We start from the raw sequence: 254,241 nt of genomic DNA on the forward strand, positions 1-254,241 counted from the left end.
AAAATGCTTGTGACCACAGATCCTTCATACAGGATGACCATAAAGCGGGAGGGAGGGAGGAAGGAAAAAAGGTAAAGGAACCAAATGGTGTTGAGTTCAAGCAATGCTTTCAAAGCGTTGATCTTCTGGCAACATGGCTGACTGCATGGGAACGTTAAAAAAAATTAAGTGCAGCATCATAATGTGCGTGGGGCTCCTGGAGAGCCACCAGCTTAGGTTAAGTCAGTTTTAGAAAAGGAACTGTAAAATAAATAAAAAGGAGAAGAGTTAAAAAATATATATCACACAATCTTTTTAATGCTGTGACGTTTGAAGCTGCCAGCACTTCTCTGCTTTTGCACTTGGCTTGCAGAACCGTGACGCGTCCTACCGCTGTTTGAATGTCCAGTGGTGGGAGAGAGTTCCACATTTTCCTTATCAATCCCTGAGGTGAGAAACAGAAGAAGACATTATGAGGTAAGTGTTTCAACATTTCGCCTGAACCACCACAATTTTCTAATAACAGAGCACCTGTGCAGCAAAAGAGGACACCTCAAAACCATTTGTGAGATACTACTAGCCAGCATTTACTGTGCAGCAACACATACGATAATCAGCTTTTTGTTCCTCACTAACATACAAGTCACATGTCAAAAAAAAAATTAAGTTTGGGACATGTCCTAAATAAAAAAAGTACTTTAAGGGAATGCAACATTTCTTTCCCATTTGCTTCTATTTCTACTTATTTTTGATATTTAAATGTTACAGATCATCTAATGAAGTTTAATATAAGTCAAACATGACCAGAGTTAAACCATAGCTTTTAAATGATTATTTGTTGAAGGTAAAAAGTTACTCAAAACCTACATCACCCATGTAAAATAAATTCTCGATTAAACCTAACTGGTTGTGCCACCCTTGGCCATAACAACTGCAAGTAAACATTTGTGATATCTGCAAATGGGTCTCAGGTCCCTGCAGGAACATTGGCCCACTCTTCTTGGCAGAATGGTTTTAATTCAGCTACATTGGAGGGTTTTTGCTTTTTTAAATTCAAATCAGGACCTTGACTAGGCCACTACAAAACTTTCATTGCATTTCTTTTAAGCTATTCAGTGGAAGATATGCTTGTGTTCTTTAGATCATTGTCCTGCTGCATTACCCAACTATGCTTGAGCTTTAGGTCAGGAACTGATGACAGGTCATTTTTTTCAGGAGTTACTGGTGGAGAGCATAATTCACTGTTCCATCAATTCTGTCAACAAGCCCAGGTCCTGAAGCAGCAAATCTGCCCAGACCATCACACTACCACCACCTTGTTTGACTGTTGGTCCAATTGTGGAATGCTGTGTTAGCTTTACGCCAGATGTATCGGGACCCATGTCTTCCAAAAAAAATCCACCTTTGAATCACTTGATTCCACTTTTGATCAGTCCACAGATGATTCCAAAAGTCTTGAGGGTCATCAAAATGTTTTTTTTTTTTTTTGCCAAATGCGAGATGAGCCTTTGTGTTTTTATTTAATTTATATTTAAACAGTACTGGCAGTAATCGTGCTTGGGTGGGTTTAGTGAAAATGTAACCAAATTAATTAAATTTGGTTAATTAGGTGATTTAGTGGTAATTACTTTTTTCACATAGTGTCAAGTAGAGTTGGATTACTTTTCATCTTCTTTATGTGAAATGATGTAAAAACTGCATTTTGTGTTTACTCTAGTTAGTTGTCTAATATTAAAATTAATTTGATCTGAAACATTTAAGTGTGACATATGCAAAAAAAATGAGTGAGCCAGTAAGATTAGAGGTCAATCTTATGCTGGACTGAGACAACCAACACACACCTAACCAGACTATATGCTCCATAGCAAAGATACTAAACTATCAGTAGAATCATACACCACATGCATAAGCATCTTAATTTTTAATTGTATGTGCTCCCTTACATAATACACTATTTTTCTTAATTTTGAACTTTGGGCTGGGGCAATGAAGGTGTTATTTTCCATGTATATTTCTAGTGGGAGGGGGAAGAGATGTTTGGCCACCTATTTTTCCATTTGTTTATTTTTACACTTTGACTGGAGATCCCTGGGTCTCTGTTGGACCTATATTTTTACACCTTATGCTGTCATGGTGACATCACTGGAGTCTATATTCATATATTTTTTTCTTACTATTCTTAAATATTTTTTTTCCAGTTTAATCCCCACTGCTGCTGATCAGTGATCAGTAAGCAGGGCTCCAATGCCTTGCATCACTGATTGCAGCAGCTGTGACCAGCCTGCAGGGGGCTCATCAGAGGTTTGTTTTTTTTAGGCCACGTTCTATAGAACTAAATTGTATGTCCTAAGATCGCAAAGCGTTAAGCAACAGATGAGTCTGAATTGGCTTTATACAGGTGAACAAAAACCTTTCCAAAACATAACTGTTCACACCCTTCAAATACTTTGTCAGTAGGTTGAGTACCGAGAATCATGTAAAAGAACCGACCCCCAGGAAGCTCAATAGTTAAAATTGCATATGGGGGAATTCTAATGTAGTGCAATCTAATGTCATTTAATATTGTCTGGCCTGGTAACTCTCCAGTTGTGTAATGCTGAGGCAGGTGTTACACTTCAAAATTAGCCATGTAGTGATTGATGGTCATGCCATTTGCTAGGGTATTCATTTTAATTTGACCACTCAATGCAAAAGTAAACAGATGGCAAACCTAAAGGAGAAATATACACTGAGGCTTGTGCTTTCACATTGACATAGCCGATACCTGCTTCCTGTGATGTACCCTCAGCCAATTATTTTATTACCATTATAAGATTAAAAATAAGTTATCAAAAATAATGTGCAGGAATTAACTAGTTTTTTGCATTATAATATTTTCAGGCACTAAAACAGTAATGTGTATTTGTTTTAATTCTGTTATCTTACCCCTATCCACTAGACGAACATCCTCAGTCCTTTTTATATGGGATCTGGTAAACATCAGAATAACGGCAGATATGGAGATAAATGAAGCTTACTGGAACAAACAGACAAAACCAGGATTTTGCCAATACTAGCCTATAGCACTGTGTACAGCACCAGATTCTATGCTCTAGGAGATTTTTTTTACCTTAGTAAAAACTGATAAAAAAAATAATATGTTAACCGATATAACATTTGCATATCCTTCCCAGTAACCTGCTTTATAATGATGGGAAGGCATAGCTGTTTATTTGTTACAGTAGCAAGTATTAATAAAGACACAATGAGAAATCGTATACCATTTTAAAAAAAAAATCTTGAAAAGTCACCATCATCACACAAACAATCTTTACTTAATCAGCGTCTGTTTTGGCTATTCCCAGTTGATACTTAGATGTTGATGGCTAAAATAATTCTTAACCAGATTACCATAATTACACTACTTAGGCACAAAATCAACACTGATGTCACACACCATCCAGGCATATCTCTGCTTTTCCCTGTCTCGCTAGAGTTCCCCCTTTTCTATAATCCATTCCTCGATTTCCTGAACTTCTGATTCTTATATTCCAGCCCTGCCCCTAGCTTCAGCTTCTGTTCCCTTTATAAGGTGTGTCCCACCCATTATGTTTGTCTCAGTCTAAAGGTATGTCTTTCTTTGATGTGTTTAGATTTACTGCTTGGTTTCAGCTTATTAGTGATTCAGTAGGCAGGGATTAGCGTTAGGACCCACCAAATATTGGAGTACTTTGGCGTAGTGGTGGGCTAAGCATACTATGGCCATAAGATGTGACTGAATCTCCAACCGCTATCATATAGTCCTAGGCTAGTCCTGTATTTATGTGTCAGTCTTTTATGTACCTTTGTCTTCTTTTCCCTGCATCATCTGAGGATTTCGGTTCCTCTCTCATGTCCCAGTTTGAGATAGCCTATCCTTGCTTAAAGGAGAAGCGTCTGAGGATCCCAGCTCCTCACTCCATCCCGTGTTCCTTGTCCTTTGTTGTGTCCTGCACCATGTATGTCTTGTCTGGCTATGTTTCTTGCTCAGTCTCCCTGTTCCTTGCCCTGTCTCCCTTGCTTGCCATGTTTCTGCTATTACTCTGCTTAGGCTTCCCTACTGCCAGCCTGCAGCATCCTGCACATTTGTCTATAGAGCTATGTCTCATTCCTGCTCCAGGGTGCCTGCAGGATATCACTTTGTTTTGTTCTGGATATCATGCGCTGCTATGTCAGGGCCCTGGTGTGTGGCCGCACAACTGTAGGTGCTCAACACCCTGGAGAGTGCAGTCGTCCTGAACAAGGCCCTGTCCAACTCCGCTCTTGCAGAGTGACTCCTGAAATTCCATCATTGGGCGCTGTGGGTCATTACAGTCGTCTGTATAGACACAGTTCCTGACATGAGATTGGTAAAATTTACTAGCAGAAGTGTACCAATCTGCTGTATGGTTACCTATAGCACAAAGCAAAAATGTACAGCGCAGGAAAAAAAGGTTTCTAAATGACAGAAGGGTTTATTGATCTGCACAGGTAACACTGATGTGGTGCATAGCAACAGTTACTTCCGTAGCCAAACTTCTTTGTGACTAAGCACCCGTTTTAATTATTGCTATAGCTACAGCTAGAAACCTTAGTAGGGCCTATTCTAATAGTACAGTTAAAATAAATCACGAATGAGTGGCAGATTAGAAAATACACAGTTATCTAAGATGTTGCTACTAGCCATGCTTGGGGTATTACGCTACATTCTCAGAACCATGCATGCAAGACGCCATACTGCACCGTGATCTTTCCTTATAGAAGACGATATAAAATGAAAATTTGGAGAATTGTAAATCTATACACAATATCACTGTGAATAATAAACCATTTAGGGGAATGTATTACTGAAAGCACACAGACCTCCAGAGAGTTTCAAAGTCTTAAAGATGAAATATTTAAGACATAAAATACTAAACATATGCTTAGCATTCCATGATCAGTGTCAGTTTGTATAAAGACCTGAATGGCGTTAAATAGCCATATTTCATGAACATTAGTCTACAAAGCATGCAGTTTATTCTAAACTGATCCCTAGATAACAGCAATATCCTCTAGATCAGGGGAGCACCAAGCTGCAAAAAGGCCAATAATTCTGTGCATTCTCTTCAAAATAGAGTTAGGATGCCCATGCTCAAGTTTGTATATATAATATATATATTATATATATAAAAACTGCAGCAAACAGTTGAAATCACCAAACAATTAAGCAAAAACACAGAAGAATACAAGTACTCATGAGTCAAGAGCAAAAAAAAAAGATTCAAGATTATTTTGACTCTTTTTTACCTTTGAAAATGGACGTTCAATTCATTTATAGCTGCAATTATGTGCATGTGACACAAAAATATTTTATGGTCTCCACATATAATTGCAGCTATAAAATGTTCTTATGGTTGAATATATACACAGGACTGCTGTTTTATACATTTTATACAGAGGTATTGGATAATATTGTCATCCCAACAACCCTTGCAATTAGCCACCAACTTGCATCCTGGCAGAAATCACCAGGTTAGAAAACCGATACTCATGCCAAGCGGCCAAAGCAATCTCGTGCATATAGGATGAAAGGAAGTACCTGGACGAGGGACAGGCTGCATGAAAACGGCTGACTTAGAGCATGGCAGAGAAGCTTCACAGACACAAAGAAAAGGGTGGAGGAGAAAACACAAAAGAAATGACATGAATGAGGTGGAAACTAATGAACAAAAATGACTCAAAAAGAATGGATGACATAAGATTTTAATCGCATCTTTACCAATCACACAGTGTATGCACTGCTTAACATGGGAGAAAGATGATAAGCGGTAGTGACATATTACAAAAACAGAAAAATAAATAAAAAGTTCTCTTGTAAGAACAAAGGCGGATAAAATAATTGGCCTCATTGATACCTTCCTTAACAATGTTATAACACATTCTGTTGTCTATTTACATGGCTACATGTTACGTGGTATGAGTGCGAATGCTCTTCCCGTTAAGGCGGTTTTCCCCTTTCACCTCTTCCATTGCACTCTCACAATGCTTCACTTGGGTTCCCCTGAACCTCTGTAAATCACTTCTATCTCACCCCATTTCAAGAAGAACCTCAAAACTCACATCTTCAGAGAAGCGTACGATCCTTTCAACTAGAATCTTATCGATTGCTAATACAACTCCTATATCCACCTATGGCACCTCTCCTTGTGTCTTTGTACAGCCCATTCCCTCTAGATTGAAAGATTGCGAGTAGGGCCCATTTCACGTAATGTATCAGTTTGTCTTAGTCTGCCAATTCTCGTCTTATCATACCCTTTGAATGTATGTAGTATATGAAACACGGTGCAAATTGTTGGCACTATATAAAAAAGAATAAATCTCATTGATGAAAGGAGTGATGATGGAGAACGTGGCCTAGCAAATGGCACAGCATTAAAAAGAACACAACAGCACCTTCACCAAAGTCTAAAATCATTTTATGATTATTCTGTCTACATACTTTGCGGTCAGGGAATCTTTTCCATATTATTCTGTCAAGTAATCCCTAAAGAAAGTTATTTGTAACGGCACATGAGAGGTAATAGAATTTAGATAAATTAAGCAAAGTTTTGCACCTGACACACTTTCTTTCTGACCCCTTCATGTGTGGCTACAGAAAAGCTATGTATTAATGCTTAAAAAAAAAAAAAGTTCAGCCCTAAATTAATTACCAACACACTCAAAAAAAACAAAGTGCAGTCGCTCCAATGCTTTTAAGTTTTTCTAATTCAAATTACTGGCCCGTGAAATTAGCTCAAAATTAACTATATTGAGCGTCTCTGTAGCACAGCACGGAATATGCAGAAATGAAGCCAGATGTCTGACCTGGGGAATGCTGGGAAGTGGCGAGGGAGGTCATTGAGTTGGACAGGTTAAGGTTAGCAGTAATACTCAGTTGGCTCTGAACAGCGGGAGGGTACGGAGATGTAGGCGTCAGCAGAGATTCCTCACTGGCTTCTTCATCAATCACAGGCAAGTATTTGTCAATCAAGGCATCCAGAAACTTTACTATCAGCTCCGCGTAATCAGGGATTTGCGTTTGCTGGCAAAACAATAAAAGTAAAGGTAAACGTCTGAAACACACCATGCTGATCATGGTCATACTATACATGCATTCACCCAGGTGAGGTGTGCCACAGAACAGCTAATATATCCACCCCATACATAAACAGCCAAGACTACTGTAGTAATATAGGAGATTACCAGTGACATCTATAACAGAAAATGTCAGATGACCAAGATCTAATAATATAAAACTAAAACCTTTGAATTGTGCGTGAGTTATATAAATTTAGATCTGTAGTACAAGCACTGCAACAATTATATAACAATATAAATGAGATTTCTGTTTAAATATTGTACCAATGTCGTAGTTTCTTGCTACATGTTTTCAAGAGAAAACCATACTGATTAGAGATGGATCCTTTAGAGCTAAATTGCTTCCACGAGGTGGGATAAATTGATGTAGAGTAATTATGTCAATCACAAGAAATGGAAGGTGAGATTACTGCTCCTATCGTATACACATGGGGGTTTAATGTATACAGCGTATCGTGACCTGGGAATACCTGTGCATATATTTTGTATACTGAGGTGTAAAAGAATTTGAAAGATCTTAACAATGAATGACACAAATATACTTTGCATACCTTGGAGAATGGTCCAGCGAACCTCCACAAACCATTAAAACCAAAACCTGTAAATAGTAATATTTAATTAGAATCAGTATCTTGATACAAGCAGGACAACATAAATGCTACTTACTGATCAGACGGGAGTTTAAAATATAATGGACATTGATAAGTAACAGAAAACTTTTTTTCATTTACAGCCGCTAAAGCTAACTAAAAATGTAGTCCTGAAACGTGGCAGATTAGCAGCAAACATGCATTTATCTCCAGGATTCAGAAAGCAGTCGGCTGAGAGACTTTCAGAAAGTATATATATATATATATATATATATATATACTTTCAGTCTCTGTTAACTTACTCTGTAGGTAGGAAGGCTGGTACTGAGGAGGAGACTCTTCATGATAGACCACGCTTTGCACAATCCCATGAATTGGATTTAACAAATTTGGGTCCTGACACAGCGATAACAAGGTGTTGATTTTGGAGTCCAATAAATTGTGTCTAATAAAAAAAAATCAGTTGTAAAAATACAATTTATAACAGCTGTCTGACAAATATGTATTAATGGCTAAACAGTAACTCAACTTTGCATAGTGAAAGACTTATGGGGGAAAAACAATGACACCTTTTCAGAAATATCTTACAGATATAAATCAGCCTAGCCTGAAGTGTGAGGGAATTTATTGTGCGCAACGTGATAAAAGTGAAACTCTAAAATTAGTAACTGGCAAAACAAACGCCGCTGTAAAATAACTAATAACTAAAAAAAAATCAAGAGTTCACACAGAAGTGCCCCATTCAGGGCAGTATTTACACACATTACATTGTTATTACATATGGTAATTGATAAATATACTGAGTTACTCACACCACGGGAAATACTTTGGGAAAGACCACACTGGCTTCCGCTAAATACTCGTACAGGATCCGCTGATCAAACTCATCTGTGGTATACTTTACCAGCGTAGCCTACAGGGACAAACAATGAAAACCCATTACATTATGGTAATTGTGCTTATTTTCCACAGCAATCTAAAATCAAGCAAGATCAAGAGCAAGACACCTCTGCTCCAGACAACCAGACGTTGTCTAGCTGGCTGGCGGGATCTGCCCCATGAGCAACAGCAAAGGTATGTGGGTAGGTGGCATGAGGCACTGGCCCATTGGGCATTTGCCCTGTTTGCCTGATGGCCAGGTATTACTGATTGTTCTTTCTTATTATGGCTACAGCAATACAAAATCCTTACAAGAACAGTGAGCAGGAGAGCTTGGGTTTTGGTATCAGTTAAGACCTCTTCATCCAAAAGTACATTTGACTCTGACACAGATACTTTTCTCAGATGTGGATGCTGCTGTGGTGATGATATTCTTGGAGTATCTTAGAGGGAAAAAATAGAAAATGAAATACATTTACAGCACAGTACAGTTAATTTGTCTAACTGTCCTTAACTCAAGTTGAGCAAAAAAAAACCTTTTATGCCTCAACAAACAGATTTCATTATACTGAATGGAATATTGATGAAAAAAGCTAGGCATGAAATTACAATATTTCCTGGTCCTTTTATTACTGTTTTGGTAGTATGACTATGATATATAAAAGCAACCAAGTTAACACTTACTACCGTATTTGCTCGATTATAAGACGACCCTGATTATAAGACGACCGCCCAAAATCTGAATATTAATTTAGGAAAAAAAGAAAAAGCCTGATTATAAGACGACCCTATAGGAAAAAAAGTTTTTTAACCAGTAAATATTAATTCATGTAAACTATTTTTTTATATTGAATAAAAGCTATGATTGAGTAAAATATTTGTGTTTCATGTCCTTTAATTTGCCAACCTGCCCCCCAGTTATGCACATCTGCCTCCCAGTTATGCACATCTGCCCCCAGAAATGCCTTATACCCCTATATGCCACTCTGCCTCCCTGATATGCTTTTTACCCTCCTATATGCCACTCTGCCCATGATATGCCTTTTAACCCCCTATATGCCACTCTGGGGGGTTAAAAGGCATATCATGAGACAGAGTGGAATATAGGGGGTATAAGGCATTTCTAGAGGCAGAGTGGCGTATAGGAGGACACTCATACACCCAGACACTAATTTACCCACTTACCCACCAAGACACTTACATACCCACTGTGACACACATACCCAGACACTAATATACCCACTCAGACACACTTCCAAACCAAGACTCAAGCACTCAAGCAACTAAAGCACTCACCGCGATGGGTCAGCAGGCGCTTAGTATACTGCAGCTTCCATGGCATTACAGCATGATGCGGTGTGACCCCGCTAGGCCCCGCCTCCTCCAAAAAATTAAAGCGGTAAATCTACTGGATCCGCCTTTGACTTTGGGACGGTACAGTGCCGCCCGGGTCCCACTGGGTCTTGCTTCTGGAGTGTGGTGCCAAGATCAATGGTTTCCCTCAACCGGCTCTGCTCCCCGGCAGTGGGCGGGCTATCGCGGCGCGGAGGAGGCGTCCCCCATGCTGAGAGCACGCTATGCAGGGAAAGGTACGCTGCTGCCCGCGCTTTCACGGCGCTCGCTGATAGACACCCGGTAGCAGCTGAGGTTACCAGACCGGAGGATCCAGATTCCCTGCAGCGCTGCAGGGAATCTGGATCTTAGTCTCATAGTCAGACCTCTGTTTGAGGTCTGATTAGAAGACGACCCCGATTACAAGACGAGGGGTATTTTTCAGAGCATTTGCTCTGAAAAAAACCTCGTCTTATAATCGAGCAAATACGGTAATTCTATTCAACTTGATACAATCCACACCAGGGCTCGACAAATCCCAGGCGCCAGGTCGCCATGGTGACTGATAATTTTGTCCTGGCGCCTAGGTGTTTGTGAGCCAAAGCGGTGGCCGAAACACATATTGGGCAAAATGCCGAAATAAAAAAAAAACGGCTGAAAATAATCCCCGCGGGGGCCACACTGCTTAGCTGTGCGTTGCTCTTAATATGCAAGCAGCGTCTCTTGTGCTGGAGTGGCCACAGGAAGCAGCAAACCAGAGGAGTCACATGACTGCTCTGTTCCTCCTCCCAGTGGGCGGGACAAGAGAAGTTCGTGCAGAGAGACAGAGATAGAAGCAGCAGGGCTCCTATGGAAGTGAGAGAGAGCGTGTGAGAGATCTGCAGTGCAGGTAAGGGGGTGAAGGAGGGTGTATGAATGAGTATATGAATGAGTGTGTGTGATAGCATGGTTGTGTAAGTGGGGGGAGGGGCATGGCACATGGTGCTCTAAGTGATGTGCAGCATCAATACACAAGGGGGGGGGCAGCAATCCAGGTTTCAGCATGTACTCCTATCATGCCAAGTCAGCCAGTACATGCTGGAACCTGGGTATGTCTGGGCAGGACTGATTGGTGTTAATCAATAACTCGAGACTGAGTGCTGGGGCAAAGTGTGAGACTGAGTGCTGGGGCAAAGTGTGAGACTGAGTGCTGGGGCAAAGTGTGAGACTGAGTGCTGGGGCAAAGTGTGAGACTGAGTGCTGGGGCAAAGTGTGAGACTGAGTGCTGGGGCAAAGTGTGAGACTGAGTGCTGGGGCAAAGTGTGAGACTGAGTGCTGGGGCAAAGTGTGAGACTGAGTGCTGGGGCAAAGTGTGAGACTGAGTGCTGGGGCAAAGTGTGAGACTGAGTGCTGGGGCAAAGTGTGAGACTGAGTGCTGGGGCAAAGTGTGAGACTGAGTGCTGGGGCAAAGTGTGAGACTGAGTGCTGGGGCAAAGTGTGAGACTGAGTGCTGGGGCAAAGTGTGAGACTGAGTGCTGGGGCAAAGTGTGAGACTGAGTGCTGGGGCAAAGTGTGAGACTGAGTGCTGGGGCAAAGTGTGAGACTGAGTGCTGGGGCAAAGTGTGAGACTGAGTGCTGGGGCAAAGTGTGAGACTGAGTGCTGGGGCAAAGTGTGAGACTGAGTGCTGGGGCAAAGTGTGAGACTGAGTGCTGGGGCAAAGTGTGAGACTGAGTGCTGGGGCAAAGTGTGGGCGCTGGGGCAAAGTGTGGGCGCTGGGGCAAAGTGTGGGTGCAGGGCAAAGTGCAGGGGCAAAGTGTGAGACTGAGTGCTGGGCAAAGTGTGGGTGCGGGGGCAAAGTGTGGGTGCAGGGGCAAGGTGTGGGTGCAGGGGCAAAGTGTGGGTGCAGGGGCAAAGTGTGGGTGCAGGGGCAAAAAAAAGTCCTGGCTCCTAACTTTTTTTAGCTGGCTCCTAGATTTATAACAAATTTGTCAAGCCCTGATCCACACAATTGTTTCTATGATAAAAAGCCATGAGATTTAAACTGCATTTTCAAACTGACATAAATACCTTGAGCACCCACATCCATATACAGTTGCCTTTTATGGTTAGCTTCCAGTTTAATTTCTAAATGCAACCAGCTCAATGTATTTGAGAGAATAATGCCATACAAAAAAAAAACAAATATCAAAAGCTAATATGCAGACTGTAAACCAACCATCATAGTCATTCTCTGCAACTCTTCTCATCTTGGGAGGTGTAGTGATGCCAGTTTCCATCTCTTGTCTTTTGGGAGCCTTAGTGTCAGATATTAAATGGTCAAAGCTTTTCCTTGTACCTGTTGGACAGGATGGGAGTCAATGCAACATAAGATTCAATACAGAACATGTAGGAACAAAATGGCTAGAGAAAATACTGGTAGAGAAAATGGGACTCTCTTACAGGTATTTTAGCAGATTTGCACAAGTATGTACTAAATGTATTAAAGAGTAAAACAAAGTATGTACTGATGTACACTCTATCTACTATAGTGAACATAAGACTTGTGCATTCAATTGTGAATCAATTGCAAATTTACAGAATTTTGGTAAATTCAGTGATCTGTATGAAGCCCTGAAAATAATGCCAGACCCCTCCCCCCGCACAATCCGGATAAAAACAAAGCTGGCAACTTTCGCAAAATGGCGGCTCTGCGGTGAAGTCCTCCCTGATCCTCCAATCAGGGAAAAGGATGCCACCAAAAGCGCCAACTGAGGGTAATATAGCAGCGCTTGCGGTGACATCAACTCTTCCGATTGGATTATCGGGGAGATGTCACCACAGCACCCCCATTTTGCCTTCAATTGCCCTCGTCTCTAGGATTGGGACACTGCAACGCTGCCGTTTTGGGGGAAGTTGCCAGGTTATGTCTGCGGAGATGCGGACGTAGAAAGAAGATTAAGGATTGAAGATTGAATAGAGAAGAATAAGGATGGGATAGAAGACAGAACAGTGTGAGAGAGTCAGCGAGAGTGAATGTGGGCACCGGGTGACAAATTCTGTTTCCAAATTAAAAATGGCCCTGAATTGTCGGCCAAATCGAACAGGCAGGGAACTAAAATTGTTGTCTGAAAACCAAAAAATCAGTCTGAATTATTTCTGGCCCATTTGCGCACATCCAGTGAACGTATTTAATGGCTCACAACCACGTATGAATAACAATGTTAATAAGGACTGTTTTTCTAATAAAATGCTAGTAATAGGGCTACTCGGTTTTGTAAAATAGCAATTAATAATATACCTAAAAGCTTTTTAGTGTTTGCTTGTGACGGTTGCCCCATGTCCAGACTCATGGACTTCCTGGTCCGTGGGCTGACTTGCCCCACAGTTGGGTAGCTTGCAGCAAGGTGCATTCCAGAAACTTTGGGAGATGACCACGGTTGGTTCTCCCTCAATGTCCTGCAAAGAGATAATGCATACATGGGTCACTTACCCCAAGCTCTGGGGTAGAAAAAAACAAAGCAGAAACTACGTAAATTTGGAAGGTTACAGGGTTTAAAAAATACTTTTGTATCAAAAGAAAAACACACTGTGCAAGTTAAATCTGCCATGGCTGGTATGGAATGAAATATATAGAAACCTGCAGGTGGGGTCGCTGTGGTGCATCGGGTAAGTGTCCATAGGAACATTTTCCATGGAAACATCTGACAGCAGGAGTGATTTCCTATGTTTGAGGCTGCAGCGACTCCTCACCTCTTCGGACACCGTGAGCAAAGCTAGTGGATAAGAACAAGTAAGCATCAGCCAAACAGCAAAGAAAACACTGCAGGGCCACAACGCACTGTGAGTGCCAGAAAAACATGGACGCTGTTATAAGCATCGACAAATACTTTAACGAAATGAGAGGCGTTTCCGTATACTTAAGACTACAAGTTTAGTTCCGCAGGGCTGTTCCAGTGACTACTTATGTTTTTCTGCCTATTTTACAGTGAAATGTTGGCAGCTCAAACAAAAATAAAATAATTAGTTTGAACAATATATGTCTTGGACTATTATACTGTCCATTCCAATTCTATTCTTAGAAAACTTTACCAAATTAGGCATAAACAGGGAAACGGCTAGTGTTATTCTGAAACACCTCTTCAGGGATGTGCCAGGGGGGATCTTTGGACAGTAGCCTATAACCTTACAATAAGCTCTAAATTAGGGAAGCACAAAAAAAATATTTTTTGTTACACAGATATTACTATTTACATATATTGGGACACACCAAAAAAGTTATCAGGTGGGAAAAGTGTTTAGTTGCTTTAAGGGATTCAATAAAGATTACCTGACTATATAAAGAGTAGAACTGCTATTGTATTGCCAAATATTGTATTTGAGACACTGCTTTATTCCCTAATGGAACAGTTTGCAGGAGAGCTGCAGTTTCATTTCACTAACTTCACTTTATGTTGTGAAGAACCAACCCCAATGAGCCTCTGATTCAAGAAGATTAGCTCTTACCTGCCAAATAAGCAACACTCTCGGTATTTACTTCAAACTTATCACAATTTCTATGCTTGTTTACTAGTGCTAACAATGTGTGAAGGATGCGCACTGTTCTTGCAACTGTCGTAGGAGATGGGTGTCGAAAACCTGAAAGAAAGAAAAAAAAAAAACTGTGTAAAATCCATCAGCTCTATTTTTCAACAAACATTTGCTATATTGAAATACAGAAATTATGCTTCCACTATTTCCATTCCTAGCTGGTTATTTTGAGTGTCTAGTACATACAGTTTTAATGTGTGGTTTCTCTCTCTCTCTCTCTCTCTCTATATATATATATATATACACACACACACACCTTTTATCTTATAATAAAGATTTTTATGTTTGTATGATTTTAGTCCTTTTTTCTCAGTGAGTGCCATATACTGGAGTACTTTTGTGTCCCTTTATTATTTTATGATCTATAGGTCCTCTATTTCTAGGAGTTAAGATGGCCTTTTTAAGATCATATGAGCTGATCCTCATTTTTTGTTGTTGAAAAGATGGAAGTTCTTGGCATGGCACCACCGGTGAGGCTTGGCCACAAACACAATGCTGGTAACCCCAGTACAAGCCTTCAAAGGCTTAATTGCAGCCAATGACAATCAAGAGGTCAATCAATCAGAAATGATCTTCAAGGGGGACACCTATCATTTTTTTATGATTAAAAAAAGAAAATGTATCACATTAACAAAGTTTTTACTAGTATTGTGACTTTCCCTCTTTTTTTAACACAGTTCTACTTTTTATACAATGTAATGTTTTCAGACAGCTGCATATTAGCAATTTCTATGTATTCTAGCTACATTATTTAAGCACAATCTACTTTACAAACATCCTGACTGCCTTATCATTTTGCCTGTGGTTAGCAACGGCCAAAATTACCCAGCTGGACTCTATGACTAATGAAAGGCTTTGGAGAAGCAGACTTCACAGCCATAGTTCAGCGGGGTGTTCGAGAAGCAAAAGTTACCCAACATAAAATGTATTTTCTTTACATATATTAACATTACCAGTGAAGCAGTATATTCAATGCTTGTGGATTATCGTTCCATTTAGCAATCAAACAAAACCAGCACATAATAATCTAGTAACAGGTCTCGACACACTTAAGAACTCGAAGTGCCATCAATAAATACCGATATAAGATATCACAAAATGATAGGTCACCTTAAGAAACCAAGGCTATTTGGGCTACTTGGATTTATCACATAAGGTAATACATGTCACTGTTAATTAATCTTCTTTTGATTGATATTAGATTATACTTTCCACAAATACAGATGACAGCATATAAAAAAAGGTTTGCAAAAAATGACGGTAACTTTCATCTGCACTATAAACACAGCCGCATGCTCCTTAAGGATCACCAAATATGAATCCGGACATGGATGACCTCACCTTTTAGTAAGTGCCCAACTAGTGCAAAGTTAAAGTTAGAGTTAAAATTGAGCCCTACGAAGTGGTCCATTTGTTTACAGTGCCATTCCTCCAGAGGATTCCGGATTTCCATGAACACTTCTTCTGGGCTCTGAAACACAAAAATATTTAAACGGTGAAATCTGAAGTTATTTGTATTTTCCATGGCAGCTCTTATCCTTGCTGCTTTAAACAAGAAAGAAATAAAAACAAACCATAAAAGCACAACTGCACTGCTACATTGTACAAGGTTGTTTGGGGAAAAAGATCATGAAGGTGGGATTCTACAGCGACCTTTTAAAATGCTGTTAACATGTCCGTCTGGAGGACAACACACAATTCATATCACAGTCTGTGTCTTTGGTTCAGTGTCCGTGTTCCACATCGGTTGCCTCCTAATGCTACAGTGTGTGAATTAACTTGCACTTTTAGCTTTCTAATAAAAGCCAAGGGTTACAGATATTTTGTATAGGTAGTTTGTTTTTCACCTAGCACACCTTGATAACACCCTATTTTAAACACGTTTCATAGCAATGAATAAGATAAACGCTATACTTTGAATTTTGAATTTGCTTACCTTGTCATTGAACACTCGAAGGCTATCAAGTGTGTGAAGATTTTGTTCGAGGAGGGCAGTACCCGCTGAATACAAATTAACTTCATCCAGCTGTAATACCGCCATAGCCACCCAAAAGAGAGCTTTGTGCATAGGAGATTCCTAGAGGAATTCACATACAGCTCAATAAAATATTTCACACTTAGAACGAGAGTGATGATTAGTAGAGGACAGATTAGAAAGCACATATAAAAAGCACTGGTTTTTTACCCGAATTATAAGCAATCCTACCTTATTCAGAAGCGGCTGCAGTTTGGTTAGTGCTATCACAGTGGCTTCTATTAACACTTGGCTGTTGTAATTATCTGGACCTTTTAACCAGCTCTCCAGTCCCTAAAGAAAAATCGCTTAATTAAGCAATAAACGCTACCAATACAACTTCCTGATATGACGCGTTTGCTCAGTTTTGCTAATTTCCAGGATTAAAGATGGTAACCTTTGCTTTGCACAGGAAGCTATTAGGAAAATGCTTTGCTTACGTTAAAAGCAAATGCAAAATTTCTGAAAGTTTCAAGACAAACACTTTAGTTTACTTGAAACAGTAGGCTGCATTTACAATTTTGTGTTTAGAATTTTCCTCGCTCGTTCATCAAACTAAAACCTTACATAAAATTATTTTACGTGGCTTGCAACGTTTCACATTAAATAAACGGAATAGGCTTAACGTCTAAAGGTGTTTTCTTTTGTTTTCACTAGTGATTGACAGACAATTCTGTTTATAATGTAGTTAGAGTATACCAAAATAAGTTAGGAACCTAAAATCATCGATTGTCACGTCTGAAACTAGCCAAAAAGTCGGTTCGTGAGTCCGTACATGATGAGCTATTGTTTACACCGGCAAAGCTAATATTGCTATGCAGAAAAAAGGGACTCTATCCTTGAGCGTACCTTACTAAGAATTCGGATAATCTGTTTTATCTGCCCATGGGAAACACGCTTGCTGATACAGCCAAACACGACAAGTGCCCTTGGCTGAAGTGACGGGTTGTACTGGAATGCAAACCTGAAAAAAAAAAAAAAATTAGGAATATTTTAAGTGAGATTATTAATCTACATTATCGTGAAATGTGTTTTAACATATTTTGTATCAGCTACGGCTTAAAACATACTTTTGAGCTAGTTCGGTCCACTGGTCCAGCCATTTGCAAATTGGGATATCCCTCATGCAAGCCTAGCGGAATATAAATGCAAGTTAGAAAACCATGCTATTTTAATCCTCTTTAGAAGAAGTCAAAAAAGAAACTGGTTCTGCTATGTAATGTAGACTATTTCCTATACCGACATGTACTTAGGCAGCGATAGTTTTAATTTTTTTTTTAAATTCCAATGTCTAGCATCATTACCTTATGTATGATAAGAAAACTATGGTACATATTAAATAGTGTAGATCCACTCAACTAATGGCTTACACCAATCGCTGCAAGATGAATAAAGAAATTATTGAGGGATGAATAATAAAAGTCTAAAATGGATTTCATATACATAACCTTTTTCTGAAACATTCTAGCACGGGTTACCAAATTTATCTTTGCAAACACCATGAATGTGTATTGATTGGTCACGTGACCTCAGATGATTTCCTACTTGCAGGACAGCATGGTGGCAAACTACCTGTGGAAGCTTGCACAGATCTACGGACAAAATTTTAACATATATACATATATACGTACACACACACGCACTACATGGCCAAAAGTATGTGGACAACCCTCCTAATTAGAGTGTTTAGTTTCAGCCACACCAATTTAGCACATAGACAGCTGTCTTTACCATCAGTGACTCTAAGCATGGCACCTTCATTCGATGCCACCTTTGCCACAAGTCAGTTCCTGAAATTTGAAGTGGAAGCGGTAGACCATGCACACACTTACAGAGCGGGGCAGCAGAGACTGAAGCGCACAAGGCCACTGTAGCATCACTCACTACAGAGCTCCAAACTGCCTCTAGAAGCAACATCAGCACAGGCACTGTATGTCCAGAGCTTCATGAAATGGGTTTTCATGGCTAAGCATCGGCACACAAGCCAAAGATCACTATGTATGATGCCAAGCATCAGCTGGAGCGGTGTAAAGCACACCTCCACATGACACTGGAGCAATGGAAACATTATCTTGGGTGATAGTGGTCTGGGGTGCTTTTCAGCATTTGGGCTAGGCCCCTTAAAACTTTGTGGCACCAGTTTTAAGAAGGCCCTTTCCTGTTTCAGCATTATTCTGGCCCTGTGCATAAAGCAAGGTCCATAAAGACATAGTTTGGCAAGTTTGGTGCGAAGGAATTCAAGTGACCTAGACAGAGTCCTGACCCTTACCCCACTGAACATCTTTGGGATGAATTGGAACGCAGACTGCGAGCAAACATTCTAGTCCAACATCAGCAGAACTCAGACGCACTCAAAAATCTTTTGAAAGCCACTCCAGAAGAGTGGGGGCTTTTATCACCACAAAGTGGGGGCACAGTCCGTATTAATGCCCATGCCCATGGAATGTGATGAACAATTAGCTCATATTGGCGTGATGGTAAGGTGTCCACATACTTTTGGCCAGGCACACCGGAATTCTACCACAAATGCCTATTAAGCATTAAAATGAAACATTGTATGAAAATATATTTTTTTTTTTACCTCCATGATCTCTAAAAGGGCTTCGGTAACAGTTTCCAAAGAGGTCAGCGCAAACGTTTCTCTTTCATAGGAACCAGGTGAGAAAGAGCGGTCTCTGTAACTGGATCGGAAGGCTATGACGGCTGCAGACTTCACCTTGCTGATTCCAAAGAGCAGGTAAAACTTAGGCAGTGAAAACTCTGTTAGACTGAGACGCAACACTTGCTTGGTCTCTTCTGCAAATTAAATGGTAACGTTATTATTAGTAGCAAATAGAGCCAACATAAAAACAAAATATTTCCAAGCACGTGTAATGAAATGATCATAAAAAGGACAGTTACATAAACGCAGAGGCACTAGTAGACTTTCACAGTAAGTGCTACCATTCAGTAAACATAATAATGACAGCCAACACAGGGATTTGAAGTCAAAAGTAACCCGATCAATTGGCTGAACTTTGTGAAAATGCTCTCTGATTAGTTTTTGGTAGAAAAGGCTATAGTTTGACAATTCTGCAATTCCCATACTGTCCCAATAATAGTATTGACTCAAATGAGAATGCAGCCTTAGAATGAGATGCATTAAAACAATATGATTTGCCGTAAACTTGATAAAGTCTGGATTACAAGTTGCACGTTAGTTTTATGATCAATTGGTTTGGGATATATTGGCTCAAATCCTGGCCAATATGGTACAAGCAAAATTACACAGACCAATTATGTTTCATAGATGATTTCCTCTCAATCTGTTAACGTCTTATACATCTTTATATAGATATCTACCTTTAAAACTTTAATTTTTTAATTCCATAAACTGAATTAAAATGAATAAAGTTAATCTGCTTTAAAGAACTCATCTAGCAGTACATACCACTGAAATTCAGCTGTGAGCAAGTGCACAAGGAGTGAATGATATTGATGACCAGTCCATGGGTGGAAGCTCGGAGTGACAGAGGCCCTGTCGCTACTAATAAAGTGACAACATGGAAGAGGTAGGGAAGGTGGGCTGCCACATCCAAGGAGTTATTGAAGGACAGCATCAGCATGTAACGTGCAAGGATGGCAATATCATCCCACATAAGATGCTGCTCCAAGGTAGGAGTAGGGGAGAGGCAGGTCTTGTCTATAATCTTACACATTCGACCAATCACCTGAAAATACACAATGTGTTCATGAGAAAACCACAGCAACAACTTTATAATCCACTGTATAAATACAGAATCAAACACTGAAAGAAGGAATTGAGGCTAACATGAATATGCTTATGTAACTAAAGGGACAGTTGTATAAAGCATTTATTTTTTAACAAAATGTTAGCCTCTTGGTCCCAGTGCCAGATTGTGGGAAAAACTAAACGTTGTGTCTAAAGTCAAACAAACCTTGCTTGAAACCAGTTTGACGTTGCCTGATGCCAGAGCAACAGCTGTGTCTGCCATAACCTCTGCCTTTATGGATCCCAATCCACCAGTGGCACTGGTTTTAATGAAACTGTCCAGAACCACATCCAGGAGATCTGTGATCTAATGCAAAACAAAGCAAAGCATAAAAAAAAAATGAGATCTGAAATACCAACTGAAGCAGGTGGCAATAACAATGAAGCGCTAAAACTTTGCAAACTAATCTATATGACAGAGAAACAAAACGCTACTAGGATCAGTGGTGGAGAAATTAAAATGTTATCTTGTGCTCTGACTTTATCACTCAGGGATAAGTCAGAGTTGTCGATTAATGGAATTATAATACCCTACTGGAAGAGTCCGCCAGTTTAAATGCTATGAATTAGAACAGTGCTCCTCAATCCTCTCCTCAAGGCACGTCTACAGTCCAGGATTTGAGCAATAACTCAGGTGTGTCTAAGGTGTTTTTGTTTTGTAATTTTGCAACCCCTTAGACACACCTCGGACTGTTAGGTGTGCCTTGAGGAGAGGGTTGAGGAGCAGGGAATTAGAAGAATTGAAGGGTGTTCTGTCTTTATACAGGTGCATAAACCAAATCTCTTAATACACATGCCAATATTCTTGTTAGAGTAGAGTGCTTTGCAGTTTGCATACCTGTCCCAGACTGCCCCATATTTTAGCTTGTATGGAAGGATACATCTGCTTCTCATTTATGGTCATGGTTATCAGTTTGTCCAGAATAGCACTAACACGCTGTCGTTTCGCATCATCTGTGAGTTTACAGAACCGGACAAGATTCAACAGCCAAGGCGTCATGTATTCCAGGCATAGATGCTTCAATTCAATACCTAAAATAAACAATGACATTATTATTAGTTTTCAAGACTACAGTACAAGGAACATAATTTGGTTCAGGATTTGGCAATAATACACAAGTACACTATATGACCAAAAGTATGTGGACACCTGACCATTAAACCTATATGAGCTTGTCGGACATCCTAATCCAAAACCATAGGCATAAACATGGAGTTGGCCCCCACTTCTGCAGCTATAACAGTCTCCACTCTTCTTGAAAGGCTTTCCACAAGAGTGCGGCTGTGGGCATTTTCGCCCATTCAGCCAAAAGAGGATTTGTGAGGTCAGGCATTGATGTCGGATGAGAAGACCTAGCTTGCAATCTCCATTCTAGTTCATGATAATAGCACTTACAGTGGATGGAGGAAGAGCTAGAAGGGTAGGACAAACCGACATGTGGCAACAGTGGCATCCTATGGTAGCGCTATGTTTAAAGTCACTGAGCGCTTCAGTATGACCCAGTTTGTCTATGGTATCATACACCTGTTAGCAATGGTTGAGGCTGAAACACTTAAACGCAATTAATTAGGAGAGGTGTCCACATACTTTTGGTCATAAAGCATATGTCCAACAGAGTAATTCAATGTATTTTTTCCACTAAAATGGGAGTTGGCAGAATATTATGAAGGACCAATCTCAGTAACGGTGGTCTTGGCCAGAGACATATAAATTATACTAAATTATGTGAGAATTCCTGAATGTCATCACCCCAATTGAGCTATAGTTTATGCAGGCACATCCGCCAGGTATGGCACTTCAAAACGCAAATAAACATTTCAGGTAACTGGACAAATTATAAGCGTCTTTTGGTTACTGCTCAGCAAGATGCAGACTTAACAAAAAAATTAAAAAAATAAACATAAAACAAGGATAGTTTACGACACAATATACAATGTTAGTGTTTTGTTAGCACTGTTGATGTATATATAATGAGAATACTTTAACCCACTGAAAAGTAGTTATGTGCATTTTAGACAGAACTGAATGACATTCACACAGACATACGAGGAGCTGATGTAACAACTAAGCAATCATTCACTTAGAACATAGCAAAAAACAGAGCCAAAAACACATTTGTCAAGCCAATTAAACCATGCAATGTGTTTGAAATACAAGTCTTCACCAACATATGCATTCACAACTTACTGGATTTGCTGAAGCCAGAAATGCATTCTTCCAAAAACTCAAGAGTAAGGTGCGGTTCATTAGCTGCCAGAGTCTTACTAATGGAGACTATGAAAAGTGTATTGTTGGCTGGGATACAAAGACCCGAAGTCTCCAGTAACTGCCCTTCAATCTTCAAATTAAAGGTACATGTTAAGGCACACAGAAGGTTATAGGCAGCAGACCTGCAACAAAAAAGAAGCAATGAATTTATGAAAACTATTCTATGTATGACAAATACATGAAACTTAGAGCATGCAGAGGACAACTTATTTATGACAAAGATAAAAATTATTCACAATTTAGTTCATTAAGTAACTCAGATATGAGGACCATGAGTGGTGACTGCAGTCTTCATTAGCCTTTTTCATTTCTAGTCAAAGATCCATGTTTAAGCAAGCATTTCCTTCTTAAGCAGAAAAGTAATCTTGCGCTGGAAACAAACTACTTTACAAGCATTAGCAAAGCCCCTATAGAGGTACTATCATGTCCACAAAAAAGTTAAGACGGCTCTTTGGGCACTACAGTACATCCAGAACTTGCTATGGCAGGGAGTGACACCATCAGTGCTTGCATGCCCAGTCACGAGATCAGGCATTCCCTTCTGGCAGACGATAAAGGCAAAGTATGAACAGTACAGAGGAAAAATGTTAAAAAATAAAGTTCATAAGATGCCAGGGGATAATAACATAATCATCACCGGGGCCCACGGCAGAAATTCTCAAGAGGATCTCTATCAATACTGCACTTGGAACAGTGCAAAAAAAGTGGGGGGCATGGTCAAAAAATATAAAACCATTCAAATTTACCAAAGCCTCTACACCTTTACCGCTACACTATTTAAACAAAATCCTCTTGCGATTCCCCAAACCCAAAAGCATTACAAAAGTGCAATTTAGAAGAATTTGCCAAAATGTGTTTTCTTTCCTCATTGTGGCATAGTACTTATTTTACATTAGCATTAATAATTGTGTTATATGTACTTCTCTATGGAGGACTTATTTGGTGCCAAAAAAATATGATTCCTGTGGGTATACCAAACATGGAAAAGAGGAAACATGCTTTAACAGACTTCTCTGGTCTTTAGGATAGGAATCCCTAGGTCATGAAGGGATTAAACCCTCCAAAATACTGTTGCTAAATAGTACGACTAACAATTGCTCTTACTATTGCGAAAGAAGAAAATTGTTGAAAGAAGGCACCGCTAAAAGAAAATAATTTTGTCTAAGTGTAAAAAAAAAAAAAAAAAAAAAAAGGGGCTAAATATAGAATACAAAACAAATTCATTTAGTCTAGAAAATATTAACATTAATAGTTAAGTAGAGGAACACGTGAATAACCTCATAGATGTCCCTTTAAATATTTTTTTAGAGGAATAAACTTTGTCTCTCCCTCTTCCTGTCTGCTTATCTCACAGGGTTCAGAAATCAAGGCACTGAAACAAAAAATGACTAGCTTTAAATAACACAATGAGGTCATAGCTCGGTGCGGCTTATGTCTATTGCACTATAAATTGCAACATCTTGTTATGGACAGTTTAAGAAAGGTCACCTGACCAAAACCATGCTGCAATAAACGCAATCCCTTTTAACTCGAGTACACAAAGATTATTGGTGTGTGTGTGTGTGGGCTTTTTGGGCTGCACTCATCATAAACCTTTCTTGCCCGTGTTTAATTAAGCAAGCCTTGTAAAAGCATTGGCAGCAGCATCAATATCATATGCCACTGAATTGCGTTTGTGTTGTGTCGTGTAAAGCTTGATCAGAAAAAAATAAATCAGAATTTAAAAAGGTCAGAGCACTTAACTTCCAAGGCCCTATTAAGTGTGGAGTGGATGTTTGAATGCTTCAATAACCCTACCACCCGCTTTTCCCAATTTACATTATCAAATCCTTTATGTAAACATGAAAGCATACACATCACAATTCACAGCTAAATGGAACAAAGCCTATAAAGCTTGAACCTTTTAACCATCTAATTTCCCTGCTCAGATAATAAAGAACCCCCCTGATTCACAGAAGAAGAATACACTTGACACTGAAGGAAATGAGTTACAAGAAAGTAGTTTCTACCGTAGACTTGGGTCTGAACTTCCCAGGTTGAGCAATGCAATGTTAAGTAGTGTTCCAGGTACATCCTTTGGACGGATTTTAGTGTGTTGCGGAATGGAATCTGGCTGTGACAGTTCCCATCTAGTCCGTATGTGAATAATTGACTGGACAATGGCTTCACACTCCTGATGCATGAAAGTGAGTGGGGTTCCTTGGTTAGCTATGGTTAATGTAAACTGGTTTTCATCCACCAGACAAATTTCTTCAATCTCAGAAGCGTAGTAAATGTCGTTCAAAAACACAGATTGTCCCAGAACCCGTGTTCTCTCTGCAGATGTCACTTGTACAGCAGTAGAGCCCACCTACAAAACAAAATGGTTTTAATAAACATCATGAGGCTACAGAGGACACACTAGAAATGCAAGCGTCCGGCACCAGGATTAACCAAAAGGTGGTAGTAATAGCTACTCCACTGCTGAGCGACACCCTTCATATAGAGTGGAAATAATGGAATCCCATACGAGAGATATTACAATTACATGACGGCTTGTATGATGTGCAATCAACATGTTTACACTTTATATGTTTTTAGACTTATCAAGTTTGTAAGCAAATCTCAAAGTGAGTGAGTACAGAGGTCAGCCATGAGTGATCAAAGAATGCTTGCTGTACCAAATAAATACTTTTACGCCGTGTTCTTATAAGGTGAAAATGCATATTCACTTCCCCTGGTTCTCGTGTTCTCCACACACATTTCCTGCCATAAATAGCTATGCACGGTCAATAAAACAAAACAACGTACTTTTATAGAAACCTTGGTATCTTTGTGGGCCAGTTTTAGGGCATTGTGGAACAATTTCAAGTCTTCTTCCAAAGCCAGAGTGGCAGCTGGGAGTTTCTGCTGATCATGTTCTATGTGCTCGGCTAACTTTCCTGACGGGTCAATGAAAATGAGTCTCTTGCTGCCTTTCAGACCTGTTAGCAGTCTCTCGTGGTATTTAGTATACTCCCTGACCCAGGAGTTGCAGTTGTAGATGTAAACGGCTGTGACGTTTTCATAGGCAAATCCAGGGAAAACCACAAACCATTTGGAAAGAAAGTCTGTCTTGAAGCGATTGCTGGGCCCAGCATGAGTGAGATCTACCACTATCTCATATGGCTTGGCATAGTATGGCTTTAGAGTCAGCAACACATGGTAGATCAGCAAGTCCCCGTTGATCTGACCAGTCTTGAACCTTTAAGAGGAAATATGAAAAATATGAAATGTTTCTAAAAGGTTAACTATACATATGGGTATCAATATTGACAGAAATATAAAACACGTTATATATAATTTTTTTCGATATTATTTACATACAGCTCTAGGGACACAAGGGAATATGCTCCATAACTTTGTGCAGTAACACTTATTTTTTTTTCTACATGTTTGCGCTTTGATAAACTGTTTCTCCCATTGTTTCAATTGACAGGTCCCTATTGGACAGAATTATTAAATGCTCCCACCGGTTCACACTTGTCTTGGATAGGTGGTGTTATCCCTTATACAGTTTACTATATCTGTTGGTTAAGAGTGGATTTTGAAAAATAATTTGGCAACTGGTATTCGTGTGATTTAAGTATAGCTTTGAAGACAACTGTACAGCTTTTTTAGTTACAAAAAACACACTGCTAATTTTAGTTTTATGTTCTTTGAAAACACAAGTTTAAAACTTAGAATATGCAACACAGAGGCAATGCACAAAAGACTGTCCAACTCACTCCCCACACAGAGCACCTTCATCTGTCACCTTGCTAATGCCTGCAACTAGTTAATGTAAGTAACACAAACCCACAACAGAAGTCAGAACACATCCCCCCCACCAACAAAACACCTACAGTGGCTTCAGAGGAACTGAGAAGCCATGTTTAGAGCTTGAAATGTGTACATAGTATAATGTAATGGGGTTTTAGCATATCATGTAATGGACTTTCATAAAGGAGTCTTTAGTTGATACCTTTTACTGAGCTAACAAAGAAAGATGTTAAGCTTCTGGGAACACAAAGGCCTCTTATTTCCATCCGAGGAAAAAACCTCTAAGGAACCGAAAGCACCAGTTTTCAGACGCACAATAATGCTTTTGTAGGCAGAACTGGAAAGGCCCTCTGAATAAGGCTGTTTGGGCACTTACCTCCAATGTAGCTCCTAAGTGGTCACACCTTGCAACCCTGTGAAGCTAAGCTCTGCAGCTCTAAGCTCTTGGGTAAGGTGGTCATGGTGCCAACTCAACCCACAATACTGGGCCTTAACTATGTTAATAGCTATTTTCACTATAAGACTACAAAAAAAATTCTACTGAACCAAAACTCCAGTTCTACCAACTAATTTTTTAACCATTAACCTGAACAGAGATTAAATGTGACTGAGGCCTTCAGTAACACCATATTGTATAAAACTCAGTTCCTAATCAATTATGTGGATAAGAAAACCAGAAATGTACAGTCCTAAAAGATAATCTGCCTAGATAGAGGTGTCCATAGTGAAACATAAGGGGAGATGGTTTACACCCTGAATTTCCTAAGTTTTTACTATTTTACGAACTGTGCAAGAGTGCCACGGGGCCACTCTGGGCTTTCGTATCCACAAGAACAAGGACAACAAGCCTTGCACCACCAGGCTAATCTGATTTTAAGGGGACCATTGGAAAGCTGGTAGGTATTCATCCATACTTAAGTAAAGTGTCTTTCTTCCCAAGTGAAACTAGTTTTTGACAAGTAGACACAGCATACATACTAAAAAAGGGTTTTGGTTCCTAAAGGGTAAAGATGCACAAAAAACAGCCAAGGTCCTTCAGGGGTTAAAGAGCACCAGGCAAAGCGGACTTTACATTCAGGGACCTTTCTATCCTCAAATAAAATACTGTAGTTTTTTTTACTTGTCTGGAAAATTATGTTTCTCAATGCCTTATCAGGTATACGTCTCTGCCGGCCAATGAACAGAAGTTTCGTTTACCCGTGGATTAATGTTATCTGGTAATTGCTGACAAATGCACACTCATTATAACCGCACCATCCCTACACCCTGTGTGTGTATATATATATGTATATGGAGAGAAAAAGCGTGGTCGAACTTTGTTCAGTAAACTCTGCCAACGCTCTAAGCCAAGATTGCATCACACCCATGAGCAATTCGTGTAGCCGAGGGCAGGTTCTCTGCTTCACTATGCTGGTAAATGGAAGCAAAGTAGAATGAGCAAAAGAAAAGAGGAAATGTGTCATCGCTGTGGTTTTGTGTTCAGAGGTTTATGTCAAGGAAACGGCAGCAAGAAAATCTCGTGCTATATTCAGATACCAACTGAGAGATTTCTGAAGACACACAAGAGTTAAGACCCTTACTTGTGTAAATGGCACATACCAACCGGGGATTCTGTAGCTGAGTGAAGATTTCAATATTACATTTACAAGGTAAGTGGCAGATCACTTTGTGACTTAAAAAGGACGGGGGACGTACAGTGGACAGTTATTCGCATGAACCCAGCTGAATCTTGTGCCTGTGTATCTGCTGCCTGTGTATCTGCTGCCTGTGTATCTGCTGCCTGTGTATCTGCTGCCTGTGTATCTGCTGCCTGTGTATCTGCTGCCTGTGTATCTGCTGCCTGTGTATCTGCTGCCTGTACACAGTTTTTGTTTGAGTTGAATGGTAATAAGGAAACCGACACGACTGTCCTTAATGTGGTAAAAGGGTGTGGCAAGGAGTCTTCCGATTTTACCGTTTACCCAACAAGGTAGGATTTTGTTGCCCATTCAATAGAACAAATAATCATTTAAGAAATAATTCAATCCTACATTACACTATTGGCGGTCGCAGCGTACAGGGCAGTAGGGAGGGGGAGAAATAGAAAGGTACATTATATGTATGTTTTTCCCCTGCGGTTACTGAAAACAGTCATATAAGTGGTGAAAGCAGAACACACTGCTACAATAATATCAGACTCGTTACACCCTGATTCACAAATATATTCTGATTGCAACAACAAAATAGCATAAAACATATCCATACAACAGTCAAACCCTTTTAGTGTGGTCACCTTTGGAAATTAATGGTGGATTGTGCATAATCAAAGCAGCCAATCAGTCGCAAGAATCGTCAGAGCAAGGAAGAGAAGGGCAGCTGTAGCAGCAGGGCTGCAGCTTCTACACAAAGTATTTATAATTTTGGAAAAGTATATTAAAGTACTTAAATGTGACAGTAAACTGCTTAAGTAAATGCCTCACATAAAAACACATTAAGAGCTGAATAAATGTTACAGGGAGAAAAAATAGCCACAGAAACACCTCAACGTGTGCTTATGCTGCTTCTCAACGCTAGCAAATACATTTCCGGTTATGTTTAGAGTAGTGGGTGGTTTTAAAATGCCTTGGCTAATGGCTTGTTGTTTTCAGGGACTCCCAAGATCTGAAGATGAAACAAAGCCAACTGCATTTTGTGGTAATGGCTGGAGCTGCAATCTTGGTCACCTGTAACGCTCGAATACACAGCGCCGAGTTATTTGGAAATGACAGTTACCCAATATCCAACGAAAGCAGCACGCCAGGAAGCAATAACGCCACTAAAAACACCAGTGTACCAACGCCACGGCAAGAGACTTCAACACTTACTGAAGAACAAACAACAACAAAGTATATAACTAATACGTTTCAAAATACAACACACTCTATTAACATCAACCAAAATGAACAGAGCACCTGCAGCACAGAGAAATATAAAACTGGAATAATGATCAGTATTATTATAATTGCTGTCCTGGTCCTCGTGTGTGCTATTTTAATCATTTGCTCGGTCATACTGGCAAACAAAGTTGCTAGTCTTAAAAATAAACTAGCTACGTCAAAACGTCAAGCGCGTAGCAACGGCGACTTTCTAAGCGCTTCCAGTATCTTGTGGCCATCAGGCATGGATACGTGGCAGAAGAAAGCCCAGCTGGTTAGTCATACGATGGATGAGATTTCACTGGAAGACAGAAACGAGGCCGAAGAAGAGAAACATCAGCTCATGCTCAGTCCGATAGACGACAAGTCAAAACACTCTGCCGAAGGCGGAACGGCAACCCTGGGAAAAGACTGCAGTTCCCAAGCTAACATCATAGTGGAGATTTAACACATTACCTGTATTTGTACTTTTACAATGTGGTAGGATCTGCTCACAATGACTCTATAATTTGTAATATCAAGCCACACATTTGTATTGTATTGTAAGGAAGTAACAAGAATGATCGGTACTTTCCTGCTTCTGCAAGAACATGTTTAGGTTAAAGGTTTTATTCTACCTAGTATGTTGACTCTAAACACTGTTCTAACTATATGCCAGCATTAGAAATATGTTTTTTGTACTGCCATTCCTGAAAAGAATTTAATCATGTATAATTGTCCCATGTTTTGGCTAGGTGGAATAGAAACTCTAAATGAAATCAACAAAATAAATTATATTTTTCTACATGATAGAATACACTAGCACAGCCTGTGCTTACTAACATTCACCAATCTTTGCATGTCAGGTATTATTCAACTTAGAATTATAAAACCGACAAATAGAATAGTTTAAAACAATTACACTGAAAATTTGCATTAGGACTAGTTGGACAGCTGACTTACAAATAAAGTGTGATTTAAACCATCTGGGGTCCCCCCCCCACTTTCAATGTGTATTAATACTGTACCAATATTTACTGAGATTTACAGCTCATGAACACTATACAACAACAGGTTGTCTGGCAGGCAGGTCGCACAGGAACCATCCTTCCATTAACACAGACCTTTACTTTCCTACTACCCTGCATAATTAAGGAATAAGTAATAACTCATGCTCAGAAGCTGATTTATGCTGTCATATGCCTGAGCCATTAGCTCTTAAGGGCCCTTCAGGTAGAGAAGGCAGCTACTACAGAATACGACACTATCACACAAATATCACAGCTGTGAGAATAAACTAATAAAACTGACATGTTAAACTTTAACAGCTTAAGGACCAATGACGTCCACAGTACGTCACAAAAAAATGGTCCTTCAAAACCCATGACGTACATGTATGTCGCACCATTTAGCACCAGTATAGATAAATTCCTGCTGGTGCACTGTAGCTCAGGCTGCCAAATGACGGCTTGGTGTCCCCTTTGACAGCTGTGGCAAACATTTGTGGGCGCCAAGAAATATGTTTGAATGTAACAGTGTTCTAACTGAGCACCATTATACTCAGGGACTTAAAGTAAAAATATACAAAGTTCTTAGGGTTGACTACTTTTTACACCGCGTGCCCACCATGCTCATTCACAACTGTATATTAAGATGAAATGCCTTTAACTAGATGAACTTGACTCTGGTCTGCTTATCTCTTGACTGCTAGTCAGCGCAAACAAAAAAACAATCCCCCCCAGCTGAATAAACCCCTCCAGTACCAGTTCTGTTTTACACTAGAGCCAGAGCAGCCTTCATGTTTTTAATACACTACATGATAAAAAGTATGCGTACACCACTCTAATTATTGAGTTTAGGCGTTTCAGCCACACTCATCGCTAACAGGTGTATCAAAGCAAGCATATTGGCAGCAGAATGAGTCGTACTGAAAATCTCAGTGACTTTAAAATGTAAGTGCTAATATTGTGACGTGAATGCGTCTAGGAGTAACAGCCCAGCCACAACAGAGGAGAACGCACACTCAGAGTGCTGAAGTGCTTAGTATGTTAAAATTGCTTGCCCTCTGTGTAATCACTAGAGTTCCAGGCTACCTCTGGAGGTAACATCAGTGCAAGCACTTTGTGCCAGGAGCTTCATGAAATGGGTTTCCGTGGCTAAGCTGTACTACTGAACCTGGAAAAGTATTACTTCATTTGTATTGTGGTTGCCTGTATCAGATTGTAAGGAATATGTGGGGTTTTGCTACTGTTTGCGCTTTGCTAAAGAACTGGTAACATTTGATATATATATATATATATATATATATATATATATATATATATATTACAGAGCCTTCCAAAGATCATTCAGACACCTTTCCAATTCTCTCGTTTTACTTAATTACAAAGAGTACATTGAAGTTTTGTTGTGAAACTAACTACTTTCTAATTAGAGCCAAAGTAATGCAGGGGCATAGAATTTGATAACTGGTACAAAATAACATCTCAGTGTCCGGATATCACAATGAGTACAAGTGGACCAGAGAAGTGGAAGCTGCATCACCACCACTGAAGCACTGCCAAGAAACGGGTGCCCCTCAAAAGTCGGTGCTCAAATGAGAATGAGGTGAGAAATGACACACAGAATGACACAAAAGAGCAACAGGGAGCCTGAGACTCATTGACGTCAAGTGGCCATTGCCCTACTGAGTGACAGGCTGCTAGACTACATGTATATCAAGTGACTGTGACGGTCTATGTAGCTACATGATGATAATGTCAGTGGCTATGTGAAATTGCATGTATAACAGAAGAACAGATATGAGATAGCTTTACGATTTTCTTAAAATCATAGAATGCAGTATGTCTTCAGAATGTAATACAAAACACTCAAAGGGCTGGCTACAGTAGTTTTTCATGTTTTGTGATACAATTATTACATCCAAAAAGCTCAGAAACACTCTTGTACATACACAAATGCTTCCTGAAACTATTTCTTTACTTCCTTTTTTGTATGGTTAGCATCTGACACAACTCAATAAGTTTTAATCTTCTTTCTGCCTGCAGGACAGTAGTTTTGAAGCTCCGCAAGTATCAACCTAATCCGGTATGTAAAATTCTGAATTTATAATACACAAGTAAAGATACGGTGACATGGCAAATATTGGGGGCAAGAACAGCCTTAAGGCATATTTTTTTTGTTTTGTTGTTGTTTAGGCTCTAGCATACCTTCACATAATGTAGCAACATTTTCATCGTCCAGTCAAGAAATAAAACATTTATAGGCATGGTTTGCTCACAACTGAGGTTTTTATTTTGCATGTATTTCAGGCTATGGTATCTAATGAGAGTTTAGTTTTTCTACACTGTGCTTGCACTGTGTGATTTAAGTACAGAAAAGAGAAAAAAAAACTCTAAGGGGGGGGGATTACATATTTTGTATTACTATAATTTTCACTCACATACCATAACATAGAAAAACTTCCGTCAGATTATCAGTCTAGACAGAATATTTACTCAGTGCAAAGATCATATCAACATATACAACGTTTGATGTATGTGTTTTGTGGTAGCAGTAGTGCTTAACAAGAGAAGAGCACAATATTGCATCACTGTTCAGAAAGCAATGCAGGGTATTAGAAAGGGCACACTTGTTTATGTACATTGCATTCTAATCAACAGTTATAAATGTCTTTTTGTTTACATTTGTTTGGGTTTAAGGATAGCTGACATTATGGATGCAGATCAAGAACAAAGTAATCCGTTACAAAGAGAACAAGCTGGGAGCTTCTCGTGGATCGCGGCACTGCTGGTAGGAGGAATCCTGATACTTATGCTGTTGGTGATTTTCACCATTGTAATATGGAAATGTATCAAGAAGCCAAACACTGCTGACAACTGGGCAGGTCCTTCACCGCTTGCAGCTAGGGAACTCCACGAGAACAATAGTTTTGACATGAATGAATTTCCTATTGCTACGAATGATCTTTCATTTAAAACCACCAGCCCCATCACACTGATGGGTGGCCAACCTCACATCTCCCCAAAAGATTATGGACTGTCTAATGATGTCTCACAAAGGGATGAGGGAAACATCAAACCATTGCAAATTATTGGAGTTAAAGCTGAAATATCAATCCCACCACCTACAGCAGGTGAAAAAGAGCATACACCTGTAGACACCACATCTATTGTCCAGCCATCCACTGAAATAAATGTCACAGTATTACCGGAGGAGCCCATTCTGGCTCCACCACCTGACAGTTTTCAAGACAGCTCAATGTCTCAGTGGGATGAAGCACTCGCTAGATCAGATTTTGAAGAAAACCAGCTGCCACCACCTCCATTATCTTGGTCAGTGATAGATTACCACAATGATACCGGCAGTCAGAACACTTTAAATGCTCAAACAATTTTGAAATGTGAGAAAGATACTTCATTTAACACTGACTACCAACTGCTACCCCCACCCCCACCAGAATTACTCTGAATAACCTGTGCTAAATGCTAGATATTTCAAGGAGATGTCTAATGGAGGTCGTGGAGGAATCAATATTGTATTATGAATTGCAAAAACACTGCTGTATTCTATAATGTAATGTATGTTTTAGTTTACATTGTTCTAATAAACTTTTTTATGCAGGTCTGGAAATCAGCATTCTAGACAAACATCATTTTGGCTCCTTTCCAAAATCAAAAACCACACTGAACCGATTCTTTATGGCAAAACTTTAATGCGATTAAGACACAAAAATATGAACTGGGGCATGCTGGGGGAGAGAATGAAAAGGCAGTAATGCTGGGTATAGAGATGGAGGGGGAAGTTTTTGGAGCAATGATGATAGAGGTGGAATCAAATGTGGTTCTCATTTCATCTATACCCACAAAGCAGGTGGATGCATGGCACCCTATTTAATTGTCACTTTTCTCTTTTGTTTGGAATGTCATAAGGATTACCCCCCCTTCAAGTATTAAAATAAAACTTAATTCTTAATAAAACTGATTCTTATTCTTTGGCTTGCAAAAACACGTAAAAGATATGATACGTATTGAAAGGTTCGGTGGCCCCTGACATCCAGCATCCAAACTTTTTTTACTAGTCACAGAGTGGACAGGTTGGGTATACCAGACCATTAAAAAAAGGTATGCTTTGGCAAAGTAATATGTTTTAATGGAGGAAAGGTTGTTATTACTGGTATTTGGTTGCTTTGACCATTACTCCTGCAAGTTTCCAATATAGTCAACAAATGTGGCATTGTGAAATAAGCATGAAATGATTTACCAAAAATAGCCACATAAACAAATTTAGCATCTGTGTTTTAAGTAAACCAAGGAGAAGCAGAAAACTGAGAAACAAAATACTGCAAACTGAACAGGGCTCCATATGTTCTCAGACAAAGAGGAAAATACAAAAGGGATGAGAAAAACAAGAATGTACAGCAGCAGAGAGAAATATGGTGGCAAGAAAGCGTATGTGAACCCTTTGGAATTACTAACATGTATAAATTTGATATTCATCTAATTAGAATAATGAACAATCTGTTAACTAATAACGCACAAATTATTGTATTATTGTATTGAATACAATACAAGCATTCACAGTGTGCGTTGGAAAAGACCCTAAGCTAGATCACTTTAACTAAAGTTAATTGGAGTCAGGAGTTAGCAAACCTGAAGTCCAATCAATGAAATAGGATTGGGGTTGTGTTTTAGAGCTACTAAAACCACTTAAACATTTGCTATTCTCAAGAAGCATCCGCTGATGTGGCCATGTCTAACAAAAAAGAAATCTTAGAAGACCTACAATCAAGGACTGTTAATTTGCGTAAAGCTGGAAAGTTATATCAAAGAGTTTACATATTCATCAGTTCATAGTTACAGAAACTCTTTATAACTGGAGGCAATTTAGTGCTGTGGCTACACTCCCAAGAAGTGGGTGCCCAGACAAGAGGACTCCAAGGGCACAAGGCATAGTGCTTAAATGAGCTAAAAAAAGAACCCTAAAGTAACAGCTAAGGGCTTGTAGGAATCGTTGGAACTGGTAAACAGTTCATGAGTTTACCATACACGAAACATTGAACAGCCATGGAGTCCATGGCAGCACAGCACTGAGGAAGCCGCTGCTCTCCAAAAATAACGAAACCCATTACTGCACGTTTGAACTTTGCATCATACAAGATAATGTCAGGATGGCCATGTGCCAGCTGAACCTCAGTAGGAGTTGTGTAATGCAGCAGTACAATGACCCTAAACATCAACATGTAGTAAATATACTACAGAATGGCTTAATTTTTTTTTTTTAAATCCGCCTTTTAAAGTGGCCCAGTCAGAGCCCAGATCTTAACCCATTAAGTACTTAAGCACATTTGTGTTTGTCTAGATTTGTGACTTAAATGTAGATCAGATCACATTTTATGATACAATACAGAAAACCAGGTAATTCCAAAGGGTTCACTTACTCGTACTTGCCACTGTATATGTATACATACAAAAACTGCAAGAATTAAATGAATAGGCACAACACAGCGAAACGCAGAAGAAGTGAATCATTCGGAACTCAGAGCAATGACAAAGTACCACTTTAATTAATATTCTGAAGGTGGTCTACAATACAAGAACATGTTTTCACCTGTTAGAAATACCCTAAATCTTATTTGGTATGTGGCCCTGACCTATGTTCAGAATAGCCTTATTTCTAGCCTATGAAAATATTTTCTATATTCATTTTTTCGTGGAACATCCTCTTTAATGAAAGGTAAAATCTGCAGGATATGCTAACAAGGCTGTCATTTTACATGGTAATGCCAGAATTATTGCTTTAGATTTGAGTGTTTACATTGAAGGGGGCATACGCTAATAAATCACACGCTGAGCCACGTCCCCAATAAATTTGACTCAGCAGTAGTAGCAGCCCTGCAGTCCTCCAAACCACTTATCAGATGCAAGCAGCGCTCCTGCTCACATACGCATAATGCAGCTACGAAGAGAAGCACATTAAGTGAAAACCCGAACAAACTGCATTCACGCGAAGGGCTCCCCATTATCAATGTATTGATTCTGGATGGAAAGCCAAACTGGTGAGTTTGCTTTATGACTAAGAACAAATAGTATCTGTAAACCTTGTGCATAAGTCATTAGATGATTTATGGTTCCTTACGACTTGACATTAATATCTGATGTTTGCTGCCGTAAAAATAGGGGCTTGTGTTTGACGCACAAAATATAATTTGCAACAATGTCAAAAATTTAAATATAACCATTTATCAAAAGTGCTCACAGATAAAAGCATGCAAGGTTTTTCTTGTATCACATTACTGAAAAAATAAAATAAACCTCAATAAATAGTGATTGCCAACATTAAAATGCCCATTTAAAACCTAGTTTTATGAAATATTAACTCAGCTTTTAATTAAATGTAAATTCTATATCTGAATGTCTTCATTTTCATTTAATATTTGCATAACCAGATATAGGAATATGTCTCTACACACCATTTTGGCTGGTAAAGGGTTACATAGTAATACACAACCTGCTTATTTAATCTTTTACTCAACTGCAGGTAATGATGGGTTGCTGGACAAACCCCTGGCCAGGATTTCTGATACTTTTATGCTCTGTACCAAATATTTGCAGCATTTGTCCAAATAAGTGTGTGTGCTTTCTAAGAGACAGACATGTGGACTGCTCAACCAGGAACCTCACTGCTTCTCCATATGGACTGCAAGACAATGTGACACACCTGAACTTCTCTCATAACCGTTTGACCAACTTAGACCATCAGCTCACTAGATTCACCAACCTCAGGTCACTTGATGTTTCTCACAACTTCCTGAGGAACCTTCCTGCTCATTTGCCAAGATCTATGTGGTCAATTTATGCCTCACACAACAGCATTAATGTTATTCACAAACTGGACACGGTTTATCAATGGAATCTGAAAACATTGGATGTATCCTGGAACACACTGCAGAGGGTAGTCCTCATTAATAACACACTGGGTAGCCTACAACTTCTGAATCTGAGCAACAACCAGCTCTGGACTGTACCTACCAACATGCCATCCAACATTCAAACTGTCGACTTGTCAAACAACTACTTGATACAAATCCTACCAGGAACACTAGTGAGACTGCACAACCTTCAAAATCTCTATCTGCACAACAACAGATTCACCTACATACCTAACAAAGAATTTGACCACCTCGCACAGTTAAAGGAGTTAACTCTCTATAACAACCCTTGGTCATGCAAGAAACCACAAAATATCCTGTACCTGCTAAAGTGGGTTAGAGAATCAGGTCAACATATCATTGGCTGTCCCTGCGCTAATGAAACCATTACACATCTGTCATCTCCAGTTGAAGAATCTGAGGAGCTGCTGGATTATAAACCATTACTTCCTACCTCTAGTTTGACATTCCTGGAGGCCCAAGAAGAGAAAACCTACGAACAGGTACCATTGTCTACGGCTGTAACATTAGCCCCTAGTATAGCAAGCACTTCTGTGGCAAGCAGAGATGAATTTGTATTCCTAAATGAAGGCTCCGCTGATGAAATGATTAATTTAAATGACAGCATTATTAGTAAAAATGACCCTCCTCTACTGACATCAATAGAAATTGAGAGCATGGAGGTACATGATACTACCCTACCCAAAAGAAAAGGAAAGTCTTACAACATAACAAAGGTAACAGCCAGCCCCAGCGCATCTACCGTGGTACCAGGCAGCACTGTAAAAATAAAAAATCACATTCCCTCATCTGCACAGAAAGAGAAGTTTCTAGCAGCTATGTTTATACCTATACTTTTGGCACTTAGGGCTATCTGAAAAAAGGCATACAAAAAAAGAACCGTTTCCAATAACTGCTGATCATTTATATATTTAAAGAAGAGTGGAACATAAAATATTCAGGAACATTTATCTTATATGATTTGCTTTTAATTAGAAGTGTAACTGATTTACAGTCTCAATGAAGGACTATTTATACAAACAAGACATATAATACAGCAGGTACTAGTTGACAAAAAAGCACAACGCATTTTTTCTTATTTTTTATGTCCTGATGGCACACATTCAGTTATATTTGAAAGGGGAAGGCATCATAACGTTCCATGTTTACATGTCATAGGATGCTGCAGTACTATGTAGCAGGTTATGTTGCATATTCACATTTTTCTGTGCTTTTATTGCAAAATGGTGCTGCAGTCTAAATGGAAACTTCATACTTCAAAGACACTGATATATCAATGTTGCATGGCATCAGTCTTCAATAAACTTTGGGTGGTTAATATGTACCTTTCATCAGTAAAGGAAAAAATGAAGCTTACTTTTTCAAACCATTATGTTTAGAATGCAAAATTCTTCTTCTTCTTCAACACGTTCTATATGTACTGTAGCTAAGATACTATTATGTACGAGATCCTCTGAAATGCTGTCAAAAACAAAATTAATTCATGATATTTCAATGCTAGGCTGACTGATTCACAGCCAAAGTAGACTATCACACCGATCACCAAGGACAAGGAGTCATTTGCATGAAGCAAGAATTTCAGACAGCATGTGGCACACAAAGAGCCATCTGCACGTTCTACGGATCCTCTTTCTCAACACAAGGCTAGTATTTCAATGTATGAATTGCAGCTATAATTGCATTGTAACAAAAAGCACTATGGTAAAAAACGGGATTTGTTATTTTGTATATCTGAACTCTAGTATCTAGTTTTATAATGCAAAATTCCATTTTCTCATATTGTATAAATAAGGAGCCCCTGTAACAGTACAAGAAAAACCCATTGATGAATAAAATTAGAACTATGAATTGTTAGTTCTTATAAATATGGACATATGTAATAATAAAAAAAAACTTAGAATTTGAAAACAGCAAAGGAACACTCCTGTATTGAACCAATGAATGAAACTAATGGACTGTTTCGGGTTTGTACGCAATAATGTCTGAGATAGAAAAAATACTTGGTTACATTAATTAATGCATAATATTACTGTTACTTTTGTGTTGACCGGTTCATATCAGAAAACTACCATGGACAATAATCATGTGTAGGTGAACAATAAAATCCTAAACAATGGAAAAGAACCAAAAGAACATGTTTTTTACGTCAAAAATAAATAAATAAATGTGAGGGCCACAATATAAAAATATATATAGTGTACATATAATTTAAACTAATCTGGTTTATGAAAGCAAGTTATTCTAAGATGGCTTCCTGTAAGCATTCCAAATCAAAGTGGTGAACATCTCCTGTGATATCACTGCAATGGCAGGTGATGGGATTTGTCCTTTAATGTAAGTCATCTAAGGCACATCATTTGAGTATAGAGCTGTATGCGGACACACACATCAGATCCATCCAGCGAGTGGAACGCTTGGTGTCAGTAAGCATATCTAGTGAGGAAGAAGGCAACCAATTCTTAATCCTCGCCAACGCCTGCCTAAAAGCCCACAGTGAAGTATCTGAGATTGAGTTTATGCTGAGACTCGCTTGTCAAAGCTTTCTTGTTTTAACACACCATGCCAATATGGACATATGACTTCTCTTCTGTCCCAGAAGCAGTTAAGAGGACTACTAAAACACGGCCATACACAACATTAAACTTGCAAAATATCCAACTTTTCTAAAAACGTACACAACAAAAAACAATGTCCTTCATGTTTTAGCGTTTTTAAATTAAGATTTTGTCAAATAAAGTTCTACATATACTATATCGCTGCTTATTACATGTGATCCGATGTGGAGCTTGGGGGAAGGGGGCACAAATTACAATCCATTTACTAAAAACAGGATGATGCGGTGTCAAAGTACTGCAAGACAACCATTCTGTTACAACGGTTGGTCTGCTGGATATAGATATCGGCCATGCTTGCGTTTTAAAAAAGGAACCTGTGTTGTTCTGAAAAGGAAGTGGATTGGAACTTCACTATCGTTTCTCACATAAGGTGAGTGCTCTCACTGTGTATCGTAATCAAGCACATGACGCGCTGGGCAAACCGGCCAATGTACTCCTGGGAATACGGACTAAATCCAATTTACAAAATACGCAAGGTTAAAGTAAAGATAAAAGTCCATCAAGACCAACCTTCGCACATTAAAAAAAGTATAAAATGCCTACTGTGCATCATTTGAAATATTTGAAACTAATGCGCAACTTTACGGAATCGCTCGGTTTTGCTTACCGCCTTGCAATGTAGTAGAAAACAGGATTTCCAGCTTTTGATGTCCCTGCTTGGTAAAATATATTTAGAGTCTTTAGTGCTTTGAATTCTTCTTTTTCATGTACTTGGTGCCTGTGGAAGGAAACATGAATTATTGTATTAGGAGAAATACACACAAAGAAAAATACATTTTTACAGCAGTAACATTAATCACTGGCAGGGCAAACTCTGAATGCTGGCCTTACCTGGTCATGAATTCCTCAAACTTGGAGCTTGTGAGATTTAGACTTGACCAATGCGTGTCAGCCACAGGTTTGTGTTCTGGTGGTCCCAGGTAGGCAAGGAGAGTTGCCATTTTGTCAAAAGGTCGCCTCCCAACTGCTTTGTGGTCCCTAAGAGACAGTAAAAGTGTATAGATAAATTTAATTGGACTTTGCAAATGTGTTAACTATTGTTTTTGTGTACCTAAAACCTTGTGAAATGATGGAAAACATTTGACATGTCTACAAACACACAATTTATCAACAGTAGTTGTTCTAAAAGGATGTACTGCAGTCATTAGAATCTGCTTCCTGATACATCTCTGCCTACTTTCCGTGCACTAATGATGAGGTGATTAGTGTTTCAGAACTGATGATCTGATGTATATGATGGATTAGAAAGGAGCCTTTCCCAAACTGTTATCACAAAGTTGAAACCATAGCATTGTCCAAAATGTCTTGGTATGCTGAAGGGGACATTCCAGCATGATTCTGCCCATTCGCGCACTCTCTCTCATACACTCTTTTTCTTCTGTCTCCTCTCCAGTCTTCTCCGTGGACAATAGGATAGGGACATGAGCACCGATGCCCATATGCAAAACGGCAGAGATTTTGGGCACATTGTCTCTCTGGATAGGAGGATTGCGGAGAGGGTGTGTCCAGAGGCTCTGCCATTTTTGCTGAAGTAACTTCGCTGTAAACTTCAGCAAAAACGGAGGAGCTTTCAGTCACAGCCTCTACCCTAATCATCCGATCGGAGGAGAGGGTGTGCCCTGAAGCTCTTTGCAGGACTTCACAGGTGGTCATATCCCTGTCCCATGGTCGACTGAGAAGCAGACTATGAACAAATACTTTTTGGAGCGTCAGAAGAACAAGAAGATGCAAGCTTAGAAGCAGAGCTGCACGGCACAGAGACAGGGAGACTGAAGCAGTTGGCAGATAAATTAGGGAGACATTCTGAGATAGCATGGGGGGAGAGTAAATGAGAGCAAATAATGAGAGTGTGAGAGAGCAGAGCATAAAAGAGTGTGTGAGTAAAAGAATAAAGGTTTGGACTCCCACACTAGTATCCAACTACCAAATGGAATAACCACCTAGAACTGCAAAACTCAAATGAACAAGACTCAGCTATTTGGACATGGTTGTTGTGTGTTAAAAATAGGTCAGAAACTGCTAAGAACATGCAAAATACAACAACGTATCTGTTCTACACCTACCGGCACCTGTATGTCCCACCCTCTCCCTGAAGCTACGAACCATGTATATTCACAGAATCTATTCTTGCTAAGTTATGTCAGCATCTACATGCTGGCCTAGTATAACATGGACAAAGTTTCCAACTGGGTAACCAATTGCATTCATAAACACCTAGAACCTTTTGTGAACAGCTACGATGTGTACATGTCAGCCAGCTGATGCAGCAGAGGACATCTGATATGTTGGAGAATAGCTATTGCTATCAATCTGATTCATGGCTAGGACTGTCCTAGAAGATTTGGATTTCGAACAAACAAGTGCAAAGGCACTACTGTAATTATTGTACTATTACTAGTGTAACACCAAAGTATACATTAATAAAGATATTCCCAGCATCTCTATAACAGTCTCATCAAGAAAACGTGACTTTACTGAAGAAACTAACAAGCTGCAAAAAGATCCATACACAAAGCAGCATATGATTTTCCACATAAAACAACCAAATGTGTTAAGGTTATACACAGACCAAACGAAAGAACTGAAATAAGGCAAATACCTTAGCATATACCACAGAATTTTAATTATATAATTTTTTAATAACAATTTGAAGTAATAGTCCTCTACTATATTACAAGTTATGGATATTAGATTAATAGCGACAGAACGTTGATCCAGGGATTTATTCTGATTGCCATATTTGGAGTCGGGAAGGAATTTTCCCCCTGGTATGGGGCAATTGGCATCTGCTTCATAAGGGTTTTTTGCCTTCCTCTGGATCAACACAGTAGGCACACAATATGTATATAAGTTGAACTAGATATTCATACTACAGATAAAGAAACAAAGGACACAGACTTGCCAATTACGAACATAACTTGTGTCCATATTTCACAGATTTCTCCTTGTCCCACCCTAGTCAATGGCCGATTTTTTTTTTATTTTTTTTTTTACATTTTATTAAGATCTTTATGATATTTAACAATCTTGTGCTGTAAAAATGTTACCCTACCGCAGAACATTGCTGGTTAAATGAATGAATTAATAACACAGAATGAGAATTATCTTTCAGAAAATGCATTACCTGTTACTGGAAAGATATTGTCCGATTTTCTCTTGGTTGTTCCAGAGCAACCGATGTAAGGCAAGGACATTTCCATCAGTGATAAATGAGAGGCTGTGATTGACTGTGTCACTTGGGGGACAGTTATTTGCTATATCAAAGAAAAACCTAAAAAATGAAATTCTATCTTAATAATCGTGGTGCAAGTTGCCAATACATGGGGATATTCAATAAGAATTAGATGCTTTAAATAACCATAATTTTTCTCAACATCAATGAGTAAATTACTATCAAGAGCAGCCAGTTTAGCTAAAACACCAAGAAAACTGGCGTCACAACTGATACGAGGAGCTTTTGGTTCTCAGGGCTTTAGTTTCGCAGATCACTCAGTGGCTCGCCAAATCCTGTTAATCGCATCCCTTTAGTTATCTCATATCTAACAAACAATATGCTGTGAAGATGCAATGAAATCTAAAAGTCCAAAGATTTAAGTAATGACTCCTATGAAAAAATGATAAACTGTTACCATAAAGCACTGTGTGTCTTGAAAGCAGATAAAGTATAATTAAACAATAAGTAAACACACATTCCTTCAACATTACATTACGCTGAAATAGACGCTATATATACACAAAAATATATTGGCAAAGGCATTTCTTTAGTCGAACACTCGTGTAAAAAGATGAATCCATAGGCTATTACTTTATATGCCGTTGCCAATATTCTTACCTCCGTGCGGCATCAAAATTGCTTTTGACAAATTCATTGAAAGGTCGCATATGCTCTTCTTTAGTGAATAAGACGTGATTGGCAATACTCTGAAGTATCTACATGAGGGGAAAAAAGACATTGTTACTGTCTGATATTTAATTGGTCAATTGCACCCTAACCTACGCATACAACAAATTAGCATAATGGTATTTTCTCCTATTAGCAACTTCATTTCTTGCAATTCTCTCTCATCAACGCACAAAATATTTATGTAACTCCCATCTGCTCTGAGAAGCATTACAGGCGACCTCTACTTCCAAACACAAAAATACCATCAGGCATTATTCTTCAAGAAATCCAAGCCATGCCGATATATTTAAATCCTTAAAAAAAATTATATATTTGGCCCCTCAATATATTGAATAGCTTTGAGAGTTTTCGCATATGTCGGACGTCACAGGTCAAATTAAAGAACTGCACCAGGCGTAAAAACTGGATCATACACTTTATGCACCCACAATGTATGTCGGTCTCATAAAAGAGTCTTTGGGGCTTAAGTCAAGAGAAACAACGTTAAAGTCTCTACATAATCATGGGAATCTTTCAATGTCTCCGTTTATTAAAATTCTAGGACTGAAGTGGCACATAGCTCAGTCTTTTTATGGATAACAATAGGTTTCCAAGCAACTTCACCTTTGACATTAATTTCAATCCGCGTTCAATCCTTGGTGGGGGTTTCTTATCCAGAATTCCTGCTTCATAAGGAGATACAATGGCAGGGTTGATAAACCTGAGGAACATGGCGCTTCCTACTGCCCCAATGCTATTCTGCGGGAACCTCTGACTCACAACCTGCAAAACAAAACATACATCTTGAATAGCATTATGGACATGGGATATCTGTGTAGTCTACCACTTCACTTTTGTATACACACATATATACATACATACATATATACACACACTGAAGTCAATTTTGCATGTACCAATGTATTTTATTGAATGCAAATACAATTTTTGTATGCAATTTTTTTTAGTTTAAAAATAACACTTCATTAGAGTTTAAGGCATGGTATGTTTGATGCAAGCTCTTCAGTACATACTCTTCCTGCACTGAGTAGAAGCAGCTAAAGGAAGGAGGAAGATGAGACCCATTTGAGTGAAGGCTCATTTTATAACTTTGGCAATAAACCAAAGTATGCAGCAATTTGCATGTCAAAAATGCATTGAGATCCTTGCAAAATGGACTCCAAAATGCATTCACAATACAGGAGACTACACTGTCCCCTTTAAAAATCAAGTAAGGCAACACATATTGCAAGGACGTTTCAAAAATCTTAAAATCGGACAGGTACTGCACGCAATACTCAGCAATGTGCAGGCAAATTAAATCTGTAGTAATAATTGTAAACAGGCAACTCAAAAAAGTATCAGCAAAAAAAGGCAAATCATGCGAAGTCTGTCTATGGAAGCAATCTAAGGACCGTGGTCAAAACGACCCAACATAAATCCAGTTTTCACTATTTCAGCATTATCCCAATCTGAGGGGGAACGACAATACTTTATATATTGTACATTTCTATTAAATGCAAAATATTTCCAGTGCATGTATACGTTATATTCTGTAGTCTTGTTGTCTATTTTCATACCCGCCAAAACGCAGGACCGCTCACAATTACAAAGGCACTGCACAGAGAGATTTCAGTGTAGCCACCGAGTTCCAGAACAACTTTAAGAGTAGGATACATAATATATACATGAGCTTTCGCATCAGAGTACGGTAGTTCAGAAGGCCTCAAACACACGTTTTCCAAACAACCATGTTGAACTGAAGTTTCAAGCATTGTACCATGAAATGTGTTTCCTTTAAAGGATGCGAACTTACCTGGTTTACTTGAAATGGTGAAAAAACGTGGGTATCAAGTACGTCTGTCCAAACCAATATAGAATCGTAGAACGTCAACTTAAGATGGCTAATTTAGAGACAGAAACCCTTCCAGAAAGAACAATGGAGTACCAAACCCAAGCATCTAGAAAGAAGCAGAACTAGTGCGCCCTGGTGTCTACAGTTTCTTCACACCCATCTCTGCATTACAAACCATGAATGCCACAGAAGCGATAAAGCCAAAAATTAAACAAAAAAAAGAGCATTTTTCCTGTATCAGTCACACAAAGAACGTGTAAAATGTAACAGAATTCCAGTGTGTTAATTGAAATGAAAGCTATTCTGTGCCAGAATTAGTAGAATGATTTTGACAGTGGAGGACTGACAGGCCGAAGTGAAGATGTTTAACAGCAAAAGAAGAAAAAAACAAAACAAAAAAGAAAAAGAAAAAGCATCTATTTTTATGGAAATCCCATCTTGGTTCTGTTGCCTTTTTGGGACAAAAATGGCTAAAAGAAAGTTCTCCAAACTTACTGATTTTTTGTTTTCCTTTTTTTCTTTAACGGTAGCTTTACTCAGTAGGGAGTGGCAAGTAGCCTACAGGACAGAGATGAGCACAAACAAGTCACACCACCAACTACACAAAGCAAAATAAAAAGAAAAAAAAACACAATGTGGACTCGCACATAACGTTTTACACAATAGGATGTAACATGTACCAGGTAATGATATACAAACCATTCATGTTGAATCTTCTTTAAAGCCAAATCAGTGTATTGTGAATTTTTTTGTTGCTTTAACAAAAAAAAACTGATTGCAAATCATATCTACTATTTCTGGCTACATTCACTTCATATCAAGAAACTCCACCATGTTGAAAACTACGGGCACATATTAAAGCATATACAACACAAGATCAACATTGGAATTACACTTATTGGCAATTACTGGAGGGTTGTCTTTGGATACAAAAAAGAAAACATGTTACCTATTTTAATAAAAATAAAAGTGATCATTGATATTGAACCTCAATCTGCTCGACGTAAAGTCAAGGCACTGTGAAACGAAAATACAACCAAAATTCCGGATGAACATGTACCTGCCAGGCACTGAACAAAGAAAGCTCACGCACAAAGTTATATCCAGATGTGAAAGCCTCTGTGTTTAGAGCTATACATGATTTTTTAGGACAATACGGATCCCTATTACTGTGACAAAACATTGCTGTAATTTACTATAAATCTACAATCTGATAATTGTACACCTGGTTGTAAATCAATACTAGTTTTAAAGTACTGAACTTGGTAGATTTGTAGCGCAATTTTCAGGAACATTTTATGTAACAATGGAAACTGAGGACAAAAAAAGATAATATAACCATTACTTACAGACTTCTAATTGTAATGAGTATTTTTGTTTTTTAATGTATAATTTTCTTTCTGTGCACAGAGACTGAAGGCATGATTATATTTCAAGGATGATACTTTTAGCAGAGGCACTTCATGTAAAATTCATCACACAGGAAAACCTACTTAAATTTCCATATCGTATCTTCGGAAGTCTGGCTCCATTTCTAGTGGTCAGCTAAACTACAGCTAACTTCCGGACTGTTTATGCATCAGCCGAGAGCCGAAAATGTGCATTTCCAGAGTCAGGGTGTTTCATTACAACGACTACAGCTTTATGAGATCTCCAAAGAATGCCATTTTCAGATAGCTATTTACATAGTAACATGTGTGGAACCATATAGAAGTAAACATATTTCGAATTTATAGAAAGAAAAAGTAAAAGGGTTTTAACCACAGATATGCAATGCCTTGTCAACTTACAATAAAAACAATGTCACCTAACAATAACTATTATATTACATTACATTTAAAATCAAAGTATAAAACTAGGTAATTCTAAGTAATATTAGAAAATTAGTAAGAGGCCTAAATACCTTTTAAAGGAACTGTATATGCACTTGCACATATTCATAATATTTAACATAAGTATTACATACATAAAGGATAGAAGAGGATGCTATTGCATACTTCCGCTAGGTGATATTTCTAAATTTGGAAGGGTCAAGCAAGCGATCGTCGATCTTCTCCTGTCATCTCTCTGCATTAACTACATGTTAAGCAAAATAACTCAAAAAGTGGTTGAGGTGAAGTGTAATGGTTTAATAATTAGAAAAACAAGTGTGTGTCATACGCGTGAACTACATTCACATATATTATACCTACAAAAAGGGAAAGTGTGTGTAATTGCATCACGTGACATCAAGATAAAATTAGCTTTAGTACAAGCGTGTCACGAACATCTAAAGGTCTGTCGAGGGATAGCGCACACACAATGCCCCACCTGAAGGTGTACACACATGTACATGCAGTTCCCAGGGTGAAGAACCACTACACGTTAGCTCACCTTAGCATGAGTAACAATTACATCTTGGTTTTATAACAGAACCTCGTCATACGCAGTGAAACAGCAAACAAGAGAGTGGCATCCAAAGAAGAAATAAGCTAAATGTACCTTTGAGAAACCTTAACGTCATAGTCCTAATCACACAAAAACATAAATATTAATAAAATCAGGTTTCTCGCTAAATACAGGGGATAACAAGTGTATATGGTGATTCCGCGTTTTTATATCTGGAGGAAACTCAACAATAGGGGCGCACTAAGTTCTCCTCTTAAGCTATCTTCGAACCACAGATGATACATACTCTACTCAGAAATCTGAATTGTTAGGCATAATAATTGAGTTCTGCCGGACATCAGTGAGATTAACATTAAACAACATTAAGTTATTTAAACTGGGCCTTCGTTGAACTAAGTTACCTGTTCATTTCTGTAGCCAATGGTATTTGGTAAGAAACAAAAGACAATCATGGGTCTTGTTTAGAAAAGAGTTATATGATTTGCAAAATATCCTACTAATCAAAAAACCTTGAAGAACAGGGACTGTTAAACAAAAGCAGTTCCGTATTATAATCTGTATGAAATGCTTGCAACTCCTAACGTGGGGGGGGGGAGGGGGCGGTGGGTATAAAGAAGAAAACCATTAATACCAAGGAAAACAAACTCCAATTAAAGCTCTTTAAATCAGCTCAATTCCTTTTCTCAGACATTAGACATGGGCAAGAAACACTGATCTCAAGTTTCCATCAGTGAAACCTTCTCTGGGGAGCTGAGTAAGGAAAAAGAGTCAAGCTAATGAAACTGCAATATATATATGCACATAATAATCCCACAAGGAGTGCACGTGTAACGGATCTGGTGTGAAGGACTACGCTCATCCAAGTTCTAAATTGTAAAAAAGAATCAGACGTTCAAAGGGGATTAAATAGGAAATACATCCAATACTACAGAATACACTTAAAAAACTCAGAAAATGTTTTTAGTAGGGGCAAAAGTGCTTTAAAACAACCACTCAGAATTACAGAAAAATGTAAAATCGTTTGATAAATCTAAATTGTAACAGGCCAACCCAGATGTGTTTTTCAAAAACAAAATAAGGGATTATTAAAATGGGGAATACGCCCAATCACAAAGCCTTAAAAGTCAAATAGCATACTACTGAAATACACCACCCTAACACGTTAATTATACATACACATATACACACATATATATATATATATTTGCACATTCATATATACATATGTATATACACACACCAAACCAAACCATACTGGTTACCTATTAGAGTGATAAGCAATTGTAGGCTCGTATACCAGACCAACAAGGGATTTATACAAAATGTATGTATGAAAAACAAAAGAGAAATGATAAAATATCACATCTAATTATATAAACAAAACATGACTGTATTCCTGTATCTCCAGGCCTTGATTTAGTATGTATATTATGCATGTGTGCATTATTACATATGAAAGTTTACAGGACACTTTCAAGTCCAAACAGACTGAAAACCACGGTTTTCTTTTACATGCCAACAGTAATTACACATAATTCAGCACTTCTCCAAACTACCATTTTTAACACAATCTCGACACACTCAGAAATGCTACATTTCAACCTACATTCCAGAAATACAGACACTCTAAACAGAGATCAGGCTGTGCAAAGTCATAGGAAAAATCTAACGGGTTCGCAATGACTCTGACCTTTTGGTTGCTAGAGGTTCCCTAAACATATACTTTTCAGCATACCTGGTACAGGCAGTGGCATACACTGCGGAGCTGTGTGGGGAATTCATGAGCAGAGTTTATAATGGCAAGGAAAAATGTCTCGGTCATCTGTAGAAGCCAACGCTGATTTTCTTCAAGGACTTCAACCCCATCCAACCTTAAAGAAAAAAAGAAGAAAAAAAAAAACCCCAACAAAACACAATTACATTTCCAATACGGAGAGAAAATCCACCAGTTCAAGCAACAGATGTACAACCATGATTTAGGAAATCAAATGGAATGAAACGACCACAGATGACAAAAACTTAACGCGTGTCCTGCCCCGTGGGCTACGATGACACTGTCCCTACTTCTAAACAATAAAGGCAGCAGCATGGAGTACGGAAGAGAGCACTAGAGTGCAAAGGTGAAGATTTTGTGCACAAAGATTGTCCGAGCATTCAGCTAAAACTCTTAGTCTGAATGTATATATCCAGTCACTGTACTTAAAGGGACACTACCGAGCCCAACAAGTCCCCTGAACAATGCAAATGAGTTTCCGAGAAGATGCAGAGCCAAAAAGCCATATCACGTGTGAGGAGATGCGTTCAGCCAAACTCCTGCATGAAAAATTGCTGGCTGTGGGGAAAGGGTCTCGAAAAAAAATGAAAACCTAAATTCTAATGTACTCTGGACTACTTTGAATACAATATCGTTCTCATTAACAGAATTCGGCACGTGGGCTTCGTCAACATATTTTGTTATTCATCATAAAAAATGCCTCAAACCTTGTGGAGTCGACCTCAAAACTGACGTGCTGCCACTCAGGGGCATTTATAACTGTTCTCAGCAAGGGTTCCAAGAGTTTCTGTAGATACGTGGCACCATATACCTGTGGAGGAACATGGAGAGTGTCACAGAAACTGGTAAAATGCAGAAATCAATAAAAATGTCAAAGCAAGCGGAATTATTTTGCCTACACACTTCATCTGGTACATTATCCTGACAGATACCAGTAGATCACAACATTAATGAAAGCATTGGTGTTGCTGACCAATTCTAGAAATCTAATGCTAAAGTCACTTTTCCTCTTGTTACTGATGCATTTAGTAGTTTTTGTTCCCTTTGTTTTAACTGAATCACATTACAACATTCCCTTTGTTACAACAGGATCATAAACGGTGACAGTAGATAAGAATCATTTGGCCTATCTAGTCTGCCCATTTTCTGCTGCTGTAAAAAACTAAAACCTAAATCAGTACTTGGTCTTGTAAAAGATTCAGAATAGCAACATGCTCATTCCATGTATTTTTAATTCATTCACAGTAATAACGTCTACCACTTCTACATATCTACCAACCTCTCAGTAAAATAAAACTAGAGGGTCAACTGATTACATGTAATGTAAGGACATTTTGACAATGAACTCTTATGTATTTGAATGTTTCTATTACATTTCCTCTCACTCTTCGGATATTTAATTTATGAGAAAATAAAACAAAACAGGTTCCACTCAGAATGAAAGCATTCACCTTAAAACAAAAGGTCATAATTTTACTAGCCAAGCTATTCCCTCTAAAGAGCGTCTGCATGGAGTCTGCAAGCTCAACTTCCTTTGAAAACATGTTCCACAGGAGCTGATAAAGTAGATGTCGGGAATCAAAGAGTGTGACAAGGACACGAGCAAGCTCGTCCTACAAGGAAGAACACAACAATGGTAAGGCAGGAAGAAAGAAAAAAACCCCACAAACTAACCATAGCTTTCTGTTTCTTTTGTAGGTTATTGAAATCTCCTAAATTACATTTTTGTTACTTGGTTATCCTGTAAGCAACCCATTAAACACGATGATGGCAAACAATTGGTAGATTTATCTTGTAGCAATAAGCAGAATCAGTCACAGCTACAACTACAATAATGACTGTGATAACACACTCATAAGGTACTTACCCACTGTGAACAAGGAACTACATTTGCCAAAGCCATGGCAATTGGCAACTCTCCTTGATCCCCCATCATGGTGACCAATTCCACGAGGCGTTCAAAGCGGTCTGCAAGAACAGTCTCAGCTAACGTGTCAAACTCTGTCCCCTGCTGCAGAATTTTGGTGAGCACTTCCATGAATGTCGCTCTTGTCTGTAAATCCTTATGATAACCTAAACCTAAAGCCAAAGTAAATGCAATTATGAAGACCAGGGTATTAAGTAGATAACGACAGTTATATATAGCACACGGAATGCTACCATGTAAAACACACATGGATGGCATTCTGAGCCCAGTTTCCCTACTAAATATAGCATAAATAGCGGACATTCTATGGGTTAAGAAATGCTACATTTATAGTAAAAAACCAAACAAACAAAACAAAAACATGAACAAGAACCCCCTCTATAGTCTTGGTATCCAACACAATCGCCAATAAGGATAGAGATGAAATTCATTTATGGTTACCAAGCATGAAATGTCTAAATGAAAGTACACCGCTGTAAACATCTTGACCAGATAAAGGAAAAGCAGGCGAGTTCTGGCTTTTCTGCACATATTTTAACTTCTCCTATATATTTGATTCTCTTATCCAGGATAAATTAGACATTACCATATCTTAAACTTAAGGAGACACTTCAGACAAACATGTCACTTCACCTATTGAGTGCATAAGGCCACTGTCCACATTGGCATTTAGGAGATTAGACATGGCTAGGACAGTACAATGCCTTAAAGAAGCCAGTCTTCGAGACATCCCCCTCTTCCTGCCACCAGTCTGTGTCCCATCATCTTCAACTTCACTGCAGTCGTTTAACAAGTTCATAAACAGGGTGAAATATCTGGGGGAAATAAGATCAATTTGCTTGAAACAAGAGGAACAACAAATTCATGGAAATAACTCATCAAGCAGATCCTTAAAAAACACAAGATGGCTGCTTCCATGACAAATATTATATTGGTTTCTAGTACATATGAATTGCTTTAAAGAGAAGTCTTGACGTTTTTTTTTGACAGTTTAACAGAGTACTGTACACAGTAATGCAGTTTTTTATCTGCAGACATGGCAGTGTTACTGAAGTCCAGGTTTTCCAATGAATTTCTTCAGACTCTCATTGGTCTGTACCTCGTTTATGTATTACATAACCAACGTAGGAGCTTCACCCTCCATAACCCTACACTGATGGATCATCCACAACTCCATCAGCATCAAGTGTTGTACTCAGCCTGAGTTTTACATATGTCCATAAACCAAATACTAGAAGCATTTAACCGCAGTGCTAGATTTACAGCTGTATCGTTTTCTCTAACATGTGTTAGTTACATCTGCAAAACCTGATTATGAAAAAGGGTAAAAGAGCAACAGGCCACAATATGCATTCATTTAGGCTATTTATATTAAAAATATAAAACATGGTTTTCATACTTAGCACAAACAAATTTTTTTGGGACTTGAGAGCATGTAAAAGAAAGTTTGACGATTTTCAGTTGCCTTTGTAAATGCAGTACTGAATTACAAATAAGAGTCACCTACTTCAGAAATAACTGGGATTTAGCTTCCATTAATTCCACCCCATCTCCTTCTTCAGGCTGTAAGGGCAGGCCTGCAAGAAGAGACACCACAGCTTCCATGCTGGCCTGATCTAGGTCTCTACAAAACACAAACGCTTAATGAATAAGACACGCAGAAAGACATTAAATTAACAGTAGAACTATTTTCAGGAAATGCAAAAAAAAAGCTAAAAAGCTTAAGCTCTTTTGACAAGAAATACATATAAAAAATGTACATTACAATTTTTTCATATATCACATACTAAAAAATGTTTCACAATTCATTTGTTCTTCTAAAAAAGCACCAGGTATCTACATTAAACTGATCCTTTGTTGCAACTGCAACAAGCATTGCCTGTTAGTAAATATCCTAATTTATTCTCGGCTGCACTGCGTATATAAAGGTTTCTCTAGAACAGTAAATACCTTGTCAGACATTTTACATCCTCATCAGCCGCTTGATTAGATGTGCCCATTACCCAGTCAGTCAAATATTCTACCATCTTGTTCCTGTAAGCAGATGCATAATAGAAGCAGATGAGATTAGCTACACAAACTATATACTCTATGACTATCATAAAATACACAATGGGGGGGGGGGGATATTTTACCATTTTTAAACCAGTGGCTAACATCTACTGGCTCAATTTCATTACAACTTGCAGGTCCTGACCAGTGTTCCCTCTAAGCTGTGCGCTTGTGCGCGCGCACATAGCATTTTTAGAGAGCGCACATGTCCAAAAATTGTGTGCACAACAGTTTTTCCCAATAAAAAAAAAAAATATATTATTTTTTTGGATACTTTATGCAGCGCGGATATTGTGCGCACAAAATTTTGGTGCTGGGAAAATTTTTGCACAAGAGAAATACTTGAAATGTGACCACCATAGTAACCTATGGAGTATCCCAGCAGACCGGACTTTGCCCCAGAATCACTTTATATATTACACTATGAACTTTTGATCATATGATGCCCACTTTCAAAATATGACATGACTGTATTTCCCACCTAAATTTCATCTCTTGACAGAAGGAGAGGTCATCCCGTCTTTCCATCATTACTTCCACCAGCTGACAAAGCTTCGTCTTTATCTGGATGGCATGTACCATGTTCCCCAGCACACGGACATACCTATGGAGAAAACACCGCATGCCCGTCAAGACACATTAGACAAACTAGAGAAAACACATTCCAAAATAATAAAATCACCGGATAAACAATTACACAATGTATTCAATTCAATGTATTCAATACTGATAACTGGTATTCAGGGCCGCACTGGCCATGACGAGGCTGGCCTGGCACTTTAAGACCGCCAGTTGTCTCGTGACATAAGTGTAGCTGATGCCTGGAAACACATGGCCCGACAGATCAGGTAAGTAGGGGGCCTCGTGATGTTGTGGAAAAAAACTTCCAATACTATAAGGTAAAATTACTAGTGTCATGTCCCAGGGCTAAGTCATGTTACTGGTTCACAGTACATTTTGTTTATGTGGTTGCTTGTTCTGAAACTGCTGTCTGCTTCTACTTGCACCAAAATTCATTATCTACAAGAGCCTCCCTATGTCATCAACTAAACCCTAACCCGTAGGGCCCTTACTGGTGTTGGCAATGTAATTTCATATACAACTCCATACTCAGCGAGTTAACTTGAGTCCTGCATAATTAAATGGGAAACAAATTCAGTTAAGAAGCTTCCTCCAGATCTCAAGTCAATGGTGATTTAGGATAGATCAGACTAATCCTTCAGCAGTTTGGTTAACCATAAGCATCTAGAGCCAAAAATGCTTCATACTGCCATGATGAACTATTGTGAATAGTCCTCCCTCTAAAAACAGAAACAAAGATGAGAATGAGTTACCGGACTAGGTTTAGCATCATGGTCTCAATGCTTGCTTGCCCCAAATGCTCTGAGCTTCCTTCTGTGTGATTATCTAGCAAATTCTTGAGGATGGTAATTGTCTGTTCAACAAACTGGGTATTGGTGTCATTGAGCAAGACCTGTAATGCAAAGAGAGAAGCATCACTGGGCTATAACTATCAACAAAACCTAAGTCTATAATTCAAGGGTTACTGTAGTAGACCTCTGGATACAGGACGAAATGTACGTATTTTAACAGTCCACACAATTCTGAGGATGTTAACATACACACATGAAACACACACTTACTACAGGGGGCAGAAAGAATGTTTTCCTTACCTGCCCTTGGGAGTCAAAAAACTTGCTGATGTTGTTCCTCATTTTGTTAAACAACATTGAATAAAGAGCAGGGCTCAACTCTAAACCCACCAGATCCTTTGTATTTGTCCGAATCTGAATTCCAACTTTTTCGTTGTTGCACACCATTAAGGAGAGAAGGCGATCGAGAAATTTGCTGACGGGAGTCTCTGCGTTCCCCTCTGTTGATAGCATCGATATAACAGACCCCTTGCGTTCATTAACAGGGCCCATAGGTGGGCTGTAGGTGACCAATCCTGCATTACCCCGATGCTGGAGGCAGACTCCACCGAGAGCAGACAGGAACCCAGTCATGTTAATCCACTCCTGCAGGGAGTCTGTGTCAGACAGGTCTATAGAACCTCCTCCACTTACGTGAGACATTCGTCTCTTCACGATAGTCTTATGAAGACTTTCTGTAACCTACAGAAATACATGAAGGTTTTTAGAGGTCTTACATTCCTGACAATACACTGTCCAACTGTACCCCAAATCCATACATTTCAAGATATCCACTGCCATTATCACCTATGAGTTGTAAAATAACTACTTTCAAAGCAAAATGGTTAACCAACAATCATAAAGCAGCCCCTAACATGGTTATTCTTTATATTAACTGTATGAAACTTTTTAAGCACTGAATTCTATATACCAAGTTTCTATGGGTATCATTTGTTTATTATTTTGCATTTGTCGTTGCTTCAAGTTTCATCTAATTCACATGAAAGCACTGTGCACAGATCTGAGTGCTTCAGTGATTTGCGTACGGCCTAATCTACAACATATAGAGAACATTATAGCTGCTGCTTCAAGTGAACGTAGTAATAGTGTCAAGCTGCAGCAGAAATATATGCACTCACCTGGCCATCCTCCAGTTTAGTCTTTGGGAAATTAAGAATGAGCTTTGTTGCTTGTTCCCATTTTGCATGAGTATCTTCCCAGGCCTAAAACACAAATGCCACAAAGCTTAGCCTTAACCAACACAAACTACCCTTTTTTTTTCTTAGTAGTTTGCCTTCAACAAAGCGGATTACATTTCAGAGACACTCACTCAAACAAAAACAAAAATAATAAAAGATTAAAAATGACTGTGCCTGGTTCCTAATGGCATATGTTACTTTTTTGCACAAAAATGTGTGTGTGTGTGTGCGTGTGTGTTTTCAGGGAATTGTACAGTAGGTCTCTATAATAAAATAAAATAAAAACTCACCTCTGTGTTTCCAGCAGTGGGATGCTCTATCCTTCTTAGTAAAGCCATCACTCGTTTCTGAAGAGCTGCCCTGCCTAAAACAGATTAAATGATTTCAGTTCACAGCAACAACACAAATACAGCTAATTGAAACTGGCTAACTTTTACTCTACTTTACTACTTTTTACTCAAGGAACTTCTCACCACTCAAATGGTTGGCTACATTCTGCTACACAGAGTTCATGCTTTTAGAATTTGCCACCGATTTCCTGCTTGAAGGTGTTTGCTGGGCCAGCGCTGGAGCCGACAGGTGATAAGTATATTATGTTCAGGGATATATGTTCTGCCAAACATCTTCTCCGTGGAATACAGTGGAGGGTGAGAATTCCCACATGTATTTGCAAAGGGACACAACATAAATTTAAAAGGACCTTTGCGCTATTGTATGTATAAAAGTGCATATGACGGCAAGAGCGCCTCTTTAAGTAGAGACTGAATGTCAGACAGTAATGTGAATAAATTCCACTTTTCAGTGTTTTTATTGGCAGCTATATTTGAACGTCAGTGTTTCTCAGGGACACTCATTCAAAGTTAACAATAGTTCCTAAAACCAGATTCAAAAGAGCTTGTCCTTCAACAGGGCAGGACAGTTGGCATACAATATACATACAGGAGGGGTTTATTGTCTTCTACAGATAGTTTAACGTAAATGTATATTCCGTCACATCCTAGGCATTCTTACCAGTTGACATCATGTTGCTAACAGATGCAAACTCCATGAAAGTGTTGTAATTTGGCAAAAAATTATGGACTGATACTTCGTCGACTCCACACCGGATATCCGCCTCCTCACAAAGACTTCGGAAACAAGACATTGCAACAAGAACTGCTTCAATATCGGGGCTCCAGAGGAACATGTAAAGGGCCACTTCTAATTTTGTATGGGCTTGGCGACATATTGGGATTGTACTCCCAGCTGCAGCACTTTCCTAAAGAAAAACACATTTAGAATGCACCAGTTAAAAAAAAGGCCAGCTAAAATGTATTAAAGCCTTGCAAATTAATCACTTGAAAGGTTTAGCTTATTGGTAATAGGAACAATTTATAATATAAACTATTACCCAAATCAGTCATTGATTCTGAGGCCTGAAGAGGAAAAAATGAAATTATAGATCTGATAAGGTTTATTTGCTTAAGAAGCTCAAGCTTGCAATATTTTAAGTGGAACAGCAGCTTTAACCAGTAACAGTATTTCAGGAGACCGGATTCACCGTGGCTAGGTTAATAGGGATACACACATGATGCAATTACAATGTTCACAACCGTTGCTTGGGATGGAGGTGAGTTAATATACTAAAATCTACTAGGGGCTTTGAAACGGTTTCGATGTTCACATACTTATGGTCATATAGTGCATTATTTGTTAAGTGTGTGCTTGCGTTTTTGTATTTGGTTTAAAAAAAATACCTTATACTTGAGAAGGAATTTATTCCGGCAAATCAGGATTTCTCGCAGCCACTTCAGAATTTCAGTGCTGCTCAGCAACTGATGACCAGTAAGTTTTTTGCAAATGTAAAAAATCATCTGTGAGCTAAAAAACAAAAAAATCCTTATTAAGGGAATATAAAAACAAATTAATTAAAAAATTGTGATAACGGAATATCAACAGTTCACCCATAAAGGGAAAATACACTGTATAACGTTTTAGTGATCACACATATCTACACTGACTTGCCTGTTTAAGACTGGCTTACAAGGCACAAACATAGCAGAAGACTACTAGACAAGCACAGGCTCTGGAAGCCAACATGTAGCTTACGTATTCCTTGTTATGGATGACAGACATACAGGCACCGATACCTGTAGGTACAAGTGGCTCTATACTCTGGAATCAGCTATTTTCCACTGAAAGGTGCTAAACGTGTTAGCCTATGAGGAGGCTATACAAACAACATTTTACACACCTGATTTCCCAAAATGTTTCTATCGGTGCATCAGGATTCCAAAGCTCAATGTTTTCTGGTTGGTGAAGTACCAGCAAGGCCTGGGAATACAAACATAAAAATGAAGTACATTTATGGTCAGGGTAAATAGATAAGAGCATTCTCAACCAACCAGTGGAATGTTCCCAAAATATACATAAAGCCCTCTTATGTTAAATAATATATAACATGAGCAGGTCTGAACTCCACGTGCCTACAATCACATAATTGTCTTAAGGGGATACTCCAGTCATCATTTTTAATGCATATAATAGTGACAGAGTCACCTTCAAATTAACATTTCTTCAGTGCAAATACATGGAGCAGAAGTCCATTTCATGCATTTAGACTAGGCCCTCACTCCAGCTTCATGGTTAAAAAAAGGTATGTTTTTATTTTTACATGAAAGGAAAGCATTAAAGTCCTAAGCGGTTATACTGAATAATAAAAGTAGAAACCTATGAATGGTCAAATGCTTCACAATAGCACACTGCACTTACTGCTGTATGAGCCATACAGCACTTCTTTCAACGACAGTAAAATCTGCATATAAAACTTTTGTTAAAACACCGAACAGTAACCAAACAGGATTATTATTATTATTAAACCCCTACTTTTTATCCAGAAGTATATCCCTTAAAGGGGATGTCTCAAAGAATAAAAATGTTTCTTTCATTTTTAGATGAAATACTGTAAACGGTACAGTACAAGTGGATGTTGTTTCACACTGGTCGCAAAAAACTCTGATCTGCAGGTCTGGAAGTCGCCATGCTCTGCTGATGTCCGATCAGAGCAATGCTAATTACGTCCTGCTTATGTTAATTTAATTCCCTTCCTTCCATACCTTACTTAGGCAGAAAATACCCCTGGGCAATTCAAACAGACATTCTATTGTTTAGCAATGCGTAGTAGGACAAGAACACAGCAAGTCTTTCCAGGAGATAATGACCTAAACACAAAAGACCACTATAGATCTGTTACATGCTTCCTGAAAACTCATTTTTAGAACAAAGAATATTATCCCATTAAAACTATTTTTCAAGAGGTAATAGTGTTTAAAAATACATTCTATGGTACATAGAATACAAGTCTGCTGATAGATGATTTCCTAGAGTTCCCTAATGTTCGGTAATACAGCCAGATGCCTTACCTCCATGGCTTCTTGTGCAATCTCAGGCATATTTGACTGAGGTACAAGCTGCACCAACCCGTTTATTAATTCTGCAGTACTGTTTTGTGTATCTGGACCTGCTTTTCCTGGATTCTAAGGAGGGGGGAAAAAAACAAAACACAAAATGGTAGTTAAGTCATTTTTATTATGTCCATCTAATGATTCAAGGATTACACAATTACCCACTCGATACAATTAAGCTGTTACATACGCATACTATTAACTCAAATAGCTGCAACTTTCACATTTTGTAGGTTAGGAGCAATGGCTCGATAAAGACCGTAAGGTCGAAACGTGGCCCTTGTTGCTGAATTAAATACACCTCACTTAACTACTGAAGTGCTGAGCGACTTTATTTGTTACATTCGTAGATTAGTGACATTTCACTACATCATGCCTTATGAAAGGGAAAAGCTAGCACATAGCTGTGGCATGAAAGCTTGAGCTCTCCCTGTATAATGTAGAGTTAAATGTGCAGGAATGAATTCAAGAATTCAAGCATTGTTCAGGGTAGCTCATTCTGTCTCTGTTGTTGGCAATTCATAAACAATAGTTAAGTTAGTGAGCTGGAATATTTAAGTCATCTACAAAGTCAAGGTTTTCGTGAACACTAAGAGACTGTACAAAAGGATTTTTAAATAGGACAACATCCTGACATACAGAGATTTTATTACCTACAATTATCAATGAAGACACCAGATAGAACTGAAATTCTAAGTAAAAGAAAGGAAAATGATTATTCTGTGCTAAACTCATCACTAGTACACTCAGAGCCCTGCCATAGGGGAAAACCCCACATAGGCCAAAACCTATTAAAAGTTAGAGTCTCTCTTCAAACAAGTCACTATGAGAGATAATAACTTACATACAACAGCAGCTTTGGATCTCCATGAATGAGCTTCACCATAGACAGCAGCAAGTATTTGTAGCTTCTTGTTTCCAGGTCAGTAGGTTTCTCCTTAAACTTAAGATATGGCATTTTCTCTTTAAAAGTAAGACTCTGGGGAAAAATTCCAGAACACCGTCAACAGAAGGAATCGTACACTACCTCTCTGAAATCATGATTTAATTTATCATAATTTTCAATTTTTCTGGCACATTAAATAGAAACAGTAACCAAAACATTAACCAATGCTAAACCTATACACCAAGACTGTCTCTTACTAAGAGTCTTCAGAACCAGGACACTAAATGTTTAAGAGTACAGTATAGCACCGCCAAACACGGTCTTTAACCCCTTCAGGACCGGGATTTTTAAGCTAGGGTGTCGCTAAAGGACCGGAGCCGTTTTTGTGTTTTTGCCATGTCTTTCTTCAACTGTAATTTCTCTCTTATCAATTGGTGCACCCACACAAATCATATATTGTTTTTTTCAGCACAAGTAGGGCTTTCATTTGAAACCATATTAAGCTGGGTAGTACATTGTTTTATTTGAAATAAACTGGAAAAAGTGGGGAAAAAATGAAGTTTTGTATACATACAAATTGAACACACATTGAACCAATGGGAAAAAAGTATCCCAAATATATTCATTAACTTGTCCTGATTTGGAAACCACCCAACATGGCCAGGATTTTTATCTATTTTGACCAGTATAGGGCAAATATTGCAAGGCATGCATCACGTTTTTGAAATGTAATTTTTTTCAAATTTGGCATGGTAGTCTAATAACTGCAATAGTTGTCACAGATACTGATTATCCCCCCAAAATTATATGTTTATGAACAGTAGATAAGTCAAGGTGTACAACTAGGGTCATTTTGACACTTTTCAAACAGGGATTTTATAATTGCTGCCAAATTTTGAGGTATTTTTATATTTTTTTGGTTTTTTTTGCATATATTGCAATGTTGCTTTAGATTTTATATTATATTTTGTATAGAATATGTGCAACTGCAGAAAATTGTGTTCATCAACATCCCCCGGTTCCAACAAGGCCTCACATGCATGGTTCATGCACTTTTTGAGGAAGCTATGAGGGCAAAACTGGAACATGCGCATTTTCGTTTTCACATTTGGAATTTTCAGAAATTGGTTTCCTGGGCCCATATCCCATTTGGGACATTTTGGAAGCCCCCCCACTGTAAATTACCCCATAAAAGTATATATTTATGAACAGTAGACAAGTCAAGGTGTTCAACTAGGCTAGTTTTGACAGTTTTCAGCCAGCCATTTCTTCACTGATGTCTGCCAAACTTCACAGGGAAATTATTTTATTGCGTTTTTAACGCATAAATTTCAATGTTGCACTGAATTTCTTGCACACCATAAGTGCAACAGTGGAAGAACCACATTTTGTTCACCAACATCCCATGATTCCAACAAGGCCTCACATGCATGGTTCATGCATTTTTTGAGGAAGCTATGAGGGCAAAACTGGAACATGTGCATTTACATTTTTTTAAATATTTTTTCATCAGATTACTTGTAAGTGACAGGTTTAGGCCGCTGACATCAATCAGGGAGACCGATCAATAATCAACGACTTAAAATGTCACCAACAAGTGATCAGGTAATAATTATGATTTTTTCATTTATTAATAATTTGTGTTTTTTCATAATTACCCTAGATGACCCCTCTCTCTTTGTAGAGCAGGGTCATCCGTGGGCTGCCATAATGATCCGATCACTCCTATTGGCCAGGAGCGATCTGATCAGCCCAGCCCAGCATTTGACCTGGAAGCACCCTGGACTTTCAGGTCGGTGCTGTTATTTTTCTTTATTATTATTTTATAAAAAAAAAAATTAATTTTTTTTTTTATTATTATTATTATTTTTAACATTTTTTTTAACTCTTTCAATGCTGATGCTCAATTGAAGCACAGCATTGACTGATATTTAGTCCCCACAAGCTTGTGGGGACTAATATTAACCCCTGTAATGCTGCAATGGGGGTCATACACAATCGCAGCATTGAAGGGGTTAATTGAAGAGGGGGGTAGGGGTTAACTGAAGAAGGGGGGGGGGGGGCTGGTCTCCACACTCATGTGGAGACCAAAGAACCCTGTCTCCCTGTCCCTGAAGCTGCCTCTGGCAGCTGGGGCACAATGTCCAACAGACTGGAGATTGTAGGGGTAATTGTAGGACTGATCAGAGGACTTCTGGGGGCTCATTTTTGCTGTTGCTGGTCTGCCTGGGTTTCTAGGCAGACCACCAGCAGCAGAGCCCCCTACAAAACGGGCATTAACCCCTTCAATGCCGCAATCGCGGCATTGAAGGGGTTAATGCTGCACTGACGCTCTCATGGAGCGATCAGGCAGCAGGGGGGTGTTGGATCAGGTCCCCACACTTGTGTGGGGACCCATTCAACCCCCCCCCCTTCCCTAAAGCTGCCTGTGGCAGCTGAAACCGCGATTGCAGAGTTTTCTGCAATCGCTGTTTCTGCCTACAAAATCACTCCGTGGGAGTGATCATAGGCTTGGGGGCGGGTTTAGAGAGGCTGTGCTGGTCTGCCCAGACTCCTGGGCAGACAGCAGCAGCAGCGCCCCCACGATCACCGCGATTGTGGTGATGTGGGGGGCGTTTTTTGGAGGAGACGTACCTGGTACGTCCCGGTCTACCGGTGACCAGTAACCAGGAAGTACCAGGTATGTCCTGGTCCTGAAGGGGTTAAATAACAACATAAGAGTGGATTATTAAACATAACACAAATAGAGACAGAAGGAGGGGCACAATCTGACACCATCATTAAAACAATTCAGTAGATGACAAATGTATACAGAATTTTAAATCCAACATATTCTGAAGGGTTGAACACGAGTTGATTGGCCAGTTCATGCTTGTTGGCCACATTTGTAAAGCTAATCATTAAACATGGACATTTAAAAACAAATACTTTAAGTATCTACAATGAGGCCGGCTGCTGGGGGATACTTAAGGCCTAAAATGTTCATCTTCTGACACACACACACACACACAAAATACCTCTTACTTTAGAATGCTGAAGACAAATGCAAAAATGCCGTTTGTCTCCTTAGAGACACAATAATCTTGTAGCTCTAGTTCTAAATGTAAACATTTTACACAAATGTGTACTATAGCCAATATGTTAAGTGTGACGAAGGCAAAAGGAGGTCCCAAAACAGAAGGTGTTAAGGGCCCCGCGGCCTCCAATAAGTGAGACAGGCAGAGTTTTGAAGGGAAAGTATTTTAGGACTAGCATATTTTTATCCAACCCTGTAGCCCTTATTAATGACAGGGGTCTTCACAAGGCTGGATGTAAGTACCAGGGGACAGAAAAAACCCGGGCTGTAAGATAAAACCATTATTTAAGGGCTTTATGGTATTATTTTGGGGGTTGGCAAAAACAGAGTAGCTGTCCAACTAGATAGTAAGCAAAACTCTAGGTGCAGTTAGAGCTTCAAGTGGAATTTTACTTGAAGGCTGTTGGGTCCTTAACAACCCATTTTTTAGGGACCTGCCTCTGCCCCAATTATGATTAACAACTGTGGTATGGGAAAACATTCTGACTGTATAAGTTCTTAGGATTGGTTGACATAAGTGAAATTTTGTATTGGTGAATTAACATTTAAAATCTTAAAAATGAACAGACAGATACATTTTCAGTAGATTCGAACGCATCACTTTAGGTTTATTTAAAGCTTGGGGTGACGATATAGCATTTGTAAATGTTCAATGCTATGTGGTTTTAACATGTGTATTTTGTTCCTACAATTACTAGGTTATATTTACAAGATTTTGAATGTCTGATGGCAAGAGAAAAATCAGAAAACAGGAACCCAACAATGGCAACATAATCAGAAAACCAGTACCAGAGTGAGAACCAAGACACAAACAGTCTTCCTGAAACAATCATTAACTTCTAATTGTAATCACATTAACAACAACAAAAACAGGAAACTATCATGGATTTACATCAATTAGAACTACTATTATTTAATAGACTGTTTCAAATATTGGGGACACAAACTAACCCTGGGGATTCTACACAGATATGTCTCCTTTTGGCATTACTATTCATTCTGTGGATTTTCCCCAACAAAGGTTTGTTTGTTTTTTTTCTTTACTTTTCTTATTTTTCACTATAGCAGCATACGCGGAAGAGTTGCAGTTCAACAGGCTTTACTTTAATGTAGACGCTTTGAAGCGTCCTTTTAAATTAAGATCCATTAGACATTTTATGCACTTTAATCAAGTAGCGTGAAAATGCATCCACGGGGGAAGGTCGAATGCTGGAGCTTTGGAGCTACAACTTCTAGTAAAAATAAGTAATATGTGTCATTTAAACCTGTTTAAAAAATAATCAAATTGCTTATGAAGTACATGAATCTATTATTCATTAGCAAGGCTACATGGGACACTAAAATGTCATTTTAACTATACATAAAGCTGGGCCATCTTAGACCTTCTTGCAGGAGATAAGGATAACCCTTTTTAATACACAGTGAAGAGAGTGTGTGTTGAAACTGTACAAGAGCTTCCCAAAAACTATATCTCTGTGACCATGCAAGGAATAAACTTGTTCTAAAAATTAACGGTCATGAAATTAATATGAACGTGGTCTTTTAGGGTCAGGCATTCTCATGTGTATATGCTTTTGTACATATTGCTCATATTGGTGAACCTGTGTTCAGTGCTGCTGCACATGCCATATTCCAGCATGAGTACCTCTGAACAAATAGTAATATAGGGATGATTGTGAACCAGCAAAAGACTCATGGATCTTTAAGGGTTACTAAGTGAATCATACAACACTTAAAGAGATTGATTTACACAAATGAAAGCACTTGGCAAAATAAAGGTAACAAATGGAATGAGGGAATGTGGACAAGCAACAACTATGAGCTGAGAGCTCGACATTGAATGACAGAAAGAAGCGAGGTCCTCCTGGGACAATGATTGGGCCCCTTGTAACGACACACTAATATCTTAACACAACTAGCAGTGAAGACATGCTCCCTATTGTCTCTGAAAATGACATGGTGTGACTAGAATGGTAACTATACACAGGAAAGTCAAGAAAAGCGCCCGACTTTTCTGCGGTAGTTACAATGGATCATATACTTACAGCAACAGAAGCCCACTCCCATGCAAAACAGTGACTGGTTGGCATCTGATCATGTGACCGACAGCAGCCAATAAAAACAGAAAGTAAGCAGAAGACAAAGCACCACTAATCAATGACTGTTGCCACATACAAAACCCATACCTAAAAAGTATTGCACTTTGCAGGTGTTCACCAAATTTCCTGGGTAAAGTGTTGCATGTATATTTTACTTGGGATGTGAAGATGCAAATTACCCAAATGAAACTACTTAACATGTGAGGAACAGATTATATTATTCTAGTGATGAAATTAAGCCAGGTAACCATAATTCGTATCTGGCAAATTTTACATAGAATAGCGTACACGCTATTTTAACCTCTTCTGCACTATATTTCTTAAATATACATCCTACGCACCACAGAGAAGCATCGCTTGAAACATGTAGATGGTCTTGAACAAACTTGCTGAAGGGACCAGCTTAGTGAGAACACGAATAGTAATGTTGGCATGCCATTCCTGGAAATGTGGCAAATACATGGCCTGCAAGGTGCTATAGAAAATGTTACAGACTATACTTTAATAGAGTAGTCTTAATGTGCACCATGAACCTGCTGATGCTGGGTTTTATGATACTAACACAAATTTGCTGCCTTAGCATTCATTTGTAACATATATCTTGCGGAACAGAAGAATAAAGCTGAAAGTAGACACTTTAATAGAACAAAGACAAAAAGTTCTGTGAACGTATAGAAATTAAAGTTGAAGTTGTACAACACTTTAAGAAGGAAAAAAAAGAAAAACCGTGCTGATTTTTTCCAGATATCCAATTACGACACCCTATCCATATTGCTCACTTTTAGAACATCTTATTAACACATCTTGAAACACATCAAACAGATGCAAAGTGGAACTGTTCATTTTCAGCACAACAATATTTATTAACGCTACCTATGGCTTGCTTCTTTCAATCAACATAAATTTTTTTTGGAGATATTTGTTTTTAAAGTCAGACACGTTAACGTTACAGCGGCATAAGACTACCGAGCCACCATTATGTAATCTTTTTTCTACCTGGGAGCTCCCTCCCTCTCGTCTCAACATAATCCTCACAAAGGCTGTTTGAATCAGCTGCCACCAAGCAGGGAGACATAACAAAATGGATAATAAAAAAAAAAAACAATGGCGGGAGTAATGATCCAACTGGTGAGAACCAGGAGCCAAAATGGCGGCCTCCAGAGGTATAGAAAGAAAGCTGGTTCCAAGCAGATAATACTTTTTATTCTGTAAAGGCCATTACATAAATGTATTAATGTACTGAATCTAATATTGACATTTAAGTGACAGAAACATCAACAGCTCTCCAACTTCTGCCTCTTTCATGGGCAAAAGAGAAGTTACCAGAAGCCAAGACACATTTGGGGGTAAACAGCTCTCAATGTGGAGGGGAAAAGAATGGAACCTAGTCCCTAACCTTACATAAAATGCTAATTAAAATGCAAGCATCAACATGACAACAGAGCTTGCAATCTGTTACATGAGATTCTAGTTTACAGGGCATGCAATGTGCATTTAAACTAGGCAGGAACCCTTTATTAAATAATAAGGTGCTGCATCAGAACAGAGATAGATGGAGAATCAAGGTGAACAGGACCACAATGAACAAGTATATGAAAGAAGAATGCTAAAAACCCTTGGACTAGTCAGGGAAAATAAGGCTAAAGAGTGAATTCCACATAGGACAACTTTTCTAGCATTACTTTAACTTCAAAATGTGAAGTGGCTCTCTGTTGCCATGGAAATAATGTATGTTTCAAACTCTATAACTGAAATGAACTAAAAAGAAAAAAAATGAGATGGAGACATTGAATATGTAATACAAAGTAAAGTCACAGATTATCTAAATCTTACCGGTGTTGTTCGGATAGCTGGGTGCAACTGTAAGACCATTTTGAGTGTCTCAGCGAACATGCTGCGGAGTTCTCCTGAGTAGCAATACACAGCATCGATCTTAGGCCACCAATCCAATGCAGACTGCAAGGCAGAACAGACATTTTAGCGAACCAAAGCCCTATTATACCACTAAAATTGTCTGGTTAATGCATGCTTTAGCAATTATACAACACTAGCAGTGCTTTTGGATTCTGTATTAACATATGTTTTTTCACATGGAGTGATGTTGTGCAATACATTTAAGTGGGGAAAGTAAGACCTTACAGGTCAGATGATGAATGCCCAAATTAAACAACTTCTGCAATGGAAATGTAGTATTTTTGGCCTGTGTTAGCAAGATGCCCACATGGTGCCGCCTGGAAGGAACCCAACCCATGGTCTCTCTCCGGTAACAAAACGCCATACTTCACTTGGACTGCTGCACTATACAAAGTACTGGTGTAAAACAGGGGACGATGCAATGGTGTAGAAACTGGGATGATGTTTGAAAAAAATACAATATATACATAAACGACTGCTTTGAAGAATTTAAAATAGTGACCAAAAATGTAGCAGCAACATGAGAAAATAAAAGTGTAATGTTTATTGTTCGCTGGATTATTTTTATAGCTGACATAAGAACTTAAACCTTCAAGCCCATTGTTAGCAGCATGAATATAGTTAATACGTAACAGTAGAAAATCCAATTTTCCCTCAAAGGACCAATATCTTGCTTTTATTTTTAAGCCAAACGTAGTAGTGTTAGCAGCAACTACAACACCATAAAGGTGAATGAAATTTCTTATTGACGGGATAGAAAATGGCTGCTAGGCTCTAAGTGGGTTCAGGTTAATGAGACTGGGTGTCATTGAGTGCTCCGGGGTTGCTGAGTCGGTGGTATTGAATCCGTCAGTGAGCAGTCTGGCTGCATGACCCACAGCGCATCTGGCCACTTAACTTCCTGTTGGATCCTGTTACTCTAAAAGCTTCCCCGAAGTGAGATCATTGCCTGCTGCCATAGAAACCACACATTGGTGCTGAAAGGCCTGTTTGACTAGCAGACTACAGTTGTATACTTACAATGGGACTAAAGCTAAGGCCCTTTAGAGTAAATCTAATTTTTGTTAAGAGAATTTTGCACAACAAGTGCTGGTATTCATACTATCCAGTAGGCCTAAGAACAGTGAGGTATTCTAACATTGAACTGGACTTTCCTCTGTCTCAAAAAATAAAAAATAAACACTTGCACCATACTTTGATCACAACAAAGATTTTACTGAGTAACAGGAACCAGGGGATCCAGCAAAAACATCCAAGGTAGCCGTTGCCGACTTCCTTGTAGTGAAAGCTGGTAACCACTTTGGTTCTTAGACTAAAGGTTATTCTCCAGGAAAGGGGGTCTCCAAAGAATTGTACCACCAGTCACAACACACCAGTCAGGATGCAAGAGAACACTTCATTGGGACTGGGGTTCATTTATATAGCCCCTTTAGCAGGGGAGGGGAAATTGACAATCGCATACAACAGGAAAGGATTAACACAACTCAATACATACAACAGAGAGGTAGGAGCAGTGTTGCACCAAAAGGGATGAAGGCAACACAATCCATCTCAGAACACTAAAGATACTCAGACAGCATCAGGATTTTGATACGAAATGTTCACAACAGAATGGTATTTTTTCACCATAAAATATATATTTTTATAATGAATACAGTTCACAGTTACACATAAGACAGTTAGTATGGTACTATGTTGTTGAATCTCATCTAGTCTGCCCATTTTTTTGCTGCTGTAAAAAGCTCAGACCTTATCTCATGTGGTGTATTCAAGGTAGCCTTAGATATATCCCCATGCATGTTTAAATGTCTTAAGTACATTTAACCTCTAGCATATCTGCTGAAAGGCCTTTCCACATACCTACCGCCCTCTCAGTAATCAGTTATTGAATTGTGTATTAAATCTAGTGTGAAGACACAACTGGTCTAGTTGTAGACATCAGTGAATATAAACAGAATTAGCAACATGGTGAGGAGAATTGTGACACACTCGCTACAACCGTTTACAAGCGTACATGTGATTGTGAAGCATACATCTGACTCACGATACAGCTCGCAACTGATACTCACATTTGTAATTATCCTATGCAGAGAGTTGACCAGCACATAATGAAATGTTGAAGGTGAAGACTGTGCCAAGCAGATCTTCAAAACAAAAGGGAGATTAGGAAAATGTTAATAAAAATAATCTAAAAATACAGTAATAAGTGAGAATTATAAGGCAAAACACACCAATCTCAGGGACAGTTTTTTTTTGCCTTAACCATATTAAACATACAAAGCTGTTACTATTCTCCAATTTATTTTTTTTCTTAAAAACAAACATTTTAGAAAATCAATAAGATAAAAATAAGATCTAAGTCACATATTGCCAAAACCTATGTTAAAAAAAAAATATATATATTACTCATTTTCAAGGAAAGCGATAACAGTTCTTTGAAAATGGCCGCATACTGGGTGCTTTAAAATGCTGATTAATTGTTACACTTGTGGTAAAGTTAGTAGACTAGAAGTAAATTGACTGACATTACACAAAGGGACAAGGTCTTCTAAAATTATATAAACTATACATCTTAAAATTAATAAATATACATTGCTCATGCAGTACAGAAAAACTACTTGGAAAGAATATCATCACATCTGAATTGTTGATATGGTTGTGGCACAAGGTTATCTAGAAAATGAATAGGAAGGAAGGTCACTGTTTGTACTTTGACCCCCCCCCCCAAAAAAATAACACAAGGGAGCTTAAGCTGTAACATCACAAATGGATAAATTCCATCATTAGTTTCAGTAATACTATTTAAAAAAATAAATAAAAGATTAAAGAATGGCTTGTTAACCCCTTGATGACAATTGCCGGTCCGGGCACGTCACGGAAATTCAAGTCGATAACGACAAATGACGTGCCAGGACCGGCACGTCATTAAACGGGTGCAGAAAGCGATCTATTTTCGCTTTCTGCACCGAAACGGCGTTGCTGTAATGCCTCGACCTCTCTGGCCCCTCCCCGGGGCGTCAACATCCGCCATACTTTGTATGGCGGCGGACGCCCGTTTTAAAAGCGTTTAGGAGGCGAACAACGATCAATAACTTAAATGGTGTCGCTGGAATGCCTCGATCAGGAGGCATCCAGCGACACCAAACACTTACCTGGGGATGGACTGTGACCGCTCCGGAGAGCGGTCACAGCCGCAGCTGCCGGTGATCTTCGCCATCAGCAAGATGGCGGCGGCCCGGGAAAAAAAATAATAAAGATGAAAAGGTTCGCTAGACGGTCTCCTGACCCTCTAGAGAACTCTGGCTCCACTTGCAGGTTGAATATAGGTACTGCATTCAACCATGCAAGTCAATGGAGCTCAGCTTTCTAATCACAGTGTGATTAGAAAAAATAAATTAAAAATAAAATAAAATTAATAATAATTAGAAAAAAAATAGTAAAAAAACAGTAAAATGTAAAAATAATTTCCCACTGATGTCACTATCAGGGGAACCTTCAAGTTGAAAAAAAATGTTAAAAAAATAAAAAAAAAAAAAGGCAAAAAAAGATATATATATATAAAAAATATATTTTTGTGAGCAAGTCCTAAAATTAGCATATTAGCTTAAAACAATTCTCGCATGGAAAGAGTTAAAATACTGGCATATTAAATGCCCATGGGGTGTCTACTTTTAAAAAATGTATGATTTGATGGGGTAAATTGAATTGGCAGGATTCAACAATGTCCCAAATAACACGGGGGGAAGGATGGCCACACATCTAATTTCCAATTAGAAAAATGCACACGTACCAAATGTGGCCTTTTAGTTCCCCCCAAAAATGACAAACCCATGCATGTGGGGTATCACTGTACTCAGGAGATGTTGCTGAACACATATTGGGGTGTCGTGTGACAGCGGCATATACCAGGAGCTGTAAATTCATACATAAAGTAGGTGTGTGTGGGAAAAATACACACACAAAAATACTACTGCAAACTTTGAAAAAATGCTGGTGGTAAAATGTGTGCATGCAAAGAGTTAAAATACCAGCATTTAAAATACCCTGGGGCGTCTAGTTTTCAAAAATATATGGTTTGATGGGGTAAATTGCATTGGCCGGCTTCAAAGATACCCGAAATGGCACATGGAGGGAAGAATTACCAGATTTGGAAAAAATGGCTTTGAAATAGCAAAACGCTACCTGTACTTATTGCCCCATAACGTGCAGAAAAAAGCAAAAAAACATAAAAACATTGGGTATTTCTAAACTCAGGACAAATAGTAGAATCTATTTAGCAGGTTTTTTATTACCTTTTATAGATGAGTAAAAGATTTTTCAACTAAAAGTTAGAAACAGTCATTTTTTTCTAAATTTTTCACCATATTTTATACTTTTTTTAATAGTAAATAATATGATACAATCAAAACAATGTCATCTAAAGAAAGCCCTTCTTGTCCTGAAAAAAACAATATCTAATGTGTGTGGGTTCAGTAAAACGGGAAAGAAGAAAATTACAGCTAAACACGAGCAGCGCAGAAATGTTAAAACGGCCATTGTCACGAAGGGTACAAAAAGTAAAATCAGCCTTTGTCACGAAGGGGTTAAACAACACAGTTATCTCACTTTAGCTTTTAACAATGTATAGTGAAGCTGCTGAAACACAATCCTCCTGCAAACAGAGGATTTGGTGAATTAACCTCAAAAAAAGAAAATTTTAAAAATGTATATAAAATAAAAAAAAATATGCACATTTATATATATAAAACATTAGGCCTCAGTTTTATATACCGTATTTGCTCGATTATAAGACGACCCCCCAAATCTGAATATTAATCTAGGAAAAAAAGAAAAAGCTTGAATATAAGACGACCCTATAGGAAAAAAGTTACCAGTAAAAGTTAATTCATGTAAACATTTTTTTTTAATAAAAGCTATGATTGAGAAAAATATTTTGGTTTTATTTCCTTCTATTTTCCAACCTGCCCCCCCCTCCCAGTTATGCACATCTGCCCCAGAAATGTCTTATACCCCCTATATGCCACTGTGCCCCATGATATGCCTTTTAACCCTCTATATGCCACTGTGCCCCATGATATGCCTTTTGACCCCCTATGTGCCACTCCAGAAATGCCTTATACCTCTATATGTGACTCTGGCATTAAGGGGGTTAAATGGCAAATTATGGGGCAGAGTGGCATATTGGGAGGTTTAAGGCATTTCAGAAGGCAGAGTGGCGTATAGAGAGTTAAAAAGGCATTTCTGGAGGCAGAGTGGCATTAAGGGGGTTAAAAGGCATTTCACAGAACACTCTGCCTCCAGAAATGCCTTATGCCCCCATTTAACACTCCCCCCCCCCCCCCAAACTTACCGGTGCTTCTGACTCCCCTGTCATGTAGCCGAGGCAGCGTGTAGATGTCTACGCGATTCGCGTAGACAACTTACGCTGCAGCCGGAAGGAGGTGTGGCTAGCAGCAGGGGTTGTCTGCGCGATGGACAACGCGCAGACCTTCCCCGACTGTCAGAGAGAGTTCGCGAATCGCGTAGACATCTACACACTGCCCTGGCTACACACCGGGGACTCAGAAGAACCGGTAAGTGGGGGGGGGGGGAGACAGGAGGATCCAGGTCTCCTGCATCGCTGCGGGGGATCTGGATCTTAGTCTCATAGTCAGACCTATTTGAGGTCTGATTATAAGACGACCCTGATTATAAGACGAGGGGTATTTTTCAGAGCATTTGCTCTGAAAAAAATCTCGTCTTATAATCGAGCAAATACGGTATTACTCAGAATGTTTTTCCACTATGTTGTTTGTTGTAACACACTTACTTTGAAGTGCTGGTTGTTGTGAGGATTGATTCGGAAGCAAGAAACCAAACAGTCAATCATAAGATCCACATCTGCATTCTGGCTACCTGCTCCTCTGGAGAAAGGCTTGCTTGGGTTGAAAAGTAAATTCTAAAAAAAAAAAAAGGAATAAAGTTGAAAGTTAACTAAAACCATAGAAAGCTAAAATAGAACCATTTACTTCATTAAGACCCAAGGAAATTCAAATATTTTGGAACTATTTATTTTTCTATTACTGATTATACTATTTAGAGAAGAACTGCCATTGTTTTTCTGGTATGAGGCATATTTATATGGTCAGTAGGGTTTTTGTTCCCGTTTTCCCCGGTGTGATTTAACTTCAGTACAGCCAGTGTTTTCTACAGCTGTACGTCACCTTTTTCTAGCCAGACTTTGGACAGTACGAGCCAAACGTGAGGTCAGAAGTGCTGCTCATGAAGCCAGAGTACTATCACAAAAAAAGATGCATTTTGCTATTTTTGCAACAGTATGCGCATAAGGAAGTTCAATGTCATTTGCAGAATGAATATTTACACATTTACGTTGCATGCGGCTTCACATGTGATGCAATGAGGCAATTGAAACACACTAGTCAATGTATGCACGGTGAGTTATGTTGGTCACCACGTCAAAGTATCATGGCCACAACAAATAAAACTGACCTCAAAAAGTGTCAATATATATATATATATATATATATATATATATATATATATATATATATATATATATATATATATATATATAAATAGCTATAAATATTTTCAGAAATATTAATTTCAAGTTTGCGTAGCATACATAAATTTTTCCTTATACGTCACACATAATGTTTATTTGAAAGTCAGGTGATACTCTAACCCTTTGGGTTTTACAAGTAGGGCTGAAACAACTAATCGATAATGAAAATCGTTGTCAACGATTTTCATTATCGATTAATCAAATCGATTTTTATCAATTATAAAAAGAGTTTTTTTTCAGAGCAAATGCTCTGAAAAACTCCTCTCCTTATATAATCTGACCTCAAACAGAGATCGGATGATAACACTAGAATCCAGATCCCCCGCAACGCTGCAGGGGACCTGGATTCCCCTCACTTCCGTCTCCCTCCCCCCTCCCATACACTGCTCTGCCTCTCTCCCGACTCCCTGGTATTTTGTGAACCTCCGTTGCTGACAGGCACTTTCACTGCAGCTTCATAGAAGCCTCAGCGTAAGTGAAGGGCAGTAACGGAGGCTGTCTGTGAGATGCAGACACCCACCGGCTGACAAAAGGTAACTTATAAAGATATAGTTTGTATAATATGCTTATCTGGCTACAAGAATATACTTCAAAAGTCTTCATAACAACAACGACCACAGTTCTGAAACAAATACAGAGCTTTTCCATACCTTCAAGTCGATCACAAAGGACTGGACGAGGTGAAATATGACCGAATTATCCTCCCAGTTTATGTATGTAGATGCTTTGCACAACTTAACACAAGCGATCGCAGCACTTTCAGTGAGTGGTTTCCCTACTCCATGCCCAGTTAAAGCTTTTTTGAGGTTATCAAGGAACAGTTTCTGATGTATATTAAAGAAATAAAAAAAAGTAAGATCAGGGGATTTTTTTTTAGTAAAGTTACAACAAAAGATGGCGCACAAAAATTTTAATCCTCCTGTTTTAAACCGATATGGATTTTAACACAGGCGCCATGAATTCACATTTGAACTAAATAAAGAGAATGAGTTACCTTTCTAATCATACAAGCATTCAGTTACGGGAAAGAAACAAAGAACCTCATAACATACTATAACACATCGCCCTTAAAAAGTGAATTAAAATTAATAAATTAATAAGTGTTATATATATATATATATAAATGACAACAGTTTTACCACAGCAACCAATTAAATACTTCTAACGATCAGAGCAGTTCAATGGTTGCTATGGTGATAAGACTATTATTTTTTTATATAAAGTTTGAGTACGAGGTTCATGTACCTTGTTCATTTTGCTTTCTTCTACGGTTTCCTTGGAAATATCCTGGATAATTTCAGGACATAAAACCAGTAAAATGATCTGCAAAGGCCACACTGCTACTTTCCGTTTGTTACTCTCGGCAAAACTATCCACCAAATCAAACAGCTTTTCAGCGCAATCTGTATATCAAAGGAAAAAACATTTTTTTTACTGGATTAAAAAAAATCCAGATACATGTAACATAACACAATTTTAATTGAAATAAGAGAAAGGTGGAAGCAAAATTCTTCTCCATGTCAGCTGCGTATAAACAGACAAAGCTTCTTGCCCCGATGATGTATTGGTCCTACAGGTCTGCCTCTTACCTGCCATATCTGTCTGTGGTCTCTGGTACAACTTTGTAAATTCATCTGGATAGTTCTCAACCCAATTCCAAAACGCCTGCACAACATGAAAATGTGGATATATTTAATTATTTTGTACTTATACAAAAAATCACTACATATATGAACAGCAATATTGCATTTGTAAATTTACATTGTAAATTCAAAACTTATAAATTCTTTTTCAATGACATAGTCATTAGAATGACATATACTTTTTACTTACTAACATATGTACACCAACCTATGTAACAATGTGTAGCTTTAAAAAAAAAAAAAAAAAACATGGAAAGAAGCAACGTAAAAAAAATAATAAATTATGCAAGTAATCATTCTAACACCTGTGAGAAACAGTCCGCTTTATAGGGAATATAATACTTAACACTGGTTAGGACACTTCATGCCATCTCTTAATGTGAGGAGTTACTTATATGAGATCTGACTAGCAACAACAAAATCGTAGTCAAAGAACGGACAGCTCACCAACTGCACCAAAAGAATAAGTATTTTGACATTGCTGTGTCCTAAACTACTTTTCACACAACATTTCCACAACCCTGACACATTTGTACCTTTTCAAGGCTGTTGATCACTGCCAACTGCGCAACTTTCTTCAGAGCTTTAAATTTCAGGACGGTCTCTGCAACAAGAGAAGCACAATATAGTGTCATCTTACGAGAGCTGTAAGAATCTTAATGCACAACCACAAAACAACACTCATACTCAGTAAAAGCAAAATTCAAATATAGGCTCTTCTAATTCGGATTTAACATATTGTGGAAGCCACTTGCATTAAGCATCTTTAGCCCATGTTATAAATCAAAGTCGCTTCTTCTACATAGGAGAAAGAAGACACCAAGACAATATATCAACACAAAACACAGAGCCTAAATGTTTATACGCATTGTTTGTTCTGATAAAAAAAAAAAAAAAAAAGCTTTTCAATAAGCACCTAAAAGATTGGATACATTTTACACTCATGTTATACCAGTTTACTAACCCTGTAGAAGTCGTTTGAGTTTTGAACAGTCCACGTTGATGTACTGGATCAAATCTATATCGTGAACGTCAGCATTATCTTCCGAACACACCGTCAGTTCCTGTAACCTGAAATTCAAAAATAAGGCAGAGTAAAAACCTGATTTAACACGATCACAATTACGGAAAAGAAATCAATACATCCTTTTGTAAAATACAGTAATTTAGACCCTAATCCACGGGAACAATTGACCAACACCACTACCTTTTTCATGTGTATAATTAGAGTCCCTAAATAGGGGAAATGGTGAGTCTCGTACATGAGACAACAGTAAACTCTGTATTAGCCTGACCATTAAGCCTCATCTTACGAACTGTATTTATCATAAAACGTACAGCCCTATAATCAAAATTTACAGGCGTGTTGTAAAGTCTATCTCCAAACACATTCAGTTACATAATTTAAACTGGGGATAATTTTTTTTTACCAATATGGCAATATTGTATATCACTTGTCAGCTAAAAGGTCCTTAAGGGTGTTATATATATATATATATATATAATTTTTATTTTTTTTTCTCTTTTCAGTATTTACACAATGAGCCAAATACTGTAATATGGCAAATAATTCTAAAATAGTAATAAAAAATAATAAAAAACAGAATTATTCTAAACACGGCAAGCATGAATCCCGTTTGCTAAATTTAATTTTAGGAAAAAATTAATTAAAAAAAAAAAAACAGAAAAAGAAAAAAAGCTTCCTCCCACATGCTTTGTTCTATCCACGCTGAAATTGACATCTGCTACACAAGGACTTGTTACATGCCCACACAGGAAATGGGGTCAAAAGATCAACATTTACAGTCAGCTGGCCCCCGAGGAGACTCCGAGCTCCGACTGCTAGAAAACTTAACTAGAGACTCTCAGGGAGCCTTCATTAGCACAAATATACAAGAGCAAGGCTCACACGCAGCATTATTAGGTTCTATGTAATCGTACCACTGCTTGCCTCAAAGCTTAGCATCTCTGGCAGCAATTGAGTCTTGGCTAGTATAATTAACATTAATAATAAAATGTTTTATATACCGTATAAATACCCCTCGTCTTATAATCAGGGTCGTCTTATAATCAGACCTCAAATAGGTCTGATTATGAGACTAAGATCCAGATCTCCCGCAGCGATGCAGGGGACCTGGATCCTCCTGTGTTATGCCCGCCCAATTTACCGGTGCTTCTGAGTCCCCGGTGCTTAGTCCGGGCTGCGTGTAGAGCTCTACGCGATACAATCGTGTAGAGTGCTACACGATACAATCGCGTAGAGCTCTACACGCTTCCCGGACTAAGCACTGGGGACTCAGAAGCACCGGTAAGTTGGAGGGGGGGGGGGCATAACACAGGAGGATGCAGGGGAACTGGATCCTCCTGTGTTATGCCCCCCCCTCCAATTTACCGGTGCTTCTGAGTCCCCGGTGCTTAGTCCGGGCAGCGTGTAGAGCTCTACGCGATTTGCGTGGAGCTCTACATGCTGCCCGGACTAAGCACCGGGGGCTCAGATGCAGGGGACCTGGATCCTCCTGTGTTATGCGCCCCCCCCCAACTCAGAAGCACCGGTAAGTTTGGAGGAGGGAGGGGGAGTGTTAAATGGGGGGTGTAAGGCATTTCTGGAGGCAGAGTGCCCTGTGAAATGCCTTTTAACCCCTTTAATGCCACTCTGCCTCCTGAAATGCCTTTTACCTCCCTATGTGCCACTCTGCCCCATAATATGCCTTTTCACCCCCTAAATGCCAGAGTGGCATATAGGGCATTTCTGGAGGCAGAGTGGCACATAGGGGGTCAAAAGGCATATCATGGGGCAGAGTGGCACATAGGGGGTCAAAAGGCATATCATGGGGCACAGTGGCATATAGAGGGTTAAAAAGCGTATCATGGGGCACAGTGGCATATATGGTGTATAAGGCATTTCTGGGGCAGAGTGGCAAGCCTGGGGGCAGGTTGAAAAAAAAAAAGGAACTAAAAACAAAATATTTTTCTCAATCATAGCTTTTATTAACAAACAATTGTTCACATAGTTTACATGAACTAACATTTACTGGTAAAACTTTTTTCCTATAGGGTCGTCATATTCAGGCTTTTTCTTTTTTGCATAAGTTTATATTCAGATTTTGGGGGTCGTCTTCTAATCAGGGTCGTCTTATAATCGAGCAAATACGGTATATACACAACAGTATAAAATTATTTGTAGTCGGCTGTCTCCTGCTACCCTTTTCTTATACTACACTTTGGGAATCAGGAGGAAGTCCCAGGAGATACAATAAAAGCAAATAAAAAAACAAACAAAAAAAACATTTAGCAAATGGAAAATTTCAACTAACCATATAATCAATTAAATGACATGGCACTCCTAACGCACAGTTACTGCAGAGAGTTTGAAAACCTTCATTTCAAATAAACCCCAAAGTCAGCAGTCCAAAGTTCTCATAACTAGGGCTGCAACTAACAATTATTTTCATAATCGATTAGTTGGCCGATTATTTTTTCCATTAATCGATTAATCGGATAAAAAAAATGTACATTTTTAATTTATTTAAAATAATTTAATAAAGTAACGTAGGATGTAAAAAACAAACCGCAGAATAAAAAAAACTTTGATAAAAATGCATTTCTTGTTTTAATTTCTAACCCCCCCAGTTATGCACATTTGAGCCCAGGCTTGCCACACTGCCTCCCACATATGCCACATACCCCCAGACATGCCACACTGCCCTCCCCACATATGCCTTATATACCCTATATGGCTTATATACCCTATATGCCATATATACCCCCCCTGATATGTCACTCCGTCCTCCCAAGGTATGCCATATACCCCCGTGATATGCCATAGTGCACTCATAGGTTTGCAGACTCGTTCACAACTTTTATAAATAAATACAGGATTAATCTTCACTGGCCCAGGATTTAGATTCCTCTCAGTTTGCCCCCCTTTACCTCTAACTGCACCTCAAGCTAACCTTATTAAATTAATTAAATTAACCCACAGTCCTCAGCATTAAATTAACCCTGAAGAGAATACCCCATTAACCATAACTGCCCTTAAATTAACCCTAAACACCCCATCAACCACAACTGCCCCTAAATTAACGCTAAACACCCTATTAACTATAACCGCCCCTAGATTAACCCTAAACACCCCATTAACTATAAACGCCCCTAAATTAACCCTAAACACCCCATCAACCACAACTGCCCCTAAATTAACCCTAAACACCCCATCAACCACAACTGCCCCTAAATTAACCCTGAAGACCCCATCAACCACAACTGCCCCTAAATTAACCCTGAATACCCCATCAACCACAATTAACCCTAAACACCCAACTAACTATAACTGCCCCTAAATTAACCCTAAACACCCCACTAACTATAACTGCCCCTAAATTAACCCTAAACACCCCATTAACTATAACTGCCCCTAACTTTCAGCAGCCCAAATATAAATTTTATACTCACCAGTTAGATGAGTTCTTGAGCCATGTAGACAGTATAGGAAATAGGCAGAGCCAATCGGTACTTTGACCCGCCCCTTTCTTTCTCCCCGTCCCTCCCAGCAGTCATTGCCGATTGGCCCCGCCCCCTTCTCACTGTCCCTCCTTGCAGCCAATCGGCAGTGACTGCAGGGAGGGACTGGAAGAAGTGGGTGGGCCAATCGGCCACAAAAAGTGGAACATGCAGACGCAGTGAGCGGAGGTGCGTTTCTTCCCAGGAAGCCCATAAAATAGCTGATAAAGTCTTGCAGCTCCATGATTTGGTGCTGGTATGAGGAACACATCACAAACATGTGGCACGGTTACCTTTCACATTGTTACCGCAAGCTTCTGTTTTTGTGTGCCCCTACAGTGAAAGATGCAACACACAATGTATATGGAACCCATCTATGAGTTATCTGGCACCATGTATCTCCATTTCACATTCAGGGACAGCCCAATCATGTAGTACGTGAGGTGGGGGTTTGTTTCGGACCACTTTACCTACCTGGTAGAAATCCGACTGAATACAGCGTTGAAGTTATTGCAGCTTAGCGAGAACAGGACCCCCGAGGCTGACATTCGGAGCTCAGCCGCATGCTGGTTGCCTTCTCTGTGAGTATGAATAAAATGGCATATCTCTGGTAACAACTGTTTTACCAGCATTGTTTCATCCAGACGCATACAGTCCTTTGGTTGCTGAAATGCATAAAATACACTATATAATATCTGGCTGACATACAAGAAATGTTGCTTATATTTAATTTTTTTTTTTTAACTAACAGTGTTATTTTACATTATATTTGCTAGTTTTCATACCATCTTATTTTCTCTACGACTCGTGTGTCAAACTTAAACAGATCAGATTTTAAAGCTTTAAGATAGGGAACCCAACTGAGTCTATGGAGAACAGTTTTTTCACAAGGTGTATTCACTAAAGAGAGATTCGCATGATTCATGTAACAGACATCATAAAAGGTTAATCCCAGTGAGATTTGGATACCCGGGATGTCCTGAATAAAGCATATTTAAATCAGATTTCCTCAGTCGCCTCACTGATTTAACTAAACATAACGCAGGGCCAGCTCAGTCATTCTTGCAGAGAAATTTGTCAGCGATAGTCCTTTCTAGCGCAGAGTGTATTGAGTGAGCTGAAAGCACAATCATCCTACCAACTTCACCTTTAGTGAATAAACTGCTTTGTTGCCAACATAAAGCCTCCTATTATAAACTCTGCAGCTGGAAGACTATGTATAAGATTATTTCTATTATCTAAAGCATGTACTAATTTAAGTTAAGATTTTAGTTGAAGGCTGCACACATCTATCCATACATCTTATTTTACACCACCACAGCTGAATGATCAGGGGACAGGAGGATACGTTTAATACATTTTCCATCCATATACCAGATGGTAAAATCAGTCGAGAACTTTTTTTTCTCCTTCATAAAGATAGTATATCAATAGACGGAATGAAATTTATGGCAGAGGATTCGAAACCAAAATGATTTAGCACACAGTGATTCATTAGAGGAAAGCAAGAGGCCCAAGGCTCCCAGCAGACTAGCCAGGAAGAACAGATGTCATCAGTGTTAAAAGTCAGGTTTGGAAAACAAAAAAAAAAGGTCCTAGAACTTGGGTAAGAACTGCACATTACGGACAGAAGTGAAAACTGGGAAAACACAGTTGTGTCCCAATGGAAGTTCGGCCAAAGTTGTAACAAATTAGGAAGCACCTGCAAAAGCCATTTTTGCTTTCTGGCAATGACATGATCAGCTGTTCCTGAACAGGGAGGAAGGAAAACACAGCGTTTATCTTCAAGGGTCATTACACTAGCACTGGATTCTAACAACGTCTGCCTAGCTTCTAAGCTCTATCAGTTTTTTAGTTCAAACTCATGCTGAAGTTGTACATCCCCTACATGTAAAAGTAATGAGAAAAGCCTTTAGCTAACCTACAAATATTACATGAATATTTTTTATTTTGCATCTAGTGATAGAGTATTCACGTTTAAGTGTTTTTAAATTATACATGTCCAGTGGAGGATTAGTGGATGCAAACACATTTAGGGAAATTACCCTATCAAATCGGTGAATGGACATTCAATTCAAAAGTAAACACAAGTGTCACAATATAGTACATACATACGTACAAACACAGCATAACAAATACGCACCCCTACAAGACACTTTTCCAGTGTGTCGAGTATGATCAGTTGAGACAAATACAAGTTTTTTTCAGCAACTTCTCCAAAAATTCTCTAAAAAAAAGGAGGAGAAAAACAACATTGAGTAAACATTTTCTATTATGTTCAGAAATGTACACACCATCAGGCTATTCACAATGCACATTCACACATACTAGGCTGTCAACATCTGGAATGTTAGCTTGTATACATTCAACTATACCCACTACACAATTAACAGGAACGTACACATTTTCAGGGGCATGAGGAAACTCACCATGTTGTTTACATTTTTTAAGATATTTGTAAGTCCGCTTATGACGAGGGAAAACTTGTATTTTGAAATGTTTATGAGACACTCTTTGTTGTGCTCCATGCTGACTTTGGTGTGGGTATTCTGTTGCGTGGCTTTGACTGGAAGCTGGAAGAGAAGGAAACCATAATGGTTTTAATAACTGAGAAATAATCCTGCAACAAAAATACCTAGCAGACAGTACAATATCAACAAACTATTATATCAAGAATGTAAACCTAAAAGAAAGATCGAAGGTTGGCTAAGTAAAATGGTACAGGAGACCTTTATGGGAAAGTTTTTTCAGGCAACAATTTCCAATGTGAGACTCATACGTAAGCAATCTTTGGGACACAACTTACCACAACAAACAACTGATGTGGAACTATGTACTTGAAGTAAACCCACTAACACATGTTTAGATGACCTGTTATCACTATATGCACATCAAAAAGACCACCAGGCATCTGAGGGTTTATTCATTAAATGGAAAGAGTTGTGGTTTTATATATGTATTATGAAAAGGCTGTGCATGGGATGTTTCCCCTGCAGGAACAGCTACGCTGGACCCACATAATGCACAGTTCAGTGAGACGATGTAAAAGAACTCTCCTTGATTTAAATATACTTCATGCACAGCCATCCAAGTGATCCTTAGAGGAGGCTGGGGCTGGCCCTTCATGATGTTAGATGAAGTCAGGGAAAAGAAACTGCAACAGTCCCTTTAGGCTAGGTTTCCACTTGGGTTTTTGTCCTGCGTTATTTTCTTGATGAAAAACGCCAGGAAAAACGCCAAGAAATTGCTTTTTTGACCTTAGGCAGTTTTTCCAGCCTTTACACGTTGGAATTTTCACCCAGCTAAAAGGGATTAGGATAAATGGCAAGTATCTGCCCCCCCCCCCGATGTAATTTCCTTGGTAGAGTTCTACTTAAACACGCCCCAGCTAACATCTGGCCCCAGCGTTTTTTCACTAATAAATCGCAGTGTGGCGGAATTGGCGTTATAATGGGCGATTTTAGCAAAAAAACAAACAAGTGGAAACCTAGCCTTAGTTAATCAGCACTACAGATGATTAACTAAGAAAACGAGCAATTTGGTGAATTTGAAGATGCCGGGGATCTGCTGCAACAAGGAACAATCCCCATAGCACGCAATGGAATGTACTTTGATATGTTACAAAATGAATTTCCCAATATAAGAATTAATAGGGATGCAATGAAATGAAAATTCTGGACTGAAACTGAAAATTCAGGATTCACTTGGCTGAAACCGAAAATGACATAAAAAAAACAAAAAAAAAAAAACAACACTTTTTTTTCTGCCCAATTTTGGCGTGTTACTTACTTTTAATAAAAGTGTGATTAACACAGCAATATTGGACAAACAAATCAATAACAATAATATATGTTTTGCCAACACTCCTATCATGCTCAGACAGCCAGTACATGATAGAACCTGAGCATGATAGGAGTGTGATTACAGGCTCCCTATGCCATGCTATTCACACACACTTACAGATCCATGCTATCACACACACACACACATCCATCCACTCATTCATTCACAGGTACTAATCTTTCACAGATACCCATTCATTCCCTTAATAACACATACTTACACAAAAAAAAACACAGCTAGAAATTAAAAAAGGCAATGTTGGAGTCACTCAATAAGGTTTTAGGAAACTGGGAATTTGAGAGGAAAAACTGAAAATGATCTAATTCACTGTTTCTAAGAATCACTAATATTTAAGTTCACATTGCTTTGTTAACACAACATGATATATTGTGTTCATGAAGGATTCTGCATTTTTTTATTTTTACACTTAATGATTTACTTGGTTACTTTTAGACTTTTTAAAAGTGTCGGAAAATGAACACAAATTGAGTAGCTTTGCTCAAGAGAAGCAAGGAAAAAGTCTTGCGTCTTTCTATAAGACACGTTCACTACTTCATTCAGTGAAAATGTCCTCTTGGGGCAGAGGCACACATTGCATTTATGTAAAAACTATCAACATCCATGTATTCAATACTGATTTCCCGCACAGATACGGCATGTAGAAGTTAAATACAAACTGAAGCCTTCCTTTACATTCTACTCAATTACATATTAGGTATGACCATGACATATCTTGCACATTTGCTCTTATTGCCTTGCTGCCCTCCAAGAGATCTTTAGAATGTTCCATTCAACAAAGGACTGTATTTTAGTTTCGTTTAATGGCCTAAAAGCAAATGGACAGAAAAAGGAGACAAGGAAACCAATCTCAGTGTGACCTTTCAAGAATGCTCCCAGAGCTGCTTAAAACAGAGTCTCTAGTGTTTAGGAGAAGGGATTAAATATCTATGGACAGAACTGTGCTGCTTGTTGGAGCAGTTTATGATCTGATAGCACAGTAGACAGCCAGAGACACATGGTATTCTCAATGAAGGTCTCCTTGAATTGTGATGTTTTTCTTAAAGGGGCAGTACCACAAACCAGCATTACATAAAGAAATTAATACTTTAATAGCCAATTCAGCTTGCATCGTTGTGTCTAGTGCAACTATTATTGTAGTAGTAGGCACCCTGTGGGGTTGTCACTAACTCATCAAAAATATTATCAGGGATGGCTTTTATAAGACTTTACCTTAGAATGCTTGGTTGTATAGGGAGGGGTATTAGCAGTAGAAAGAGGGAAGTCTTCATGCCGTTGTACAGATCACTGGTGAGACCTCACTTGGAGTATTGTGTACAGTACTGGAGACCGTATCTCCAGAAGGATATAGATATGTTGGATAAAGTTCAGGGAAGGGCTACTAAAATGGTTCATGGATTACAGGATAAACCTTACCAGGTAGTGTTAATCTATAGCTTTGAAGAAAGATGTGACAGGGGGATATGATAGAAAAATGTAAATACATAAAAGGGAATCAACACGATAAAAGAGGAGAGTACCACAACAAGAGTAACATTAGGAAACATACATTTACTGGACAGCGGATGCATGGGAGTAGCCTTTAAGCAGACGTGGTAGAGATTAATACAGTGAATGGGTTTATGCACACATGGGCTAGGCATAAGGTTTTCCTACATTCAGAAATGGGGGACTGGATAGGCCGAATGGTTCTCAGCTGCAGACACATTGTATGTTTTTAGAGGAAGTTCTGTGAAAAAATCAAGTAGTTTTCTTTCAGCACTTGATTTAATGTATCACTCAATGCTAGTTTTGTTATACCCTTTGAATATCGTGTACGAATTGCTGCGTACATTGATGTTGCAATATAAATAAACAATAACAAGTGCTAAATGTTTTAAACATGAAAATTTACAAATATAAAAAACTAGGTAGCCTAGTCTCCAAAAATCTGCCGTGCTCTGTGAGGACCTACAAGCTTCCAGTGAGCCAATTTTGATTTATATTATAAATATATTTAAAAACAAAAAAAAACTGTTGAGCTTTCAAACTTCAGGATCAATTCACATTTCTTGGTATTCACCATGTGGTACCTACACAGGACAGTTAATTGTAATTTAAGCTTTGTTCTGCACATCTGAACACAAAATTAAGCGCTACTATTCCCAGAACATAGGACCCACAAGCACTGTTTTAAATACATCCCCCACTCATTAGCGCTAAACACTGCTTTCTCAGAATTCTCACACATTTTGTATGTAACTAAACTTTTGGAAATGCCCATGTTATTGAAATGACAACCAATCTATGTAAAAACAGCCATGCAAACTAGGAGACAATGTAAAAAATGAACAGCCATGCATACAGATTCTGGGGTAGGTTAAAACCCTACTCACTAAAAAGGTGGCAACAAGGAATCAACTGGACCATATGGTCTAGCTTTCTTGTATAATGTTTACTTATTACCCTTAAAGCATTCACATACTATTTCTATTTTTCTATGATTAGGGTTCACTAGAGGCCATGACAATCTGCCTAATATTGTATAGGTCCCCCTTTTGCCACCAAAAGAGCCCTGACCAGACGAGGCATGGACTCTCCTATACTTCTGAAGGTGTGCTGTGGTATCTGGCATCAAGATGTTAGCAGCAGATCCTTTAAGTTGTGAGGTGCGCCTCCATGAATCAGACTTGGTTGTCCAGCACATCCCACAGATGCTTAGGTAGGTGGTACGTGTCAATGCACATGCACCCAGCCATCCACATGATGTAAGAAACATGATTCATTACACCTGGTCACCTTCTTCCATTGCCCCATGGTCCAGTTCTTATGCTCATGTGCCTATTGTAGGAGCTTTCTGTAGTGGACAGGGGTCAGCATGGGCACCCTGACTGGTCAGCGGCTACGCAGCCCCATATACAACAAACAGTGATGCACTGTGTTCTAACACCTTTCTATCAGAACCAGCATAAACTTTTCAGCAATTTGAACACACGGGCCAGCCTTGGCCGCTCATGACCCAGTTGCTTTACTATGCTGACTCTAGTACTATACATATACACACGTATACACAGTCATCCTACAGTACACACACTCAGATACTGTTTCCATCACTATAAATTATACACTATACACACTGACACTACAGTATACACACACTGACTCCAGCACTATACATACACATTGACTCGGAAAGTATAGTATACACACATACACTACCACCCCTCATCTCGCAGCCACGCTGCTGCCTATCTTCTGGCTTTGTGAATACAGGCAGCCAATGCTTTCCTGCAGGGGGTGCTGTGAATGGAGTGCCATGCATTAAGTGACCCCACTGGGAGCCTCACTTTACATGATGGCCACCTTGCAAAACCCTGGCGCCCAAGGTTTGTTGAGCCCTGTGCACAGTATTGTACATATATACGTGGATTGTCGGTTACAAAGTCCAGTTAGAAGGTAAGTAGGGGAATCTGATTTCACAATCTTGTTCCGGCCCAGTGAAACTTAACAGTCGTCGTGATCTGCCGTTCATTTGTTTGGAGGTGGTAGCATGTCTTGGAATGAGTATGTAATAGTGTCAAATTTGTCAATGACGATGCACATGGAATCAGCTGAACTCTACAGAGGTGAGCCATGTCTCAAATATGGTCTGAGAGCTGTCTGGCTAGCCATAAACTCAGACGGCATGCTTCAATTGTTGTAGAAGAGATGTTTTAAAGTCTGGATAATTTAAAATGTTCTGTAAAATAAACACTGTAATAAGACACAAAGTTACATGCACGTGATATACCTTGGAATAGTTAATGAAGTAGACGGCACATTGATTACCTTTACTAGGAGACCAAAATCCACATTCTGAAAACTACTTTCCAAGAAGCACCCTGGACTTTCAGGTCAGTGCTGGTTTTTTGGGGGGGGTTTTAAAAAAAAAACATTTTTATATATATATATATATATATATATATATATATATATATATATATTTATTTATTTATTTTTTAACACTTTCAATGCTGATGTTCCATTGGAGCACAGCATTGACTGATATTTAGTCTCCACAAGCTTGTGGGGACAAATCTTAACCCCTGCAATGCCACGAATGTGTTATAGACAATTGTGGAATTGAAGGGGTTAACGCTGCACTGTCGCTCTCATGGAGCGATCAGGCAGCAGGGGGGTGTTGGGGCTGGTCTCCACACTCATGTGGAGACCAAAGAACCCTCTCCCCCTGTCCCTGAAGCTGCCTCTGGCAGCTGGGATGCAATTGCTGGTCTATAGACCAGCCATTGCAGGGGGGGAGTCTCTGATGACTGCTGTAGGCTTCCATGCCTACAGGAATCATCAAAGGGCTTGTGGGGGCTCGTTAACCCCTAAATGCCGCGATCGCGGCATTGAAGGGGTTAACGCTGCCCTGTCGCTCTCATGGAGTGATCAGGCAGCAGGGGGGTGTTGGGTCAGGTCCCCACACTTGTGTGGGGACCCAATCAACACTGAACCCCCCTTTCCTGAAGCTGCCTGTGGCAGCTGAAAACGCTATTGCAGATTTTCCTGCAATCGCGGTTTCAGCCTACAGGATTACTCCGTGGGAGTGATCTCAGGCTCGGGGGCGGGCTCTGAGTGGCTGTGCTGTCTGCCCAGACTCCATTTTTTTGTGGATGTAAGAGGCTGACAAACTCCTAGGCGCCTGACAAACTCCTAGACTCCTAGACAAAAAGGCGACCTGGCGCCTGGGATTTGTCGAGCCCTGGTCTACCATATGCAAAACATTAAACAGGCATGGAGTCCATGGCGGGACAGCACAGAGGAAGCCGCTGTTCTCCAAAAAACATTGCTATACACTTGAACTTTGCCAAAGAGCATCCTGACACTTCACAATGCTACTGGGAAAATGGTTTGTAGACTGATGAAACTAAAGTTAAATTGTTCAGTAAGGAAACACAGCACTACATATGGCACCACATATGAAAACACCACCCCAACAGTGAAGTACAGTGGAGAAGACATCATGATTTGGGGCTTCTTTGCTGACTCTGGGCCTGGACAGCTAGCCATCATTGAGAGGCCAATGAATTCCCAAGTTCATCAAGGGATCATACAGGATAATGCCATGATAGGTGTGTGCCTCCTGAAGCTCAGTAGAAGGTGGGCGACGCAGCAGGACAATGACCCTAAACATTAAAGTAAATCTACTACAGAATGGCTCAAAAAAGAAAATCTGCACATTCAGAGTCCAGACCTTAACCCATTAGAGATGCTGGGAATGACCTAAAGAGAGCTATTTACACCAGACATCATAGGAAAACTGCTGAGCTTAACCAGTTCTGTAAGGAAGTATGGTCTAAAATTGCTCCTGAACATTGTGCTGGTCTAATCTTCAGCTCCTGGAAACACATGTTTGAGGTTATTGCTACCAAACTAGGTTCAATCACTTATTAAATCCAAGGGTTCACTTTCTTTTGCTACTACCACTATGAATGTTTAATGGATGTTTTCAATAAAGCCATGAAAGATTATCATTGTGTTTTATTAGCTTAAGCATATTGTGTTTGTCTATACTTCTGACTAAGATGTAGGAAAATGTCACATTTAATAAACAATGCAGAAAACTAAATAATTTCAAAGCTTGCATTTACCTTTCCTCGTTACTATATGTGTATGAAACTCCAGTACCGATCTCAAACTCCAGCTTCCATAATCAATAAAAATACAACTTCTGCAGAAACCAGACACTATATCATGGATGCTTCCTCACATTCACAAATGGGGACTTTACAGTCAGATGCATAAAATGCATAAAGGATTTTATTTAGCAGGCTAAAATTAAAAAGATCCTTGTTCAAATGAACTGGCCTTTAGTATTTATAAGACACTTTTCAATTTTAAAAAGGTATTTGGGACAAAATATGAAAGGCATCAATCAGTGTTCTACAAGACTATTCTCCACAATGACTTGCACATTTATATAGGAAATGGTATGTGGTCTTCCAGCATCACATGAATCAATGCATAACAAACCACAGAAAATGATAGCAGGCAAGAGCACTGTCTACTCAGTCCTGGCCTGCCTTGCTACATGAAGGGAAAGTCACTGCGAAAATATATTATTTCACAGGATAGGTAAAAATTGATACAGATATCAGATTCCATGCAATTGTTCACAGAGGTAACACAGAAACGCCATGTTAGGTCACAAGAACCATTCGGCCAATCTATTCTAGCCATTTTTCCCAAAATAGTTTTTTTTAGCATATCTTTGTTGACCCATGTATCCCCGTTTCCATACAAATTTTGTACTTGCCATCAGAGTGGAGGGAGAGCTCATCGGACGTTTGGAGGGTCTGGATTGACCCTCTGATAAACCTTTTACATTTATTATGTCACCAGATCAGTCAGCAAGAAGCTAGTGATGCTGGCTCCTGACAGCTTGATCTCACATGAATTGGGTGTGTGGGGGGGTAGGTCTCAGCTGGTGCAAAAATCATAGGACGTATTATTACTTCATCTATCTTTTAGAGAATGGTTTAGAGGACATAATAGTATGCCCTGTGACACGAAGGGTATTATCAGTGCTTGGTCTTGTCAGAGTCAAGACAGCCCTATGCCTACTCTCTTACTGTATTAAACTCCTGATCGGAGGTTATTCCATTTATCTACCTCTATCTCAGTAAACAAAAATCAAAACTGCATAGAAAAAAAACTTTCACAGTTTAGCAGACTACATCACTATGAACAATAGAAATTCTGGGTGTAATGAGCACTCCTTTAAAACTTACTTGCATAAAAGCTACAACCTTCAAATGCAGAAAAGTTTGATCTTTATTTGAGACGGTTCATGCATAAACAGGACTTTACATTTACATGAACAAAATGTTTTGTTCCTTTCACGATCCTGACTCTTTTCTTTAGTATTAGATTAAGTCTACCTTAATATAACATCATAGCATCAGACTATGCTCTTAATATGGCCACTCCTATGAAGTACAAAATACATCTCTATCTTTCTTAAAATAAGTCTCAAGATATGAATTGGTTAATACACTCCTCAAGGAACATTCATGTTTTGTTGGGTCTGGCGATACCCGTTATATTTAATCTATTCTAAGCACTCCAGAAATAGCCCCAGCCATTGCATTACACCACCATTATGTACATGGCATAGCCCAACCCCCCCCATAACTCATATAACAGGATTTTTTTAATTCACTATCATCTATTAATGTGTTCTGATGCTGTATTAGGAAACGCAGATACTATTTCGGGAGTAAGCCTGCTGTCCAGTTTAGGCAATGCAAGTTTTAAAAAATATATTATATATACACACCCATGAAATTTTTAAAGGTGATACATTATTATCTACTTACTAGGAAAACAGAGTAGCCACATTGTAAGAGTTTATATTGAAGGAAAACAGCAGCTTAGTCTCATTAAATGTCAAGTAAAGGGTTTTTGAAATTACATGTGAAAGTTTGAAACATGGTCATGATAATCATAGCCTAGAGATCATGCATTTATGCCTGTTTAAGCAATGCCAAATAAACCACCATGCTGGAATCAACCAGGACATTTCTCAACTGGAGAGATAATGAAAAAGAGGGGGAAAACAATATACACTGTACCGTTAGCTAATGGATAGTATTCTACCCACATGAAATCATCAGGTCTGTGGTGTGGCACATATGGTTTCTTTATAAAAATTCACATTATATAGCAACTGGAATTACCATTTCCCTTACTTTTCAGGCTCGTTTTGTTTAGGATGTCTAACAGCTTATACTGTATATCACTGTGTGATGCGTTTTCACGAAATTCCTGTGGGTCTGCAGTGCTCACGGACTGGAGTTTCATACTAGTTTACAGAACCGTCTGCAAAGTCCAAGAAACATTTCAATGTAGGGGATCCAATTCCAAGGAGCACAGCAATTTGGATTTACAACATGTCAATGTTTATGTGCCTACAGAGCTTGTCTCCAACTGCCTCCTGGTGGAGGTAGCCGCATTCAGACACCATCAACTTGCCATTTTGCCAGAACTAAACGCTTTAGCGTGTTGCAGTGTAGGGGTAATTATTATTTATTGTTTTATATAGCGCCATCAAATTCCGTAGCGCTGTACAATGGGTTGACAGGACAAAACAAGTAGTATGTAACATAACAATTTGACTTACAGACACAACAGGTGAGGAGGGCCCTGCTCAAACAAGCGTACAATCTATTTGCCAGACATGCGACATCTCCACTGATGGACAACTTATAACAATGTAAAATTCGGGAGTAAAATAAGCAATTTCAAAAGCCTGATTGCATTTTTGGAGTTAGGAAGCGATTTATCCAATCAATACAATTTAGCACAGAACTTAGGTACTGGCCAAAAACTTATGAGCCATGGCTACCTGTCTCTTAGGATATATCAGCATTAGCGTTGTTGTCCTTTGTTACCTCTTGAACCACAAATAGCCAGCTACATACAGTAGAATAAGGATTACATATATATCTCTTTATACTAAAGATTTTACTTAGTTTTCTCAATATAGAAATTCATCACACAATTGACCATTCTTCATTACATACTGCAAATATTGGGTGCCCTTCAAAGTGGCCGGTAAAGGAGTACGTAAGAAACCAACACACTTACACAACCTACAACAGTCAACAATGCCATGATACAGACATACCTGTACCAAGGTACATTAACCCATTCACTTAGCTCATGACTCAACAAACCTGTGTGGACATTAGAAGACACTTTTAGGGCCTTACAGAAAGAAGACAAACATCACTTTCAAGGTAATGTTTACATTAAGAACTTTTTAAACACACGCAAATATGAATATTTTCAATGTTATTATTGCAATCAATATTTCTTATATTATTGCATTGTTTATTATAAATACAATTAGGAATATTACACTGTCACAAGCTTTGCGAAGAGGGAGCCATAGCGCCAGCAAAGCGGACATTGGCTTTGTCATGTGATCACAGTGTGTCCAATCACAATCACACTAACCAGGAAGATCTCTACTGGTTGCTATTTTCATGAAGACATGGATCTTCATATTGGTGCAAACTAAACATAGGCCAGGGAAGTCATATCTTGAAAAAAATCTCAGCAGACTTATGGACCTCAAGTACTGAGTTTCAAACACCTTAAAAAATAAGTAATCAGATTTTTGGGAGTCACATTTGAAGGCCGCATTTTCTGCTCAGCATACAATCTTCTCATACAACCTTTCATATTTATTGCAAATCTAATTTAAAGGCAATGTGATTATCTGTCTGTAATACAGCTGAGAGAAAGCATTAGATGTTAAGTGTGGAAATCATTCTAAAACATCTCACCCGAGGGCACACATTGAATAATAAAGAAACAACCGCTGACACAACATAGTTCAAAGGTTTAATGGGGTTATAATAGTAAGCCTTGCTTTACCTGAACTAATTACATGTAATTTGACTGTTAAACCATGAAAGTCCCTCTTACTTAAGTACTTAGGATACTTTATGGTAGAGGATACTTTCAATGAACGCTTACATTTTTTCTATTAGACTAGATTTGTGTATTGTTTTTAAACAGTCACTCTATGCAAACTGTTATTACATGATTCAATAATAAAAAAACACTAAGGTACAGCAAGTTTTTATTCAACAAAGTGTTTCACGAAGTGTTAAACGGTCATATATCCAGTGAACTTGGCATGGTAATGAAACCCTGGGTGACAGAGCGTTCCTACTGGAGACTTGCTAGTCATTGGTTGTATTGCACTGAACAGAGAATTTAGCAGTGCTTGGCCTCCAGCATACGTTTCTCAATGGCATGTCGTCCTCCACATAAAAAATGAAGACAACAATGGTTTTAAGTCAGTTTCTTTTTTTCAGTACACAAATATGTCAAATACTTCATGTTTTTAGTTACTACGGTCACTGAAAGACACCAAATGAGCCACCTGCACTCATCTCAGGAGATCCTGGAAATGTGCACTGATCAAGAACTTCAGGACCCATATTTAAAATCTCTGGTCTAAGCTGCAGAGTGAAAATTATATTCCAGTGATAATGGAATGCAGCAAAAGCTAACTAAATTACAAAAACAGACACGATGCGGTTTGTACACTAAAGCGACTCGTGGTTATTTTACGAAGGTCCAAACTTTGTGTGCCCCTAATGAAGGAACAGCTTGGTTGGCCCTGTATAACGCATGGTTAGACCAGCAAGATTTCTTCAGTCACCTCACCCACTGAATTATGTAATTATCCAGGACCACCAATCAAGGAAGAGTGATATGTGGGAGTTGACACCACAACTCCCCTGTCACAAAATAGGGATTAATAAAGATAACACAAGGGCATGTTATGTGTAATATGAAAAAGCAGACACATAACTCCGGTGCCATAATAAGGTCTATAATATAGGATAACAATATATAGAAGTGCTGCCTTGATGCAATACCATCACTTTGAATGTTGTAATTATTGGGGTCTGTTCGCTAAAGGCAAAAGAAGCCATTGTTTCAACGTCACTATACGTTAAGGGCAGATCTGCTGCAGGAAGGGCTTGGCTAGACTTTCAACATTTAATTAAATTGTTCATATTACTCCAGTCTTCTCACCAACTGAATTATACATCAAGCAGGGTCAGCTCGGCCTTTCTTGCTGAAGAAACTTGCAAGTGTTGGCCCTTCATTATAAATAGTGGAGTGAAGGAGTGGAAGTCACAACTCTCTTGACAACTCCCTTTTTATGCTTTTTTTAAAAAGTTGTCTCGCGCTGTTTAAAATTTTCCCAACGCGCGCTCGCTTGCGCTTCTGCAACAGCTTTTTAGTGAATAAACCCTATCATTGGCCTTTTTGACTCAAAGTCCCAGCAAATATTCATATGTGGGATGCACATTTAGTACACAATGATTCTGTGCATTTTTGTTCATTTAGAAATAAATGTTAAAAGGGCAATCAGACATATAAAAAAAAAAAAAACATAAATAAGAAACACTCCAGAAAATGACATGGAATACTATTTTCAGCCCCAGGTTTAAATAACCTGCCCAAATAAAAGAATGGATGATCAATGATATTGACGATCAGGAATTGTTGTGCAAACCAAACATGCTTGTTTTTCTATTCCGAGATTTCCTATATCCCAATAATGACCAATTAAAAATTGAACAAGACAGCATGATTGCCTAGACCCAATAATCCAGGGGAAACCAAAGTACACAATATGGTTAAATAATGATTATAAGAAAAATATTCCAAAAAACGTAACTCTGGTAACAGCATATGTACTGATTAAGCTACAAGTGGCACAGCATCTTATACATAAAACAATGCTGAAAAGTTATTAATTTGTGGACAATTATCTATAGCGGGGCATAACAATAAAAGCCGGTCGTACTGATTTTAAACAATGAGCTAAGCAAGTAGTTTCACTTAATACCTACAATGTGAAGGATGCACAGTTCTCATTCTGGTAGCTATGTAAATGTCATACCCTATGCACCGATCTCTATAAAATGCCCAGGAAGAGGAAATTATAATCGTGGGATACACAGAGAACATTGTAGGCATGATCCCTGTCTATTACAAGGGAAGTAATATGACATAATGAACGTGATTTCCGAAACATCCTGTCAAGGTGCAGAATACTAATTTGCTAAAACATGACAGCTAAATAACAGCATATTCATTAATAAAACACAACCAGGCCCAATCACATAAGCCGGCATACACGCTAAAGTGACTGATCATAATACATATCTGCACGCTAAATGCCCGAAACAGAATACTATGCTCCCCAATAAGAATACATATTAGGTTTTAGGCTAATCTTAAACATGGTATGCAGTATGTACACACAGGCAAATTCATACAGCTTAAAGAGTGTTGAGTAATGGTGTAGAATTTAGCCATACATAGTAATCAGGGTCAGGCTCACTAGTCTTTAAGAGAATATACACAGCATTACAGTAATATGTACCAACAAAAAGCATCTACTATACACATAACGGGAAAAGAGCAAGATATGTGTTGCTGGTGCTGCTCTACCATGGAGAGTGTGTGGTCCTATGGATGAGTATGGATCAGCTCGTACCTGTTGTACGCCTCATGCCATACACTGCGGTTACAAGTGATCTCTCTATATAAACATATTAGTACCTATACAATTTCGTGTGCAGCATGATTCCATTGATCATCACCAGCGCCCGGCCTCTGCCTGAGAGGCTCAAAGCAAGGGACCCTCTGGGGAGGCTCGTGATCCTGCTAGGCAGAGGTGGAAAGAAGATGAGTGTGGGATGAGGCGGTGGCAAATTCTGTCGATCCCTTCAACCAAAACTCAACCACAGACCCTCATCTCTCCATCATCATCTTCCACCATAGCAACACCCTTCCTCCTCCTCCTCTATCAGAGCCCAAGCCCCATCCTCCCGGGATGCAGCACCAATCTTCATATTTACCTGCTCATCGAAGCGGTTCACTACGGCTTGCACCCACTCCACCGGCTTGTGAGCCGCCATCGCCCCGGCCCGGGGTCTCCCCCACCCCCTTCCTCCCGGGGATCACAGGCCGCCGGGGGGGAGGAGATGACAGTTATCGTTACAGCTGATGCTTCTTCGTTCACTGCCTCCGCTTCCCCCCTCCACCACCGCCTCCTCCTCCGCCACCTCCCGCCGCCCCCTCCTCGCCTCCTCCCCGCTATCGCGCTCTCCCTTCGGCCATCACTGTAAAGACGCCATGACACCAGACCGGAAGTGCGATCACTCTGCTGAGGGCAAGTCGCGCAAGCGCAATGCTCAGACAGGAGGAGGGCCGGCCGGACAACTAGAGGGGCGTGGCCTCAATCTCTGGGCTCTGTAATGTGATCGGAGAGGGCGGAAGAACGCGCTAAGGTTTTGCTTTATTCTGTCAGAGACATGCTGTACGTGAGACTATACTGCGCTGGAAGAGATGCAGGATGGACACTTGTAGTTATGGTGATTGCCACTGGGAATATGTCATTAAAATATTCTTGCCTTGTGTGCAATTACTTCGTAAATACTTTTACCTACCGCCCTCTGTGGCGTTCAGCTACGTCTAGTAGCTAAGCCTTACCTCTTGTTGATAGTGCCAACCACAAGCCTGGCTATTTGCCTCTAAGGGGGCCTAGCCGTATAATAAAATAGTGGCACCAAAGCTATTTTGCAGAAAAATGCTCATGAAAATAACAACTAAAGGATCAAGGGTGTAAAATGGGGCCTAAATATACTCTCTAACTCTATTCATGAAATGAATATATAGGCCACAAAAAAGCATTAATATTTTAAAATCAGAGAGGCCCAGGGGCCGATTGGCAGCACTCCCGTGGCAGTGCCAATGGCATCAACAGAGCTCCATTGACTTGAGTGCTAATGCTTCCTCTCCAGTTCAAGTAGATACCTGGCACTTTTGATTCAATTGATGTATTTGTATAGAGGATGGCGCTGTGTAAGTAACTAAGCAGCTTCTCATACTGTAACTCCTTCTCTAGCTACAGAGAGAGGTAAACTTCATATCTCCCTAATGCCCCTCTTTAGAAGGCACAGCTCATCCCTAAGACAAATCCCTCTGTCACATTTCCCTCTCCTAATGTTCCTCATTTCTAGAAGTGCAGAATGGTGGCAATAGTGTTCTACCATAAAACTGAAAATTATGTATATATATATACCGTATTGGCTCGGATATAGGCCGCACCCGAATATAGGCCACACCCTAAAAGTTAGGTGCTTTTTTAAAGAAAAAAAATTCTTAGTAAAAAAAACCACATATGCTGCCACTCTGCCCCCGCGAGATATGCTGCCACTCTACCCCCCTGAGATATGCTGCCACTCTGCCCCAAGAGGTCCCTCCCTAGACTTACCGGTGCAGACTCCCCGGGGTCTTGCAGGGCCGGCGGGGGACAGCTACGCAGTACGCGTACTCAACTTCCGGTGCTGGCACTTCCGCCGTGGGAAGTGCTGGCAAGGAAGATTGTTAGCGTACATCACGCAGACGTTCACCGGCTGCGGCGATGCAAGCGTTAACAACCTCCGCTGCCGGCACGTCTGCACGATGTGCTTTAACAATCTCCCTTGCCGGGACTCCCCCAGGGAGAATTCCCGGCAAGGGAGATTGTTAAAGCACATCGTGCAGACGTGCCGGCAGCGGAGGTTGTTTATGCTCGCATCGCCGCTGCCGGTGAATGTCTGCACGATGCGCTTAGACAATCTCCCGTGCCGGCACTCCCCCCTTGGGAAGTGCTGGCAGGGGAGGCTGTCTGAGCACATCCGAGAGTAGGATACAGGTCCCCTGCACCACTGCGGGGGATCTGTACCCTAACCCCGCTGCCTACCCGGCGCCCGGGACTGTATGTCCTGGGCGTCGGGTGCTAGACCCCGAATATAGGCCGCACCCCCACTTTAAAGACTTAAAGTGCGGCCTATATTCGAGCCAATCAATAATCCACAATGGCACGTGAGAAGTTTAGATAAAACCCTGCCCTCTAGCCACGATTCTAACCATATTCCCTAAAACAAGCGTCCCTCCTTGAACATTTAAAATATTGGGCGGTATGAAATGATGAAGCAGACGGTTTGCATAATGGTCCTTGATGGATTGTGAGAGAGCAAGAAAGGTATGAGCACGGAAACAGTCAGTGATGCAAAAAGGGAATGTATTGTGCCTCCCTAGTAACTAACTTACACACCAGCACATGCACTCACTTTAACACATACACTAGCACACACATATAGACTTACTGTAACACACACCAACACTAAACATATTCCATCATATCTCACACTATCAATCACACCTCACTCTCTCACATGCTTACCTTGCCTGCGGCCTTTCCTTGTAGCTGCTCCACACTGTGCAAGCAGCTTCCCTATTACCACAGAGACAGGTAACATCATATTATGTGACCCTGATTCATTCCCGCCAGATCAGCCGTGTTTGGGGAATTTTGGACCAGCTTGTCCCTGTGTGGAAGGCATGAGACACTGACAATGTGATTAGGGAGGTAGGATTAGAACCAGTAAAGAAGACCAAAAGAGACCAAGAACGTGAAGGGTTTGAAGAAGAAGAAAGTGCTCAACAGTGTCAAAAGTGACAGGTCCAGAATGATTAGCAAAGGATAGTGACCCTTTGATATGAACTAACTGCTAGTGAGTTAAGTAAAAGCGGTCTCAGTAGAATGTTCAGAACTGAATCCAGATGTAAGCAGGTCAAGAAGCAAGATGAACTCAAAGAAGTTTGGAACGTAGTTTGACTGACTGGTAGGGCCTTCTTGTAGTGGACAGTTAGAGATTAAAGATTGGTAGGGACAGGAGTAGATGAATGAGACGAGATTAAATGAGAGTTAAAAGACCAAAGGAACAGGAGGTTGGGTGAAAGGAAAGAAGAAGAGCACAAACATCTTCTACAGTAACTGAAAGATCTGGCTTAGGGCAAAGGAGGAGTGAGTGAACAGAGAATGTGAAAAACATTTAAGAAACATTTAAATAAACATGCATCTCCCAAAACAATATTTAACTTACTCTTTCCCAGTGGGTATCTTTTTATCAGGCTAATTGCCCGTGGCCTTGAATCACTAAATTTATTTGAGTAAATTGAGTAAATTATTTACAAGGAGAATATTGCATTTACAAGGAGGGGACACATCATCTTATTCTCTATTTCATGGCAACTAAAACATTAAGGTGTCTTCCAGTGATAACACTCCAATACATGTAGAGACCTCTTACTTTTGACTCAGTAGATTGACCCATGTCTATTTTGAGGACTCGGGCACCCTAGGCATCATTTCAAACTCACTTAACATCATTGCAGGTGCTGCCTAGTAGAGTTACTGGAAGGGCCTTTGTGGGTGGCAGTAGGTATGACTGTGAGAGAGCTGCATGTGTATGTATTTGTGTGGATATGTATGTATATGTGAGATGGACAGAATAGAAAATAGAGGATCAAAAATGTAAAAGGCAGACAAGCAGCATAAAAGAAAAAAAGGAAAGAACATAGAAAAAAATGAGAAAAAAAGATATCAGCAAGTGAGATGAAAAAAGAGATGGGGCAAAAGAAATTGCCAAAGGGAAGAGTAAAAAAAAAAACACTGCAAAAGGTAGGCATAAAGCAGAGAAGAATCTAAAGAAGTGGCCCAAATCTCCTTAATCTGGCATCGGCTATAGTGTGTTTGCTATGGCATGAAATAGTGGTAAAAAAGTGGTAGCAAAATCAATTGCCGTATGGAGTAAAAAGAATACACCTGAAAATTGAAAACTAGTTTTCCCCTTTAAATAATTAATAATTACATACATAATAGTAAAGCACAAATTAATATGTTTTTGAAGGGACCGTCTAATGTCCTGTATAGAACAAGTATCTTGCAAGTACCTTATACATTGTTTTCCTGGAAATAAGTGGGGATAAAGAGCAAATGCATAGATTCTTGGAAATCGCTAAATGCAAATGTATGCTAACGCTTCTTTTTTACAATAGAATAAATGCTTTAATAGCATTACATGCATAACTGTATTAATATTGAGATAAAATATTCCAGTTAGCTTTAATTTAAATAGAGAGGCACAGCACCGATAATATATGTTTTCATGTGAATAGAAGGCAAATGTACCATAAAATGCCAGAAGCATTTTTACATTTCATTTTATTTATAGGAGTGCCAGCAGATTCCATAGCACTATTACAATTAGGAAGAGTGAAGATTAAAAATAATATTAAAATTGACAATATACTAATTTGACAATAAAATCAAAACACATTAACACATGCTGGTACAGAAAGAGAAGAGGGCCCAGCTCTTGTGAGTTTATAATCTGTTAGGAGGTTCAGAGGGAATGCCAATAGAAGGATCGCTTGTGTAAGGATGATTTGATCAGTGGAGTAGAGATCTGTAAGTCGGGGAGAACAGATGATTTCTTTAGATGATTGTAGTAGTCTCTTATGTAGGGAAAGGATAAAGAGATATTAGGTAGGATTTGGTGAGCAACTACATGCAAGAGGTCAAGGTGGATGTAATACCATGGCAGTGAGTTTGGGCTGTTGGGAATTCCCAACAGTGATGGAGCTATCAGGGACTGATGATTAATGTGGTCCAGGTGACCCCTAGATGACAGATTGGGTAAATATGGGATGCAATAGGCCAGCAGCCCACCACGCATTTGCCAAGTGGCCAGTCCAGGCCTGCTAGGGATAGAGGAGACGAGAGGATAGCCAGAGGCTTGAATATACTGAGCTTCAGGAACTGTGGTGACATCCAGGATGCAATTTTAGAGAAACAATTAGGAGAGTATAAAGAGATGAAAGGTAAATTAACATGTTGTCAGCACAGGCTGGTATCCAAAAGAAGAGTTTCCTAGTTATACAGAGGTATACAATATATTGAGAAGACTAGAGACCTCAGAACTGAAGAACATCAATGGAGATCAGTAGCAGAAAGGATCAAGTGTCAGTGCAGGTGACACCAAAGGTATGTTTAAAGATGTATGGGGACAACCATATCATGGATGCCATAAGAATAAAGGATTTGCAGGGGGAAGAGGGTGGTCAACAGTGTCAAAGGCTCCAGATAAGTCTATGAAGAAATAAGAAGTGACATTATCCAGGGAGTCATTAACTCCCTGCCGAATAACAAATCTCTGGGCCCCTGCAAAGCCGCCATGTAACAACTCATCTCACAGATATCTTTAATAACCTTTTTCACGGGACTTCAACATGTCCAGAATTATTGTCTTGCCCAAACCAAACGAATACAAAATAGATTTCCTCATATAATACATCCTCCCTGTCCTAGACTTCAGAAAGGCCTCAGGTTTCTTAATAAACACACAAAAAAGAGAGGCTTTACCATTGTACCCACAGACAAAACTGGCTGGCCTTACACTTTCCCATTTAGGTGGACCTCACCCCACACATAATATATCTGGGATTATTCATCCTGACAGACTTAACATACTGTAAAAACTAAATATGTTACAGTTTCTGGTGGGAATGGAGGAGGACTTTAAGAAGTGGGGAAACGTAATTTATTCTTAACTGGAGGATGCCACATGTATAAAATGATCTTCTTCCCTAAACATTTGAGCATTCTCCCTATACTTCTCAAGAGAAAAGACATTAAGAAACATAATAGTTTATTGGGCAAAATAAAAAAAACAGAATTCCACTATTCAAATTACAACAGCTTAACTTTAATGCTGGTTACCATTACAAATACTATACAATTACAACTTAGTGGCCAACTATCAAATGGGTTTGGACTGGATCCTTGGCTCCTCAGGATTCATGTGGCCTGAGTTGGAACAGCAGTTATGTTGCTATTGGCCTCCCTTGTGCATCTGCTGACATCTTCCTGGACATGGGCCTGTATTTGTACCCCCTACTGTACCACATTTGGAGAGCTTGAAGGTTGATCAGAAACAAGTAGCTTTGCAGGTCAGCTTCTCAAGAATTATTCTGGTGTTGGCCACCCCGATGTTCCTAAATGGAAAAGCAGCTCTCCAGGTTCATCACCAAGGTCCATGCTCAGCTCAGGGCTGCTGATCTGAACAACATCCTAGACAATGCTACCATTCTTCATGATGTACAGACAACCAAAAAAGATTCCATCTATAGCCTTATCAGACCAGTCTTACACCTTCAAATGCATCACGGAGGGCTGTCCACTTGGAGGGTAGACTTTCCTTTTTTTCTAAATGATATAGCAAAATGTTTCTGAAAGTGCCACATATATATATCATATGGGGTTAACAGATAACTCCAAATGTCCCATGTTACATTGTTTTTGAGGATGTCCCCCTAGTAACAATTTTTGGCAGATGATTGGTCAATATTGTAGAGGCACAGTGAAACTTAAATTTACTTTACTGGGATACCGGCCATTGTTTGGGTTGGTGTCTAAAGGGGAAGGTGGCCTCCTGAGAGTAAGGGAGAAAATGTTGCTCGGGATACAGTCCTAAAGATAGCCTTGCTGCCTTTTATGGCCCCTTTTATGTACATCAACCAGAGGAATACAATAGGGAGCATTCTGATTGCTGTTTTCAGAAAAACACACATACTGTAACTTTGGGCCTTGGCTTATCCTCAAAAGCCAGGAGCTATGCCTCATTCACTTTTACTGACCATAACTTGTGACTACAACACAAGCTTCTTACTGGCTGATCTTGTCAAATAGCAGGAAGTTTAAAGCTCCCTCTGCCATCACTGATCATAATCCAGCAATGAATATAACAAAAAGCCCCCTTTGCCCTATTGGTAAGCCACCCTTGCTGCTGGAAAGTCTGTTATTCACAAGACCCCAAAATAACAATAAAAGCACACACAAATAATAAATGGTATAAAAAGTATATATGTTAAAGCTCCCCTAGGTGTCACTATAAGCTAGTTAATGTTTTTTTTTTTACATGCCTTTGTAACACAACCATGTGTAAGTAAGGACAATTTGCATGTTTACCAGGGAGGATGTGCTGAAGAAATACTTCACCAGGGTGCCTCTAACTCTAGGCTGATCCCCTGGTTACATCTAAATTAATGCTTCATGGCCTGTGTTGGCTTGGGTTGCATCAAAATTCTTCTTTCCTAAAAAGGACCCATTGAAGTCAATGGAGATTAAATATAGGCTTGAAAACGTAAGAGACTTTTTATTTTCCTTACACGTGGGACCCAAAGTATGAATCACTGGACCTCAGCCCCCTACAATAAAGCTGCCACCATATGCCAAGCTGTTTCCTGGATACTCATTGAGAGGCTGTGTCTCCCCATGGGTAGGGTCACAGCCATGGGTTAATGATGAAAGCTCAATTTTTTTTTTAAGTAGAGACAGAAAGAGAGCGAAAGAATGAATTAATGAATAAGGGACTAAAACCTGTTCACAGCTTTGGGACTCAAGACAGTATGAGTCACCATGGTCTTATCACAGAATCTGCACAGAGAAGGATATGGGTCAATCCATAGGATGCCCAGTGATCCTCTTGTGGAATTTGCACTCTTATGGCCAACAGCTCACAATTTCCTGGACATAAAAAAATCCTGGACCCTTTATTACTGGACTGTCCAAGTAAAATCTGAACAGATGTGAATCCTACCATACCAGGTGGACTTGGAGGTAGGGGCATGTAGGTAGGGTGGAGGGAAGGACAGGTAGGTGGTGGGAAGGACAGGTAGGTGCCGGGAAGGACAGGTAGGTGGAGGAAAGGACAGGGATGATTGTGCTGCATGGATGATGGGAAGTGAGAGAGAGTCAGTGTGAATGTACCTGTAAGTGTATGGTCTTGGAGTGAGTATATGCATGCATTTATATTTTAAGTCTTAGTGTGTGTATGTATATATGTGTATAGTGTATGGTGAGTGTGTTTATTTATGTGCAAGTGTATGGTGTTAGAGTAAGTGTATGTGTATTATGTTAAAGTGAGTGTCTTTTGTTGTAAGGGAACAAAGTATATGTAGAGTATATGGTGTTAGAATGTGTGAGTGTATGCTGTTAGCATGTGTGTATGTGTATGGTGTACGCATGTCAGGGTTTCCACTCCTATTAGCTGCTTACCTGTGTCAGGGCTTTGGCCTACCTGCATGTTTTTCCTCATGGTTTTGTTTGCTAGTTTGCACCCCCTTACTCTTCTCTACTCTATGCCTGACCCTGTTACCCCTTCCTCTTCCTTTAGTTTGTGTCTATAAATGCTGAGCTGCTTCAGTAGCTGATCAACCTTTCATGGTTTTAGACCTTATTAGTGCTCTCCTGATTTTTGACTATTGACTCCTGTGTATGACCCTGTCTGGATGGCATTCCTGTTTCCTGACTCCTGATCCTTGCCTGTTCCCAAAGACGAGTCCTCCCTGCTCCTAACCTTGGCATAGTGAGTTTGTGTGTTAGTACCTGCCTGTATTTTAGTTATGAGGAGGAGGGACAGCGAAGAAACACTGTACCCAGGTGCCACTAACTTCTGACATATGATAGCTAAGTTTTACAGTATATTTTGCCTTGTTTGCAGGGGCTTATTTACCTTGTGCCATGTCCTTGGCCTAACCCAGGGCATCTTCATGCGTTCCTTTCCATGCCACTGTCCTCTGTAATAAGCATGGAGATATGGATACTGTATGCCGGCACTCCACTTTTAAAGGAAATGAAGCTCAAGCCTCTAACAAAAATTCATCATTATTGAGGCTATCCCTTTAAACAATGAAAAGTATTGTGTTTCTTTAGTAGATGGCGAAGTAAAAATATGAAACATGGTTGGCTTTCCTTTTAAAAAGAACAAAAAAACTGTACATTGTTGGGACAATGATGCTGACATTGCTGGAGGAAAATCAAATATTTGTGTGAGAGCGTGCTTTGTGTAAACAACCTTGCCCTTCTGTTGTGTAGATTTTTTTGTTTAACTAGTAGGATGTTTCCTTTGTGAAATGTCATTTCTTTCTGTGAACAGTTTATATAAAAAAAAAAATTCTTGCAGAAATTCACATTACGACTTCAATGTCAGTGGGCTTTATTCGTTAAAGGGGAAGTTGACCAAGAATTTTGAAGGCACAAACGGCTGAGCTAGACTTGCATAACACATTGTTCAATCAGTGATTATTAAAGATGGAAAGGTCTGGAAAAAACTGAAACATTGGGGGGAAAGATTGAAACAAAAATGGAGTGTGGAATCTCTTCTTTTACAGTGATATGTTTATGAGATGGCATCCAAACTATATTACATTACGACGTTTAAGAAAGATGCAATGTGTCCACATCTGACTGGCAAAAATAACGCCAGTTACTTAATTTTACCATTTGCACCAAATCTGGGCGATTGTGATAGCAATCCCTGTCCAATCCATGTAGGAGGATTAGAGGAGAATTTTTTTTTTGTGTTGATAGTTTCTTCATTTATTTTGTTGCATTTGAGGGAAATGGGGGTTACCTGTTCTTATGTATAGCTGAAATGTTCTTAACATATACAGACCTTGTTGTACCACTTCTTTGTGATCTTTGTGGCTATACTTTTTCTATACTGATTTCTTTGTGTGACCTCAGCCTGATTTTTACTCTGATTGTGCTCTACATGCCCAAATACTTTGGTCCTGTATTTTGACTCAAAAATTAGTTTGGCAAAGTAATCTTGGTAATAGAATGAAGCAGCAGATAACCTGGCAGTCCCAGTACCTGGAGGCTCAACCTATGGTGAGTGTGACAGCTATAGGCTGAAGAACTTCTGTCTCTCCTTACCGCTTTAGACCAAGGGTCCATTAATGAGAAAGCAATTTTTAACCTCTACAGGCCTGAAGAGTTTTACAAAGAGATGAGTGTTGTGGATGCAATACTCCCCCTTCTTACAAATCTCCCTTCTTCGCCAACATTGTCTAGTGGTCCTTCTTTGAGTGGTCAGTGTCAGGGACCTACCTGCTAGCTGCTGTTGACCTCAAGAGTTTCCTAACATGCTTCAGCGTCTTTCAGGGTGGTTGTCTGTGTCTGTTTGTTCCCATGACATCATATGATTAATCTGGGAATGTGGTGATTCCTCCTCTTATAACACAATAAAAAAAGTTAAAAATATCAGCAGACTGATGTCTAGTTTACCATAAGCAGGCACCCAGTGGTTATTGCCTAGTATGCATAGTACACTTCTCCGAATTTAGCAGCTTGCGACTTAATTGCTCATGGTTTGCCTTCACAAATGTGGCCAGTATCTACACAGAAGAGGCCAATCAGAGAATTATCGTATTGGCCCGAATATAGGCCGCACTCCCCCCCCCCACTTTAAGTCTTTAAAGTGGGGGTGCGGCCTATATTCGGGGTCTAGCGCCCGACGCCCGGGACATGCAGTTCCAGGCGCCGCGCAGGCAGCAGGGTTAGGATACAGATCCCCCGCAGCGGTGCAGGGGACCTGCATCCTACTCTCTGATACGTTCAGACAGCCTCCCCTGCCGGCACTTTCCACGGGTGGAGTACCGGCACGGGAGATTGTCTAAGCGCATCGCGCAGACGTTCACCAGCTGCGGCGATGCGCGTAAACAACCTCCGCTGCCGGCACGATGTGCTTTAAGAATCTCCCTTGCCGGGAATTCCCATGAGCCGGTGAACATCCGCACGATGCATTTTACCTCTGCCCCCAGACTTACCAGAGCAGACTCCCGGGTGTCTTGCGGGGCCGGCGGGGGACATCTACGCAATACGCATATACAACTTCGGCACTTCCGCTGAGTGCCGGCACCGGAAGTTGTATACGCGTATTGCGTAGATGTCCCCCTCCGGCCCCGCATGACACCCGGGAGTCTGCGCTGGTTATTCGGGGGGAGGGGGCAGAGTGGCAGCATATCTCGAGGGGGGTGGACAGAGTGGCAGCAAATCTCAGGGGGGCAGAGTGGCAGCATATCGGGGGGCAGAGTGGCAGCATATCTCGAGGGGGGAGGACAGAGTGGCAGCATATCGGGGGGGGGCAGAGTGGCAGCATATCTCGGGGGGGTAGAGTGGCATATCTATTAGAAAACTTTTTCTTTAAAAAAGCACCAAACTTTTAGGGTGCGGCCTATATTCGGGTGCGGCCTATATCCGAGCCAATACGGTATTTCCTTATGCTAATTAACTAAAGCACTATTAGTAATGCCAACCCTGTTTTATCTTCTATGAATCGTTCTCCTCCCTGTCCTATTTTCTGTTGATGGATTCTCTTGACATACTTAATTTTGGTTTGGCTTGATGCCCTATGCAAACAGATTTAGTTGGATAAAAGAGGCCAATATGCTACAATGATATATATATATATATATATATATACACATATATATATATATATACATATAATAAAATATATAACATATATATAATAACAGATAATCACCAAGTAGCAACACACAAGACTATGAGATGAAACTCGGACCAGTTCAAAATAATTCTGCTTGTTTCTGCAGTATGAACGAACTTGCATCTTTTGAAAACTTTTGTATATGATTTTGTAGCTTGTGCAAATAAATGCTACTAGAAGTTTTCCTTCTTATAAACACTCATAAAGCTATCCAGAATCTAAGACAATACTGATTAAGGACTGATTAAGGTCTGGGTCTTTACATCAGGAAAAATTGACGGACTAGACAGACTCAATGGTTCTACCTTTACATTATATGTTTCTATGTTAACAATATTTATTTTATAATATATGGTATATGTGTATGAATGTTACTCCATAGAAACACCCCTCAATAGCTCTATGGCATTCTTTTGCAAATGATCATTGCCAATTTAAACACACACTGTCACATGAGACTTCAGATTGGCTTTAACAAAAAAAATCCCACCCAAAGAAGTAGGTTAAAAAAAAACAAATATAGGTCAATGGGTTAAACAAATTCAACTGTGCTCTGTTTGGGTGGAGATATCAAACAAGTCTACAGAGAGGTAATCTGCCAAAGCGATTCTAAATGTATTAGAGAATTATGCATATATAGTAGATTGCAGTGGAACTCACAAATTAATTTAGTCATACATTAACACTGTAATTTCTAATCTTACCAATTATTGCATCATACACATATTTCTGAGTTTCATAGGCGTGTAAAAACCAGAGCTATATATGGTAATGAACACATTGTTTGATATTACGGAACTGTAAGAGTTAAGGCATCAGAGAGTTATTGATAGCAAGGTTTATCAAAGCATTATTATGATGCTTATCAATATTAATTATTACTATTAAACTAGGCTAGTCTTACGGGGCTGTATGGAAATACAGGCCCAATTCAGTTATTCTGCCCCCAGGTTAAGGGGGGTGGTCAATCATAATACAGTGCATGGTGGACAAACCAGTTTAAGCAAGACAAAAGGAGCCCATGGCTGACCTGTCTCATCCCCTTTCCCTATCGACCAAGTGGTTGCCTGTAACTGGAAATTACTCTAGAGGGCAGGACAGAATATTCAGGGTGTGCATGTAGAAAAACATTATTTAAGAAGCTCCCTTTAAGGATAGCTATCTCTCGTGACTTTGCTTTCTAATTGTGTCAACCCTGATGATGTAACATCACACAAGGGTGGTAATTATAGACCGATATATTATAAACCTCATACACCTCCCCTTTTGATAAACTAGGCTTTGAGATCCAAGGCTCACTCAGTGTTTACATACATACGTGTACTGCAGTGCTCTACAGCAAGAAAACAAAACAACATGGTTTGCATAGAGAGGTAACTGTGTGTGTTACAAAAGGTTTGTAATGATCAAAATGATTTGCTCTATTATAGATGTACAAAGTATTTACAAACTAATAGTAAAGCACCACCATCTGCCTATGTGTCCATCTTGGTGTTCACAATATCAGGAAACGAACCGGATGTGTTTTGAACTTTGACCCTGCTGTTTAATGTCCTCGTGAGCTGTGTTTGTTTGCACCTGGGAAACATTTCAGTTGGCTCTGGTCCTGACTGTGCTGATTAGTTAATTGACGCTATTCTTGAATAGCAGGACTGGACTTAGACTAAATGTCACCTGAAGCAAGAATACTCTTTTGAAACCCACCATTGTTCTACTTTATATAGCCTTATGTTTTACACAATTATTATGTTTACATAATTTAATTTATAAACACATTTCCTGGTTTACTTTGCTGTTCTATCAAAACATAATTGTGACTTTTAGGGTTGTAGAACACAGTGATACACTCATTTGTACTAAACAGACTGTGCTATTGGGGAGCTCTGGGAAAGAGGGGCAGTATGGTACAGTCCCAATTGGGTGATCTGCTCCTAATAAATCTGCCACCACTCTGGACCTGTCTCCTTAAGAAGCAACAAATTATATGCTTAAAGCAGCCAATCAGTTGTAGAAAAGATCTCCCAAAGTACCCCCTGCCCCTGATGGTCCCTTTAGATTTTTGTGGTGTCCACCTTGCAAGTGCATGGGGAGATTTCCCAAACCCCCATGTGTATTTGCCCCTCCCCCAGCTATTTTGCATGCAAAAGATGTGTTCAGAAGAACACATCTCTCTCCATGACACATACACACCACCACTCTGGCCGAGCGAATGATGGGGACAGGGTCAGTTCAGCATGTTCTCATAAATTTCAATGAGAGCACTTTCCTGCCACTGACTGGCTGCATCAAGAAGTCATGGAAGCCTCCATGCCATGGGCTCCTGGAGGGGCCTGAGTGCCAGCCTCCTTCCTACCTACCATGGGCCTTGGTACAGAGTGCCACGTTTCCCAAAGTACAAAAGAATCTAAAGACTGTGAAGAACGGAAACAGATTTGGGGCACCTGCCTTTTGGGAGGGAGTTTGTGTGTGTGGTGTTACTCTTCATCCCGAGGACCTCTATGGCCAGTATTTGCACCTGGATCTGATATTGTAGGGAACCCTAGAGGAGTTCCTCAAAAATACAGGTGGAGACCGGAACGCAGGAAGCAGGCTGAGGAACAGGAGCCGGGTCTGGTATACGAAGGGTCAATCTCATACAAGCCGGGTCTGGTACACAAAGGGTTAATCTTGAATAAGCCGGGTCTGGTACACGAGAGGTTAAATCAGGAACGAAAGGAGAGGAACTCACGAACTGCACAGCACAATAACTGAGCACTGAATGAGTCTCAGTGCTCAGTTTTTGAATTGCCCGCTCGTGAACGCCACGCGTCTAGTAGCTGGCGTGCCGCGAATGGAGGAGGAGGAGGCGCCGCGAACGGCGCGGGACCTGCCGGACCGGACGGGCGGGCGTCCCGGTAGGTGCCGAACCCCGGGACCCTTACAGTTCCCCCCTTAACGGGAGGCCTCTAGACTCTTGAAGGACCTGGACGATCAGGATGGTGCAAATTAAAGGCAGAAATCAAAGTGGAAGCATGGAGGAGGAGGAGTCTTCGTCAGAGTCATATCCCTTCCACCGTATGAGATATTGTAATCGTTTACGATAATATCAAGAGTCTAAAATATCCTCAACTTCAAATTCGGGGTTATCATTAATAATGATGGGGGGAGGAGGAACAGGGCGACGGCCCGGGACTGGGTTATCCCTCCATGGTTTCACCAGTGACACATGAAAAACTGGGTGGACGGTTAAGGTGCTGGGTAATTTCAATTCTACAGCCAATGGGGAAACCACACGAGTAATAGGGAAAGGACCTATGAACCTAGGACCTAACTTCCTAGAGGGACAAGATAACCTCAGGTGTTTGGTAGAGAGCCATACTTTGTCGCCCATCTTATAGGAAGGCGCAGAACGGCGATGACGGTCTGCGAAGAACTTATAATGAAGTTTCGCCGTACTCAGGGTATTACGTAGTAATTTGTATGTTTGAGTAAGGTTGGTGATATGTTCTGAAACTGAAGGTACTGTACTTAAAATTGGAGATCCAGGCAGCATGGATGGATGGTACCCGTAATTGGCGAAAAAAGGTGACATACGGATGGATCGGTGAACGTGGTTATTATAAGCAAAATCGGCCAGCGGTAGATAGGAACTCCAATCATCTTGAAGATATGTAGTAAAGCAACGGAGATACTGCTCCAAGGTTTGATTTTGCGGGTGAAAAGCTGTTGATAAGGAGCGGTGGATGTGGATTTGGTCACAGAAAGCACTCCAGAAGCACTCCAGGAGAGGTGAATTGAGATCCTCGGTCGGAGATGATATTTTCAGGTAGGCCATGGAGACGGAAGATGTGTGTGATGAACAAACATGCTGTCTCACCCGCGGATGGAAGATGCTCGAAAGGGATAAAGTGGGCCATCTTAGTAAATCGATCCACTACCACCAGCAAGGTGGTCAGGTGTGAAGATGGAGGTAGGTCGGTAACGAAGTCCATGGATATGCTGGCCCACGGTCTAGACGGAGTTGAAAGGGGTTGGAGGAGACCAGCGGGTTTATGGTGGGAGTCCTTGGAACGAGCACAGACGGTGCAGGAAGACACAAATGTTTTTACTTCTTCTTTCAGTTTGGGCCACCAAGCGTTGGATTAAATCTTGGGTTTGTTTCACGCCACCATGTCTGGCTAGAGGTGTATCGTGGAAGGTCTGTAACACTTGGAGACGGATCTCCGGAGACACATAGATATGATCCGTATGGTAAAAAAGTCCTTGACGAAATTGTAATCCTGGTATGTTTGGGGGGTTAGACTGGTGAGAGTGTCTTCGAATAGAGTCCCATAAGGAATGGGAAGCTGCCAAAAAATGACTGGGTGACAGAACCGTGTTCTGATTAGAAGATGTATCAGAAGGTAAGTCATACATATGCAATAAGGAATCCGCTTTGACGTTGCGGGAGCCTGGACGGTACGTTATCTGTAACTGGAATCGTGTAAAGAACAGAGACCATCTTGACAGACGAGGTTGTAGTCTTTTAGCTGTTCGTAGATATTCCAGATTTTTATGGTCAGTAAATACAACGATGGGATATAAAGCACCTTCGAGTAAATGTCGCCATTCTTCTAATGCCAGTTTGATTGCTAATAGTTCACACTCCCCGATGCAGTAGTTCTTTTCTGCTGGGACGAGAGTCCGAGAGAAATAGGCGACTGGGTGAAGTTGACCATCAAACTCCTGCCTTTGGGAAAGGATAGCACCAACCGCTGTGTCGGAGGCATCTACCTCCAAGGTATATGGGTGATGAGGAATTGGAAGCTTGAGGATAGATGCAGAGATGAATTTGTTCTTTAAAAAGTCAAATGCTCGTTGTGCCGCTTCGTTCCAGAGAAATGGGCTCTTCTTTGAAGTAAGGGCTGTGAGAGGTTGTATATGTTTGAAAAAGTCACAGATAAACACCTTTGCGGTCCGTTGGAGCAGGCCAATGGAGTATGGAAGTGACTTTTCTGGGGTCCATCTGGATACTGTTGGGAGAGAGTATGTACCCCAGAAATTCGATAGTTTGGACCTCGAATACACATTTTTCAAGTTTGGCAATCAGTCCATTTTTTCTGAGTCGGCTGAGAACTTGACACACGTGGTCACGGTGTGTATCCAAGGAAGGTGAAAATATCAATATGTCGTCAAGGTATACTATAACGAAACGGTCTAAGAGGTCATGAAAAACATCATTGATGAAGTGTTGAAATGTAGCGGGGGCGTTAGAGAGACCGAAAGGCATCACTCGATATTCAAAATGTCCATAACGGCACCTAAACGCTGTTTTCCATTCCATCCCCCTTCCTTATTCTTACCAAATTGTAAGCTCCATGTAGGTCTATCTTTGTGAAGATCGTAGCTGACCATACATGTTCCAGTAATTCTGAAATAAGCGGAAGTGGGTATCGATTTTTGACGGTTATATTATTCAATTCCCGGTAGTCAATACAGGGGCGAAGACCTCCGTCTTTTTTATGGACAAAAAATATTCCTGCCCCTGCCAGGGACGTGGATGGTCGAATAAATCCCTTTACGAGATTCTCATCAATATAATCTTTTAGTACAGCCAGCTCGGGCTCCGATAGGGGATAAATTCTGCCGAAAGGTATAGCAGCTCCAGGAAGAAGTTCGATGGGAGAATCGTAGGGACGATGAGGGGGTAATTTATCCACGCTTTTCTTTTCGAAGACATCTTGAAACTGTTGGTAAGATATAGGAAGTTCCTGAGGTGAAGTGAGATCTTGAGTCAGACATACTGAGATAGTCTTTAAGCAGGTCTGTATGTGGAGATTTGAATTGAAAAACGCAGGTCTCCCAGTTAATGGAAGGGTTATGAGTTCTTAGCCAGGGAAGGCCAAGGATGATGGAAGAAATTGGTGAGGGAATCATGTCGAATTGGAGAGTCTCAATGTGGCTGGTTCCAATCTTATCTTTTAATGTGTGAGGCGAGAGCTGCCCGGAACGGAGAAAATATAGGTGAGAACCCGGTATGCAGGTAACAACTTGGAGCACACCACGAAAAAACCAGAACGAAAGGAATAGCCGGGGCCTGGTACACGAGGTAGCACGTCAGGAATAGCCGGGGACTGGTACACGAGATAGCACGTCAGGAATAGCCGGGGTCAGGTACACGGGATAGCACGTCAAAAATAGCCGGGGTCTGGTACACGAGATAGCACGTCAGGAATAGCCGGGGTCTGGTACACGAGATAGCACGTCAGGAATAGCCGGGGTCTGGTACACGAGATAGCACTAGGATCACAGGAACACGAGGTATAAGGCACAATAACTGAGCACTGAATGAGTTTCAGTGCTCAGTTTTTAAACTTCCCGCCAGTGATTGCCACGCCCATAGACGTGATGTCACTCGCGCGTGTTCCCTGCCGGCAACGGCGGGGAACACATAAAGTTTTGTGAGGGCGCACGCGCTAAGTAACCACCATGCGGCCGGCTGAGGAGGACGGGACAGCCGCGGCGCGGGACCGTCTACCCGGAGCGGGTAAGTGATGCCGGTGAGGACCCCGCCGTGGGTTCTGACGGGAGGACGGGGCACCCGCGGCGCGGGACCGTTTACCCGGAGCGGGTGAGTGCTGCCGGTGAGGACCCCGCCGTGGGTTCTGACAGGTCCCCCTCCCAAGGAGAGGCCTCTGGACTCCCGGAGGACCTGGGCGACTAGGATGGTGACGATGAAAAGAGGACAAGACGAGGAGCATGGACCTCGCAGGCAAACTCCCAAGAGTCCTCCTCAGGGCCATAACCTTTCCAACGGATGAGATATTGCAAACGTCTCCGAAAAAGACGGGAATCCAAAATGTCCTTGACCTCGTACTCTGTGTCATTGTTGACAAGGATAGGAGGAGGAGGAGCAGAACAACGACCAGGGTAGGGGTTAGCTGTCCACGGTTTGACCAAAGAGACATGGAATACCGGATGAACGGTCATAGAAGCAGGTAATTTCAATTCTAGAGCAGATGAGGAAATGACACGGACGACAGAAAAAGGCGTGCTCGCTTAGTAACCACCATGCGGCCGGCTGAGGAGGACGGGACAGCCGCGGCGCGGGACCGTCTACCCGGAGCGGGTAAGTGATGCCGGTGAGGACCCCGCCGTGGGTTCTGACGGGAGGACGGGGCACCCGCGGCGCGGGACCGTTTACCCGGAGCGGGTGAGTGCTGCCGGTGAGGACCCCGCCGTGGGTTCTGACATAATGGGATGGTTTCAGTGATGACAGGCCCGGTCTTGAGCGGACTTCCGTCCACCAATTGGATGGAAAGAGGATGTTTCTTGGGGCGAGTGGGAATAGAGAGTTTCCGGACCAGGTTTGTGTCAATAAAGTTATATATATATATATATAGCAGAGTAGAAATGTTTTAGACTTGAGAAAGAGCTCCCGAAAGAGTTCTTACCCTTGAAGTACCGGTTCATTCCATGAGGTTTCTAGAGCTATACGCCGGAATTCTGCAATATAATCCTCTACATATATAGCAGAGTAGAAATGTTTTAGACTTGAGAAAGGGAGAAGAGCTCCCGAAAGCTTGTCATTCCAAAATTCTGTTAATCCAATAAAAAAAAGGTATTATCACAAGATACTTATTCCATCTGTTATTTGATATATATTTAAACACACATAATATTTGGTGCGACACCTCCTTCAGTAACAGTCACGAAAATATCAGTATTTATTTACTTTTTGCCTCCTAGGGAAACATGGTGAAATTGTCTACACAATGTTACACATACCCTGCAAGTACACACTTTACCCGAGTACACACTTTACCCGACGTAAAAGTCTGTCAATTACAGGTCTGTCTTGCCCTTTGAGTGTATGTACTGTAAGAACTCTTTGAATGTATGTACTGTAAGAACTCTGAATGTATGTACTGTAAGAACTTTCTAAATAAGCTATTTTATTTGGCTGTCTCTATACCCAGCAGCCATCATCAGACTGCATAACCATGAGAACGTAGACTGCCTGCTGACCCTGAGATGAGAGGAAAAAAACCTCTGCGGTATGTGCCTTGTGATATTCTCTGGAAAATAACACTTCACAGCAAGATAATTAGGAATAATATGTTGAAATCTATCCATATAAAATCCTTACATACAAAGCACCACGTGAGTTACTTCACATTCTGTCTGTAAATACCGTAATATATAATTCCCTAAACCGCCAAATTTTAACGAAACTCTCATGATTTCATGACAATAAAAACAACCAAAACATTTCATAAGCAGTAAATACTCTTATTTATTGTGCATAGAAAACATGTGAAACTTCTGGTAATGAAATACAGTACAAACAGAAGATTCATTCTTTGAGGCGCCGAACAATTCCGCCTCGAACTTGCACAACTCTGGTCGCCTGCCCGATTCCAAAATGGCCGCCGGGTTTCAATGCAAGCAACCAACGCCTGCATAGTTTCCTAGCTATCCCCCTCCCCGGTTCCTCCCCCCCTCTTTGTCGCTTTTCCGGACTGGATGAGCCATTTTGAGCTCAGTTGCTAGTCTGCAGGCGCCTTGGACGGTAGAGAGGAGGGTTTTTCTTTGTAGGAAACGGGTTTTGCTGGCGTTTAACCCGTTTTTGCGGCATCCGTGAAATCACGTTAGATTTGTTTCAGAGAAAACTTCTACCTTAGACGTCTGGTTTCTATTTAGATGGCAAGCTTTCCCGACTTTGTAAACGAAAATGAAATAGGTGAGTATGCCGCCAGGCCATGACGGTGTGAGGCGTAGAGCTGGCTCTCTGTAGCCGGGTGGCTTTGATTCTTTTAAATGTCCTATTTCAGCCATATAATCCCTATACAGCAGTCCTATATCCATCTGCGCTAGGATATATACGTATATATATATATATATATATATATATATATATATATATATATATATATATATGTGTGTGTGTGTATATATATATAGATAGATCTATCTATAGAGAGATACAGATGTGTAATTTCATATTTGTATTTTCTAACTGATGAGAGTAGAATATGGAAGTATCTTTGTAAATATGTATTTTTGACCCTCACATTAATTGCTTTGGCTGCTATTTCTATTATGAATAAGAAAATATTGTTGAACAGAAAAAATATAATTATTCTTAAATATAGTTGAGTATTCTTGGATCTGTGTTTTTTATCATTTTTAGGCCACTTTAATAAATAGATTTTCTTCTAGCCTGAGAAACACATCCATTTATTTCATCTTTAGTTGAGTATTTAAACATAGCCGATCAGTTTGCTATTTTAATCTCGCAATGCTTTTGGATTTCATTTCGACTTATTTTTTCTGTTGATTAGTATGTGTTTGTTTTTATTTAATTTTTTTTTAACTTTTAGATTGCTTTTTTATGACCTTTAGACTTGCATTAAATAATTCAACTTTAGCTGAGCAGTGTTGCGCAATACGCCCCCAAACCACATTGTTGTTAAACACAACCTTGGTGGGTCACTTTGAACTGCTTACCGTTTGTGACAATCCTTCTTATGTTTGTGATGATCCATGAAATGATATGCCGACATTGTCTGTTATAACTTTAAGAGCAATACTATGTTTCTTTTATTAACATTAAACAAATGTTACACACTTTACTGCATGTGCCAGCCATTCAGTCTATGCGGCTCTTTGGCTGCGGCCATTACATACATTGCGTGTGTCATGTCTGCTGCCACTTCCCCCACCCCTCTTGTGCGTGGAATTTACTTCATCTATTTGGGCTGCTTGACACTCATCCAACCAAACCACTTTATTCCTTCCCTTCCCCCTTCACTCCCTCTCTTCTCCCATCCCCCATATGACACACACACTATGGCATGCGGAGCGATCCCTCAGCACCACCCTCTCCTTGAGAGCCAGGAAATAACGTCCTCCCTCTCTCTCTGTCTGTTGTATACAGAGAATACGGCCAGTGGTCTCTGTCCTCGGAGCAGCTACTTGTAACTTAATTGTATTGAACCGCTCCCTTTCACAATGTATATCAATTCTATTTCAAATCCATGCCTTAATAAAGTATATCCAGTGTATCCCGCGCTTCTGAATCTTTGGCGTGTAGCCTTGCGACACACATGCATTACTTATGCTATTGTTCTGTGTTCGCCTGTCATTTCATAATGAGTAGATGGCTGTGCGTAAAACGTGAAGTGTTTCAGATTCCTGGCTATAATACTGAAACCGCCATCGCTGAATTTGGGATTGCAGTATAAGCTTTAATATTCGTCCAGTTTGTACTCGCCCCCTCGTTTTAGACTATTGATATGTTGATGATTTCCATCTGAACCCCTTTTCAGCAAGATCACAGGCCATTGGGGAACTCATATCACCGACGACTCCCTTTGAACAGAAGTATGGCCGTGAAAACTGGACGGTGGCTTTCGCTCCAGATGGTTCCTATTTCGCTTGGTCTCAGGGACACCGTATTGTAAAACTGGTTCCTTGGTCTCAGTGCCTTAAGAACTTGTAAGTAGAGTCTTGATGTATTTTTGGGAATATATGGATATTTGTATAATGTACAATTGAGAACGTACTGATATAGTCCTTGGCTCCCTGCCTGTGTTGTCCTCACTTTTTGAGCAGGAGCACCTAAATCTAAAGCAATTTGAAAGCAGACGAAGGGCTGTTATGAAGCATGGTTACTACATCTATAGCATGAGTAGAAAGCATTTCAATGTAGTGATGTTGCTTCAGGAATAACGCAGGATTAAATGGGTCCTATGTACAAAAGTGATTCTGCTGTCACGTTTTATGACAATAGCCACTAATGAGCTATTTAATTCTGAAATGGACACCAAAGTCTGCCCTTTGTGTCTACAGCCACGTAATAACATTTTGCTGCCAAAATCTGCACAAAGCCTGCAGCTACAATGTGTTATTGACAGATGGTAATGGAACCTCGCAGGCAGCTAAGAGGTGTTTTTAAACTGTATCTATTCATGACATTTTCAGGTCTGGTTATTGTACATAACTAAATGGTCTGTTCAATTTCCTCTCTACTAATACCTACGAAAAATTGAACACATGGATGGCTTTCCATGAACTGGCTCACTTTAACAAGGTGATGCTGAAGGAGTCTGTTACTGAAACTTTTGTTTTTCTCCCCTGTTTCAGCGCTTCTTGCAGCAGAAAGAATGGTGTAAACTCTAATACAAGATTGTCCAGGCAGAACAGTGATGTTGGTCAGAAAAATAAGCCGCTCGAACATACTATAGACTGTGGAGACATTGTCTGGAGTCTTGCGTTTGGGTCCTCTGTGCCGGAAAAACAGTCTCGTTGTGTTAATATAGAATGGCACCGTTTCAAATTTGGGCAGGATCAGCTTCTCCTTGCAACAGGGCTGAGCAATGGACGCATCAAAATATGGGATGTTTACACAGGTAACTTCAATGATATCACTCAGTAGTCCTGCAGCACCGCTGACGTGAGCCAGCGTATTTCATGTGTCATTATGCACTCACCGGCTACAGGAACTCGCTCCAGACTTACTAAATAGCGATTGTGTATAATGTAAACAGTGTACAGCACATTCACGTAGAGCTGCTAGTGGATGCTTTACCGTAAATCTGATGGATAAGTTAGACCTTATTTTATTTTTTTCTCCTAAGCAACTACTTTACTATTGTGTTTACCTGCCACGTATGTTGTTGAGGCTGTTTGTGATAGGAGACTGCCCCTTTAATGAAGCTGATTCTTTCTGTTTGACTTTTTGCAGCCATTAAAGGGTAGGGTCTTCTCATAAATCCAAAGGTCACATTGCTTGACTCTGGCATAAGATGTTGTTTTAGCCAGTTTTGGCAAGCAGGCCTGTAACACCTCCCCTAGTAAATATTTAAACTAGTCAGCTATTGCATATTTGAATGTATTTCAAGTGAAGGGCTGTTTTATGCCTTTTAGATCTTCGGTGACAACATTAGCTTAAGTAACAGTGTTTACAAAAAAAAAAAAAAAGCTGTTTGCCTTCTGGCTAGAGGCATATAAAGGTTTTGTGATAAACTTGTGCTATATATTTGCAATGCAATCAGACTGATAACCCAGAGGCATCTAAAGGCAAATAGAAAGCATTCACAATGAGCTTAAAGAATACTGTTCGAGCATTTGAGAAACCTGAGATGACAAGTAAATGGATTGTTTATTATTCTCATTGATGAATCCAGAGCTCTAATATAATGCATTGTATCAGTACTTTATGTTTAAAAAAAAAAAAAAAAAAAATGTGGGCCAAAATCCATTTGTATTTGGCTCTTAGTTCCTTTAGTGAACTTGTATATCTTTCTTTCACAACTGGATGAAGCAATTTTTTTTCCCTCCCCTTCAGGGAAGCTCCTCCTTAATCTAATGGATCACACTGAAATTGTCAGAGATTTGACTTTTGCTCCTGATGGCAGCCTTATACTTGTTTCTGCGTCCAGAGACAAAACTCTCAGGGTCTGGGATCTCAAAGATGACGGTATGCTTTTAAGTAAACTTGTCACCTCGAATAATTGCCTTTTTTATATATATATATATATATTTTATTTTTTTATATATATATAGCGTGTAAAGATATCCCACCAGCGATGTTTAAAAATGTTAAGTTGAATCTTGAATACAGCTTTCATGTTCTTGCATGTACTCATTCTTGTGCTCACACTTTATTTTATATTCCGGGGGGGGGGGGGACTGAATATTTCACAATAACCTTCCAATAGTTCTGCTCTTTATATTGTCTTTCTCTTTTAGTCACCTAGAACAATCATACAGCATTTTTTACTTTTTACAACTAGTATGCAACTGGCATGTCATAGCTAGTATGTCTTCTGTAACAGCTAGAGTTAAATACGCTGTTCCAACACTGGAATCGGTTGAATATATTCTGTTGATTGGACGTTGTATTCAATTTCTGCAATTGATTTTTCACTACAGGAAACATGATGAAAGTGCTACGAGGGCACCAAAACTGGGTTTATTGCTGTGCGTTCTCACCAGATTCCTCCATTGTGTGCTCTGTTGGAGCTGGCAAAGCTGTAGGTTTCAAGAGTTCCTTATTAATATTTTTTCCATGCTGAATTATTGAATTAGCATTGTAATCATATAAATGTTTGCTCAGTGTCCTGAATCAATTAACACAGGCATTAGGATGCATGACTGATCATTATGAATGTGTAGGCTAAGATAAGTTGAGTCGTATTAACTTGCACTGCTTCTGGCAAGCTGATCATCGCCAGGTTTTGGTGAATATAAACATCGGTTATCCGTTTAGTTTGCTGCCGATCCCGTCTCTTGCTTCGCAAATTGTAAATGCTAAGCCGTTTAAAAACCAAAAAAAGTACGGTCCTAAAAATGCACACTCTATATGCTTGAGCCCATAAATATTAATAAAATCAAGCATTTCCGAGATTGTAATGTGTAAAGATATATTCTACTTTTCTTTGTATCTGAAAGCAGTGCAGGTGCTGCTCCTATATGCCCCTATAGCAAACAAAATATTCAACACGCTTTTAAAGCATTAATGTAAGGGACTTAAGTCTTGGCAGTATAATAGCTCTCTTCCATCAGTAGAGCAGGACAGCTAATGTAGCTTATTTGGATGTTGACATTCATATTTGTTATCCTAGTGCTATTATAGGCTGTGTGTTTTCCATAAGCTTCTTGCTTTCCCTGTCACAGGTGGTGGCAGCAATATGGGTGTGATTGAGGTTATGTTGGCACCACACACAGGAGCACAGTGGTGTTAGCTGTGCAGAAAGAGTGGCATCTCTGGCTACCAGGCTGGGGACGACCAATGCCATAGGACGAAGTAACCTTGCGTTCGACTGCAAGGTGTACTGTACGTACGCAGGTGCTGGTTGATGTCCACTTTCTGCTTTTTCTTTCGTTTTCTTTTTTTTTTTTTTTTCTTCCTTTTTTCCCCTAAATTTAGAGCCCCTTTTATTTATTTTTTAATACTCCAGTTAAATGGATGTTTCTCATAATTAACTAATCAGTGTTACATATTTCATCCACCTAGAAACCCTTTGGCTGTTGCTAAAATGTCACTCTAATGTTCCAATAAAAAAAAAAAAAGGACTCGGCATTTTAATATTGAAACTTGTGTGACGCTCATAAAGATTAAAAATGTTTCTATAGAAATACTGAATACATCTTTTGAAGTATTTGCTTGCTTTGTTTGCCAAAAGCCTTCTTTTGGCTGTCAATTCTCTCTTTTTTTGCAGTATGTTTCTCTTCCTGGGCTCACGTTGATGATTGAAGCCTAATGTATTCAAGTGAACTTATTCTCTCAAAGGGAGTACACTGGAGTAACCATACGATAGTTTATAACCTTTCCTTATAATTGTTACACTTGTAAAATATCCAGAACAAAGGTTGTAACACTGAACCCTCCCATTCCATATTTGTTATAGCCAAAAGCAAAGCTAAAATAGAAATGGTTCTTTTATTTTGAATTATTGTGCATTCAATAGAACTTGCTTTTAGCAGTAACTTATAACAAAAGCAATTTATTTTAGTTTTTGCATGTTTTGCTTATAATATTAATATCCCATTAATATACTGGATATGACACTGAGCATATTTTGTAATTCCAATTAATTTGTAGTCTACTTTTGGTAAAGTTTATTTTTTTTTTTTTTTGTTACATTTTTATTTATTTTTTGTTAACCTGTCCACTGCATAGCCTATAACAAATCTATTTTTCCTTGCAGGTGTTCTTGTGGGATATGGATAAATATACTATGATCCGTAAACTAGACGGACATCACAATGATGTGGTAGCTTGTGAGTTCTCCCCTGACGGAGCTCTTCTGGCTACTGCATCCTATGATACCAGAGTCTATGTCTGGGATCCCCATATTGGGTCAATACTCCTTGAATTTGGGTGAGTGGAATTTGATCTGTCACTCCATGGTTTTCTTTTTTTGGTAACTAAGGTGACGATTAAATCCTGCTGTAGTTTAGCTGTAAATTGGCTTTCAGTGTTTTCAGCTATTTATATGGTACTCCCTGGACCGAAAAAGAGATCTTGTTATTGTTCCAAACATGTTCATGATATCAGAATGTATGTACTATGTCACCTTTCATCGTTTCTTTTAGCTTTCATTTAAGTCCTATAAGAATTCACCCGAAATATGCATTTGTTAGGACCTGTTCTCAGTCTTTCTGAAGTTGATTTCTTTGTAGCAATGGAAAAAAAAAAATCTATGTTTAAAGAAATAATGTGCAAAATGTGATAAATACTGATACAGTCCTGAATATCTCAGCTAAACGTCTGTCATACTGTTGAGTTTAATGATTAAACAATGTGTTTTATTTGCAGGCATTTATTTCCTCCTCCTACACCAATATTTGCAGGGGGTGATAATGGTCGTTGGGTGAGATCTGTTTCTTTCAGTCATGACGGCTTACATATTGCAAGCCTCGCTGACGATAAGTACGTGTTTGCTTTGTTTTGTTTTTTCTCCATTTTACAAGTGTTAAGTGTATCGTGTAATCAGTATAAATCTGGCTTACGCCAATATTCGATGAACTAACGCAATGTTTAGCGTTTTGGTTTTTTTTATTTTTTTTTTAATAGTTGTGTAGCACCATGATAGTATCAAAGGCTGGTAGAAGAATTAAGGAAACAAGTTTCTGCTTATTAAGCTTTTATATCTGTTAAAAGATATATAAATTTATAGATATCACATTTAAATGTCTTATTATACCCGACTTTGATGGGTTCATGTTCTTTCTGAAGATAAAAAAAAAATCTGACTTGTATAGGACTGATATGCAATTTGTAGATCTAGCCACACTCCTACCTATGAACAGAGAAATTGGTGTGTGCTTTTAAACGCGTTTCTCACCATGCCTTTTGGTTTTCAGGTTGGTGAGGTTCTGGAGAATTGACAGCTCTCACCCAGTAGAAGTTGCATCTGTGAATAAAGGGCTGTGCTGTGCCTTTTCAACCGATGGCAGTGTTCTAGCTGCAGGGTAAGATCTATATGTACAATATATATCTCGCATCACTTATACTAAGGAAAGTCAAAGAAACCCACTTCTTTAAGGAATCCTACAGCCCATGGTAACGCCCTTCCTTCCATATTCCTTAACTCACCTTTCTTAATACCTCTCTTGGAATATTAATTATAGTGTGGCTGGTTCATCCCTAACAGTGACTCCTCCATTACTTGTGTAATATGCTGTCACTCCCTCTAGATTTTAATGTTTGAGCAGGGCCCTACTCCTCACTTATTATGTTATATACTAGTTATGTCCTGTGTACCCATTGTACAGCGCTACACAATATGGTGGCACTGTATAAAACAATAAATAAAAATGACAAAACTACAGTTGACAGACTAAGACAAACCAATCAATTAAGAGGGCCCTGCCTACCAATACTAAGAAGTATCTTATAAACCTTTCACAACTTGTCTTCACATGGCCAATGTGACTGATGCATTTCATCAGTATTGTCATCTTATGATACAATAAATGCTTCTCTACTTTTCTCACAGAACTCAGGATGGAAATGTGCAATTCTGGGGAACTCCAAAGTATGTTTCCAGCCTTCAGCACTTATGTCGCATGGCAATAAGAAGAGTGATGACGACAAATCAAATCAAGAAGCTGCCTATTCCTCCAAAAATCATGGAGTTTCTTTCTTACCAAATTATGTAGCGCATTTCCATTAAAGAGTTACAGCTGAAACTGGCAATATGTCCAAACACTTTATGCTTTAAATGTTACAAGTTATTCAATATTTAAAGTACAGTATTTAAACATTTTCATGCATTTTGCATAGAGCTTTAATTCTGATGGAATGTTCTAAATTCTTGAAGTGTGATTGGCCAACCTTTTGTATAACTGTGAAATTGTGTATATGTGTATATATATATATGTATAAGCTGATGTGTCTGTGTGTATTGTTTAAATATAGACCTTGGATGTGTGGCTTCTTAAGAATCTGCTGAAAGTTTGGATGCAATCAACCAGTATATGTAGGAATTGTATGCTGCTGTTGTTACAGGGCAAGGCTCAAGATTTTGAGAAATAGGTTCCAGGAATGACTGCACTATTTCCCCCCCCCCCCCTTTTTGGCTCAGGAGTGGTGGATCAGTTCTTTACTGATGAAATACAGTCCTTTTAAACTATTATAGAATGTGGTCTGGCTGCAGTATGTTAAGGGGGTAGTTTTGGTTAGGTGCCAAATATGAGCAAAGTGTTAGCTGTTGCCTTCTGCTGTTTATTTGCACTCGCAAATTTCATGAATGTATGCAGTGCACAAATTGCTTAACCATATATTTTTGTTGAATTTTGTTTAAAGGTCTATAAATAAACTTTTTTTTTTTTTTTAATGCAGTGTTTTTTGTATAAGCACATTTTACAATTATAACAAGTTTGTGGCTGGTCGGATTTGACAACATAGCACTATAAAAAGTCACATGCTGGTTATTCGGTGGAGTATAAAGCAGCTATTCACTGACCGTTATTTCAAGTTTGTATCCTAGGGAAACTTGCCCTTCCAGGTGGCAGTAGAGAGAAGGCTGTGTCCGCCCCTCAGGAATGGCAGGGACTATATATGAAAAAGGGTACCTCCCCTCAATCCCCAGTTCAGTTTCTTTCCCCGCCCAGCAAGGAGCTTCAGGGGCTCGGCTCCTATTTGTTTTTTTGGGGATACTCCCGGCAGGGTACTATTATGTTTGTCCCAGGAGAAGCCGGAAGCACAGGTGGGTTGTCGGGAGAAAGTGAGAGTCCCAATCGGAGTGTAGGGTAAACTTACTGCGCTGTTCTCTCCCGTGCACCACCAAGGAGGCTGGTCCGATGGGTAAGGCACACAGTTCCAGACAGAGTACACCACCAAATTTGAATAGTAGCTCATTTAAACGGACAGGTCTGTCCTGGAGGGTAAGTTATCTAGATGTGTACATACTGGAGCAGTCTTAGCTGTGCAGTACCTAGAATCTGTGTGGCTTCTCAAAATGACACATAAGAACCCTGATATTCCAACTGAAACCCCCCCCCCACACACACACACACAGGACATTTTAAAGAAAATAGAGCATAAGTCTTGTGCCTTATGCCATAAAACTGCATGATGCATCAGCAAACTAATGCCGATCATGTACAAGAGCAGGTCAATCCTCACAGCCAAGTTAACCTTCTGGCTGAAGGCTTGAGTTACAAAGCAACAAGGTGGGCGAACTTTCCCCTGAAGATGTTGGGGTTTGTTTTTTAAGTATGTAATGAACCTGGATGGGTCAAAACCCAAAGTAATTTTGCAAAAAGTAAATGATCCCTTGTAGTCCATCTGAGGCAGGACCCAGCCTCTCTGCCACACACTTTTTCTCTGTGAAATTGTCTGTCCTTTTCAACGAGGATCAAATTCAAATGGTCCATAAGCGCAGTAAGCCAAGACAACATGAAAAGGAATGCAAGAGCAAGCCTGAGGAAACAGTATAGTAGTTGATCATGAAACTAAGCATTGTCCAAAAAAGCATTCTTTTCTACAGTTTTTGGATCACATTCTTAATGTACTATTCTTAGTTTCATGATCAACTGCTATGCTGTTTCTTCAGGCTCGCTCCTTGCATTCTTTCCCACAGTTTTTGGAGGACATTCTTTATGGACAATTCTTAGTTTCATGACCAACCGCTATACTATTTTTTCAGGCTTGCTCTTTGCATTATTTCCCACAGAGGTTGCAGGACATTCAAGCAACAAGCCTGAAAAAACAATATAGTGGTTGGTCATGAAAATAAGAATTGTCCAAAGAGAATGTCCTGCATCTTCTATGGGGACCCACCCCATAGCTACAGGCACTGTTCACAATAATAAAAGTTGTAGGTATGCAGGGGTTGCCATTTTGATCCGGAGGAGCAATTTTAAGTGCAGAACGCGGGTAGGTCCTTTAGTCAGGTACTTGGGAGAATACTTTTAACAATAAGTGGAGCCTGTTTATTTTTCCCTTTAGTATGATACAGCTACAGTTTGAGTGGCAGGATATCCAGCAAGCCAATACAACTAGGTAAACATTAGCCTATATGCACTATCCCATAATTCATTAGTTGTTGACTAGTCAGTGGTCAGTCTGCTTTTCACAAGTATGTCACAAGTTGTGGACAACATTCTAGCTTTAATTTCTGAAAAAAAAGCTAAAAACAAATTCCCTTTATATATTTGTTAACAGTTTAACATCCACTAAGATTTCTGGGGTCAGAGCTAATCAAGGCAACTGCATTATAGATTTGCTTCCTCCACTTCATATAACAAGCCACTCAAAATACCTGAAATCCCTAAAAACAAGCCTCTACTGCAGGTTATATTTAAGATGTCTAGTAGGTACTCGCTTCTGGAGTGGAGCAGAGGTTCTATCCTGTGAGTCGGTCCAGGAGAGAGGTAGCACTGTACCAAGTGCACAAACCCAAGGACACGGCGACCCTATACTAAGACCAAGTACTTTACCCCCTCCATAAATTAATCTTACTCCATCAAATACCAAGTTCCAGTGAGTACCAGTTATCAATGACCCATGCTACCTGAATTAAAACAACATGGTTCTGCCTGGTAACCCTGCTAAACCTTACCTCCGTTCAGAAAGACACTAAACACTTTATATGTGGTTTGTTACTAACAGACTTGAGCAGCCAATGATACATACTTGCACCAATTCAGGTGAGCAATGTATACTACCGTCAGGATCCTCATGATAAAAACCAGCAACCCTGAGCATAGGTGGTGATGCACTGGGATCTTAACTGTTAGCGTTGATCTTTAACTTTTGTATTTTCACTTGTCCCTTTTGTATCTTGTCTGAGCCTATCTGCATATGTGGTATTTGACCTCTGTACTTGAATCTGATATTATCTGGCTATTGACCATGGACTGTCCTTTGTTTATGTCCTTGGCTATCTTGACCTTGGTTTGTCTACTACAGACTTCAGTCATGTGGTCCAGCCTCTGTCAGTTAGTTCTGTCATCTACCAATGGTTCCTGTTTTATATCGCCCCGCAGGTCCCTCCTCACCTGTTGTCTCTGTAAGTCCATTTGTTATGTTGAGATGTAGACTTTGCAATATAGTCACAAGGACTAGCTTATGTTTTCTTTCCTCTATTTAAATTTTTTTAATATTGTAGATATAACACTGTTTGCAAAAACTCATGGAAAAACAATAAAAGTCAAGTGCAACATTGTTAACACAGGAGTCCTTCAGTGCAGCTGTAGTAGGCTGTTGTGAAAGTTACATAAAATCACGCCTTCTTCAAGAGTAACTGTGCTGTGGAAATTTCCATGGTTTGTAACCTGATACATAGTATTTTAATATGCGTGAGCATGATGTATTTGGGAAGCTAACAAATAAACAGGCATACTCGTTTTTTCTGGTTCAAACAAATGAATTAGTGTCATACACCATAAAGCAAGACATTAGACAGGTCCAGTGCGTCACTGTATGTATTAAATAGCCAACATAAACCAAGTTCACGGTTCAGAGTTGCTAGATATATTTTGAAGAAATTAGAAAATGTAACAATTACTAGTGAGGACTAATATATGGTTGGCTATTAAACTATATGAAACATTTTAAGAATTTTCTATTCAAAATTTTCTAGAAGGTTTTGCCCTTATTATAATTTCTCCTCAAAGTGGCAGTAGTGATGGCACTCAATCAGACCTCTATATGCAGAGACTACAAATATCAAAAGTCTTCATGTATCCATAAACAGTCAGGATACAGGATATGATGGTGCCAAGACAGCAGCGTCTAAGAAGTTTAGCACCTAGTGCCCATTAATCATGGGGTCTTTGTTAACTAGTTAATTATTTGTTATGATGTCAGATTGGCAACAATACCTGGTGACTCAACTCTGATGAAGGGAGAAATAACCCTTGCATACATGGATATAGTGAGTAAAAACCAATAATGAACATTTAGGTGAAGACAACAATTCCTGATTTCCAGACAGAAACATACACTGGGCAGAGGTTGGACCTGGCAGAGCATTTTCAGAGGCAGTAAAACAGACTAGCAGTTAATGCAGATGTCATAATCCAAGGACGGAGTGAAGAATCAAGAACCAGAGAAATGTAAAGAAGAAGAGTAGAATCACAAGAGGAAAAACACAGATTACTCTTGTTACAAAGAAACAACCCACCAAATAATGAGGGTTTATATGTTCAGTACTTAGGGCACAGGTCTCACTCCAGACCTGTCCACATGACCATATACATGTCTTGTATCTGCATGCATACCTATGTGATCTTGTAAATCCTTGTAGGGCAACTCATTTGCACTCATAATATCCATTTTTCTTACCCAAATACCACAGATTAGAAAATGTATGGCCACCAAACATTCCCACCAACCATAAATGTATGTTATATTACTTACAATTTCAATATGGATGAATATGTTTTACTTTGTACAATAAAAATGTACTTATTGAAAATGCTGCACAAACACCTCCTTTTGCTCAATGCAGCCTGTCATTGGCAAGAAACACCTCCCCACACTGATAACCAATGGAGGCCAAGATGTGCATGAGCGCAAGGGACCTCATTAGGTGAACACAGGGCAGCCCATCATTTTTTGTTACACCACTTGTAGAGAGGCAGCAGTGTGTGAGTGTGTGTACTGCACTGTTTTGTTAGTGTATGTATTTTATATATACCATACATACTCTTTATACACACATTAGATAGATAGATAGATAGATAGATAGATAGATAGATAGATAGATAGATAGATAGATAAATAAATAAATATACTTTCTATGTAGCAGGTTTGAGCACTTTCTTCCCAGCATGAAAGGGTTAATAGAGGGAAGTCAGCTCTTCCAGGTAAATTCAATTAACCTGTACTGCAATTTTAAAGGTCCTCCTCTGGAGGCATTAGGGTGCTGACAAAAGGGAGAGAGGCAGTTAAGCATGAGGCCCTAAGACAAAGGTAAGCTTGTGAGTTTAACTTGGTTTATAACTAGGAACTGGATAGTTAGGGTATATGTTGTTTAGGTGGTCTCCAAGATGGAGTAAGATTTGTTTTTGTTTCGTTTATTTACCACTGTGAAACGCAGCACTGTGTACCTTAACCCCTTAAGGACCGGGCTCATTTTTCGTTTTGTACCCTGTGGGGTTTTGACACTTTTGTGGTGCTTGTGTTCAGCTGTAATTTTCTCCTCACCCATTTAGTGTACCCACATAAGTTATATATTGTTTTTTTCAGGACAAGATGGGCTTTCTTCAGATACCATTATTTTGATCATATCATCTTATTTACTATAAAAAAAAATAAAAAAAAATGGTGAAAAATGAAAAAAAACCACATTTTATGACTTTTATTTGAAAAATCTTTTACTCACCTAAAAAAGCAAGTAAAAAAACTAGCTAAATAGATTCTACTACTTGTCCTGAGTTTAGAAATACCCAATGTTTTTTTGCTGTTTTTTGTAAGTTATAGGGCAATAAGTACAAGCAGCGTTTTATGATTTCCAAATCTTTTTTAACAAATCTGGTCAGTCTGCCTCCATCTCCTCTTTGGAATATCTTTGAAGCCGGTTAACTCAATTTAACCCATTCAAACCATATATTTTTGAAAACTAGACACCCCAGGGTATTCCAAATGCGGTTATTTTAACCCTTTCCATGCACCAATTATAGAACTACACTTTGTCAAACTTTGTAATAGTAATTTTTTTTATTTTTTTTTTCACACAAATTGTACTTTAGTTATAGATATACAGGTCCTGGTATATGTCACTGTCAAACAACACCCCAATGTGTGTTCAGGAACATCTCCTGAGTGCAGTGATACCCGACATGCATGGGTTTGTCGGGTTGTTTGAGATTTAAAATGCCACATTTGGGAAGTGCGCTTTTTTTCTCCATTTTGGTCAGTCTGTACCTATACCCTGTCTTTGAGCTCGGCCACTCCAATTTACCCCATCAGCCATTTTTTTTATATATTAGACACCCCTTGGGTATTTGAAGTGCTTTTATTTTAACTCTTTGTTGAGATTTTTGAGAAATTTTAGCACTTGCTCAAAATAATAAACTTTATTTTTTTATTTTTTTTAATACTTTTTTTATATTTTTTTTACACATTTTGCTGGTACTGGATGGTTCATCAAGTGACATCACTGCATAATTATTTTTAAATGTTAGCACATTTTTTTTTTTTCTTTCTCCATTTTTTTATTTTTTTTTTTGAATATTTTGCTAATCACATAGTGATTAGAAAGCTGGGTTCCATTGACTTGCTTGGTTGAATGCAGTACCTGTATTCAACCTGCAAGTGGAGCCAGAGTTCTCTAGAGGGTCAGGAGACCGTCTAGCGAACTCTTTCTTCTTTATTGTTTTTTTTCCCGGGCCGCCGCCATCTTGCTGATGGCGAAGATCACCGGCAGCTGCGGCTGTGACCACTCTCCGGAGCGGTCACAGCCCATCCAAAGGTAAGTATTTGGTGTGGCTGGATGCCTCCTGATCGAGGCATTCCAGCGACACCATTTAAGTTTAGGAGGCGATCGTTGATCGCCTCCTAAACGCTTTTAAAACGGGCGTCCGCCGCCATACAATGTATGGCGGCTGTTGACGCCCCGGGGAGGGGCCAGACATGGCCCCCGATGCCGATCTCGGCGTTACTGAATGCCTCGACATCGAGGCATTACAGTAACGTCGTTTAAGCGAAGAAAGTGATCGTGATCACTTTCTAAGCTTATTTAATTTTTGGACGGTTCAGGACCGTCAAAGGTCATTTAGTGACCTTCTTGTCATGACGGTCCTGAACCGGCAAAGGTCGTGAAGGTGTTAAAGAAAAGCCAAAATAAACTATGTTATGCTGGGGCCGTCCTGCCCCAATAGATATAGAGACTCGATGGGTGCATGTTGTTGGTTAGTGTGTGCATGTATGTGAGTGTTGTGTTAGTCTGTGTGTCTGTGTTACTGCGTGGCATTTGCATACATTTGAATGTAGTATTGGCGTATGGAGTTAGCATGCCTATGTATGCTGTTAGCTTATGTGTGTGTTCCCGTAAGATAATGTTTGTGAGCATCTGATGTTAGTGTGTGTGTCTGTTATGGTATGGTGCTATATAGTGTTAGCATGAGTGTATGTGTCTAAGTATTTGGTGTAAGCATGCGTGTGTCAGGGGTGTAACTAGAAACCAGAGGGCCCACAACTTTAACAGCTGGTGTGTGCCATCATTGCCCCTTGCCCTCCTACCAATATTCACTCTGGAACACAGATTACACACACTCCCTCTCACTCCACTTACACATCTGTGCTCGCGCACACACACACGCACACATACATACACACAATTACACATACATGTATACATACATCCTACTTCCCTCCTGCCCCTGCTTACCTATCAGCGCTTTAACCTTTTCCCCGGCTGCTCGCAAACACATATACATACATACATACATACATACATACATACATACATACCACTTCCCTCCCGTCCCTGCTTACGTATCACCGTTGCAGCTTTCTCTCCGGCTGCTTGCACACTTTGCGAACAGCCTCTGTTTCTCAGTGACACCGATACATTCCTGTCTCTGGGACGATCTTAAGGTGGAGTGATGGCTGGAGCAATGGGTATGGACATGGGTAGGACATGGTAGGCTGATTGGAGGGGCATGTGGGACCAGGCTTTAAGGATGTACTGAGCCCCAGGATTTTTGATGGCAGATATAAGGTGGAGCACAAATAGAAGCAGACCTCCTCTTGGCACTATTGGGCCATAAGTATAGCGTTACTTAAACAGAATATGAGGGTTGAAGTGTACCTTTTTTTTTATTTTAGTGCCTTGGGTCAAGACATGTTTTTTTTCCCCTCTTCAGAGACTAGACCAATTTTCATAGTTTGGTTGTAGTTAGGTGACAACATAAAAATATTTTTTGAAGGTCAACCAATATATTGCTTTATTAAGGATACTTTAAACTTTTGGTTCCTCACACATTCCAGCTCTGTCCCAGCAAAACATTCTTGCTAAGCATTTAGTTAACTCATTTGGAACTGTGAATGTATGCCACAATAACATGGTCCTTGAGGACAAATGATGTGTCTCCTATGTTATGGCATTTTTCCACAGGCATGACAAAATCCCTACCAGTGAAAACGAGAACAGGCTATCAAGTGAAAAAGTAAACAGACCTTGCTTTCTTAAAACCATTTCTGCATCTAAAGCTTTCTCTTCAACCTGGAGGACAGTCTTTTAATAGAGATCCCTCAGCAAAAATATTAAGTAGTATTTTTGCCAAACCCCATATAGTACAGGATGATACAGTGATGGTATTCCAAGCTTGTGAAGTCCCAACAGTTCTATAGTATGGCCAGATTATTTTTCTAGGAATAGAGGTCACAAACAATGCCTCCAAGGTTAAACATGGAGATGGAATCCATAGGCTAGGACCAGTGGCTAGTGCTTGAGAACAGGTAGAGTAGAAAAACTTCTGACAGAGCACAGACAAATATAAACAGCTTTACCAAGTATACACAAGCATAATGTGTGTACAGTCAATAATAATTAAGCAATGGTGCAGTGGTCAGGCAAGTCATACACAGAATACCAGTAGCACAGGAACAATGAGTGCAAGGGATAATAGAGTCAGGGCAGCACGTATATCAGGATGCCAGGAATTGAAGACCAAACAGGTAGGACACAACTGTACTCACACAGGCTGAGGTCAGAAAAGTCAGTCAATGCAGGCACATTGGGACCTAAAAAAAACATTGGCGCACAGGAACGCAGAGACTCTGGCTATGGGAGCAAGGGAACATGAGAGCCAAGGAAAGTTAGGAACAAGCACTGGTTTTTTTTTATAACATAGTTTTTATTAAATTTTCAATTAGAAAAAGGAAAACAAAGTTGTATAAATGTACAGAGGTAATGCGATTACAATATACAAGTTATACAAATTACGCAAGTATATACGTTTATACTGTTTGGAGTATGACAAACAAGTCAGACAAAAAGTTAACAGAAAACAAAGTAAAAGAAAAACAGTTTCGCACTCAAACATTTCAGACACATAAAGTCAAATGAATAAATGAATATATGGTCTTCTTGTGGAGTAGCAATGTGTAAAAAAAAAAAAAAAAAGGTTGTGCTGGTATCTGACTCGTGGTGTGTAAGAATTAAAGGAGATGAACTGTGTTGTGTGTGCTGTTTAACCATACGTCCCACCTAGAGTAAAAGACAGTGTTCACATTTTGAGCAGAAGAAATCTTGAATTCATGCCAGCAATTTGAATTTATACCTTGTATAACTGTTTAAGGAGAAGGTATCAAATTGGAGTTCCAGCATTTAGTGATGTTATATCTCGTTGAAATCAGTGTGTGCATAATGATTGTTTTATGAGAATAGGAGTATTGGTCTATATTAATGTTGAGTAATGCTAGGGGGGCATCTAGTATGACAGGAAACCTACACAGGTTCGACAGAAATTTACCAATTCTTCTCCAAAATGTAAGCCACCATATGTGTAGTAATGTACCTATGTCCGAACACCTCCAACACGTATTGGTATTACAGTTTTTTGGAGGTTTCGAGATGGCTGATACACTTAGACACTGATGATTTGACCGTGTGTGCTGATTGCCACTGATCTGCAGTGAATTGAGTGTGAAGCTCAGTTTCCCATTTGATTTTGTATGGGTCCGGAAGGCCTAGGTAAGTTTTAAGTAATAATGAGTAGCACCATGAGATGCCTTTATGGTGTTTATGTTGTGTCAGCCATTTGAGCAAATCACAGTCAGTTTGAGCGGAGTGTATTGTGATTGATTGGAGAGCATGACGTAGTTGTAAGTATTTATAAAAGTCTTTATTGTTTATTTGGAATTTGTTGTGAAGGGCTTCAAATGAAACCATGGTTTCATCTTCCCATATGTCTGATATACGCTGTACTCCCTTATTAATCCAAACTGATAAATTCAAGTCAGGGATCGCTGCCTCCAGAGTTTTAATAGGCAAAGATAACGGATTAGCTTGAAATAATTTGCGTGATATTGCTCTCAAAGTAGGGTAGAACAAATATGCTGCACTCCAAAGGGGCTCAACTCCGTCATCTCCATATCCACCCACAGTCTAGAGATGTCTTGATTCCATATATATTTAAGTTGATCTAATAAGGTGGCCCTATAGTACTGGAGGATAGAGGGACAGCTCTTTTTGAGCCATATATATTGCATTATGATGTTCTGTAGCTTTTGAATATAGGCTAACGGAAGAAGATTGGGACAGTACGGAACATTTACAGTATTTTGGGAAGGATCATCATTTTAATGGCGGCTAATCTACCTAACCACGAAACGCCCAAGGAAGGTAATTGCGAAATTGTTCGTTTCATGTCTTTTAGCAATTCTGCATAGTTTGCATCAAAAAGACACGTGCTAGGGAATGTCAATTGTATACCCAAATAAGGGATTGAGGTAAGTGTCCAGGAAAAAGGAAATCTAGATTTAAGGACGTTAACTGTTTGAGTGGGTAAGCCCATATTAAGAATTTGAGATTTAGTTTCATTAATTTTGTAATAAGAGACAGCTCCAAATTCTCTTAAAATAGTAAGTATGGATGGAAGGGATGACAAAGGATCTCTACAAGCTATGATTATATCATCGGCTAATAAGCCGATGCGATGATCTTTCCCCCCAATCAGCAAGCCCAATATTGTGGGGTCGGTTCTTATTGTCTTGGCTAGGGGTTCCATCACAAGAGCGAAAATGAGGGGCGACAAGGGACATCCTTGGCGTGTGCCATTTGATATGTTAAATCTGTGTGATAAGAATCCAGAGGAGTAAACTACAGCGGAGGGGTAGGAGTACAGGGCTTTGATAGGCAAAATAATTTTTTCCGCGAAGCCGAATTTGGCCAGGACCGAGGTTAGGAATCCCCAATGCACCCTGTGGAACGCCTTCTCCGCGTCCAAGGAGAGCAGCAGAGAAGGCATCCGACGAGTTTCTGCATAATGAATTAAGTTGATAAACCGTCTTGTTCCAGCTAATGTTTGTCGGTCCTTAACAAAACCAACCTGGTCATTATTAATTAAGGATGGAAGAATATCGTTAATCCTGTTAGCAAAGATTTTAGTGTATAGTTTTAGATCAATATTTAGCAGAGATATCGGTCTAAAATTTTCGGGCCTGTTAGGGGCTTTACCCGGTTTGGGAAGTGTGATGATAATTGCGTGTAACATCTCAGGAGGGATAGTACCAGTATTAAAAATTTCGTTAAAAACTAAATGGAGCTGAGGAGATAAAATATGATTGTATTTTTTTTATAGTATTCACCAGTAAATCCATCTGCACCTGGGGATTTATTTGTCTTCAAAGAGGAGATATCTAATGACACCTCTTTTTGTGAAATGGGTTTATTTAGGAGGAGTAAGGTGTCTTCGCTAATAATTTCAATTTGATTTCAAATAAATCATCAGTCATTTCATTTTGATTGTCTACAAGGGCATTGTGAGCATCAGTAAATTCCTCCATCTTTTCCTCAAGGTGTGCAGTCCGTTCCCCTAAGTTGGTAACTTCTTTGGATAAGGTACTGAGGGAGGACATGAAGTCTTGCTGTAAAGATTCTCTGAATTCCTTAAATAGGCATCGAATGGTGGTTTCCATAGTAGGTGAGAGTTTAGGGTCTCCCATTGATGCGGTTGAGGCAGCTTCATCTAAAAGTGTATTAGAGGCTACTGGAGTGGATTTGTGAGGCATATTTGAATGCGTAGAAGGGTGGAAAGGCGATAGTGAGTGGTGGTAAATTAGATAACGGTGGATTGTTGTCTTTTGGAGAATAAAATGTAGTAAATTTGAGAGGGGTTTGTTTTTTTAGATCGCCGGCTAGGCATATTTTGAGCTGAGACAAGATTGGAGAGAGCTTAATAGGTTTTTTCAGGATACTTTCACATGCCTTTCAGTAGCCAAGTATAAAAATGAGCACTGTTAGATCAGCACCAAAAAGTGGGAGGGGAAGAGAAGAAGAAAATGCGAGTGCGAGAGGAAGGCAAGACTTGAGGGTGAGAGAAGTAGTAGAATTTTCCCTTACACTATAATACCATTGGGATATTGTAAGGGAAAATTCTATGATACCATTGAGGGGGACAGATGCAGGGTCGCCACTACTTTGGATAGAGTGTCAAAGGTGTAGACCACTGTTTCACATTTATGCATTACCATCAAATATGGTGTATATATACCACATATATTGAACAGTCAGAAAGTTAATAATGTTATGGGGTTAAAATATCTTAATGTTATTAATCTGGTGATTAAAGATAGTTTGCTTTACAATATCTAAATAAGAAGCCTATAATATTTGTATACATTAACATAGAGGCAGCAAAAATAGTGGGCAAATATAATAACAACTCCAGATGACACTGTTTTCACATGTGCAGAACCAAAGATTTATCATAAAAGCAATAGTTTTTTAAATTGAAATGTAAACATTAAAGGAATGGATTTGCCTGCGTGTGATGTGCATGGTGAAAAGGGACATTTAATTGTTAGTAATTATGTAAATGTATACAATAAATGTCACATAGGAATGCAAATAAGTGGTGGATAAAACATGCATACATACATTTCTAAATGGTATAGCTATACATTTTGCATCTAAGAAGAGCCATAGAATCTTGTACTTTCTGTAGGTGCCACTGCCATTACTACATTGCTTAAGCAGAGGTTGCCAAATGTCATCTGCTTCATGTGAGGTTTGAGAAGAGCAGACTAAGCTATAGCTTTAAGGTTCATTTAGTTTCACAGTTATGGGTTGACGGTGTTTCCCAGGTTTGTAACATCAGTGCTAACCTTTGTTCTACACATTGAGTACAATCTCTAGCTAATATAACATTTGGGAGGTGGTGGAGATCTTCAAATTCTTATTGTCTATCAGAAATCAAGCAATAAATCATAGCAGTTCCTCTTGTGGGAAAGGTTATCACAATACGGCAGATAAACACAAACATCTTAAAAGGCAAAAAGAAATGAATAATTAATCTTGACATTCACAGAAAAAAAAAGCTATATATTTTTTATTTATTTTTTTTAAATGGTTTTTTGTGCCCCCAAATAGCCTGCTTCTGCCATCTCTGCCCCGAAATACATTTGTTCATTCACAAATTTCAAAATGTGACTTGCAAGGCACATTGATTGCACAGTGCAATGTTGGCCCTATAGGGCCAGCATTATCTATCTAATATAAGTATATTGGGCTTGGTCTTTGTAAAGGTGTAACATTTATTTCAAAGGAGGTTAAGTGTTGGAACAAGAGATCATAATGTTAAACTAGAGGGTCTGAGACTCAGATGTAATGTAATGAAAACTTAATTTACTGAAAAGGTGGCAGAAAAATGGATCACCAAGAAGTGGTAGAGGCTATTACAGTGAGGGAATGTAAACATGATTGGGATAGACATAAAGCTGCACTGAAGACAAGACCAAGGATCGATTAAGACTGGAGTCTTTATATCGGGGGGGAAAAATGAACATACAAAAGGTTCTTATCGGCCGTCACAGTCTGTTTCTATGGAAAGAATCATTTGAAGACAATCTGGGGAAATCCTGAAGACTTATTTCTATCTAAACCTGACAGAGGTACATTTCCAGATACTCATTGATACTGCACCATAACAATATTATTTTTTTATGGGGGCCACTGGCATGGGCGTAACCAAATGCCGCACACCCAGTCAGTCTGCACAGACCTCCGTAGTACACCCAGGCTGGTTTTAAGTATGTAGCACAAAGAGATAGTAATCCATTAGTTATTAAATAGAATTATCTCAATACATTATCTATCTGAGAAGACATTTTTGAAGGAAGCCAGAATCAATAATGTTTCCATGGCTTTTCAACATCATTCTTCAAATGTGTCACTGTCCATGCTGTAAAACTAGCTTTCAAGTTTATTAAAATGGGGGAGGAGCCCCTAGCCCAGACAGCCTCACCCTAATTTAATTTATTAAAATTTTTTAAAACTACACTAGGCCCCCAATTAGCCAAACTATTTAACTATGCTTGTGTAAGGTTCATGGACCTTGCTTTGTGCACTGGGGCACAATCATGCTGGAATAGAAAAGTGCCTTCCCCAAACTGTTCCCACAAACCCAGATTCGTCCAAAGAGGTAATCAAGGTCAGAGGTGGTCACCGGAGGTCATAAGTGTATTTTAAGTGATGGGTGGGGCAATGGATGGGAGCGTGGGATAGACATGCGGCGGGCTGATGGGAGGGGCACGGGGGCCCAGTCATTAAGCATGTACTGGTCCCAAGATTTCTGATGCCGGCCCTGCCTGGGGAGCCTGAACCAAGGGGATGCCAACAAGCAGACATACCACATACTGTGCACATACAGTATGTCTGCCTCTCCACAGTCCTTCTAACCCAGTTCCTCTCTCTTCTTACTTATAGGCAGACCATTTTCAGCAATACCCCACCAACTCAGGACCTCCGCTTCTGGCCCAGAAAGCACATTCTTCCCTGGAGCACTCCATTTTGCATGGACTCCAATGCATTTTAATGCATTTATTTTGTTGGTGTTAGAAAGTATGATTGTCTCATTTGTCTCAACATGATTGCCTCTATTGAATGCAGAAAGCATCTGAGCTCCGATCGATTTGAACTCCAATGAACAGTATCTGTACATACTGCTTTCTGCCAGATTGGTGTAATATTATTTGATAGTAATTTATCAAACTGCTTTACTACATGTCAATAAACAGAGATTAGGGAAAAAAATAAATTAGAAAATTCTATTAAAAAAACAAACAAACAACAAATAAAACAGGGGGGATAGACCTTTAACCTCCTTAATGACAATTGACTTGCCAAGTACATCACAAAAATGCATACAGCTGGTGACACTTGTTGTGCCTGGTACTTCATGGGGGTTAAATGAGCTTAGAAAACAATTGCTTTCTTCGCCCAGTTGGGGATCCTGAAATGCCTTGATATATCATACCTAGCAGCATGCCTTTACCATGACATCATAAGGGGAACCATCCAATTCACTGAAAATGTAAAAAAAATAATGAAAATGTTTTAAAAAAATAAATAGGTGCCCACACACCTCATGCCCCTCCTGCTACTGATCATATGATGGTGCTATATAAAACAACAATAATAATAATAATAATTTGTGTAGGTACGCTAAGCACAAACACAGAAGAAATGTTAGAACAGCCATTGTCACGAAGAGTACAACATTTGAATACAGCCCTGGCACAAATTGCATTATTATCTTAAGTCATCTAAACCTACCTTGCTTAGATAATGTTAAAGAAGCATGTCCTAACATTTTAATTCCATGGTATTCCTCTGTGACACTATGGTTTATATTGAAATGGGTTATTATATTAAAGTCTTTGCACATCTAGGTAGTAATCGGCCAAACACACATGCACAATTAAAAAAAAAAAAACACAGAACAAAACAAACGCATCTGAATGTAAAATATATAATTTTACATGGAAAGATTTTTTCCATTGTTGCACTTCAGGCATAAGAGCTAGTAGTCCAGTTATTGATGAAAGTCGACTGCTTAGCCACAAACGGCATGTAGGAGCTTTGACATGTGCCATGGAAAAGCAAATGTTACACATACTGTGTATACATACCTACAGGAGACCAAAGTTTACCATAGATTGTTTAACCCTCTCAATCTTATCATATTAAGAGTTTGGTGACTTCCAAATTGCCTTTTTTACTTACCAGTGCATGAAGTGCCGTTAGGATACTTATGACACATTATTATACAGGGTGATTTCATCAGTAGTAACAATATAAGAACGGGCTGTCTCCCAATGCTTGTTCTTCTGTAATCCCACTAAGCAATAACCTGGTGTTGCTAATTTAAGCTTCCACAAAGTCAACTTTTTATATAGTAACATCAAATTCTGTAAGTTATTTGTTTTCTGAATTGCAGATACATACAAAAATATAAGCATTTTAATCATTAACACATTTGATGCCAGGGTTTGTATTTTTCCTAGGTTTTCTCTGACTGAGAAAAACATGAGCAGATGGGGCCTAGTCTGATAAGCGATAAGAACAGAACAGACACAATATCCTATAGTGGATATAAGAAAGCACTGGAAACAGACCAGCAGTCTGAAAGAAGCACTTTCCTATTCCTATAGGTGTTGACTGAGTTGTTGTACTTGCACTTTTGTTTGTTCAGTATCTTTTTATTTCTTTCCCGAGGAGACATGCAGCATTGTACCACGTTACAATGTACTGAAATACAAAGGATCTCTCTTTCCCTTTAGTTTTCATATTGCACTTTTTAAATACATTTGTTACATTTTGTTCCAGCACTAAATTGCATGTTACAGAACTGGCATACTTGAGATGTTTGTATCTGTTTCTGTTGCATCCACACACACACATATCTGTGTTACTGATTTTGAACTTGTCCTCCTTCTCTTTCTTACACTTTATATTTTTTAGAATTTAATAAATGAAAGATAAAATATTATTCAATTCCTAATTTAAAGAATATAAGTTACTATAACTTACAAAACAAAAGAGATATTGTACACAAACTTGCTCCTGGAGAGGCCTTCCAGACATGGGGTAAAGAAAAGGGGGTATATGTTGTGGAGGAAGTTACGTAGAGAGTTGGCATGACATGAAGGTGTTAGAAAGAAGGATGGTAGAGATAGGATCAAATTGAGACGGTCAGCTGAGAGTATTCATTCACCTTGAGAGAGGTGAATGCCTGGGATAGCCTTCCAGGATTTTTTTTTTAAGAAAAAAAATAACACAATGGAATAATCATAATGCTTTCCTGGAGATCAGACTTTGTAAGAGCAGTGAGAGGAAGAAGGGAGATATTGCCAGGGTAGAAAATCATGCAGGTGAATCCATTGCATCACTGTATCTTCTATCTAAAGCAAAGTCAGGGGCACACAGTCAGGCAACCTTATTTGCCAAAAAGGAACACAAATGCAAGCATTGAAAATTTCCATTAGAAGCTTGGATATCATATTTTGCATGGCAGATTCTTCTTCATGGTAAATGTTCAGGTGCCCTCTTCCCCAACCACAGTCACTCAACAAACATAACTTGACCTAACTTGCATGGACAGCATAACCATATTAGTGAGTTATAGTCGGTTAGTACCATAAACTCCCTCTCATAGAGCTAGTGCTAGCTATCCCTCTTCCAGGGTCCCAGGGAAACTCTGCTGCTTCCCTTTACCTTCTGTCTGCTCTCTTTCAGTCTTTGTATCCCAAGAAGCAACTGAGACATGGTTACGAGAGATAACAAAGAAACTGTTTTTAGGGGAAAACACAGCCTGTTATCCAGTAGAAACCAAAGGAAGACAATAAAGCATGCAGATGGAACCCATGGGACATGCTCACGAGTGCTTCCACTCCAATTCTGCTCATTTGGTCAAGGTCTATGGCAGGGATTTTTCTCTAACAGGCTGAACTGTGTTGGTGTTTTTATTCAATATTTTAAGAACTGTAGAAAGAAAAGGTAGTTATCCTACTAAGCAGTTGGAAGGGACATTTTATATGAAAGTTGTCCCTGGTACCCTGGCATACCATCATATTGATGTGAGCTTAAATATTCAGTAAAAGAATTGAGTTGATGTGAGCTCATTTGAGCTGGCAAGCCAAGTTCATTAAGTTCATCTTGAACTCCTGGTGTGTGTAAGACGAAAAAAATTTAAATAAAAACGGTTTTAAAAACCTATTAATATGGAAGCCATATTTTCTAAATGTGGAAGCCAAAGGTTGCAACATTTATACTCCTCTTGACTATCAAATATTTTCCACACATCCATCATTTTGTCCAAATAAGCTAATTTTTAAAGATCAATGTAAAACAAAAGAAAACCTATGCCCAACAGGCCCGGACTGGCCCACCGGGATACTGGGAAATTTCCCGGTGGGCCGGCAGATCCGTGTGCTGGGCAGCCGGCAGACTAACACTGAAGACAGCCGCTGAGCGGCTACAAACGGCATTGGAGGCCTCCCTCCGGCGCCCCCAGGCTGCCCGAAATCTAATCTAAGCGGCCGCTGGGTGCTGATGTTTTTTTAATTTAATATGACAAGCTGGTCCGGCTTGCCATATTAAATTTAAAAAATGTATTAAAGTAGCGGCGGACGGCGGCATCAGCACCCAGCAGCCGTGTGCGATGGCCGCCTAGTGATGGGAGCAGCGTGAGGGGTGAAAGCTCCACCCCCTCGCATTGACCTTTCACCCCTCACGCTGCTCCCATTACTATGCAGCCATCAGATTGCTGGGAATGTCATCTAAACGGCCGATGCGTGCTGATGCCGCCGGCCGGCTCTGCTTTAATACTTTTTTTTTACTTTATATGGCAAGCTGGATCGGCTTGCCATATAAAGTAAAAAAAAAAGTTAAAAATTTAAAAAAAGGTGTTAAAGTAGCTCCAGCCGGCGGCATCAGCACGTATCGGCCGTTTAGATTACATTCCCAGCAATCTGATGGCTGCATAGTGATGGGAGCTGCGTGAAGGGTGAAATCTCCGCCCCCTCGCACTCTGGAGCACCGGATCTCGTGTCAGTGACATCCTGTCAGGATAGAGAAGAGAACAGTGTGCAGCTACCAGAGGACGGAAGTCAAGAGAAGTAGAAGGTCAGTAAACTAATGTATTTTTTGTACAAACTGTATAATATTTTTTTGTATTTGTTAAAAACAAAAAAAATCGGCATGTGTGTGTATGTAAGTGTGTCCCCCTATATGCCACTCTGCCTCCAGAAATGCCTTATACCCCCCTATATGCCACTCTGTCCCATGATATGCCTTTTAACCCCCTATATGCCAGAGTGGCATATAGGGGTATAAGGCATTTCTGGATGCAGAGTGACATATAGGGGATTAAAAGGCATATCATGGAGCAGAGTGGCATATAGGAGGGTATAAAGCATATCGGGGAGGCAGAGTGGCATATAGGGAGGCATAAGGCTTTTCTGGAGACAGAGTGCCCCATGATATGCCTTTTAACCCCCTTTATGCCACTCTGCCTCCAGAAATGCCTTATACCCCCCTATATGCCACTCTGTCCCATGATATGCCTTTTAAGCTCCTATATGGCAGAGTGGCATATAGGGGGTTAGAAGGCATATCATGGGACAGAGTGGCATATAGGGGTATAAGGCATTTCTGGATGCAGAGTGACATATAGGGGGTCAAAAGGCATATCTGGAGGTAGAGTGGCAAAAGGGGGGTTAAAAGGCATATCACGGGGCAGAGGGGCATATAGGAGGGGGTATAAGGCTTTTATGGAGGCAGAGTGACATAGGGAGTAAAAGGCATTTCTGGAGGCAGAGTAGCATATAGGGCAGGGGTGTCCAAGTTTTTTTCTGCAGTGGGCCACTTAATCAGAATTGTATACGTGCGCGGGCCTCACTCATTTTTCACTGTGAGAAAATATGGCCTTTAATAAAATATGCAGATTAAAAGAAAGTAAATGACACAAAACCTTTACTTTTCCTCTCACTGATTTCTGGGCCTAGAAAGGTTTGTGACTACAAATTCAGGATAATTAAAAATTAAATACTTCTATTTATTCTAGGGATGCACCAAAATGAAAATTCTGGACCAAAACATTCACAGTTCACTTAGCCAAAACCAAAAATGACCCCCTACCTTTATAAATAATAATAAAAACTCACATTTTTTATAAAAGTAGGTAACGCACCACAATTGGACAAAAAAATTAGCAATATGACTTGGCATGATAGGAGTGTGATTGCTAACAGCAATCAAAGTCCCATCATGCCTAGGTTCCAGCACTTACACATCCATGCTGTCACACACACACACACACACACACTCATTCATATACTCATTCATTCACAGATTAATTCCCTCAATCACGCATACTCATTCAAACACCCTCCCCACCCTCTTACCTGCACTGCAGCTCCTCGATGCCTCTCACAGACTTCAGCCGAGGGTACGGCCTCCCTCTGCGTTCTCTGGTACTGCACAGAGGAAGCGGGACTGGAGAAGAGTCATGTGATGTCAAGTGAACTCTGCTATGTTCCGCTTCCTCTATGCAGTACCGAAGACCCTCCCACAGGTAAGTCGCGTAAGATCAGTTGCCCTGGCTGTTGGACGCCCCTGATATAGGGGATTAAAAGGCATATTATGGGGCAGAGTGGCATATAGGGGGCATAAGGCTTTTCTGGAGGCAGAGTGCCCCATGATATGCCTTTTAACCCCCTTTATGCCACTCTGCCTCCAGGAATGCCTTATACCCCCTATATGCCACTCTGTCCCATGATATGCCTTTTAACCCCCTATATGGCAGAGTGGCATAACTGGGGGCAGATGTGCATAACTCGGGGGTAGGTTGGCAATTAAAAGGAAATAAAAACCAAACATGTCTCAGAGCTTTTATTAAATATGACAAAAAATAGTCTACATGAATTAATAAAGAAATAAGTTTCTTACCAGAATACCGTGAAGAATAATGTGATCAGTGCCAGTCCAGCCCTGATGCCCAACTTGCTGAAATAGTGTATATATAATTATTAATAAATTACTAGTGTGTAAAGCAGTTAATCATTGAAAATCACCAAAGAAATGTATGGGAGCACCTTCTTGTAGGATACCCTGCAACTCTAGGATGAGCCACTATTGGTGCTGGATGACAGTATGTTACATGTGCTCTGACAAGCAGGAGATTTGTTTGGCTGAACATGTGTCCTGCAATCTTAGGACCTGGGAGGCAGGAAAATAAACAGATGCATAGGTTGGATTTTTGCAGAATGTCATGCATTTGCAAGGAGGAGAGAAAGGTATTTTAAAAGTGATATAAGTATATCATATCATTAAAGTACATATAAAGTACATTAGTGTCCTTTTCAGTTTCAATTGAACTTAGAACTGCTTACTTTTGGATTTTCATGGGTCTGCTGGCATGAAAATATAAAACAAAATGATATCGGCATCTGTGGAATCTTAAGTTTATTTTGTTTCTTGTGTGTTTCTTTGGGAATCTTGAACGCCAGCAAGCTGTACAACAATTTCTGCTGTTGGGTATTATGGTTAACACAGTATTGGGGTATTTAGTTGCAACAATGTCATTTATTTCACTATTTCAGAACTACTGTTTCTTGATATTCCAACTGCAAACTGCAGTAGCAGCTGCAAACATTTTAGGATGAATAAAGAAGGAATTGATGAATCAGAAGGCTATGTTACCTTGCCACCTAGAATACTGAATGCATTTTTGACTACAGTGCTTGGAGAAAGTATTTGCCCCTTCCTGATTTCTTCTATCTTAGCTTATTTGTCACATTTAAATGTTTTAGATCATCCAACTAATTTTGATACAAGGACAACGTGAGTAAACACAGCTTTTAAATGATCATTTATTTTATTGAAGGTAAAAAGTTAATCAAAACCTCTGTCACCCATGTGGAAACCTTATTTCCCCCCAAAAGCCCTTAGTGGCAACAACTGCTGTCATACGTTTGTAGTAATGGGCAATGAGTGTTTTACATTGCTGTGGAGGAATTGTGACTTACTCTTCTTGGTAAAATTGTTTTTAATTCAGCCACATTGGAGGGTTTTTGACATTAACTGCCTTTTTAAAGTCATGCCATAGCATCCAAATCCGATTCAAGTAAGGATTTTGACTAGGCCACTCCAAAACCTTCAATTTATTTATTTTAAGCCATTCAGAGATGGACTTGATTGTGTACTTTGGATCATTGTCCTGCTGCATAACCCAACAGTGCTTGAGCTATAGGTCACAAACTGATGACCGGACATTCTCCTTCAGGATTTTCTGGTAGAGAGCAGAATTCATAGTTTCATCAATTGTGGCAAGACGCCCAGGCACTGATGCAGCAAAGCAGCCACAGACCATCACAGTACTTCTACTGTGTTTTACTGTTTGTATGATGATATTATTGCGGAATGCTGTGTATGTCTTCCAAAAAGTTCAACTTTTAACTCATAAGTCCACAGAATATTATCCCAAAAGCCTTGGGTTTGTTTTTTTTGTTGCCAAATTTGAGATGAAACTCCCATGGATGCCATTTTTGCAAAGTCTTTCTTATCGTGGCCTGTAATTGTAATTGAGGCCTGTAGTTCTTTATATCTTAGCTCTGACAAAAGACTTCCGTCTAGGGGCGCTTGTAACCACCGATCTCAATGACTCAGAGAAACAAAAAAAACCATATACAAAATAGTGTAATATGGTCAATAAGCCAGTACAGGAAATGAAAACATCCAATGGTTATACTCGCAATATGTATGAGTATTTCAAGCCTCCAAAATTTATATATAGCCCGATTTATCCCAAGCGACGAATATAGAAGAGAAGAAAAACATCTACCATGGGATGATATCTTTCAACACTTGTAAATGTGCGATAATCGGTTACACTCACATTTAGATGGATGTATCAGGCACTTCTGGTTTGTTTTCTGGAGTTTGCAGTGAATCCTGGGTATCCTGGGTTGACCGTTGCCTCCTGGATGAATGTATCCAGGTGAAGTTTTTAGGAGTGTATATACCCACTTGTATAAAGTGCTAGTGCTTGTGTAAATCAAATGACTGTTAGTGAATTGTAAGATATGTGTATGAAACTGGATAGAGACCAATAAAAGTGAAATAGTGGTCCACAATCTGATATAAAAAATACAAATTTATTCCGGGACTCAGCCCTTAAGTTTAGTTTAAAAGATCTATATTCTACATACGTCTAAAGCATATGTTCTAAAAAATCCGTATCGAATTGGTCCAAAATAAAGTCCAACAAAATGGTAATCTTTGACGCGTTTCGCCAAGATATGGCTTCCTCAGGAGGTTCTTTATATGTTTATATCTTAGTCTCGGTTCTTTTGTGACCTCGTGGATGCGTCATCAATGCGCTTTTAGAGGAATTTTGGTTGAGCGACCACTCCTCCGGCCACTGTTTACGGCAGGGCTTGACAAATTTGTTGTGAATCTAGGCGCCAGCTAAAAAAGTTAGGAGCCAGGATTTTTTTTAAACTAACAGTTGGTTAGGAGTGATCTGATAATTATCAGCCCACTTACTAAACTCACAGCATTTGACCTGGAAGCACCCTGGAATTTCAGGTCAGTGCTGGTTTTTGTTGTTTTTTTTATTTTTTATTATTATTATTTTTTTTAACGCTTTCAATGGACACAGCATTGACTGATATAATGTTAACCCCTGCAATGCCACGAATGTGTTATACACAATTGTGGAATTGAAGGGGTTAATGCTGCACTGTGGCTCTCATGGAGCGATCAGGCAGCAGGGGGGTGTTGGGGCTGGTCTCCACACTCATGTGGAGACCAAAGAACCCTCTCCCCCTGTCCCTGAAGCTGCCTCTGACAGCTGGGACGCAATTGCTGCTCTATAGACCAGCCATTGCAGGGGGAGTCTCTTTGATGAGTGCTGTAGGCTTCCATGCCTACAGGAGTCATCACAGGGCTTTTGGGGGCTCGTTTTTGCTGTTGCTGGCCTGTCTGGGCTTCCAGGCAGACCACCAGCAGCAGAGCCCCGTACAAAACGGGAATTAACCCCTAAAACGCCGCGGCATTGAAGGGGTTAACGCTGCACTTTCGTTCTCATGTGTCAGGTCCCCAATCAACACTCAACCCCCTTTCCTGAAGCTGCCTGTGGCAGCTGAAAACGCGATTGCAGGTTTTCCCGCAATCGCGGTTTCAGCCTACAGAATCACTCCGTGGGAGTGATCTCAGGCTCGGGGGTGGCTCGGAGTGGCTGTGCTGTCTGCCCAGACTCCTGGACAGACAGCAGCAGCAGCGCCCCCCCGCGATCATAGGCTGACAAACACCTAGGCGCCAGGACAAAATTCTGAGTCGCCATGGCGACCTGGCGCCTCGGATTTGTCGAGCCCTGGTTTACGGTTTTCTCCATTTGTAGACAATGGCACTTACCATGGTTCGCTGGAGTCCCAGAGCCTTACAAATGGCTTTGTAACCATTTTCAAACTGATAGATGTTAATGACTTGGTGTCAGGCCCCATCCGGGCTGCGGAGCTGCATGTCTTTAGTTTACCCTGCCTTGCTATAGTTTCTCTAGTCTTGCTACGGTTTTCCTCCCTTTGCAGTAATCCATTCCTGGATTTCCCCATTCTCTTGTCTTGTACCTGTGATTCCTTGCTTCCAGTATTGGTCTTTGCTTTAGCTCTGTTTCCTTTTATAAGGTGTGCCCCACCTGTGTGTTCTGTTTGTCTCAGGCTGCAGTCTACAGGTATGTCTCTCATTGCTATGTGTTTGGGTTTCATGTTTGGTTTGTTTCGTACCTCTGTCAGCAGTGATTAGCGTTAGGACCCACCGTCATTGGAGTACTTTGGCGTAGTGGTGGGCTAAGCATACTATGGCCATAAGATGTGACGGAATCTCCAATAGTTATCATTCAGTCCTAGGCTAGTTCTCAGGGGCGGGCTGGGCAGGGGGGCAATTGCCCCCCAGGCCGTCCGAAATCTAATCTAAACGGCCGCTGGGTGCTGATGCCGCCGGCCGGCGCTACTTTAATACTTTTTTTTTAAATTTAATATGGCAAGCCGGATCGGCTATTAAATGAAAAAAAAAAATAGTATTAAAGCAGCGCCGGCCGGCGGCATCATCACCCAGCGGCCGTATGCGATGGCTGCCAAGTGATGGGAGCAGCGTGAGGGGTGAAAGTTCCACCCCCTCGCACGCACCTTTCACCCCTCACGCTGCTCCCATCACTATGCGGCCATCAGATTGTTGGAAATCTAATCTAAACGGCCGCTGTGTGCTGATCCCACCGGCCGGCGCTACTTTAATACTTTATTTATTTATTTTTAATATGGCAAGCCGGTCTGGCATATTAAATAAATAAAAAAAAAGGATTAAAGTAGCTCCGGCCGGTGGCATCAGCACCCAGCGGCCGTTTAGATACGTTTTCCAGCAGTCTGATGGCCGTATAGTGATGGGAGCAGCGTGAGGGGTGAAAGGTGAGTGCGAGGGGGCGGAGCCACTTCACTTGACTTGCCCCCCAGGCCTTAGGCTGCCAGCCCTCCCCTGCTAGTTCCTGCATGTGTGTCAGTCTCATGTAACCTGTATCCCCGGCAGCGGGGTGTCCTGTCTAGTATCCCCGGCAGCGGGGTGTCCTGTCTAGTCAGAGGCGTATCTAGGGTATGGCACCTATGGCTCATGCCATAGGCGCCATTTGAAAGGGGGCGCCAGTGAGCGGCTTTCAAACCCCGTTTTTTGTTTTTTTTGATGCGGAGGAGAGGGGCGCTAAGCAACCGCTCGGCGCCCCTCATTCTCCTCCACTAGGCCTCTACCTCCGTGCCGGTATTTCATGCTTAGCGCCGTCATATTTCGGCGCTCAGCAGTGAAGCAGCGGGCACCAGCGAGCGGCTTTTAAACGCTTTTTTTTTTGATGTGGAGGAGAGAGAGGGGCGCCTAGCAAGCGCTCGGTACCCCTCGTTCTCCCCCGCATAAAAAAAAAAAAAAAGACAGCATTTAAAAGCCACTCTCTGGTGCCCGCTGCTTCACTGCTGAGCGCCAAAATATGACATCATATTACGGCGCTCAGCAGTGAAGCAGCTGGCACCGCAGCAGTGCAGGAAGACAGAAGCCTCGTGCTCCCGTCGCTGGACCTCAAGGTGAGAGAACTACAAAGGGGGAGAGGGTAGATAATGAGTAGGGGGAGGGAGAGGAGTTAGAAAGTGATAAGGGAGGGAGAGAGATAAGAAAGTTATAAGGGAAGGAGAGGGGGTAGATATAAGTAAATATTGTGAATTAATGTGTGGATGCATTGAGTGAATGAGGGAGAGCATGAGTTAATATGTGAATGTATTGTCTGAATAAGGGAGAGCATGATTTAATGTGTGGATGAGTTGTCTGAATGAGGGAGAACATGAGTTAATGTGTGGATGAATTGTCTGAATGAAAGTGTGAATTAGTGAGTGACTATAAAAGTGTTTGTGTGTATCATAGATGTATAATTGTGGAAGGGCAAAGATGGCACAAGCAGGATGTTTGAGCCTTGGGGACCAAGATGACACAGGCAGGGTGTATATGGTACAAAGATGGCACAGGCTGGGCTGTTTGGGGACAAAGATGGCAAATCTTATGTGTGTAATCTGGGTGCTGGTCAGGTTCTATGTGGGCAGCGTGCCTGTAGTTTTATCTCTTGCTATGTTTCCATACGTTATTATTGTACACCCGCAAATACGGGATTTGTATGTGTGATTCTATGCCTCCAGTGCTGAGTTCACATGTGAACAATAATAATAACAATATTTTTTTATATATATATATAATTGCTAACAGCAATCACACTCCAATCATGCCAAGTCATCTAGTACATGCTGGAATCTGGGTATGCCTGGGCATGATAGGAGTGTGGTTGCTGTTAACAATCATATATATATATAATATTAATATTGTTATTGAATTTTTTTGTCCTATTTTGCTGTGTTACTTACTTTAAATAAAAGTGTGAGATTTTTTTTTATGGTGGGGGGTCATATTTGGTTTCGGACAGGTAAATGCTGGATTTTCGGTTTCAGTCCAGAATTTTCGTTTCGGTGCATCCCTAAGCCAGACAATGAAGTGGTAGGCCTACACCACATCAATGTTTGGGTTAGTATATAGTGATAGGAGTTAATCTGCACTAATATCAGTGTCTGGCTCAATGTATAGTGATAGGGATTATGCTGTACCACCGTCAATGTCTGCCTCAGTATATAATGTTAGGTGTTATGCTGTACCCCCGTCAATGTTGCCCTCAGTATATAGTGATAGGTGTTATGCTGTACCCCCATCAATGGCTGCCTCAGTATATAGTGGTAGGTGTTATGCTGTACCACCGTCAATGTCTGCCTCAGTATATAATGTTAGGTGTTATGCTGTACCCGCGTCAATGTTGCCCTCAGTATATAGTGATAGGTGTTATGCAGTACCACCTTCAATGTCTGCGCCAGTATATAACGAGAGAAGCTATGCAGTTTTAAAGTGTTTTGGGGGGGGTGCCACATACAGGATCCGCCCCAGGTGCCAAATACTCTAGGTACGCCCCTGTATATATATATATATATATATATATATATATATATATATATATATATATATATATATATATATATATATATATATATATATATATATGGGCAGCAGGGGCTAATAAATGGGTTTTAGATATTTGGACAGGGGCGCAATTTCAGTGCTTGCCATAGGTGCTATTTTCAGTAGATACGCCTCTGTGTCTAGTATCCCCGGCAGCGGGGTGTCCTGTCTTGTTCCCTGCTGTGCCCTGTATTATGTATGTCTTGTCTGGTTATGTTACTTGCCTTGTCTCTCTGTTCCTTGCTATGTCCTCCTTGCTCTCTCTGTCCCTACTTGCTATGTTTCTGCTACATCCTTTGCTTAGCTTCCATGCTCCCAGCCTGCAGCATCCTGCCCATTTCTATCTTCTGTTATGTCTCATACCTGCTCCAGGGTGCTTGCAGGTTATTACTTTTGTTTTGAACTGGATAACATCCGCTGATATGTCAGGGCGCTGGTATGTGGCTGCACAACCCTAGGTGCTCGACACCCTGGAGATTTCGGTCGCCCTGCTTTAGGCCCTGTCCAACTCCGCTACTGCGCAATAACTCCTAAACTCCATCTTTGGGAGCTCTGGGTCGTGGTAGCCGATCTCACTCGTTCTTGGTTCTCATCGGTGCTTGAATTTGTTTAGATTGCTGCGTCATGTGCTGCTTTTTGAGAATTTTTAGTCGTCTTTACTTTGCAAGACCGGTTCTATTTAATTGATGTTTAGATTCAACAGGCCTGACAGTAATCTAACTGGGTGTGTCTAATGAAAATATACCCATTTATCAATTAAATCTGGTTAATTGGTTAATTTACAAACTAAAAGGAGAAAAAACTTTTCACATAGGGCCAAGTAATGAAATTATCATTCAAAAACTGCATTTTAACTGCATATTAGAATTAGTTTAATCTTAAACATTTAAATGTGACAGATATAAAAAAAATAGAAGAAAGTATGAAGCTTAACTGTAATTGGCTTCTTGGAGTTCCCAGCTAATCAAGGGAGAATTCTGGCCAACCAATGGTCATCAGCCAGTGTTTCATTAAAATGGACTTTTTTTTTTTTTTTTTACCAGTAATCTTCACCATAGGCTACATTGTTTTTTCTTGTTTTCCGCAAAACATATTCACACACAATATATGTATGAGTCTTCCTGTTTGGATGAAGAAAATAGCAGTAAAGAAAGTTCCAATAGATATACATGGGAACACTCCAGGCAGGGCCAGATAGGCGAAGACAAAACAGCCTTGGCACTTTAAGACCAGCAGCCGCCTGACAATGTAAGTGGATCTGACATGCAGATATGCGTGGCCACATACAACATTTTTATGCACAAGTCTGGACATATAAAGCCGCTATCTGGACATTCTAGCACCCGATCTGCTGCTGTAGCGACAGATTGGATGAGTGTTGAGTGCTGTCGGCCAATGGTCAACAGCCAAATGGGCGTTTGTCTGGTGTGCAAGATGGCCAATCTAAGCCTGACACCAGGTTTGGCTCTCTAAGTAAAGTTCTGCTTTCTGGGGTCAGATTATCTTTTCTCTTGGCAGAGGGGCTTTACTTAACCATGCCCACTCCCTGCCCATTTCTCTCCCACTCTTACTCACTTATTCTCTCGCTAAAGGCTGCCTGGGACTAACCTCACCCCTAAGCAAAGCTATCCCCACCCCATGCATGATCAGCCCTGCCACCATAAAGAGATAGCCATGTATTTGTGCACAACTAACCCAGCCCCATGCATGATCAGCCCTATCCTTTCAGCCGCTCCCCTAGAAGATGGAAAATTCTCAGTGGTCTACACTGGGAAGTTCCTAGGTATGCAAATGAAGCTTATGCTGCAAGCATCTGTAAATGTAGAATATAGACATGTATAATGCAAAACAAATCTGCCATATTCCCCTAGAACTGTGTGTAATAACCTTAAATGACTCTTCAGCCATCATATGCACCGTAACTTGAATATCCGTGGTGTCTCCCATATGCGCTTGCATCACACCCCTATGTTCCGCTAAGAATATGCCGTTCAGCTGAATACAATATGCTTACTGCCAGCCAGCTCCAGTTGTGGATCATTGACCACTATGTGTCTTCTCATACACTTGTGTGAAAGGTTGGTGAACATTCCTGACACTGAAGACAATGTATGAGGAGGGCAGCTGCAGCTCTGTATCTGCAGTTTCTATTTCATTTACAGTGGATATAAAAAGTCTACCCTGTTAAAAAGGCAGGTTCTTGTGATGTTAAAAAATGTTTTGAGGGGAAAACCGTCCATAAAACTCACAATAACCTGGTTGCATATGTGTGCACACCCTCTTATAACTGGGGCTGGATCTTATTCTTGTAGTCAGGCCTCTATTTGAGGTCTGATTAGAAGATGACTTTGAATAGAAGACGAGGGATATTTTTCAGAGCGTTTGCTCTGAAAAAACCTTGTCTTATAATCGAGCAAATACGGTAAACAATTAGCTCTCCATCACAGCAAAACAATTGGCTCTCCGTCACAGCAAACCAAACCTTAGCAATCCAAGGACATGCCAAGTAGGTCACTGGTATATGTAAACCAGATGACATGCTGGAAACATTTGTGTCCTGCCAGTATCAAAAACTATTAATGTGCTTCACTAAAAATATGCACATTATTCCATAATCCAATTTTCTAAAGAAACAAGTAACATGTTTTTGATTGTATTGTCCGTATCAGGATGCGTATCAGCGGTATAAAGTATCAAGAGAGCATTTACCTGTATTAACATCTGTGTTTGCAAAAGGTGAATAATTCGGCTATAAGCATTATTATACTCAATGAGTCTGTGAGGTTGTATTAAATCGTCAATCTTCTGAAAGAGACACTACAGCCATAAAATCCACTTTAATGCCCTCTAGACTGTAAGCTTGTTTGAGCAGGGCCCTCCTCACCTGTTGTGTCTGTAAGTCAGACTGTTATGTTACATACTACTTGTTATGTCCTGTCTACCCATTGTACAGCGCTATGGAAATTGATGGCGCTATTTAAACAATAAATCATATGATTAGTGGTCCCTTTAAATAATTGTCTTCTGCAACCCCCTCTCATGCATCTGCCTCTTTCCCTGTCCCCCAGCATACTAAAGTAGTTTGATATTCATATTAAAGTACTTACAAAGTATTTTAATGTGCATTGTTTGAGCAGGGCCCTCCTCACCTGTTGTCTCTGTTAGTCAATTTGTTATATTACATACTACTTGTTATGTCCTGTCTACCCATTGTACAGCGCTACGGAATTTGATGGCCCTATATAAAACAATAAATAATAATAATAATTATAATAATTTGCTGGTGAGGCTGCATGGGACACTAAGCTGTCCCTTTAATAAAATTTGAAACAATATATGTACCTTACTGCTGTGGGTGAGGGGCAGTTAGATCATGTAATAAATATAGAAGCCACATAGCAAGCATGTAACTGGAGATTTTGTAGCGTTAACTGAATACCTATTGTGTACCCCCAACAAAAGTAGGAATCTGCATTTATTTATTGAAAGAATATAGCAAAAAAAAACAAAAAACAGATTAGACAACTAGATTAGACAACTAGGGATTCAGCTACGTCTCTACTTTGCTTATCTGGTGACTATGCCAAAGTACTTTTTTTGGAGTTTGGTGAGTCCTATGTAATCATAACCTATATATATATATATGTATTACAGTGGATCTGAAGAAATGCTACTACTTTTAAACATATTGAGACTTGTGCTTTTAAAACGCACAAACCTCACTCAAAAATGTGCTTTGCAGAAAAAAAATGATGGCGTGATATGAACATCTGCAAGAATTTGTTGGATGCAGTTCAAGGTTCACTCTGCTGACTCCAAGTTGATTTATGTTTTCTGGCAACCAAATAGAAAATAGCTTGTGGAACTTCAATTTGCTGCTCTGCCAAATTACCGTTCTCTGGAAAGTGGAATGATTGTGTGGGAAGGAAAGCTGAGATCCAGGACTGGCCTTATTATGATCTGTGCATTAAATAGTCTAACATTTGTGTTCTTGGCAACTGCATTGGCGTTTTATATATGGTACAATTTATATGGGGCAGCCCCTTCAGTTTGTCATCTGAATACATAAATCACACACCTAGACAACACACAGCCTGCTTTTTCCATGAATACAGGTACTGAATTGCACAAGAGAGAAAAGGTTTGATTCTCCTTTCCATTGCTTTTCTTCTACAAAACCTATGATTATTGTATACTAAAATCTCTGTAATGGCTCGATTATGGGCCACACATGATTATAGGCCGCGCCATAAAAGTTTGGTGCTATTTTAAAGAAAAAATACACATTAGTGGAATGGTAAAACAGTATTTTATCTAATGAACAGGAATACATGTATTTTAACCTTTTTGGTATCCCCTTAATTCATAATGCACCTTACTAACAGATATGCCACTCTGCCCCCCCCCCCCCGATATGCTTTATGCCCCCAGATATGTCACTCTGCCCTTATTGTTGCAGAAACTAAAGAAGAACTTGGCTATGAGGTTTTTCCCAGTCAGCTTCAGGAGACAACATGTTGTCGGAGTAAGTTTCCAAATCTCTGCTTTCTTGGCATAACTCCATTAAACACAAAAATAAATAAAGGTCATCTGATTTTCTATTGCGTGAAAAGGGAAAACATTTGTTGCAGACATCAGCAGCAGGCCTCATGCAGAGCAAGACTGTATTGGCCGCCAGTCCAAATAGTGCATAAATTGGAGACCGAAAAGTAATTCCACAAACTACCAGCATGAGCCTCTGACATAATTTTGTCGGTTTGTATACGATGTAATACATTGTAAGTATTGCTCCCAGCACAGCTAACCACTAACCTCTTCCTTCTCAGTCAGTTCCTGTGCAGGGCGTACCTAGAGTATTTGGCACCTAGGGCGGATCCTGTATGTGGCACCTCCCCCCCCAACACTTTAAAACTGCATAGCTTCTATCGTTATATGCTGGCGTAGACATTGAAGGTGGTACAGCATTACTGTTATCATTATATACTGAGGCAGACATTGACGGTGGTACAGCATAAACACCTATCACTATATACTGAGGCAGACATTGACAGGGGTACAGCATAAAACCTAACACTATATACTGAGGCAGACATTGACGGTGGTACAGCGTAATCCCTATCACTACACATTGAGCCACTTCATTGTCTGGCTTAGGATGCACCGAAGCGATAATTCTGGACTGAAACCGAAAATGCAGCATTTACCTGTCCGAAACCGAATATGACCCCCACCATAAAAAAAATCTCACACTTTAAAGTAAGTAACACAGCAAAATAGGACAAAAAAATTCAATAACAATATTAATATATTATATATATATATATATATATATATATATGATTGTTAACAGCAATCACACTCCTAACATGCCCAGGCATACCCAGATTCCAGCATGTACTAACTGACCTTGGCATGATAGGAGTGTGATTGCTGTTAGCAATTTTATATATATATATATATATATATATATATATATATATATATATATATATTGTTAACATGTGAACTCAACACTGGAGGCATAGAATCAGACATACAAATCCCGTATTTGCAGGTGTACAATAATAATGTATGGAAACATAGCAAGAGATAAAACTACAGGCATAGATGATAGGTTGCACAACCCAAAACCAGCCCTGGCATCTTTGCCTTTCCACAAATCAATTATACATCTATCATACACACAAACACTTTAACAGTCACTCACTAATTCACACTTTCATTCACATAATTAATTCACACAATCATTTATTCTCTCACTCATCCACACAAATTTACACATTCATTAATGCATTCTCACAAACTCATTAATTATCTCCCTCATTCAGACAATTCATCCACACATTCATTCATTCTCTCACTCATTCTCACTATCTACCTTCCGCCCTCCACCTCCCTTCTCACTATCTACCCCCTCTCCCTCCCTTCTCACTATCTACCCTCTCCCCCTTTGTAGTTAAAGGTTTTGGACTTACCATCCAGAAGTCCTGCGGTTCCCACCACCTCCGTCTTCCTGCTCTGCCGCTGCTTCCTGCTCTGCTGTTGCACTGCTCAGCATGACATGCCGGAACCGCGACGGACTTAGAGGCCTCGCGAAGGAGACTGAGGGGTGCCGAGCGGTTGCTAGGCACCCCTCTCCTCCGCGTTAAAAAAAAAAAAAAAAGTGACGAGGCTGCCGGGGATCCGGGACATGTGGTCACCCTTGCCCGTGGCACCCCCCGATGAGCGGCACCCGGGGCAGACCGCCCCCCGCTAGGTACGCTACTGTTCCTGTGTGTACTGACAACAACTTGCATATTCGCCTTGCTAACACAAGATGTGAACTGTAAATTCCATAGAATGTGGTATCCACACCAAGTGTCAAGAAGTGAAGCAGTACACACAATTTCATATCTCTGCAGTCAGCAGAGAGGATGGTGGTTAAGAGGTGAGTGCTGGGGTCAAGGCAATTCTTGTGAGACAGCCTAGGCAGCTGCCTAGTGTGCCTGAATCAGGGGGACATCTTGCCACCACTCTGATGCTGCAACTCATTGCGGCTTCTATGCTGCAACTCACTGCTAGTAGTGATACTGTATACACAGACTGTATGAATTTATTTCCTTCACTCTCTCATATGACTCGGCCTTCTGAGACTGGAAGCGGTTTGAACTCACATCCTGGTGCCAATGCAGTGTTGTCGGCCGACCCAGAGGCACACGGGACCAACCTGAGGCAGAGGAGTAGGAACCTCTAGGCAGAATAGAATGCCAGGCCAGTAAGAACACTCTGGGAGCTACATAGATAAATATTAACAGTAATGGTGCTTGCAACATTTTGGCTCCCCACTTGTTGTTAGCGTACTTTGGCATCAGAGATGGAGGAAAATATTTAGTTACAGATTGCAAACACTGGGTAATAATAATTCTTATAGCTAATAGTTATCTATTTCTATGTCTAATTTGCTGTGTGCAATAGCAATTATTGCATGTAGTTCCCAAGGTCTGTGGCTACATAGCACTGATAACGTGTGGAGCCAGACTTTATGACTTCTGCTGAGAAATACTGGGAAGTAACCTGAGACCTGCAGGATTTGACCCATAACATAGGCCTCTACAGAAAAGGCGGGTCAACAGGCCTTAGTGGGCCTCCAGTGCTTTTTGGTGCACAAGTGGGCCCTAATAGGCTGGCACTGGCAAAAGAAATGACACCTGCTAACAACTTAATGTAATGTTTTATTGTCAAGTGTGGGCAAGGTGTCTGTTTTATTGTTGGTAAATACCGTATTTGCTCGATGATATTCCGAGCAAATGCTCTGGAAAAAAATTCAGAAAAAATATTTCTGTACAGCTGCAGGGGACCTGGATCCTTCTCTCTAGGAGCCGGTGGGCGTCTGTGCAGACAACCTCCACTGCTGGTACATCCTCTGGGGCTTCTATGACGGAACGCTGGCATCACATTACCAGAGCCGGCCTTAGGTGTTCTGGCGCCTTGTGCGGACTACTCCTCTGGCGCCCCCCCATCCCCCCAAAAAAGGAAAAAAAAATCTTGTAACAAACAAATAGCTTCATTAAGCAAAACAGCATTAAAAAAAACATCTGCTGTAACAAAAACATTTTTTTAAATATTGAAAAAATTGGACCCCAGAAAGCATTTCCTTGGGCCACGCTCCCTAGCATGCAATCACTCCCTCCGTTACCACACCAAAAAAAAAATTGCCACACTGACTGCAGATTAGGGGAAGACTGAAAATCACATGTTAACTCAGCATTGAAGGTATAGATCAAAAAAACAGAATCAGACATACAAACCCTCTATTTGTAGGTATACAATAATAATGTATGGAAACAGAGTGTACCAGATACAGATCAACAGAATAACACACACCCAGCTTTGCAGATATAAATCAATTGGAATTCACAAATAAACTCAGCATTAAAGGTATAGATAACCCCCTAAATTACAGGTATAGATCACAGGTTGCACACCCCAAAGCCAGCCCTGGTGTCCACATTGCCCACATAGAACCTGATCAGCACCCAGATTACACACATATTACAGCCCAGCCTGAGCCAACTTTGTCCCCAAACAGCTCAGTGTAAGGCATCTTTATTGGCAAACTATGTACCCCCCTTCTTATCTGCCCCTTCTCACTATGTATGCCCTTCTCACAATGTACCCCCATTCCCCCTTCGCCACTTCTCAATATGTACCCCCTCTACCTCTTCTCACTATCTACCCCCCCCTCCCTACTTCTCATTATCTATCTCTTCTCACTATGTAGCCCCTCTCCCCCTTTATCACTATCTATCCCCTCTGCCCCATCTACCACCTCAGCCCCCCTCTGCCCCTTCTCACTGCCTTTCCCCCTGCCACTTCTCACTGCCCCCCCCTTCTCACTATGTAGCCCCTCTCCCTACTTCTCATTATCCTTGCTTACCTTGTTGCCGGCGTCTGTCTTCCCGCTTTGCCGCGATGCGCACTTCACAGCTGAGCGCTGAAATATGACGTCATATTCCGGCGCTATGCAGGAAATGCCGGCACCGCGACGGAGATCGATGCCTAGCGTAGGAGAGTGAGGGGCCCCGAGCGGTTGCTGAAAACTTCATGAGCGACGGCTCGGTGCCCCTGTTTCTCCTCCACATTAAATAAAGCTTAAAAAAAAAAAAATTATCTTTCTATTCCCGACTCCCGGGCAGACGCCCCTGCTGCCACGGCGCCCTGTGCGGCCGCACAGGTTGCACACCCCCCCTAAGGCCGCCCTGCACATGGCCTTCCGTTGCTCCACCATAGAAGCCCCGGCGGAAGTGCTGGCAGCAGAGGAGGTTGTCTGTGCGCATAATGCAGCCGGTGCGGGATGCACACAGACAACCTCCTCCCAGTGCATAACTGGGGGCAGAGTGGCAAATAAAAGGAAATAAAACCAAAAAAATTATTTTTCTCAATAATAGTTTTTATTAAATATGAAAAAATAGTTTACATATGAATTAATATTTACTAGTAAAACTTTTTTTCCTATAGGGTAGTCTTATATTCAGGCTTTTTCCTTTATCTCTAAATTAATATTCAAATTTTAGGGGGTCGTCTTATAATTGAGCAAATACGAAGGGGACCCTTAACATATCTTGCAGGGGTGGGGTCGTGCATTTTGTAGTACTCCAGTGCTTCTACCTACATTTCTACATTATGCATACATATTCTAGCCACATCTTTTTAACTGCCATCCCCTTAGTTTTAGTTCTCTTAAAATTGTTTATGCAGTTACAGTGGGGCAAAAAAGTACCGTATTTGCTCGATTATAAGACGAGGTTTTATACCCCTCGTCTTCTAATCGGGGTCGTCTTCTAATCAGACCTCAAATAGAGGTCTGATTATGAGACTAAGATCCAGATCCCCTGCACCGCTGCAGGGGACCTGGATCCTCCTGTCTCCCCCCCCACACACACTTACCGGTGCTTCCTGCTGTATTGCCGGGGCAGCGGGTTGACGTCTACGCGATCCGCGTAGACAACATCCGCTGCAGCCGGAAGGAGGTGTGGCTAGCAGCGGGGGTTGTCTGCGTCTGTCGCGGATACCTTCCCCGACTGTCAGAGATCAGAGTTCCCCGCACCGGTGCGGGGAACTCGGATCTCTGACAGCCGGGGAAGGTATCCGCGACGGACGCAGACAAACCCCCGCTGCCAACTCCACCTCCTTCCGGCTGCAGCGGAAGGAGACGTCAACCCGCTGCCCTGGCAATACAGCATGAAATTGGATGCACCGGTAAGTGTGTGTGTGTGTGTGCGTGTGTGTGTTAAATGGGGGCATAGGGCATTTCTGGAATGCCTTATACCCCTATATGCCACTCTGGCACTTAGGGGGTTAAAAGGCATATTATGGGGCAGAGTGGCATATAGGGAGGTATAAGGCATTTCAGGAGGCAGAGTGGTGTTAAGGGGGCATTTAATAGAGCACTCTGCCTCCTGAAATGCCTTATACCTCCCTATATGCCACTCTGCCCCATAATATGCCTTTTAACCCCCTAAATGCCAGAGTGGTATATAGGGGTATAAGGCATTTCTGGAGGCAGAGTGCTCTATACAATGCCTTTTAACTCCCTTAATGCCACTCTGCCTCCTGGAATGCCTTATACCTCCCTATATGCCACTCTGCCCCATAATATGCAATTTAACCCCCTAAATGCCAGAATGGGATATAGGGGTATAAGGCATTTCTGGAGGCAGAGTGGCACATAGGGGGTCAAAAGGCATACCATGGGGCACAGTGGCATATAGAGGGTTAAAAGGCATATCATGGGCCACAGTGCCATATTGGTGTGGCAAGCCTGGGGGCAGATGTGCGTAACTGGGGGGCAGGTTGTAAATACAAGGAAATAAAAACAAAAAAAATATTTTTCTCAATCATAGCTTTTATTTAAAAAAATAGTTTACATGAATTAACATTTACTGGTAAAACTTTTTTCCTTTAGGGTCGTCTTATATTCAGGCTTTTTCTTTTTTTCCTAAGTTAATATTCAGATTTGGGGGGTCGTCTTATAATCGGGGTCATCTTATAATCGAGCAAATACGGTATTTAGTCAGCCACCAATTATGCAAGTTCTCCCACTTAAAAAGATGAGAGAGGCCTGTTATTTTCACCATAGGTACACTTCAACTATGAGAGACAGAATGGGAGGAAAGAATACAGGAAATCACATTGTAGGATTTCTAACGAATTCATTGGTAAATTCCTCGGTAAAATAAGTATTTGGTCACCTACAAACAAGCAAGATATCTGGCTCTCACAGACCTGTAGCATCTTCTTTAAGAGTCTCCTCTGTCCTCCACTCGTTACCTGTATTAATGGCACCTGTTTGAACTTGTTATCAGTATAAAAGACACCTGTCCACAACCTCAAACAGTCACACTCCAAACCCCACTATGACCAAGACCAAAGAGCTGTCAAAGGACACCACAAACAAAATTGTAGACCTGCACCAGGCTGGGAAGACTGAATCTGCAATAGGCAAGCAGCTTGGTGTGAAGAAATCAACTGTGGGAGCAATTATTCGAAAATGGAAGACATACAGGACCACTGATAATCTCCCTCGATCTGGGGCTCCACGCAAGATCTCACCCCGTGGTGTCAAAATGATCACAAGAACGGTGAGCAAAAATCCCAGAACCACACGGGGGGACCTAGTGAATTACCTGCAGAGAGCTGGGACCAAAGTAACAAAGGCTACCATCAGTAACACACTACGCCGCCAGGGACTCAAATCATGCAGTACCAGACGTGTCCCCCTGCTTAAGCTAGTACATGTCCGGGCCCGTCTGAAGTTTGCTAGGGAGCATTTGGATGATCCAGAAGAGGATTGGGCGAATGTCATATGGTCAGATGAAACCAAGGTAGAACTTTTTGGTAGGTAGAAACGACTGATCCGTGTAAAGGAAAGAATGAATGAGGCCATGTATCATGAGATTTTGAGTGAAAACCTCCTTCCATCAGCAAGGGAATTGAAGATGAAACGTGGCTGGGTCTTTCAGCATGACAATGATCCCAAACACACCGCCCGGGCAACGAAGGAGTGGCTTCGTAAGAAGCATTTCAAGGTCCTGGAGTGGCCTAGCCAGTCTCCAGATCTCAACCCCATAGAAAACCTTTGGAGGGAGTTGAAAGTCCGTGTTGCCCAGCGACAGCCCCAAAACATCACTGCTCTAGAGGAGATCTGCATAGAGGAATGGTCCAAAATACCAGAAACAGTGTGTGAAAACCTTGTGAACAAAAAACGTTTGACCTCTGTCATTGCCAACAAAGGGTATATAACAAAGTATTGATATGAACTTTTGTTACTGACCAAATACTTATTTTCCACCGTAATTTGCAAATAAATTCTTTAAAAATCAGACAATGTGATTTATGGACTTTGTTGTCTCATTCTGTCTCTCATAGTTGAAGTGTACCTATGGTGAAAATTACAGGCCTCTCATCTTTGTAAGTGGGAGAACTTGCACAATTGGTGGCTGACTAAATACTTTTTTGCCCCACTGTATGAATAGATGTTTTAATGTATGGTGTGTTTCATTAGAGCAGGAAGGTCATAGAATACATTGCTTCTGAATAGTGTTTTTATCCCACTCAGGAACACTTTTACAATTACTAAGTGGACAGTGGAGAGAGTTGCTGTTTTTTTCTGAGAGGACAGAAACCAACTATTAAACTTCTGCCCAGACGACACGAGACACTTTGCTAAGCGAAATGTCGTCTTTCTGAAAACATTAGCCGAACCTTCATAAGATTTGTGGGGAAGCATTTATGAGAGAAATGCCAACAAATGTAGTATAATGAATAGTGATTACAATACAACAATGGTCAATGAGTGCTAGTATTTTTCCATCTGCGTTCAAGTCTACAAGTATACTCTAGATACACTTTAATAATATTATGAAAAGCATTTGTATATAAAGTATGATAATTAGACTTGGGCATCAGGGGGCTCTTCGTGTTCGTCTTCGTGCTCGTCTTAGGGGGAAAAAAATCTTCGTATTCCGCGAATATTCGCCTGTTCCTGTCTTCTCTTCGGGTGAATATTCGTGGACATTCCGTATGAGCAACTCTATTTGTCGTCAGCAGGGGGCTCCTCTGCCAATTGTTGATGGCAGACGAGCCCCTTGCTGGCGACCAATAGGGTCGCTCGTACAGACTGTTAAACTCCTGGTGCCGTAACTTGTCCGGCAGATGCCATTGGTCTCCCTGTTCTATCAGTTAAATGTCCGTACGAATGACCAATAAAGTCGCTCGTACGGACATTTAACTGATAGAACAGGGAGACCAGTGGGATCTGCAGGGTAAGTTGCAGCATTGTGGTTTTAAAAGTCTGTACGAGCGACTCTGTTGGTCGCTCGTACAGACTTTTAGGCTCCTGGTGCACTTGTTGCACCTTAAGGGGTTAAGGGGCCGTGCGAGTGAGCCTATTGGTTGCTTGCACGGCTCTTTAACCTACGGATTTCCGTTTTCTAACGCAGCATCGAAGGGGTTAACGGGAGAGGAAATCCATAGGTTCGCTGTCAGGGGTTACAAAGGCCGTGCAAGTGAGCCTATTGGTCACCTGCAGGGTCTTCCTCTGGCATCGACCAATGAGTTGATGCCAGAGGAGGTCCCTGTAGGCGACCAATAGGCTCATTCGCACTGCCCTGTAACCCGTGACGGCGAACCTGCGGATTTCCACTTCCGTGAACTGCTGCGATGCCGCAATGCCAAGGTAATCTCTTCTCTCCGGCGTGTCTTCGGAACGAACACAAAAACGCACTCTTCGTGTTCGTTTTCATGTTCGCCGTGAAGATGAATGCACAAGTCTAATGATAATGTTGTAATAACAGTGTTCACTGAGGACAGGCTTGGATGCAGGACATATGCAGTATATATACTATTTTTAATACTGTTGATCACCACCTTCTTCTTGACTCGCTTCTACAGGCATTCGAGATACAGCTCTCTCCTGGATCTCCTCATATCTGTCTAACCGTTCCTTCTCTGGCAAGACATCATCACCCCTTCCACTTTCGGTTGGCGTCCTCCAAGGTTCAGTCCTTGGCCCTCTGCTCTCTCTTTATACTTCATCTCTTGGAAAACTAATAAACTCATTTGGCCTCCAGTATCACCTTTATGCAGATGAAACCCAAATCTTCCTGTCTTCTCCTGATGTCTCTCCATCTCTCATGTGCCATATTACCAACTGCTTGTCTGCTGTTTCTTAATGGATCTCACAACGCTACCTGAAACTTTAATCTTTCTAAAACTGAACTCATTATCTTCCCTTCTTCCATCTCTACTCCACCACCTGAATTCTCTATCACCATTAACAACACGACTATCTCTCCTACTAACCAGGCCTGATGCCTTGGGGTCATCCTTGACTCAAACCTCTCCTTCATCCCTCACATTCAGTCCCTCACCAGATCCTGGGGCTTGCACCAAAAAAAAATCTCTTATCCACCCATTCCTCACCCAAGAAGCCACAAAAACTCTGGTTTTATAATTTCCCATCTTAACTACTGCAGCACTCTTCTGGTTGGCATTCCGCTGTCTCGACTCTCTCCTCTGCAGTCTGTTGTAAATGCTGCTGATAGGTTTATCTTCCTTGCACGCCGCTCCTCTTGTGCTTCCCCACTCTGAAATCCTCCACTGGCTCCCTATTACCTTTTAGAATTAAATTTAAAATCCTGGTACTAACATATAATGCCCTCCATAACACTGCTCCTCCATACATTTCTGCCCTCATAAGCAAATACTCTCCTACTCGATCCTTACTTTCTTCCCATGGGCTCTCCACCTTACTGATCACCATTCCTTTTGCTGTCTACAAGATTTCACTCGGGCTGCCTCATATCTCTGGAATCTACTTCCACCGAACCTTCAGCATTCACCCTCCCTTTCAACATTCAAGAAACATCTCAAAACCCGCTTCTTCAGAGAAGCCTCACCATCTTAGCTGCTAGAACTTCCTTGTCATTGATACAACCACCACACTACCTTTCACCCTTCCTCTGTGCCTTATGTTTGTCACCCCATTCCCTCAAGATTGTAAGCTTGCGAGCAGGGCTCCCTCCACCTAATGTATCGGTTTGTCTTAGTCTGTCAGTCCTAGTCTTGTCATACCCCTTGAATATATGTATTGTAAATTGTTGGCACTATATCAATAAAAGATATATATATATATATATATATAATGTGTGTCATTAATTAAAATCAGAAAAGTTCATCAATGTGTGTAAAAATGCTTGTTTTACATAATTACATTTCTCGTTCAAACCATGAGGTGTGAGTGTTTTCTATAAGTCAAATTGTTATGTTATATAGTACTTGTAATGTAATGTCTACCCATTGTACCGCGGTACGGAATGTGATGGCACTATATAAAACAAATAAAAATAATGTTGGTAAAATGTAGCCAAAGCCATTGTAAAATAGCTAAGACTGACTGCCACCATGGGTGCAAATTAGACTTGGGCACCAGGGGGCTCTTCGTGTTCGTCTTCGTGCTCGTCTTCGGGGGGAAAAAAACCTTCGTATTCCGCGAATATTCGCCCGTTCCTGTCTTCTCTTCGGGCGAATATTCGCGGACATTCTTCGTGCTCGTTTAATCTTCGTTTCCTTCCCGGTTGCCTAGCAGGGGTTAATACGGGGTTAACAACACATCGGAGCAGCAGCAGCTGCCGTGAAGGAACGTGTGTGCAACTCTATTGGTCGTTTCGGCAGGGGGCTGGTCTGGCATCAACAAGTGAATTGCAGAACGCACTTCATTCGTTGATGGCAGGCCAGCCCCCTGCCGAAACGACCAATAGAGTTGCACACACGTACTGAGGTGTACTGTACACAAAATGACCTAGAAACAAATGCTCCAAGGAACTTGGCCTCCGTTTATCATACACAGTCACACATCCATAGATGTTTAATAAAAGAATAGGGATTATTTTACATTTTTAAATTGATTTTGGACCACTTGTAATACATGCCTAACATTTGCTACCTATTCACAATGGCATACTTTGCAACAACCCAACTTTTACTGGACAGGACTGGAAAAAAGCAGGACTGTCCACCAAAATCTTAGGTGTGTTGGCAGGTATGCGGATGGAAAAATGTTGGACAAGAACTAAAAAATAGCTTAGGGTTAATGTACGGTTATGTTTAAGATTAGTAGCAGTGCACTGGTTTGGTTAAAGATGTATTATGTCTAAATAATAATTTAATTTTAATTTTAATGGGTTTTAAAAAATTAAGGGGTTTATTTAAATGTATTTTAAAGTTAGATTTATTATTTAGTACTTTATTATATTTATTTAATGTTTATACTAGTGCTACCTACCGAGCTATAACTACCAACGTGTATTTGCATACCTAGATAGCTAAATTAGATGGGACAGGACTGGAAAAAAGCAGGACTGTCCCTGAAAAAGTTGGGTCTGTTGGCAGGTATGTGGATGGAAAAATGTTATAGTATGAAGTGTGAGTTATAGCGTTAATGCTAGTGAGTGTAGAAGTGAAGGCCAGGACAAATAACAAGAGGAAAGGTCCTTGTGATTTGTGCATTGTACGTGTATGTGTTATGTGTGTTATGTGTGTTGTCACTGTGTGTTATATGTGTTATGTATTATGTCACTGTGTTATTTGTGTTATTGTGTGTGTTATGCTTGGTTGGTTGGTTGTGTATCAGAAGGCAAATAATGAAATGGAAATGGAAAAGGAAATGGAAAAGGCGAATGAGTGGGCAATTGGCGACCCACTCACCTGTTTCACCCCAGGGCAAAGCACCCAAACACTGTCAGTCTTAGACGTTTGGCAGCAGACTTCCAGAGCTCAGACACTAGGCCCTAGCATAAGCTGGCCACTCCGGCGGAGGTAGCAGGCGTTGCCACACCGCAAACAGACGCAGCCAGGGGGGAGAAACTGCCCTTACCGTTAGGGACATTTTGGGCATGACTCTAGCCAAGAAGCGAACTGGCACAGAAGAGATGCTGGCACCACCACAACCACCACCACAACCACCACCAGCAGCAGCAGCATTGAAAAATGGGAAAGGCGAATGAGTGGGCAATTGGCGACCCACTCACATGTTTCACCCCAGGGCAAAGCACCCAAACACTGTCAGTCTTAGACGTTTGGCAGCAGACTTCCAGAGCTCAGACACTAGGCCCTAGCGTAAGCTGGCTACACTGGCGGAGGTAGCAGGCGTTGCCACACCGCAGCAAGTGCAACCAGGGGGGAGAAACTGCCCTTACCATTAGGGACATTTGAGGCATGACACCAGCCAGGAAGCGAACTGGCATTGAAGAGACGCTGGCACCACCAGCAGCAGCAGCAGCAGCAGCAGCAGAAATGGGAAAGGCGAATGAGTGGGCAATTGGCGACCCACTCACCTGTTTCACCCCAGGGCAAAGCACCCAAACACTGTCAGTCTTAGACGTTTGGCAGCAGACTTCCAGAGCTCAGACACAAGGCCCTAGCGTAAGCTGGCTACACTGGCGGAGGTAGCAGGCGTTGCCACACCGCAGCAAGTGCAACCAGGTGGGAGAAACTGCCCTTACCATTAGGGACATTTGAGGCATGATTTCAGCCAGGAAGCGAACTGGCAGAGAAGAGACGCTGGCACCACCACCAGCAGCAGTAGCAGCATTAGAAAAGGTGAATGAGTGGGCAATTGACGACCCGCTCACCTGTTTCACCCCAGGGCAAAGCATCCGAAGACTGTCAGTCCTTGGCGTTTTGGGAGCGGACTTCCAGAACTCAGACACTAGGCCCTAGCGTAAATTGGCTACACCGGCGGAGGTAGCAGGCATTGCCACACCGCAGCAAGTGCAACCAGGGGGAGAAACTACCCTCTCCATTAGGGACATTTGAGGCATGATTTCAGCCAGGAAGCGAACTGGCAAAAGATACTGGCACCACCACCAGCAGCAGCGTTGGAAATGGAAAAAGGTGAATGAGTGGGCAATTGGCGACCCACTCACCTGTTTCACCCCAGGGCAAAGCATCCGAAGACTGTCAGTCCTTGGCGTTTGGGAGCGGACTTCCAGAACTCAGACACTAGGCCCTAGCGTAAATTGGCTACACCGGCGGAGGTAGCAGACGTTGCCACACCCCAAACACGTGCAACCAGGGGGAGAAACTACCTTAAACATTACAGAGAAAAAAAATTAACTTTCCAAGCTAAGAGCTGGGTAACCCAACTTGGGCAGATTGAATTTAAGAAAGGCAATCTGCTCCATCAGATGAGGTGCCATGCATGAGCGCTGTGGACTCAGTATGTTTCCAGTCATAGAAAACACGCGCTCACTTTGAACAGTGGTTGGCGGACATGATAGTAGCTGCTGCGCAACCCATGAGAGTGCAGGCCACACACTCTTCTTTTCATCCCAGTAGCTAAGAGGATCAACATTAGGCGCAGAAGGAACTTCACAGAGGTAAAGTTTGACCATTTCAGCAGCACTACTCTCCTTTCTGCTGCTAGCTCTGTCAGATGGTCCAACTATACTCCCAAGTGCCTCTTCCCAAAACGCAGCTGCTCCACTCAGCTGTGTTGTGCTGCTTGTGGCACTGCTGCTGATGCTGCTGCTAGGAGTAGCAGACCACATCATCTCTTCCTCCTCCTGCACCTCTCCCTCCTCGGACAGCATTCCCATTTTACGCTGCCAGTCACGCACCTTGTTGACCAATTGCTCCCGGTAGCTACTGAGAACATTAAATTTCAAAGCTAGCTTTCCCTTAATTCTTGGATCGCAAAGGCACGCTAGCATCATTTCGGGACTCTCTTCCATTCGTTTGCGAAGGTGTACTTTTAGCAGATCCTTCAGCTTCCTGGCTATGGCTGCTACGTCAGGATGTAGAGTGCCACCTTGAACAGCCTCACAGTTTCCAAGGAACACATCCATCTTGCTGCCTAGATGGGAGAACACTGGGATTACCTGGGCCAGACTGGCAGTGTTTGAGTTTAAATTTTCTGTGGCATCCCTGAATGGTTTAAGGACTGCCACTAGCTGGGCGATCACTGTCCAATCCTCCCTATTCAATGGAGAGGTAATCCCAATATTGTGCTCTGAGGCAAGATTATGGATTGCCCTCTGCTGCTCCAAAATCCTCTCCAGCATGTCTAACGTGGAGTTCCACCGTGTACTGACATCCTGGCGTAGGCAGTGTACGGGAAGACCTGACCTCTCTTGCTCTTCCCTCAAAAGTTGGCTAGCCTTAACACTATGGTGAAAGTGCCCAGCGATCTTTCTGCAGCGGGACAGAACTACTGCTGCCACATTAGTTCCTTCTGACATTGCTGCCTTCACTACAAGATGGATGATGTGGGCTGCACAGCGCACACCAACAATATGACCATCTCGCAGCGCTTTCACCATATTGGCACCTCCGCCTCTGCTCCCACCCAAAGGCTAAACATTTTCCTCATTGCATGCAGAATATTTTGGGAAGTGTGCTTTTCATCCATCACTTCTGCATGGAGAAGGAAAGATCGGTAGCCTGCTGCAGCAGCTTCCTTAGACACACCGGGCTGCCACCAGTGTGCTGTCAAAGAAAGAAAGGCATGCTGGCCGCTAGGTGCACTCCACAAATCTGTAGTGAAATGAACACACTGACCAGCAGCCTTGGAAAGCTCCTCTTTCACTGCTGCAACACAGGACCGATACAATGAGGGGACAATGTTCCTGCTGAAAGTGGAACGTGACGGAACTGTATATTGTGGAGCCACAGCCGCCATCAATTGTTTGAAAGGCTCCCCTTCGATCATAGAGAAGGATGCCCCTCCAACAGCAATGAACTGACCAATCAGTCGCGTTACTTTATTGGCCTGCTGTTTGGGCATTGACCTTTTGGATTGGAATGCCACAAATTGTTCCAGGGTGGGCTGGACATGCAGTGCTCCAACCTGCCTTGGTCTCTGGCTGCCAGCACTAGCTGCTGCTGCTGCTGCTGCTGCTATTGGCTCAGAAGAAGAAGCTGTTGGGGTTTTTCCACGGCCACCAGCTATGCTGCCTGCACTAAGTTTTACTTCTGCATCTTTCCCCAATAGCACAGCGTTGTGTTGAGTGCTGAGGTGATGCTTCATGCTAGCACTGGTAAAATGGCCAGACACTTTCCCTCTGCTTATTAGCTTCCCACAATGTTTGCACTTTCCATAGCGCCCTTCTTCAACATTTTCAAAGTGCTCCCAAATTGGGGCGCGCATAGCCTTGGAGTGTGCCTTGGGTCCTGCTCCTACTGCTCGGGGTGGATGAACAGAGGCAGAACTAGTGGTGGTGGGACTGGTGGTAACAGTACTGGCCATAGTGGGACTGCTAAATGCTTTAGATTTGCTAGGTTTTGCTGCTGCTGCTGCTGGTGGTGGTGGTGGTGGTGATGGTGATGATTGTAGCGGAGAAGGTGGAGGCTCAGGGGAAAATTGTGCACTAGTCATTTGGACACTGCTCCCTGAGGAATCTGATTCCTGACCACTCATCTCCTCTACTTCCTCTGGCTCATAGTCTAGCTCTTCATTAGCCAGATCGAATGGAATTCCTGCTAGGCTGGAGCTAAGACTGATATCGTCGTGAGACTCGTGACTAGTAGTAGTGCGAGCAGGAAGAATAGACTCTGCACTTGGCCTCTCAGTCTCAGGCTCCTCTGCTACCTCGCCAGGTGGAGTCCCACTATGTGTAGCCCTCTCTCTAACTGTCTTTACAAAAATTTTGTAAGGACTTGGTGGCTTGCTAGAAGTACTAGGAGGACATGGCGTGGCGGTACCAGTGGGAACAGTAGGCGCAGCACTAGTGGTGGTAGAGGCGGTGGGGGTGGTGGTGGTGGTGGTGGTGGTTTTCCCTACAAAGGAATGAGATCGCTTTTGTTTGGGACCCCTCTGAGTCTTGCTGCTAATTTGGCTCTGCTTGGTACCTTGCATGCTGCTTGTGGATGGGGAAGATGCTGCTTGGGGCAAAAGGCACTTCTTTTTAGTCACTGGGCTGGTACTACTTGTGCTACCCTTTAACTTTGAACGTGCTTCTGGTGCTTTAGGCTTTCCGTAAAAAAACATAGAGCTTGTGGGCCTAGCCGCACTACTACTGCCTGCTTTTGGTGCCTTTCCTTTACTTGATGATCCTTCAAGCAATGCTTCCCCAAATGATAAGCGAGAGCTTGGCCTACTTGGCCGACTAGACTGACGCAAAGGCTGCATCTTAGAACTGGTGGTGGTGCTGGTGGTGGTGGTGGTGGTGGTAGATGGAGCTTGTCCCTCCTTAGTCCCAAAAGTCTTATTGACTTTCTGTTTATAATATGAATTTGCATGAAATTGTTATGTATACATTATAAATCTAAGATTGTAAATAAGCTTTGCAGTCACAGAACCTGGCAAACATACAAGAACAATATTATTGCTGGACTTGGGTAGTCCTACTCCATTTGAGAGCTACACAAGTTAATTTTCCATGCAGAGCTTTAAAGCTAGATTGGGCAATACTTTTAGAAGCTTTGGCGTAAAACCAGAATAGACTACTACCCAATTTCACAATGCCCACACCTATAGCATAATTATCTCTAACCCAAGGTGAACTTTTAAACAAACTTGTAAAGCTTACAATCAAAGCTTACAAGAGAGTGCGCTCCACGTCTGGGGGTTATACATATAGAATAGTTCTTGTGCAAAGAACCAGGGGCATACCTAGAGTATTTGGCACCTGGGGCAGATCCTGTATGTGGCATCCCCCCCCCCACACACACACTTTAAAACTGCATAGGTTCTATCATTAAGCAAACATTGACAGGGGTACTGCATAACTGTTATCATTATATACTAAGGCAGACATTGACGGTGGTACAGCATAACACCTATCACTATATACTGCGGCACACATTGACTGGGGTACAGCATAATTACTATCATTATATACTGAGGCACGCACTGACGGTGGTACAGCATAACACCTATCACTATACATTGAGCCAACTATCACTAAACATTGAGCCAGACATTGACAATAATGCAACATAACCCCTATCACTATATACCAAGCCAAACAGTGATGTGGTATAGGCCTACCACTTCAGTTTCTGGCTTATTCTGGACCGAAACTGAAAATTCAGCGTTCACTTGGCCGAAAATGACTCCCCCAAACATAAACAAAAAACTTTTAATAAAGGTAAGTAACACACAAAAATTAGACAAAAAAAAATCAATAACAATATTAATATATATATATATATATATATATATATATATATATATATATATATATATATATATATATATATATATATTATGTGTGTGTGTGTGATTAACAGCAATCACACTCCTATCATGGCCAGATTCTAGCATGTACTCCTATAGTTTAATTTTTCTGTCCAATTTTGGTGTGTTACTTACTTTTAATAAAAGTGTGGTTAACACACCAAAACTGGACTAAAAAAAAATAAATATTAGCAATTATATATGTGTATATATATTTATTTATTTATTTATTTATTTTTTGCTAACAGCAATCACACTCCTATCATGCCCAGGCAGCCAGTACATGCTGGAACCTGGGCATGATAGGAATGTGATTACAGCCTCCCTATGCCATGCTATCCCACACACACTTACTCACAAACATTCAGCATAAACTACAGCATAACACCCATCACTCTCACACACTTACTAATCCACTCTCACTGAATGTTTTCCTACATTTCCTCTGTCACTTCTTCCTCCTCTTCATTCTTCCTCTTGGCTCTTCTTCTTCTCTTCTTTGTCCTTCCGGTGCAGTGAGTGAGGAAGGCGGTGGGCACGGCTTCAGTGTTGTGCGCCGGCTTATAACAGTAAATCCCGAACCGCAGCATCAGTTGGTGCGCACATTGCAAGGGAGCAAGATCATAGGTCTGCATTAACAGACCTCCCGCTCCCTTCATTGTCTTTAAGGTGGTTAGAGGGAAGGATCGCCCCAACCTAGCCTGCTCCTCTAGTGGTGGAAATTACTGTCCGTCTCTGGACGGGTGCCGTCGTGGTGGCACCCCTCTGTTGAGCTCCACCCGGGGCGAACCGCTTTGCTACTGCAATGAACAGTTATGTGAAAATTACTTTGTTGGTAAGAGTACAGTGCTGCAAAAAAGTATTTGTCTCCTTCCTGATTGTTTCTATTTTTGCCTATTAAAATGTTTCAGATCATCCAACTAATTTTTAACACAAAAGGCTGCTTTTAAATCTATTTCATTTATTGAAGGTAAAAAGTTCATCAAAACCTATATCACCCATGTGAAAAAGTAATTGGCCGTCTAAACCTAATTACTCATTGTGCTACCCTTTGGCAGGAACAACTGCAATCAATTGTTTGTGATAGCTGGCAATGAGACTTTGCCATCGCTGTGGAGGGATTTTAGCTTGCTCTTGGAAGAATTGCTTTAATTCAGACGCACAGGAGCCTTTTCAAGCAAAACCTTCATCTTGTTTCTTTTGAGCCATTCAGAGGTGGACTTGCATGTGTGCTTCAGATCATTGGACTGCTGCGTATCCCAACTGCCCTTAAGCTTTAGGCAACATCAGTGGGTCAGTGTAGAGGGGGCTGGCAGGAGCAGAGGGGTGAATCTGAGCAAAAGAGGCAGGAGGGAGCAGGTTAGAGCAGAGATGGTAGGAAGGGGCTGGGAGGATCAGAGGGAAGATGGAGGGGGGAAGGCATTGGAAGGGCCAGGCCAGAAGAAGAAGGGGGTGGGTCTCAAAGGAGAGTGGGAGGTAGCTGGTCAGAGCACAGTGGCGCTGGAGTTGGTGTGTTAGAGTAAATGGGGCACGAAGGTGCTGGAAGTGGGTGGGGAGGGGAAGAGGTAATGGTGGGCAGCAGAGGGAACCTTGTAAACTAGTTTTGTGGATTTAGTTTTTAGTTTGTTTGCAAGGCGCCAATGCAGGGCAAGAAGCACAGCTCTAGGTAGAAAATGACTGCAGCATTCTCGAACATTAATAATGTGCGGTCTAAGTCCATCAAAAAGCCTCTTACTCATTGTAGACCCCAGGGAACTAGTTAGGAAGAGGAGAGAGAACAGTCCCAGCAAAATGAGGATTTCTTTTTTTAAATAAAATATCCTGGAAGTCCTTGAGAGGTAAGACTTGCAAGTTATTGAATGACTGGGTTACCTATTTTGAACTCTTATCAACTCTGCTCTCCTGCAGTCAAGTTGGATTTAATGAAATGGTGAGTTGCACTTTTGTATAAATGTACAGGACTTTGTTCCTGTAATCCCACATTTTAGTCAAGTGACATGTGAATATACCTCTTTGTGTCACAAAGTTGTTGTTCCTATTTGCAGAAAATTAGATTTAAACAAAAAAAAAGGAGGTGTTAACTCGTCATTTCTAGATGACTACATGGATGCGTGACACAAGCAGGCAGACATGCAGGGAAATGGTAAGCAGCCAATGTCAGAGGTGCAGGTAGGCACAGAAAGCATAGGGTGGAGGAGGCAGATGTTAAGCAATAGTTTTGTTTTCTAGCAATCCTTAGATTTATTTGCATTCTAATTAGGGCACTGTGTGGGATGGTTTGGGATAGTGATAAGATGACGTACTTTTACATTGCCAGTATGCCAAATATTTTGTAAATATAAGGAAAACATTTTATTTTGATGATACAAACGCAGAGAAAAGAATCAGCTGACCACTCGGTTGCCTGGCTTTACTCCCCCCTTGCATGAGAATACTACTGTGCTAGTAGTGTAGAGTCAGTCACATGACACTGCTTTACATGACCCTGCTGATCATTAGCCTCCAGGATACTGAAGGAAGAAGCAAATTGGCAGCTCCGGAGACAGATAACTTAAGTCTACTTCAGTCCCAAAGTCTTCATTCGCCACACAGATGTGTGTGGCTGCTTGCCAGAGTTAACTGGCCACCATATTCAGGACTGGCATCTTTTGGCAGGCCCATGGGGTTGGTAGCTCCCATACACTCTAAATCACCCCCACGTCTAATCTGCTTTTTAGTTTAAAACATGCATACACACTCTCCTTCACTCATATACGCTCTCCGTTACAGCTCACTTAATGTTGCGAACTTCTGCGCTACTACTGTTGGGTCATAAAACTATGTGTTACGGTAAGGAGTCCCCCTGATTTGGCCTGACCTGGTGGTTATTGCCCTACTTTGCCCTGGGCCGGTCCATCCTTGTCCACAGTGTCCACAGGACAGACAGCATACTGGGAAATGTTTGGTATTCCAGCATGGCCCTTGGTATCCCAAAAATGCATGTTTTTAAGTAAATGCAAGAATTGTATATATGAATCACTCAGCAAAGGCAACTGGGGACAGGAGTTATGTAAAACAAAAATCGAATTCTCTTACTTCAAAAACTAAGGAATGTGTGCACGATTACATAGAAACATAGAAAGTGACAACAGATAACCATTCGGTCCATCAAGTCTGCCTAACATAGGTTAGTTAAGCATACTGTAATGTAAAATATGAGGCTTAAGAAAGCGACTTAAAATCTTCAATAAAATGTGTTACTTTTGTTACAGAAGCCCCTTTCTCTAAATTTTTTTCAGTTAACGAAGATTTTTACAAACTCTGACTCCCATTGATGCATGCGTGCCACCTAGTGGACTACCCTGTAAAAAGAAAAAAGTCATTCTAAATCTTCTTTTCCAGTCCTTTAGACATTAACTGGAGTCACCAAAAAATCAATGTGTACCAGGGCGGGACTGGCAATGACACTTTGAGGTCATAAGCGTGGATGAGCAGCAGATCGGGTGTGATGATGTGGCAAGTGACACATATAAATTGAGGATATGTAATAGCGATAACAGCAGTGCATCAAGACTTCAGAAGCATGAGTAGTTCCTAACATTTAAGGGTGAATGACATGGTATTGGATAGAGATCCACGGAGAGGAGGTGAAGTGGTAATGTGTGTGTCAACAATATGAGTAGTTGTAGAGGCCCTCGTCGTGAGGTAAATATGATTCTGTGTATCCATAGACGTGAGCGTATAGAAATTTAATCTGTGAAACGTAACATAACAAACAAGAACATATAAACCCTCTGCTCATCCTGCGTGGTGGTAAAAAAAACAAAAAACACAAAACAAACATATGAAGGGGGTGGTTTGCCCACTATTAAACATCAGGTTGTATACGACGTCAGAACCTATGTAGGTACAATTGGAGTTCTGCCTTGTAAGAGTTGGAGACTGTACCACGAGGTATGTTGAAAGGCGGATTGGATCAGCAATTGCGTGTCTGGTTTCAATGTGGAAATGAATGTGCCCCAGATTACTGGTAGATTTTTCTTTTGTCAGCGTTGCATCTACCCAATCCATCCAAAACAGGTGGAACAATTTGTCTTTGAAAAGGGTGAGAGTGGGTGGTTTAGGTCGGATCCAGTGGTGAAGTATACATTTACGAGCCACAGCAGTAACAATATGTGTGAGTTTTTTAAAGGACGACCAGTTGGGCCAACCATACCAAACATTGCCACCGCAGGAGATAGTGGAAACGATACAATCTTGTGGTTCAAAACAAAAGTGTGTACTTGGGACCAGAAAGTTTGGATTAAAGGGCACTGCCAGAAGCAATGAAAGGAGTGTGCATTTTCAGCATCGCATTTGGGACAATTAGAGGTTGGCCTCAAACCCAGTTTGTAGAGACTCTCGGGAGAAAAATAGACATTGTGAGTTATTTTATAAGCCGTTTCCTTATACGTCGCCACTGGTAAAATAGAGGAGGCGGGTAGCGGTAGCTTTACATATATCTTCTCTGGTAATAGTTGGTATGTATGTTGTCCATCTGTCCAGTCCACCAATCTTGTCAGTTGAGTCACATGTAGATCGAATAAACTTAAAAAAAAAACTGATGGAAAGTGTATGTCCTCTGTATTCGTGAATGTGTCTGTCAAGAAGGTTGTGCCAGTCGTGGCGGGTGAAATGAGTGATGACCGAACCAACATAACTTTGGAGCTGCAGGTATGCAAACCAAGGAATCTGTAGGTCAGGAAATTTGTCTCGACATTGACTCAATGTAAGAATGCACTGGTTGGGCTCATCAATAAGATGAGAAAGTGATGTGAGACCCATGGCGTGCCACATGGTGAATGGAAGTGTGGAGTGTCCCTCTTGGAAGGCTGGATTGTTGACAAGCGGTAAATGAGAAGTGTATTGCCAATTGAGTTTGAGGAGAGTACAAAGAGATTTCCAAGCCCTAATTGTGGAGTATAGTAAAGGGTTTTCCCTAATATTCTCCGGTAATGAAAGGTATGGCGTGTGTAATAGGACAGATAGAGTGTGCGGGGTACATAATTGGCTCTCCAGAGAGGTATCTGTAAATTTGTGGGATAGCGACAACCAATCAATTGCATGTCGTGACAGAGCATCTATGTTATATTGCTTAATATCCGGGAAATTAAAACCTAATGACTGTGGTGTGTGCTTTAGTTTGTGTAAGCCGATCCTGGGTTTCTTCCCCTTCCAAAGGAAGAGGTTAAATTGTTTATCCAAAAATTTGAGATCAGTGGATTTGATTAATAGTGGTAAGGATTGTATGGTGTAAAGAAGTTTAGGAAAACTAATCATTTTAATTAGATTAATCCTACCCGTCAGTGTCAAGTGTAACATGTGCCATAATTTCAGTTCATTCGTAACCTCCTTAATGATTCTGGAAATGTTTAATCTGTAGGGTTGACATGGGTATTTTGGCAGAGTGATGCCTAGATATTTAATTGAGGTTGCCGCCCAATGAAAACCAAAACTTGGGGTATCCGGAGGCAAGACAGAGGGGCTTAAATAGAGCGCCTCCGTTTTGTTGATATTATTTTAAAACCTATCACCTCCCCCCAGGTGTGTACTAAAGAGAGAATGTGTGGAATGGATGTTTTGGGGTCAGAGATGTATAAGAGGATATCATCAGCAAAAGCCGTCAGTTTGTGTTCCAGCAAACCAAAAGTAATACCTCGAAAATCATTGGAGGAGATAAGAATACGGAGTAGGGGATCCAAGGCCAAATCAAAGAGGAGAGGGGAAAGAGGACATCCTTGCCTAACCCCTCGGCCCAAGCGGATAGACTCAGACACCATTCCATTTGTGATGATAAATGTTTCTGGACACGTATATAAGTTGTGTGTAAAGTTTTAAAAGTTTTGTCCAAAGAAACTATTTTTTAAGATCCTGTAGAGGTGAGGCCAAGCTACAGTATCAAAAGCCTTTTCTGCGTCTAGACTTAATAAGGCTCGAGGATGGCGATGTGAGTCAGAGCTGGATGTTAACACAGCTGCTAGGGCTGTACGGATACCCCTGACTGAATTGCGACCTTTTACGAAACAAAGTTGGTGATGAATTAATAAGTTGTGTAGTAATGATTGCAGTCTGGAGGCAATTAATTTAGTGAGACTTTTCAAGTCTTGGTTGAGAAGCGAGATGGGTCGATATGATTGAACTTTTGTAGGGTCTTTATGTGGTTTTGGTATCAGTATAGTGGTGGAACGTGTCAGACTGTATAGGGCAATTATTTTGAAAAATATCATATAATGCAGTGAGGGATGGTACAAGGTGTTGTGAAATTATTTTATAGTATTCAGCGGAGAAGCCGTCTGGGCCAGGAGCACATTGGATAGGGAGTGAATAGTGTGTTTAACCTCCTCTTCTGTTATGATAGTATTTAAGTTGTCCCTTTGTTCATTGGTAAGTTTTGTCAGTTTTGCCTTCTGTAATAATTGTATGGCTAACTCTGTTTTATCATGTTCTGCGGTATATAGGCGTGTAAAAAAAAAGTGGAGAATGCATGATTAATATCTTTAGGTTGAAAAACGCTATTTCCGTAACGATTTTATGAATAATATGTTTTGGTTTGCGGGATTTCGCCATATTGTCCAGTAATTTACCAGCTCTGTTGCCCCATCGGAAGAATTTGTTTTTTGTGTAGTCTATTTGAGTTTGGGCTTTTTCTAATACTAAAGCGTCTTAGAGTTGTTTACATTCCGTGTATTTGATTTTGTGAGAGTCATCTTTATATATGGAGTAGTCAAGAAAAGCACGTTGCACTTCTGCAAGTAAGGAGTCATATCTCTGGTACCAGCGTTTACGTTGATTTGCCTCCTAAGATATGATGTTACCCCTTATCACTGCTTTAGAGGCTTCCCAGAAGAGCATATGGTTATCAATGTGTTCCAAATTTTCATCTTGATAATTTGCCCAAGATGTTTGTAACATGGTGGTAAAATCGTCCCTGCAGGCATAATGGGCAGGGAATCTCCAATGTCTATGTGATCTCTGTGTGTTGGGTAGTTTGACAGTGAGACGAATGGGTGCGTGATCCGAGACTACTATTGTGTCTATGTGAGTGTCAGATATAAACGGTAAGAGCGAAGATGATGCAAGAAACATGTCGATCCTAGAGAAAGAGTGGTGTACGCTAGAAGCATGAGTGTATTCTTTATGTGTAGGGTGTGTGACACGCCATGGGTCCACTAGGTGTAATGAGTTGGTGAACAGGTGAATACCTTCCGAGGTGGTCACCGAGTGTGCAGTCCGTCCTGTCCAATTTGTCATCTAGAACTGTATTGAAGTCACCGCCTATGAGGAAGTTGGAGAGGAAAGAAAGAGTGATAAGCATTTCATAAAGTTGTACATAAAATGAATGATTCGGGTAGTTAGGAGCATATAAATTGACAATATTAAACCTCTGGTGGTGTATGGTAAGGTCTAAGAGTATGTATCTGCCATTAGGATCAATAATTGTATTATGGATGTCATAAGGTAACGATTTACTAATTAAGATTGCCACTCCCCGAGATTTAGTTTTATAAGGGGCTGAGTAGCAAGCTTCGATCCAGTAATCCTTTAGTGTTGATTGGGAGCCCACTTTCCAGTGCGTTTCCTGGAGAAAGACTATTTGGGGTCTATACCTTCGTAGCACTGTTAGAACTTTTTCCCTTTTGACAGGGGTGTTAAGTCCCGCCACGTTCCATGACACCAATTTTAAGGGGCGTTGCGTGTGGGTCTGATCAGATGGTGAAGTCATAGATATCTAGAAATGGGGATAGAGAGGGGCTATATAGTTGTTGAAAAGATAGTGGAACAATATGTATCCCTGTGTGTCCCAGCTCACACAGGAAGTTAGGTATTGAGAAATAAAGGAAAAGTGGGTGTACCCGCACACACCATGCAGGAGCAGTACAAAAATAAACAAAACAAATGAAACCATAAAACCTTAAGAAGTGCCATAATCGTCAGATCTTCGGAGTACCGCAGACAAGATGTGTACACGTGTAAATGTAGAACGAACAGTCCAGAGTTCATGTAGAATTGTGTGAAGCAGATGGAGTAGGTGAAGTCGTCATTGCGTCCAGGTGCAGCACCGCTTCTTGGGGTGAGTCGCAGACCCAGGTTGTATCGTGGATTGTGAAGCGGAGTCTCGCCGGATAGAGCATGGTAAATTTTATTTGACCTTGGATCAGCCGCTTGCATATCGGAGTGAATTTGCGCTGCCTGGCCGCCACCAGAGCCAAGTAGTCCTGGAAAATTATTATTATTTTGTTGGATTCAAATTAAAGATCAGGAACTTTACGATAAGCTGTTAGTATATTGATTTTGTCAACAAAGTTCAGCAGCTTAATAATGACAGGTCTCGGTCGGCTATTGTTTGTCGGTCTCTCAGGGCCCAAACGATGGGCTCGTTCAATTTGAAGGGGTAAGCCGTTGTCCAAAGTCAGCTGCAGCGCTCCCGGGAGCCAGTTCTGAAGTGTCGCGAGTAGAGGGGACGGCTTGACAGACTCCGGGATACCGACAAATCTCAAGTTATTTCTGCGGCTTCTGTTTTCAAGATCATCCAATTTGTCAGTGTCACGGACAGGGTCCAAACAGATGACTAAAAGACCCAGCGCGCCCAAAGATTGTGTGCAGGAGTTACGGTGCAGTAGTGGAGTTGAACAGGGCCTGGTTGCAGGGCGACCACACTCACCCAGGTGTTGAGTATCTAGGGATGTGCAGCCAAACACCAGTGCCCTGATATAGCAGCGGATGTAGTCCAGAACAAAGTCAAAGCCTGCAGGCACCCTGGAACAGGCATGAGACATCACACAAGACTCATATGCAGGATGCTGCAGGCTGGGAGTATGGAAGCTAAGCAGAGAAATATAGCAGACACATAACAAGCAAGGGACAGGGAGACCAGGCACGAAACATAACTAGACAAGACATACATGTTACAGGGCACTACATTGAACCAGACAAGGAATGAACATTACTAGACAAGATATACATGATACAGGGCACAACAAAGGACAGGGAACAAGGCAAGGAACACAGGGGAAGGAGTGAGGAGCCGGAATCCTCGGACGCTTTCTCCTTTAAGCAAGGATAGGCCATATAAACTAGGACATAGGGAGAGGAGAGAGGAAGCAGAATCCTCAGATGATACAAGGAAGAAGGGCAAAGGTACATAAGAGACAAACAAACATGAATACAGGAACTAGTCTAGAACTGTTTGATAACAATTGGAGATTCCGTCACATCATATGGCCATAGTATGCTTAGCCCACCACTACGCCAAAGTACTCCAATGACGGTGGGTCCTAACGCTAATCCCTGCTGACAGTCGTACAAAACAAAACAAACATGTAAACCAAACACATAGCACTGAGACATACCTTTAGACTGCAGACTGAGACAAACAGAACACACAGGTGGGGCACACCTTATAAAGGAAACAGAGCTGAAGCAGAAGCAAGGAATGGAAGATCAGAACAGAGCAAAAGGAAATCCAGGAATGGATTGAAGTAAAACAGGGAAATTGAAACAAGAGCGACATATGCAGCTCTGCAGCCTGGGAAGGATGTGACAGTCAGTGAGTATTTTAATCTGTTGGGCCTGAGTAGAGAGGTCAGTTTCCATTTTGGCAATGAGGTCTTCGCTGTCACTTTGTCGCTGTTCTAACGCGGTGAGTCTGGTAGTGTGATCTGTTACTTCTTGTCGTATAGTGAGTAAGGTTTCTTTGAGGTCTTGGAAATGTTGGTCCAGCATTGGCATCATGATGTCAGAGATTGCTTTCACCAGTGCCAGAGCCTGAGGAGGGGTAGCGCTGTCCTCTGGATCCTCTTCAAAGAAGACAGCTTTGGGAGAAAGAGACTGCAGCTTAGTTAAACGTTTTTTTTGAGAGGATTTGCCAGCTGCTTTACCCGAAGAGTTGAGGAACTTATCCATCTTTGCGTGGTTGCCGTTATCTTTGTCACCTCTCCTTGTCTGGTTTTCTTGAACAATGTAGTGGTTATAAGCGGAAGAGAATAAGTCACTGTAATAAGTAATGACGTTGTGGCACAAAAAGAGTCAGTGTGGACAGTATAATTTGCTAGGTAAGAACATTGCCAATGAGGTATATGTGTTTCAAGGTGGAGATTGGTGAACGTCACACACAATGTGTTGTTGCCCACGGTGCTGTCAGTAAGTGAATCAGGCTTTAGATGAGTATACACAAGAACGTGGAGAATAAAACTAATACTGAGCCACGCTTTGCCGTGGAAGTAAGGCTCCAATTACAGCAGGTATTCAGCACAGATGCAAGGGAGATTTGTGTGATAAAATTCAAGTATGTATCATATATTAGCAGCCCAGAGCAGAGATCTTGTGTTTAAGGCCAAAACGCCTAAATCGTTGCTGGATTTGGTGAGCTGTCGATGTATAGAGGGTTAATTTGAATTTTTAAGTTGGCACTTGAAGATAACGCCCCATGCAATGTGCTATATATCAAATTAACGGAGCCGTTAAGTGGATCGGGCCCAGGGTAACATCATGAAGAACATATACAATAAATTTACTTCTGATAGCATATCAATATATAAGTAAAAGCCGTTTTCTCGTACAATGTTCATCCACTGTAAAAGTATGTGGTGGTATACAGGCCTGTATGGTGTAACGATGGGCCAAGGATCCTACAGCAGGTGGCGGCCATGCGGCGCTCCGGATGGTTTGAGGAAAGCGATGGATGGCACCTCTTCCACCGTCTGCAGCATGTTTGTTGACACCGGTGAGCTCAGGGGATGGCAGCCGACCAACCCCGTCTCCAACGTCGCCGGAACGAGGCCTCGGTGTGGCAGAAAGTCGGCCGCGTGTTCGGCAAAATAGGCCTCAACTGCGGGTCCCCCGCTGTGTCCTCTCCGCACCAAGCGCTGGTGAGTTTGCGGAGAGCGTCTGCCACTTCACAACACCCTCAGGGAGCGGCGATGGTGTTCGGCAAGGGTGATACACCCTGGATTGTGGCAAGTGCGGGGGAACCCTCTTGATGTGCTGCCTCCAGGTATGGCCGCCGACCGGAAGTCCGGAATTTTCTTTAATTTTATAAAGAGAACAATTTTATCAAAAACAATATCGCCACCTAGTGATAGAGCACATATATAGGTTTTATTGTTGACATTATTAATATTATTATTATTGATATTGCGCCAACAATTTATGCGGTGCTTTTTACAATACATATGTTCAAGGGATATGACAAGACGAGAATTGACAGACTAAGACAAACCGATACATTAGGGAGAGAGGGCCCTGCTCGCAAGCTTACAATCTAGTTGACATGAATACTTTTCTCTTATCTACATACCTGGGAACTCTCCGGGTTTGACCTGGAGATTGCCGGGTGAGCACTGCTTCTCCAGTTCTCCGGGTCAAGACCCGAAGCCCCCAGGTCCCGGGAGCGCGGTCTTGACAGCGGGAACACCCACCAATGTCAGTGTGCAGTCCTGGCCGCGTTCCGCAAGGGAAGGCTCCGGGTAGCCAGAGCCCAGAAGTTCCCAGGTATGCTTATCTACATCACAAATGTTAAATTGATTTTTATATATTGATATCATTGTTTATGTTTGATTACTTTCTGCTAACCCCTACTTTACTCCTGTGTTGCTATTTATTTGACAGTGAATGATTCTGGAAGTATGGTTGCTACCCATGTGCTTCCTGCTACTTCTGCCAGCTATGGATTACTAACAACTGTGTAATGTAACTGCTTTCTTGTCAGTTATTGAACTGAAACAATGAACGTGCAAGTTTACACAGTGTTATTCCATATTATACGAGTATTTTATTTTCTTAATCCGTTTAACACTAATTCAAACAGATGTAGAGCTGTGCTTTGTTGGCAGGTTACCTGAAATGGTTACAACAGCATGTAAGGTCTTCTGTGTTTCCTCACAAACCACATCATTTTATTTGATTAGTGAGATATGGTGAAATGGCACAATGACATTTTTATAATAAAAAACAAAATGCAATGGTTTTACTGTTATTTCATGTAGTTCAATTGAACTCATAGCTAGATAATAATATCAGTGCCATCCTATGAGTTGTAGTTAAACATCAGCTGGAGAGCTGCAGGCTGGCTGATTCTGTTCTTCATCGGTGGATATTCATCTATTGGAATTGAGGGTTATTCTCACACACCATAACACCTACAAATATACCTCTTGAAGATACGATACACTATACTTTTCATCTTTCTCTGTGATTCTCTTTTCACACATAATTCTAGTGATTTGAAGCTAATTCTGACTGTCATAATTTAAAAAGGGGTTAATGGGTTAAAAATTGTTAGATTTAAATTCGTCAGAGAATGGGGTGATCTTTAGATAGTTCTGTATGCATTTTCTTTAATACACAGCTTGACAGCAGTTACAGGGACACTCTGGCCGTAATATACACTTTAATACATACACCAATCAGCCATTATCAACATTATGACCACTGACCGTTGAAGTAAATAACATGGATAATCTTGTTATCATGGCACCTGTCAGTGGGTGGGATATATTAGCGAGCAGGTCAACATTTCAAGTTGAAAGTAGGAATAATGGGCAAGCATAAGGATCTGAGCGACTTTGACAAGGGCTAGACGACTGGGTCAGAGCATCTCCAAAACTGCTGATTTTTGGGGATGTTCCCAATCTGCAGGGGACAGTACCTCAAAAGTGGTCCAAGAAAGGAAAAGTGGTGGGCGGCCAAGGTTTATTGTTGCACGTGGGGGCAAAGGCTGTCCTGTGTGGTCTAATCCAACATACAAGCTATTGTAGCTCATATTGCAGAAAAAGTTAATGCTGGTTCTGTTAAAAAAAGGTGTCGGAACACAGAGTGTATTGCAGTTTGTTGCATATGGGGCTACATAGCTGACCCCTAATGGGTGCCCATGCTGACCCCTACTGAAAGTGCCTACAATGGGCATGTGAACATAAAAATTCGACCGTGGAGCAATGAAAGAAGGTGGGCTGGTCTGATGAATCACGTTTTCTTTTACATCAGGTGGATGACTAGGTGTGTCGCTTACCTGGAGGATGCACTATGGGAAGAAGACATGCCAGCGGAGGCAGTGTGATGTTTTGGGCAATGTTCTGCTGGGAAACTTTTAGTCCTGCCATTCATGTAGATGTTACTTTGACACGTACAACCTACCTAAGGATTGTTGCAGACCATGTACACCCTGTAGTAGTCCCTGATCGCAGTGTCCTCTTTCAGCAGGATAATGTGGTGCCAGACACCACAGCACACCTTCAGAAGTCTAGTGGAGTCCATGCCTCGACGAGTTTGTTTGTTTTGGTGGCAAAGGGGGGAACGACACAATATTAGGCAGTCATAATGTTATGGCTGATCGGTGTATGACAGCTACAGTCAATTAGTTTTATTCGCAATGCAACTGCATACATGGAATTAGCAGATTCTCCCCTACACATTTGCCTCTTCTATCTTTCACTCACCTCAGTGCTGGCTCATGTTCAGGGGGTCTAATGAGGCCTCCCGCAAGCATCCACAAAAAGCGTTCCAATTGATTTGAAGGGTAGCGATTTCCTGCTGCTGATTGGCCGTTTCAATGAACTTATGAAGCTCTTTAATATGTATGCTTCATTGGCGAGTCTGTATGGGACACTAAACTACTTCTTAAATGTTCTTTTTATCTCAGATTTAGCACCCGTGTTGTCCATTATGGCCAGCTTACCAAAGTAATATGTAAAAACACACAGGTGTCTATGGTACTACTGCAGTCCACAGTTTGATTTAATATATATTGTCTCCCAGTTAGTTATCTTAAAGTGACATTAAACCTTTTTTTCATTTTACTCTTAACAATTAAGCAGACCTTATATTAAAAGTCATCTCTAACAGAGCACACTTGGGTAATGCTATTAGCACAGGTGATACTGATTCAGGGAATGCCCAATTGCCTGAAGAACAAGGAAGGTAAAATGTTACAGAAACAGCTGGATATAGTGTTTTGCCAAGAAAAGTAACAGTAGACAGGTGTGAGTGTCCTCATTTTAAAGGCCATACTGAAACCTAGGCTATGGTGTAGATTGAGTAAAGCTGAGGTCTGACATCTGTGACTTGAGTTATTGAATAGGGAAGTGATCAAGACGTCAAAACGCTTGCTTAGAAATATAATATTAAGAGCACTAATGAGCAGCACCACCAAAGCTCAAAGATGCTCTGTTATCTTGGAGGAATGTGCCCTAAGACATGATCTCATCAACTTGATCTCTTAAGCTAGGGTAGGGCGGGTATAAATAGAGGGTGATCAACTGAGTCAAGGCAAATACTTATTGGTTAGGTGGCCTACGTACCTCCTACTTACTATACATACAGCGTGAGTCATCAATCGCTTATGTACTGGATACAGGTAGTCACATGCTGCAGTAGTCTAGCCAGGTGAGGTAAGACTGTCGCGTGTGGCCATGTGTATCCAGCGAGTGGTTTCACACCCCAGTCCGTTTCTTTGTCAAGGCCAATAGATTAGACTAGAACAACAGGGATGAAATGTATATATTAGACTTGTGCATTCGGGCGAACCTGAAAAGAACACGAAGGGTGTGTTTTCATTGTTCAGCCCGAATACCGAACATACGAACATGGTGGCGGCAAAACATATACGAAGACACACAACATGAAGAATCTTCGTGTTTGTCTTCGTCTCTTAATCTCCCTGGTACCTTCCCCATCTAGCCCACCTTATCTGCGCAGCAACGCAGAATTAACGGAAGCGGAAATCCATAGGTTCGCCGTCAGGAGTTAAAGGGCCGTGCAAACGACTCTATTGGTCGCCTGCAGGGGTCTCCTCTGCTCCCCCTGTAATGCTGCATAGATAACGGGAGCAGAAATCCGTAGATTCGCCATCAGGAGTTAAACTTGGAGCGGGGAGACAGGCCAAGTTCCCCATCAGGAGTTAATGGGCCGTGCAAGCGACTCAATTGGTCGCCTGCAGGGGCTTCCTCTGGCATCAACCAATGAAGTACAGGTGTACTTCATTGGTTGATGGCAGAGGAGGCCCCTGCAGGCGACCAATAGAGTTGCTCGTACGGACATTTAAAATGCTGGAGCAAAAGCTGCTGCGTAGTGCGTACCACAAAGAATGTACATGAATATTCGCCCGAACCGAACAAAGGAACGGGTGAATATTCGTGGAATTCGCCAGCGCCCAAGTCAAGTCTAATATATATATATATATACCGTATTTGCTCGATTATAAGACGACCCTGATTATAAGACGACCCCCCAAAAACACAGAAGACCTTACATGCTGTTGTAACCATTTCAGGTAACCTGCCAACAAAGCACAGCTCTACATCTGTTCGAATTAGTGTTAAACGGATTAAGAAAATAAGATACTCGTATAATATGGAATAACACTGTGTAAACTTGCACGATTATAAGACGACCCCCCAAAATCTGAATATTAGGAAAAAAAGAAAAAGCCTGAATATAAGACGACCCTAAAGGAAAAAAGTTTTACCAGTAAATGTTAATTCATGTAAACTATTTACGCACATCTGCCCCCAGGCTTGCCACACCAATATGGCACTGTGGCCCATGATATGCCTTTTAACCCTCTATATGCCACTGTGCCCCATGGTATGCCTTTTGACCCCCTATGTGCCACTCTGCCTCCAGAAATGCCTTATACCCCTATATCCCATTCTGGCATTTAGGGGGTTAAAATGCATATTATGGGGCAGAGTGGCATATAGGGAGGTATAAGGCATTCCAGGAGGCAGAGTGGCATTAAGGGAGTTAAAAGGCATTGTATAGAGCACTCTGCCTCCAGAAATGCCTTATACCCCTATATGCCACTGTGGCATTTAGGGGGTTAAAAGGCATATTATGGTGCAGAGTGGCATATAGGGAGGTATAAGGCATTTCAGGAGGCAGAATGCTCTATTAAATGCCCCCTTAACGCCACTTATACCTCCCTATATGCCACTCTGCCCCATAATATGCCTTTTAACCCCCTAAATGCCACAGTGGCATATAGGGGTATAAGGCATTTCTGGAGGCAGAGTGCTCTATACAATGCCTTTTAACTCCCTTAATGCCACTCTGCCTCCTGGAATGCCTTATACCTCCCTATATGCCACTCTGACGACCCCGATTAGAAGACGAGGGGTATTTTTCAGAGCATTTGCTCTGAAAAAAACCTTGTCTTATAATCGAGCAAATATGGTATACCGTATTTGCTCGATTATAAGACGAGGTTTTTTTCAGAGCAAATGCTCTGAAAAATACCCCTCGTCTTCTAATCGGGGTCGTCTTCTAATCAGACCTCAAATAGAGGTCTGATTAGGAGACTAAGATCCAGATCCCCCGCACCGCTGCAGGGGACCTGGATCCTCCTGTCTCCCCCCCACACACACACACACACTTACCGGTGCTTCCTGCTGTATTGCCGGGGCAGCGGGTTGACGTCTACGCGATCCGCGTAGACAACGTCCGCTGCAGCCGGAAGGAGGTGTGGCTAGCAGCGGGGGTTGTCTGCGTCCGTCGCGTAGACCTTCCCCGACTGTCAGAGATCAGTGCCACACCGGTGCAGGGAACTCTGATCTCTGACAGCCGGGGAAGGTATCCGCGACGGACGCAGAAAAACCCCCGCTGCCAACTCCACCTCCTTCCGGCTGCAGCGGAAGGCGACGTCAACCCGCTGACCCGGCTGGAAGCACCGGTAAGAGAGGGCTGAGGGGAGAGAGGGGGGAGAGAGTGTGTGTGTGTGTGTGTTAGTTAAATGGGGGTATAGGGTGTGTGTGTGTGTTAAATGGGGGCATAGGGCATTTCTGGAGTGGCGTTAAGGGGGCATTTAATAGAGCACTCTGCCTCCTGAAATGCCTTATACCTCCCTATATGCCACTCTGCCCCATAATATGCCTTTTAACCCCCTAAATGCCAGAGTGGCATATAGGGGTATAAGGCATTTCTGGAGGCAGAGTGCTCTATACAATGCCTTTTAACTCCCTTAATGCCATTCTGCCTCCTGAAATGCCTTATACCTCCCTATATGCCACTCTGCCCCATAATATGCATTTTAACCCCCTAAATGCCAGAATGGGATATAGGGGTATAAGGCATTTCTGGAGGCAGAGTGGCACATAGGGGGTCAAAAGGCATACCATGGGGCACAGTGGCATATAGAGGGTTAAAAGGCATATCATGGGCCACAGTGCCATATTGGTGTGGCAAGCCTGGGGGCAGATGTGCGTAACTGGGGGACAGGTTGGAAAATACAAGAAATAAAAACAAAAAAAATATTTTTCTCAATCATAGCTTTTATTAAAAAAAATAGTTTACATGAATTAACATTTACTGGTAAAACTTTTTTCCTTTGGGGTCGTCTTATATTCAGGCTTTTTCTTTTTTTCCTACGTTAATATTCAGATTTTGGGGGGTCGTCTTATAATCAGGGTCGTCTTATAATCGAGCAAATACGGTATATATACATTTTTTTTCAAAAAGGAAATGCAACAATGGAAAAATTTACTTTTCTTACAAACGAGTCTAGAAAACACAGTATAACAATATAAAGTGTCATTTTCACTACAGCTGCTGAGGTCAGAGTGTGACCCATCCAGCTTCATAAAAAAAGAAAGAAAAAACTCAGTGAGCTGTAGGAAAAAACAGTGATTAGCAACATGTGGTAATATCCTTTTTGTGACTGAAAATTAGAATTCTCCTCAGGGAAACTTTGGCAAACTCTTTCCTGATCCTTCACTAGCTGGGAGCTCCTTTCTACAGAAGATGGGGTACAAGAGGTTTTCAGTATCTAAAAAGTCTGAGATACAGCATAAAGAAAGATCTGAGAATGACGATAAGTTGTGCTAAAGAGATTTGCCAAAAATAACTATTTTCCTTTAGGATTCGATATTTCATTTCCTGCCTTTGTTTGTGGTTCCGGTTTGAGAGCACACATACCAGAACAGAGCAGAGTTGAGTAGCTCCAATGACTCATTTCCTGCTTGTCACTCGTGAAATAATGCTTCATCAAGGGCCACTTATTACAAAAAGCATCTGTAACCAATATTTTAGACAACTCTCTGACTGTAGAGGGCAGCAGAAAATTGCAAAGAATGATACAGAGAATAGTTTTTAACATGTTTTCCAATTCTACTTTTACAGGCTTTGAAAATGTGGTTGTTGAAACTAAAACCTGACGTGCCATCTGTGAGCATCCAACTGTTAGGTTAAAGAGACATTATATTTTTATTAAGAGTGGTGTAATTATGTAGTAATTACTGGCCTCCACCCATCTTACCCAAGCAGAAGAAAGTTGGTAGGTGGCCACATGGGAGCTATAGTGAAGACCTCTGCTGCAACAGTACAGACCTCCATTGGTTTTACAGCTCCCTGGGGCAGTCAGGGGGGATCAGAGTATCTACCCAACCAACCCCTGATCCCCACTGCCTGCTAAAGCAGGACACTTGGGAGGTGTGGCATAACATACCCATAACAGACACAATCGGCAGGAGGAGGAATAAACAAAAGGATCTAAAGCATACACTTTGAACTACATGCCAGTGATAATAACTAATTACCACAATGGTATAAAACATTAATGGCGAGTCTGTCCTTTAGCATCTTGAATCTTGTGGTGCAGGCTGCCCAGCAAGACAAGAGTTTTTGTCTAACACCAACCTCTGTCAACCATAACCGAGGGCATAACTAATGCAAAGTTTCCCAAGTCCATGTAACACTTGTAGTTACAACACTACCCTCAACTCAACTCCTCATACCAATATAAGTCCATGACCCTTTCTCATACCGCCAAGAAATAATTTTTGAGCAACATGCATTACTGAAATGAAAACAAAAAGTTTTCCTCTCCTTCCCCTAATAGAAGGGAAAATTTATTATAACTGAGACAAAGGGGTCGGATCGACAATGTAGTGAGTCTAGTCCTCATTAGACTTTAAAGGGGTATGAAGTGATCAGGAGTAGTGACAGTGGCGGAACTACTGGGGTCGCAGGGGTCGCGACTGCGACCGGGCCCCGGCGGCAGGGGGGCCCAAGCCAAGGGGCCGCCCGAAATCTTTTTTCCGTTTTAGTTTTTTTTTTAAATAAGGCAGGGGCGTCCAACATGCGGCCCGCGGGCCAAATGCGGCCCGCGAGACCTCGAGGTGCGGCCCGTGTAAGATCGGCAGCCAGGGCAACCGATCTTACACGAGCCGCACCTCATGCCCTGCTACTTACTTGTGGGAGGGTCTTCTGGACTGCACAGAGAAAGCGGAGTTCACGTAACATCCTACTTCCTCTGTGCTTTAGCAGAGAAGGCAGAGGGAGGCCGCGCCCCCTGCTGAAGTCTGTGAGCGGCATCGAGGAGCTGCAGTGCAGGTAAGGGGGTGGGGAGGGTGTTTGAATGAGTGTGTGTGATTGAGGGAATGAATCTGTGAATGAATGAGTATATGAATGAATGAGTATGTGTGTGTGTGATAGCATGGATGTGTAAGTGCTGGAACCTAGGCATGATGGGACTGTGATTGCTGTTAGCAATCACACTCCTATCATGCCAAGTCAGCCAGTACATGCTGAAACCTAGCTAGCTGCCCCCCTTGTGTATTGATGGTGCCAGCAATATGGGGTCTGCACATCACTTACAGTCACCCTGTACCAGCATGTACTGGCTGCCTGGGTATGATAGGAGTGTGGTTGCTGTTAGCAATCACACTCCTATCATGCCAAGTCATATTGCTAATTTTTTTTGTCCAATTGTGGTGTGTTACCTACTTTTATAAAGTAAATCAGTGAGAGGAAAAGTAAAGGTTTTGTGTCATTTACTTTATTTTAATCTGCATATTTTATTAAAGGCCATATTTTCTCACAGTGAAAAATGAGTGCGGCCCGTGCACGTATACAATTCTGATGAAGTGGCCCACTGCAGAAAAAACTTGGACACCCCTGGGGTAGATAGTGATAAGGGGGGGTAGGGAGAGGGTAACTAGTGAGAAGGGGGGGTAGGGAGAGGGTAGCTAGTGAGAAGGGGGGGTAGGGAGAGGGTAGCTAGTGAGAAGGGGGGTAGGGAGAGGGTAGCTAGTGAGAAGGGGGGTAGGGAGAGGGTAGCTAGTGAGATGGGAGTAGGGAGAGGGTAACTGGTGAGAAGGGGGTAGGGAGAGGGTAGCTGGTGAGAAGGGGGGTAGGGAGAGGGTAGCTGGTGAGAAGGGGGCGGTAGGGAGAGGGTAGCTAGTGAGAAGGGGGCGGTAGGGAGAGGGTAGATAGTGTGAGAAGGGAGGGTAGGGAGGGGGTAGATAGTAAGAAAGTGTGAGAGGGGGAGAGGGGGTAGATAGTGTGAGAGATTGGAGAGAAAGTGGGGGAAAATGCTGTCCCCCCCAGATTTTTAGGGGTTCCTACGCCCATGCTTACACACCCCTGCCTTTACACGCACATACACACACCAGCTTACTAATATGCAAATACCTGCGCTGCTCTTACACACATCTGCCCATACACACATGAGCTTACAAACAAATACATATATACATTTACACTGCCCTGTTCCTCCAATCCAGGGTGGTTTTTAATATTGATTGGACCCTGGGCAAGCATTGGCATGCCCCCCACTCCATGGCATGCAATCACTCTCTACCCCAACACCAAAAAGAAACCACACAAAAAAAAAAAAGTATTTGCCTTGCTAACTCTACAGATTAGGAGGAGACTGTCAGAGTCAGTGTGGTCTTCCCTCCTTTTGACTCGTATGTGACTCCGCGTGAAACGTCCTGATGCCACACGCACAGGATAGGGGAGAAGCACAATACTATGCAGATCACATAGCAAATTAATGATGCAGGTCCAGCGAGTAACCTAAAACGGATGTGCAATTCATAACCATAAAACATGGCATTGCAGGTACAGAGCAACTAAATAACCATTCCTTGCAGGCATAGATACAAGTGGAAAACTCAGCTTTGAAGGTATAGATCAAATAAATAATGCATAATAAATTGCAGACATAGATCACAGGTCGCAAAGCTCAAAGGCCAGCCCTGGCACCCAGATTACATCCACAGGACCTGCCCAGCACCCAGTTTGGATACATAGGACTTGCCATCTTTGCCACAAACAGCCTCCCTGTGACACCCCTGTCCCAAACATCCTGCCTGTGCCATTTTTGCCCTAGCCTGCCTGTGCCACGCTTGCCCCCAAACATCCTGCCTGTGCCACGCTTGCCCCCAATCATCCTGCCTGTGCCACACTTGCCCCCAAACAGCCCTCCTGTGCCACGCTTACCCCTAAACAGCCTGCCTGTGCCATCCTTGATCCCAAACAGCCTGCTTATGCCATGCTTGCCCCTATGTCATTCTTACCCCAAACAGGATATCTGTGCCATGCTTGCCCCAAATAGCCCTGCTGTGCTGTCTTTGCTCCCCACTTCCATACTATCACACACACATTCATTCTCTTAATCACAGATACTTATTCACAGATACTCATTCATTCACTCATCTACACATATCCATTCACAAATACTCAATTATTCACTCAATCACACATACTTGTTCATACAACCTCCCCACCTCCTGAACTGTAGATTTGTCTCTGGCGCTCGCACACGTCCGGGCCGGCACCTTCCCTCTGCAGTGCTCGCTTTCTGTGTGAACAACGTCTCTTTTACCCCCCCAGGGGAAGTGGGAACGCAGAAGGCCCACATGACGTAACTTGATGTCGTTACAAGAGATGTGTAAGCATGTAAGCAGCTGGCCCATGCGGATGTGATTGTAGGGGTTGCCCAGCTTTTTGCAGTGGCAGACTCGTCACAGTTGTGACCCCTGCAACCATGGAAAGACTGTAAAAGGCGGCCCTGCTCCAATCAGAGGAAAGGGTGTACTCAGAGGCTCCACCCTTTTGAGGAAGTGCTCCATGAGGCCTGGTTAATGGAGCTGATCCTGGGAAGCAGCAGATGAAGAAAGAAGACAGAAGAACAAGAGAAGAAGTGGAGCTGCAGAAAAGGAGAAGGGGACACGGAAGTGGTCAGTGGAAAAGGTAGGGAGACATTGAGAGAGCATTAATCAGGTATATTCTTGTGTGCGTCAATGAGACGGGAGAAACAACCACATTTCCAGATGACTCACACAATTTCCAGGGGACTTGGGACCTTTTCCTTCTTAAGGCCTGTACAAATACATCACCATGTGTACATACAAGTGTACATGTAACTGTATACCATTATGCATCTTTTTAAGTGTGTCAGTGTGGTTGTGGTGGGATAGGTTTCTGTATATGTACCACTTTTTTGTGAGAGCAAGCTTATTTCTGTGGCTTTTGTAGGAGAAGGGGCTGTGCCATATTCTAAATAAGCAATGATGTCTAGACTGTTTTCATGTAGTGAGCAAACAGAACTGATATATAAGCAAAGGAAAAGATACACACCCGCACTGTCCCATGAACTGCAAACAGAAAAATGTGCCAGAATAAACCTATGTCTACTAGTTGCCACTGGAAGTACAACATGTTTGCATTAAAAAAAACCTTGCATCCTAACAAATATATTATTATATTAATAAAGTACAAGCAAATTCCGTAGTTAGTGTTAGTTACATTTAAGAAAAAGTGATTGAAAAGAAGAAAAATTGAAATCATAATAAATATTTGGTGCGACCACATTTTGCCTCAGTTCTCCTAGGTACACTTCTACAAAGTCAGGAATTTTTAGGCATATATTTAGGTGTATGATTGAACAATTCTACCAAACAGGTACTAATGATTATTAATTCAATATGTAGGTTGAAACACAATCATTAACTTAAACAGAAAAAACAGCTGTGTAGGTGGAATAAAACTAGATGAGGGACAACAAAACTTTAATGTCAAAAGTCAGACACCATGGCAAGACTGAGCACAGCAACAAGACACAAGGTAGTTATACTGCATCAGCAAAGTCTCTCTCAGGCAGACATTTCAAGGCAGATGTTCTGTCCATGTTCTTTTGCAGAAGCACAAAGAAGTGGGTAATGTTGAGGACCATAGACGCAATGGTCGGCCAAGGAAAGTTAGTGCAGCCGAATAAAGACATATCATGCTTACTTCCAGGGCCAGCCCTACCATGAAGCAGAGTGGGGCAATTGCTCCAGGCGGCACTTTGCCCCAAGACCTTTTTTTTTATTTTTCGCTTACCAAGTTGTCAGTACCTGCTCGGCGCCCCTCTCTCCTCTGCGAGTCCTCTAGCTCGGTCTCGGTGCCGGCTTGTAATGCTGATGACGTCATTACAAGCCGGCACCGAGACCGAGCAGGGAGACTCACCGCAGGACTGCTGAAAGGTAAGTACAAAGGGGGGGATAGGGTAGATAATAGGGAGGGAGCGAGAGGAAGGGTAGATAATGGGGGGGCGGCAGAGGAAGGGTAGATAATAGGGGGGGCATTTTAAACTTCGCCCCAGGCAGCATTATGTCTTGGGCTGGCCCTGCTTACTTCCCTTCACAATTGGATGATTTACAGCAGTGTCATCAGCTCAGATTTTGAAGAAAACAGTGGCATCTTGATACACCCATCTACTGTCCAGTGAAGTCTGGTTAAAAGTGGTCTTCATAGAAGATTTGCGGCCAAAAAGCCATAAGGCCAACAGAGAAACAGGGCCAAATAGCTCAACAAATACATGAAAACATCTCTGTTGTAGGGGTGCCTGTGTCGCGATCGCGGTTCCGGGTCCGGTCGCGGTCCCGGGGTCTCGTGTGCAGCGATCCGCTCGCGGGTCACGGAGACCCGAGCTGGAGAGCTCGGGCTCCGTCCCCGGCGGGCGGACGTCCGCACATAAGTGCAGTGAGGCCCGGAGTTCCCGATCTCCCTGCACTGACGATCTGCCACCCGATCGCCGGTGCAGGAAGCAGGAAGGCAGGTCTGGGGATTCGGCAGCGATCGGAAAGAAAACCGCTCGCTGCCTTAGGAATCCCCAGAGAGGTTTACTTACCGGTTCGCCGGTCTCCACTGGGGGCGCAGCTAATTCTTACGGCTGGAGCCGTGAGTCAGAGGGATGTCTTAGGGCACGCCCCTGACGCTCTGTTGGGGGCATGGCTTTAAGTGGCGCCAGATTCAAAAACCCTGCAGATCTGTCCACAGGCACCCTGTTGTGGTCTTCTCTGTATTGAAGTTTGAGTTTTGCTTTGTTACTATTTGGTTGACCATTGGATTTCCTGACTACCCTCTTGCTTGCTGATTTTGTACCTCTGCCTGAGACTATCGTTACCGACCCCTGGCTTGTCTGACTATTCGCTTCGTGTACCTGACCCCTGGCTTGGCTGACTATTCGCATCGTGTATCCGACCCCTGGCTTGGCTGACTATTCGCATCGTGTATCCGACCCCTGGCTTGGCTGACTATCCGCATCGTGTATCCGACCCCTGGCTCGTCTGACTACCCGTTTATTGTTCCTGACCCCTGGCTCGTCTGACTTCCAGCATTGCGTATCTGATTCCGGGCTGTTCATATATCTACTGCTTCTGCACCTCGCTGCTTCAGCTCAGTATCTACCATTTTCAGCTATCACAGCGGCTTCCTCACTGTTGGGATCATCCTGAGTTCCTGGTGATTCCTTATTCTGAAGATCTCCTGCGGTGAGTGCTTTTGGTGCTAGCATACGTTACAGCCTGGATGTGGTGCGACTGCTTTATAGGCCCTAAACAGCAGAATTCAAACATTAGTACCAGTGCAAGGGTCACTGTCTGGAAAAGCAGGCTATTAAAGTAGTGTTTTCTGTAATAAGCAAATGTCAATAACCAGTCAACGCATTAAAGGCAGGCAGCACAGGTTTACTAAGAGTTGACAAACCAAAGTCATATGACAGAATAATCCAGAAACAAGCCACAGGTCAAAAGCCGGGAGGTCAAAAGAGGTTGAGCAGGGCCAAGTAAGGTAACCAGCTGTAGAGACTGGTGGGACAGATGATGGTGTACAGGCTGACATCAGAGCTTGGCAATACTCTGACTCCTCCCAGTAATTACAGTGATTTCTGCAGAGAAGGATTTTCCAGGTATGTCTATCCAAGAATTGTCATGAACGAGGATGTCATGATGCAGCTCATTCACTCCACTACACGTGAAGAATAAGATACTCGAAGGCCAACAATGTGGCCTATTCCAGAACTGCGCCGTTGGATGTGGCATTTCAACCACTGGTGGCCTCGGATGCGGCCTGTTTCACGACCGTACCTCCAGAGTTGAGTGCTAAATAAATGTCTTAATCAAGGAAGAGAATAAGAATCCTACACCATTGGTGTCATGGAAATTCAAAAAGGCCCACTGGTCAGCAGCAGGGGAGGAAAAAAAACAGAGATTAGCTACAGTAAGTTAACTAGACATTGCAACAACAAAAAAAACACCTGATAGTAAGGGTAGTGCTCACTTAAGATTTTATTTAATTTTTATTTTATTTAATTTTGTACACAATTGCTGTCAGTTTGGTCTGCTCCTCTTCATTCTGGCAGCTGCTCCTTCACAGGCACAGACTCCCTGTCTGGGCAGAGATACAGTTTGCATGCTGCAGAACCAAGGTAGTTTAGTTAATACTTCAGCTGTTGGGAAAGTGAATACTCAACTAGAGTGTCAAAGGTTAGCTTTTATATCATTATGAATTGGCAATGCAGCTGCTGTGGAATGCACATCTAATGATTATCAGCCATTCATTTAATTGGCTGAACATCATGAGAAATGTAATAACAGCACTTCAACTGCAAAATGTTAGTCACACCTACCCCATTTTTTGTAATACCTCAGAATGTTAGCTGTGCATCACAGAGCTACACGACACATTAACTTTTCGTGACTTCAACTCTCATGATGTTGAGCAGCAACATTGCTAGTTGATTTTTATGGGAATAGTAGCTAGTAACTGTAGATTGGAGGGGGGGTTCTACACTAAATCTACAATACAAACACCACAATATTCAGCTAACCAGGGCCGGCCCTACAATGGAGCCGAGTGGGGCAATTGCCCCAAGCGGCACTTTTTTTTTTATTTTTTTGAAGTGGAGGAGAGAGAGGGGCGCCGAGTGGTTTTCGCTTACCCGCTCGGCGCCCCTCTCTCTCCTCTGCGAGCCCTCTAGCTCGGTCTCGGTGCTGGCTTGTAATGCTGAGCGCCGGAAGTGACGTCAATTTCCGGCATTCGGCATTACAAAACGGCACCGTGGCAGAGCAGGAAGACTCGCCGCAGCACTGTTTAAAGGTAAGTACAGGGGGGGGGTGTAGATAATGGCGTTGGAGAAGTTTAAAATGCCGCCCCCCCCGGCGTCGGCAGGGGGGGGGGCGTCATTTTAAACTTCCCCCCAGGCGGCATTAAGTCTTGGGCCGGCCCTGCAGCTAACCATATTGCCAACTGAACTTCATAAGTATAGACAGTGGTTGTGGTGACCAACACCACACACAATTTTTTGTTGTTGACTGCACCTCCCATGATATACAGTCAGCTATTACTGGCTGAACACCATAGAAATTGTAGACTGGGATAGTGGTGGTTAATCTTTACCCCTTAGCTATTGTAAACTAATGTTTTAATGTTGCCAGATACATGCTGGTCTGTTAGCTACTATTACCATGGTCATATAATTTTTTTGTGTTTATGGGTAACTAACATTTGCCTTGCGCAAAGAAATCCCTTTCCTGAGCCAACAAAAGTAGCTAATGGCAGTGGTTTACTTAGGGGGGTGGTCCCTCGGGGTGCCACACTGACACACAAATCTGCCAAGTCTCCTGGAAATTCCTTTTCTTTCAATGTCTCCCTTCTGCGGCTCCAATGTTTTGCAGAAGTACTCCAAGAGACAGATCTGCGGACAACGAAATGTGCTTCTCTTATAACGCAAATAGTTTTCATTATTCTGGCCTGTGGAGTACCTCAATAAAGTGGAATCACAAGGACAGTCTATTCCCTGTTCCTTCAATTGGAAGAGACCCTCTGCAAAGCAGAACGTTTTTATCAGTACAAACTATGTTTCCTTTTGTTTATTTATAGGCTGATATAACTTCTGCCTGTGCATCCAGGTACCTGCTTTTGGATCCACCTGGTTCATTCCAACCCTTCAGAGTGACATTGTGTATGAGCATGGATGTGTTTGTAAGAACATGAATGTGTATGTGTACAGTAATTGTGTGTGAGCATGAATATGTAAGTGTGCATGAGCATGGATGTGTATGTGTAAGTGTGCATGGCCATATATATGTATACATGTGAACATGGATGTTTATGTGTGTATGAGAATGAATGTGTACTGTTTGGGTAAATGTATCAGCATGGATGTGTAATTGTAAGCATTTGTGAGCGAGCATATATCTGTAAGTGATTGTGTCATTTCTTTGTGTAAGTGTTTTTTTGAGAGTATGGATGTGTGAGAATTTATGTGTAAGTGTGTGTGAGAATGTATATATGTTAACATGAGCGTGTAGGGTGTGTGTTAGCAAGTATGTGTGTTAGTGTGCGTGTGTAAGTATGTGTAAATGTGAGAGTGTGTATAAAAATGTGCCAGTGCGTATGTGAGTTACGTGGGGGGGGGGGTTTGAAATACACTATATGGCCAAAATATGTGGACACCTGACCTTCACACCTTGTCGGAGTCCCCCCCCTTTTTTGTGCGGCTATAACTGCCTGCATTTTGAGAGATGAGGCATTTGTCTTAGACGAGTTCCTCTGCACCAAACTCATTAAACCGTGTCTTTATGGACCTTGCTTTGTGCACAGTGGAACAGTCATGCTGTAACAGGAAAGGACCTTCCCCAAACCGGTGCCAAATGTCTGTGTGCTGTAGTAGTAAAATTGCCCTTCACTGGTAGTAAGGGGCCTACCCAAAAACCTGAAAAACAAACCCAGACCATTTTTCCTACTTCACCAAACTTTACAGTAGGCACTATGCATTCTCCTGGCATCCACCAAACCAAGATTTGTCTATCAAACTTCCAGTTAATGAAATGTGATTTATCATTCTGTGAACGCATTTCCACTACTCTAGAGTCCAGTGGTGGTCCAAGATGCTTCCACTTCATAATAATATCACTTACAGTGGACTGGGGCACATTTAGCAGGGCAGAATTTCACAAACTAACTTGTGGCAAAGGCTCTTCAATATGTCCCATTCTACTACCAATGTTTGTCCATGGAGATACCATGCCTATGTGCTAGATTTTATACACCAGTTAACAATGGATGTGGCTGATATACCTAAAATCATTAATTAGGAGGGGTGTTCACAAACCTTTTATCATATAGTGTACATTGGGGTGTTCTAGAGCTTAAATATCCAACAAACGAATTAAGGTATATGTATATAAACTTATTTGATTTCTATTTTTTAACTGTTATATAATAGGAGGGACAAGGGAGGGTTATTAGCATAATCTATATTTCAAGCCATTAATATGCACACAATGCCACAAGTCAGTAACGCTGAGTTTGTGTATACAGACATAGTTAATGAGTGTAGGTATATCTGATAAACTGTACACATACAATACATTTCATTTCTGTTATAGACAGTAAGCTGGTCCTGCCTTCAGCAAAAACAAGTATAGCACATGTACCCACTTTTGGTTGCTGGACTTATCCAGTTTGACTTTAATTATTTTGGTACAATTTAAAAAAAACTATTATTACTAAGTTAACTAAATTATGTAGATATAGCATGCCACAACACATACATGTGATACAAGCTGAGAAATTGCAATGCAGTCCAAAATTCTTGGCTCATATCATTGAACAAAATGACCCCAGGCATAGTCTTCACAGTAAGACAAACCAACATAACTTAGAAACAGCTTTTATCTTTAATATTGCTGTTTTACCATATTTGAAACAATTAAAAGAACTGTGATTTAACAACATACACTCGATCCAACTGGTTTAAACAGTACTACCTAATATTTTCATGATGGAAACTTTCAAATGTTTTGTCTAAAAAGTCAAACTCTCGGTTATTCTTGATGGATAGCCAATGTGCTGCAATGACGTGCAAACCTTACAGTTTAACAAGATCGGTTGTGCCCCATCTATATTATCTCCTGTCCCAGAGGACACACAGAGAAACCCAATGTAAGTCACAGGCTTTGGAAAGAAAATGCATAGCAAATGAAAGTCAGCCATTGGGTACTGCAGAGCCCTCTGTTTTTCAGAGTTTCTGTTTTCACAGATATCTGGCATGGAACACACCCAAATTCTTTCCAATGTTTGGTTTCCAGAATATAAGAGATAAGTATGTCCAGGGTGTCTGTGTGTTTTTCCATTGCAGTGTGAGGAATCCAACAGGAGACAGAGTGCTGATGTCTGATAACCATTAAAACCTATGATCAAGCAGAAGAAGAAAACTGATTAAATCCAACTAAAGCATTAAAACACCATGTGAAAGCATATGCCTTGTACTTTGGGCAGAGACAAGCAGAGCTTAATGTGACAATGCAGCAAAGCATGTTCAAATCAAATCATATTTTCCATTGTTTGTTTTCTCATTTTGCTGTTACCCAATCAAAATGAGTTTACCTTTCTATATTGGGCTATATTTATCAAGCCTTAACTGTAATAACTGAGCAGTCACCATCAAAACCAGTAGAATTTTTCTGCTAATCCAAATGTAGATCTTTGTACTAGAATCACTCAAGATTTTCTCTGGTAATTAGGAACTAATGTAATCAGTTGTAATCAATTGTGGTAGGTTTCAGAAAACAATATCTTAAGAACAGCTCGGGGGGGGTAAAATAATTTGGCTAAGAGGCCCCATGACTAGGAGACCTTAGACAGCCCCCCCCTTTTCCTTTGGGGGCAGGGGGGGGAATGGCTGTCAGTGGGGAGCAATCCCAGAGCTTTGTGTCCAACGAGTTGGGACCAATTGGTGTTGGTGTAGCACCCCTCACGTATGTGTCTTCATATGAGCGGCATTGAGGATAGTGGTGTAGCCTTGATGCATCAGATGGCGGCGAGGTGAGCGATGCATTTTCTGGTGCTGGGGCCTGGGAGCCTCCATCTGTGACGAGGCCTGCACAGACTGGGATATATTGTTGGCGCTATATAAATAAAAGATAATAATGATAATATTAGGTTCATCTCCAGTGTTTTCCCAATTATTGGCGGGTTTCAGGGAGTTGATTGACCAGTGTAGTCATCAGGTTTTGGAGTCATCTCCAACGGAGGCATGGGGCACATGGTGCTAAGGTGTGGGATTAGGACACTGGAGGGGCCTGGGACAGCTGGAGCTGTTCAGATGAGTCAAGACCTTCCTGGGTCCATATACTCCTAGGGAAGGTAGAGGTCTCAGGGACTGTTCCAGGGGTGGAGGATATCTGGGGGATTCTTCCCAGGGAGAGTTGTACGTGTGTTTTGAAGCCCCGCTGGGCCTGTTATTAAAGCAGGAGGTAAGGAAAAAATATGGTGTGGGGAGTACGTGGAATTTTATTCCCTGTTCCCTTTGGAGAAGTTTAATCTGGATCAGCCCACAGAAGGGCACATTAGCAAGTAGGAGGACCTTCACAAACTAGTTGAACTATCCTGGCCAGCGTCATAGGTCAGAAAACGCTTGACCACTGTTCTGGCTTTTTCTGTTTTCTTGGCAGTATTGGGGAAGCTTATGGTACTTTTGGGAGAACTAGTGACTGTGTTATGATGAGCCATTTTGGCATAAGGTTGGTAATGAGACAAAGGCTCCAATGGGACCATGAAGATATCACCTTTTGTGTCAGGATTCGGTCCCAGCCCTGCAAACTGCCAGACATGGCTCCCCTTTAAGAGGTCTACCTGGAGTTGATCTCATCTCCACAGCTTGCTGTTTTGATTGTGTATCTGTATTTTATGCACCTTTGCCCTCTTTCCCTTTATACATCTGAGGATCTCGGTTCCTCTCTCCTCTCCCCATGTCCTGTTTGAGATATCCTATCCTTGTTTAAAGGAGAAGTGTCTGAAGATATCAGCTCCTTACTCCATCCCCTGTGTTCCTTGCTCTGTTCCCTGTCCTTTGTGGCGTCCTTTACACACCTGACCTAACCAACAGGCTTTATTACCCTGCCTCCATCACCTGAAGCCTATGTCATTAACACACCTGACCTTATCAACAGGCTTTATATCCATGCCTCTCAGTAACAGAGATGGGAGTTCATTAAGTTACTTTGGAGCTATAGTTCATGCCAGACTCTGGATCTGTCTTTTGGATTTACCCTTTTGCCAGCCTGTTACCTTTTTGACCTGGACTGCCTATTGGATTTACCCCTTTTGCTTCCTACCTGTCCCAGACCCTTTTGGATTCTTTCATGGACTATTCTAACTTTGTACTCCCCAGCAGTCTGTATACTTTATATGCCTCCTACTCTGCTACTTATGATGAGATGTATCTGCTTTGTTTAATATACCTATATTCAATCATTCAGCTTTTGTCTCATTTGTGAAGTGTGTGTCTATCACTGTATCCGTTCTTACACTCCTGCGCTCTGGACTCCAACATCCAGTAAGGAGGCCCTCTTCGCAGCTCTTTGTGATAACAGCTGGTGCCTCCGCAGCCTCTGGGTCACCAGCTGGGATGCAAAAGGATTACTGTTGGAGGTTCAATGAAGGTCAGTGTTGCTTTAAATTGTTCTGGATGTAACAAGACCTTGATAATATAGTATGGTTAAACTTGTGGTGCACAAACCCTCGGCTTAGGTCCAAGACGCTCTTTTTGGGTTTCTGCCCTTGTAATTCCGGTGGTAATGGGGGCTGCCGTGCATGAGACGCCATTGGTCACAACAGGGATATGGTTTTGCGCCTATGCCAGCCGGGTCATTATAATGCACGTTTATATAAGTGGTTAAGTAAAACGTTGGTGGTGCTCACTTACCAACCATTGTGTTGGCCAACAAAAGGTTAGCTTAAAAAGTATTGTCACGTGTTTTGTCATGTTTTAACACGTGTTTATCAAGTATTTATGGCAGGACTGCAACTAGCCAGGCAGGCAGTAAAGACTGGAAACTTGCAGACATGAAAGAAGCTGCATAGTCCTCAGGACAAGAGGCTTAACAGGATAGCCTACGGATAGAACACTAGGCAAGATAGCACACGGACAAGACACTACAAGTAGCAAAAGATCAGAGTGCCAATGACAGAGTTAGAAGACAAGACTGCAAAACTCAATTTGCAGAAAGCAGGGCTATTTAAAGGGAAGGGCTGCACCAAATAACTAGACCCAGCTGACTGTAGCCAGAGTTCCCAAACCCAGAAGAGAGGCCACTAGAGAGTGCAAATGGAAATAGCATCAAAAGCAGTATAATACATATTCCAGCCTGGCAAGCAGGGTGGAAAGATGGCATACTTATTATAAGTGGCATAATTACAGGTGATGCAGAGGTCGCAACTGCAACAGGGCTCGTGCCTCTAGGGGGCCTGGGGCAACCCCTGTGACCACTTGTTCCTGTCTCCTCATGCCGATTCAAGATTGTTTACAAAGGGCCCTTCTGACCTGACCCTTTTTTTGAACCTACATGGGAGACAGAAACGTATCGGGGTCACATTACATCAGGCGACCTCGTGGTGAAGCCGAGGCTGCTCATACAGTGTACGGCCAGCCGGACAGAAAGCTGCAGTGGTGAGAGGTGAAAGGTAACCGGGGGCAGGTGTATGTATGTATGAATGTGAGCATGGATGTCTATGTATACTTGTTTGTGGGCATGGATGTGTAATTGTGTGAGCATGGATGTGTTATTGGGGTGAGATGGAGTGTGTGTTAGTGAGTAAGTGTTTACATATGTGTGCCAGAGTGTATGTTGAAAGGGCAAAGATGGCACAGATACGCTGTTTTGGGACACTGACAGGCTTGAGCAAAGATGGTACAAACAGGCTGTTTGGGGGTTAGGATGGCACTGATAAGCTGCTTGGGGCAAAGGTGGCACTCACAAGCTGTTTAGGGCAAAGGTGGCACTGTGGGACATGTTACTTGGTGAAGTTGGGGGCTCCAGGGCAATTTTTCGCACTAGGGCCCTGTAGTTTCTAGTTATGCCCCTGGTTATTATCCTACATGAAGCAAAAGTCACATGATTAGCTTGCAGAAAATTAGAATTATTAAAAATATACAGTTACATGGATAGTAAAACATTGCTCTTTCATGATAGTGACCCTATTAATTAGGTGAATTCTTGGAAATAAACTTGAATATGTTGACACAATTCAACAATTTTTAGTGCGTAAATAAAAATGTAGACAGGGGAACTTAGTGCTCAGTCATATTATTATTATTATTTCTAGGTATAATAATGATTTCTAATGTATAAAACACATCATTGGTATTTCACAGTTGGAAAGACCATATTAATATTTTGGTATATTCTTGATTTCTCCATAGTTTGACTTGCTCAAGTGTTACTAAAGCAGGGTGTTTGTAACTGGCCAAGGCCCTATAAATTACCATCTGATGGATTAAGTGACACAAATCTTGCGAGAGAGCAAGGGACTTATATATTGTTCTTACATGAATTACATTTGTTAGCGCTATATAAATAACATGTTAAAGGGGCAATTTTGGCCCCTTTCTGCAGACTCCCCTGCATTTGCCCCTTTACCCACCTCCAGTTCAGTAGCATACCTGGGGAGGTCACTCCACCCCGGGTGCCTCCCATCAGGGGGGTGCCATCAGGCGAGCATCGTGTATGCACCTTTCCAGAGACGCACTATACTGTCAGCCCCTAGAAGAGCAGGCTCAGTTGGGCCTCCAACTGGGTTAAAATCAATCAAGGGAGTGTGATCCTGCTCCCTTCCTATGCGCACCAGGAACTGATGCTGTGCATTGGTATTTGATGTAATATCCCTGCGCTCAGCACTGAAGGCACACCCACCACCTGAGGGCACCTGAAGGCCTTGACACTGATGAAGAAGACAAAATTAGAAGCGCCTAGAGGAAGAATGAAGAGCAGGAAGTGCAGGAGGAAAAGGAGCTGCAGCTGCAGTAAAACAAACCATGACAGAGGATGGGTAGGGAGACATAGAGAGTGAGAAAGTATTAGTAAGTGTGTAAGAGTGATGGTAGTTATGCTCTACCATTGTTAAGTGTCTGGTCTGTTTACAGTATAGTGATAGGAGTTATGCTGCACCACTGTCAATGTCTGTCTCAGTATATAGTGATAGGAATTTTGCTGTACCACCTTCAATATATGGCTCAGTATACAGTGATAGGCGTTATGCTGTACCACTGTTTATGTCTGCCTCTGTATATTATGATAGTAGTCATGCTGTACTAGTGTCAATGCCTTGCTCAGTGATAGGCGTTATGCTGTACTACTGTCGATTTCTGGCTCATTACCACTGACAATGTCTGGCTTAATTTATAGTGATATGAGTTATGCTGTACCACTGTTAATATCTGGCTTAATTTATAGTTATAGGAGTTATGCTGTAGCACTGTCAATGTATGGCTTAATATATAGTTGTAGAAGTTATGCTGTACCACCAACAATCTCTGACTCCGTTTATAGCGATACGATTTCTGCTGTACCACCATAAATGTCTGGCTTACTATACCATAACAGTTAAGCTACACCCTCAATGTCTGGCTCAGTATATAATGATGAAAAGAAAAAATGTCGGTGCGCTAAGCTAGTCTCAGGCTCAAATAATACAAATGTATAATATGAGGCCTACCAAACAGTGTGAGCATGCTGCAAATACAGTGTGTTGGCTGTACAATGTATACAAAAAACAAAATACTGTCTGCGCTTCTCACCCTAATAAAGTTGGCAACAAATATATAAACATAATATAAATGAGAGGTTTTGGTTATATGAATTGGCCAAAGCATAATTAAGCTCACCCGCCACGTCAAGGCACACTCTCAATAGGGTGAGAACCTACTCTCACCTCCTACATAGTGGGCACACAAAGCAGTTTATACTGCTACCAAAACCAGATTAATGTATTGGGGGAGGTTAAATTAAACCTCCTCCCATTTAACCCCTGGACAGCAAGCTGCAACCAGACTGATGAGGAGCCAACAACCTCAAATATGTGCAAACAGGGAAAAGAAAAAATGTCGGTGCGCTAAGACTGAGACTAAGAGCCTGAGAAATGTCTGGCTCAGTATATAATATCAGTTATGCTGTACCACCGTCAATGTCTGGCTCAATATATAGAGATAGGAACAGTGCCATAGCTACAGCTGTTGCCCCCTGCCGAATTTGGAACTACCCAGGACAGTCCCGCAATGGGACTTTAACCCCTTGACTGCTAACGACGGCATGGTGCCGTCACTAGCAGTCCCAGTCAGGTGCTAACGACGGCACCATGCCGTCGCTAGCACTGCCCTACCTTGATGGAGGTCTATGGACCTCCATCACCACCTACCCCGGCGATCTGCCCCTCAAACTGAAGGGCATCACCGGGGCCACCCGATCCGCCCGGTGACGTCTCGTGCAATGACGCGATGACGTCACCGCGCAACTTTATTAACAACTGACAATTGTCAGTTAAAGAGGTATGGGGGCATGTTGCTTAGATGCCTGTATCTCAGGTAATCGCCTCACCTTTCCAACGGTATATAGAACGGTATAACGAATAAAAAATATTAAGTTAAAAAAATAAAAATGTAAAAAAAAGTTTAAAAAAAATGATTTGGGGGTCTCTAAAGGCAGATAAAAAAGATCAAAATCGCCTAGAGACCCCCAAATTAAATTATTTAAACATAAAGTAGTTTAACTTTAAAAAAAAATAAAAAAATAATGTTTAAGTATTCTAGCTAAATGATCACTGTGGTAGCCAATGTTACCACAGTGATCATATAGCTATAAAAAGGTCACATTCCCTTTTTTAAAAATGGCCGATACTAATTTTTAATCCTATGATCCCTTTGATCATGGGGTTAAATTTAGCCAACGGTAGAGGGAGCCAATTTTTGAAATCCTGATGAAATGCAAATATTAACCATCTCATCCATGGAGCGCCTTGCATTTTTACTGCAAAACTTATTTTTGGTGTAAAATTGATTTTTTTTCTCCCTTTACCATCATTTATTTGGGATTGTAAGGGGAAACAATGGTGTGTGCTTCTGTGAGTGAATGTATCGAAAGTATGGTGTGTGCTTCTGCGAGTGAATGGAGATATGAAAGGCGTGTGAATGATCAGTAATTAGGGTTGAAGCCTTGACGTGGCATTACTGCTCACATAGGAAGTTAAATTATGGCACAAAAAGTACACATTTGCAAAAACTACACCCCTTGGCGCATCAAATGAGGGGCTGCATGTGTTTCTAGTACAAACCTGAAGTGCGCAAGACACAAATGAACATGTCGCTATGGTTAGAAAAAACATATTTTCTAGTCAAAGTGACATATTCCATCATTATTTGTGCACTCAACTTTTGTCCTAGAAATACATGTAGCCCCTCATTTGAAACTCCAAGGGGTGTAGTTTCTTAAAATGGATGAATTGTCTGAATGAGGGAGAGCATGAGTTAATATGTGGATGAGTTGTCTAAATGAGGGAGAGCACGAGTTAATATGTGGATGAGTTGTCTGAATGAGGGAGACCATGAGTTAATATGTGGATAAACTGTCTGAATGAGGAAGAGCATGAGTTAATGTGTAATTGTGGAAGGGCAACGATGGCACTAGCAGGATGTTTGAGCCTTGGGGACCAAGATGGCACAGGCAGGGTGTATATGGGACAAAGATGGCAAATCTTATGTGTGTTATCTGGGTGCTGGTCAGGTTCTACGTGGGCAGTGTGGACGCCAGGGCTGGCTTTGGGGTGTGCAACCTGTGATCTATGCCTGTAATTTAGGGGGTTTTAAATATACCTTTAATGCTGTGTTTTTATGTGAATTCCAATTGATCTATATCAATTCTATAGATCAATATCTGCTATGCTGTTTCCATACATTATTTATGTATACCTGCACATACAGGGTTAATGTCTTGTTCAGTTGATTAATACCTGCAATGCTGTTTCCATGTATTTATTTGATCTATACCTGCAATGCTACTGAGATCAAGTGAATTTCAATTGATCTATACATGCAAAGCTGGGTTTGTGTGTTAATGTGTTGATCTATACCTGCTATCGGCAGCAGGGTCTAATATTTATATATCAGCAGCAGGATCTAATATTAGGCCCTGAAATCATTTAGTGCAAAAGTTAATGTATTGTGTTGTTTAAAGGATTTCAAGGATTAGTCGTACTAAATTGTGGCTTCAGGCTTATATATATGTTTTTTCAGTGGTATGATTTAATGGTGTAAATTATTAATGCCCCCCCAGTTTGACTGTGGTATCTTGTGTGCCCCCCCTATATATTGTTTCTAGAGTCGCCACTGGATAGGAATTATGCTGTACCATATCTGTTCAGTAAATGTTATTTATTTAAACGTATTTAATTTATTTAGTTCATAATTATTTTTTCCCACTTGACATACAGTTTACAAATTTGTATTCTTGCCAACACTATTTTTTGGGGGTGTCTTTACATTTTGAAGTATGCGAGGGGTGCCACATACAGGATCTGCCCCGGGTACCAAATACTCAAGGTATGCCCCTGCCCTAGCTATTTGTTGTGCAGGAGATGGGTCTCCTGTCATGATATAATTGTAGCCAGTCAGTTCTAGTGCTGGCTGAGCAAACCAACAGGATGTCTGGACATTGGAGTATCAATTTAGTGCTTTATGTATTCTGGTACAGTTTTTGGACACCTTGAAAGTAGTGATCTGTGAAAAAAGTGGGCAATAAAGAGGAGCACAGACAGACAACTTACATTGACAGTAAAATACAGCATAACATGTGAAGAGGAAGAAAGAAAAACAGCTTGAAGAAATGAGAGAGCAGGAAAAGAACAGGAAACACTAAAAAGATAGCAGAAGGAGGAAATAAGGCACAATGCAGATGTGGGAAAATCGGGTTATAATAATACATAACTGGGCAACAAAGGAAGCAAGCATTAGCAGAATTGACATCGAAACAGATGGTGGAGACGTAGGCTGGTGGCCAGGGAGCTAACAGTTTGCTTCAGCTGATAGATCTATGGGCTGCCCTGATTTGGAAATCTTTGGCCAATACAAAAAGGTCAGAGACAGTAGCTCCAGGCCCTAAAAGAAACTTGACACACCTTCCCTGTCTTAGTTCACCCCTCTTCTATGGTTACTTGCAGGTAGTTACTTGCATGGATCTATGGTCACTTCAAACTGCTCCCATAATTTCCCAAAGATAAGAGTGTAGGGTTATGACATCATAACCTTTCACCCTAGATCTATTTCAGTGTGTAACTTAAAATGATGGAGTGGGGGCCCAGAAGCTAAGTTGATAATGGGATCGAGAAACTTCTGATGGCAGCCCTGCTGTGACCCTTACTGCTCTTCCAGTAAAACCATGTATGAAAACTAGAATGTCAAAGTTACTGGATTCTTATGTGGGTTATCTGTGAAGTCCCTTTCGGTGAAGGCAAGTTGGACAGGACTGCCTAACTCTATATATTAACCCTGCATCAAAAATAATTTTCCTTTGAATATTTTTACAACACTAAACTCTATGGTGAGTGAATTTCACCCCTTAAGGACAATGGGCGGTCCCTAAACCCATTGAAAACAATGCATTTTGAGCCCGTACATGTACGGGCTTTGTCATTAAGAGGTTAAGGAGAAGGGTAGAAAGAGTTCTGTTTTTTCTCAGCCACCTCACACACACATGTAGCATCTAAAGAATCTAATATTAAGATCAGTGTGCCTTTGGCTTTTAGGGTTTCCCTTGTAAGCTGTTGTATCCTCAATTCAGAAAAAAATGAGGATGTGAGATAAAAGGTATTTCCTATTTTTAATATTGGAAAGACCATTTATGACTACTTATTGGCAAACAGCCTATTCCCATCTCTGGAGTGTGGCACAAAGGCAAACAAGAAGCCAAAAAAATATTCTTGTGACAGTAAGCAGAGCAGCTGATGATTTCCCAGTGAAATATTTAAAATTCTTCCGCCTTAATGTATTAATGCTTTAACCCTTTGTTTATAAAAGATTTGGTCATGATAGCAGCTTACATTCACTATGGCAGTAGACTGTAGGATAGTTGTGGCTTCAACTCACCAATTTCACTATGCATTATGAAGGGCCAAAAATCTTGGTTGACCCTGCATGAATTATTACTAAATTGGAGATTTATTAACCCATTTTATGCCCTATGGATGTGCAGGTATGTCCACCAAAAAGGTGATTAATGCCCTTTAGGACATGTATGTTTTGACTCCTGTTGCAGAGGAGATCAGACTGTCTAACAGCCTGATTAAAATAAACCATGTAACAACTTAGCACTCAGTGAATTGACGTGTTTATTCCACCATGTGGCAATGTTTTGATCCCACTACAGGATCTTTTTCAAGCTTGAAGAGTTTCAAACTTCCACTGGCATTAATATCAGCACAAAAACTGTGTGGCGGGAGCTTCATGGAATGAGTTTCCATGGCCGGGTAGCTGCATGTAAGCCTCACATCACCAAGTACAATACCAAGCGTCAGATTGAGTGTTGAAAAGCACGCCTCCACTGGACTCTGGAGCAGTGGAAACGTGTTCTGAGTTTAGCGGATGTCAGGAGGACATTACCTGCCTGACTGAATTGTGCAAACTCTGAAGTTTGATGGAGGAGGGATAATGGTATGGGACTTCCAGTGAAGGGAAACTTAATTCTTCAGTATACCAAGATAAGTTCCAACTTTGTGGGTACAGTTTGGGGAAGACCCTTTTCTATTACAGCATGTGTGTGCATAAAGACATGGTTGAATGAGATTGGTGTGGAAGAACTTGACTGGGCTGCACAGAGCCCTGACCTCAACCCCATCAAATACATTTGGGATGAACTGGAACTGAGATTGAGAGCCAGGCCTTATCATCCAACATCAGTGCCTGACCTCACAAATGCTCTACTGGATCTAAGGGCAAAAATTCCCACAGAAACACTCCAAAATCCTGTGGAAAGCCTTCCTAGAAGAATGAAAGCGTTTATAGCTGCAAAGTGTGGATGAATCGGCAGACATTCCTACAGAAACACTCCAAAATCCTTTGGAAAGCCTTCCCAGGAAGCTGTTATAGCTTCAAAGGTGGGGCCAACTTCATATTAATCTCTATGTATTAAGAATGCAATGTCATAAAAGTCCCTGATGGTGTAATGGTCAGGTGTCGTAATACTTTTCTCCATAGTATGGTTTTGTCTTCAAATCTAGGGTGGCAGTGTTATTGGGAGTAGTTTATTGAATCTTATAGTCCCTAGGTTGTTTCTACAGGACATGGCAGGCTTAGTTTTTTTAGGAGAGTGTGGATTTATGCAGTATTGCCAGAGAGGTAGTGATTAGGGAGGGTTTTATCTGGTGGATTGGAGCAAACAAGTCACAGAGTAGTAAAAGAAGGGTAAGCATTTTTTTAATTGACATACAACCTACACAAAACTAGGGCTGCAACTAACGATTATTTTCATAATCGATTAGTTGGCCGATTTTTTTTCCATTAATCGGATAAAAAAATGAATGTAAATTTCTCATTTATTTAAAATAATTTACTAAACAAATGATGTTAAATTCAAACAGCAGAATAAAAAAAACTTTGATAAATTACATTTCTTGTCTTTATTTCCCAACCAGCCCCCCCAATTTATGCACATTTGAGCCCAGGCTTGCCACGCTGCCTCCCACATATGCCACTCCACCTGATACACCTTATACCCCCTGATACACCACTCCATCCTCCCCAGACATGCCACACTGCCTCCCAGACATGCCACGCTGCCCTCCCCAGATATGCCTTATACACCCTGATACACCACTCCGTCCTCCCCAGATATGCCACACTGCCCTCCCCACATATGCTTTATATACCCTATATGCCTTATACCCCAGATATGTCTCTCCGTCCTCCCCAGATATGCCTTCTACCCCCCAGATATCTCATAGTCCCCTCATAGAGTCACAGACTCGTTCACAGCACACTGACACAATACTTTTATAAATAAGTACTGGGTTAATCTTCACTGCCCCCAGGATTTCGATTCCCCTTAGTTTGCCCCCCTTTACCTCTAACTGCACCTTAAGTTAACTTTATTAAATTAATTAAATTAACCCTCAGTCCTCATCATTAAATTAACCCTAAACACCCCATTAACCACTGCATCCCCTAAATTAACCCTAAAGACCCCATCAACCACAGCATTCCCTAAATTAACCCTAAAGACCCCATCAACCACAACAGCCCCTAAATTAACCCTAAAAACCCCATCAACCACAACAGCCCCTAAATTAACCCTAAAGACCCCATCAACAACAGCCCCTAAATTAACCCTAAACACACCATTAACCACAACTGCCTCAAATTAACCCCAAACACCCCATTAACCATAGCTGCCCCTTAATTAACCCTAAACACCCCATTAACCATAACTGCCCCTAAATACCCCATTAACCATAACTGCCCCTAAATTAACCCAAACACCCCATTAACCGTAACTTCCCCTAAATTAACCCCCACCTCCCCTAACTTTCAGCAGCCCAAATATTAATTTTATACTTACAGTTAGATGAGTGTCACAGCCATGTGGTTCTGGAGAAGGAAGGGGCGGGGCCAGTTGTCACAGTGATTACAGGGAGGGACTGGTAAGTAGGAGCTGCTGCTGTGAGTCACTGAAACTGATTATATTATGAGGGGTATGTCAGCGTTTGCTCTGAAAAAACCCTCATTTTATAATCGATAAAAATCGATTAAACTAATCAATAATGAAATTCATTTGTAACGATTTTCATTATTGATTATTATCGATTTTATCGATTAGTTGTTGCAGCCCTACACAAAACTCCTAAGCACAAAACAAAAACCAATACATGTGGGGTATTTCCATAATCTTAAAATGTATCTTAATAGGTTTGGCGGGATTGGGAGGCAGAAGTGTGTAAGCTGTAGAGGGTTAAGGTTATTCAGGTTTTAGTAGGTTTGTGGTGCAGAAGGGATTGTTTGAGAACTCTTGAGTTTGTACAGTGGTGGGAGAATACCAGGTTAATTTAGTGGTCATCACAGTGCGTAGTCCATTATGAGAGGACAAAAAAGGAGGTGAGGTATAGTAAGCTCTACTTCAGCACTCTAAAAATCGTTAATATCGTAGTTATGCCTGATTGTTTCAAATCTAAAACTAGTAAAAATACAAGAGGGAGCAAGTCTGCCATGTCCCATCATAAATTTTAAAAGTAGCAATAGGGCACCCTCTGGCCAAAAGTGAAGAATATAGAGAGAAGATCCATTTCTGTGTCTATGTAGCCTATGAAGGACAGCATTTGGGGACCTTGCTGAATGAATAATGTTTAGGGCCCTTATGATATTGTCCCTAACTTTCCTCCCAGGATCAAAACTAGTCTGGGTGAATCAGCTTGGGGAGTGCAACCTGAATGCAAGTGGCAGGGGCATACCTAGAGTATGTGGCACCCCCTACTTTAAAATGTAAAGACACCCACAAGAAAGTTAATGTTGGCAAGAATATTTATTTCACAAGTTTGTAAACTGTATGTCAGCTGGAAAAAATAGAAATCTAAAAAAATTAATTATGAAAATAACATTTACTGAACAGATATGGTACAGCATAACTCCCATCACTATATACTGAGCAGGACATTGATAGTGATATAGCATAACACCTATCACTATACACTGAGCCAGACATTGACAGTAGTGCAGCATATCCCCCATCACTATATACCAAGCCAGATATTGAAGTGGTAGGCCTCTACCCCTGAAACATCTTGCCTGTGCCACCTCTGCCCCTGAAACAGCCTGTATGTGCCACCTCTGCCCCTGAAACAGCCTGCCTGTACCACCTCTGCCCCCTAAACAACCTGCCTGTGCCACCTCTGTCCCTGTAAACAGCCTGCCTGTGTCACCTTAACCCCCCTCCTAAACTGCCTGCTTTTCTCATTTCTGCCCCTAAACACTCATTCATTCACATGAATGCACGCGCACACTGTGTGAGGACACTTTTTTTCCCGCCTGAGGGAAGCAGGAACCTAGGTGGGAAAAGAGTTTCCACAGCGGTAAGCTGCGGGCCTGTGTTAGACACATCTGCTCAGGCACCCCCTGATGAGTGGCACCCAGGGCGAACCCCCCCTTAGGCACCCTACTGGCAAGTAGCAATGATTTTTTTTAACCAATTAAAGATCTACATTCAGTAGAAAAATAGGTCTGTGGTTCAAGCATCTTTCCTTCAGCAACAATGTTATGTTAGCTATGAAAGTTTAGGTATGAAATTGTCTCCATCAATCAACAGAGTTCATGGTTGTCATTTGTGTTTTACAAGGCATAAAAATGTGATGAAAGTGCAACTTGCAAATTGACTAAAGCCAACTCTCATTTTCAATTTTCACAGGCAACTAACAGATTTATTAACCCACTATTTTCTTATGAGTTTTAATTTGCGTAAAACATCATTTACTGTGGTAAGGTAGCTCTCCATGCCTGCTAGGTCTGCCTTCAGTGATGTTACTTCCTCATGGAAGGTCCTCTTGACTTCTACCACCAGACTGCTGAGGTAGGTTGTGGTGAGAAGGACCGAAGCATTGCTCTGATGTGTTTGGAGCTCAGCCCATGTTCCTGCGTGTTTGGCAATGATCTCTCCTCTGCAGAAATTGAGGTGGCTGGGCAGTTGATGTTTCAAGCTGCATAGCAAGGAGTACTGGAGTAGTGAAAAAATCCCACAGGGAGTGCGTTTCCCGTGGCAACCCATGCAAGTGGGTGATAGCTAAAAAAGAAATGGAGACAGCAAAGAGCCTGGAAACTATGCTTCAATTCCATAGCACAGCATGTGGCACACCTGCTTCTTAAATTTTTCAAAAGTGATGAACCAAGGTTGCTTTGCACATTAGATAGCTATAGGAAAAAAATGTGCAATATTAAAATTTATAAATATATGAAAATTAAGCCTTTTAATTTGTTTAGGCATACTTAGTCTGTGATATAATGTAACTTTTCCGCATTTCTTTTAACCCGTATAAACAGAAGAAACATCTTTGTTGAAAGTTATTTGGTTTCCTCTTTTTTTTTTTGTTCTTTCCTGTCTGACAAGGCTTTTTTGGCCTGACCGAATGTGAAGGGCTTCCTCTTGAGAGCCACTTGGTGTGAAGTTGCTCTGCATTATTGGCTAGCCTCCCAAAGCTACTTACTTTAAACCTCTCGTTCAACACTAAGGAACTGTATGTATATTTTAAACACCATGTGTAACTGTTATTTGACTTAAATTTTTCAGAAAATCAATATATATTTAGATTGCCATAATTAAAAAAAAATCCTTTAGGTGTTCAAACTAGACCCAAATATTTTTTAAGAATGGCAAATATAATAAGGATAACAGCAGTTTCTAAATTAGTTCTTCTGTATATGCACTGCAAAACAATTCATATTAACTATTGTACTGTGCTTAACATCTTAATAAAACATAGTATGTCACACAGTTGTCTTTGGAAAGCATTGTGAAATGTACGTCTGTATTTAGGGTCACCATAGCAGTATGAAAATAGATAAGGTATAGCTGAATATGTGAATCAATGCAGCAAGGAATCTTTTGCCTGTGTCATCCACTCAACAAAATCAATAGCAAATTAAAAATAAATAAAATGAAATCTTGCGCAAAAACAGTGCTTAAAAAAAAAAGTCTGAAAATACAATCTCTCCAAATAAAAGTTCTAACTCTAATATCCCTGGGCGATATGTCTTATTGACCCTTGCGGAGGCCAGTTCGGAGAAACGCGTTGGGTGAGTGGAATTTCCAATCGTGACATCACCCATTGGCGACAGAGCTTTCTAACCGCCACATCTAAGCAAGGACACTGTTCCTAACAGAGCATACACATGCACTGGCTTTGATGAAACTGAGTTTTACACTGCTAGATACCGTCGTTCCTCTATACTGTGGCTCCAAGTTTCAAAACGGAGCTTCAATTGTGAGTGTGATTTAAACCATTGTGATTTTATGCTATTAAAGTGTATTAGGGTAAAATGCTTTCACATATTTACAGCCGTGTGAAAAAGGAAAGTTAACATTCCTTGAATTATATGGTTTTACATGTCAGGACATAACAACAAACATCTGCTCCATAGTAGGTCAAAGATTAGGTACATACAACCTCAGATGAACAACAACACGTGACATATTACACACTGTGTCATGATTTATCCATCAAAAGTGAGTACACCCTTGTCACGGTTTCATAGCCACACTTGAGATTTCTCTAGTGCTGTGAGCTCTCTAATAATATAGGTGGCCTATATAAGCCCTTGTGTTTTGCTTCCTGCTACCAAGTCTGTTCCTGTGTATCTGTGTATAACCTGGCTTCGTCTGACTACCATACCTGGGAACTTCTGGGCTCGGGCTACCTGGAGCCTTCCCATGCAGGACGCGGCCAGGACTGCACACTGACGTCGATGGGCGGTCCCGCTGACGCCGGTGGGCGGGAAACACCCCCATTTAAAGGAAAGATGGGGGGGCAGTGCGTGTCAAGACCCCACGACCCTGGATTCGGGTCTTGACCCAGAGAACCCGGAGAGTTCCCAGGTATGCTGACTACCCTCCTGGCTCCTGATTCCTGGCATTCATACCCTGACTTCACTGATCTCTGTCCTCCTGACTCCAGTTGGTCTGACTACCCGCTTTGGTTCCTACCCCAGCTTGTCTTTTGATATACACTCCTGGATCACAATTTGTTTTTGATCCCTTGGTTTTTACAATAAAAGGTGTTTTGCACTATACGTTTTGTGTCCACCTGGTTCCTGGTCTCTAACAACTAGACTTGGGCACCAGGGGGCTCTTCGTGTTCGTCTTCGTGCTCGTCTTCGGGGGGAAAAAAACCTTCGTATTCCTCGAATATTCGCCCGTTCCTGTCTTCTCTTCGGGCGAATATTCGCGGACATTCTTCGTGCTCGTTTAATCTTCGTTTCCTTCCCGGTTGCCTAGCAGGGGTTAATACGGGGTTAACAACACATCGGAGCAGCTGCCGTGAAAGAACGTGTGTGCAACTCTATTGGTCGTTTCGGCAGGGGGCTGGTCCGGCATCAACAAGTGAATTGCAGAACGCACTTCATTCGTTGATGGCAGGCCAGCCCCCTGCCGAAACGACCAATAGAGTTGCACACACGTACTGAGGTGTACTGTACACAAAATGACCTAGAGACAAATGCTCCAAGGAACTTGGCCTCCGTTTATCATACACAGTCACACATCCATAGATGTTTAATAAAAGAATAGGGATTATTTTACATTTTTAAATTGATTTTGGACCACTTGTAATACATGCCTAACATTTGCTACCTATTCACAATGGCATACTTTGCAACAACCCAACTTTTACTGGACAGGACTGGAAAAAAGCAGGACTGTCCACCAAAATCTTAGGTGTGTTGGCAGGTATGCGGATGGAAAAATGTTGGAAAGAACTAAAAAATAACTTAGGGTTAATGTACGGTTATGTTTAAGATTAGTAGCAGTGCACTGGTTTGGTTAAAGATGTATTATGTCTAAATAATAATTTAATTTTAATTTTAATGGGTTTTAAAATATTAAGGGGTTTATTTAAATGTATTTTAAAGTTAGATTTATTATTTAGTACTTTATTATATTTATTTAATGTTTATACTAGTGCTACCTACCGAGCTATAACTACCGTGTATTTGCATACCTAGATAGCTAAATTAGATGGGACAGGACTGGAAAAAAGCAGGACTGTCCCTGAAAAAGTTGGGTCTGTTGGCAGGTATGTGGATGGAAAAATGTTATAGTATGAAGTGTGAGTTATAGCGTTAATGCTAGTGAGTGTAGAAGTGAAGGCCAGGACAAATAACAAGAGGAAAGGTCCTTGTGATTTGTGCATTGTACGTGTATGTGTTATGTGTGTTGTCACTGTGTGTTATATGTGTTATGTATTATGTCACTGTGTTATTTGTGTTATTGTGTGTGTTATGTTTGGTTGGTTGGTTGTGTATCAGAAGGAAAATAATGAAATGGAAATGGAAAAGGAAATGGAAAAGGCGAATGAGTGGGCAATTGGCGACCCACTCACCTGTTTCACCCCAGAGCAAAGCATCCAAACACTGTCAGTCCTAGACGTTTGGCAGCGAACTTCCAGAGCTCAGACACAAGGCCCTAGCGTAAGCTGGCCACTCTGGCGGAGGTAGCAGGCGTTGCCACACCGCAGACAGAGGCAGCCAGGGGGGAGAAACTGCCCTTACCGTTAGGGACATTTTGGGCATGACTCTAGCCAGGAAGCAAACTGGCACGGAAGAGATGCTGGCACCACCACCACCACAACCACCACCAGCAGCAGCAGTGAAAAATGGGAAAGGCGAATGAGTGGGCAATTGGCGACCCACTCACCTGTTTCACCCCAGGGCAAAGCACCCAAACACTGTCAGTCTTAGACGTTTGGCAGCAGACTTCCAGAGCTCAGACACTAGGCCCTAGCGTAAGCTGGCCACTCCGGCGGAGGTAGCAGGCGTTGCCACACCGCAAACAGACGCAGCCAGGGGGGAGAAACTGCCCTTACCATTAGGGACATTTTGGGCATGACTCTAGCCAGGAAGCGAACTGGCACAGAAGAGATGCTGGCACCACCACAACCACAACCACCACCAGCAGCAGCATTGAAAAATGGGAAAGGCGAATGAGTGGGCAATTGGCGACCCACTCACCTGTTTCACCCCAGGGCAAAGCACCCAAACACTGTCAGTCTTAGATGTTTGGCAGCAGACTTCCAGAGCTCAGACACTAGGCCCTAGCGTAAGCTGGCTACACTGGCGGAGGTAGCAGGCGTTGCCACACCGCAGCAAGTGCAACCAGGGGGGAGAAACTGCCCTTACCATTAGGGACATTTGAGGCATGACACCAGCCGGGAAGCGAACTGGCATTGAAGAGACGCTGGCACCACCAGCAGCAGCAGCAGAATTGGGAAAGGCGAATGAGTGGGCAATTGGCGACCCACTCACCTGTTTCACCCCAGGGCAAAGCATCCAAACACTGTCAGTCCTTGGCGTTTGGGAGCGGACTTCCAGAACTCAGACACAAGGCCCTAGCGTAAGCTGGCTACACCGGCGGAGGTAGCAGGCGTTGCCACACCGCAAACAGACGCAGCCAGGGGGGGGAAACTACCCTCTCCATTAGGGACATTTAAGGCATGACACTAGCCAGGAAGCGAACTGGCAGAGAAGAGACGCTGGCACCACCACCACCAGCAGCAGCAGCATTGGGAAAGGCGAATGAGTGGGCAATTGGCGACCCGCTCACCTGTTTCACCCCAGGGCAAAGCATCCAAAGACTGTTAGTCCTTGGCGTTTGGGAGCGGACTTCCAGAACTCAGACACAAGGCCCTAGCGTAAGCTGGCTACACTGGCGGAGGTAGCAGGCGTTGCCACACCGCAGCAAGTGCAACCAGGGGGGAGAAACTGCCCTTACCATTAGGGACATTTGAGGCATGACACTAGCCAGGAAGCGAACTGGCAGAGAAGAGACGCTGGCACCACCACCAGCAGCAGCAGTAGCAGCATTGGGAAAGGCGAATGAGTGGGCAATTGGCGACCCGCTCACCTGTTTCACCCCAGGGCAAAGCATCCAAAGACTGTCAGTCCTTGGCGTTTAGGAGCGGACTTCCAGAACTCAGACACTAGGCCCTAGCGTAAATTGGCTACACCGGCGGAGGTAGCAGGCATTGCCACACCGCAGCAAGTGCAACCAGGGGGAGAAACTACCCTCTCCATTAGGGACATTTGAGGCATGATTTCAGCCAGGAAGCGAACTGGCAAAAGATACTGGCACCACCACCAGCAGCAGCGTTGGAAACGGAAAAAGGTGAATGAGTGGGCAATTGACGACCCGCTCACCTGTTTCACCCCAGGGCAAAGCATCCGAAGACTGTCAGTCCTTGGCGTTTGGGAGCGGACTTCCAGAACTCAGACACTAGGCCCTAGAGTAAATTGGCTACACCGGCGGAGGTAGCAGGCATTGCCACACCGCAGCAAGTGCAACCAGGGGGAGAAACTACCCTCTCCATTAGGGACATTTGAGGCATGATTTCAGCCAGGAAGCGAACTGGCAAAAGATACTGGCACCACCACCAGCAGCAGCGTTGGAAACGGAAAAAGGTGAATGAGTGGGCAATTGACAACCCGCTCACCTGTTTCACCCCAGGGCAAAGCATGAAAGTCTGTCAGTCCATGGCGTTTGGGAGCGGACTTCCAGAACTCAGACACTAGGCCCTAGCGTAAATTGGCTACACCGGCGGAGGTAGCAGACGTTGCCACACCACAAACACGTGCAACCAGGGGGAGAAACTACCTTAAACATTACAGAGAAAAAAAATTATCTTTCCAAGCTAAGAGCTGGGTAACCCAACTTGGGCAGATTGAATTTAAGAAAGGCAATCTGCTCCATCAGATGAGGTGCCATGCGTGAGCGCTGTGGACTCAGTATGTTTCCAGTCATAGAAAACACGCGCTCACTTTGAACAGTGGTTGGCGGACATGATAGTAGCTGCTGCGCAACCCATGAGAGTGCAGGCCACACACTCTTCTTTTCATCCCAGTAGCTAAGAGGATCAACATTAGGCGCAGAAGGAACTTCACAGAGGTAAAGTTTGACCATTTCAGCAGCACTACTCTCCTTTCTGCTGCTAGCTCTGTCAGATGGTCCAACTATACTCCCAAGTGCCTCTTCCCAAAACGCAGCTGCTCCACTCAGCTTGGTTGTGCTGCTTGTGGCACTGCTGCTGATGCTGCTGCTAGGAGTAGCAGACCACATCATCTCTTCCTCCTCCTGCACCTCTCCCTCCTCGGACAGCATTCCCATTTTACGCTGCCAGTCACGCACCTTGTTGACCAATTGCTCCCGGTAGCTACTGAGAACATAAAATTTCAAAGCTAGCTTTCCCTTAATTCTTGGATCGCAAAGGCACGCTAGCATCATTTGGGGACTCTCTTCCATTCGTTTGCGAAGGTGTACTTTTAGCAGATCCTTCAGCTTCCTGGCTATGGCTGCTACGTCAGGATGTAGAGTGCCACCTTGAACAGCCTCACGGTTTCCAAGGAACACATCCATCTTGCTGCCTAGATGGGAGAACACTGGGATTACCTGGGCCAGACTGGCAGTGTTTGAGCTTAAATTTTCTGTGGCATCCCTGAATGGTTTAAGGACTGCCACTAGCTGGGCGATCACTGTCCAATCCTCCCTATTCAATGGAGAGGTAATCCCAATATTGTGCTCTGAGGCAAGATTATGGATTGCCCTCTGCTGCTCCAAAATCCTCTCCAGCATGTCTAACGTGGAGTTCCACCGTGTACTGACATCCTGGCGTAGGCAGTGTACGGGAAGACCTGACCTCTCTTGCTCTTCCCTCAAAAGTTGGCTAGCCTTAACACTATGGTGAAAGTGCCCAGCGATCTTTCTGCAGCGGGACAGAACTACTGCTGCCACATTAGTTCCTTCTGACATTGCTGCCTTCACTACAAGATGGATGATGTGGGCTGCACAGCGCACACCAACAATATGACCATCTCGCAGTGCTTTCACCATATTGGCACCTCCGTCAGTTACCACAAAACCAACTTCAACATTGGTGCCCGCCCCTGCTCCCACCCAAAGGCTAAACATTTTCCTCATTGCATGCAGAATATTTTGGGAAGTGTGCTTTTCATCCATCACTTCTGCATGGAGAAGGAAAGATCGGTAGCCTGCTGCAGCAGCTTCCTTAGACACACCGGGCTGCCACCAGTGTGCTGTCAAAAATTGAAATAAAATGTAAAATAAATGAGAAAATCTTTGCAAAACAGTTAACGTCACTGCTTGCTGATCAAAAAAAAACACAGCACTTATGCGGCTGCACTCACTAGCCCAACAAGTTCACTTCACTGATGGACTGAGGTGAGCAAAACAAATGAAATAAAATGAAAGATTATTAATTAAGAAAAATTGACTTGGTCTCTTGCTGTTGCTAAAACAAAGCACAAACTATAGAGCTGCAGCACCAGTACTAATAAGATTAGCTGAACTATACGCTAGTAGTAATTAATTAATATTATTACTTTTATTTATAGCTAATTTAATTAACTATTAAGATAAGAAAGAATTATATATATAATTAATATTACTGATTTTAAATTAGACACTAGTAGATGAATGTCTACAGTACACTCTACACTAGTATACTATAGTATATATATATATGACTGACAAATATATATATATATATAATATTATAATGAACTATTAAATTATAGACTCTATTAAATTATTATTTATAAATTCTATTTAATTTATTTAAGCAGGACAGGCAGTAGGCACTAGTGCCAGCCCAGGGCAAGGGCACCCCAGTGCCACTGAGACACTGGGTGCACTGTCAACTCAACAGCACTTACACTACAGTTGATGACAAATTAAATAAAAAAAAAATTAAATTAATCAAATTATTATTATTAATTATATTAAGTAGCACTGAAGTGAGGATGAAGTACACTGTGAGAAATGGCAGGCTAAGGCTTACCAGTCTCACACAGAACAGAACAATCTCTCTTCGATTCTTCGTGGTTGTGAGTCTTTGTCTTCTCCTACGTTTTGCCGGCACTGTATTCTCTTCGGCGTGTCTTCGGAACGAACAAAAAAACGGCCTCTTCGTGCTCGTTTTCATGTTCGCCCGAAGACGAATGCGCAAGTCTACTAACAACTCTTCCATCATAATTGAGATGCTAAGTAACAGACAGGTGCTGATAATCAAATGGCCTTGATTAGTTGATCATCAGCAAATATGACCACCAAAGCCACAGTTTTAGCAGTTTGCTGGTCTGGAGCACTCAGATGTGTGTTAGCACCAGTGTTCCCTCTAAGCTGTGCGCTTGTGCGCGCGCACATAACTTTTCGAGGGAGCGCAAACGTCGTAAAACTGTGCGCACAGTACCTAACGGGGAGCTGGGGGGGCGGGCAGTCCGTCCAGGGTGATGCTGGCACTCCTCCAGAGACGGACAGTAATGTCCGCCACTGGAGGAGCAAGCTCGGTTGGGGAGATCAAAAATCTCACCCCAACCGGCTTAAAATCAATCAAGGGAGCGGGAGGTCTGTTAATGCAGACCTCCGATCCTGCTCCCTTGTGATGCGCGCGGCAACTGATGCTGTGCGTCGGGATTTGAAGTCAGATCCCAGCGCACAGCACTGAAGCCACGCCCACCGTCTTTACTGCACCGGAAGGACAAGACACAGAAGAAGAAGAGGCAAGAGGAAGAATGAAGAGGAGGAGGAAAAGTAACTAACAGAGGAAAGGTAAGAAAACATTAAGTGAGAGTGGATTAGTAGGTGTGTGAGAGTGATGGGTGTTATGCTGTAGTTTATGCTCAATGTTTGTGAATGAGTATGTGTGTGATAGCATGGATGTGTAAGTGGGGGGGGATAGCATGGCATAGGGAGGCTGTAATCACATTAATATGATGCCCAGGTTCCAGCATGTACTGGCTGTCTGGGCATGATAGGAGTGTGATTGCTGTTAGCAATTATATATATATATATGTATATATATATATATAATATTGTTGTTGGTTTTTTTGTCCAATTTTGGTGTGTTATTTTTAATAAAGTGGGGGGGTTTAAATGGGGGGTCATTTTCAGTTTCGGTCCGGTGAATGCTGAATTTTCGGTCCAGAATTTTCATTTCGGTGCATCCCTATATACTAAGCCAGACACTGAAGCAGTAGGCCTACACCACATCAATGTTTGGCTTAGTATATAGTGATAGGGGTTATGCTACATTATTGGCAATGTCTGGCTCAATGTATAGTGATAGGTGTTGTGCTGTGCCTCAGTATATAGTGATAGGTGTTATGCTGCCCCACCGTCAATGTTTGCCTCAGTATATAATAACAGTTATGCTGCAACACCGTCAATGTCTGCCTCAGTATATAGTGATAGGTGTTATGCTGTACCCCTGTCAATGGTTGCCTAACGACAGAAGCTATGCAGTTTTTGCCAATAAAAAAATAATATATATATATATATATATATATATAAATACACACACACACACACACACATATATATATATATTGATCCTTTATGCAGCCCGGAGCCCCCGCTCGTGATTCGCTCATAATTAACTCTTGCGGTGAGAATTTCACCTTTAAAATAGACCATGGAGTCAAAAGGGGTTTTTTTTCAGCTCCACCAACTTCGCTTTTTATGGACTGGAGAAGCATATTGTGCGCACAACATTTTGGCTCTGGGAAAAATTTTGCACAACAGAAATTTTCTGCGCACACCACCCAAGAAAAATTAGAGGGAACATTGGTTAGCACAATGCCAATTAACTTCTGGGAAGGGTTATAAGTACTTTTCCAAACAATTTAAAGTCCATCATTGTAAAGTGAGAAAGATTATTCAATAGTGGAAAGCAATGCTCAGAGAAATGGCAAAAACCCAAGACTTACATATACAGGCCTCAGTTAGTCATGTTAAATGTTAAAGTTCATGACAGTTCAAATAGAAAAAGAGTGAACAAGTATGGTTTGTTTGGACGGATTGACATGGCAGCACAGCTTAGGTTTGAAAAGTTGCATCTGAACAAACCACAAGGCTACTGGAACAATGTCCTTTGGATAGATGAGACCAAAGTGGAGATGTTTGACCATAATGCACAGTGCCACGAAAACAAAACAAAACACAGCATTTCAGCACAATCACCTCATACCAACTGTCAAGCATGGTGGTGGAAGGGTGATGATTTGGGCTTGTTTTGCAGCCATAGGACCTGGGAACCTTGTAGTCTTTGAGTTGGCGATGAACACTTCTCTATATCAAAGCAGGGGCGTACCTAGAGTATTTGGCACCTGGGGCGGATCCTATATGTGGCACCCCCCACAGACACACTTTAAAACTGCATAGCTTCTACCGTTATATACCGGTGCAGACACTGAAGGTGGTACAGCATTACTGTTATCATTATATACTGAGGCAGACATTGATGGTTGTACAGCATAACACCTATCACTATATACTGAGGCACACATTGACGGTGGTACAGCGTAATCCCGATCACTATACATTGAGCCAGACATTGACAATAGTGCAGCATAACTCCTATCACTATATATACTATATATACTAAGCCAAACATTGATGTGGTGTAGGCCTACCACTTCATTGTCTGGCTTAGGGATGCACCGAAGCGAATTCTGGACTGAAGCCGAAAATGCAGCATTTACCTGGCCGAAACCGAATATGACCCCCCCACACCATAAAAAAAATCTAACACTTTTATTTAAAGTAAGTAACACACCAAAATAGGACAAAACAATTAAATAACTATATATATATATATATATATATATATATATATATATATATATATATATATGATTAACAGCAATGACATTCCTATCATGCCCAGGCATTCCCAGATTCCAGGATGTACTCGCAGACTTGGCATGATAGAAGTATGATTGCCCTATCTACCCCTTCTCACTCCCTTCTCCTTAGCTACCCCCTATCCCCCGTCTCACTCCCTTCTCCCTATCTACCCCCTCCTAACTATCTACCCTCTCCCTCTTTGAAGTTCACTTACCTTTCAGGAGTCCTGCGGTGGGGGTGCAAGGCCTCTGTCTCCCAGCTCTGCCACTGTATGGGACAGTATAGAGTGATGGGAGTTATGATGTACTTTAGAGCATAATTATATAATGAAAAATACATTGGAAATGGTACAGCATAACACCCATCACTCTCACACACATACCAATCCACACATACACCAATCCACACATACACCAATCCACACATACACCAATCCACAAATATATTCTAATCCACACATACCAATCCACACACATATACCAATCCACACACATATACCAATCCACACACATATACCAATCCACACACATATACCAATCCACACATATACTAATCCACACATATACTAATCCACACACATACCAATCCACACATACACTAATCCACACATACACTAATCCACTCTCACTGTCACTGTCACTCTCATGCTTTCCTACCTTTCCTCTTTTCTCCTTACAGCTCCTTTTCCTCCTCTTCGCTCCTCTTCTTCAGTTCTTCTGTCTTCTTCCGGTTCAGAGGGCACGGACAACGGTGGGCGCGGCTTCAGTGTTGTGCGCCGGGGTCTGACATCAAACCCCGGCGCACAGCAGCTGTTGCCGCGCAGATCGCAAGGGAGCGGTATCGGAGGTCTTTAACAGACCTCTGGCTCCCTTGAGTGATTTTAAGCGGGTTCAAGGGAGATCCTTGAACCTCAGATACCGCTCCCTTTGCGAGCCTGCTCCTCCAGCGGCGGACATTACTGTCCGTCTCTGGAGGGGTGCCGGGTGACGGCAAGTTGGCACCCCCCTGATGAGCGGCACCCGGTGCGGACCGCCCCCCGCTAGGTACGCTACTGTATCAAAGTATTCTAGAGTCAAACTTGAGGCCATCTGTCCGACAGCTAAAGCTTGGTCGAAATTAGGTCATGCAACAGGACAATGATCCCAAGCACACCAGCAAATCTGCAACAGAATGGCTGAAAAAGAAAAGAATCAAGGTGTTGCAATGGCCCAGTCAAAGTCCATACCTCAACCCGGTTGAAATGCTGTGGCACCTCTAGACTGTAAGCTCGTTTGAGCAGAGTCCTCCTCACTTGTTGTGTCTGTTAGTCAATTTGTTATGTTATATACTACTTGTTATGTCCTGTCTACCCATTGTACAGCACTACTGAATTTGATGGCGCTATATAAAACAATAAATAATAATAATAAACAAATGACCTCAAACCTCAACGAGCTAAAGCAACATTGTAAAGAAGAGCCCAAAATTCCTCCACAACAATGTGAGCGACAATTCTACAAGCTATTGAATCATAAGGTGTACTTTGTTTTTCTGGCATGGGTTTTTTTCATCTGAGGTTGTATTTACCTCATTTTTAGACCTGCTAAGGAAAAGATGATTGTTATTATGTCTGTAAAACCATAGAATTTGATTTTTATACAACTGCATTTTATATTCCTCGGAGCTGCACTTGTGAGTGGGCTCAGTTTCAGGTATTCTCAAGCTTTTTGATCTTATATGTTTTGACTACTAAGTGTTTTACTATTTTCTCCCATTGCTCCGTGGTCCACTTCTTATACTCAAGTGCTCATTGTAGGCGGTTTCGTCAGTGGACAGGATTCAATTTTGGCGCTCTGACTGGTCTGTGGTTACACAGCCCCATACACAACAAACTGCAATACACTGTGTGCTCTGACACCTGTCAACTATCAGAACCAGCATTAACTTTTTCCGCAATTTGAGTAGCTTGTCTGATGGATTCTACCACACAGGCCAGCCTTCTCCCCCATGTGCATCAATGAGCCTTGGCTGCCCATGACCCTGTCGCCGGGTCACTGCTTTTCCTTCCTTGGACCACTTTTGATATGGTACTGACCACTGCAGAGAAGAGCTGCAGTTTTGGAGATGCTCTGTCACATTAGCAATCAGGCAAGGAGTCTGATATGCAGGATTGCTAGTAAATATGGAAATGCAGGTATTCCTATTTGATCCAATAATAATGAGGGTGTTCACCTGACTAGCCACACAGTCAAAGTTGAGCTGCAACTGTTGTGCCACCTGGGCACCACTACTAAAGGATAATCAGAGAGACACACTGCCACTGGTACTGAGAGATGTAGTTGAACACACAGTCACTGGTACTGAGAAGAGAAGAGGATTGGGGAGGTCAGATCAGAGAGAAGAAAAGCCAGCTTCGGGATGTCTGAGATCAGCGAGGTCTAGGGTTCCAAGGTCAGCAACAGTAGATCATATCAGGAGATGAGAAAGGTCAGGGGCGAGCAAAGGTAGCGGATAATCTTAGGATGCAAAAGCCAAGGCAACAGAGATAGAGAAGCTCCAGAGGACATAGAACGAGTCTAAATATTTGAGCGCAGGTAGGAGAATGAGAGGTGCTTTTATACTGCTCAGCATGGTGATTACAGAAGCTCCACCCTCTTGATGGGACGGTCTGAGTTTACTTGAGGAAGACAGCGCCATCTTGAAAAAGGGCAATGCTTGTACTTGCAATGGGCGCGGTGCGGTAGTGTTGCAGATTCTCCCTGTCCCCAGGAGTACTGTGGGGAGTGAGGATATACGCGCCCATAAGCGCAATGGATGCAGTGCTGCCAGGACTTCATCCCCCTCCGGTGAGGGACCAGTATTAGGGACGGAGGTAACAGCGTGACAAGCTCCAACCCAGTCATCTAGCCATCACAAAGTCGCTCAGATCCTTATGCTTGTCCATTTTCACTGCTTCTAACACATCAACTTTGAGGACAAAATGTTCCCTTGCTGCATAATATATACCACCCGCTGACAGGTGCCATGATAATAAGATTATCGGTGTTATTCACTTCACCTGTCAGTGGTCATAATGTTATTGCTGATTGCTGGATATAGTTGATAATAGTGCATTTTAAATAGTGTCTTATATCATTAGTTCTCAAAATACCTTTGCAGGGATATTTTTTCCTTGAATCCTTCAATTTAAATCCTTATGTAGCTTGTAACTACTGAATCTGGGACAAGCTGCCCCATAAACTCTATAATAAGCATATAGATAGCATCTGGAACAGATGGCAAAAGAGATAACAGCTTTCTAATTATTCCTGGCACAGGATAGTTAAGGCAAAGGAAAAACTCAGCCAAGAAAATGCTACTGTCACTGCCTATCCTATAAAAACCTAGTTATTGTCCAAGAAGCTTTTCTTTAGAAATATATACAGATTCCATGTCCTTTACAGAGATTAGCATTTTGTATTGTGTGCTACATAAATGGTTAAATGTCCCAAACTATTGGCTAAAACTAGTCAAACAATATCACAAATCCGGAAAATATAAATACCATGTCAGTTAATAATCAAGCCTTAATAGTATACCAGCTGGCAGTCATGGGAGAATACTATACCAGCTGTCAGTCAATTCTGAATGCCAAACCAGTGGTCAATGACCAAAAGGTCAGTGGAATACTTGGGGGGGGGGGTCTGCCCCGGGTGAATACTCATCGGGAGGTGCCACAATTGCCCCTCAGACCAGTCCATTGTGAACAATTTGGGACCAGCCCAGGGACACAGGAACACAACAGGGTCATATAACATAGGGTTACTTGACCCTGCAGTTAAACATGAGGCTATTCGCACAGTGAGGAGGTAGTGAGAATGGTGTGGGAGCATGTATGTAGGTGTGTTTCAGCATGAATGTGTATGTGTAAATATGTGAGTATGGATGTGTATGGATAAATATTTGAGCATTGATGTGTATGTTTAAGTTTGTGTAAGTATGGATGTGTGGTTTGGGTTTGTTTTACTACATGTGAGTGCAACTATTAAAGATACAGACACATTTGGATTACAATACAACACTATATTTCTGTTTATTTTTATTTACATGTATGAATAATCATTAAGGCATATAAGTTTTACCTGCAAACCGACATTTTGATCTTTTTTCATTTTATTATATTCCTTTATTTGAGGGTCACACTAAGTGCATATATCACTTTTTGTTTATTGATTTTAGTTTGTGTAATTGGGAAGTTACGCTCGCGGCTAAGTATATTGTTTTCTACTATTATAGATGTGCGTGTGTGAGAGCATGGATGTGTATATGCTTGTGTGTGAGCAAAAATGTGTATATGTTTGTGTGTGTGTGTATGTGTAAGCATGAATGTGTATGTATAAGCACGTGTTAGCATGAGAGCATAAGTATGTTAATTAGTATGTCTGTTGGCATAAGTGTGTGTGTACAAATGTGTGCCATTGAGTTATTCTGGCTGACGGGGCGGAGCTAAATGCTCAAGGTTTTCAAGTTTTCATCTTAAGAACTATAGTTACCATTTATTTTACATTTATATTTCAAAAGCCACCAAGGGAAACAGGTCTCTGTGTCTTTTTTAATTGGAAAACAGACTGGCTTCACAGGTCCTGCAAAACCATATGATAAACGTTAAAAATAATAATAATGCATTGAACAACAAACCAGTGTACCGCATATAGCAGGCTTACCTTAAGAAGAAAATCTGGACAATTTTTTTAAAGGTTCAGCAATAGTCATATTGTGAATGATCTAACTTCTCTCTATAGTATTGGGTTGGACAAATAGCCATCTGATGTTAATGATAGCAGAAGAAGTGGGCTCATACAAACAGATGCAGACATTACACAACACCATAATAATAAGCACAATCTACATCTTATATTATGTTTAGTTAAAATTACGGAATGTTTTATCAGTTATGTTCACAGGTGGTGGTAGTTACAATTGTGGATTGAACAGGCATGATATACCTATTATGTTCACTACAGGTTATCCAGGGAATATTTTAACTCAGGAATTTTGCTGTGAACCCCAATTTGTCCCAAGATTTTCTTTAAGAATCAAGACTCGGCAGGGACTCCTGTTACCCCAGGGTCTATTGTTAGAAGAGCTTACCTGAGTTTCCATACAAGAAAGGCCATGTTGACTGTTCATTAGCTTTACTGGAGATTTCATGATAAGAAGTGCATTTTTCATACCTGGTTAAGATTACATAATCCTTCTATTGATTGGATCACTAGGCAGATCACAGCTTGGAGTCCTGACTATGATAATCAGTTTCTGTCCTCAGTATCTCCCGGTATCTCCCGTGTAGACAGCTATGATTTTTCCTAGCTCCTCTAGTATTCCTGAGCCATATTCTTCCTTTGTAGATGTCTTCAGTAGCAAAGGAGCACAGCGTCTTCCTCCACTCAGAGCATATGAGTGGAAGAAAGCCTTTAATACATGATCAGGACATTATTAGTGTCACGTCACACGTCCAGACGATGAGTACTCACCAGGCCGGCCTCGAGATCCTGTTGAATGCGAGAGACTGGAGGCGCGCCGGAGAAGTACAGCAGGAGATATTGGGGCTGTTCTGTCCCAGTAGAGGGAGTTGCAAGGGAAACTACATCCATGTGTTTATTTTTCCAAAAAAAATCTCACCTTCTGAGACAAACTATGATGTGGGAAATCATTTTGGCACTACAGGAATGGCGACCTCTCTTGGGGGGGTCAAGAAACCCTGTTACTATGCTCACATATTAGAAACTGGAATACCTTAGTAAAGCCAAATGATGAAATTCAAGGCAATCTCAATGATCATTGTTTCTATCCAGATACAATTTTATTATTTCATATCGTCTAGCATCTAAAACTGTAAAAACCGATGCCTTATCCAGACAATTTATCACTGACACCAATGAAAAGACCGCTCATGAAGCCATTATTTCTTCTTCTCAGATCATTGCCACTATCACTATTTGGTTGTCTCCATTATTGAATTGGATTTTGAACGCAGCCTGAAGTAGAGGACTGCACTGGGAGGCGGGTCCCGCAGGACCCGCCAAAAAACTTGCGGGCGGTCTTGCTGGGGCTGCGGGCGGGAGCGGGCGGTCAGGCACTGTACCTGCGGGTCCCGGTAATCCCGCGCAGTCCCGCAAGGCTGCCTTCTTGCTGCTCCCTTACAGTGTCTCCTAGCTTGCTCCGCCCAGGAACAAAACGGAGTCACGTGATGTGACTTCACTTCCTGTGACTCCGCCTTGTTCCTGGGCGGAGCAAGAGAAGAGACGCCGTGAGGGAACAACTCGAGGGCAGCCGCGCGGGACTGCGCGGGAAATCAGGTAAGGAGGCGGGCATGATTGGTCACAAATGTGGCGGGAGCGGGTGGGATTGGCCACAAATGTGGCGGGAGCGGCACACCCATATTGCGGGAGCGGGCGGGAGCGGGATTAAAAACCGCGGGAGCGGGCGGGAGCGGGATTAAAAAAGTAGTCCCGTGCAGGGCTCTAGTCTGAAGCTCCAGTCTACAGCAAATGGCCCACTGGTACTCTATTTGTTACAGAACTGGAAAGGAGCTATGTTTTGACATGGGCTTATTCATCCTGAACTTTGGGTCACCCCAGTGCTCAACCGGGTTTGTTGCTGCTTGTGTCCCCTGTGTTACCTGTAAAGCTTTCCATTCTCGACCTGCCGGACTATTTCAGCCCCCTTTCTCGCTTGTCCCTGGACCCACTTGGTTATGGATTTCATTGTTGACCTTCCCCCTTGAGAGGAAGATACCGTCTTATTGGGCCTGGTTAATCGTTTTTCTAAAATGGCCATTCCAAAGCTACCCTCTGGAATTAGTAATTTCCTTCAACATATCTTCGTTGTCTTCTAGTACAAATGTACGGCTTTTTTTTTTTTTTTTTTTGAAGAACGTTCTGTTCAACAATTCTTGGCATTGTCGCAGCTACCTCCGGCTTTGTGTATCCACACTGCAGCCCAGGTATCTTGGTTCCCACCTACTCTGCTCATGAGTTCCAGATCTTGCTTAGTCTTAAATTATATAATTAGATACATGATTATTGTAACCTAACATATAAGTGTTAACATCATCTGATGTAGTAATAATTCAACAGACACAGATCCAACAGAGTTTTGCATCTCTAGCATTAAAGGGGTGATGCACACATGAGTTTTGAACTCCATCATTGGGTATGTTATACACACATGGGATTTACACTTTACACAGGTGCACACATAAACATTTTTGCAATCCAGCACTGAAGAGGTTACACATATGTTTTGCAGTCCAGTTTTGAATATGTTATATACATGGGAGTTTTGAAATCCAAAATTGAAGGTGTTACACACACACAGGAATTTTGCACTCTAGTATTAACGGGGTTTACGCAAACACACTCATAAACATCTCTTGCCATTCAGCAGCCCTCCACTACATTCCCTGCGTTTCCCATGATAGCGTGGGAGCAGTGAGGGGTCATGTGACCTTGTATCAAGCACAGATCTCCTTACCTGTAGGGGTGCTCTCTTGACAAGGGGCCATTGAGCAATGTGAAACGAAACCCTGCTATCTTCTATGCTATATTACATGTATGTATGGGATTAATGCATAAAAAGAATTTAAATATTTGGAAATGCTGTTGCTAATGAGTTAACAAACACGCCACACAGAGGAGCAGAAATAGCACAAGCCTGATCTCATTTTTTTTGTGTATAATTTTACTTCTTAAACCATATTAATGCACAGCTTTGATATTTCATATGTCTTGTACTATAACAAAACTAACTTTGAACATAAAAAAGCATACATATTGTAATCCAAAACCACATTCTGTATAAAAACTTTCACTTCTGGTAAAGAAAACCAGTGTTCAAAAACCAAACCTCCCTCTCACCTACTGAACCGCTCTCAATGTTCAGCGTTAGCTTGCCTTGCTTTACAAAACTCAATGCTTTGCTGTTGTTGAGTGGATGCTATTTTAGGGCTCAAGCAACATCTGCTAATGTAAAATAGCTCATACAGGAAGAGAATTTGGGGTTTTACTTTTTTATAACAGCTGCATAAGTATATAAAAAGACATTTATAAAGTATAAAAATACTGTGGTGTTCTTTCATTTTTGTAGAACTCATTGTTTCCTGCTTCACCTATTTTACCCCCTTATTTTTTCTTGTATTATTCGGTAATGTTTAATAAAATCTAATTTACAAAAAAAGTAGTTACGCTGTCACTACTGTCTTTAGAAAAGGGCACAATGGACAGCTCAATGGGCCCAAGATGAAGAGTCCACATCTACCTTTCTTCCAGTTTGCTCACTGCAGATGCTGCTGAATAATGAAACCCAAACATTATTCAGTAGCCTTCAGGGCTTCAAACTTTCAGACTTCAGTCTCTGCTTTTGTGTCATATGTTCAAATTATAAATGAGGCAAAATTAAAGACTCTAAGAAAGGTCTTTCTAATGCTATGTTTAGTTACAAAAGTATTAATTTAAGCAGTGTAGGAGGAACAGCACCCTCAACCTACAACACGAAAAAACTAAATCTTCCTTTTGTTGTTGAGCTTTGTTCTCCATGATTTTCAATAATTTCATGATTCAACTTGTTTCTGGGAATCATTAGGATTGTTGTACAACAGAGATCAACAGTCTGGTCAATTATGCATTAACCGAAAAAAACATGTCATCTATACATTTTCCAGAAAATTGGCTACAACAAGTACAGTTTGCCATTTTGTCAAATCCATATGTTTATATGACATTTTCAGTCAATTCAATGACGTGACTAGGGTTATTTGGAAAAAAAGTGGTTAAAAAAAACAACACAGTAAGCAATTCAATGGCCTGATTAAATCACACAAACAATTGTATGTTTAACAGGATGAACAAACAGAAAATGTTACAGTCAAACCACAAAAAGCCCTAATTCATATTCAATGAGGTGTGCAGTTTGTACAAGTACTAAAATAGATACATTTTTGCTTGTACATTTCTGACCATCACATTTTTCATCTACCCTCAGCTCAACCTGACTAAACTAAACAGAAGACTCTGCACAAGAAATTGTAAAACACACTGCACAGTCAAGCAAACATAAAGTGCTGGAAGGACATGTAACCCTCTCAATGCTAGCACAGTAGCTATTCTCAAGTTCTGTGAATAATAGACTTCCATCAACAAGGTACTACTGGGATCTCAGCAAACCCAATAAAAACTGTAAAGAGACTATTTATTGAGTTGACTGATATCCCAGACTTCTGGAATTTCTGCCCGCTCACTCTTTACAGTTATTATTGAGTTGGCTGAGATCCCATAATGAGTATGGGATCTCAGCCAACTCAATAAGTTGTCTCACACTGTAATGTAAAGTAATTTAACTCGCTTAAATGGAGAGAGAACTTTATTAGAGCCTAAGCCAGTGTTGCACACGGTAATATAGTGTAGAATTGCCACTTATTGACCCAGAGGTTTGGAAAAAGGCATGGTCAAGGGTGTGGTTTTATAATTTAGAAATGAATAAAAGTTGAGTGAGAAGAGGGAGCAAGACAAGAAAAAAGATGAGAAAAAGAAGGGGAGATGAAAGAGAGGAGGGGAATAAGAGAAAAAAGACAGATGAGAGAAAAGAAGAATGACTGGAAATGGAAGAGAGACACTAAAAAAGAGGAAGAGGAAGAGGAAGAAAAACAAAAAAAATAGGGGATGGGAGAAACGAAAAGAAGAAAGAAAGGAAGAGAGAGAGAAAAACAAAATAAAGACAATTAAGAGGACAGACAAGTCAGACACACACACAGTCATGCTATCACACCCTCCTAGACATCTTTTCACACTAACACACACCCAGACACTGATTCACACTAACACACACCTCAGTCTGTCTTCAATGCAGCTTGCACACATCGTGTGCTGCCACACTACTACTGTGGGATCACGTAAGGTGACATTAATGTCCACATCAAGTGTGTGTGCCAGAATCCCGTCACACCTGTGGCCCGTCATCCAATTAAGGGCCTATATATATACCAGTGTTGCTACCAGGCACCTTTTCTGGAGCATAACACTTCCTGGCCCTGCTTTATTCGTTGAAGATTGTCTCTTCAGAGTCTTCTAGTTTTTGACCCCTGGCTTTAGACTTTGACCTTGTTACAGTTTTGCCCTGATTTTGACCTTTTGGCTTGGACTGAGATTTTTCTTTTAATCATCCTTTGGTACCATGTATTGTTTTATCTGTTTATGACTTTGGCTCTTCTGACCTTCTCTGCCAGCCTCCCCTGCCAGTTCTCCAGCCTGCTGCCATCTGTAAGTTCCGTTTCTCTAGATGGTGCCAACAAAATAGCCAGCACCCATACAGTGTTCTAAGCCTGAACCTGTCCCTGCACAGAGACTCCCACCTAATCCAGTACCCACAGCCTTCACAAAGTCTGTTACTCTGGATTTACCTTTTATTCCTTGATTGTACTGTCACTGTCAACTGAGACATGTGGCAACCCCAAGTGGAGCAATGAAGAAGAGTGAGCGTTTGAGGGGAGATTGTTTCATAGTGAATGAACCTTGTTAAACAGCAACTTAACAACAGATGAGAGAGAACATAATGGAAAATAATATTCACCAAGAGCATGAGAAAAGGAGGATATATTTCTTCAAGTCAGTTCCATCTATAATTTGCGCATAAATCTGTAAAATCTCGGATTTGGGAAAAGTGACAGATCCGTTTTAACTATTTGTTTAGTAAATTATACAATTCAGTGACTTTTTATTTTATAAGTCTTGTCTTTGGGTTTCTAAATACAGTATCTATATTCTGTTGCATTTACCGTGATATAAAAATATTTGCAAAAATGTACAAATAATTGTGTAGTAGTGATCTGGTGTAATGTTTGACCAATTATTGGTTTAGTCATATAAAATAACTAGAAGCATTCAATATTTGTAATGCAAGGACTTCTGCCTAATCTTCTTCAAACCAAAGCCAGAAAATCTCCCTGTACTGCAGTCTTACCCATGAAATATGTCATTTTCATTAGTTCAGCTGAGCAGCGGTATGCAATGAGTCATATCACTTATCAGCACTAAACATCATAACAAATGATGCAATATTCACCAAGCATACACTTTCTCCATCACAGCATTCCAAAAGAGTGATTGTATTGCAGAATGTTGTGTGAATTAGCAATAAACATGTCACATCACACATGTAGACACATTGCACTTCCCCTTTTTCTTTGTTTTTTTTTTGTTTGTTTTTTTAAATAATGCAGTAGCATAAGAGAACCCAGATCAAACTGAAATGTTTAATATGATTTGTATATAAATCTAAGAATTTTTAATAGAACCAATATTGTTACAGTGCTCCATAGTACATGGACTTCATGATAAAGAGATCACAAATTTTGCTGACTTGCATGAACTGGGGATTTGGAGAAATCCTTCCTATTATTATTATTATTATTTACTGTTTTATAGAGCACCATCATATTACACTTCGCTGTAGAATGGGTTACTAGGTGAGCCTCATGGAATACAAGGTGGTGGGTAGCAACTGCCCAATCCTGCATTATCAATAAATAAAAAGGGAATTATTTTAATTATCAATAATCAAAGTACTTTTATGTATTATTTTTAAAATTCCTACTTTCTGGTGTCTGGGGTTTGTCGAACCCTGATGTCACATTCTGACACTGAAAGAGTAAAATCTGTGTTGAAACAGAGCTGGCAAACTGATGGAGACAATGGTATGTTTGCAATGTGAATATATGGGTCTGTGATAACAATGGATTCTTTGTTATTTCAGGGATGGAGTCAGACTCTTCCCACATGAAAATCTACAAATTTGTCTACTCATCATTACAGGCCACTTGAAAGGTTAAAGTAAAGTACCCAGTTAATTCTGCGTTAGTGACCGTAACCTCTGGTGTAAGGAACAGTTATCTATGGAATTCGGAAATTATTACTGTGAGCATTGCATATCAACTGGCAACGAAATTTTTTGATTTTTTTTTGTATTTTACAGTTCAGCAAAACACAATGCTTTTTCATTTATGCTAGGTAAAAAATTTTTTTTTAAGAAAACTAGAAAAAGTCCTGAACGTTGCAGGTGGTTATTGCATATATGATTGAGCAGGCATTAAACAGATTAAACAGGGCCAACCGTAATCATGGGTTAGATAGCTTTTTTCCTTCTATACATGAAATTGTCCTTTAAAAAGTGCATTTTGTGTTTACTTGGGTTCTCTTTGCCCAATAAAAAAATATGCACAAATAGAGCTTGGGAAGGGGGCACAAATACTTTTTTCACAGCAGTTTATGTATAACATGGGAAATGCATTTAACTCTCTTTTATTGTTTAGTGGTAGTTGCCTGGCTCCTTTGTAAGGATGCTTGAGGAGAAGCAAGAGAACTTCAGGACAGGAAATTGATTAGATAATGTTGCTGCTGATACTCAGATTCAGACCCAGATCTCAGCTTTTACAATGCAACAGTTAAACTATCTCCAAAACAATTTAACCGGATATTACGCAAAAATAAGCACAGGTTGTTAGTCATAGTTAGTTTTAATGAGTGCATTAAGTCGAATCTTATTTGTGAAAATGACAGCTCCCCTTTGAGTATTCTAGCAGCAAAAGCAAGTTTACAGAAGGAGGAGAAAAATGGCCCAGAAGTCCAGTTTGTAATATAAATAAAAACAAATGTTTGTGGTTGTATGCAATAAAATGCACTGAACTCAATGTAAAACGGACTCCAATGTACATTACAAATATATACATACCCTTACGAAAAATTACTGCAGTTTTTTCTGAAGTAATACTGCAGTTTTTTGGACATGAAAAAAACTGCAATACTGCACTTTTACTGCAGTATTACTGCACATTTACTGCACTTTTACTGCAGTATTACTGCACATTTAATGCACTTTTTTTTATATACTGCAAACCTACAGTTGTACTTCAAAGTACTGCAGCTTTATTGCATTTGTACTTCCGTAAAAAAATAACTGCAGTACAACTGCAGTACAGTGAAGTACAACTGCAGTACAACTGCAGTAAATGTGCAGTAATACTGCAGTAAAAGTGCAGTATTGCAGTTTTTTCATGTCCAAAAAACTGCAGTATTACTTCAGAAAAATTGCAGTATTTTTTTTGTAAGGTATAGTTAAGGAAAATTTTAGTCAATTGTTTAGTGAATATTTCCTTTTCTATTTTATCATCTTACTTATAAAGTACAATTAATGAGGTGAGTGAAAATGATTAACTCAACATTACATAACATTACCGTATATTACCACATTACTTTAACTGGTTTATTATCTCAGGTAACTTTAGAACTGTCATGACCACCTAGCCTCTGTTCCTAAGGGGTCAGTGATTGTGTAGTCCTTCATATTTCTTTCTCACCCCCATGGCTTGCTACCTCTCCAGCTTTCTATTCCTCTGCACCCTTTCGTCCCTCATCTCTCGTCTGCAAAACAAAAAGATGCAAATCTAGATCTGTCCATAAGTTTTAAAAAGGAAGTGGGTAGAGCCATATTGATCCAGAAGAAAATGGAGTCTTTAGTACCGTAATACCTTTTATCAGGCCAATATAGAAAAAGATGTCCAATCACCTAAGCTTTTGGGACTTCTAAGGTCTCTTTTTCCATCTGAAGTTCATCTCCTTCTAAACTGTGGGCTGTACACACCATTATTTTTTAAATTATTTTTCAGATGATTTAATTGTTCATAAGACAGTTAAAACAATACAAACATGTCCTTTCGCTAAAGAAAATGGTTTCAGGTACTGTGTTGTCTAACTAAGACAAGGATTAAAAGGTCAGGTTAAAACGTTTATAGAATTGCTCATGGACATTGAATATTGTAAAAAAAAAACAATGAAAGTAACATCAAACCAGGAAATGCTGTATTGCAGTGACTGACTGGTCTACTTTAATCATGATTCATAATTTAACATTCACAAAGGAAACAGGCAGATGTGAATACAAAGAGACCTCTCTGGAACAAATACGGGTTGATGAAGACTTTTGTGAAATTATGACGTTTACATTAACTGCATCACTTCTGTTAATAATAAGGAACAGTCTTCCCAAGCGGGTTTCATGTTGTAAAGCTTGGCTTTATGATGATCTTGACCTTATGCCCAGCAGCTGCCAATTGTTTTCCAGTGTCTGGCAGAAACTAAGTCTGGCAAATAACATCCACTACACCCAATGGCACCATGTATGATGATTGCACAGACATGCTGTTAAGTTAAAAAGATGGCAAGTCCTATGACACCAATCTTGGTTCTGGAGAGGTACTGCAGATGCAATGTGGGTGTTGGGGCAAGTCCTACGTGTGCAATTTGGGTTCCATGTGTTGCATACATGCAAATACATGGTTTGTGTGTCCTGTCCAGTTGACTTATGCCTGCAATGCTATGTGTTGTTTATTTGATGTATAGCTGAACTGAGGAAGAATAGAGAGGTCTGGCACAATAGGATGGGAGGAAGGGACCCTGGGAGTGATGATGGGGCATTACAAAGAGAGGCCCACACAGTGAACCTGAGCACCTAAAGCCAACCCTGATCGAGACTTACATGTCAGCTTCAGGTCACTCGCTAGACCCAGTGCTGTATCTGCCGCGAGGCAAACCAGGCAACTGCCTTGGACGGCACATTTCAGGGGCCCCAAAACCCATCGAACGCCCCATGCAAGTGTTCTAGCCAATGGCGTGGCGCCATTTCTTATTGGCGGCGCTGAGGATCCGATTGAAACTTACTGTGTTTGCTGCCGGATTGTCTCCCACATGCAGGTGGAGTTTACAGAGGAACCGGCGGGTCTTACTCAGGAAGGGGGGTGTGTGGTCTTGACAGGAAGGGGTGGGCCAATTTTAGATTAGGGGCAGCACAAAACCAAAATACACCACTGGCTGGACCCGCACCATTCATTTGCTATGCGACTATCCTCCTCTGCCTACCACGTGTGACATGAGGACATGTGAAGTCACGCTAGTGTCAGAAGGAGAGAAGACCACACTGACTGTGACAGTCTCCCCGCCTAATCTGTAGAGCCAGTGTGGTTAGCTTTTTGTGGTTGGATTAGAGGACATGATTGGATTCCAAGGAAAAAAGCCTTTATTTGAGATGGAGCAGTTGCTGTTAAAAAGACAGAGAGACATTGGTTATCCAGAGGTTGTGTAGTTATAATGTGTGATATCAGAGATAAAATATAGGATGGGAATGGAAGCTGAAAGCCATTGAATGGGACTCCCTCCCACCAATTACATTTAAACCCGACTTCCTTACACGTATGACAAATAACACTTCACACCTATTATACATCACTTATCAAACATGAATCCCCTACAACTATCACATATAGTAATGACCCAGGGCGCCCAAAGATGGAGTTCAGGAGTTCAGTATGCAGTAGCGGAGTCACAGGACAGGGTCTGGTGCAGGGCGACTGCACTCACCCGGGTGATGAGCATCTAGGGTTGTGCAGCCACATACCAATTTAGCAGCGGATGTAGTCCAGAACGAAGATAAATTCTGCAAGCACCCTGGAACAGGCATGAGACATTGCACAAGACTCATGTGCGGGATGCTGCAGGCTGGGAGTGTGGAAGCTAAGCAGAGTATATAGCGAGCAAGGGATAGGGAGACCAGGCAAGAAACACGCAGGGCACAACAGTGAACAAGACAAGGAATAAACATAACCAGACATGAACAGGACAGGACACCCCTCTACCTGGGATACCAGACAGGACAGGACACCCCACAGGTTACATCACAGACTGATACACATAAATACAGGAACTAGCCTAGGACTATTTGATGACTATTGGAGATTCAGTCGCATCTTATGGCCATAGTATGCTTAGCCCACCACTACGCCAAAGTACTCCAATGATGGTGGGTCCCAACGCTAAAATCCTGCCTACAGAGGTACTAAACAAACCAAACATGAAATCCAAACACATAGCAATGAGACATACCTTTAGACTGCAGACTGAGACAAACAACGGGTGGGGCACACCTATGAAGGAAGCATTGCTGAAGCAAAGAGCAGAACTAGAAACAAGGAATGGGAGATCAGAATAGAGCATAAGGAAATTCAGGAACGGATTGAAGCAAAACAGAGAAACTGAAGCAAGATTGAGATATGCAGCTCCACAGCCTGGGTAGGACGTGACACTAGGAGACAGGTAGCAGAGGCAAAAATGCCCCAAGCCTCCCAACTTCAGCAGCTAGTCTGTGCTATCGCTGCCCCCACACAACTGGTATGTGCCTTCTTTGCCCCTTGCCTCCCTTTCCAAGATACAACATATGTAAGCACACAAATTACTTACCTACTCATACTCACTAACACACACTCCATCTCACTCAACTTACACATCCATGCTCACACACAAGTACACATCCATGCTCACACACACACAAGTACACATCCATGCTCACACACAAGTACATATCCATGCTCTCACACACAGAAGTACACACCCATGCTTACATACATACATACATACATACACACATATATACATATATACTCACTAGCCACTTTATTAGGTACACCTTGCTAGTATCGGTTTGGACCCCCGTTTCCTTCAGAACTGCCTTCATTCTTTGTGGCATACTTTCTACAAGGTGCTAGAACATTCCTCAGAGATTTTGGTCCATATGGACATGATGGCATCACACAATTGCTGCAGATTTGTTGGCTGCAAATCCATGGTGAAAACCTCCCATTCCACTACATCCCAAAAGTGCTCTATTGGATTGAAATCTGGTTTATTCGGAGGCCATTGGAGTACAGTGAACTCATTGTCATGTTCAAGAAACCAGTTTGAGATGATGTGACATGGTGCATTATCCTACTGGAAGTAGCCATCAGAAGATGGATACACTGTGGTCATAAAGGGATGTGCATGGTCAGCAACAATACTCAGGTAGGCTGTCGTGTTTAAACGATGTTCAATTCGAACTAAGGGGCCCAAAGTGTGCCAAGAAAACCAGCCTGAACCATTGATGCAAGGCAGGATGGATCCATGGTTTCATGTTGTTTACGCCAAAGTCTGGCCCTGCCATCTGATGGTCCTAGCTGGAATCGAGACTCATCAGCCCAGGCAACGTCCTTCTAGTCTTCCATTGTCCAATTTTGGTGAGCCTGTGCGAATTGTAGCCTTCTGCTGCTGTAGCCCATCTGCTTCAAGGTTCGACATGTTGTGCGTTCAGAGATGGTATTCTGCGTACCTTGGTTGTAACCAGTGGTTCTTTGAGTTACTGTTGCCCTTCTGTCATCTCGAACCAGTCTGCCCATTCTTACCTCTGACATTAACAAGGCATTTTTGTCCACACAACTGCCCCTCACTGGATATTTTCTCTTTTTTGGGCCATTCTCTGTAAACCCTAGAGATGGTTGTGCATGAAAATCCCAGTAGATTAGCAGTTTCTGAAATACTCAGAACCATGCTTGGCTTTTGCAGTTGCATTTAGCTTGGACACACAAGCGAATCCTGAGCTGGGGCGAATCTCCTAAGTGACATCTCTAAGTGAGGAGTTACAAGCAAAGAAGGAGTTAAAAAGCAAGAAGGAGGGTAAAGTATAAATCCTTGTGATTCCATATATTTATATATATATATATTGCACCTTACTGTCTGTTTTTGCCAGTTATTTGAGCTATCCCCATTGCCAAGATGTCCTCCATGTTTGACAATGCGGTTAGGTGTACATCTTGCTCAATGTATGCAATCCTTGATCAGCGCTTCGAGGGTGCATATTGCTGTGCGAGATGTGTGCGGGTTGCTCATTTGGAAGCACAAATCCTGAGTCTAGAGGAGCAACTGGCAACACTGAGATCTATTGACAACTTGGAGAGGAGTCTGCTGCTCACTGAGCAAGCTCTCTCGGGGGTAGAGGTGGGGGAGGATAGCGGGATGGAGGTACAGGACAGTCAGGCAGCTAGCTGGGTTACAGTTAGAAGGCGGGGTAGGGGGAAAAGCGCCAGGGAGGCTAGTCCTGATCTAGCACACCCCAACAAGTTTGCCCGGTTGGCAGATGAGGGGGATGTTAGTTCAGAGTTAGCAGTACTGCAGCAAGTCACTGCCTCTGACCACCAGAGGGGTGTCTGCTCCAGTAAGGAGGGAAGGAGGAGCGCAGGGCAGGCCAGACAGGTGCTGGTAGTGGGGGACTCAATTATTAGGGGGACAGACAGGGCGATCTGTCACAAAGACCGGGATCGCCGAACAGTGTGTTGTCTGCCTGGCGCTCGCGTTCGGCACATCGCGGATCGGGTTGACAGATTACTGGGGGGGGGCTGGAGAAGACCCAGCAGTCATGGTGCACATTGGCACCAATGACAAAGTGAGAGGTAGGCGGAGTGTCCTTAAAAATTATTTCAGGGACTTAGGTAGCAAGCTTAAGGCAAGGACCTCCAAGGTAGTATTTTCTGAAATATTACTTGTACCACGTGCCACACCAGAGAGGCAGCGGGAGATTAGGGAGCTAAACAAGTGGCTCAGAAGCTGGTGTAGGAAGGAGGGGTTTGGGTTCATGGAGAACTGGGCCGACTTCTCTGTCGGATACAGGCTCTACGGTAGGGACGGGCTGCACCTCAATGGGGAGGGTGCAGCTGTGCTCGGGGAGAAGATGGCCAGAAGGGTGGAGGAGTGTTTAAACTAGGTAAAGGGGGGGAGGGAAACTACAATATAGAAGGGGAAGATAGTGTAGATAGAAAGCTGGGGCTTATAAATGTACCTGGGGGTGGAGCGGAGGGAGGGGTTAGAATAGTCAATAGGGATAGGCTTCATAGGGAAAAAAACCATACACCTCTAAATTGTATGCTTACTAATGCCAGAAGTCTGACCAATAAAACTGACGAACTGGAGTTAATAATGTCTGAAGAAAACTATGACATAGTGGGTATAACAGAGACATGGTTGGATGATAGCTATGACTGGGCGGTTAACATACAGGGTTATAGTCTATTCAGGAAGGATCGAAAAAAAAGAAAAGGGGGAGGAGTTTGCCTTTATGTAAAGTCCAGCCTAAAGGCCACACTGCGGGAGAATATATGTGAGGGAAATGATAATGTGGAGTCATTATGGGTAGAAATATATGGAAAGAAAAATAATAAAATACTGATCGGGGTTTGCTATAAGCCACCAAATATAATGGAAGCAGCAGAAGATCAATTATTAAAGCAAATAAACAAGGCAGCAAATCACAATGAGGTGGTTATTATGGGGGACTTTAACTATCCCGACATAAACTGGGAAACAGAGACCTGTGAATCTCATAAAGGAAACCGGTTTCTGACTATAAGTAAGGATAATTATCTGTCCCAAATGGTACAGGACCCGACCAGAGGGGGCGCCCTACTGGACTTAATATTAACCAACAGACCTGACAGAGTAACTAATGTGCAGGTCAGGGGGCATCTAGGAAATAGTGATCACAATATGATACATTATAACTTGTCCTTCAATAAGGGAACTCTTAGAGGAGCCACAAGAACCATGAACTTTAGGAAGGCAAAGTTTGATCAACTAAGAGAAGCCCTTAACACTGTAAATTGGGAAAATGTCCTCAAAAACAAGAGTACAGACACTCAATGGGAGATTTTTAAGGATATCTTAAATGCTCACTGTGAAAGGTACATACCGTATGGGAATAAAAGAGTCAGGAACAAGAGAAAACCAATGTGGATAAATAAAAATGTAAAGGGGGTAATAAATGGCAAAAAAAAGGCATTTTAGCTACTAAAACAGGAAGGCAGTGAGGAAGCACTAAAAAGCTATCGGGAAAAAAATAAAATATGTAAAAATCAGATAAAAGCAGCAAAAGTGGAGACAGAAAGACTCATTGCCAAAGAGAGTAAGACAAACCCCAAAATGTTCTTTAACTATATAAATGGTAAAAAGGTTAAAAATTAAAGCGTTGGCCCCTTAAAAAGTAATGAGGGAGAAGTTATAGACGGGGATCAGGAAAAAGCTAATCTATTAAATATATTCTTCTCTGCTGTATTCACAGAGGAAAATGAAATGCCAGGTAATATACAGCAGGATGAGATAACTGCCCCAGTACATGTCGCCTGTCTAACCCAGGAAGAAGTGCAGTGCCGCCTAAAAAAATCAAAATAGACAAATCACCAGGTCCAGATGGCATTCACCCCCGCGTTCTAAGGGAGTTAAGTAATGTAATAGACAGACCCCTATTTCTAATATTCAAGGACTCTATAGTGACAGGGTCTGTTCCCCAGGACTGGCGCATAGCAAATGTTGTGCCAATATTCAAAAAGGGGACAAAAAGTGACCCGGGGAATTATAGGCCTGTTAGTTTAACTTCTGTTGTGTGTAAACTGTTTGAGGGTTTCCTAAGAGATGCTATTTTGGAGTATCTCAATGAAAATAAGTGTATGACTCCATATCAGCATGGGTTTACAAGGGATCGGTCCTGTCAAACTAACCTGATCAGCTTTTATGAGGAGGTGAGCTCAAGACTGGATCGGGGTGAATCGCTGGATGTCGTATATCTTGATTTTTCCAAAGCATTTGATACAGTGCCACATAAAAGGCTGGTACATAAAATGAGAATGCTTGGGCTGGGGGAGAATGTGTGTATGTGGGTAAGTAACTGGCTCAGTGATAGGAAACAGAGGGTGGTTATTAATGGTACATACTCTGAGTGGGTTACTGTTGCTAGTGGGGTACCACAGGGGTCAGTTTTGGGTCCTATTCTTTTTAATATATTTATTAATGACCTTGTAGAGGGATTGTATAGTAAAGTATCAATCTTTGCAGACGATACTAAGCTCTGTAACGTGGTTAACACAATAGAGGACAGTGCACGATTACAAATGGATCTGCATAGGTTGGAGGCTTGGGCTGGGATGTGGCAGATGAGGTTCAACACAGATAAATGTAAGGTTATGCACATGGGGAAGAAAAATCCAGGCTGGGAATATGTATTAAATGGGAAAACACTGGGGACGACTGACATGGAAAAGGACTTAGGAGTTTTAGTTAACAGTAAATTTACCTGTAGCGACCAGTGTCAGGCAGCTGCTGCTAAGGCAAATAAAATCATGGGGTGCATCCAAAGGGGCATAGATGCCCACGACAAGGAAATAATTCTACCACTGTACAAGTCACTAGTCAGACCACACATGGAATACTGTGTACAGTACTGGGCACCAGTGTACAAGAAAGATATAGTGGAGCTGGAGAGGGTTCAAAGACGGGCAACCAGAGTAATAAGGGGAATGGGAGGACTCGGGAACCCAGAAAGATTATCAGAATTAGGGTTATTTAGTTTGGAAAAAAGACAGTTTAGGGGGGACTTAATAACTATGTATAAATATATAAGGGGGCAGTACAGAGATCACTCCCAGGACCTATTTATACCCAGGACTGTATCTCTAACAAGGGGATATCCTCTACGGTTGGAGGAAAGAAGGCTTCTACACCAGCACAGACGGGGGTTCTTTACAGTAAGAGCGGTGAGATTATGGAACTCTCTGCCAGAGGAAGTGGTTATGGCAAACTCAATAAAAGAGTTCAAAAGGAGCCTGGACGTGTTTCTTGAAAGCAATAATATTACAAGTTATGGATATTAGATTAATAGGGACAGAACGTTGATCCAGGGATTTATTCTGATTGCCATATTTGGAGTCGGGAAGGAATTTTCCCCCTGGTATGGGGCAATTGGCATCTGCTTCATAAGGGTTTTTTTGCCTTCCTCTGGATCAACACAGTAGGGACACAATATGTATATAGGTTGAACTTGATGGACTTTGGTCTTTTTTCAACCTTATGAACTATGTTACTATGTTACATGTAGAGCTGCAACAATTTATCAATAAAATCGATAATAATCGATAATGAAAATCGTTGACAACGATTTTTATTATCGATAAATCAAATCGATTTTTATATAATCCGACCTCAAACAGAGATCAAACAGAGATCGGATTATAACACTAGAATCCAGATCCCCCGCAACGCTCCAGGGGACCTGGATTCCCCTCACTGTTAGCCGGTGGGTGTCCATGTTATGCACACAGACAACTTCCGTCTCTCCCCTCCGCTTCCGCTGCGGCTTCTACGATGCAGTGGCAGCATCACATGATGTAGAAGCCCCATCGGAAGTTAAGGGTAGTAACGGAGGCTGTCTGTGCACATCGTGCAGACCCCCACCGGCTGAGGATCATCCTCTCTGTCAGCTGGTGGGGGTCTGCGCGATGCGCACAGACACCCTCGGTTACTGCCCTTCACTTTTGCTGGGGCTTCTATGAAGCTGCAGTGAAAGTGCCTGTCAGCAACGGAGGTTCACAAAACACCAGGGAGTCGGGAGAGAGGCAGAGCGGTGTATGGGAGGGGGAGGAGTTAGAGGGGTGTATGGGAGCCACCCTCCCATACACCACTCTGCCTCCTCCCCCTCCCATACACCACTCTGCCTCGCTACCCGGCTCCCTGGTGTCTTGTGAACCTCCGTTGCTGACAGGAGGCAGAGTGGTGTATGGGAGGAGCCAGAGTGGTGTATGGGAGGGGGAGGAGGCAGAGTGGTGTATGGGAGGGGGAGGAGGCAGAGTGGTGTATGGAAGGGGGAAGAGAGGCAGAGTGATGTATGGGAGGGGGAGAGAGGCAGAGTGATGTATGGGAGGGGGAGAGAGGCAGAATGATGTATGGGAGGGGGGAGAGAAGCAGAGTGGTGTATGGGAGGGGGGAAAGCAGAGTGGTGAATGGGAGGGGGAGGAGGCAGAGTGATGAATGGGAGGGGGGAGGAGGCAGAGTGGTGAATGGGAAGGGGGAGGAGCCAGAGTGGTGTATGGGAGAGGAGGAGGCAGAGTGGTGTATGGGAGGGGGGAGGAGGCAGAGTGGTGTATGGGAGGGGGAAGAGAGGCAGAGTGATGTATGGGAGGGGGGAGAGAGGCAGAGTGGTGTATGTGAGGGGGGATGAGGCAGAGTGGTGAATGGGAGGGGGGAGGAGGCAGAGGGGGGAGGAGGCAGAGTGGTGAATGGGAGGGGAGGAGGCAGAGTTGTGAATGGGAGGGGGGAGGATTTAGAGTTGTGAATGGGAGGGGGGAGGAGGCAGAGTCGTGTATGGAGAGGGGGGAGGAGGCAGAGTGATGTATGGAAGGGGGGAGGAGGCAGAGTGGTGAATGGGAGGGGGAGGAGGCAGAGTTGTAAATAGGAGGGGGAGGAGGCAGAGTGGTGTATGGGGAGGGGGGAGGAGGCAGAGTGATGTATGGGAGTGGGGAGGAGGCAGAGTGGTGAATGGGAGGGGGAGGAGGCAGAGTGGTGTATGGGTGAGTTATAGTGGTGTATGGGGGGTATAATGAATTTCAGGGTAGCAGAGTGGTGTATGGGGGGTGTAATGAATTTCAGGGAGACAAAGAGTTAGAGTGGTGTATAGGGGAAGGTAGAGTGGTGTATGGGGGGTATAATGAATTTCAGAGTGGCATATCTGGGGGAGGCAGAGTGGTGAATCAGGGAGTATAATGAATTTCAGGGTGGTGCAGGGCATTTATAGGGGCGGAGTGGCATATAGGGGGTATAGGGCATATCAATATTAGGCATATCAGGGGGGCATAAGACATATCTGGGGGTAAAAGGTATATCAGGGGGCTCAGTTGCATATCACTGGCATATAAGGAGTATAAGGCATATTGGGGGCACAGTGGCATATCAGGGGGCACAGTGGATCTCTGGCATATAGGAGGTATAAGGCATATCTGGGGGCAGAGTGGCAAGCTGGGGGTCAGATGTGCATAACTGGGGGCAGTTTGGTAAATAAAAGAAAATATAAACAAGGCTTTTTTCTCATAGTTTTTATTAAATATTTTTTTAGTTTTTATTAAATATGAAAATATGAATTAATATTTACTAATAACTTTGTATTAAAACCTAGTTTGAGAAACACTGTGTTTGGGTTCTTGTAGCTGTTATTATTATGTCAGTAAAATAAGAAGGTGAATAGAGAAATGCCATTGTGATAAAGAGATGAAAGTGTAAATTGTAAGTTTTTTTATTACATTATTTTAAATAAAAAAAATTAGCATTTTTTTATCCGATGAATCGTTTAATCGAAAAAATAATGGGCCAACTAATCGATTATTAAAATAATCGTTAGTTGCAGCCCTAGAACCATGCCATGTTCAAAGTCACTTAAATCCCATTTCTTCCTCATTCGGATGTTCAGTTTGAACTTCAGCAAGTTGTCTTGACCACGTCTACATGCCTAAATTAATTGAGTTGCTGCCATGCAATTGGCTGATTAGCTATTTGTGTTAACAAGCAATTGAACAGATGTACCTAGTAAAGTGGCCAGTGAGTATATATATATATATATATATATATACAAACACATATACATACATCCCACCTTGCGACTTGGATCGGTGCGGTCCAGGTCAGAAGGGTTCTTCTAAACAATTTTGAACCGGTACGAGGAGACAGGAAGAAGGGTTCACAGGGGTCCCCTGTAGTTACGCCAGTGGGTAGACCGACTTGCAAAAAAAAACTGACCCAAATGAGCTAAGTGGAAATGCAGACACTTGGGTGGGAGAGATGACATGACAGTCCAGATAAAGAGTTGAAGATAACAGTCCAGAGGTCAAAATGCGGAATGCAAACAACAAAGACAATATATACAAGAGATCGGTAGCCATGTGGTAGACAGGATAAACAGGGCAATAGTCTGAGGGCAGTTGGCAAACAGGGACGTCTAGGAGAGCAAAGCAAAGTCAGGAACAGGGAGATCAGATCAGTAAACTTAGAGGAAATATCCAGAAAGCACAGCAGCACAGGAAAACACTCAGAGTGGGACCAAAACAACTGAACACGGGCAGGTTAGTCCAGGGGGGAATTTATAGGGTTGTTGGGACCAAAAGATAATGCTGCACATGATGTTTTACATTAAAAGACTGGATCTACCGCATAAAGGTAGATAACTGATGCCAACTGGCACAGGCTAACCAGGCCTGGTTTGCCAGATGGCAAGTTCAGTTTATATCCAGTCATTATATAAAATGCTGCCTGAAGTTACTCTACAAGTTATGGTAGTAATATGTGGAAAATATACAACCTTCAAATTGTGTACAAAAAACCCAGAACAGCTCAAGGAAAAGTTGCAGTTCTGCCCCCATTGGTAGCCCTCCCCTGGTATTAATAATATTAATAATAAAATAGTACAAAGGTTGTCTTTGTTTTACACTTAAGAACAGAATCCTTTGTATCACTTTCTCTATGTCTTTATTCATCCATTTCCCCAACAATCTATTCTGAAGTATTTGGCAAATAATTTTAAAAGACCCTTTACAATTTGACGAAGAATTTTGCCCACGGCATAGGTGCCTTTGCTGAAAACCAAAATGATTTAGTGCAGCAACATTTCCAGCGTACAGTAATGCATACTGTACATGCATGTTTTTTCTTATATTTTATTTATATAGCGCCAACAATTTACGCAGTGCTTAATACAATACATATATTCAAGCCCTGCTCGCAAGCTTACAACAGGAGTTTTTAGGGTGAAACACTCCCTCACACTACACTAAATTTGAGCTAGTGAGCAGGGTTTTCTGAAGGTTTTTGTTTACTAGGAAAGTCATAGAGCCCTTGGAGACGTTATGTTTTTATACCAACACGTGGCCATCGGCCACAAGATATGCTACCTGAACTGCTGTTGGGAGTGGCAACAAGGGTAAGTATTGTTAAGTATTAGCCAACGACCCGCCTGGCATTTGCACGTTACGCAAGACGGCCATGTAATTATTTTTATAGACACATGTGATCTCTCTTGTAACTAGAGGGTGCCCTCTCATGATGTCATGGCTGGTGGGGTTTTTATTTTTAAGTGCTGGAAAGCAGCTGCTGGGTAACAGATCAAGGTTTCTCATTGTGATTGTAGAGATGAAACAGGGACAGTGAAGGAAATCATTTCCTAGAAATCAAATGGTGTGTTTGGCTCTTTAATAATGTTTAATAGGATAAAAAGGATGGAGAAACTCGAGCACCGGTATATGTTTATTTTCTACAAGCCACACCCACTAGTGGGTAAAAGGCGAATGGCTACTGGTGTCCTGATACCACGGCTGCTTTATGGCTGTCCCACAGGGCTTGGCAATGACAGTATCATCATCATCATCTGCATCGGCCACAGCTTCTGGTAGGCACTGGACTACAAGCCCCAGCATCCCTTGCGCTTGACCCGAGCCCCGTGTGACATTTAAAAGCACAGAGAGTGAAGCCAGCAGCGAGTGCTCCCTGGCGCTGCTGTCAGACTATTACCTTACCCGGCCGTCTTTATTTAGATCGGCGTGCTCTGCCTATCAGCCTCA

General features: G+C 41.3%; 3 protein-coding genes across 3 annotated transcripts; 2 read left to right on the forward strand and 1 right to left on the reverse strand.

The window, feature by feature from the left end:
- Positions 1–281: 281 nt before the first annotated feature.
- On the reverse strand, positions 282–96,675 carry LOC149300884 (neurofibromin-like). Its single transcript, XM_089484464.1, has 57 exons — positions 96,616–96,675; positions 82,762–82,905; positions 82,476–82,559; positions 80,807–80,997; positions 76,797–76,903; positions 76,369–76,436; positions 75,779–75,854; positions 75,435–75,592; positions 74,840–75,013; positions 73,434–73,562; positions 69,694–69,768; positions 67,544–67,666; positions 60,494–60,628; positions 59,608–59,721; positions 58,440–58,519; positions 57,943–58,066; positions 57,218–57,464; positions 56,497–56,570; positions 56,147–56,230; positions 55,269–55,709; positions 54,930–55,069; positions 54,077–54,199; positions 53,494–53,577; positions 53,051–53,167; positions 52,177–52,358; positions 51,484–51,695; positions 51,068–51,229; positions 50,324–50,427; positions 49,578–49,713; positions 45,950–46,012; positions 44,224–44,382; positions 43,549–43,646; positions 42,841–42,987; positions 40,548–40,694; positions 40,324–40,434; positions 25,288–25,720; positions 24,507–24,847; positions 22,417–22,619; positions 21,067–21,260; positions 20,395–20,535; positions 19,887–20,166; positions 19,038–19,252; positions 17,527–17,588; positions 17,306–17,420; positions 16,649–16,750; positions 16,379–16,519; positions 15,784–15,913; positions 14,359–14,490; positions 13,493–13,628; positions 13,154–13,311; positions 12,092–12,211; positions 8,877–9,007; positions 8,498–8,598; positions 7,988–8,130; positions 7,647–7,693; positions 6,823–7,039; positions 282–424 (listed from the first exon to the last, which is right to left on the reverse strand). Exons 1-57 carry the CDS (start codon positions 96,673–96,675, stop codon positions 282–284), a joined length of 8,358 nt encoding a protein of 2,785 aa, XP_089340590.1.
- LOC149300885 (oligodendrocyte-myelin glycoprotein-like) lies at positions 36,696–37,958 on the forward strand. The gene has a single exon (XM_089484652.1). The coding sequence runs from the start codon at positions 36,696–36,698 to the stop codon at positions 37,956–37,958; it is 1,263 nt and encodes a 420-aa protein (XP_089340778.1).
- A 19,929-nt stretch (positions 96,676–116,604) lies between the features above and the next one.
- Positions 116,605–124,603, forward strand: LOC149300886 (WD repeat and SOCS box-containing protein 1). The gene is made up of 9 exons (XM_089484632.1): positions 116,605–116,644; positions 118,233–118,401; positions 119,050–119,315; positions 120,254–120,385; positions 120,841–120,941; positions 122,619–122,791; positions 123,230–123,343; positions 123,778–123,885; positions 124,413–124,603. Exons 1-9 carry the CDS (start codon positions 116,605–116,607, stop codon positions 124,573–124,575), a joined length of 1,266 nt encoding a protein of 421 aa, XP_089340758.1. The 3' UTR covers positions 124,576–124,603.
- The last annotated feature ends 129,638 nt before the right edge of the window (positions 124,604–254,241 follow it).

The sequence above is a fragment of the Sceloporus occidentalis genome, unplaced genomic scaffold (assembly GCF_023333645.1).
Source record: "Sceloporus occidentalis isolate IW3139 unplaced genomic scaffold, rSceOcc1.0.p SCAF_22, whole genome shotgun sequence".
Lineage (NCBI taxonomy): Eukaryota > Metazoa > Chordata > Lepidosauria > Squamata > Phrynosomatidae > Sceloporus > Sceloporus occidentalis.

Bases quoted from the DNA above. Each gene is read 5' to 3' on its own strand.
- LOC149300885 (XM_089484652.1), top strand. From the start codon at position 36,696: ATGGGTTGCTGGACAAACCCCTGGCCAGGATTTCTGATACTTTTATGC.
- LOC149300884 (XM_089484464.1), bottom strand. From the start codon at position 96,675: ATGGCGGCTCACAAGCCGGTGGAGTGGGTGCAAGCCGTAGTGAACCGC. The intron at 59,722-60,493 runs GTAAGTTATTAT...CCCCCTCCTTAG, and splicing joins ATCCAAAGCTGCTGTTGTAT to AATCCAGGAAAAGCAGGTCC. The intron at 20,167-20,394 runs GTTTGTTTGACT...GTGTATTTTCAG, and splicing joins TCAAACTGGTTTCAAGCAAG to GTGATTGGTCGAATGTGTAA.
- LOC149300886 (XM_089484632.1), top strand. From the start codon at position 116,605: ATGGCAAGCTTTCCCGACTTTGTAAACGAAAATGAAATAG. The intron at 120,386-120,840 runs GTATGCTTTTAA...TTTTCACTACAG, and splicing joins CTGGGATCTCAAAGATGACG to GAAACATGATGAAAGTGCTA. The intron at 123,886-124,412 runs GTAAGATCTATA...CTTTTCTCACAG, and splicing joins GGCAGTGTTCTAGCTGCAGG to AACTCAGGATGGAAATGTGC.